Genomic DNA, 219990 nt, shown 5'->3' with positions numbered 1-219990 from the left:
AATAGAGATACAAGCAAGAATCATTAAGCATCATGAAAACTATAAGTGTTGACGAGGCATTCGTTACTATGATTGCATGAAACTTATGCCAAGAATTTGTTTAACGCGATTGTTTATAAGCAACCTCCACTACTTGTGAATATAAGTTCATAACTATTACGTGAAACTCACTTATATTCTAGCGTCATATTCATGCATGAAAATTAAGTGTGCACTCTCAATAAACATACATAAATAAGTTATCAATCAAACAGTTAAACAAATTGAATCCACAACTTATGAAACGCAATTAGAAGTAATCAAATCAAAATGCAAGCATAAACATATATTTTGAATCCCCCCCTAGCCAAGGGGGGGTTTAGTTCCTCATACGTACAAAACAAAGAGAATTGAAATTAAACATTGGAATCGAGGAAAAGAAACACCTAAACATTCCAACAACTCAAACTTGAATTGTATGAACGTTTAGGCACTCTTCTCCTCCTCTTCGTTGTAGCACAAGGTCTAAGGATAGGTTTGGAGGGATGGGGAGTTATGGATGGTGTAGAATGATGTGTTTAGGATAGGGATGGATGTAGGGGACCTCAAGGCTTCTTTTTGGGCAGAAAATATGAAGAATGGTGAAGTATGGATGTGTTATAGAGAGGGGATGAATTTCTGGCGTGAATGGTGAATGAATTGTGTATGAATGAATGAATGCAATGCATGGTTTTATAGGGAGAGAAGGGATGGGCGTGAATGGCAGCTAGGAATGATTAAAGAAGGGAATGCATGTGTAATGACAACTAGATTGGTTGGTGGAAATCTGAAAATGGATGGGAGAGGGAACATGACAGCTAGGTAAAGTGAATGTGGCTGCATGTTTGAATGATTAAATGATGCATGTGGGTTGGAAATGCATGTGCAATGATTCTTTGGTGTTGAAAATGCATGTGTAAGCATGTGTTGGCTGAATTAAAGAATGTGAGGGAATGATGAAAGGGGAAACATGACAGCTAGGTTGAATTATGAAGAGTGAATGCATGTGGCTGATTTATGTGAATGATTATGATAAGTGATAAGTGGTGATGATAAGTGTATGATATGTGATTATGATAAGTGATAAGTGGTGATGATAAGTGTATGATATGTGATTATGATAAGTGATAAGTGGTGATGATAAGTAATGATATGTGATTATGATAAGTGATAAGTGGTGATGATAAGTAATGATATGTGGGAGTGTGGCTGAAATGAAGGAGTGGAATGTTGGAATGTTATGCACGGCTAAGGATATAGGAAAGGTTTAAATGTCCTAAAACTAAAGGGAACAAGGTTCCAACACTTTGGTCTTCAATTAGGTCTTCAATTTCGTCCAACACTTTGGCTCCAAGCATAGGCTATCCATCCTTAGCCCAAAAGTGCTCCAAAAGTCTCCAAAATGCATCTTTTTGCTCCTTTAGCCCTTTGGACCTACAAACACACGAAAATAGCTTAAAGTACTAAAATAACTAAAGAAACATAACGTAAATGCACAAGAACAAGCCATTTAAGTCGCATGAATATGCTCCTATCAACAATTTTCGGAATTTTTTTCCATTGAAATTCACAAATCCACCACCTGTAACCTCTTCCACAACTCCCCATCTACCTTACTCGCCCAAATTTAAGGATTTTTAACTCCAAAACCATGCGGGTAACTGGTGGAGTTTTGATGGCGATCCCGTCGTTCTAGCGAGTCTCACCACCCACCACCACCCTTAATCAACTCCACTTTGACCCAGGAACAAGACCCAACCAATTGTAGGGGCGTTAGAACACCGAGGAAGGAGAATCGAAGCTCACCCATTCTAGGGTTTCTGACGGGTGCAAGCCAATTTGGGGCCTTTTCCAGCCAAATTGGACTTGGCCACAGGTATAAAATTTGCTCTACTAATTGAGATTTTCATTCTGGTAAAATTTGGTAATTTTTGGAAAAAGTTGAATTTTTCGACTAATCGGGGTGACTGGTCACCGCCTGCGGCAGCATGTGGGCCGAGACCCCACCTACCCTTCCTAAACTAATTGAATACCTTAATTCCATATGTGACGTTCGATTGACAAAATCTTGTCGTGTGACTATAGTTTTGATAAAGACTGCCACTTAGTTATTATATGAATTGACGATCCAACCGTTGGATCGTCACTAAACTTTAATAGGATATTATATTTAAGAACATTAGATATTTATGGATCAGGAATCTGACATATGGGTCTTTCCGAATTGGACTTCTAAGTTTGTAAAATCAAACATTGATCGCCACTTGAATTTGCGATTAATGGAGATCCGATCGTCAGATCACAATGAAATTTTAGTATGTTGTTTTATGAGCATAATTAGGACCTTAGGAAGTTACGGATCCAAAATCCGATGTGTGGATCTTCTGAATTGGATTGCTAGGGTTGTGGACCAGACGGTTGACCTTTGACCCACTGTTGACTTTGTTCAACTGGTTCCAAATCATTCTAGAATGTCCTAGATGACGTGCACAAGCTACAATTACGTGTTCTATCGATAAAATTCTGAGATGTGTTTTGATATTTATTCTAGGCGACGATCGTTCGTGACATCTCGATATTCTTGCTAAGGAGTCGTAGTGCGGGCTCCAGGTGAGTGACTTTAATATATATGATATTGGTGATTACCATGTTTTCATAGTTGTTATCCTATGTGGATATGACTTGCTTTTATAAATATGTTTTCTATTGAATTGTTATTTTTAATACTTAGCCATCGATTTATGTTTATGAAATGAGATTTCACGTGTATATTTGAAATATGGTTTGATTTGTATGATTAGCATGTTCTGATGAAATGTGAGGGTTAGTAATGGACCATTAACCCATTGTGATAGGGATTTTTTTCTTCAATATTGTTTCATTTTCCTCTTCATTAATTCGTTTTAAATTTAGTACTTGCGCTTTGTTTCATTTTGTTAAGCCTTTGTAAATTAAGCAACTTGTGCCTTGTCTCGTCCCTTTGAGCTGTTGTACATTATGGTTGTTGACCTTCCGCTCGGTTCCATTGAGTGATCCAGAACTGGGTTTCCGCTGGGGTTCCGTTGAGTGGTCCGGTTCCCTGCTCCGTTTGGATTCCATTGAGTGGTCCAGAATCCCTCGTGCTCCGCAATTCCGTTGAGTGGTCCAGAATAGTATCTAGCTTGGATTTCGTTGAGTGGTCTGATATCCATTGTACTCCACGATTTTGTTGAGAGGTCCGGAATCGTGTCCACTTGGATTCCGTTGAGAGGTCCAGAGTCCCTTCTACTCCATAATTTCGTTGAGTGGTCCAAAATCGTATCTTGGTTGAATTCTGTTAAGTGATCCGGAATCCCGTTTGGTATTATGGTTCCATTGAGAGGTTCAAAACCTGATTAATTTCTTTGTTGATTCTTCGGATTGAGTTTGGATTGAGATAGCTTTAGAGATGTAGGCTTCGGTCGAATTGTGTCGCTCTAGCCCTACTTTTCATTGTGTTGTATGAGTTTATGGTTGTGAGCTTTTGTGATTTGTTTCAGATGAGCTGTTGGAGGTCTAGGTGACTCCTTCAAGATTTTCAATGACTTGATTATGATTCATAAAATATGATTTTATATTTAATGTTTATAAACTGAATCGATGGTTGGTTTTTTATAGTATCACATACGTAGAATTATTGTCACTCACACGAGCTTTGTGGCTTATCCGGGTTATTGGTTGCCCGGTGCACCATTCCCATGGTGTAGGGGCGATTGTGCAGGTATAAATAATTACAAGGAGTTTTTGGGTAGCAGACAGAGTTCAAAGAGCTTGGAGTGTTAGGTTCCCCCTATACTTTCCTTAAACAGATGTGATTATTGTTATTATTAGTTTAGTATTTCAGTTTGTATTTCCTAGCATGCCCTTACAGTTTACTGTCTCTCATCATCCTGGACGTATGTCGAGATTGGGGCGTGACATTTGCTACCCAAGGAAAAAAGTTGCTAGCTCAAGTGGTGGATATTAACCCAATTTTCTAGCTAATTTCTCATTAGGGTTTCAAATGTAGCAGTTTCATGGAGGATAAAACCCCATAGGAGATGTTCTAACAAAATGTCTATGAGTTTTAAATAACATTATAGATGAAATATGTATTTTAAATTCAAATCCATGATAACAAGGGTTTTGTAACTCATTGCTTGACATGGGTACAAGTCCAACACAAAGGCTCACATTCACGCCTTCATTTTGATGTCGTCTCCTCCATCACTACGTCGTCTTCTTCTCCTCACCCCATCACCTCTTTTTTTCCCCCTCCCTGTCTTTGATCTGGTTTTGCACTATCCAGGCTGTACATTGTAGGTTGTGGTGTGGTCGGTTCGTCATTATAGGTCAATGCTTGATCATCGTTATGGGTCGCGATCGTTGTTGGTTGCAAGTTCTCTATCTCGTTGTGAGCAGCCTTGACATCTTAAGGTCATCAGAATAACGTCGTTAGGTTATGGATCATCAATGAGAGTTATGCACTTTGGTGAGTGGGCTGGTCACGAGCGTTGTAACATTGTGGGTTGCTATTGGTTCTGTCGCCAAGGGTGATCGTTGCTTCTATTCAAATGGATAGGGTGTTGGGTTCTACCATGCGTTCCGAGTTCGAAAATCTCTTTTCTTTAAATAAACTCCCCTTTTCCTAAATAATTGTAATAGTTTCGAATTCTTCCCCCTTCTTAATAATAAAACTTTAAAATATAAAAAAATATAAAAATAAAAAAAGAAGATAAATCATATCCTAACCTATCCAATTGAATTGTTTACTGCAAACAAGACCAATATCCCAAGATTCCTAACTTATTTTTTCAATCCTAGTCTAACCAACCCTAAATACAACAACTTATCTTCTCTGGCCCACCAAACGAGTTCTCAGGGCCAAAATTTGTCATCTACTCTTGTCAAACTATGAATATACAACTCCATTAAACAAACGAGTTTAGAATCAAGAGAGGATTATTGCTTGGTTTGGTTCGATTTCAGTCTGAAATCACTCACTTAACCAATGTAATATTATGAAATTGATTTGTTCAGTGTAAGAATTGGAGAGTAGCATAATAGAACCAAACTAGTACGTTTAAGTGAACTATTTGGTTTAGTGACTAGAATGGTTTGATAATTTCCCTTCATAAACAATTACCCTAAATTTTTATACTCTTTAATATGTGATGGATTGAATAATAAATAAGATAATTTTTTTCAAAATGAGGAATTTTTGGAAAGAAAAAGATTTTGTCAAATTTGTATGGTTTAAGAATTTTAGTTTTCAATATTAAAGTGTAAAATTCAAACTAAACTACTCAAATTAAATAGATTTGACCAGTTTGTACTGTGACGACCCGTCCCGATTTATAATATATTTTATCCTCGAGTGCGCTGAAATGACTATTTTGCCCTTACGGGCCTTGTGACGTGGATGTATGTATATAGTCTTCAATCATTTTTTCCATCGACGTGAGTAAGTGGTATTCGACGTTACAAGAACGTGGATACAAATTAGGGTCAAGTCGGGTACGTAGTGGAGATGTTGTAAAGGAATAAAGGAAATTGGGTTGGGTTTAATTGCATGAATCCAAAGCATGCAGCCCAATTAGGGCTTGAGGCCATTTTAATATGGCCAACCCTTGGCCACACACACACGCACACGTGCAACTTGCATCCTCTTTCTCTTTCTCGAATTTTCTTCCCCATCCGTACAACCGAGAGCATTCACCCTCAAACTAAACCAAAACTCTACGGATCAAACTTGGTGTTTCCAGATTCTTACTCTTCTCGAACCCTAAAACACGGTGATACCTTTTGTTAAGTGGTTTGACCTCGAAAACTCGAGATTCTATAAGCTCCGACGAGGGGTATAATTTTCTCCGACGTGATCGAAGGTTTTAGCTACTTTTGGGACTTAATAAGGTACTATTCTTGCTCTACTAGCACTTTGGAACAATTTTAGAGCAGTTTTGCCATTAAGGTTTTAGGACGTGATCGAATTTTTCGACCATGTACTATTGGTTTTAGGACTCTAAATAGGTAAGAACATGTTCTACTCGTTTAGAGCTTCATTTTAGTATAATTTTCATGAAATTTGGTTGAAAAACGAAGAAGATATTAAGGTTTAAGAATTTTCCAGTTTCCGGCGACACAAACGGTGGTCAGCGACGGAATCCAACGAATAGTTATTGGCAAGCACATGCAAAGTTCTATTCTCGTACTTAAGTTGTTTGATCTCTTGTTTCAGGTTCTCCACCTCCGCTATCAAGGATTCAACCTGTCGGGAGCGAGCAAGAAGGCGTTGGCCCATGTTGGACACAGAGCCAGCGCACTGAACACTCAGAGCCAGGGATTCTTGAACGGCCAACTCATCGGACCGTCCTGAAAGCAGCTGACTGTCTTTGGGAGTGAGGAGGTTCCGAGCCACTATCGTAGCCGTTGTGGGATCCGTCATCACAGAGTCCTCATCTGTAAGAGGGCCATGGGAAGATAAGAAAGACGGGCACCATACCTTACCCTGACGAGACGCAACCGGATCACTGCTTAGACTCAAATCTAAGCAAAGGTTCGATGGGTTGGATGAGCTAGCCATTGTTCACGAAGTTAAAAGAGAAGGGGTGGACGGAGTAGATTTTCAAAGGGCCGGAGACGAGTTTCAAGAATGGAAAATCTTCAGAGTGTGTAAGTTGGCGGTGATCGATAGCTCTATAAAAAGCCAAGGCAACGCGTCCACCGATTCAAAAAGCCTCGGCTTTTCAGAAAACGCGTTCAACACGTGGAGGCCATCATCGCAACTACACGTCTTTAGCCGACAAGCGCAAAGTTCGGCGACGCTTTATCTGCTTTTCAGAAAACGCGTGCAGCTTTATCGAAGAGGCGTCTTCAAAGATCGAAGAGTCGTCACTATTCCAAAATGCCGGATTTGCGGGATCAAAATGTTTGTCGACAACGGTAAAAGAACAGTATCACCACTTGCTATTGAATTCCCTATATATGTCGACCTTCATTTTTTTTTTTTTGGCAAGACAGAACTGAAGAAAATGCCCAACTCTTTCTCACCTCTGAGGGCGCACTCCCAGCAAAGCCTTTCGAAATACTCCATTCTTTCTTCTTCCCCAAAGATGATACCAGATGCCTGGAGTACAGATGACCCAGGAGGAAACAGCACCACAAATACATGTGCTGATTCATTCACCGCTTCTTCAAAAGCAAAGGTATCTCATATCATCAAAGGCAAAAGCAAAGGTATCTCATATCATGCTCTTTCCCTGTCTTTTCCTTTGTCCTTGATATTACTTGCATGGCAAAGTTAAAGAAGCAATCAGCCGGCACTTGGAGTCTATCTGGACTCTATTCCCTGGTTGCTTACCTAGCTTTGCTGAGCTATCCTCTAACCCTCTTCAATACGAATTGGAGAGATTGAACAAAGAAACAGATAAGAGGAGGAAGCTCAGACCTTCGGGGGAGACCAAAGGAAGCCTGCTGCCCAGTTCAAGAGTAGCACAAAGGAAAATCAACGATGGGAGCAGCGCAGTTCAAGAGTAAGCCTGTGGAATCACAAAAGATCCAAGCCTCACTGCAATCACCAAGGAGAAGATGGAACGAACATTTCATAACCAGATTTGCATCTCTAAACTCTTCTCTTTGTTAGATACATTCTGCCATGTTTAGTATGTTTAATTGCTGTTTATATGTTTGTTTGTGTTTAGTGTGGTTTTTAACATTGAGGACAATGTTTGATTTAAGTGTGGGGGTATTAGTTACTAAAGTGTTTAATGCAAATTCGTAGGGTTTTATCCACCATAACTTCAAATGTTGTTTCTTGTTGTTTTTAAGTGTGTTTAGTGTGTTTTGACTTAAAAATTCGAAAATCACATAAAAATTTGAAAAACATGTTTTGAAAAGCCTAAAAAGAGTGTTTTAAGTCGTTTTTGTGTCGTAGGTCACCTTCCAACACAATGATAAGGATTTGGTTTCTAATTGCATGACTGTTAAAAAGAGTTATAAACATAGAGAAAAGTTTGATTTACTCTTGGTTTATGCTTGGTTATGGTTATAATGTATGACTTCACATGCAATCATAAAAAATTTTCGTTTTTGTAACATGCTTGAAGGAAGGAACTCAAATAAACGCTACAACCCTGAGAGACTTGAGCCTATAACGTTCTTTGGAGAGTATAATCTGTGATTTCTTGTTTTCTAAAGTCGTTGCATGATCTCATTATTCTTTGCTTGGTTACTACTTAGAAGGCGTTTCATCATATAGTTCCAAATGCTAGAACTCATGCCCATTTCATTCAAAGCATGTTATTGATTTACATAACATATATCAAGATGAAGTTGTGTAGTTGCCACCATAGCCAAATAACCTCACTTCCCATATTTCGTATACGTTGTAAGTTTTACCCCCGTTGAGCTTTGTTTAGCCTTTATTCTTTGTCAACCCACATTATCCTCACCTAGCCTGGTTTAGGACAATCCACACCCTTGTTCTTAAAAGATAGTGAGCATAACTTAAATGAATTCCTTTTGAGTTACATTATGCAAGAAAATGAGTGTGGGGGAAGGAATGCTTGTTCTTAAGTATGTTTTGAGTTTCAAAAGAAAAGAAAAACAGAAAAGAAAAGAAAGAAAGAAAGAAAAAAGAGCTTAAAAAAAATGAAAGAATGAGTGATTGAAGAAAGGGCTCAAAACACCAATTCTGGCCCTAAATTGTCTCCCTTTTTGTTCCAAAGTTGAGTTTTCATTCAAAAGTGAATTCTAAGTTGATTCAATTGCCTTGCTCACTATTTCTTTAAGAACCTTTGTTTTCCATATCCCTTCTTTGTTATCCACACGCCCCAAGCCCCATTACAACCCGTGACTTCAATCTTGAGTGTTATGTGTTTCAATTTGTGGAGTTTGAACTTGGTATGAGCATATGGTGTCACTGGTTCTCGCGTCTAAGTAGTAGCATTCCATTCATGAGATCATAATCTAAACATGCTTATTAACTCCAAAAATTGCGTTCTTTGTGATACATATATGTGAGTGTTCGTTTCATGTTTACATCAATCTTCTCACATATGACTAGATTAGGGTGTGTAGTTAGAAAATCTGAGTGAAAATTGAGTGCATATCTTGTAAGGAATTGAGCAAATTCTCTAAGGCATGTTACTACATTCAAAACATGGTTTTAAATGCTTAATTGTGAACTAGTATGTGGTGACTATGATTAAGAATGTACTTAAGGGTAAATATGGCTAAATTCTGTGGGAATAATAATTTTTAACTTGTCATGTGCATTGGAAATCCCTGAAACGATTGTTGGAAGGTGTAGGTTGTGTTTTACGTGTTTAGTGTCGTTTTGTTTATTTGTTTTTATTCTGTTTTGCTCGAGGACTAGCAAAAGATAAGTGTGGGGGAGTTTGATAGGAGCATATTTAGGCGACTTACTTAGCTTGTTTTCGTGCATCTATGTTGTTAATTCATAGTTGTTTTAGTAGTTTAAGCCATTTTCGTGTGTTTTTAGGTTCATATGGCTAAGGAAGCAAAAAGATGCATTTTGGAGCATTTTGGAGCAAAATTGGGCTTGGAATGGATAGCATATGATTGGAGCCAAAGTGTTGGACGAATTTGAAGGCCTTGTATTCATTTTGGACATAAAACAAAGGGCCTAGCCCATTCTCTCTTAAACCAACCCCAAGGCCATGCATTTCCTTCCAATTCCAAAGCCCACAATCACTTCAAAAGCCATGCAAAGAACCATCCATTCCATCAAAAACAATCCATCAATTCACATGCAAAACCACCATTAACACACATGCACCCAAACAAAGCCAACCTAGCTAACCCTACATGCATTCTTTATGCAACTCTTCATCATTCCACCATTCATTCTTTATTCCACAAACAAGTCACATGCATTTCCACCTTCCTACTTCATCATTTCACCACATTCTCCCTCTTTAACTCATTTCATTATTCATTCACTTTGCATTCATTCAATTCCACCCCACATGCACCCTTTATTCTTCATCATTGCAACCATGGCACATTTACACCAACAAAACAACTCCCATGCCATGGCCTACTCATATTCCCATTTCCCTTCCAACATCTCACATGCATTTCCATCTTCCTACTTCATCATTTCACCACATTTTCCCTTTTATTTCCACATGCAATTCTTCATCATTGCAACCACAAACACCTTAAACAAATAGCCATATACATCTCCACTCCTCCTATAAATACCCTTGCATTCATTCATTCAAGGATCATCTCATTTCATACACAAACACATCCATTCTTTCTCTCTAGCCGTGAGTTTCTCTCCCTTAGAATCCAAAAACCATCTTCCATTTCCATCACTCCCCACTCCATTCCACACTTCCATCCCCCCAACCAACTATCCCTAGACCTTATGCTACAATAAAGAGGAAGAAAAGAGTGCCTAAACGTTCATACAATTCAAGTTGAGTTGTTGGAATGTTTAGGTGTTTCTTTGATTTCAAAGTTATGAGTAACTAAACCCCCTTTAGCTAGGGGGTGATTCGAAACTATGTTTATGTTTGCAATATGAATTGATTAACTTTCGTTGGAATTTCATAAGTTGTGGATTCAATTTGTTTAACCGTTTGATTGATAACTTATTTATGTATGTTTATTGAGAATGCGCGCTTAATTTTCATGCATGAATATGACGCTAGAATATAAGTGAGTTTCACCTAATCGTTATGAACTTATATTCACAAGTAGTGGAGGTTGCTTATAAACAATCGCGTTAAATAAATTCTTGGCATAAGTTTCATGCAATCATAGTAACGAATGCCTCGTCAACACTTATAGTTTTCATTGAACGTAATGATCTTTGATTGTATCTTTATTATGATGTCATGTAAGGAACTTTTGAAGAATGCTTTGGGTTGTCGTATGATGTCATCCAATTCATTAACTTAAGGAAAACTTGACGGTTAATTTAAGCGGACCTAATTAACCCGGGGTGTTGAGAAATCATAATTTATCGAAAGACCAACTGAGAATCAATCTTGTATGCAAGTGTAACATGTGTGGAGAAGAACCCCTTGGCTATTCCATCATCCATATTTTCATCTCATTCATATTTACGTTTTGCCTTTAATTACAATTTGTCCATTTAGTTTAATTCCGTCCAAAACTCAATCCCCCTTTACTTTATTGTTCAATTTAGTTAGAAATCAATTTAGTTTGTGTTCTTAAAGCATTTTGAGTTTTTGGTTTGTCTTAGTGTTTTAACGTTTAGTTTCACATTCTTTGAGTCTAGTTTAGTGTTTTATATTGTTTTTACGTTTTTCAGTCAGTTTCCAAGAGATTAACAATCCCTCCTAATCCCCGGTCCAGAACGATCCCTACTTATACTTATACTACAATTGTCAAAAAGAGGGTTTAATTTGTGCGCGTATAATTCTCGCATCAAATTTTGGCGCCGTTGCCGGGGATTAGCAACTTTGCTAATCTCTTGGATTGTTTTATTTTTCGTTTGTGTGTATATATTTTTAGTTTTATTGATTTTAGAAGCAAGACATGGCACTTGATAGTGCTTCTCTTTTGTCACAGCTTATGGAAGAGTACCAAACGCAAAAAGTTGGTACATTTGATCATAATCAATCAAGGAACGACGTGTTTTCCAATACTTACAATTCCGATTGGAGTGATCATTCAAACTCTATATGGTGGGAACCTCAACATATTCAACAAGAAGGATATTGGCAGCCTTATAAGGAGTTCTATTCAACGTCTATGCATCCACCACAACCTCATATTCAATATGCCCAACCAAACTCAGGTTCGTCAATAGATTATAATCAAATTCTTAATGAATTAAACTCTTTGGTGCAGGGTTCACAAAATCAAGCTAAGGAGACTCACCAAGAAACATATTGGCAACCATATGAGGATTCATATGCACCACCACAGCCTTCCCCTCAATCTTCACATCCAAATTCAGGTATATCAAATTATTATAAGGAAGTTATTCAACAACTGAATTCTGTGGAGCAGGGCAGGGAAGCTCAACCATTTCAACAAGACGCATTTTGGCGACCAATTGAGGATTTCTATCAAGCAAAAAAGTTGGCTGAGTGGAACAGTCAATTTAGGCAGAATGCAGAATGCATGGAACAAATTCAAGAACAAATGGTTGAAGATGAGCCCATGGATGAATTGCTACTGCTCGAAGAGGAGGAGGATGCACAAGGCACGGCAAGGGAAGAACAACCCTTGCCGCAACCTCCCAATATTCCTACACCACCCCATTCAAGTAAGGTTGTTCCAAATTTAATTATTTCTAACTTTGTTCCCCCAAATGCACCCTTCCCTGGCAGGTTCATGCAATCCATGAAAGATGAGGGGAAGAAAGACATCTTGGACACCTTTCCAACAATTCACGAGGAAAAAGTGGTTGAGGAGCATCTTGAATTCATCAAGGAGGAAATTGGAGTGGATCACACAGCCACAACCTTCAGAATGTCCAATCTGAATGAAAACATCCCTTGTGCATTTGTTGAATGTGCTGCGACTTTAGAGCCAATATTGCAGCCCATAGGTAAGCCACCAACTCAAATTCCAATTCCCACTTCAATTAATTGTGTGTTACATTCTTCATTGCAGGCACCTACTCAAATCCAATTTGGTGAAAGAGTTTACATGGATCTTAGGACAGATCTCTATTCCACTCCATACAAAGATCCAATTCTTGAATGTTTTGAGAAGCATTTCGTGGAGGATGTACTTAAATTCTTATTGGAGCATGTAGGTAAGCCACCAACTCAAAATCCAAAGTCGTTTTTGACTAATATGTTGTTGATGTCAATGATTAGGGCACCCACTCTTGAAATTCAACCATTGCCGGAACATTTCAAGTATCATCATCCATTCAATGATCAACTCCATGCCGTGGGTTCCATTAAGGCATGATTGTGTTCTTCGTCCGGCTACAAGACGTAAAAGAAAGCGCTACTTGGGAGGCAACCCAATACAGTGAATAAAACAAAGCTTTTTCATTAATTTTCGAGAAATTACAAATGTATCTAACAAATGGAGCTTCACAAAGGTTGTTTTTGTTTTTGTTTGCGTGAAGACCCACCACGAGGCAAAACTCTAGAAGCAGAAGGCATCGAAGCAGGAGGCATCGGAGCAAGAGGCATCGAAGCAAGAGGCATCGGAGCAAGAGGCATAGGAGCGGGAGGCATAGGATATAGAGCATTCCAGGCCCCAATATTTGGCGGAACGTTGGATGACCCAGGAAAGAGGTGCCCCTGGAAGAAAGACGCAAGCCGTTGACGGTCACTTTGCATCCGACCTTGAGATTCTTGCATCTCATCAAGCTTCCTCTTCATGCCCGACGAATAGTTATTGGCAAGCACATGCAAAGTTCTATTCTCGTACTTAAGTTGTTTGATCTCTTGTTTCAGGTTCTCCACCTCCGCTATCAAGGATTCAACCTGTCGGGAGCGAGCAAGAAGGCGTTGGCCCATGTTGGACACAGAGCCAGCGCACTGAACACTCAGAGCCAGGGATTCTTGAACGGCCAACTCATCGGACCGTCCTGAAAGCAGCTGACTGTCTTTGGGAGTGAGGAGGTTCCGAGCCACTATCGTAGCCGTTGTGGGATCCGTCATCACAGAGTCCTCATCTGTAAGAGGGCCATGGGAAGATAAGAAAGACGGGCACCATACCTTACCCTGACGAGACGCAACCGGATCACTGCTTAGACTCAAATCTAAGCAAAGGTTCGATGGGTTGGATGAGCTAGCCATTGTTCACGAAGTTAAAAGAGAAGGGGTGGACGGAGTAGATTTTCAAAGGGCCGGAGACGAGTTTCAAGAATGGAAAATCTTCAGAGTGTGTAAGTTGGCGGTGATCGATAGCTCTATAAAAAGCCAAGGCAACGCGTCCACCGATTCAAAAAGCCTCGGCTTTTCAGAAAACGCGTTCAACACGTGGAGGCCATCATCGCAACTACACGTCTTTAGCCGACAAGCGCAAAGTTCGGCGACGCTTTATCTGCTTTTCAGAAAACGCGTGCAGCTTTATCGAAGAGGCGTCTTCAAAGATCGAAGAGTCGTCACTATTCCAAAATGCCGGATTTGCGGGATCAAAATGTTTGTCGACAACGGTAAAAGAACAGTATCACCACTTGCTATTGAATTCCCTATATATGTCGACCTTCATTTTTTTTTTTTTGGCAAGACAGAACTGAAGAAAATGCCCAACTCTTTCTCACCTCTGAGGGCGCACTCCCAGCAAAGCCTTTCGAAATACTCCATTCTTTCTTCTTCCCCAAAGATGATACCAGATGCCTGGAGTACAGATGACCCAGGAGGAAACAGCACCACAAATACATGTGCTGATTCATTCACCGCTTCTTCAAAAGCAAAGGTATCTCATATCATCAAAGGCAAAAGCAAAGGTATCTCATATCATGCTCTTTCCCTGTCTTTTCCTTTGTCCTTGATATTACTTGCATGGCAAAGTTAAAGAAGCAATCAGCCGGCACTTGGAGTCTATCTGGACTCTATTCCCTGGTTGCTTACCTAGCTTTGCTGAGCTATCCTCTAACCCTCTTCAATACGAATTGGAGAGATTGAACAAAGAAACAGATAAGAGGAGGAAGCTCAGACCTTCGGGGGAGACCAAAGGAAGCCTGCTGCCCAGTTCAAGAGTAGCACAAAGGAAAATCAACGATGGGAGCAGCGCAGTTCAAGAGTAAGCCTGTGGAATCACAAAAGATCCAAGCCTCACTGCAATCACCAAGGAGAAGATGGAACGAACATTTCATAACCAGATTTGCATCTCTAAACTCTTCTCTTTGTTAGATACATTCTGCCATGTTTAGTATGTTTAATTGCTGTTTATATGTTTGTTTGTGTTTAGTGTGGTTTTTAACATTGAGGACAATGTTTGATTTAAGTGTGGGGGTATTAGTTACTAAAGTGTTTAATGCAAATTCGTAGGGTTTTATCCACCATAACTTCAAATGTTGTTTCTTGTTGTTTTTAAGTGTGTTTAGTGTGTTTTGACTTAAAAATTCGAAAATCACATAAAAATTTGAAAAACATGTTTTGAAAAGCCTAAAAAGAGTGTTTTAAGTCGTTTTTGTGTCGTAGGTCACCTTCCAACACAATGATAAGGATTTGGTTTCTAATTGCATGACTGTTAAAAAGAGTTATAAACATAGAGAAAAGTTTGATTTACTCTTGGTTTATGCTTGGTTATGGTTATAATGTATGACTTCACATGCAATCATAAAAAATTTTCGTTTTTGTAACATGCTTGAAGGAAGGAACTCAAATAAACGCTACAACCCTGAGAGACTTGAGCCTATAACGTTCTTTGGAGAGTATAATCTGTGATTTCTTGTTTTCTAAAGTCGTTGCATGATCTCATTATTCTTTGCTTGGTTACTACTTAGAAGGCGTTTCATCATATAGTTCCAAATGCTAGAACTCATGCCCATTTCATTCAAAGCATGTTATTGATTTACATAACATATATCAAGATGAAGTTGTGTAGTTGCCACCATAGCCAAATAACCTCACTTCCCATATTTCGTATACGTTGTAAGTTTTACCCCCGTTGAGCTTTGTTTAGCCTTTATTCTTTGTCAACCCACATTATCCTCACCTAGCCTGGTTTAGGACAATCCACACCCTTGTTCTTAAAAGATAGTGAGCATAACTTAAATGAATTCCTTTTGAGTTACATTATGCAAGAAAATGAGTGTGGGGGAAGGAATGCTTGTTCTTAAGTATGTTTTGAGTTTCAAAAGAAAAGAAAAACAGAAAAGAAAAGAAAGAAAGAAAGAAAAAAGAGCTTAAAAAAAATGAAAGAATGAGTGATTGAAGAAAGGGCTCAAAACACCAATTCTGGCCCTAAATTGTCTCCCTTTTTGTTCCAAAGTTGAGTTTTCATTCAAAAGTGAATTCTAAGTTGATTCAATTGCCTTGCTCACTATTTCTTTAAGAACCTTTGTTTTCCATATCCCTTCTTTGTTATCCACACGCCCCAAGCCCCATTACAACCCGTGACTTCAATCTTGAGTGTTATGTGTTTCAATTTGTGGAGTTTGAACTTGGTATGAGCATATGGTGTCACTGGTTCTCGCGTCTAAGTAGTAGCATTCCATTCATGAGATCATAATCTAAACATGCTTATTAACTCCAAAAATTGCGTTCTTTGTGATACATATATGTGAGTGTTCGTTTCATGTTTACATCAATCTTCTCACATATGACTAGATTAGGGTGTGTAGTTAGAAAATCTGAGTGAAAATTGAGTGCATATCTTGTAAGGAATTGAGCAAATTCTCTAAGGCATGTTACTACATTCAAAACATGGTTTTAAATGCTTAATTGTGAACTAGTATGTGGTGACTATGATTAAGAATGTACTTAAGGGTAAATATGGCTAAATTCTGTGGGAATAATAATTTTTAACTTGTCATGTGCATTGGAAATCCCTGAAACGATTGTTGGAAGGTGTAGGTTGTGTTTTACGTGTTTAGTGTCGTTTTGTTTATTTGTTTTTATTCTGTTTTGCTCGAGGACTAGCAAAAGATAAGTGTGGGGGAGTTTGATAGGAGCATATTTAGGCGACTTACTTAGCTTGTTTTCGTGCATCTATGTTGTTAATTCATAGTTGTTTTAGTAGTTTAAGCCATTTTCGTGTGTTTTTAGGTTCATATGGCTAAGGAAGCAAAAAGATGCATTTTGGAGCATTTTGGAGCAAAATTGGGCTTGGAATGGATAGCATATGATTGGAGCCAAAGTGTTGGACGAATTTGAAGGCCTTGTATTCATTTTGGACATAAAACAAAGGGCCTAGCCCATTCTCTCTTAAACCAACCCCAAGGCCATGCATTTCCTTCCAATTCCAAAGCCCACAATCACTTCAAAAGCCATGCAAAGAACCATCCATTCCATCAAAAACAATCCATCAATTCACATGCAAAACCACCATTAACACACATGCACCCAAACAAAGCCAACCTAGCTAACCCTACATGCATTCTTTATGCAACTCTTCATCATTCCACCATTCATTCTTTATTCCACAAACAAGTCACATGCATTTCCACCTTCCTACTTCATCATTTCACCACATTCTCCCTCTTTAACTCATTTCATTATTCATTCACTTTGCATTCATTCAATTCCACCCCACATGCACCCTTTATTCTTCATCATTGCAACCATGGCACATTTACACCAACAAAACAACTCCCATGCCATGGCCTACTCATATTCCCATTTCCCTTCCAACATCTCACATGCATTTCCATCTTCCTACTTCATCATTTCACCACATTTTCCCTTTTATTTCCACATGCAATTCTTCATCATTGCAACCACAAACACCTTAAACAAATAGCCATATACATCTCCACTCCTCCTATAAATACCCCTGCATTCATTCATTCAAGGATCATCTCATTTCATACACAAACACATCCATTCTTTCTCTCTAGCCGTGAGTTTCTCTCCCTTAGAATCCAAAAACCATCTTCCATTTCCATCACTCCCCACTCCATTCCACACTTCCATCCCCCCAACCAACTATCCCTAGACCTTATGCTACAATAAAGAGGAAGAAAAGAGTGCCTAAACGTTCATACAATTCAAGTTGAGTTGTTGGAATGTTTAGGTGTTTCTTTGATTTCAAAGTTATGAGTAACTAAACCCCCTTTAGCTAGGGGGTGATTCGAAACTATGTTTATGTTTGCAATATGAATTGATTAACTTTCGTTGGAATTTCATAAGTTGTGGATTCAATTTGTTTAACCGTTTGATTGATAACTTATTTATGTATGTTTATTGAGAATGCGCGCTTAATTTTCATGCATGAATATGACGCTAGAATATAAGTGAGTTTCACCTAATCGTTATGAACTTATATTCACAAGTAGTGGAGGTTGCTTATAAACAATCGCGTTAAATAAATTCTTGGCATAAGTTTCATGCAATCATAGTAACGAATGCCTCGTCAACACTTATAGTTTTCATTGAACGTAATGATCTTTGATTGTATCTTTATTATGATGTCATGTAAGGAACTTTTGAAGAATGCTTTGGGTTGTCGTATGATGTCATCCAATTCATTAACTTAAGGAAAACTTGACGGTTAATTTAAGCGGACCTAATTAACCCGGGGTGTTGAGAAATCATAATTTATCGAAAGACCAACTGAGAATCAATCTTGTATGCAAGTGTAACATGTGTGGAGAAGAACCCCTTGGCTATTCCATCATCCATATTTTCATCTCATTCATATTTACGTTTTGCCTTTAATTACAATTTGTCCATTTAGTTTAATTCCGTCCAAAACTCAATCCCCCTTTACTTTATTGTTCAATTTAGTTAGAAATCAATTTAGTTTGTGTTCTTAAAGCATTTTGAGTTTTTGGTTTGTCTTAGTGTTTTAACGTTTAGTTTCACATTCTTTGAGTCTAGTTTAGTGTTTTATATTGTTTTTACGTTTTTCAGTCAGTTTCCAAGAGATTAACAATCCCTCCTAATCCCCGGTCCAGAACGATCCCTACTTATACTTATACTACAATTGTCAAAAAGAGGGTTTAATTTGTGCGCGTATAATTCTCGCATCAGTTATGTGCTTAAAAATAACATTCAAATAGTTGTTTCACATATAGGTGAGACGTTTTCAGAGGACGAGCGCAGCCAGGCGAGACTTGGGGGTTACAACCCGACTACATACCAGTGAGTGGGCTTTTAGGTTATATATATACATATATATGCCTTATGTTTCCTAGAAACTGTTTAACTGGTTTTTACATTTTAAATGTCATGCTGTATGCATTACATATTAAAATATGCTTTAATATAGCTATGCATATTACTGCTCGACGCTGTGGACGCTCAAGTAAGCTGCAAGTGAGTATATAGCGAAGGTTGTGATGGTTGTGATGGTAATGTGTATGATTATGATGAGTTACTTTCAATGATTTATATCCTGCACCCCGGTGTCAGTGCTCCACCCGAGGGTAAGGCTTAGCCTTCATGTGATCATTCACCTCCTGTACTATACGCTCACCTTGGATCCAAGGCAGGTGCTAGCCTATCATACAGACCACACTAGGTGGTTCCGACTCGTAGGTGACTTGCGATACTTCACATAGTCTTCACGTGATTGTAGCACTTGAGCGTACTTATTTACACCTAGCCTGTCGTACAGACCACATAGGTGGTTCTGACTCGTGTGCAGGATTTGATTTGATTGTTGAGTTGTAGATTCAGCCATACATGTCAAGTTAAGTGACTCCGATTGATATGTCACTTTATATTAGTGCAATTCACCTGGCTTACTTATTCATGGTTGAGATGATTGTCATGGCATACACATGGTTTGTTTATTCTCGAGTATAGTTTTCATATATGTTTACAATATTATTTTCTGGGAAAATTATACGAGTTTTACAATGAGGAGTTATTACATTTTAAAAGATAAATGGTTTTGAAAGTTTTGTTTTTGCCCACTCACACTTTCTATTTTACCCCCCTCCAGGTTCTAGATAGAAGTTCGTGTTGGTGACTCACGAGGACTTCACGGCGGTTCTGACAAACATTCACCAGTGTAGGGTTTCTTTTATGATCTGTATAATTAGTAATTAAACTTCTGGGCTGAATTCTAATACCTACGCTTTGGTTATGTGTGTCCTTTACTCTAAACATTTTCACTCGCACTGATATGTTAATCTAGTGTAATTAGTCAGCAAGTTTTTATTTATCCGTATTTTCATATCACGTTCACTTCCGCACAGCGCACATGGCTACGTCACCCTTACGTGACGGCCAGCATGCCTCGATTGGGGTCGAGGTGTATTATGTACGGTTTATGCTGATTCTACAATTACATATATACTTATTTGAGGAAAAGAATCCTTTTCGGATCCTCTTTGTGGGGATCCACATGATCCATCAATTACGATCGTTCATCGTATATCATACAGTCAGTTTTCGTTAGATACTATTTATATTTAATTTTAATTTTAAATTTTAAAATGATTTCTGACCTTACGATTTATGATCAACGGCCGTAATTGATTGATCCCCTAAATCCCCACAAAGATGATCCAAAGAGGATCCTTTTCCCTTATTTGAGACCCAACAAGCAAAATTACACTTTGCAATTACCACAAAGTCACAAATAATGACTTAACTCTATTTTGTTTTTCAAATGATAGATTTGATTAGGGCGCTGACGGGATTTGAACTCATACTGACTTAATTGAAATATTATATTTAGAAAACTAGATTTTAATCCTTAAATAAGATGAAGTTTAGAAAAATGTCTTATACAAGATTAAAAATTGATTTTAGTCCCTAGATTCTATTTAATGTCATCATATTAAATGTCTGTCTTTTTTATTTATAATTTTATGGTGTTCATAAATTAAATTTCATAAAATATTATAAATTTTAATTCTCATTATGGTAAGTATCTTATATAAGAAAATATTTTCGTAAAAATTTTTCGGTACACATGTTTTTGCATATTTTCTTATGTGCCCCTAATTCATTACAATATATTTAGATATGAACATTTCGGTATACTAGGTTAGTATAATATGTTTAGGTACGGACATTTCGGTACACTAGTTTATTATAATATATTTAGGTACCGACATTTCGGTACACTAGTTTAGTATCATATATTTAGGTATAGAATTTTTCGGTATACTTATGTTTTTGCATATTTTCTTATGTGCCACTAATTCACTACAATATATTTAGGTACGGACATTTCGATACACTAATTTAGTAAAATATTTTCTAGGAAAATTTTATTTGAACCCATCTAACATCTTTCTACACCCAACTTACTCTTTACACCCATATTATTTTTAATTAAAGAATTAATATCTCTTTTAACCCAAATTTATTACCTAAAGTACCCTACCAAATCCAATTAAAAAGTATATTTATCTTTACACCCATTATAAAATAAAATCTCAAAGAAACTCGAAAATCAAAAATCTTCTGAGTCATTGTCTCCCCTCCCACCTTGAGCTCTTTAGAAACAGAGCTTTTTGTTTTTCAAAATTTTCTCTGCATTTTTTTGCTGCATCGTATTTGATTTTTAATAAAGTTTCAAATTTCTACTGGAGCTATGTACAACATTATAGCATTTTCCATGGCTGTTGTTTTTTATTTATTTGTGTTTTGGTGTTTGTGTGTGTCTATTTTTTGCTGCATTTAATTTTATTTGATGAAAGAAATTCATCTAACCTACTCTCACTAACATGCACTACCCCAAGCAATTTATTAGAAGGAAAACAAATGTCAATCAGAACTACAACAAATTTATAATATGAAGTTGAAGTGAAGGGTTTCGTATGGGAAGACAGGCTAGCATGAAAACAACTTTAGCTTTCTGATATGCCAAAGCCAAACAAATTACTAATACTTCTACCTTCCATAGAAAGGGTCTTATATATCAATACCTTCACTACAACTGTTGTAGAACGTTGACGGAAAAAAAAAATTGAAACCCAAATACTCATCTTTCTATAGTCTAAGAAAAGTTGAAATGCATGGAGTCGAGTTGGTCTACGTGGGGGTTTTGGGGTGATAATGCGCAATCATTTGGGTGAGTTCCTAGTAGCTTTTGTGAGTCCTATTGAGATGACTCAAGCAGCGTTCCATGCATAGTTGATTGCCCTTCAAAACGCAGTTTTGTTGGTTAAAAATAATTGTCCAATCGGATGCGAGTTATTTTTTAGGGAGACTCTAGCTTGGTGTTGGCGGCATTGAAGAATCAAGGGGAAGATTGCTCATCCTTTGGGCCTGTAATCAACGATGTTAAAATCTTTCTCAGAGAGATGACTTATTCGCGGGTTACCCTTATACAAAGGGACGGCAACTCTGCAACACATCGCCTTACTCGTATGGGTATTGGAAGTTCTCAACAGATTATGTGGTTTAAGGAGCCTCCGGATTTACTCCTAGATGTTTTAGTTGAGGAGGGGATGTAATTTCCTTATTGTTTCAACTGATGATAGGTCACTTTGTTGTGCGGAATACTCTTTTTCCTTTCAACCGGGTTGAAATCCCTGACAAGATTTTTATCGAGGCCCATTATGCACACTATTCTCAGGTTATACGTATTCTTCGTTGCTTAATGAATATCATATCGTTCTCCAAAAAACCAAAAAAAACAAAAAACAAAAGAAAAAAAAAACAAATTGAAATCAGATGAACAAAAATTTTCAGAAATCGAGTCATACTTTAGTTGGAGAATTCAAAACTTCAAAATCATCATCCATCAATAAAAAAAAACTTGTTTTTCTCCATAAAAGCTATTAGGGTTTTAGCAAGAATGAACACAAGATAAACAATGAGTGATGATAAGATTTAATTATAGTGTGTGGGTTTATTGATAAATTTTAATTTTATTATGAATTCCACTTTGTACTTAATGGTAATTATGCAATAGGATAAAAAGGATAATGTACATTTAAAATTTAAGTTAGGTGTAGAAAACGGTTACATAGGTTTAAATAAAATTTTCCTTTCTATGATACGGATGTTTAGGTACACTAATTAGAGGAAGTAAAATAAATATAATGAATTAAAATGTGTATAACAAGAAATAATTTTAATTTTAATGTAATGACATTAAATAAGATATCTATTAAATATTAAAATATAAATATAATATAAATTTGAATTAAGTACACATCAGAAAACTAAAATCAGTATCCAATCTAACACCAGATTTTTATTGAATTTTAGACGGGTGTATCCAATTGGGATTTTGAGGGATTTTAATTCTTTTAATGAATCTAGGGGTATTTAATTAGGATTTTAAGTGATTCTCTTAAATTCAATGTGTATTCAATCAGGATTTAAACATAGTTTATTAAAATCCTTAGAAATCTGAGTGTATTCAATAAGAATTTTAAAGAAATTTATAACATTCTAAGTGTATTCAATTAGAATATGAATTTAAAGAATTTGGAAAAGTTGAGGAATTAGAGGGAATTGGAGAGATTTTGTAGTGTATTTTAAGCAACCATAAATCTCACCTCTCCCCATAAGATTTCAAGGGACTTGAGGGGGGTGTATTCAATTAGGATTTTGAGGGATTTTAATTCTTATAATGAATCTAGGGGTATTCAATCAAGATTTTAAGTGATTCTCTAAAATTCAAGGTGTATTCAATTAGAATTTTAAGATAATTTATTAAAATCCTTAGAAATCCAGATGTATTCAATTAGTATTTTAAAGAAGTTTATAATATTCCAGGTATATTCAATTAGGAATTGATTTTAAAGAATTTGATAAAGTTGAGGAATTAGATGGAATTGGAGAGATTTCGTAGTGTATTTTAAGCATCCACAAATCTCACATCTTCCTATGAGATTTCGAGGGAATTGAATCAAAATTTTATATAGAATATCTACAAATCAATTTAACTCCATAAAAATCCATGGATTTATAAATCCATTAAAGTCTCTCAAATTCTTAATTGATACACCCCCATGAATTTAAATTTTACATAGAATCTCTACAAATCAGTCAAACTTCATAAAAATCTATGGATTTATAAATCCATTAAAATCTCTAAAATTTCCAATTGAATACACCCCTCTTAATATTCTTCAAAGATTAAAGTTCAAAAACCCCATTTTGGGCAGATTTGAATTTGATACTTTGCATTTTGAGTTTGTAATAGTTCGGACAAGCTCTCTTTACTATTTGGTTATGGTTCAAAAATAAAGAGGGAGATAGAGTGGGGGAAATGGCGTTTAGTGAGCGAGCTGGTGCGCATGGTAGTGAAAGCAAGAGAACACTTCTTTGGTGACGGTGGGCCCCACTACTCCTTACCAAATAAGAAAACGTCATATCACCAAATTGCCTCTGTCTTTCTTATATTATTTTGTGATGGCTACAGCTTTTTAGGGCAATTGGATTAAAATTTCAGGCAAATTTTGTTTGTTTTTCGTTTCGTTGCTTCAAATTTTGGCCATGATTTTTTATATAATGGAGAAATTTATATGCGTATGAGGAGAATGATAATACTCTATCATGTTGGTCTCTTGCGTCAATAAAAAAAACTATGTGTGTATTTTTATTCATATATTCTTGTTTTGTTAACACAGGAAACCACGTGGCGTTGTATTTGTGCTATAAAAGTCTCTATCATGTATTAGAGGAAGGATCCTTCTTACAACCGCTTACACTACGTGATAACTGTATAACAAACATATAGTGTAATATATAAATATATGACAATCATCTACGTTTCAATAGTACTTTAAAAATAATATATTAATTGCAAGAGAGTTTTTACTCATATTGAAAACACCGTCGTATAGTGTTGAACAGAGATGAACAACATAATTAATAATTTTCTAAACGGTGAGAAGAGAGACAAAATGGGTATAACGTAGGAGATGGTATAAGTACATACATACCTCTAGGTTTTTATACTCAACCTTCCTTGTGCCTACCTACTTACCTTTACATTACTAAATTCTTCCCTATTATATTCTCTTTTTTTTTTTTTTTTTTTTTCTAATTTTCTATATTTGTGTATTTATTACTCATCTTAGTTTATTTAATGTGCTCATAGTCTCCTTCCCTACTTATTTATTATGCAGGCGGCGGATAATATTTAAGAACATTTACACATATATTTAAGTTATAAGACTATATTCTAGAAATGGACGAAGTTTTTTATTTATTTTAGAGAAGAACAAAATTTATTTATATGGTAGGCAATGTCAAGGTTATTTTTAGTTGTTTTTGCATTTTAAAAATTTTACTTCTCTATAATTAAAAGATGGGTCTTTATTCTCTTATTTGTACTTTTTTTTTCCCTCTCCTATCTTATTTGTCATTTTGTTTCTCTCTTTCTTTGTCTCCTCTTTCTTCGGGCTAGTTTGATATTATTGTGTTTTTCAGAAAAAATTGTTTCTGCTATACTGTGAGAATAAACAACTATAAAATAAACTTATTGAGTGTTTGGTAAACTTTTTTTTTTTTAAAAGTGCTTTAACAATTGTTGTGAATATGTTAAATGACTAAAAATGATATGGTATTTAATGTGATATAGTAATTGTCAAATAGAATAATGTAGGGGCAATTATTGTAATTTTGTAATATATCTGAGGGTATACTTGCCATTTGAAATTACTTAAATGGACACTAATTACTATGCTTTAAAAAAAAACATTTTTAGAAGCATGGTAAACCCTGTTTCTGTTTTTCTATGTTTTTCTACTATCATTAGCACAGTTTTTTTTTTTTTTTTTTAAAACACCCAAACTTTGATGTTCCAGATTTTGTAATAAGTTTTTTTTTTTAAAGCACCACAATTACAAACCAGCCATTCCTATCTTTCACTCTCTCTCTCTCTCTCTCCTCATCTTTTTCTTCATATTGTACCATAGATTTATGAGTGTTTAATTTATGAGTGTTTTTCTCTTTTTTAAGAACGATTGAAATTTTAGGTTTTTTTATATTTTATAGTATTTCAATTTGAGGTTTGGATTGGTTTGGATGCATGAATTTTGATACTAATCTTACAAAAATGTTGGAATTTTGAAACTAATTTTACAGAAGTGCTAAAAATTTTGAAACTGATTGTGCAAAAGTACTAGATTTTTTAAACTAATCTTGTAGAGCGTTGAAAATTTTGAAAATGATCTTGCAGAAATACTTTGAAACTGATCTTGCAGATGTGCTGGAATTTTGAAATTGATCTTGCAGATGTGCTAGAATTTTGAAACTAATATGGCAGAATTGTTGAAATTTTGAAACTGATATTGCAGAAATGCTGAAATTTTGAACTGATCTTGCAAAAGTGCTAACATATTTTAGATTGATCTTGCAGAAGTGCTGAAATTTTGAAATTGATCTTGTAGAAGGGCTGAAATATTTTAAATTGATCTTGCATGAATTAAGTTTTACAAATCTAATATCAGTTTGAAGTTTTTACAAATGGTGTCAGTTTGTAGTTTTGGTTGGTTAAGTAACAGGTCTATTGGAGCATGACTGGAATTTAAAATTTGGTCCACTTGTTTTGGCTCCTTGAAATAATTCAAAATTAGTGGTAGTGGAGTCCTATGAATGTATTTTGTGTTTTTGTCTTTAGGTAAAGCTCCCTAATATTTATTAATCAAATTCTTGATCACACTTGCAGGAATAGATCAGCTATCACCTCAAAAGATTTATTTCCAACATTCAATGGTTATGATGTTGCAATCATAAATATAAGTGATCTTGAGTCTCTACATTTGCATCAACGCATTTATCCTCATCTAGAAAGATCTTAATCATTAGATTAATCTACTAAATTTCAATCATTCCACATCAACATAATTGTATAAATACAACATAATCATAGAACACAAGAGAACAGTTGCAGGAGATTGGGAAGGATTTGCAAACAGAGAGAGAGAGAGAGAGAGAAATGGGTTGTGATGCTGAGTAAATGGTTTAATACAATTACTTTGACGTGGACTAATTGAAATTCAGTGGATTAATGTAATGGATAAAATATTGATAAATACGAATGAGTACACTGATGCTAGATACGAAGCTCGTGATCCAAATATAAATGGTGGCCACTCAATTCCACCAATCTAATGTGATAGAAATGGGTGAGGCTACAGAAGTAAATTGAGGAGTCAACCTTCTTGATTAGATTCAATCGGTGATAGGAAAGTTTGAGATTTCTTTTGTATAAAATGTTTTCGTTATAAACATTTGTTAATATTATTTTGTTATTTTTCTAAACACCGTCTGAGGAGAATCAAACCTAGAATATTTTTTCAACACTAGAAAATGAAATGTTATTATTAGACTATCACCATTGTCAAAAGTCTATACGCTCTAATTCTACGTAACTATGAGCTTAATCAAGTCGTCAAGAACAGTATGCCCCATCACCTGCACCCAAGTTTAAATTTCTCTTGTCGTATTTTAGGGCTTCGTTTAGTATAGAATAGTGGGTAAATTACACTTTGCACTCTCGTGTTTGGGTACATTTACAAACTCATATAGTATCTTTTTCGCGATACAATAGTTGTCTTTCTCACATGCGCAATAGTAAGTTAGTAACTACCAACTACACAAAGAAAAAGTTGGAATTCACATAACAACCAAAGAAAAATTGAATTAAAAGCTAGGGAAGGGAAGGGAATCCGTAGCTTTAGGTTATATAGCAATGGATGGATGTCTCTATCTATGCCAAATTTCCCAAGTGGAATTGTGGGTAGAGTGAGTTATTGGCATGCCCACTAACACTATGAACACTAGTAAAATTGGATGAATGTTGTGATCCTACGTATCCACTATCATGACAATTTGACCTAAGGCACCATCACTATGGGAATTCGGTTCAAAATTCCCTCCAATATATCATGATAACGAGTGTTTTAATTAGAATCTATTAAATCATCGAGACATTTTAGTTTGAGATAGGACTTATTTGAGGTGGATCCGCATAGGAATCTGGGTGGCCCTAAGAGCCTCCGAAGGTTGTACAAAAGCTAATGAAGGTCCTTTGGGGACTTGTCGACCCTTTTGTGTCCACTAAATATTCGATAAAATGTATGTCCAGCATATCTTGATAACAGTCCGCATGCATGATACATCGTCACACTCGGCAAGGGTCTCAACACCACTTGAAAAGTCGTCATCTGTCAGAATGCACGTAGTATAACTCGGCAAATGATGACATGCGCGCTAAGTGCTTGACAAAATTTGTACACTTGCTCCCTCTGAGGTTAGATTTCTAGATCCGTGAATAAACCTCATCCAATATACACTACCTTCCATTGCCACCTTAAAAACTCAAATACACATATTCCTCTCATTGGGAAACCAATATACATACATTTGAAGTAGCTATTTGTTAGTCTTATCCCAAGCCAATAATTCCTGCACTGTGAATATTCAAACATTCAAATTTTGGAGCGGGAGGGAGGAGTGGGACCAACCGAATCTTAAATTAGGTACTGTATAATTATGCATTTGCAGGCCATAAATTAGGGATTTAAATGTTGTTTTAAAATTTTGGTCGACAAACGACAACCAAAGGCCTGTCTATTTTGGGGAGCCGCCTCACCAACAAACCCTGTTGAAAAAATTGAAGGCATTTTGTCTGCGCTCTGTAGTTTTTCCATACCTAACAACTAACATAACACACTCGTTTCAAAACCTCTAGACTTCCCAAAAGTCATCCCATATAGGTTTTTGGTTTTGACCTTCAAAATTTTTGGTGCAGAAGAACCTAGGATAAACAAACATGTCCCTTTTGATTCTTTGTTATGGCGCTTTTATTTTTCTGATAATTATGATACGATGATTTAACTAAGTGTCATTTAAACTTAAGATCTGTCGACATGTAGTTGTTCCGTAAAGTCAACAAGTTATAACGAGACGAGTATCTTTATAGATTATACTAAGTTAAATGAAGAAGTTGGAGATGATAATTTTTACAGGCATATAAGGACATGTTTACCTGCAAGCAATTTGAACTGCAACTATTTTGATCCTAATTTCTCTGCGTTTACTAAAATATGGGAAATAGAACTATTTCACTCCTTAACTCTCCTCTGCGTTTACTTACATGTGAGGAATTGGTAAGTGCAAGTTTTTTCTTAAAATTCGTAATCAAATACCCATAAATAAGTAATCGGATCAACAAGGATACTAGTTGTTCTAATTCCCTTTCCTTACCTCTCCAATTTTTAAACTTTCCAATTCATTCATTTTACTATTTCTGTGAAGTGAACCTGCCCTAAAAGAGGAAGTCCTCTTTTTCTTTTTCCAATTTTCTAAGACTTGCTCAAGAAAAATTAGCACAGAATTGGATAATTACACCAAAACAATACACAGCCCAAAACCTTAGCTCGCACATAAACCACAAGAAAATAAGCCCAAAATACGATCGAGCAAAGTTCCAAAACAAACCCAATAGAAAACCCAGACGGTGGAGTCCATTCAAATCAAAACCTTTTAAAAGGGGAATTGGACTCTTTAATTTAATGAAAAGCATTATGAAGGTCCATGTGGGATTTGGATCCTCTCCTGAGCTAATGGAGAGGATCCTTATGATCTATTATCGTAGACCGTTCGATAAAAAATTATTATAACTTTAAAGAGATCTTTCTGTTTGTAGCCGTTGGATAAAAATCCAACGGCCCACGATGATGGGTCAAGAAGATCCTCTCCATTAGCTCAGGAGAGGATCCAAATCCGTCCATGTGGATGCTTATGCAGTCTAAATGTCAGAATTTGTATCAAAACACGATAAGTTTGATAATATAATGGGTCTTTTCTTTGATAGCTTAAGCTTTGTTGTCTATCATGGTATCAGAGCATTGTTTGCAAGAGGTTACGAGTTTCAACACTGCATTCCCTACTTCTTTGTTGTTTGTAGTCTTCATTTGTCTGCTTCTCCATGTGCAAGATAAGAGTGCACGTATGGTACATTATCTCATTCGTTGACAAATTAAACTTTTAGGGTTAGTTACTCTCTAACAAGCACGACCACACGAACAAGAAGAATGACAACGAAAACACTAATAATGTGAGATGAGAATAATTCTTCTATGAGCAAAGGAGGAGGAACCATGTAAAATTGAAAAACCAAGGGATTATAATCAGAATTTAGGGGTTTGTTTGATATCACTTAGTTTTTGGGGATTACATTTTGGGCTTTTGAGCTATGGGGAAAATATATGGTGGAAAGGAGCTATAAGGAAGAGTAGAGAATGATGGTGGGAGAGAAAATCTTGGGAAGCAGAGGAGAAAAGAGGCATAAGCCCCAGAGGAAAAACTACCATTGGCGCTCAAACGAGCTTAAGAAATGACGGCTAAAGGTGTAGGGTAGGAGAGAAAACTTGAGAGAATAACAATTTCTGCCTCTATCTCTAACCCTATTCTGGGTTAGAGATTTTAAAATTTCAAGAAACTTTAGACTCAATTGTTAAAAAATGCGCTACAAAACACCATCAATGAAATACTCAAGCACTACAAAGTTACTACTAAAAGTCCTGAGCTCTGTAGAACTTCAAAATCCCTTGTCCAAACTCACTCTAAAAGTCTCTCGGGGTTCATAAGTGTGCAAAAAAATTCCCTTCGGTCCGAGGAAAAACTACATACAATGGTTCCACTAGTATTCAAATAAGTAAGATGCCATGAAATGTACACCTTACAAGGTTTGATGTCTGTACAAGAAATAGTATCACAAGACTTTACATAGTTATGCACTTTCTATAATTTCTTCCTGACTCAATTATTTATATGAATAATATATATAATGACCCAATTATTCATTTGTTTTTTTTTTTTATTAAACCAGGATATACAAATCACTGGTGGAAAGAGGGTCCTGCAAAATTGGTAGATTATTAGTCTAGTACTATATGCTACTCAAATCCAGGACTGGATTGGGTAGCTGCATTTGAAAGAGTTCACTCCACTGATATGAGCAAAGATGTCTGAGGAATCAACCAAATCCTCTTCCTCTTTCACAACTACCTGTAACAATATTTACTAATGTGAGATGACTGGAATAAAATGGACAGTAAAACTTTGTAAGGTGACAAGATGCCAAAGATAATATAAATCGTTAACAGTTTGAGAACTGTTTCTTGCAAGAAAAGTTATGCGTTAAAAGTGTAAGAGGCATTACTTCATCGTCTTCATGATTGCTTCCCGCAGGTCTATGGGTCTCTCCAAAGTCATCGTTCTTTGCAAATCTTCCTCGGACTCGAGGTCTGCTGTCAGCAAGTGTTTTGCGGCAGGCATACTGCACATTTGCTTGGACATTAGTGAGAGTTTAAACCCTACTCCCTAGTATGAAGCACACATGGTAACATACATCCACTCATGCAAATATTAGTAAAGGAACATGAACCTTGATTTTCTTGGTGAAGTTCCTCTCATTCCTTTTCTTCATGTACCTGTGGATCTTCTCTTTCCTCTCTTCAACAGAGAGCTTTCCTACTTTAAAATTTGGGTCTTCGGCTATCGAAATCTCAGTTGGTAAAGAAGTAGAGTTCCCAGCCCCACTCACCAGTTGCTGATTCTCAGCACTAAGTGCCTTTTATAGAGGAAAAAGGTGAAAATTACACGTAAAGAAAAAGTTGCAAAAAAAAATAACATTAGTCCCTTCTAGTGCACAAGAAAGAAAGTACTTCTGTCCTTATTTCAATGCTAAGCGTGCTGATATTATTCGGTTAATTTGAATATGACACCATATTTTCCAGTCTACATGCAGATGATGACAGTCTAAAGAGAACATATAAGCAAGATGGTACTTCAGTAGCTGTGGCCCCTACGAGGGTTTACGACACTAAGTTCCCTTCGAGGTCTCCTAAATCAGAATTCTAACTCTTTTTCAAATGACTTTAATGGAAAACCAGAGCTCATGAGAAAGACATCACTAAAATGCAGAGTTTTGCTTTGTTTTTTTTTTTTTTCAAAAGAGGGCAGGTTCTTCAAGATCTTCAATTTCAACAACTATTCACCACAATAGTTTGAAAACTCAAAAATCAACATGATATAGCTAGTTTTAAAAGGATTTCATTTTTCTTTAAACAGACTTCGTTTTCATATAGAAGGAGAGGGGTAAAGAGGCTCCATATACCTCTTCTCTTTGTTCTATATGGTGTATCAAACTTCCTTCTTGATTTAAGTTTGAAACTTTGGAACCACCTTTTTTAATTCGAACATATTAAACTAAACTGTTTGATGTGTTTCTTGTGAGAAACAAAATAGTTATTTCTTAAATTATCTCCCAAGAATCTACCAAGTACTAAAATTTACCAGCAGTGATTAGTACCTGAAGCTCTTCGGGATTAAAAACCCTCGATAATGAATCTAGACAGAAAAATCCACCATTGTCTCCTTGATATTCCAAGTCTTGCTGTTGCAATTCAGAAGCCATAAGAATGCTGCTCGTGAAAATTCCAGTGTTGTCAGCAGATAGTGAAGCAGGATTTATAGGCCCAGTAGGCATGTATGGTCCCATAGGAGGACCGAGAAATGAACAAGGAGGAGAAGAAGGGTTCAAGGGAACATAAGAAGGCACTGAAGACAAGCAATCCTCTTCAAAAACCGATGCTAATGAAGCTGTCATAAGAGGTGGTACAGGTTCGGCAGGGTACTGTGAAAATCCCTCAACAACAGAATCTGCTAATGGCATTTGAGGTGGCACTTGAGAGAAATCAAATTGATCTTGTGGGGTTATGAGAAAGGGAGGTACAGAAAAGGATGGTGATGGAGAAAAATCGATGGAAGCTGATATATCATTATCAATTTCCTCTTGGGAATCAAATATTATGGAAAGGTTGCCATTATTGTTGTTGATGGCATTGGTGGTAGTGGTTGCAGTGTTATTAACACTGGCGGCAGTGGTGGTGGTGTTGGTGCTTGTGGTGGTTGTTGTGGTGGCGGTGCTAGTAGTTGTGGGGGTTTGGGAAATGCTTGTGTCAGTATTGCCATTGTTATCCTGGTAGGTACTGAACTTGGTTTCTATATCTGGGGGCAGTGAAAGGTTTGTTCCAAAGGATGAATTTTCTTCGTAGCAGCAATTTGGAGAAGAAGTGACCTCGGAATTTTGTAGGGTCTCTTGGAATAGTTCCGGGTCACAAAATTCGAACATTTGAGAGCTAATCTGGCTGGAAATTTCATTCTGCAAGCAAAACATAATAGAGCAATGTTAAAAATTATGATTATCTGACAAAAATTAATACCAAAAAAAAAAAAAAAATAAAACAAAACAAAACAAAACCTATGTCATAGTGCAATAATAAAATAAAACCTTTTGCTTAGGATCATCATTCTTCATATTTTTAATCCAATAGTTTTAACTTATCTTAGTACGGTAAATGTATATCAACCTGCATCAGAGTAGGACTTTCCCTCACCCCCTCACTCGGATTTTTTCTTTCGATATGCATGAAGCAAGCATGTAAAAAGTTAAAAATAAATAGAAAGAATCGGAGAGTGTTCCAAGTTTCGGTTTCCACGGACCAACCTTCCATGTATATGTGTGATTCATTAAGCACATAAGTGCTCAAAAGAAGGATGGTTTGGTGGTGGATTTTTGTCTGCAAAGTAGAAAAAGATGTGCATTTGTACTCCATGTGACATGTAGGAAGAAAGTTACCCAATTGCAGCTAGAAACTAAAGGAGTAAACTAAGAAGGAAGCTCATGGTATGTAAGTTTTGTTCAGTTTATAGAAACGACTCGGTCCGAACAAACAATTAGAATTTAAAAGCACTTGGAGGAAAAGAAGCAATTATGTTATCCATGTGAAATGCTTGTCACACTAAGGCACTCCTTTACCCATCTAAATGCAAAAGAATCAAGATTAGAAAAGCTTTTAGGAGAAGCATAAAGAGCTAAATATTCCCATTCTGCTCCAATAGGAAAGTGGGAAATAACTAGTAAGCAACCCTAAGACAATGACAATTTTGTGGGTATATTGGCAACAAAGGTTGAAATAACCATCTACAAAAAAAAAAAAAGGTTGAAATGCCTTAACCCCACAAATTATTTGGGGAATAGAACTCTAGAAGCAAGTCCATGTCGATAATATAAACGTATGGTATCAAAGTTTTGTATAATCGAAAATGCATACGCGACTGGGGAAGATAGAGATGCGAAAGGGATTGAGCAAAATGATGGTTACAGCACATAGCAGAAATCCCAGAAAGAGGTGAAAGTGAAAGGGAAGGGATATGAAAATTCCTTGCTGCTTGACTCCTCAACCAATTGGACCAAGAAATTTTGACCCAAACCATCTAAGAACATCAACATTGAACCCAACAAAGCATAAAAAAAAAACATGTAAAGAATTAAAGAACAAATTGATTCGCATGCAATTATCTTGTAATCTAGGACTAATTCTGAAAACCCCATTTGCAGAAACACACTAATTTGCAGATTAAATGTCACAAATTTAAGAAATACTTAAATCTCTAGACTAATTCCCAATAACCCAATTGCATAAACACACTAATTTTGAAGATGAAATGGTAAAATCTTAAGAAATATTTCATCCTTAGACTAATTCCCAAGAACGCATTTGCAGAAACACACTAATTTGCAGATTAAACACACACATATATACATGACTGTGTATACATACATATATATATATATTTATGTATTACCTTAAGACTAATTCTGAAGAATCCATTTCCGCATACACATTAATATGCAGATTATACACAAAATACATGCATATAAACACCATTATGAATCAGAAATCACAATATGAATGCATGCATGCATGAACAGAGATTGAGATTGGGATTTGACCTGCTCCTGCTGCTGAATCACATGCTGCAACATGATTTCCAAATCTCTCTCTCTAGGCTTCGAAAGCTTAATCGATATTGGTTCGGTTGCTTAATTAAAAATTAGCAAGAATCAATGAGAGAAACACTGTAGTAATAGTAATGCATTAATCAATATTTACATGCATAATTTGCTCCTCCTCAGACGGACCCGTGTATTATTTTCTGTGATCTCGATGGGATCAAACTATATACAGAAGGAGGAGCCAATGCAAAAAAAGTGCAAAACACAAAACAGATTAATTAAAAATTAAATTATTTTTTTTCAAAAATGCTAATTAATCAGCTAACAATATCAAAAACCAATTTACAGACAGACAGACAGGATAACGACAGATGAAAAATAAATAGGGAAGGAAGGAAGAGAAAAACAGAGAGAAAGAGAGCGAGAGAGCGAGAGAGAGAGGAGGTTATAATGGAGAGAGAAGGAGGAGAGAGAGAGTCAGCTAAGAAAATGGAGGGTGTGGGGTGGCTGGAAACTTAAGTTATAAACTGAAATATATAACGATAGGGATGTGTCCGTACTTAGCCGTCAAGGCTGGCACTGGTCAACCCGAGCGTCGCGGGGGATCGCAAGTTTCTGAGTCCGTACGTGCCGTGGCACTCTGGGTGAACACAACTGAAGGAGATGGGACACGTGGCCAATCGGACAATGCTCTGGAAACTAAATTTTATAAAGAAATGATATGGGTTTTGATAATTAAATTATTATTAACGTTATATTTACATATTTGATTTAGAAATTTGGTATCTCTACAATTATTTTTTCGTTTTAGCATGTTGATTAACTTCGTTATCTCGCAACAGTTAGAGCAGAATTTGGTTGACCAAGCCCTTTTGCCTTTTGCTCGATTCTTTGAAATGTTTTTTTGGTAAGTCCCGATTCTTTGAAAGGTTTGTTGAGATAACGAAACGATGCTGAAAATGGCAAACTTTGCTTCTCTTTTTGCTTTCTTTTCTGTTTTCTTTTTGGCGCATTTTATGGTTGAAATTCCTTGAATAACCCTTTATGGGTGGAATTGTTGTGTTGTGCAACGTTTGGGTTTAGATGCGAGCAAAGGGCTGATTTAGTAAAATAATAATATTGGATTAACTCAGATTTTGAAATATTACTAATAGCTCCGCAATATAATGAAAGATTACACAATTTTATTGACGGATGAGTTTTAGATGTAATTTTCTAGTTACATTTGTGTGTTGGCTTACAGAAACGTATCATGAGCTGTATGTTAGGACGAGGAAGATTACAAAATTAAATACAATATTGACGTTACTATGTGCTCAAGTAGCAAAATCATCAGATATCGTGTTGGCTTGAATGAAAATATGAGTAGTATAATAAAACATGGGAATTGTTATTGACACTTTAAAAATCTGATTCTACACTTCAAACTTTTTATATTTGGAAAGAAAAATACACTTATGAGGAGTGTAAAATGAGATTTTTAGAGTGTCAATAACAATTCCCTAAAACATTTGCTTCAATAAATGTCAAATAATCTAGAAGATGATTGATATTTGCCACAATATCTAAATCTTTTTGTAAATTGTGTGTCAGCCTCCTTCAATATCAACGGATCACCGGATTTCCTCTGGACTCAAATAAACTGAATCTAAGGATCAAGAGATCCAGACCATTGAAATTTGATTCAACGGCTACAATTATTATAATTTTTAGAATGCCCCCATGTTTGTAACTATTAGATCAAATTTCAACGGCTCATATCCTTTGCTCAGGAAGCTCAGTTTATTTAGATCCGGAGGAGATCCGGTTCCAATATCAACCTCATGAAATGACATAAATTGTTTTCTTTAGAATACAATACCGTAATTCCTCTATTGTATAGACGGTTAATCATGAGCAGAAGTTGGACCCTAAAGATTAAGAAGGACAATGAAAATGATTAGGAATATTAGTTAATCAATGGTGGATTATGGAATATAATGAATGGTAGATTATTGGAATTAAGACTAATAGTAATTTGGGAATTATACCCAACGGATAAGGATGAAGTTAATTATTCCAAAATATGTGAAAAACTGAAGAGTGTTCATTTTTTTTTTTTTTTTTCTTTGAAGAACCTGAAGAGTGTTCATTGAACTAGCTTGAAAGGAAATAAAAGTAATGCCTAGGGTGCTAGGCGGGTGATTAAGTCGGAGCGCCTCACTTACTCGATTATTTCGAAGTGCTTTTAAATCTCATTTTATACATGAGTAATGTTATTCATACTATATTTTTATATCATATTTTTATACCACCTTAGGTAACATCTGATGTGGACAGCCACATCATTTGAAAAATTTGCAAAACCCAAGGAAAGGAAGGAGAAAGACTCATCCTATACCACAATCATCATTTAATTAACTAGTTTTTTTTAATTATTAGTTTATTAAATAATGAACTAAATTTAAAAATATAATTAATTCAAATGATGTGACTGTCCACATCAAATGCCATCTAAAATGATATGAAAATATGGTACAAAAACATAGTATGAATAGGGAGAATATGTATTCATCTTAAATTTAAGGTTATAGTAAATTGTAGCTATGGTCCCTTAACTTTAACTCAATTGGGGTAATGGTCCCTCAACTTTAATTCAACTTGAGAAACGATCCCTCAACTTTAACCTAATTGTAGCAATGATCCTTCCAACATAACTCGTTTTGACAAAAATTTTGACGTAGTTGACGAAAATGACCATAATTACACCCTTTGATGAGTTGAGGGACCCTTATTATATAAATGGTTATTCCAACATAACTTATTTTGACAAAATTTTGACGAAATTGATAAAAAGGACTATAGCTACACATTTTGATAAGTTGAGGGACCAATGGTAATGAATTTTTAGTTGAAGGATCATTGCTACAATTTATTCATAAGACAAGTTTAGGGTTTAGGGTTTAGGAAATCGAGTAAGATGAGGCACTTCAGAAAATTTGAGATCTTTTTCAATAACACTAATTATTAGATGACTCTTAATTTGGTCCATTTTCTCTAATTTTTTTTTTCTTTTCTCCTTGAGTGAAATAATCTAAAACTCATTTCTACTAACATAATATGTGCAACTAAGAAAATAACGTTTATAGCGAAAGAGATGAACTTTTATACTAACAAACAATATGTCCATATCATATGGAATTTTTGGCCCTCGCGTAATAAAGCATACCATTGACAATGTATGCGCTTATATTTCTTTTGCCAGACACAAAATTAACTCGTTTGCTGACACACTTTAATGTAGATAAACTCACATATAATATGGTCTATCTTTATTAGAAAGTGCATTAGCAAATGCATATTATAATTATTGGTGTCCAAATAGTGTTGAGATTTTTTAAACTTTGAATATGGACTGAAGCATTTTCATTTTGGTCATGTCCTCTTCATATATATCATCACGAAACATACATAAATACAACATATATAGAGCACAAAATTAACCAGCTTATAAATGAAGGGTGAGTTATCTACACACCTTTTTTAATTTCTCACACACTACTTAAATTTTATCTTTTGATCTTCTTATTTAGTTAATCTGACGGCCGCAAATTAAGAGAGTGTATGAAGTAAAAAAACCTAAATGAATATAGCGAGCACAAAACTCTTGAAAGTAAAGGGTGCATCCACACCTCCCCCTTTCTATTCTAAAGTCAGTGCAAAAGCCAAACCAACTCCACGAGCACCTAAAAAGAGTCTTTATGTATACCAAGTTCATCAATTTAAATGTATAATTTTCTCTTTTAAATTTCATACAAACAGGCACAAAACATGCCTCATGCACATGTTTAACAAAAGTGGGATCAATCCCCTTCCTCAATTTATCTTTTCATCACGTTAATGTGGGTCGACAATGAATGTTAATTATGCTGTTCTCTGTTTTTTTTCATCCTTCTAGAGCTCCCCATTTTCTGGATTTGGCAAAAATTCTACAGCATGAAGTGATTTGGTTGTCTCATATATTTTTGGATTGGTATAGATTTTCTTCGGAATCTAAGATTTTGTTTTTGATATTTCCACGATGCGTTACGTACTGTCGCAACTCTCACCGGAAACATTTGAAATAAATTCTCTGTTGAAGGGATCGAAGGAGTACTGTGAGCACTCACTTCACTTTCACATGGTTTTGCAAATATTATGCTAAGATTCCACATACCATGGCCAGTTAGCAATAGCTATACCAGTCTATGTACCATAGCTTTGGAATGAAATGATTCACCAGCTGATCTGTTGGGATTGTGCGATTCGATCGATACGAGCAAGCCGTGAGTGTAATGGAGTTCTATGAGCGTGCGCAGGTGGGCCTCACTCGACCAGCATGTAAATGTATACTTGGATTGCATATCACGTACTTTTCGTCGTGAAACATGCACGTCTCTTTCTTGTAGAGCTTTACAACGCTGCTCTTAATAATTGATCATGTAACCACGCATGAGGCGGTTTAACGTGTGTGAGGGTTCCTGTTTACAAACGGCGTGCCTAAGAATTTCTCCATTCGGCGTTCAGACTAACTAAAATACCAGCTATTTAACGACATCATTCCTGAACAGTTGGAGTGATTCTTACTCATCATCTTCATCATCCGACAAGCCAATACACTCGGAGTGATCGACTAGTTTCACTAGAAGGGCTTTTTTTATCAGTCAAGGCTCTAACGTGGAATCAATATCTTCTAATCTAACATATAATTTTGATTTTCCTCCAAATCCGAGATATTAAGCATGCTGGAGCCATATTTCTTCACAAATCGCTGAATGGTTCTACTTGTAAATTCTTATACTGATTATTCACCATGTCATGTTTCGAAGGAATCCTAACTACTAAAACTGGAAAACCCTTGGAATGACGATGTTTATCTTTTCTGAGATAAATGGCCCTTCAAGTTCAAAGTTGAAAAATTCCATGCAATTATTCTTGGAAGAGCAATATACTATCCCAGGAAGTTTTTATTTTTTTTATTTGGGGAATCAATTTATCTCTGTATACTATCCCAGGAAGTTCTGAATTTTTATTTGGGAATCAATTTATCTGTCCTGTACCATTTTAGCCATACAATCTGCCATTTGGATCTTTGAAGCAAACACGAATACGATCACGATCATCATCAACCTTCGGACCCAATGTCTGAGTACTTGTCTCGTTTTTTTATGCAGACGATGTATACTTTTTGGTACCTAGCTACATTTCACATATTCTTGACATGTCTCTATAAATATTTTTCCAAACTTAAGCAAAGCCTACCTAGCTAGCTACTGATATAAAATAAAGCTGTTTCTGAAAGCGAATATATTTCAGTTCCCCAAAGCAATAGGTTCCTCTATTTCCCTTTACACAACTACAAATTTTATGTCGTTATGGGCAGTGGGCGGTACATGAATCGAGTTATAATGCTAATAATCAGAGATTGTATATTTTCAGAGGTTTAAAACTTTCATTAGCAACCTATATATTTCTCACCAATATTTTGGATGAATACCGATATTACAGAACCCTTTATTTTTGTTTTTCGGTCTTTATTTAGACATTCTCCTTCAATCTTCTCATCTCTTTTAATAACTATTTTGTAATATTGTTTGACGATCAAAATATTATATTTTACAGGCCCCTATCAGTTGCAAGAAATCAATCAAATCAAAAGTTGTTAAACCCTTCCATTAATGTTGTCATAATTTCTGTGTCTAATTGAAAAAACAAATGGTTCTTAACGATTTTAGTTTTAGTTAATTTTTTGTAATAATATTTTTAAAGGAAAACTAATGAAAAGGGTTTGAAAACTTTGAGTTTTAATGATAAGGACAAAATAAAGGGTAAAGTGAATAGTACCAGGTTTGACTTTTTAATGTAAAAATATGGTTTTTCGTTAAAGTGAATAGTACTGTAGGCTTTTCGTTAAAACTTTCATTTTTAAAGAATGAGCTAGAAACTAGGTGATTTGGATCATCACGTACATTGCAAAATGAAAAGCAAACCTATAAGGATTACTAGCATTCCTCCTTTATTTTTAGAGTGGTGATATATTCTCACCCTAGTGTCTTATTTCCCCACCCACCATTTAATAAAAATGTTAATAACATATTTATCATTTTAAAAGAAGACTCTTAAACCTCTATTTAATTCAGTACTAACATTTTGAAAAAACAAAAAATAATTTAAAATAATAAATAAATAATGGTGGGTGGGGTGTGATATCTTGGTGGAAAGAGGTTGGGAAAGATTTGGGTTAGAATGGACAGAAAGGTTAGAGGAAGGAATGGGCATGTGTTAGATGAAGGCGAGAAACTTCAATGGAGAAAAAAGAGAATTGGGTGTGAGATTTGTGGTTTTGACAAAAAAAGAGGAAGAAGAGTGGTTTGGGGATACGGGGTCTCTGTAGGGCGTTAGGTGTGAAGGAGATGATGAATGTCTAGGTCTTAAGTCTTGCATTTTTTTTCTTTTTTTTTTTTCCTATTTTTATTTATTTATAATATTATTTAAAGATATATTAGAGTTATTTAAAAAAATATATATTATGGTTATTTTGGGAATAATGGTGGGTGGGGAAATAACATTTTACTTTTTTAATTTTCTATGGTGGGTGGGATTATCATGTGGGTGAGAAAATAAGACACTGGGGTGGATCTAGTAACACTCTATTTTTATTTGAAATACATATTACACAAACTTACTTACTAAAATCGACGGGATCGGTATACTTACAAAAAAAAGAGTGACTAGTACTAGGATTGGCACATATTTGGACCATATATTTAAATATCGTGTGACATATGATATATTCAATAAACATCTAATGTTCAACGAGAAAAAACCATTAACTAACGTGGTGTTTATACATTACTGACCAAATTATGTAGAATGAAAATGTGGTATCGCAAATAGGGTGAAATAATTAATTTTGGTGTATTTGATCCCTATGCATGATGAGTTCAATATCAAATTATTATAGTTCACTCATTGTGTATTTTATCCCAAATTCTTTACTCCTTAATTTTAATAATATCGTTGTATTAGAAAAGTTAGTTTGTAAGTTATGTGGTACTCCAATTGTATTAGGTTATCTACTTGAAAGAAGTCATTTATAAATTAATTATTGTCTTTGTAACAACTAGGGATGGGCAAAATACCCGCGGTTATGGATAACCATGGTTACCCGCCCATTTAAACTTCACGGTTACGGTTATGGGTAACCGTTTAGATAAATAAACGGTTATACGTATAACCGTTTACCCGTGAAATTTAAATGAGTGGTTATGGGTATTAACCGCGGTTATAAACAGGTAACCGTTTACCCATTTATTTTATACATGTAAAATTAACACAAATTATGTTTTCTATCGGACAAAACTTAGATCAATGCTATTGACTATAGTGCATGATTTATATAGCGGTGTTTTAATTAATTAAAAAGTAACAAATGATAATCCGTGAAGAATTTCTATCCTTAAATTGAATAAATCAAAAGAAATTTAAGTGAGAAAAATAAACAGGAGCGCACTGAAATCATTTCCCTCGCAGTATGCATGCATTAGATTTAGTTAAGATGTTAGTCAAATTACCAGTGGAATAGCAGGGTAGAGCCTCTGTGTCTCAGTCAAAACTGCTAAGAGATACTGCATTTTATTAAGGGCATCTTCATTAAGACTGTCTGCGAGTTCAACAATGCTTGAATCATCTTTCAGATTTGCTGCTTCTCGAACTTCCATTGCAACCTTTTCTTGCATATGATGGTGCTTGCAGAGCATATAAATAACCCACGTAAGAGTGCCCGCCGTTGTGTCTTTGCCGGCAATTATTTCAATTATTGGAATGATATAAGGATTTTAAAAATTAAAATATAGAAATGTATGATAAATGTACTTATAACGGTGTTTAATTGTCAAAAAAAAAAAAAAATTATGACAATTTTTTTTAATTTTCAAGTTGTTAAAAAACATGTAGACGGGTGAAAAATAGGTAATGGTAAAAAAAAGAGATAAACAGGTTAAAAAGGGTAAATGGGTAAACGGGTATTAAACGGTTACGGTTAGATGAGTATGTGGTTATAAGTATGGTTAACCGTTTATAAACGGTTATGGGTATGAGTATAACCGTTTATAAACGGTTAGGCAATTACCCAACGGGTAAACGGTTATGCGGGTATGAGCATAAATAGTTATGGGTAAATAACCGCGGTTACCCGCCCGCCATAACCATTGCCCATCTCTAGTAACAACCATGTATGTATAATACCTGGGTGCCCATAATGATTACTCGCCTTTTAGTTTTGTTTAATGATATCTTAACACATGCTTTATTGTTTTAAAAAAATAATGCATATGTTATTAATTTTTCTTGGGTTCTAATAAAAAAGGAACACGTGCTATTTTTTAATTAGACCAAATTAGAAAGTGAGTAAGTATTTTCCATCATGTAATGCATTTTAAATTGTTCTCGATACTTGAATCTCTCATCCACAAAGGGTCAGCTTGAGATTGCTATGCTTTTTTTATTTTATTTTATCAAATTTTAAAACTGTTTATGTTGTTCTTTAAGAATAATTAGTTGGAAAATAAAACAGTTAAGCGTTGGATAAATTGTATTTTTAAAGTGTTGTGAGTGTGAAAAATAGTCTAAAAGCGTTTGGTTTATTTAAATGTAAAAGTGATATAATTGTATATAATGACAAAAATGAACATGATAGTGTGGGTGATGACGATGACAACGGTGGCGAGGGCAATGTTGTAGTGGTGGTGGTGCCAATAAATGGGTGTGGTGGTTGGGCTGTAAAGGTAACAATGGTGGTAGGGGTGGCGACAAGTAGCTATGGTGACGGTGGCAGCAACGATGGTAGTGGTGGTGCTAATTGTGATGGTGGTGGTGCGATACATGAATTAAAAATATTCATTAAAGACTCAATCTGCTTTTTATTAAAGTAACTTTTAAAAGTAATAAATATGCTACTTTTAAAAACTATTATCTGAAGGTCATTCACAAAATATTTTATTTTTACCAAATATTTTTTATTGCTTAACTTTACAGGAAAAAAGAACAACACTAAGCTGGGCCCCAGTAAACGGGAATCTATCTCCCTCAACGACGATTATTCTCTTGTAAGATTGTAAAGATTTTGTGTTGGTTGAACTTATGAGATCAATATCCAAAATGAGTTGGGCTCATGTCCATCTACTCTCAGGGCCAAATTATTGAAAGCCCAGCTAATGTGGGCCTCATTGTGGATCGTATCCCGAAATCATAAAATCTAACCCATCGACCTCATTTCGTTTCTTTCAGACTCACTCTTCGTATTGCTCAGTGAGGCAGCGGTTCCCTCTTCGCTTGGCCGAGTCAGTAGCAGCTCCACGCTCTGACGAAAACCCTAGCTCCCTGCCACAATGAACTGCGCACGTAAGCCTCTCTCTCTCTCTCTCTCTCTCTCTCTCTCTCTCTCTAACTTTCTCTGTCTAGCGCATTCGTTATTTTACGATGTCGTTTTAACTGATGTCCCCCTTTCTTCCATCTCTTCTTCTTTGTCCGTACAGTATCCGGCGAGGTGCCGGAGGAGCCTGTGGTCTCCAAGAAGTCTGGGTTGCTCTTCGAGAAGCGTTTAATCGAGCGACATATCTCGGTGCGTTCCTTTCGCTCGCTCTGTTCATTCTAGGGTTTTCTTTGGGTTTTAGCAACATTTACTGTTTGGTTGCTGAGAAAATTCTGGAAAATAAGAGATTAATAGCATGTGGAAATTTCTTAGTGCATTTTGTTTGTGCCATTTATTGGTGCTGTCGTATTTGATGTCTTAGTTTTGTTGGATAAGTTGCAATTTGAATGATATGACTAAGTAGTTTACTTGTTGAATTATCCCACTAGGAATATGGAAAATGCCCGGTAACCGGTGAACCACTTACCGCTGAAGATATCATTCCAGTTCAAACGGGGAAGGTACTCAATTTCAATATATTTACTTATTTTATTTCATTTTTGGTACAATTTTTGGTATATCTGTCTATATATTTATGTAAGCGTATTTATGTGTGCACGCAGGTATCTGGAAAATTACCTCTGAATCATGGGTCCCAATGGGATGTCCTAGAGTCTTTATCAGATAAGCTAGTTGGCTTCTGTAATTATTATAGCTTCTTATGTTGATTTGTTGTATATGTTCCTATGCAGATAGTGAGGCCCAGACCTGCACAAGCTGCTAGTATTCCTGGAATGCTCGGAATGTTCCAGCTCGTATGTCTTCTGATTATACTATTATTAACTTTGGCTTTCAATGTTGTTGTATACTCTGTGTTTTTAACCAGTGTTTTATGCCATACTACAATTGTCTCATTCAGTATGCAACTTTGAGTGCCATTAATATCTCATGGTCTATGAATTGTCCAAAGAGAAACCATCTTTATTATACATGTGTGCGATAGAGAGATCTGACTATAGCCAACCAAGAGCATCCGATGTTAAATGGGACATCCGTTAGCAATTCCAGCATTTGTTTTCAGATCTCGATGAGTCCAGTATCATCACTCAGTCTTGATGAGTCCATTAGCATCACCCAGTCAATGGACTCCTACCACGTTACCAACATAACATGGCTGATGTTCATTCTGTTCATGGTAGCAGTTCAGGCTCTATTTCTAGTTGAATCTTCCTTGAGAATAGAACCTTTGGATAGCGTGTAATTTCTTTAGATTGATCTACCATTTTATTTTATTAACTATGAGTCTTTGCTTACTGTTAGTATGTGGTTTCACTTTTTTGTTTTATCTCGAAGAAAGTTGTTTAATTGTTGGAAATATATTTTATATGTAGTGTTAACAAAGTGATTTTTTTCCTTGCTTACCTTTAGGAATGGGATAGTTTGATGCTAGCCAACTTTGCAATGGAGAAACAACTACATACAGCAAGGCAAGAGTTGAGTCATGCTTTGTATCAGGTAATGCAACTAGGATATCTTTCTTCTAACTGCATATTGTTCTTAGTTGAGTTCCTTTTTTTGTTTCATTCATTTCAAAACTACATATATAGCTTACATGTGTTTTGCATTTTGTTACTCATTTTCTTAATTTTAGTGTCTTGAAATGGAATGACTTGGTTGAATGACCTAATTTGGTAATCTGTATTTTGGCAGCACGATGCTGCTTGCCGTGTTATTGCAAGACTCAAAAAAGAAAGGGACGAAGCAAGGTCATTACTTGCTCAGGCTGAGAGACAAATTCCCGCACAATCAGCAGTTACGGCAAATGCTGCTGTCCATAGCAATGGAACACCAGGTTCTTTCTCTATATGCTTCTCAGATAATATGACATATTTTCATAAATTTCTGTTAACTAATTTGAGCTCTATTTTTTATTTTAGTTGCTGATGACCAGCAAGGACCTGGTGCGAGCAATATACGACCTGGAATATCTGCCAGTATCCTAGAGAAGATGACCGAATGTAATGTAACTCTTTCACAGCAGCGGAAGATGCGGCAGGTACTGTTTATGCTCTGTTGCATTTCTCTGATTTGTCTGATGTCATATGCCAAAGTTTTAACAATTTACTGTCCATTTGTAGTTTATATGGTCTTTTGTTGAGAAAAGCTGCTTGTGAAGTTCGGCTGTTCTCACAGAGTTTATTTGTTAAGTTCTGATAGTTATGGCTTTTATCTTTATATGGTTTTTGTGCTCAGATATCCCCAACTTTGGCTCCGGTTGATGCGTTGGAGAGGTATACTCAGATATCTAGTCATCCTCTTCATAGAACAAGCAAACCAGGAATTTTATCGATTGACATTCAGTCTAACAAGGTATGAGATTGTGTTTACCTTTATTATTATATGGTTTTGATTAAGCATCACTTCGATACGGGTATTAGACTCGAGTAAAAGACTCAAGTTCATAATGGTTGCTGCATGCTTTTGCTCTTCAGTACCGCCTTCATACAATTTGAAGTGCATTTGTGGTGTTTTAATCTTTCCATAAATATTTAGGTTTAGGGATGATCCTAAACAAAATGTGCTGAAATGAAGAAATGAATTTAGAAGGAACAAATCTAGATATTTTGCATGCTTTTCCTACCTTGATCTACTCTTTACTCTGATTTTCACTTCATGCTATATACGGGATTATGGACTCAAGGACAAAGTCATAAATCCTTGTGTGTCTGTTCTGTATACTTTATGTTATACAACTCAGTTATGTTTCCATTTTGCTGATCAAATATAAATTTTGTCTTTCTTCTTGCAGAACCTCATTGCAACTGGAGGGGTTGATACAAATGCTGTAATCTTTGATCAAACATCAGGGCAAATCATATCTACTCTTAGTGGTCATTCGAAGAAGGTTTCACCTATTAATTCTGTAGCAAACAATTACTTGATTCCTTTCCATGAATGCATATGGAAGTTTATGTATGTTTTTCTTTGGTAGGTTACAAGCGTGAAATTTGTAGGTCAGGATGATCTGTTCATAAGTGGGTCAGCAGACAAGGTAAGCCGCAATAAATTTGTTTTCTTGTTTCTTTGTCATGGATATCTTTAATACCTCTCTTGATCTATTTATTTTCTTATTACTATTTTATCTTTTCTATTTACTGGACTTATCAATAGCTTTGCATGTCATTCAGTGTCAATTTTTACCTTAGCGACTGCTCAACTCTGCCTACCTCACAGTTGCAAGTTTATCCTTGGGACTTCTTATGTATATCTATGTGGACCAACACAGATTTAAATTGACATTCTAAATTTACTTGTAGTGCTTTACGTGTTGTAACTGGGGTGGTGATCAGCCTCCCCTGACCCAAACACAAAGGGAAGGAGTTCTGGAAAAAAGATAGGATAAATTGGAGTCAACTAGGGAACTTTACATGCATGCAATTTAGATGTTATTGAATTGGTTGTAAGGGTGTAACTTATCAGATATGCAACCTAGTGTACTCTATCTTTTGATGTTATCTCATCATTTCTGTTTAATGTTGCAGACAGTTCGCATATGGCAAGGCACTGATGATGGGAACTATAACTGTAGGCACATTTTGAAGGACCATACTGCCGAGGTAAATGGTTTGGACCTAATTGCACCAAAATTTATTCTATATTAAAGCCCTTTTCGGTGGACAAAATATGTAATGGGCAGCAAATCCAAAAAAGGACCACAGTGAATCGTCCTTTTTATTTATCCTGTAGACACACTTATCTATTGGACTTAAATCTGTTTAAGCAATGTGACTATACTTACTGTACTTCAATCACAAATTCTACTATTTGCGTCCAATTCTATGGTGTTTCCTTGTATACAGGATTGGGGACTCTGTAGTTGATGTTATAGAATGTATGGTAACCAACTTTATTTAACAATGTTCATAATAAAACAAACTGCTATTTGGAGATTTCACTTTATTTTGAAATTTGTTCAGGGGTTACTGCTTAACAACTGAGATTTCTTATGCATTATTTTCTTTGTTATTACTAGTTATCTGCTATCTATATGAATTTATGTAGCGTGTATCATAATTTTCAGGTGCAAGCTGTCACTGTACATGCCACGGGTGACTACTTTGTGACTGCTTCTCTTGATAGTACATGGTGCTTTTATGATATTGCCTCTGGGTTATGTCTAACACAGGTCTCTCTCTCTCTCTCTCTCCCTAATATCAACTAATATTATTTTTAAAGTCATCTTCTTGTATGAGGCAGTACATTACAAATGCATAAACTTGAAACTCCTGTAAACTGTTTAAATAGATGCACCTGTATAGGTGCATGTGTGCTTCTATATTTTTTGAGTTATCTACAATAATGGAAAATGAGGTATAAAAAACTTCTTCATTTAAAAGATACTGCCAACTTTGGTTTTGGAGGAAGGAGGGAAGGGGGTTGTGGGTTGTGGCATTTAAAAATGATTTTTTTATTCATTTGGAGAGAGTTGCGGGGGTTTAAAACAACTATTTTAACTTATATTTACCTATACGTTACATGATGATATTGGTATAATGGAAGTTTCTTTGGCTCTTAAGGTTGAGGACGCTTCTGCTTCGGAAGGCTATACATCTGTGGCATTTCATCCTGATGGTCTCATTCTTGGAACAGGCACCTCAGAGGCACTTGTGAAAATTTGGGATGTAAAGGGTCAGGTATGTGGGGTTTATTTTCGTTCCGTCCTCTTCTTTTCAGTTTTCCTGATCTTACATTCATTACTTCTGCTAATTGACAGTCAAATGTTGCAACATTTGAGGGACATGTTGGCGCAATAACTGCAATCTCCTTCTCTGAGAATGGTTACTTTCTTGCGGTAGGTTTCTACTAAGAAAAACATGAGGTGGATAGAAAATTAGATAATACCGTGTTCTTATTCTACATTTGAATTTAACAGACCGCAGCTAGTGATGGCATTAAGTTGTGGGATCTACGCAAATTGAGGAACTTCAAGAAATTTACTCCATACGGTGCTGAACCAACAAACTGTGGTACGTATACCTCCAAGCATTTTCATTGTTTCTTTCTAGGGAAAAAAAAACCGACAAGCATTTCATTGACCATACCGGTACTTTGCAGAGTCAGTCAAATGACTGAAAATTTTACTTAACTACTTGCGGGTTCTTAGTTTGGATGGCGGATTCTTGGTTCACATCTTATATGTATTTCTAATTCTTGGTAGATGAGAGATGTTTTCGAGTCATATTTCCATCCAGTTTACCTTTTATTTTATTTTTCCAGCGTACTCTTTTCCATTGTTATATAATCTCTATCTCTTTTTAGTAATAATAAATTGGAAAAGATTTCCTACTTCAATGAATTTTAATATTGCAGAAGTTTTTCAAAGTAGAATGGAGTATAATGAAAAGCTCTTTTTGTGATCCCTTGCAGTTGAATTTGACTACAGTGGAAATTACCTTGCTGCTGCAGGATCTGATATAAGGTCAGTATTTATATTTTAAACCTTGTTTGATTGGACACCCAAAAGAAAAAAAAAATTATATTAGCAAAATACTGTATTTTCATTTTTCAAATCTGCTATACGAGTATGCATTTTCATTTTATGTTAATAATGTCAAGGAGCTGAACATATTTGTGGAGGCTGTATATAAGTTGTGATCGTCTAAAGACAATCATGGCATATCCATAGTTTTAGTATGGATAATACCGTACAATGTAATATTCCAAGGACAATTATGGAACACTCAAGGTGGCCCTCCCCTATTTCTCGATTTAAGAAGATAATGAAATGAAATCATTTGCTTAGATTTACTAGACCTTGGTGTGGTGGTCTGAGCAAAACTGAAATCCGCCATAACAGTAGTCAACTGCTGAAGTTGTCCCTAAGTAATCCACGTATGGCTATGAATGGATGTGTGAGAAATGACATTGAATATTTGTCAGCCCTACAAAAACTTTTGACAAAATATTCATTTCCGCCTGTAATGCATTCCATAAACTTTTGAGCACTGATTACCGACCTGGTGCATTTGCAGAATCATCCAAACTGGTAGCGTCAAAAGTGAATGGAACACTGTAAAGACTTTCCCTGATATGTCTGGCACAGGTTAGATTATATCTCTTCACATGCCTGTAAATTTGGTTTTAGACCTTGTGGCCTTAACTTGGGATGCTCATTATTTTCTTGTTTGGTTTTAAGGTAAAACAACAAGTGTGAAGTTTGGACCAGATGCAAATTATATTGCGGTAGGATCGATGGACCGTAACCTTCGCGTTTTTGGCCTGCCTGGCGACGATAGTGCAATGGAGTCCTGAAGCAGTGATAACACGACATTTATTAGAATGCATCTTGTTGGCCATTGAGTAGGGATTTGTAGCAAGTTTGTACCTTTGGGAATACTGAACTGTAGTGTTGTATGTTTTTTTCGGGTGCAGTATCAGCTCTGAGGGTTAAAAACATGTTCACGGAAAATAGGGGAGAAAAGGAAAAAAGAACCGAGATCGAAAATAGGGGAATGCTGAAGAGATTTTTGATTATGTTATGTAGGCATTTTGTGTTGGTGCTTTTAATTACTGACGACTGAAGTCCTATTACAACTTTAGAACCTTATTTGTTCCTTGCCCCCTTATTTTCGATGGCAGCTCTAACGGTGTTGTTACCTAAACGGACCATTGCTTTCACATTACCACAAGTAAAATAGTCACAAGATCAATTCTATTAATGTTCCTGGTGTTGGTCTATTTCACTACTAGAACAATCACCCTGTAAGTATGCATACAATACAGCTACATAATTGAAGGAAAATAACCCCATCACATAAACTAGTGCTAAAGAATCTAATAGCTTTGCAAACGAATTGTTCATCCCCCATTAATCAAAGCTCTCCTGTGTTCGATGGTGGAGCAAACTATAACAAGAATAAAGAATGCGACCACCAACCGATACCAAAGATACAAATGCATAACCTTGTCTTTGCCTTGTATCATGTAAGGTACCGCGACGCATGTGTAAAACCCCAAAGCTGCATATACGAACAGAATATACGTAAGTATGCGGTCAAGCGTGAGGAAAATACGCATGTTCACACTCAAGATTAAAGACGAAGAGGTTGCCCAAATAGATTACCTCAACATTCTTCAACTCAAATTCTGCATTATGAGCCAAGCATAAGTTCCCAAATGTTTCACAAGGTCCGCTTGTTCCACTTAACCTTTTCCAAACAAAAGTTTACAATCATGACAAAAGAATCTGCAAGTATTTCCCCATTGGACAGTGGGGGCGAATTCAAAGCATAGCATTGGAAGAGTAACTTACAAATCTCCATCTAGGCACAGAGCATAGTTACCACCTCCCCCAAGAGCAAGCATGTCATTCAAACACATGTAATAATACCGGTTGGCTCCTATATACACAACAGGATCAACATTGGCTTTTTCTCTCTTATTGGACAAAAGGTAGACAAAATTTGGAATAGTCTATGATCTATCTATGGCTTTTCATGCATCAAAAAGGTTAAATGTTTAGTTACACATTGTTCGACTACTATTCAAATTTAAAGGTAGCATTGTTATATGTTGTGAGAGAAGATGTCAAAGAGCCTATCCATATGAAGGACAAATTGACATGTTAACGCAGCAAGGTCTGAGGTATCATTTATCATCTCTATCTTAAGCTCTACAACCTACCCAAGTGTTTAGTGTTCTTGGCATGCCCGTCACGAGTCATCTTGTCTCTATACCCAAATTATGTATCACCAATTATTCGACTGCCAGATCCTCTAAAAGGAAACATGCATCTGCAAATAAATAAGAGAAGATTCTTACCAGTCGGTCTAAATAGCCTTGGTTCTCCATATACAGTCGTGAAAACAAATGTTTGGTTTGTTCCCTATAACCAAAAGGCACACATAAGAAGGTGCTTCTATTGGACTGATAAAGAGAAAGAACGTAACCTTCAGACATAAATAACCAGAGTCAAGGGAAGAACTTCTGAATATTCGTATTCATCAATTAAAAAGCAAAAACTAACATATGTTCATTAAGGTAAAAGCATGTTTACTTGATACTTTCTCTTTGCCGTAGGTTTCAAGGGGCCCTCTAGAAGTCCACCAAATACAGCACCTTGCCTATCTCCAACAACCTAGAAAGTATACAGACGGTCCACATTATCCTCACATTACTACAAAAGATTCAATTTATCAATTTTCGAATCTCATTGGCAGATTCATTAACATACCAGCAAACAAGGACCAGAAAGCTCGGCGCTTTTGCGGATAAGTGTGCGGAGTGATATACCATGTTTCGAAGTACTGCCCTTCATTCAAAAGAATTGATACTGAATTGAAATCCAAATGCAACAAAAGCAGAGTACTTCTAATGCAGGGAAAACTCCTCAAGAAGCTTACCTATACAGCAAAGCCCATTGGCACCCTTTCACTATATTAGGAAGAGATGACAGCAAGAATTCATGCAGGTCTGAGGAGATAAAGACAGAGTCATCCATAAGAAGCGGTAGTTGCTTCTGTAGACTGTGCTGGTCCGCTGCTTCTTCAAATACCTCTGAACCACTGGTGCTCCCTCCAGAAGCACAGTCAACATCGTTTTCACGATTGTCTTCCTTTTCGTTGTTCTCACCTGGTGGGGAACGACACTCTACATATCTATGCACGGATTCATCTTGGGATTCAAAGTCTCCATTACTAACAATTATTGATTGATGCTTGTTTGATCGGGATCCACCAAAGACTACCGATGGTAACGAAAAGTATGAAGACAAAGATTTACCTCCTTTAGAATATGGCCTGGCCTACACATTGAACGACCTAATGTGAAAAATCATGATACAAAACGAAAATAAATCAACTGAACTAAAACCGTAACGGAGCTAAACTTTTCAAACTCAGCAAGGGCACAAATTTACAAATGGAGCTAAACTTTTGCCCTTAGAAACCGTAATTATATAACTTCAGGGTAAAAATAAAGATAAAAAGGTCATAAAACTCGGTTTCCCAAGTTTCCAGGAAGATTACCAGCACATTAACTGCATGTTTTGGTAGTAAAATATGAATTGTTTCAATATAATTAGCATCTGGTCACTCATACAATCGTATGAGATCACAAGTCCTTCAACTAGACAAAATCCAAGCAAAACCAAATTACACAAAAAACCCAACTCCAAAATTACGCTATCTAAGAAACCCAGATCTCAAAATTCTTGAACAACAAGGACCACACCGACATTGCAAGCATAACCTATAAAGCCCAATCATTCAATCCAACGAAACAGATAAACAAAAACGAAAAAGATAAAAACTTAGACCAGGAAATTACCTCAGGACGAGGATTGTTGTCGTCGAGAGGGGAAGGAAGAGAAGAGGAGGAGGGTGAGGTGGGCGCATCGGCAAAGAGATGTGAGAGCTTCTCTGTAACTTTGTTTTTCAATGTGAACATTGTGTGATTGTTGCCGTGACGAAGGAGAGCTGCAAAGCGTATGAATCTCAGGTCCCTTGTTCTCTCATATGTATAATTTTTTTTGGTTTTGATTTTTATTATTTTGTGATGGGAGGAAGAAGATGGACGCGTGACGTCGGAGTCAAGGACAGCAATCAACGAGGAGAAGGAAAAGGTTACGTCCACAGGTGGGGCAATGTGACTTGGATCATATGCCTTTCGGTCGATATTTCCTTCCTGCGACTCTCCTGCTATGTTTGGAATATTCATTGGATTTTTTTTTTGCAATTGAATATTCATTGTTTGGTGGTTTGGCTATGGTAATTTTGTTCCGAGGGAGGGCAGGTTTTACAAGATCTATTGCCAATTGTGCATAGAATTTCTTGATTTCATAAGCCGACTACAACATGAATATCACAATTATTCTATTTTTTTATTCAAGAAGAAAACAACAGTGGAAACAATCCACCAATACCAAAAAAGGATCACCTTTCAGTGGCCTTTCTAAAAACGCGACATCTGTCCACTCAATTACTTACTTATTTAATTGGCTCCAAAATTATTGTTTGACTGAAACCTATGTGCACAACAAGGGATGATTTCAAAGCTCCACCACTTGTACACCCTTCTTTGGCCAATAAGTATAGGATAGAAAAAATGGAGGTATAAAGATTGTAGTGGTAAAGGAAATCGGTAGTGAGATCATAAATAAAAAGATGTTGGGAAGGAATGCTAAAAATTATATGTTTATTGTCACCCTTAGTGAATAGGGTAATAAACACAAAGTAACTAGGAAAAAAGGTTATAAGAGCTACAAAAGATGAAAGGCTAAAGACTCTATATTGCAGGTGACCCTTTACCACAGTGGTGGAAAGGAGTTGAGCCTTTGCATGATAGTGTGGGTTCGAACCCAGTTGGTGACTAATCCAACATCTAATCTAACAAAATCTATCATTTGACAATAAAAAAAGACTCCCATCTTAATTTCCCACTAACCACAAATAATGATAAATAAGCTTACTTTCTCACTAACAACCAAATAATGACAATTTTAATTAGAAATAAACCAACACATACTACTGAATATGACATAAATCGGCCTCTGCGGCTGTTTGATGGTCTTTTTGATCATCTTATGGCTAGAAACATAATTTAAACTTAAGATCCGTAGGATACATATCTCCAGATTGAAACATTTGCAATCCCGTCCCTACGACGTCAATTGCTTTTCGAGCATACTCTAACAATCTCTCGCTTCCACGATGGGTAATTGACGCGCATGACAATTCATAATATTACAAATCTCGTTCTAGATATATGCTTTAATCACTCATTTGAACAATGGTGTCCACTACGCTTATTTCGATTATCACCTCTAAGAATGCTTATGCTCATACCTCACTTGGATATGAACTAGAAGTTGACAAAAATAACTCTATGGAACGTATAATTTCATATGGCCTCAATCATGTGTTAACTTTATTGAATGGTTTGTACAAAACTCAATATCAAGTAAGCCCAATCAGACTAGCCCCAAAAAATATGACGTATCGAGCTTCGGATTTTACCCTTGACATCAAGTCTTGTCCGTTAGTTCGTTTTGCTTTAAATGGAGAGATGAAAGGTTTACAGATCTCTGATTCAAAACTTTTCGTTTCATCACAATTCCAACCCATGCATCGACGACCCCAACAACTTTCAAAAGTGCAATTGAAATCCTGATGCATGTGAACAATTCATAAAGATCTCACTTCGGAAAAAAGTAGAGGATGGGGAGGTTGGGGCTTTTCGTTCGTCTTCTTAAATCTCCGGAAAGCCGCCGAGGAGATCTCTCGCAATGTAAGTGTTTCAAGCGTTTGATAAATGTATTTGAATATGCAACCTGATTTGGTGTATACTGGAAATTGGGGTTTATAAGTTTGGGAAATGTTGATTAGTGGATGTAATTTTTTGTGGTTTTTGATAATTGCCGAGTTAATTAACCGTTTTAGATTGCGAATCTCAAAGTAGGTTTAAGCTATTAAGAGTTTGGTGTCGTAATCTGATTACAAGTGTATGTTTTTATTTGTTTGTGGCAGCTTATTTATAATTATGCAGATATTTATGTTTTTAGTCCAAATGGAAGTGTAGATTTGCTGCATTTTGTGGTTCGGTTTATGAAGTGGCGGTTTTTGGATGCAGGCGGCTGTGGTTGCTTAGACGGCAGCGAAGAGCCTTGCTGACATGCAAGCTGCTGAGGACTCAGAATAATCTTTGAAGGATGAGGAAAGGGATATTGAAAAGGAAAAGCCAAGACGGCACTGAGAGCCAAGACACTATTTATGAAACTGGACCAAGAAAGAGACATAGTTATGAAATTGTACCATTTACTATATACTATTTATGAAACTGGATTAAGAACTAGACATTATTTACGAAACATGACCAAAAACTAAGCACTATATATGAAAGTAGACAAAAAATTAGACACTATTTATGAAATAGGACCAAGAATGAGGCACTATTTCTGAAATTGTATCAATTACTATACACTGTTTATGAAACAAGATTCAGTAATTAGGCATTATTTATGAAAGTGAACCAAGAAGTAGACACTATTTATGAATCTAGACCAATAAATAGTGTAATACCGTTCATTTTTATAAATAGTATAGTATCGTTCAGATTCATAAATAGTATAGTACCTATCAGTTTCATAAATGGTGTTCAGTTTCATAAATAGTATAGTACTGTTCAGTTTCATAAATAGTGTAGTATCATTAAGTTTTATAAACAATGTAATACTATTCAGTTTCATAAATAGTATGTGTGGACGTGCGAATCCCACATATCAATTTATATATTTAAGTTGTTTTTTTTTTTTTTTGGATAGAAAATAAACATGGATACTTCACTATTTCTTAAACAAACTATTTATGAAATTGAACACGGATATTATACTATTTCTTAAACTGAATACTGACTATTTTTGAAAACTAAACACGAGTACTATCACTATTTCTTAAACTGACTATTTATGAAACTAACATGGGTACTACACTATTTATTAAACTCACAATTTATGAAACTAACACATGTACTACACTATTTATTAAACTCACTATTTATGAAACTGACATGGGTACTACACTATTTATTAACCCGACTGACTATTTATGAAATTGACACGGGTACTACACTATTTATGAAACTGACACATGTACTACACTATTTATTAAACTGACTGACTATTTATGAAACTGACACATGTAACGCACATTATTTCTGAAATTGAAGCAAAATAACACACATAATAACCCATACTATTGCAAAACTATTCATGAAACTAAACCAAAATAACCCACGCTATTTTTGGAATTACAGCAAAATAACTCATATTTCTAAAACTGAACCAATATAACTCACAATATTTCTGGAACTATAACAAAATTACACACTATATATCAAAATTAAGCTAAAATAACTTACACTATTTCTGAAATTGAATCAAAATAACTCATACTATTTATGAAACTACAACAAAATTACACACTATTTTTGAAAACCAAACCAAAATAACCCACACTATTTCTGGAAGGGAACAAAACAACCACTATTTATGAAACTACAATAATATAACCCACATTATTTTGAACATAACTAAAATAACCCACATTATTAGACTATTAGTCAATTAGGCAACCAGAAGTTGGATTACCAAATTAGTTAATCCTAACCCACCACCCTCTCGACAAGTCATCTTAGTCATGTGTGCTATGCTGGTGCTGTATATATAAACATCAAACAAGTAAGAAGCACGTCCAAGGAAACTTGGAAAAATGGCTCACAAGAACCATAACAATGCACTAGTACTACTAGTGTTTGCCAGCATTGTGGCGCAGGAAGGAATGTTAATGGTGGGTGCTGCTCAACGAGATCTTTTATTATGGTGTGTGTGTGTGTGTGTGTGTGTAGAACAACATCCAAACCAGGCTTTTCATAGTACAACATCCTCATGTCGATTTTCTTCCTTGGAACAAGTTGCTTCTTCTCCGCCCTCATCGATGCATTCTGACTGGAATTGAGACAAGCCATTTCTCATCTTCTTCGTCGCACCATCAACCAGCTTATTGCCAGATGATACGGCTGATGGTATTCACAAGAGTTTGCTAACTCAATACCAAAATAGATGTGGGTGATAAGTTTACAAACTCTATCACACCTCTCACTTTCACTCTCAATAAAATTGGACAAGGAAAGAAATAGAGAAATAGAGAAATAGAGAAAGGAGGGAAGCAACAAGCTTTGGTAAAACACTTGCACTTAGATATATGAAAAGAGAGTTTACAAACTCAATAGCTTACAGGCTGAAATTAAATGAATGGGAAATGGGATTCGGATGGATGATCTAAGGCTTAGCAAGATGGCCTATTTATACAAAACTGAAAAAATAAACAATCCAACAATACATATAATGAATGATGGTGTTCCACATCTTTACACCCTTTCAAACACATGCAGCAACTTTGATAGTTGGCATACACATGCATTGCATCATGGCAGGTTGTAATAACCACCTTTCGGCTTGCACACAGCAACTCACATCTCTGCTGTCTTTCAATCTCCTTTCGGCTAACACACGGAGGAAGCAATGATCTTTGTAGTTGCTGAAAAACACCCTGGAAAGAAACTGACAGCTTGTTTTAACCATTAACAACCTGTTTTTATTTGATTTTCCAACACACCTCCTCAAATTAAAACGCCTTTATCCCTAGCATTTCACGTAGCAACTTGAATGGCTCAACTGGCAATGGCTTAGTGAAGATGTCTGCCACTTGTTCCTTCGTGTGACAATAGACAAGCTCAATTGTCTTTTGCTTCACATGGTCCCTTAGAAAATGGAACCTGGTATCGATGTGCTTACTCCTTCCATGTTGGACTGGATTCCTAGCAAGCTTGATAGCTGAGATGTTATCCACATGAATCACAGTCGATTCCACTTGTGGATGACACACTGACTTCAACAGATTTCTTAACCAAATTGCCTCACACACGGTTGAGGCTACAACAACGTACTCGGCTTCACACGATGACAAAGCAACAATTGATTGCTTCTTTGAAGTCCATGAGAAAGCTGTTGATCCTAGAAAAAACACATAGCCAGTTGTGCTTTTCTTTTCATCTTGGTCACCTCCCCAATCACTATCTGAATAACCAAATAATTTTGCATCTTCACCAAAATTATAAAATAGACCATAGTTTAGAGTACCTCTTATGTACCTCAAAATTCTCTTGGCGGCTAGCCAATGAGACTCCCTTGGTGTTTCCATGTATCGACTCACGAGTCCAACACCATAAACTATATCAGGTCTTGTGATTGTAAGGTACCTTAGGCTTCCAACCAAGCTTTTGTACACGGTTGAGTTTACAAACTCACATTCTCCTTCCTTGGACAGCTTCAATCCAGTTGCAACTGGAGTGTTGACAATATTGCACTTGTCCATATTGAATTTCTCCAATATATCTCTCATGTACTTTTGTTGAGAAATGTAGATACCATCACTTCCTTGCTTCACTTCTATGCCAAGAAAGTATGACATTAATCCATTGTCAGTCATCTCGAATTCACTGAACATGGATTGCTTGAACTCACAGAACATTGCTTCATTGTTTCCTGTAAACAACAAGTCATCTACATAGAGACAAATAATTAAGAACTCCCCTTTTGCACCATTCTTCATGTAAACTGAATGCTCGTATGGACATTTCTGAAATCCATTTTGGTGAAGGTAGTTGTCAATCCTTGAGTTCCAAGCTCGTGGTGCTTGCTTGAGGCCATACAAAGCCTTCTTCAAACGATACACCTTATCTTCTTTTCCCTGTACTTGGAAGCCTTTTGGTGTTCCACATCTTTACACCCTTTCAAACACATGCAGCAACTTTGATAGTTGGCATACACATGCATTGCATCATGGCAGGTTGTAATAACCACCTTTCGGCTTGCACACAGCAGCTCACATCTCTGCTGTCTTTCAATCTCCTTTCGACTAACACACGGAGGAAGCAATGATCTTTGTAGTTGCTGAAAAACACCCTGGAAAGAAACTGACAGCTTGTTTTAACCATTAACAACCTATTTTTATTTGATTTTCCAACAGCGGCCTCCTCCCTCCCCCTTTTTCGTTCCATATACACATACTCGTCAAAGTTGCTAGAGGCTTGGCTATATCCAAAACGAAATGCAGCTTCTTTCTCACACGCATTTTTATAAGAGAGTAGCACGATGAAACGCAAATCACCGTCGTATCTAAAAATCAAGAAGTCCCAGCATTCCACGTTATGGTCTATCACAAATGTCGGCCACCCATGATGCAAGAACAAAACTCTAAAACCCCGAGTCGTTAAAAACCACCGAAGAGGGGCGGGCTGTTTTTCACTACCTACGGCCATGTGGCGCAGAGCTGGATTGAGCTCGGGACTCAACATCCGGAAGCTCTCAACCGCCGTACGACGTCGCATCGAGGACGAATGCGACTGGTTCTACGCCTCGGAGTGGTGGGGGAAAAAAATCCGAAGGCCACACCGTCCTCCGCTCCACATCCGACAAAGGCAACGCTGTCGTCTCCGTCGTCACCTACCCTTCCTCAAAACCCAGCCTGCTTCACTGGGCGTCGACGGAGAGATGGCTGCAGCAAAGGTACGAAGAGATACACGAGTGCCGTCAGCACAACGAGAGATTCAGAGTGCTAGGATATCAATGGCGCGCTCTCCGCTTCAACGAAGACACCCGCCAGAGCACTGTCAAGGTTTTGGCTGCCTGCAGGAGATCGGAACCGAGTCGATCGCCCTTATGCAGCAGCCCCATTGCTTGGCTGTTCCATGTAAGCAAAACCCATTTCCTCTTTTCAATTTTAATTCCCATTCAATTTCTATCTGTCATTTGGTTACAAATGCATCAAATTTGATGTGGATTTTGCGTTAAGTTAATACGCAATTGAATTTCTAATTAGCATTTGGTCACTGTTGAATGAAATTTGAAACTAATGATTGCACACATTTGGTTACTTTGATTTTTCGAAAAGATTAATGCTTTTGTATGATGGTCCTGCATTTTCAGATCTTAGGAGATTGGTGGCAGCTGGGTTGGCTACTATAGCATCCTGTAATCACAATCTCATGAACGCGTTGAGTGGGACTGAAAAAATGCGTATATTGTGCATTGGTCAGGGTGGCGGAAGCTTACCATTGTTTCTGGCTAGTGAAATGCAAGGTAGGTTACATTGCTAGTTTTCTGTTAATGGCACTGTGAATGGTTGAGGGAAATAGAAGGAATGAAGGATTTGCCTCTTTTGCAAGTTGTTTCGTAATTGCTGATTCTTTGTGACCTCCAAATTCAATGTGTTTTCGGACATCCTATCGGAAGTCCTGAGCCGAACAATTGGGTATTGAACCTAACTTAGAATGTTCCATGGGATTTCCGGCTTTCTCAATTATGACTCCATCAGGCAAGCATGCTGTGTCACCCAATACCATGGATAAGGTAATGTGGAAGGGCATCCACGAGAGGCTGTTCCTCTATGACTCCGATGCTGAGGATTTCATTCTCAACACCACCAATCAGTATGATATGGCCTTCGTTGATGCTTATGATGGGGAGGATATCTTCCCTTGCAAGTTATGGGATCCACATTCCCCATTTCTAAAGCCCTCAGCAGCCGGCTTCACTCGGATCATGGCACAGTTGTGAACCTTCATTCGGATTCTGATATCTCGGACCTTGGCTCTCCTCCATCCGTTCTGCAGCAAACTTTGCCGATGGGGAAGCACTTGTGAGGGTTTGCCGGGCATACAAGGATGTGGTAGTGGGAGGGAAAGATTCTGGTTTGGGGTTTACAGTTTCAGTCCCGTGGGTGTGCAATTCGTCTCTGGTCGTATGCAGAGGTTTTGGGGTTAAGGGTGGGGACAGCAACAGCGATGTGATCATGGACGCTCTGATATCCAAATGCTTTGAATTGGAAAATGTACTAAACTTACCATTCTCATGTTTTGAACATATAAAGAGCGGTTTCATACTTGTGGATTAATTTCATGACAAGTTTATTGTACCCTGAGCCTAAGGTAAGTTTCTTCACAGTTTTATTTACTGAGAATTTTTTTGAGTCCCTGAATAAAATCTTCCCCAACATCATTGATCTCTACCCTCCTGAACGTAGCCCAACTTAAGATGAACTACGTATATCTTGTGTTTGTTTTACTATCTCTATTTATCTATATATTTGTTTACACTTAATCACCGGAGCAACTATGCGAAGATCACAATTTTGACATTTTACGTTGTTTCAAAATTTACCCAATTTTATGCATCAACAAATATCATTGTTCATAAAAGCGGCTTTTTTTTTTAATTTTTTTTTGTTCTTAATTGAATTTAACCATAAACGTTGATAGTTGTGAATATCATTAAACCATAATATTTTTTTCAATTTATCTTATTTTTGATACAACGATGTTTGCTAGGATTTTAAGTGGTGGGACTAAATTAATGAACTTGTGTCATTCACTTCTCACTTATAGTTACAAGTACACTTACTAGTGTAAAAAAATTGTCATTCACGAGATTTGAACTTACTTTCCATTATTATTAGAGTAGAATATTCTTGTATAAAAAGGAAAGTGATTTTCATATACTATTTTGAGCATTTTAGACACTCTTGTTCAATCATAGCCGTTAGATTTATTCAATATGATGACAATAAATAAACATTAATGCGTGAAAAACTAAAAATAGTTTAAATAACTTAAAAAATTTGTCCCGCTCGCATCGCGAATTACTTCCTTTAAAACGAAAACAAAACAAAATTATAAATTACTAAATTTTAATGGGCCTTTGTTGGCCCATTGTCATTTACAAAGTCCATAAATTGGGTCTTATGCCCGCTTCAGATATAAGGCCCGTTAATATTGATTGGTCGATCGCCAACAGCAACGCTTCCAAAACCCTAAAAACTCCGAACTTAAAACCTCCTTCTCACAAACACAGGTAGACAGCACAAGGAAATCAAAGAATGGCGTCAGAGGGGAGAAAGCGACTGTCGCTCCGAAGCAACGGCGAAGAACAGAGCATGCTTTCGAGGGTGTCGCAATCGGAGATCGTGCAGCAGACGAAGCGCGTGGCGATCGACGCGTCGTCGGTGACGAAGAAGCTGGCGAAGAGCACGGGGAAGGCGGCGTGGATATTGGGAACGACGTTCCTGATCTTGGGGGTCCCACTCATCATCGCCATGGATCGCGAGCAGCAGTTCAACGAGTTGGAGTTGCAGCAGGCCAGCATCCTCGGTTCTCCTCCCCCTCCCCCCGCCTTCAACTAAAAACGTAAACCCTGACCTCCGCCATCCCTCAGCTCCTCACGGAGGCTCTTCCTCTCCGTTGGTCGCCTTTTCTTTTTCATTTTTTGTTTGTGTTAAATTGTAGTTTTTATGGATGTTAGTTTTGTTTATGGATGTTAATTTTTATTGATGAACGGATTTGTTCGATGAATCTGTGACCGCACATCTAACCGTCATTTGTTCGGCAAGCTTAGTGGAATGTTGCAAGTTAAAACAGAGAGATGAATGTATAGGCGAATAAGGTGAACAAGTTAGGTTACGTATTCAAGGCTCGTTTGAGATTGCTTTTGTAGGAAGCTCTTCTACTACGGGTTAACCAAGTGCTTGTAGCAACGGCCATCACAAACGGCCCTTCTCGAAAATAACTTACATGAAACGGGTGTATGTCGCTCCCCTGCGTCTTTTTGCTCTTTTCTTGCAGACTGCCATCTTAAACCATCAAATAGGACGAAATCTCTATGAAACACATTTATTTCCTTTGTGTTTTATTCATCCTTTGTCTTACTCGCCAAAAAATTTTGAGAGAAAAACAAAACAATAGAAAACATAATTTTCCGTTCAGTGGCTCTGCTTTTTAACAAGGAATATCCCTTCCCTTAATGCCTATGACCGGAAGCCTCCTTGCAACTCTTTGCATTTCGAGAGGAGGCCGCTGCACTAGGCTGCACCGACGTTATCCTTTTCCTTTCCGACTCCTACCTTCTCAAAGTAAAAACTTGATCCTATTGTCATGCTAGCAGTAACTTTATCCTGCATCATTTGAGGCAGTATGACAGTTCTACCACAAGTTTCCCTCCACCTTTAGTGGCTGAGTTTCTGTCCAGCACAAGCTTTGGGAGCATTATATTAATCGGCATAAACCAAGCTACCATATGTCGCCACAAGTACAACTACCATTTACAAATCTATGGTACCTGTTTAAATCCCTCACAATAATCTCCCTCTCCAACACTCTGCTGAAATACTTGAAGGCCTCATGGCAATCCCTGCAGATCCTTAAATTCTTAACAATCCTTAATGGCTTTCCTGGTGGTGCCGCACCACTCACCACCGCAAATGCTACTGCCAACTTCTCACTGTGGTACCAAAGGGATTCCTTTTTCTCCCTTTCCCCGACTTCATGCAACATCTCATCGCAGAATGGCACATATCCTAACTTCTCTATCTCCTTCATCAACTCTACCAATTTAGCACGAATCTCATCCGTTCTCTCATGCCTTCTGTCCCCAGCAAAAAACACATGAACTTTCCCCTGTACCTCGATCCAACTCCTCCCACTTTCCTTCGTTACCCTCCTATCTTTCATCATCTTCCTCACTTCTGCAACTTCATCCCATTTTCCAGCATTCGATAACACATTTGCAGCAATTACATAAGCTGAATCATCATGTGGGTCAATTTCCAATAACCGTTTAGCCATGGACCTAGCCAAATCAGGCGCTTTATGATATGCTGAACTTGCCAGCAATGATCGCCACACAGCAGCGTCTGGCACAAATGGCATTGTCAGTGCAGCCCTTTCTGCCTCTTCCAGTTGACCAGCCCGTCCCATTGCACCAACTAAACATGTATGATGCTCAAGCGCTGGTTCCAATCCATAATCTTCCTTCATCCGGTTCAGCCACCTGTGAGTCTCAGAAACCAAACCTGCATTGCAAAATGAAGTTAAGATTGCCAAAAAGCTATATTCATCCGGTGCAAGCCCCTGAGCTTCCATTGCATTGAAAATCTCAAGCGTTGAGTTCCAATCCCCATGTTGTGCGTATGCCGCCAGCAGCACATTCCACCCCACTGCGTTCATGCTCGGCAAATTCTCATCAAAAACCTGCCTAGCATCAGATACAAGCCCAGCTTTCCCATACGCATCAACCAAAGCACTCGCCACAATCACATTCCAATCAAGTCCAGTAACAACAGCATAAGCATGTATGATCCTACATTGCTCCAACACAGCAAGCTCCCCTGTAGCACGAAGTGCACCCGAAACACTATACATAGTAGACCTAACATCAGAACATTTCATGTCAGCAACAGCAGACAGCGCATCAATGGGTTTCGAGTTCTGCGCCAACCCAACCACCACCGCCCCATAACAAACCTCGTCTTTCTGAGGAATTTCATCAAGCACCTTGCGGGCATCAACAGGCAAGCGGCATTTGCAGTAAAAATTAATCAGGGCGGACCCGGAAAAGGGCTGCGCAGAGACGCCAAGCTTCACCGAAAGGGAGTGGAGGGCAAGGCCGAAGGAGAGAGAAGGGAGAGAAGCACAGGTTTTGAAGAGGGAAGCGAAGGTGCGCTGGTTGGGGAAGGTGGGGTGGCGGAGCATGGAAACGAAGTGCTGGAGGGCGAAGAGGGTGTTGGTGTGGGCGGAGATCACGGCGGTCCATGAGACCACATTCGGAGATGGGATTTGGTGGAAGAGGCGAAGAGAGTAAGAGAGGAGATTGGACTTGGAGTATAGAGTGATGAGGTTGTTGAGAACAGAGCGGTCGATGTTTGCGGTGGTAATGAAACGAGCGTGGAATATGCGGGGGTCGGAGTTGGATGGTGGCTGTGAAGGGGGTGGTGGTATTGAGTTTTGGTTCATTTTGGAGAGGAGCTTGGTGGTGGAGTGGGGTGGCTCTATTGAGTTTTGGCGGTGGAGGGGTGGTTTTTTTTCTTTCTTTCTTTGAATTGGGGGTTTGGAGGGGTTTAGCTGTGCATGCTGATTTCACGTGAGTTATCTTATTTTTATTATTTTCCAATGCGAGAGACAACTTTTTATGCAACAACACAATAATTTTATCAAAACTAATACGCAATTAATTAGAATTTCTAATCCCATTTAATATATTGGTTTAGCCGTTTAGGCATGTTATTAGGTATTGGAATTATTTTGATTATTGAGTTTTTTGTGTTCACTAAATAACGGGTGCGAAAAAATTTTGTCTCGTAATTTTTTTATATATTTACTAACATATATAAAATTGGAAGAACATAGTATTTAGTTGATTCTATTCAACTTTCATGTATTTGCTAAGTTTTTTCGTTCATTGCTGATCATATATAGGATGAGGGAAAAATGACTATCGAACTCTTCTTCGTGAAATTTGAACTTACCTCTTATTTAATTTTGATAAGTTCATCAATTGAATACAAATTGTAATCATTTAAGCCAATTTCCATGCTTTCCATCTGTTTGGTGAAGATTGAAATGAAAAATAGAGATTTTACTTAATGTGTGTGTGTGTCGTGGGGGAGCAAAATTACCATTACAGGATCAGATTTGAATTGTTACACGGACCCTGTGGGATGGAGAGAAGGGTTCGTGGACGAAGCTTCCGACGCAGCTAGTATTTGCAGGAATGTGAAGGATGTGGAAAAAGGTTTAAGCATGTAAGCACTCACATAATTTGAGCGTAATAGTAGTTGTGCATTTCTGCTTGGTCCTGTGCCCACAGGATTGGTTGGACAAGGGAAAGTTCGTTTCAGTGTTGCTATTGATTCCGTAAGTATGCATCCTTTCAATGCGAATGTGATATATGAAAACTTCAATATGAGTAGCCTGCTGGTGCTGTGCCAAGATTGTAGTTTGTGCGCATGTGGATGGAAACTTTCTGTTCTGTTTAAAACCCTTGCCGGACGCAAGAAATTCAAATTTTAAGTCTCTAAGAATACTGCGGTTGGGGCTCGTAAACCTCAACAGATATGTCTGCAGAAATTATAATGGGTGTGCTCAGCTCAGCCATATAGATTAAACACCACTAGCTTCTCTAGTTGTGGCTCTTTGCTGGAATGGCTAAACATTATCGTTCATTATTGCCTTAGTTTAGTGAGGAGGACGTCAACTGTTGTGGATGTCACAGAACAAGTACGGATTTATATGGTACTCTTTTGTCTCATTTTTAGACAAGGCAAGCAACTTTGGTGCCTTCTTCATGTACTGCTCTTTGTTGCATCAGCATCTTCCATAATATCAGATTGCAATCAGTCTGAAAGCGCAATCCCTTATGAATCCCGGAGGCATCTCTCAACTTTCTCAGCTTAATTACCCTTTTTGAGAAATTGTAGCAAGCTCCAATCATTGCCGACACTTAGATCAAATATGCGACGAGTGAATACAGAGATTCTCCTCTATCCAAGGAATATTCAAATAAAAAGACATGGGTTTCACCTGCTGTGGGAATCAGTATGGAACATTTCTAAGAAGTGACCAAGAAAATAAGCCTCCGGCGATGCCCTTACCTTCATCGTCTCTTGATCAGCCTTTCATTTCAAGCACTCTATGAGGTTTCTCTATCTCATTAGCTATCTGTTTGAAAGTAATTATCGATCAATGAACTTTATCGAATTATTAGCTTTAATCCATATTTTGTACAAGGTTCTAAAAAACACTAAGCGTTAGTCGGGCGATGCGCCTAGGTGGCTAGGTGGTACTAGGCGGATTTAAGTAAATTTATTATATATCGTATAAATATGTGTCTATTTATACAAATTGAAAAATTAAAAGATATATAGATTACAAAGTATTATAACAAATTGAAAACAAGGGGAATCCGAATATAATGGGTGCCCATCAAAGTATTCAATAAGTTCCTTACAATTTGTTAACAAAAATCAAAAGTAAAGTGAAAGTTATCTATTTTCTATTTAAGTGCGGATCGCAACCTAAGTGGATGCCTAGGTGGATTTAGACGGGCTAGGTAGGCGCCTAAGCAAGTCCAAGCACCCTTTATTAATTTTCAAATGCTTAAGAATTAATCGGTACGGTGGCCAGGAAATTAATAACAGGACTGGTATATCTAATTCGAATCATGTGGAACTAAACTATGTCTTCTTCTCTCCAAGTTATCTCCCAAACCTTTCCAGTGTCTTGCCCTCCAAGGCTCCAACCAAATTTCGATTAAAGCTTTCACTGCTAGCTGAATCGAACACATGAGTGGTAGACTGGCAGTGGAACTAGATAGAAAGAAGTAAAGAAAGTTAAAGAAACAAGATTTTAATCCTTAAATAAGATGACATTTTTCTTCCAGCTGGGTGTTAGATTTGAATGTTTGATTTCAGTCCATTATTTTGAATGTATACATAGATACATTACATTTGTAGTAAGAAACTTCTTTTTGGTTTTTTTTTTTTTTTGGGTGAGAGTGGTTAGAAATTTTGAATGTATGATACATAGATACACTATACTAGTGTTTCAAACAGAACAAGATGTGGATCAATTTTGTTCCAAGCAGCAGATTCATTTTTGTTCAAAGCTTGAATATTCGACCAGCAGCTCATATTTTTGTTCAAAGCTTGATTCAACTAGTACACACCACGTCTTGATTGAACCAGCAGCTCACGTCAAAGAATAGCTAGCAAAGTGCGCACTGAAAGGAGGAGATGCATGCATGAAGGGTACAACGGACCCATCACACCCATGTCTGACCTGTCATTACATGCATCATCACCTGTGTTGACAGCGAGGAATGTGACTTTTGATTGTGGTTTCGTTTTGCCTTTTATTTTCTAGGGCGCATATGCACATGTAGGATTATGTGGAAAATGTATGGATACCATGCCGATATGGTTGATATGGTTTGTTTGCTGGCTCCACGTAGACAATGATGTATTAACAGTATGTTCTTTCTTAAGCTTTTCATAATTTAGAATCGAAATTCATCTTCATCAGTCAGCACCCACGTAGAAGAAGCCTCCCGTTTGACACACAGAAACACCATAACCCGAATAGTACTACAGGTGTGAATGCCGTGGGTTGAGTGTTTGACTTAAAACTAAATAAGTACTCAAGCGGAAAATTAAGCTAAACAACGCATTCTTTTTGTTATTCATTTGATATGTTTAATTATTATTTGTTGACCAAACTTTGGTTTGGTTTGGTACTGAGTTGATTCTAAAAAAAGCTGGTATCAAAAAAAGCTGGAAGCTGTTTTTGTGTTTGATAAACATTCAGCTTCAGTTTTTTTTCACAGTTTTGGGTGAAAAAAAGCCAAAAACAAGAAGCTGCGAAACCCAGCTTTGAAAAATCAGTTTTTTTTCACATCTGTTTTACATAAAAGTTTACCAAACACTATAATACTGCTTTTTTTTTTCAAAGCACTTTTACAAAAAAATTTTACCAAACACTCTGCTGCTTTATTTCACAGCTGCTTATTCTCACAGCACAGCAGAAATAGCTTTTTTTCAAAGCACAGCAATATCAAACCAGCCCTTTATCCGTTAGCTTTATTTTACATTCGAAACTGTGTTATCATGTCGTATTCAAAATTATCACCCATTGTTTAACAGTCACTACCAAGTCCACTAGCCAAGCTTTTACCATACCATATACTGTTACCATTAGCATCTGAAATCTAAAACAAGACAAGTCATCCAAGATTTCCCATCTGAAATCTAATCCTCCTCCTCATTGGGACCCTTTTGCCTTCAGTCAAAGTATCATCACATGTAAACATCATCTTTGATTGCAAATCTTTTCCGAATTTAGTATTATATCAATGTGGGTCTTTGGATTTCTCTCTTTTTCTGCCCTCTCTTTGCTTGTTAAAAATCAAAATCAAATGTATAGCTCCATATATAGTTTCCTTATGAATGTCAATCAATGTGTCTCTGGCAGACAACTAGTACTGTAATGCTTTCATGTGTCATCCAAAAAGAAAAACTGGCATTTGTGATGCAAAATGCATCTTGGCTGCATAGCACTTCTAAGACCATCTCCACCAAGGCGATGGCAAGGGTAATAAAAGTTCCTTTCCTTTTCACTCTAAACCTTAATTGTTTTTGTACAAGTTTACTTGTTTGAAAAAAGAAAAGGTAAGGGCAATGACGATTTCTATTTATATATAAATATATTAACTTTTTAAAGAATTTGGGGATTAAAACAAACATAATTAAAGTCTAATTCCAATAAATATTTTGAAATACAACGGGAAGTCATAGCATTACAACAAACATAATTAATTATAAATTAGGAGATAAAATCAGCTTGGCTCAGTCCATCTTTCCCTGGAGTGTATGGAACTTCCTCATCTTTCAAGCAAAACCTTCTTCTCATGACACGATTTTTTTCACTTCTCCAATTGAATTAGGGGATTCACCGTCCAGGTGTTGTGACATGATCTCCAGATCCTTCTCCTCTTGCCTTTCTTGCCAATTCAACTCTCTTTCTCTCGCCTTTGCTTCATCTCTAACCTTGTCTTGCTCATATGTTAACTTGTCTTGTTCGATATTCAATGCATGTTGGTGAGCCAATTCATCAACTATTTTGAATAATCATTATTCGAAAAACTCCCTCTTGCAGCTTTTTTTCTTGGCGGCCTTCTTACCAATAGGCCTAGTTGTTTCTTCCGTTTGTGTGACCGATTCAATAGGGGTTGCCAATAGTGTCTCCAATAAGGTCTCCAGTGGCAACTCTTCAATAATTGATTCGTGCAATGGGGTCTCGTTCAACTGAACATGTGGACCAATAGGCAGAACTTTGTACTATAGAGTTTGCTTCACAATGTTCCAACATTTGTGCCTTGTGAATGATTTCTTGTTATCAAGACTGAACCAGATTTGAGCTTATGGTTGTTGAAAAAAAGTGTGGAGCAACATAAAGATTACATAATAAAAGTTAAAAAAAAAACATATTAATTACATTTTTATTAACAATAAAATAATATTACCATATTGGCTAGATTAGTGCCACTTTGATAAATTCCTTCCATATTTTGCAAGGGTTTCTTGCCAGACTTTCAAATCTTTATGCAGATGTTTGTATCTACTCGACATAGATTGCTCACTCCAAGATGTGCCTTGAATCTGCTCGACAAATTGTGCATGAATCTTATGCCACATGTGTTGCACTTTCATCTCATTTCCCATGATCGGATCATGAGTAACAATCACCCAAGCCTGAAGCAAAGTAACGTCTTCCGTAATCGACCAATTTGACTTGTCATTCATTTTTCTTGATAACAAAAGTATTTGGAAGGTAGAGAACAAATATAGGAGATTGTAGTAAAAATAAATATTGAGTTAAGGTGTGAAGAATGAAGAATATGGTTGAGTATTTATAGACAAAAATTTGGGTATTTTTTGGAATTTTTCACCGTTAGAATAATCTTAGCCGTTGATTTTCAAGATTATAATAGTTGAAAGGTCAGGATTTTGCCATGTGGTAGCTGACCACAAAAGGGCAATTTTTTTTCCCGTTGGAAAACTGATGGTCCTTATTAAATGACCATTTGGAATCCAACGGTCCCATTTTCATGAGAAGGAGCCGTTTAGCTTAGTTGTTCATCATGTGGATAGGATAGACGGTTTTCTACTGGTGCAAAAGTGAGGTGCCTACCCTTGCAATAATTGGTAGGGCAGCTGCCATGTTGCCTACCCTTCTACCAATTGCCACTCTCTTTTGCAACTGCTGGAGCAAATTTTTTTTTTTTCCGGTTAAGGGGCAAATAAACTCAATTGTAAAGGAAATTCCACACTGGTGGAGATGCTCTAAGTTTATGAGGGCTTATAGCTAAAGGTAGAACTTGGGGTGATTTTTGGTCGGATCGGATCGGAAACAAGCATTCCAATGCCAATCCAAAAACATTTTAGAATCAAATATTAGTTTCGATTTTGGAATTGGATTATCAGGATTTATTTGGAAATTTCGAAATCGATTTATCTCAGAATTCTCAGAACATAATTCGGATGTCCTACATTTTGCAAGCCTTTGAAAATTTTCAAACTTTTATGTATCTACCATTCAATATTTTTTTTCGAAGTTTTGTGATAAAATAGTACGTATAATTATACTCTTCATTTTTAAACAAAATACGAAATAAATATATAATAATATGATTAACTCATATCTAAATATAACAATAAACATGATAAAATAAGAATATGCAAGGATTTTTTTGTAGTACTAAGTTTGAGAAATTTCGGATTGAATAGGTACATTCCAGTTGTGATCTAATTTTTTTTCAGAAATTTTTAGTTCGGATTGGAATTTCCAATCCAACTTGCACCCCTAGGCAAAATATTTTCTTTTTCTACAAGATCGTATTGTCAGAGTCAAATGAAAGAAGTTAAGGTTTTATTCTAAAATAAATGGCAATAAAGGGAAAGTGCCAATTTCTTATAAGTCGTTGCAAGGTATCCCAAATTTCTGATGACGTGGGATAGTGTAGCATGACGTGTCATACCTTGAATCATTATATTATTATGGAGCAAATTGTAGCAACGGTCCCTCAACTAAAAATCCATTACTATTGGTCCCTCAACTCATCAAAACGTACATCTATAGTCCCTCAACTAAAAATCCGTTACCATTGGTCCCTCAAATTTAATCCAACTGGAGAAATGATTCCTCAACTTTAACCCAATTAGAGCAATGGTCCCTCAACTTTAACCTAATTGTAGCAATAGTCCTTCCAACATAACTCATTTTGATAAAATTCTAACGAAGTTGACGAAAATGATCATAGCTACACGTTTTGATGAGTTGAAGGACCCCAATTATAGCAATAGTCCTTTCAACATAACTTATTTTGACAAAATTCTAACAAAGTTGACAAAAAGAAACATAGCTACACATTTGGATGAGTTAAGGGACCATTGATAATGGATTTTTAGTTGAGGGACCATTGCTCCAATTTGATTAAAATTAAGGGACCACTGTACAACTTACTCTATTATTATGATGGGTTAAATATAATGAAAAGCAGGTAAATGCTAAAAGTCTAAATATAAAGACTTGAGATCCATTTGAGAATACCTCCAATAATGCACGTTGTGTTTGTGTAATTTTCTCGTAAGAAAAATTGCCTATAGCTTTGCAAGCAAAGAAAAATGACACAATAGATACTTGACTTCACAAAAATTGTAGAGGAATTCTTACATAAAATCATTGTGGCCAATTCACAAGACTTCCTAATCATATTATAAAGCACTTGGTAAGGATTATTTATGCAAAATATTCAATTCAAACTCATGTCATTTAGTAAATCAAATATAGCAAATAAATAAACAGCTTGTTGTTGTAGGCCTATTTGACTAAATTGTATTTGGGACAAAGAGGGAAAAGGGCGGGTGGCAACAGAGAGAGAAGATAGAGATGTAATTCTGAGGTATGTATTGTATCACCCCTTTATGACTTTATTTATAGTAGTAGGATATGTAGAATCCATACCCTAATAGGTTTATATCTCTAATAGGAATTAAACTACTAAAGGGAATATACAAACATACTCCTAGATACACTAGGACTTACACAATCATATTCCTAATCAGATAGGATTGCAACACTCCCCCTTCAGTTGTGAATACTCAAACAAAACGTCGCATCAAATCTTTAGCAAATGAGGTAGAACAGTGGATGAAGTCGTTGGCACAATGGATGAATGCGAGTCTCAAATATAAGAAAGTAAGTATGCATGGGTAGTAAAACTCACAAAACCCTGACTTGTCAAATATTCACTCAGACGACATCCGCCTGGATTGTTTCAATTCGTACGGTGATCTCCTCAATCTAATCGAGAGAGTGTTCCATGGTCTAGACTATTCAATGGAAGTCCTTTTAGAACTTTCATGCAGATTTCCGTATCTAGATTCTCATAGAGATACGCAGTTACCACGTCCATAAGCTGCATATTCAGTTTTTCGAAAACTACCAAACTAATAAGGTAGCGGAACATTATGACGTCTATTACGGGGGAATACGTCTCCTCGTAATCAATCTCAGGGTGTTGAGAGAAGCCTTGTGCCACGAGGCATGCTTTGTATCGCACTATTTCATTCTTCTCATTACCCTTCCTTATGAAAACATACTTGTAGCTCACGGGCTTCACATGTGGTAGAGTAGGAGCTACAGGCCCAAACATCTTACGTTTCGCAAGCGAATCAAGTTCGACCTGGATTGCTTGTTTCCAGTTTGACCAATTTGTTCTACGTTGACATTCATCAACGGAATCTGGTTCAATATCATCACTAAGCATGATATCAGAAACAACGGTATACATGAATGCATCATCGACAATCATCTCATTCCGATTCCAAACCTCATCTAAAACTACGTAATGAGCCGAAATCTCACGATTCCTGAGAGGCCAGTATGTCTCATCTAAAACATCACCTTAATTTATAATAAGCTCATGCGTTGGAACAGATGAGTAAGCAATGGTCGGATTCAAACTAGGTTCACTAGTTTGTCCTGTTTTCCTCTTCTGGGGTTGTGAATCCTTTGAACCAGGAGGTCTGCCACGCTTCAGGGTAGAAGTAGATGATTGACTAGCCGCTATTGTACTATGTCGTGTGAGAGGTGCAGCCACCCCACCCTCGGGGTCAATCTTGCTTTCCACGGCGGTCGTATATCATATATTAAGTACGTCCATCCTTACAGGTGCGTTTGCAGAGCATGTATGTGATCTCGTCACCATTGCTAGATCAGTAAAAGCATCTGGCATGCTTTGAGCAATGCTCTGAAAATCTAGAATACGTTGCACTTCAATTTCAGGCTGAGGGGTGTGGGGTGTGGGGATCTAAATGAGACATAATTGAAGTAATCCACGACAATTTGCTGTGTTCTACAGGAAGGTTAATGATTTTATCTCTCCTTAACAACGGGAAGATTGTCTCACTGAAGTGACAATCCGCAAAACGTGCAGCAAAAGGATTTCCTATCAAGGGCCCTAAGTAACGAATAATGGATGGTGAATCATAATTGACATAGATTCCCATTTTTCTCTGAGGACCTATTTTGGTACGTAGTGGTGGCACTATTGGCACATAGACTACGCATCCAAACACAAGTAAATGTGACACATCAAGCCCATATCCAGTAACCAACTGTAACGGTGAATGAGGTTGAGTAGCAGTGGGCCTCAGGCGGACCAACATAGTTGCGTGCAATATTGTGTGGCCTCAGACAGATACCAGCAAGTTGGTTCTCATAACCAAAGTTCGTGCTATCATTTGAAGGTGCTTTATGAAAGCTTCTGCTAGGCCGTTTTAGGTGTGAACATAGGGGTGTTCATCTTCAATCCCAACAGACATGCAATAATCGTCAAAAGTCTGTGACGTAAACTCTCCAACATTATCCAGTCGAATCAACTCAATCGGATAATCAAGGTGGTGAGCCTTAAGCTTAATAATTTGTGCTAGGAGTTTCGTAAATGCAGCATTACGTGTGGACAATAAACAGACATGTGACCATCGCGTCGATGCATCAACCAACACCATGAAATATCTAAATGGTCCATATGTTGGTTGGATAGGTCCACAAATATCCCTTTGAATCCTTTAAAGAAACTTAGGGGGGTCGTGAATAATCTTTATAATTGAAGGTTGAATGTTCAACTTCCCTAAGGAGCATGCTTTGCAAAGCGGATGGCCGGGATAAGATTTTAAGTGATGTCCATGTGATACTTTGAGGATACGACGCATCATATCTCGTTCGAGGTGTCCCATTCTATCATGCCAAAGCATGACAGTGTCCTGGAACCTAGCCATAGGGTCGGCCACATGGTGTGTCTCGATGGCTCGAATGATTGTTATGTACAACCCACTCGGGAGACATTCTAGCTTCTCGTGAATACGCTTCCAGCCATATTCGTAAGAAGTGATACAAAGAAATTCAAAACCATTATCTTCAGTGGTTTCAACATGATATTGATTATCTCGAAAATCTCTAAAACTCAGCAACGTTCTTCTGAAACGTGGAGAATAAAGTGTCTCTTTAATGGTTAATTTCGTACCATTGGACAACATTATACGGGCCTTTTCGTATCCTTCTATCAGGTTGGATGGGCCTGAGAGGGTTATCAGATGTGCATTCTTAGATAAGAAGTTAGTAAAATAGTGTTTCTCATGCAATATGGTATGCGTGATTGCACTATCAGCTAGACAACTAAATTTCCCACTAAGCATACCTAGAAATAAATTAATTGAATTGGTCACATGCATAAATATAATTCCTTTCATTCAATTAATCAATTCAAGAAATAATGTCCATAAAATAATATCCATAGTTCAAAACAAACCAATCCAAACAAATAATTCCAAAGACATAGAAAAATTGTCCAAAAATAAACCATAAACCTAAAAAAATAGGGGAGAGGTTCGGCCACTAGGGGTAAAAACACCCTAAAACATGTCTTAGAAAAATAAAACTTTATTCTTTCATGGGAGCAGATGCCTCCTTAAAGTCTGAAACCTCCAGAGTTGTAGTAGCATATTCGGGATGTTCCACATGCACAAAGTTAGTCTCACGACGAGAATGATACTTGACAATAGCCTCGAGGGTAGCTCAGCATACGCGTGATCAATGATCATTTGATCCACAATGGTAGCACATGTCCAATTCAATGGAATCCGATTAAACGGTAGCTTTTCCTTTGTTCTTGAAGTTTGGGGCCTTAGAGGCAAGGGGTTGGCGCTTCTGGGTCAAATTTCCTCCCTTGGATGGGCCTTTGTTATGTGGACCTTGGACTTGTGGTAGGCCTTGCCGCCCATTACCATAGCCACAACGGGGTTTCCATCGGTTGTGGCAGCTACAATTAGTCGCATGCGTTTCAGACAGAGTGTTCGAGCCAGTAAATCGAGCTTGATGATTCTTCATCAAAAGCTGGTTTTGCTTTTCATAGAGAAGTAAAACAGATATCAAATCTGAAAATTTGGTGAACTTATGTGCCTTATATTGTTGCTGCAGGACAATATTAGTGGCATTGAAGGTCGAATAGGTCTTCTCCAAGAGATCCTATCTGGTTAAGTCTTCCTTACAGAACTTAAGTAGTGATCGGATTCTACAAACTTCAAAGTTGTATTCATTCAGAGACCATAAATACTGCCAATCGTGTCTTGCTTCAGGTAAGTAAATATCTTTTTGGTGATCGAAGTGATCTACCAGAGTGAGCCAGAGGGTACGTGGATCCTCCTCTGTGAGGTACTCGGTCTGTAATGCATCATGGAAATGTCTTCGGATAAAGATCATAACAACAGCTTTTTGAGCTTCATCGACAAGTTCATCGTCGATAGGTTCCTCGATCGTAGCTGTAAGACTTTTTGCAGTAAGATGAAGCTTCACGTCTTGAACCCTCTTTAGGTAGTTTCTTTCGAAAACTTCCAAAGCGGTGAAATCGAGTTTGTTCAAGTTTGACATGTCCCTAAAATAGAGGGTACAACAAAACGTGGTTAGTCGTATGGAAAATCATAAACATATATCGTAGAACATACAGGTTCTATAGACATGTGTTGGTTTAATTTAAACATGAAAACTACAGGTTTCATGTGGTAAGTTTTGAATGAAAGCTTTGGGTTTCAAAGGCACTAAATTTGAAACTACTGATCAATTTAGTTATGAACATTTAGTTCACATATGGGTATCTACAAGAACACAAAGTACAATATACAATAAAGTGTAGTGAATTTGTGGATTGCTTCAGGAACCCAAGTGTGAGTGCTTCGGGACTACGAAAGATAGTCAACGGTTCAAAGAAACGAAATAATTTATTGAATCGTTAATGCCAAAAAGTGGATTTTAGACCAATAATTTTGGATTAATTGTCAGATTAATAGACTGCTGGTCATTTTAATTAATTCAATCGGTTGGACCATGCAAGGTCGATCGTAAAAGCAAAAATAATAATAACATTCGGGTTAGAATTATTTAAAATGCCACAAATATAACATTGGATTCGAAAAACCATAGCCTAATAACATTTGGGCTTGGGTGCCATGAGTAGAGCGAAGCCCTAAAGGCATGGGGGCCTTGGGGTGGCTACAAAGCAACCCAAACATGGTTGTAGACCATGGGCTGAGAGACTGGGCACAGGGCAAGCCCAGCCCAAGGCTAGCTTGTAGGTGGTGCGAGGAAACCCCAGCCAAAGCTGGGTTTGAAGTCAAAGGTCGAAGGGACAAGCCTAGCAAGCCAAAGGCTTGCAGTATGTGGGTCGCGACAAGGCAAAAGGCCAGCATACAACAACATGTTGTATGGTAGTTAACCTAGGCCAAAGCCTAGTTAGGTTCGAAAGGATTCAAGCCCAAAAGGGCTACGCTCATGGTCCAAGGTGTCAAAACGACACAGTTCCCCACATAGCTAGGCTTCAGGCTAGCACGATGGTCCGGCTATGGTGCCACGGTGCCGCAAAAAAATTCCAGTTTTTTTCTTCTTTTTTATTTCAAATTCTAGGGTTAAAAGCCCTAATTGCTTCCAAATTAATTTTGATGCTTTGACTCACAAATTCCACATAGCATAAATTGCGTATTGCATGAACAAGTACATATATTGACAAAATATATAGACATATATACAATATATGTAATTGGAAGGAAAATATAAATATAGGGAGTTCATGCATCCTGGGGAATGTTTTCAGGGTTTAAGGTTGTTTCAAATATCTTAATTTATTTTAAAAGAACCTGATTGGCAGAAAACAATTGAAAGTCTTTGAATTTGTAGAAGAAAGCCTCATCCACGATCCTTTAGTTCTTTAACTTCTTGTAAGAGCGTGCCAATAATGTGTTGTAGGTCTATTTGATTGAACTATATTTAGAACAGAAAGGGAGAGGGGCTGGTGACAATAGAGAAAGAAGAGATATATGTTATTATGAGGTGTGTATTGTATTACCTTATACCTTTATTTATAGTGGTTGGATAGGTAGAACCCTTACGCTAATATGATTACATCTCTAATAGGAATTAAACTACTAAAGAGAATATACAAAGATACTCCTAGATATACTAGGATTTACACAATCACATTTCTAATCCGATAAGACTGCAACACTTGTAATATTTTTTAAATTTTAACTATCTATTTTTATGTAATTCAATGACTAATCAATTTTATTTTTTATTAATTTAAAAATAAAAATTTGACCATAAGTTATGTCAATCGAATTCGTAGTGCTTTTGCGTTGGAAATCCAACAGTGTCACTCAAAATAGGACAAGGATTGTCTGTCCTTCCACTTCCGATATCCATTTGTGCCCTCTTATTTTGTGTAATCACAATTAAACCACGTCAACATTTTATATTGTTTTTTTTATATAAATAATAAGATAAAAATGAATAGTAATATAAAATATTTACATGACTTAACCATGACCATACAAATAAAAAAACACCGAAAATAGGAGGACATTGAAAATAGGAGAGTAGACAATCTTTCTTCTCAAAATAACATTTCACACCCCATTAGCTTTTTCTTCAGGACATGACGTCAACCTATTTCCAAAGTCTTTCAAAATATGTAGCATGCAGTAAAAGCCCAAAGCGCGTCAAACTGTCGTCTGCTTGCTTTGTGGCTCTTGTAGTAATTTACGACAACCAAACATGAAAATACAAATTTTGAATAAAACTATTTTGTCACCTGTCATCGTCATCCATACAAAACCCAGAAAAAATTAAAAATTATGTACTCTTTGAGAAAAAAAGATAAGGGAGAGAAGCTGCAACGTGCAACTTTTCTGAAAAGCATAAAAGTTGTGAAGCAAGCAATCGGAGAAGCATTTGGTTTGGTCTGCAAGACAAGTGAGAAAAAAAAGACAAACAAGCAAAGTAAAGCAAGAATCCATAATCTGCAACTCCACCGTCCATTTCTTTTCTGTTTTGTCTTCTTCGATATTCTTTTATGCTTCGCTGTCTGTTTTATACGTCTAAATTTTTAATCGTTAAGTATTTGATTATTGTACTTTTTATCCAAGATTTAACGGTTAAAAATTATAACGAATAAAATACCCCGAAACAAGCTAAAAATCCCCTTCTCTTCGTTTCATTCCTACATCAAAATTCTCATCCCTGCGAAAAACCTCCTCAGTTTCATAATTGCTTGTTTTTCCAACCAAAAAAGGGGATCATCCGCACATTGATCCTCCTTCCCCACTTTGTGTTTGCCAATTCTATCCACCACAAAACCCTATTTTTCTCTCTAGAAAGCAGAAACAAAATTAACAGAAAAAGAAATTAACAAAAAATTGTTCCTTAAGTATCTCCACCTCAAAAGAAGCTTGCAATCTTGAGAACCCATGTGTTCCCTCTTCAATAATCTGCACAGGATAACATATTCCAACCATGGCAGATTAGAATTCAGAATCCTAAATTTTAAAAAAAAAAAAAAAAAAAAAAAAAAAAAAGATAAATAAACAACTGAAAACACAAATGCATATCTCCATTTTCATGGATGTGTATATATGGCAATACATACCATCATGCTTCTTCATCAAATTTCTGGCAAACAACAAAAATATGACTAGGAATCCAACTCCTGCTGCTCCTCCTAAAATTATAGCCACTGTCTTCCCTGTATTTCCTGACCCTAAGATCAATCAACCACAATCCAAAAAAAACCAGATTAAATACTACTAATATACACATATAAGAAATCAAATCATTCCCCCTCTGCACCCGATTTCGAATTCCCCTCTCACTCTCCTTAAATTAGATTCAAACAAAACAAAAAAATAAAATAAAAACCCTCTTTGAAACAATCTAACAAGAAATTGGACAAATTGTAAAAGATATAAGAACCATCTATAACCCCAAAATAAAATTTTCAGAATGTAACTTCCATTTTTTACCTGATGAAGATGAAGAGGATGATGAGGAAGAAGAGGATGATCTCCTGGGAACCCCATTAGGGTAATAACTATAGCTAAGAAAGCACTTATGGAGATAGACTTGGCCAGAAATTGCACTCCCACATTCAACCTGAGCTCTCTGCACCCCATTCTTCATACACTCCCCACAATCTGAATCCCCAACATCTCCCTGGCACTGCCCCAAAACATAAACCTGCTGATAGTTTGTGGTGTAATATCCATGGTCACTCACAACCCCATTCTCCAAAACACTAAAGGCAGTGTCCCTCCTCTCCTCAAACCCTGACCCTGCCACATTAGTCCCCCCACAGGTTTTGTACAGCATTTCCATGCCTGAAATTTGGGCAAAACCTGAGATTTCATAGAGCATGTAACACCCAATGAGCTGAACCCTAGCAGCAATGGTTTTGCCACAGAGATTGTCAGACATTTGGGGCAATTTGCTCACACAGGTGTAGCAGTCAGAGTTGCTGAGGTCACCTCTGCATTGGAAGAGCCCTGAGATGGTGGTTTGGCCACTGCCTGTGTTGGTCTTGAAGAACTTGGCCTTGGAGGACTGCTGCACCAGGGACCCAAAGAGGGCTGAGAGGGCTTGGGAGTAGACCCCCGTTGGATCTGAAAATGTCTGCTTTGCACAGCCCTTGTAAACAAAGGAGGTGATGTCAGTGGCAGATTCAGCAACTGGGATGAGCTCAAAACTGATGAGGAAGTAGAACAGAAGCAGATAGAGGGAGAAATTGGAAACAGGGTTTGAGAGAAAACCCATTTGCTGTTTTCAATTTTTTGATCAAATCATGTCAGTTCTTGGAGTTCCTGAGATGGGTTTTTGAAAACTTTGAGAAAAACCCAGCTGGGTAGAGTAAAGATTGAAGCTTTCTTGCTTGAAACTGTGATTTTTCTGCAGAAAAAAATTTAGTTTTTTTTTTTATTTGTGGGGTTTGGTATTTGGGTTTCTGGGCTTTGGATTGGAAGAAGTGGTGCAACCTTTTCTATATATATATATATGTTTTTATTTATTTATTTATTTATTTTTACAGCAGGGTGCAGGAGGTACAATTGTATAATTGAATTGACGGTAGAGTAATAAATATATTAAAACTATGGGAAGGAGACACCGTTATCTTTAGTTTAAGGAGTATTTAAATGTTTGAAGAGAATGAGAACAAAATGGTATAAATTAAAATAACAATCTCGAAAGGAGAATAAGTGTTCCCTCTTTTGTTTTAAGAAAGAAGGTTTTGGGTTTGACTGAGGAGTGCATTATATGTCTTGAGTTAACTGAAGAAGTAAGGTTGATTGTTTGAATTTAATAAGAGTTTTCATCCGCTTTTTCATTTTGTATAAGGTAGATCGTTGGGTCCAAGAAATTGGTGGTCCTTATTTTATGTTTTGAGTGTTGGGAGCCTCAACACAATGCTTCATGATATCTGGAAAAGTGCTTTGTTAGTGTGGAGGGCTAACCCTCTTGGAGCCAGAATTGATAAATAATTACTCTCTTCTCTTCTATCCTCTTGTACACTCTTAATTAATCATGATCGTTATTTATATTTAATTTTATTAAATTTCTCTTATACATTCTTATTTAATCATGGTCGTTACTCATATTTAATTTTATTAAATTTGATAATTAAATATAAAAAAGAGTGCGAGAGAAGAAGAGTGCGTGATTTTATTTTCCTTGGAACTTTGAACTTTGAGGGTTAAGATGAATATTCTTAACCGATTTTACAAGAAAAATCCTTGCTTAACAAGTACTTTGAGATAAATGAGGATTGATTTTGTCCAAATTTCAAAAATCCCTAATTCACAATTATCAAAAGATAAAGTTAATAGGATATGATACAAAATTAGTATGATCACTAATATCACGTTTTAGTGTTATACATCTTTATTTATTGGTGAGTGATTTTATATTCGATTATCGTAGATAGCAAGTTCATTACCAAATTATTATAACTGAATGATAAGTGTGGCCTCAAATTTTACTTGTTTGAGAGTGGAATGAGATGTGTAAATATACACATAACATAACACAAGAATTTTCTAGCATTGATTTCATGTCAGGTATTTTACATGCATATTTTAAATCAATAGATCAAAACTTGGGGTGCTACATGAAATAACTCAAAATAAAATTCTTTATGCACCATTAAATTCTCTTGTATTGTTTGATTGTTTAAATAACTTTATTTGAAAGTGAACATAATTTGGGTTTGATTTTAGTGATATGAGCCTTTAATTTTTTTAGTCATTGTTGAAAAATCATCCGTAAAAAAAAAAAAAATTAGTCAAATTCAAAATCAGCAAGACATCTAGATTTGATCAACTGGTGTACACTAAAAAAGTAACACGTTACCAGCCAAAATCAAGTATACACCAGAGTTATTGGGCTCTTCGTCGAAAGCCCTCTCCCCAGCAATCTCACCCACCTCAACATTCTTGTGGATTCTACAGGCTCCAAGCAATGCACCCCAGACGGACACTTGCAGGAATTTCAAATCCATCTGCTTTGATTTGAACTAAGAAACTCATTGCCTCACCTATAAGCCATATCTTCCATTCCAGTGAAAAGCTTCAACCCTTCTTCACCAAGATCATTTTCACTTAATCCAAATATTGTGGCATTCCATGCAGCTGTATCTCGAGTTGGCATTGACGTGAAAAGTTCAATTGCGCTGCCAACCTCTCCAATTCCGAAATAGCCAACAATCATATTTGTCCACGGCACATCATTTTGTAAGGGTTTATCCCGAAAACAGCATGAACATCCCATTTACCATTTGAGTACCAGATTCCAAATCCCGCTAGGGCATTCTCTGAAACAACTCCTCTGCAATTTCAACATACCCGTTTTCTATATACCCTACCATCATTGCATTCCAAGCCTGAACATTCCTCACAGGTGTTCCATCAAAGAGCTCTCGGGCATCAACGACATGTCCTACCCTAGAAAACTCTGAAATCATTATAGTCCAAGATGCCAAATCTCGAATACTCATTTGTTTAAAGTACTTTTCATCCATATTCACAAGGTCCCCAACCACCAACTTCCAAGAAACCACATCTTTCAACGGCATCCCATCAAACACTTGTACCTCTTCTCCAATCCTTCCAAGAAACCATTGAATTCCAAGTAACAACATTTCTGAAATTCGTCCTCTCAAGGACTCTTTTTTGCACCATCCACATCCCCACATTGCATCAACCCAGCAATCACTGTGTTGTTTGAGAAGAAATTGCGATCAGTTGTCCGATCAAAGAAATAACCGCATCTTGGAACTGCCCCTTTTGAAAGTAGCCACGAATCATGGCATTCCAGGTGACGGTGTTTTTATTTATTTATTTATTTATTTTTATTTGAGGCATTTTGTCGAACCGAAGCATTTTGACTTTTTTTTGTCTAACACGGTTTTTTACGATTTATTTTATCGTGGTTCGATTCGGTTTGACCGTTCCATAGTTTTTATGTCCACGCCTTATGTGGAAAATGATCAAATAGAAAAAGAAAAAAAAAACCAACCAAAAGTGCCCCCAAATCCCCATTGCGGTGGCAATGATGGTGGGTGGTGACTGGTGAGGATGTTTTGTCCAAACTTCAAGTACGCATTCTAATTTTCACTTCAATTTAAAAAAATATTCGACTGCAGAATTTTCGAATTTGAATGTAAAAAATGTATTGTTGGAATAAGAAACAATATTTTAAGTTTAAATTATCCTTGCGTTAAAACACTTGTATTTATTTGGTACGCGCGATATGCTACAGTTCCACATATTTAAAAATTGACATAAAACCTTGCACCATAACCTGTGATGGTCTTTTCTAATTACCAAAAAGGAAATTTTATTTAAATCCATTTAACTTCTTTTTACATTCAACTTAAATTTTAAATGTTAATTGTCTATTTTATCTTATTGCATAATTACTATTAAGTACAAAATGAAATTAATAATAAAACTCAAATTTATCAATAAACCCAAACACTATAATTAAGCCACATGATCACTCTTTGTTTATCCTACGTTTATTCTGGCTAAAACCCTAATAGCCCTCATAGTGAAAAATAAGTTTTTTTTATTGATGGATGGTGATTTTGAAGTTTTGAACCCTCAAACCAAGATATGACCCAATTTATGAATTTTTTGTTCGTTTGATTTAAATTTTTTAGAGTGTAGAAGTTACTTTACTGTCTTTTTTTTTTCAACAAATACAACGAAAACATCCTACCTTCCGACTAAAACAAACAACAACGAAAGCATATGTTTACTCCTCAGATTTTGTTGATAGCCTTTGGCTTAATCACCATGACACAAAAAAAAAAAAAAAATTTATGGAGCAGTTGCTGCCCCAAATTCTAGAATCAATACTGAAATTCTAGTGATTTCTTGCCTTCAAGTCCAACCCTAGTAGTCTGCAGAATATCCTACCAATCCTTCTTCCCATATGTTTTATACATGAAACCTCCTTTTGAATTACTGCTTACGTATGATGAAAAAATGTCCGGTGTGAAAGGACCCAGTAACCATGATTCCTTTGCATTATCTTGCTTAGTTGTTTCCTCGATACTAGGACTAAGAATATAAGTTATTTTCAAATTTGTAAGCCCAATTGTGCTTACTGCTAATATCCACTTTTGAATATCTGGAACTTGTGCTAAGGGAAGATATATAGAAGGTAATTTTTTCTTCAGCTCTATGTTGCTTTTATACTTTATTCTTTTTCTCATACATCTCTAAGTATTGTAAATTCTGCAGATATGGAATGGAGTACCAAAGCCCCAAGCCCATAAAAGTACCCCCTTGAGCAACTTTTTTACTGTGAGATCTCTTATATTCTTCTCTCTGGTCATGTTTGCTTTGTATAATGTTCTTATTAGTCAAAGCCTATTGTCTCTGGTACTTTATTTTTTGATATGAAGGTAGAAGTAGTTGCTTTGTCCAGTTACAAAGAGAAGGAGAAGTTTAAGGAGGAGGTAACCCCTTTACTATCAAAAGTCAAGTGGCATAGCGGCAGCTTCTGAGTTAAAAATTCAATGGGTGTAAAAATAAATCCACATATTAAATTGGGTTTATGGGGGCATATTAGGTATTAAATTTGGGTTTAAAGAGATATTAATGATTTAGTTAAAAATCAAATGGGTGCAAAGAGTAAATTAGGTGTATAAATAGGTTAGATGAGTTTAAATAAAATTTCCCTTACCAAAAACAAACAAAAACTCTAAAAAATAATGCGGCAAATGATCAAATAGAAAACAGAAGCATGGACAAGTTGCAACCAAAAGTGCACCCCCAATCCCCATGGGCCCCCAAGAAAATGGAAACATAGAACTATGATTTCTGATCCAGAACAATGAATCCTTTTTTTTCTTTTCTTTTTGGAGGGCATACTAGATTGATACACCTTATCACCCATATATATCTTCCACTCTCACTGGACACAATCTGCCCACATCAGCTCACATAGCTTACCTCCAAGCCTCTCACCTCACTCAAAAATACACAATCACAGTTGACCTACCACCATGGCTCCCACCGCAGCTGCAGCCATGAGCTCTTTCTCCCCCTCCATCTACACTGTCAAATGCATTTGGTCACCATCCATTCATTCATCCCCAGTTGATCATCCACACCTTAAAAAGTCACCAAATCGCATGTCATCGCCACCATCACTATCACACACTTGTGTTCTAGAGCCATTAATTTCCATTAGTAGTATCAGGACCTCGAGTAAGTTTTGGGTGCTGAGGATGACAACTAGTTGTGTTGCTCAAGAAGGGGTGGCAGTTACTGATGAGGTTGAAGTTGAACAAGTGGTATTGGCCTAGCAGGAAGAAGAGAAGCAAGCAGAGGAGGAAGTAGTTGCCGCGGTGAAAGAATTAGGAGGAGGAGGAGGAGAGGCGGCAGCTGGTGAAGTTTTAGGTGAGGAGGAGGTTGCTATGAACACAAAGCTTTACGTTGGGAATCTTCCTTATAGTGTGGACAGTGCACAGCTTGCTGGAATTATTCAGTACTATGCTAGTCCTGAGCTCATTGAGGTCAGTTTTACGTTTCCCATTTTTTATTAAGGTTTTTTACTAATGGTAACGGTGGTGTTATTAATCCGTTGTTCGGCACTCTAATACCAAGAATTTTTCTACAACGTGAACTCGCATTTAATGGAAACGTGTTTGCAGATGCTAGATCAATGAGTTCACGATTTCTCTGAGGATAAGGATTAATCGCAGTTTATTAGATTTAGTAGATGTTACAAAACCCAGCGAGACAATGCTATGTTTGTCCAACTAGAAACATATATTGTAAACCTCTTCAAAAAACTTATGTTGGTCCTTATGCTTAAATCTTCATCAACTAGCAAAACTGTCACCTTGTTTTGGTAAAAGTTTCAGTTGTGCAATTTTTTACTAATTACGCCTTTTGTACTTTGAATTATTACTGATGAATCGTATACAGGTTCTGTATCATAGAGACAGTGGAGAGAGCAGAGGATTTGCATTTGTGACAATGAGTGCTGTTGAAGATTGTAACGCTGTCATCGAAAATCTTGACGGACGCGTAAGACTCTCTTTTTCTGATTTCAAACATCAATGATAAAGAAAACTTCACTCTTTCCTCCAAAAATAGGTCTGTCACGTGAATTAACTTGAATTATATGTCCATGAGAGATATGGTCAATAAATCTGGTACATACATAATAGCATTACTCAGACCTTATTACAACATTTCAGGAATTTGTTGGGCGAACCTTGAGGGTGAACATTTCGGACAGGCCGAGAGCGAAAGTACCTCTATATCTTGAAACTGAGTACAAGCTTTTCGTTGGGAATTTATCCTGGTCAGCCACATCCGAGAGTTTGACAAAAGCTTTCCAAGAATATGGAACCGTGGTTGGAGCTAGGGTTCTGTATGATGGCTAGACAGGAAGGTCCCATAGCTATGGATTCGTATGCTACTCAACAAAATCAGAAATGGACGCTGCCTTAGAATTTCTCAATTTATTTGTAAGCTACTCTTCTAATCCATCACCTCACATTCTTAGATCCATCTATTGACACGCCCCGACCCTAATATTGCTCAAATACCAAGATAAACACGTGCTGGCCGACACCCGAGGGTCACAAAAGCCATTAATTGATACAAAAGCTAAGAATGAGAAATAAATAAGGGTTATGAATTGAAATACAATGAATTAACAACTTAGGAACGTGTTTAGAGCATACAGCTAATTAGAACACTAAAAGAAATAATATAAAATTGAATGAATAAAGGAGTGGGTCTTACACCAAGATGGCTCGAAGATGCCGATGCTGAAGTGTCTTGACACTGAGATTGTATATCTCGATTCTAAGACCTGAATGGGGGCGCAAAGCAAAGGTGAGTGGACCAGATTCATATATACAATAATAAAACAATTATCAAGATATTAACCCCCACAATTTATATGAAGAAAACTACTAGCATAATAAGTGATAGGTTTACTGAAAACCCTAGCATGCCAAAAACATCTCAAAAGACAGATCATAGAAATCAAAATATCAATCGTCTTACAGATTGTCTCGTAAGTGCGGTATGCTACTAGTAAGATCACTGAATAAATATAACTCCCGGCCTTATGCCAACACCGTGGTCTCTGCGCCCGTAGCCAGAGATTACCAACTCCCCGCCCAATGCTTGCTCCGTGTCCCTCAGCTCGTAGCTAGGGATTATTTCTCCCAGCCTAACTGCCAACACCAGATCCTCGCCCCAGGCGGCATAGTGTCCACTAGGTACGCACAAATAGTTACGCCTCTAAAAAATAACCACTTCATAGTATAAAGTCATCCATCGTCTATATTATAAAGAGAGGTTTCTAAAACATGTTCTAGCATCCTATCGTCATCCATCAGATAGTCTACCAGTTCATGATTTATATAGAAAATACGATATATCAAACTATAGCTCAATGTAGGCTAATAATTAATTCCTCACCAAAAATGAGACGATAAACAACATATTCCATAAACATGCTCGACATAAAATCAATTCATAAAACTCGTAAGGCTTGCTATTCATTTGTGCAATTAAACTATGAAATCATGTAATTTTAGAAAGGGTCCACTCACAGATACTCCGTAGCAGCAGAGTTGTGCGGAAAAGGATTAAGGAAATCCCCACTAGCAAGTTCACCTAAGCACAAAAATGTACAATTTATCAAACTATGCCCAAACGATAGAATTCCAGGAAATGGACGCCAAAAACGGATTCGGAACATCAAAATTGGCCTAGGAGAGATTTTGGGTTTTTGGGTCCTAAGGTTTTTGGTTAAAAAGGGTTAGGGTGAAAAGGGGTGGTTTGGGCTTAAACCCAAACCCACACAAACATACACACACACGTGCACACACTCACACGGACACACATACACACACACACACACTTCACAAACACACACACACACACTCATGCACAGCATGCATACGCATGCATGGCATGCACACACACACACTAGGCCTGCAGGCCTAACTAAAAATAAAAGGGCTCGGGCCCAAGTTTAATAGGACCTAGAGTATGGGTTAGGTCTCCAAAAGGTTATTGGGCTTAACTTAAATAAATGGGTTAGACAAATTTGAATAGGGTTATGGGACTTGGACTGGAAAGACCCAAAGGCCTTGGGTTCGGTGGGTCGCCGAATTCCAAGGAAGGAGAAGGCCGGATTTCGGCCAGAGAATTCCCAAGCTCCAATGGAGCTCAAAACTCAACCAAAACATGTCATTCAATATACCAAATTGAAGCCCCGAAGGTAAGGAATCGAAATATACCCTTGGTTCCCGTCATCGTGGTCGGAGTTGGCCGGAAAATGGCCTGGAAGCCATGGGTACCCGCATGAATCTTGGTTTAACACACCCGAATTGATTTCAAGTCCAACCTTCACCAAAACAGGTATACATATGCAGAAATTCATACCAACATCCAAATTAAGATAGGGTAAGATGATTCTGAGCCTCACCTACTCGTAAATGGTGGAGTTCGATGAAGTTAGCCATTGCACCCTCTTGGTGCTTGTCGTGGCAGAAGGAAGAGAAAGACTTCGACGTGTTGAAGGTCCTGACGAGGGAGTCTCGAGGGTGATGGGTTCATCGAGGCTACAAAAGGGTGGGTGGTTTGCATGCGTGTGTGTGGTGCTCGGGTAGAAGGAGAGAGTGCAGAGAGAGTTGAGAGAAGAAAGAGGGAAGGAGAGAAAGAAGAGGGTCACGGGGTGGCAGACACAAATAAAGGGGTGGGCCCCTTGGGCTCACTAATTAAGAACTAAAAAACCATTTTTAAATAAAATGGGGGTGGGGTTTAACAACTATCCCGGACAAGCATTTCTCCAATAGATAGAAAAAGGAAGAAGTTGCGGACATGTAAAATTGCAATTTGTTTGTAATGATGAATGACTCGTTCATGTAGGCATTCTCCGTAGCAGTAGATACATTATGTCCAACTTTTTGGTAGGCTACTAATACTTGTGTTTAATTTCTTGGATTCTCATCAGGAACTAGAAGGAAGAGCACTGCGTGTAAGCTTGGCCGAAGGAAAACGTTCATAAATTTTGGTGTACATTTGAATAAGGGGTTAATTAATTGGAACATGTTAATTAGCTAAGGTATATGATTCATATGCAATCACATAAACGATTTAATTGAGACTCCCCTTTTCATTTCTTGCTGCATTCTGTAACTCAATTTTTTGTTTCACAACTCTCTAAGCGGATATTCTTGTGGTACGATTATTTTTGCCATTTATAAATATACATCTTATTCATCCATACTTTGATATTGACGGATAAAAAAGATGCACTGATTTTAGAATAACAAGTTTCTAGTCTTTTGAGTTCAAATTTAACCTTAAAAAAACATAGCATGATTGGATGTACTTTAACATGCTAAATGCCTCACTATAAAATGTATTTTCGTAAAAGATGTTCTCTCGTCAGTAATCCAATATTGCTAGATTGTCAATTAGAATCATGCATTTAATTAAGAATAAACAAGACTTTACATGATCAATAAACCAAATTCATGACCTAGTAATGTTCAATAGATTGTTATTTGTCATAACATGTTGCTAAATTGTCAATTTGATTAATACATTCACATAAGAATTTATATGATAAATGATTCAAATTGACAGTGTAGCACAATAATATGTTATTTCAGATTGTTTCATATCGACTATAATAATTGACATGTTATATCGTTCAATTATCAATTAGGGATACACATTTATGAGATTACTTGATAGTTACTTTACCTTTTGTACATGAGCTTGCTATTCCTCTATAGAAAACTATGAAGTCACACCGGTTAAAAATATATCAAAACTTTAGACTGTTTATCATGTAATACTCAGTATATCTATCGTGAGACAAATTTTGTTGCTGATGATTTGGCCAATCTAAGCCTCCTTCATCCTCTAGATCTTGCCTATTATGAGCAAACTCAATCTTCTTATTAACAGTTATTAATTTATTATTATCTGATATCTTTGAAATTTTATTTACTTCGTAACATTATTTCGTAATTTCTCTTTTATCGTGTTATTAGCCCCATTGTTTACCAAAAATAAAAAAAGACAAAACCTAAGCAATAAACAAATTAAAAAAATTCGAACTTTTCCCTTTCTAAATATTTTTTTCTCAAAAAAGGCAAAAAAGGACTTGCCTTTTTCTCATACAAAAAGAGGACATGGCAAATATGTCACAGGCGCAAGTTAGCAAGAGTATCAAAGGGGAAGGACGTGCGCCGCGTGGGGTGAGCGTCACCAATTTCTGTGGTGACGTCTTCCAACAAAAGCCGCAAAACGCAGTAAGTGAAGAAGATCGACTTCCTCTCTCTCCCCCAAATCTATCTCAAGGTCTCCTTCTCCCTCCCTCCCTCTCTCTCCTCGTTCTCACTTTATCTCTCTAAAACTAAAGCCTCGACCTTTTAACAGATCCCTCTCTCTCTGTAAATATCTGTGCGTTTATGCCATTTGTGTATAAATCTTATCTTTTGGGGTTTTGGTGCAGATTTGAGGGGGCGTTTGCAGATCCAGAGTTTTTGGTTTTGCGGTTTTAGGGTTTTAGAGGTTTCGAAATATGGCCACCCCCTATGCCTTTCCCGTCACTGCTGCTCAGGTTCTCTTTCTCATTCTCTCTCTTCTCTCTCTGTTATTCTATCTTGCTCTGCCGCCGCTGAGGGTGAAATCGCCGTCGTGCTTATGGTGGTGTAGGTTGGGACGTACTTTGTGACACAGTACTACCAAGTGCTTCAGCAGCAGCCGGACTTCGTGCACCAGTTCTACTCCGAGGCCAGCACTATGGTTCGTGCCGATGGCAATTCCAGAGCCACCGCCGTCGCAATGCAGGTATTCTTCCGGCAATTTTGGTGCCATCTGCTTCTTCATAACTTATTAAGTTCCTCTTAAAGTTTTCAACTTTTACTACAAAATAACAGCAGAATATCTTCTTTACATGTCCTTCGGAGTAATTCAAGTAAGTAGTTTGATTGGTTTTTGTAATTTTGGGTTACCTATATGTACCGGGTTGGCAGAATGGTTTCCCGAGATTGAGTCTACTAGTTGCAGACATTTGTGTATCTAGCTGTGAGAAGGGATGTTTACCTCATTTTATTGTGTGTGAGAGGCTGCATTTTCTTTTCGTATCTTCGTTAGGCCTTTATGAGGTGTACCCAAGTGAAGAGTTAGCAATTTGCACAGTCCCTCTATGTGGATCAACTAAATTGGGAAAAGTATGCCTATTTGGTATAAGGATATTGGCCGTAGATTACCTTTCTATTTTGATAAAAGAACTGGCAATTTTTCCAGAAGTATGCCTATTTGGTCTAAGCATTACCCTTCCTATTTTTGTTTCCTAATTTCTGTCAAAACTGTAAACTGTAGTCCAAACTTAGTAGGTTGGGCACCTTGTAAGTGGTCCTTACATTATTTTCGTTAGGCGTTACCCCCTAATGAGAAATATCAGGAAGTGCTAGTTCTGGACAAACAATCATATTGTATAATTGGAGTTTACAGTTTTAACAATGGCGATATTATTCACAATTGATTACATTCATTCATATTACAGCATCTCTCTTATTTTATTTCTTGTTCAGGAATCTTGTCTAGTAAACCATAAATTGTTTTAAATTCTTAATAACTGTACTTATCCAGGTATAAATGATATACCTGGACATTTATCAAGTGCCTATTGCAGTACTTAGTATCCTGCTCTGTTCTAAATTCTTTCTTTGTTTTTTTTTTTGGGCCACAAATTTGAATTTTTATTTGAAACATAACAATGGAGTGCTTTGATAAGTCTGCTGTTTTAATTCAAGTGATACAAAAATCACCCTTCGATAAAGGCATTAATAGTTTGATTCAAGTTATACAAAAATCACACTTCAATATAGATATTAATGGCAGCCAGACTGGCCCAGCGATTATTTCCCTCCAACCGAACTCCCTTGGGTTCATTGGTTTTAAATTCACTTGAATTTGCAGTTTTATGGGTGGCCTTTTAGTTAATCATGTTGATAACCCTTTCATTTTTACGGCTGTAAAAATGTTTAAATTGAAACTAACCTGTTGTTGTGATAGGCCTTGACATCTATCTATCAACATTTTCCGTACTCTTTCACTCACAGTCCATTAGACAATTATTGATTGAAATGTTGAGTCATTATTTCCTAGTTACAAGAAATTAAATTTGATTCCACTTGTCAGCATAGTTTATATCTTGACTCCTGTCTATTTGATACTCAAGTTTATCTTTCTTTCTTTGTATACTACAGCAAATCCATGATCTTGTTATGTCACTTAATCTGACTGGATTTGAAATCAACAAAGCAAATTCCTTGGAATCCTGGAATGGAGGTGTTCTTGTGCTGGTTGAAGGCTACCTTGAAATGAAAACTTTCACTGGGAGGAGGAAATTTGCACAAACATTTTTCCTTGCACCTCAGGAGAGAGGTTTTTTTGTGCTGAATGATATATTTCACTTCGTTGATGAGGAACCGATTCATCAACATCCAGCAGTCTTATTAGCCCAAAACAATCTCAACGCCAAGCTAAGTGCTCCTGCTACAATTCCGCATCCAGGTATTGTAATGCCTCATGATTTACGTTGATTTCAAGGATTCCTTTATCAGTAGGCATTGTAAAGTCTGGGTAGTTTTGGGAGAAAGGATGTGATTATTACCAGAAAAAGTGTTGTTGAATTTGTTCGACTATATTTTTGCATTTATGTACAAGAATTTGGTATTTGAAAAGAAAGAATTTAAGGTATGACAACAAAACCAATTCTATAATCAGCAAGTGCGTTGTTTATTGGGTTCTTCTTTATGTGTGGTTGAATGGTTATGTTTACTTCATCTGAAACCGTATATACACATGGTTATGGCTCATCCTTCAGTGCCATTTCAAAAGCTCTTTTGAAATTTTTGGAGTTAAATGCACTTTCTGAAGTTCTTAGTAACTTGTTTTGATTTGGTCGTTTGATAATTACCATTCCAATGTATAAAAAAACTGTCTTTCTTTAGTGGTTTAATTGATGGAACGGGTGATTTTGCAGTGGCTAACTATTATCTGGGTGAAGAAATTCAGACAAGAGACTTTGTGGCTCCTGCTGTCAAAGAAAATGGACCAGTTGAAAGTTATGGTTTTGCCGAGCAGCAGCTGCAGCAAGTTGTTGAAACTGAGAACTTGTTGGATGATGGTGCTGTAGAACAATCAAATGGTTCACTTCAAAGCACGCCGAATACCGTACAAGATCACCTGCATGCATCTGTTGAGGAACCTATTGGAGAGCCCCAAAAGCAGACCTATGCTTCTATAGTACGCACTGAACCTGTATCTAATTTTTTTTTTCTTCCCAAAAACACATACGTATGTAATTATGTATGTATGGAAGGTTATGCTCATTTGTGTGTGACCACTCGTCTGCTTGATTTTTTTTGGTAGTTACGCGTTGCTAAAGGACAACCTGTGCCTTCTGTAACTCCCCACCATTCATCTAACAAAAGTGCACCAATGGCTTCAGAGTGGAATCACTATCCTCAGTCCTCTGCTCAGCAGCCCATTTCACCATCGAATACATTTGAAAGGCCTGTAGAAGAGACAGCAGATGAGGTTGCTGCCCCAGAAGATGAAGGTGAACTCTTGTGCTTATTTTAATGAGTTCTTTGAGAATAATTGCTTAAAATTTTCAGTTTTATTAAAATCCTGTCTTTTTTATTTTTTTCTTAGTTTTGTTATCTTGTTCGCGCTAATAAATCAACTGATCTGCTAAATCAACGGATCCGCAGTTTGAAATGGACTTCAACAGTTTTATTTAATTAATCTTTTTTTTTTTTTTTTTTTTTTTTTTCCTTCTATGAGTGATTTTAGGCGAAATAAAGTCTGTTTATGTAAGAAACTTGCCGACTACTGTTTCCCCATCTGAAGTTGAGGAGGAATTTGTGAATTTTGGAAAACTCAAGCAGCCTGAAGGAGTGGTTATTAGGAGTCGCAAGGTTCATGCTCCTAGCTTTTTGCATTCTTTTATTACCTTAGGTTCCTCTCCAGATCTATCATTATATATCAGTCTGAAATTATTAAGCTATAAAGTATTTCACTGTTGTGCAGGATGTTGGTGTTTGCTATGCGTTTGTTGAATTTGAAGATATTACCGGTGTGCAGAATGCCGTCAAGGTCTACTCATGAAACCATTAATACAATGAGTGCTATTTGCGAAATTTGAATTTTGATAGAAGATTCTACCAAAATTTCCTTGCAATGCCAATTGAATTTAATGTTGGAGATGGATTCTTAACTTTTTAGTTGCTTTCCTCCTACAAGTCTGCCTGCTGAATCTTTATTTGATTTTTTCTTGTTTTTATTTTGTTATATAGGCTGGTAGTGTTCAGATTGCTGGACAACAAGTATACATTGAAGAGCGGAGACCAAACAGCAACATCCCGTCTCGAGTGGGAAGTATGTTTTCTGTATTAGTATTCTGTTGTCTTATTAAAATTCTGTAATCGGTTCTCTCTTATTATCTGGACCATTGAATTGAAAATATTGCAATGTTCAACAATTCGGTATTTCGATGATTGCCTAATCCTGTTTTTTTTGCCCGTGCATGTGATATTTGTGGCATCATTATATTTTGTGGCAATTTTATAATGATTTCATAATGGTCTCATTTCACCGTCCATGGCTTCTGTATTTAATAGTTGGCAATTAGCAATGTTCTTAGCGTCATCCACTTTCCTGTTCTAGTTATCTGGTGAAAGAAACTCTGATACGATTCGTTTTAGTCAAATTTGACTGCCTACTGTGGTAGCTATAGAGATATTTGAGCTTTGTTTCTGATCAAATTGTTATGGTATAACAAACTCTTACAGTCCAGGCTTTACATGAAGATATGCTCTTATTGTAATCTTATTGCAATTGAATTGTTGTCTGAACAGGAAGGGGAAGAGGAAGGGGCAACTACCAAGCAGAGGTGCCGAGAGGTCGTTTTGGCTCGCGGGGTTTTCGGAGGGGAGGTGGCTATGATGGAGGTGACCAGGAGTACAGTCGACCGAGGGGAAATGGCTACTATCGGTCAAGTCCTCGACAAGACACAGGGAACTCGGGTTATCAATCATCAAGAAGTGGGCAAAATTCATCAGAGTTCACTAAGTAAGATTATTTTACAGCAAGCGAAGGAAAGTTTTGGGTCAGCAGATAACTTTAATTGGTTGCAAAAACTACATACTGGTATTCCGTAGAGTCGGTTTAGCTTTAGATGTATTCGGCATATCCATCATATTTTTCCGAGGAGTTGCTTGGCGTTGGATTTTTGCAATTTTGACCTCATTTTTTCTTTGCGAAATCCTCCATAGTCAGTCTTGTTGATGCAGTTAATTTAAATTCATTCCTACAAGTGCAAAAATTGTGATACGCAGAATGCGGTAAGGTGCCGCTTACACGCAAATAGAGTCGCACAAGGCGGGGCGCCAGGCAAGACCAGCAACTATTAGTTGTATGTAGCTTCAGTTACATGAATTGATACATAGATTCTGCACTAAATTGAAACTTTGTCCCAGAAGTTACTTTGAATTTTTATGTTGTATTTCTCGGTTACAAAAACAAGAAGAGTGTACAGCTTCTGATCCTATGAAGCATTAGATATTAATTCATCAATCCGGCAATCTGTGTTAGCAATTCAGGCGTTTCCAACGCTCTCCACTGCTCCTTGTACAAGAGGCGCTTGGCCGTGAGCTTGCGTTACGCTGTCCTCATCTTCTTCGTCATGTTCCCGAAGGAAATGAGCATACGCCGCAAGAATATAGCTAAAAACAATGGAACCAAATGTTAACAGGTCATTTAATCCGGTCAATAAAGCTATATTACTACAGAATATGGAAGCACATTTTCAAGACAATGTTTCCAGGTTGAGCTGTCTTCGGGATTAGTTTGAGCTGCTCGCTCAAAGTACGACAGTGCCCTCTTACTGTCGTGATGAAGTTCCCATACCAGTGTTGCATATTGAGCCATGATCTCACCGTCCCCAGGATCAGCTAGTGTCGCCTGCAAATACTACTCTTGTGCTCCTTGAAGGTCTCCTTTGGACTGTAAGCAGTCGCGATAAAGTTACACTAGTATGAAAGAAAGCAATGAGATCATCTCCAATCCGTCAATCACAAAAACAAACTGAAATAAATCAGTAACAGTGGGGGAAATCATATCTGCAGTAGCTTCATACTTTTCGTAAGTTGAGGTTTTATATAAAAAACCGAATGATAAGAGAGCAGAATGCACGTTTCTCACCCGCCACAAGAACTGAGCATAATTTCCTAGCAACAAAGCGTTGTTGGGCTTCTCTTCAATCATCATCTTGTAATTCTCCTCAGGATCGTCACTCCTTGAGCCAGCTGCTGCTGTATCAGGCACACCATCGCCCGTGAAATCCAGAATCCGTTCCACAGGGCATTAGGTCATTTACAGTAACGTAAGCATTCTCAAATGCCATCATATAGTCAACCAGAGAACAAAAAGACCAATAAAGCACCTCAACCTGACCACGACATGCTTCATCTTCTTCCGAGTCATCCTCTATTTCCCAAAGAAAACTAGCGTATGCTGCAAGAATATTGCTCCAATCCAGAAACAAATTATTAACATTCAGATGTGCTAAACAGCCTAAACAGCAATCTGGTCAAGATCTTTTTGCATCACTTTGACGAAATGTACGCGGATTTGTACAAAACCTAACTGCTTCAGCAAGTAGTGTGAAAGTAGATTTCTGTTTTCTTTGGAGAAAGATTTAATCAATAAAATGGTACCTGTCGTGTGGACTAGCCTGAGCTGCATGTTCAAAGTAACCCACGGCTTTATCTTGGTCACGATGAAGCTGCCAAACCAGCGTGGCATATTGACATAAAGCCTCACCATCTCCAGGATTCGCTAGTGTAGCACGGAAACAGAAATCTTCAGCTCCATCGAAATCTCCCTTAGCCTGCCATGAAAGCGTTGATTCACATTACACTAGAATTAGAAATCAAGCTTTGTTATGTAACAAATAACAAAGGGTTAGACCTTGCCCGCGACAATCACAATCGAGTACAGATATGGACACACAGATTTGAATTTACCTATTGAAACTGAAATTTGGATACCTCTATCAGTTTTACCTTCTCCTAATTCTAAATATAGCACTAATCACAAATTTAAGAACAACCAAAATAGGGAAAACAACAGAGGAAAAAAGAAGACATCTTTGAAGAAAGAAATCTTACCTCTAAAGCTTGACCATACTTCCTGAGGAACTAAGGGTGGCAGGGATATTCATCAACCATCCTCTTATAGTACTCTTTGGGATTGTCGCTCGCATCGACATTTTCCGTAGTTAAATCATTATCCCAAGCATCACAACCAGAACCAGCACCACCAACCCCAAGCCCTGTTGCAGGATACAAGGGAGGACTGGCAGGTCTTTTTTCTTCTTCATCAATGCGCAAAGTCCGGATCGCCTTCAAACCTTCCTCTTCCTCTTTCTCCTCAATCAATCCCATCTTCTCAAAGCTGAAGCCTCCACCCCAGGTCACGTCTATGCTATCTCGTACTGTAGTAGTCCTCCCTAGTGGTTCTTGTTTAGAATCCTGCCTCGGAATCATTTCATCACGAAACTCACTTGCTTCGTTAAATATCGAAAAAGGAGGAGCTGTTTCCAGCATTGAGTCGTGATCATGTTTATATGAAGACTTCAATGGTGCAACTGAATTCCTTAACTCTTCCACGTCACAACGACTATAGACTAGTAGTTTCTTCTAAGTTTCTGTCAGACTGAGTTCGCCGAATGGCTTCGAAGTCCAAACTTTTGGATTCTTGATTGAATTCTGTGAACCCGGAAGCGGAATGAGAGTTTGGAGAAGAAGAGTTGCATGAAAAAGATGTTTCAGTGGCGGGTTGAAGGGCTTCTGAGGTACATTCAACAAGCTTTATTAAACTATATTCTTTTACTTGCTTGAGATCTACAATTTCTGTGCCTTTGACCTGTAAATTTAAAACAATATTGAAATTAATCAGAGCCACTCATGTGAGTAACAGATCGTGTTCAGTTGCCTTTGCTAATAACCAAACGTACATGTAGCCTTTTCTTTATGCAAGCCATATTCTAATTAATCTAATTTATATTACGAGGAGAGATTCCAACTTAAGTGCAAAAGAGAGTACACTGTTCTAATCAACCGGCTATACCCAAATATGCAAGGAACACGTAGTCTTAAGGATCATCACATAGTGTGTGTGTGTGTGTGTTGAAATTTAGCTAAAAACTTATCAAAGCAGCTGGCTGTACCCGTTTGGTTTTGGAAACAATATCATATGTATGTGAAATTGTGACTTCCATTTGTTTATGCAGTATTCTATGATTTATGTACCTTCATTTCCTGTTCATCCAAAGGAAGAAAGAACATGTGACTTTAGGTATAAAGAAAGCAACAACATATCAGTTTCGCGATCCCGATCCCAATACCAAAGGAAATGATTTTTGCACCGCTTCTCTTTCTGCACATTCCTATTTAAAACGGTTCCCATTTTATTAAATTCGAAAGCAAATAAACCAGAGTGTGCATTCAGAACAAATAGGTGTGCGAAAATCATTTCCTAGCACCAAAACCCAATAGGCAGCAAGATGCACGTGATTCCATCAATATATGCAAGTAAAGTAGGTCTTCAAACAATTTGAAATCCTTATACATGGAATTGGACATCCACGCCAATATAAAGCAAAGTAAGCAATGACATGAAATTCACCAGAAAAATGGGGAAGCTTGTGAACAAATCCACCTACCCTTATCTTTTAGGTAAATTATTTCTGGCTAATGAGGCTTGAGTTCTAATTAACTCACTGAACCAAATGATAGTGTAATTAAGTAGTGTCCAGAGGCGACCAATTTATTCCCTCATTTAAATATGGCGTTAGTGTAAAAAAACATGTGATCACTTACCTCTCTCTCTATCTTATGTCTGCAAACTTGTTTCCTGGCAGAAATAAGAGGGAGAAGGATAATCGGGGTGGGGTTTAAGGATCTAATGAGGCTGCGGATATTTATTCTTTTTAGCTTTTCTTATAATGGTAAAAGAATATGTCATTGAAGGATGTAGAAACATAACCATCACCAGATGACTTAGTGGTTGGAGACAAATTTCAGGCCCGCACGTCTTTGGTTCGATTCCTGTTGCTGATGAATCGCATTATGGTGGCCATGAGAGACTGAAATGCCTTTGTGAGTTTTTCCAATTTCCGAAAGAGTGGAGTGTTATGGCTAAACCACTAGTGTTCCATTTTAAGAAAGAAAAAAGAAAAAGGATGTGGACAAGTTAGAAATAGGGGTGTGCTATCCATACACCCTTTTTTATTTCCTGCACACCGTCTTAATTTATAACCATCGAATCGACTGAATTAAAAAAGATTAGATGACAAAAATTAAGAATGAAGGTATAAGAAGTAAAAATCAACCATAGAAATAAGTTAGGTTGGTCATAAGCTAGTATTTTACTGTGAGCATTTGTTTATTGGTTTGCTTGGAGAGACAGCAAGCTGTGCCACGTGTACTTCCACAGCTTTCCCAACCAAAACGCCGATCACCACCACTATATTTCTTGTTCAAGTTGTCAAAGACGGTGGCCATGGATTTTATTTTAGGCCTGAATCTTTCACTGGGGTAGAAATTTGAAAACCTTTGGGCTTTTGGTTTGTTTCTTTGGGCTTCATATTGGTTGGGTTTTACTTGAGCTTAATTTTGTATATCTAAACCAATCCATTGTCTACTTGTTTAACAAAAAAGCTGTATAAGTTGTTCATTTGATGCAGATACCACATATTTAGCATGTTGTATTAAACGTACAAGTTGATGGCTAAATCTCAGGTCTTGGTTCTTTCTAACTGTTTTGTGCATGTTAGAAAGTAAGATTACTTTTGTAGTTCAATGATCAAGTCTTAAGAATAGTTTGACTCGCCTAATCCTTCATCATCCTGATTAAATAAAAAATTTATAAAAATGTACAAGTTGATCATGTACATATCATGCAGTGGGGTATGAGGCTTCCATAGCAATGCCATAAAGAAGTTTTGTCTCAACATCTCCTTGCATTTTTATGTACCCTTCTTCACCCCATTCTGCGCCCCATGAGTTCTTCACTAACCAATACTTAATCTCATTAGCACTAACTCCATAACCAACAGTGGTAACCCCATGGTCGAGGTTTGTTCCACAAGTTCCTGCAAAGACACCACTTGAATATGACTAAAATTCTGAACCACCAACATTAATGGCAACTGGTTGATCAGTGACAGCCTTCAAAATGGCAGCTTCACTGTTTGCAGGCACATTCGTGGCCAGTTATCTTGGATGCATGGCTGGCCTCCTTCGTGGTGCTGCAAGTACCATCAACACCCGTGCAAGGGTAATTAGTCTCGCTAAGCCCGTGGTTTTGATTGATGAACTGAATCGTATCATCCATCAAATCACCCTCACAACTTTGGTCCACCCTGTTTAGGTCGCAATCAACCAGCTCTTGCTCAGACAAGGATATCATTATCAATTTACCAGTTCAGCTTAGTAATCCCTTCTATAACTGCCACCGCTGCAACAACATCCTGCAAGTATTTCATTGAAATTAAACTTTTTATTGTTTTTGCTGGATAAATTAAATAATGGTTAGATTAATAGACATAGATTTTTAATATTGCAATTAAGTCGTAGTTTGATCAAGTTCCAAATTAAATTATTTACATACCACATCGGCCTTGGTCTTGGATAGGTGTTACTGCTCCTTTCTTTCTCCAATCTATTGTAGGTGGTGCTGTAACATTTCCATATTTGAAAGAAGTCGTTTTTGTGGAACATTCATACTCCATGAATTTCTAGAGGCCCCGCCTAAGCCCCTGCCAAGCACCCGCCTAGTCCTCTAGGCGCTAGACTCCTATCCGCCGCCCAACTAGCGCGTTGTAGAACCTTGGATATAGTTGGTAAGGGAAGCAACTTGGGATTGGATGGATAAATGAATTGAAAAGAAGGTATACTGAAATGGTAGACTTTTCACAGTTTATATATATAGATAAGATAACGGCCTATTGCGATCTTCATGCCCCAAACGTTGGTCTGCAATCCTCGTGCCCTATAAAATGTTATGATATAAAAGGGTTTTGTTTCTAACTATTGTTTTAAATTGAAGTAATGATAAATTACTAGCAAAACATATGTCCTTATGTGTGTGCTTAATTAGTGACCCGTAAACCATGAGGGACAATTTTAGATGCATAGTTCATTATATATGCGGTTCAAGTTGTAAATCTGAAGATATTCTCAACTTCTCACGCATATGCTACGTACTCTGTGTTCGATGTCACCCGATGGACACCATGCATGCATAGCTCCATTAATGACGACGTTCCTTAGAGGCTTAGAGCCTCTCATCGCTAAATGTTTTGGATGAACACTTTACATTTTTTTGTTGTCCGGAAGCTTTCTAATTAACATGATGTAAAATACACATTTTGACCGAAAACTATAAGTTTGCATTTTGGAGAGGCAAACAATTTTTTACGTGGTTTATAAAATGACTTTAATTGTGCAAACAAAAGAATTTTTGTTAGACTTGGAATCTTCATCAAATGTTTAGACTGAAGATTGATGATTAGGAACCTGAAGCGACTTCGGTTTAACATAGAAAAGATAAGATATACACACACATGAATAATTATTACAGAGCAGCTAGATTAATCAGTTTCCCGGATAATATTACAAAGTACTAAATTAATGTGTTTATGCTTACATTCATCTCATCTCTACTCTGTGGTTTCTCTACCAGCTAAAGCCAAAGCATCTCCCGCAGTTTGATTCCCTATCTCAATATGGCTTTAGGATAAAGACTTAATTAAGGTGATACTGGTAACAATTACTGTTAGCTCTCAACAAAAAACAAAGAAAATGAAAAAAACAAAACAAAACAAAATTACTGTTAGCTGAAGACGATCACACATGATTCAAAGGACCATAAAATCCCACACTTAATTAAACCCTAAATTTAGATTAGGGACTGTAGGTACATGTAACTACACCAAAATTAACAACCCTCTCTCGTTCTCGACTTTCCAAAATTAAACCTAGTCAAAACAAAAAGCATGGGGTCAAACACTCTCTAACACCCGTCGTCGTCATTTGTCTTTCTCAAATAACGGACCCTCCTTGTTCTATGCTGTTTTTACACAATTCCACCTTGCAGCTGCCCTCTTTCTCTCTCCCCCTCCCTTTTTTTTCCAAACATATTTTCCTTCCCATTAGATGCCTCCACTCACCTCTGGTCGTCCGTCCGCCGCCTCTTTTCGGACGACGAGCGGAGCCATCTCCATCATCTCCTTCACCATCGCCACTTTCTCAACAACACACCAACGACGTCCTTCTCTTTGATTTCCTATCAATTGTCACATCTAAATACAAGAGAAAATACGTAAATTGTAGATTCTAGCCTAGCTTCTATTTGAATTTCCATTCTAAAAGCTTTGAGCGCGATTTGAATTATTTTACTCTATCGCGACAATGTCCCAATCAATCTTAGCTCCATTCCAGCTTTTGGAACTCAACGTAATATCAGCGCAGGACCTTGCGCCCATGTCGCGTTCCATGCGCACATACGCCGTTGCATGGGTGCACCCGGATCGAAAACTCTCAACACGGGTGGACACCTCAGGCCACAACAACCCTACATGGAACGACAAGTTTGTGTTCCGGGTCGACGAGGACTTCTTGCATGAAGACACATCCGCGGTCATGATCGAGATCTACGCCCTGCATTGGTTCAAGGATGTTCACGTGGGAACCGTCCGTATCTTGGTTGGTAACCTTATTCCAACCCCGGCAAAGCCCCACCACCACCATCCTCAAGTGGGCATGCGTTTCGTGGCGCTCCAGGTGCGCCGCCCCTCGGGTCGACCGCAGGGGATTCTAAACATCGGCGTGGCGCTGCTTCATAGCTCTATGCGGAGCATGCCTTTGTATTCCCAACTCAGTGCCTCAGCAGTTGGATATAAAACTTTGATGGGCGAGGACGACGCGCCGCGCAGCACCAAAACCCACCACACCGGAAGCCAAATGACAACGTATTCGAAGCCCGAGCTAAGGCGCACCAAGAGCGACTCTAGCTCAATGTTCGGGTCAGAGCTGAGAGAAAAAGAATTCAGACACAAGGGTAAAACAGAAAAAGCAACGTCCGTGGTTAACTCATCAGACGTTAACGCTAGAAAAAGCAAGAAGGGTCGCGGTTCCAAGGCGAGCTCGTTGGTTGGCGGCTCATCAGATATAATTTACAGGAAGGGCAAAAAGGAAAAAGCAAGTTCTGTAGTCAGCGCGTCGGATGTTAGTTACCGAAAGGGGAAGGCGAGCTCCATGCTCAGTGCCTCCGATGTGGGCCCACCAAAGAGTCGGAAAGACAAAAAAGGGAAGCCAAGCTCCGCACTCAGCGCCTCCGATGTCGCCAGGCAGGACCCACCGAAGAACGATAGCAGTAGCAACGAGAAACCGGCCAGCTCCGTCCTCAGCGCCTCTGAAGCGGAAGAACCACCGAGAAAGATGCCTGCCAGTCACAAGCCCTCCCCGAAATTCACCCTGGTGGACAATTTTGGTGCTACACCAGCGCGGAGGTCGGCTCTGCCAGCTGGCAAGTCGCCATTCCAGAGGCTGCAGTCGCCCTACGACGCGTACGCGACGCCAAGAAAGTCGAACCTCATGGCTGTACCGTTCCTAACGGAGTCGGAGCTGGGGCCGTCGCCGTCGGAGGTGGCTGCGGCGATCGCAAAGGAGCGAGTGGACCAGGACAACGAGAGCTCGGTTGTGGTGGGCGCGTGGAACGAGGACGACAGCGTGGAGGGGTTGCAGTCGAAGCTCGAGCGGTGGCGGACGGAGCTCCCTCCAGTGTATGATAGGGGAGAGTTTTCGAGCTTTAAATCCAGTGAAACGCGCCACACACGGCGACACAGCGATGGGAGCAATGGGCTGTTCTCTTGCTTTAGTAATATATGTGGAATCGAGTGTTCCATCGTATGCGGGTCGGGCGACCAAGAAAAACCTCAGAGGAAAAACGGGAGTAAGAATGGCGGGCGGGTCCATCGGAGTCCATCAGTAGGAGATCTAAGCTACGTATGATCAACCCGGATGGAGATGGGTTAACGGGTTGGATCTTTGGTGGGAAATATTCAGGGAGATGAGAGTAACAGCTTTGTTGGTGCTAATTTGCGCCGAGGGTGTACTGTTGGGAAAAGAACCACTGAAATACATAAGGGTAATATGGGGTGCAGGATGAGGATGTGCACACTGGGGGGTGATGTCAGCAAGTTGAGTTGAGCTCGGTTAGATCATTCTTCCCACTTCCCTCATTTTAATTTTGTTTTTCTCAAATTTCTGCTATCTAATCTAATTTAATTTATTCTTTCTCAAAAACCAAAAGAAAAAAAAAATTATAAAAAGAAAAAGACAATGAATAAAGGGACCGACAAAATTCAAATTCATTTTACATATTATTTGTTGATGTAGAATATTAAAGCTTATATTGCATATTTGCGAGGTGTTATATCAAAAATGTGGTGTGCTAATGAATTTATTTATGCATAAAATATAATTCTTTTTTGGTGTATGGAATCTAGATTTGCATATTTTGCAATGTGCCACCTGCGAGTTTGCTGTATCTTCTTTACGACAATAAGGTTGATCGGCATTGTTCGACTTAGAATGATTATGATGGGAATTGGATCATCTCTGAGGCAAATCCTCGGGATCCTCCTTACCAAATAACATGAGCCGTTGGATTTTGATCAAACGGTTACAATTATTATAACTTTAGAGGGGCCTCCTATTTGTAGCCGTTGGATCAAAATCCAATGGCCCGTGTTAGTGGGTCAGGAGGATCCTGAGGGTTTGCCTTAGAGATGATCCAATTCCATTATGATGCAAGGCGTAGCGGATAAAAACAAAACAAAATGATAGATATAATTGATAGGAAGGGTTCACTATCTCCTAGTGCGAGAAGAGGCTTGAAAACCCTATAAACTTTGGTTATAATACCAGCCTACAATGTAGACACTAGAAAGAACAAAGCAGCAGACTCTTAAACAAGAGAAAGACACAAATATGAGATAAAAATCTCTCTGAATATTTCATTCACCAACAAAAAATGTCCAACCCCTTCATCTTACAAAAGAAATGGTTTTTATAACCATTTTGTAACATACATTCAGAAATTAGAAAGGCAATAAACTTAAAATGACAAAAAACTGAAAATTACATAAAGACAGTAATCCAATTAGCCAAAAAACGTCCAAAACGCCTTGGCTATTATTGGAAGCTACTAATGGCTGTTATTAAGTTCTTCTAATTTGTTATAGTCATTCATTTTATCCCAATGATTCAATAAATGCACTAGCGAACTGGCCTGCATCATCCTCTTCGATTTGGAGAAAATTCGCCCTCGAATTTGCATTTTCAGTATCGTCGATGTCTCCTCTGTATGGAATGAGGTGTTTCACATTGAACACATCGAATATGGCTTGGTAACTTGGTGTCACGATTGAAACAATTGAACTTGGTAATCCAAGAAGTTAGTAGACTTCGCAAAAGAATAGCTTAGCAACTTCTAAAGCATCCGTTGTCTTCTTGCAGGCAATAAGGTAAGCCATTTTGGAAAATTGATCCCCCACAACAAAAATTGAGTCTACACCATGTTGAGTACGAGGCAAACCCAAAACAAAATCCATGCTCATGTACACCTATGGTTATGATTGAATGGGTAATGGCATGTACAAAGCAGCATTCGTTGCCTTGCCTTTAGAAACTTGACAGATTCGACATTGTTCCACAAAACAATATACCTCTTTGCGCATGGCAGGCCATAAATGAGAAGAAAAAAAAACACTAGTGTAAAGGTTTTGTCCCTTCCAACGGGGTCATCGCTATGTAACTCTTTTATGATCTGCAGCCTCAAACTAAACTCAGGTATAGAAAGTCGATTCCCTATAAAAAGAAACACTTTATGGAACACATAATTTGTTCTTCTCGAATAAACTTGTCCTCGAGTTCTGTTTGGTCTTCCTCTGTCTTTCAAATACCCAACAAGTACCTGCCATAATAGCTAATTAAGAACCAGAAATTCAGCATGCATCAACATATCCAAATAGTACAAAATTCAAAATAATTTCATTCTTCTCCACTTTGTCATGTTCCATTTGGAATTTAAACTTTTCTTGATGACATAAATTGCATTTGAGTGCACATACAATTTCCAGCAAACATCTTGATATTTTAGACTTTGAAAAGTATAGACATAATTCGAACAATGTGAAAAATTTCTTTTCTCCAAGTAAAATTTTGTAGCGTGACAAGCAATGAACGATTCCCAAACATAATCATAAAAGTTATAGAAATGTAGAACAGATTTTACCGCAAGTACCTCAACCATTGAACCCAAATCTTCATCACCATTGCATTCATGCAGAATCAGAGTAGAATCCCAATCGACAACACAATGAGCTTTGATTTGCAGAGTAAATTAAATTTCATTAGCTACTTTAATCACAAGCATGTAATCTTCATCATACTCATCATAAATTAGTAGAGAACTCCAATAGACTAAATTATCGATTTTATAAAAACCTAACAACAACAACAGAATAACCAAAGAATCAATTAGGGCTTTGATAACCAACTGATGCAGGGTGCAGCGGATAAAAACGAATAAAATGAAATGAGAACAGAAAATTAGGATAAAAAGGATGGATAGGTAAGATAGATAGATAGGGTCCACTATCTCCTAGTGCGAGGAGAGACCTGAAAATCCTAAGAACTTTGGATCTAGTACCAGCCAACAATGTAGACACTAGAAAGAATGAAGATGCAAACTCTTAAACAAGAGAAAAGCACATAAAAACGAGTTTACAACTCAAATATCAATATGATAATTCAAACAACTTCTCCCCTTCTTCTTTACAAATAGAAGTATTTATAGGCTTACAACTTAAAGTGAAAAATATGGAAATACATAAAAAAATAAATAAATAAAATAAAGGCTTGCAATATAACTCCTAAAAAACTAAATGATTTCATAAAATGTCATTAACCTAGGAATTTCATTAGCCATAAATTTAAAGCAAGATACATGCATTATAACTCCAAAAATGCATGTATTATATTATAAAACTTAAATCCCAGCTACCAGTAATTTTATGTAATAACGCCTTTAGTCTTTGGCGTACATCATTCTCGCTAGGTTGGAGAGAATTCGTCCTCGAATTCGGATCATCATCTGATTTGGAGCGATAAAATTGAACTCTGCCGGTCCAAACAAATAGATAGTTAGAGCATTTAATATTGACTACTGAAGTGTGAAAAGCACCCTTAATAGCATACCTTGCAACCTTGACATTCTCCTTCTTCATTTGATTTATAATATCAACCAAAACTTTGAAAATTATGAAGTAGAAGACATCGACCCCAATTAAATCAACGTATCCAAAAGTTTCCAATGAAATCATGAAACTCCAACTTCAAAAATTCTTTGTAATCAGCATTTTTAATAATCAGACAAGATTCCATGTCAACATTTCGTTAAACCACACAAGAACTTTGACATCAAATGTGATAAGTACCATATGGAGAATGATCAAACTTCGAAGGAAGATCAAGATTTAAGAGACAATCACCTAAAGGATTTTCACAACATATTGGATATGAAATATCCAAGCAATGATCAAATATTGGAGAAAGGTCCATATTTAGATCTTCATCTAATGGCATCTATGACATGCTGAATATAGCGTTACCCTTGGATTGAGTTTACGCTCTTATACTAACTGATGCAGGGTGCAACGGATAGAAACAAAATAAAATGATAGATAGGATTGATAGGTAGGGTCCACTATCTCTTAATGCGATGAGAGGCCTGAAAACCCTATAAACTTTGGTTCTAGTACCAGCCTACAACATAGACACTAGAAAGAACAAAGCAACAGACTCTTAAACAAGAGAAAGACACAAATATGAGATAGAAATCTCTTTGAATATTTCATTCACCAACAAAAACGTCCGACTCCCTCATCTTACAGAAAGAAATGATTTTTATAACCATTTTGTAACATACATTTAGAAATTAGAAACGCAATAAACTTAAAATGACAAAAAAACTAAAAATTACATAAAGAAAGTAATCCACAAAAAATGTCCAAAACGCCCTGGCTATTATTAGGAGCTACTAATGGCTGTTGTTAAGTTCTTCTCATTTGTTATAGTCATTCATTTTATCCTAATGATTCAATAAATGCACTAGTGAACTGACTTGCATCAGATTATTTTCTAGTTTCTTTTCATTTTTGCTTTGCGCCCTTGTAACAAAAAAAAAAAAAATCATATTCTTTTTTTGGACGGTTTTGTTGGAGTAAGGCTTGAAGCATTAAAGGTTTGATACATATTTTACTCAAGTCCAAACTGTTGATTTGTTTTTTTTTTTTTCTTCCTTCAAATTATGTATCTATTTGGGTCTGCAATACAAGTTTTTGGCTGAGAAAATGATATGTTGAATTAGAAAGCCTTGACTTTAAGCCCAAGGTTAATTTCTCAGGCCAGTTGGCCCTCAACCTATAAAAGTGAATTAAACCGAGTCCAAAATGAAAGTAGAATTATTGAATGGTCATGCTCAGGCGTGGCTCAGTCGAGTCCTAGTTGAGTAATGATTGTTAAAGATCAGGATGGGTTTGGATAAGATTTGAATTATTCTAAGGATAAGAACCTATGTTTGGTCAGGGAAGAATGAACTAAGTGAATAAAGAGATTAGGTTCAAAGTCCTACTTCAAGTTGAAGAAGACGGGACTAAATAGAGATTGAGTTTCGGCTAAAAATGGGATTAATGAGATAAAGTCGGAGGATATCCAGGTGAGTGTCAAGTAGGCATAGCCCTATCAAGACTCTACCTCGTTAAATCTGATTATCACGGAATCTAAATTGTAAATAGAAGTGGTTTTGCAACGTGAGAAGTCCTCTTCAACTCAACTACTCAAAACATTAAACATGAAAAACCTCGCTCTATGCCAAATCATTCTCACAGCCCTAAGAAAAATCCTAATTATCCTAACCCTCATGTCAACACATCTTCAGTTGGATAAATAACACTGTGTTGACAATCGGCAACATCTTCAATTGAATTAACAGCACTAGAGCTGTATAATCAGACAATTATGAGCAAAACGTCACTACTTCTGGTTGGTTGGTTATCTATCCAAGTCTCGATTGGCGAAGACTTTTCAATTCTTTCACTTAAAGAGGTCACTTCATTAGCTCCCTATTGATGTGAGGTGTTCTATGATTGGCTACTCCCAGATGCACTTCATAATTCGGCATTTAGACGGCTAAACCACTTTCACCATAAAGTCATTCATCTCCTTTGCTTATCTTTACCAATACAATACTGATTCAGGGCATTTAGATTGTCATGAATATAGTTGAAGTTGCCGAACTTGGTGCAAAAGATCATAAACTTCGCACTGTATTAAGCAACATTGTCTTTAGTTTCTAGAGCCCTAGGCCGAGAGGTGTACCTTTCTCAGTGGCAGTTGTTCAGGTGCAAAAGTGAGCAGCACATTTGACACCACCACCACCACATCTATTCTACTCGCTCAACCGAGCGTGGTCTCGAGTTGGCATTCTCACATTTGCAAGAAGTACATAGTTACCTTAACAATTAATCGGCATGCGCGCCACGTAGGTCTTGTTATTTTTAGGGTCAACATACCCAGATTTGTTTTACTAAATAGGTAAATTATTGCTGTCATGCACAAGATTTTAAAAGATGTTAGGTGTTACTCAGGTGACAGGTCAGACATGGGTCTTGCCCCTAAGGGCCTAGAAAGAACCTAGGCGGAATTTTTATTTTAATTATAATAGTAATTATTATATATAAGTGTATACTATGAAGTTTAAGTATATGAGTAAAATTCTAGAGCCTATATGTTTAACTTTAAGCCATTTTTGGCACTTGGTTTGTCATTAAGATAAAAATGGGGCTGGTTTTAAAAGAAAAGACTAATTGTCACACGCATAAGTGTTTTTTTTTTTAAATGAAATTTAAGTGTTTTAATTTATATATATTTTATTAAAACATTTATTCGAATATAAATTGGAAGTCAACATCAACCACCCACTATGGTGTAGGTTTTTTGTTTTGTTATTTTGTTTTCTAAAGTTTTAAATTTTAAATTCATTCAAAATTAAAATGTGTTGAATTACTTTAACTCCTTTTAATTTAATTGTAATTTTTGAAATTCTTGATGGGAAATTTACGGTATTTTGAATGCTTCACCATTTTGAGGTGCTCCCAATATATATATGACACATGACTAAAAAATCCAAAATACCCTACAAAAAACATAAGCCGCCATTTTCTTTACAACTGCAGTCTGCAAATCACAATTGCACATCTCTCTTTCTTCAAAATTTTCATTGTCGAGGCGCATGCAAAGAGCAAGATAGTGGCATGGTGACACGGCAATTTCAGGAGATGGCACAGAGAGAGCATCATTGTACATGCTTCAAAGAGACATAGAGAAGAGAAGCGATGCAGCATGAGATGTCGTATGATTTCTTTTTGGTAAGTTACCCAGAGAACTCTTTCGATGAATTAGTTAATTATAATAAATTCAAAAAGCAGTGAATCACCGCCTAGATAGCGCTTAGGTGGCAAATTAATTCCCATCTTATTTTAATGAACATTTTGGCCTAAATCTCAGTTGCAACCAACCATCTAGCACATAGACACCACGTATGCTGATTTTTAGAATAGTAATCATACATTCAATTTGAAACAACAACCATACTATACAAGAAATGGTATTTGAATATTAGTCTCAACTATGTTGATCTTGATGGCTAATTAACTACTAGATATTTGGTATGTTGTACATGCTCATTACCACCACTAAATGGAAATAGGTAAATATACAATAGTGAGATTCGTTTAAAATACATGTATCTTGAAATTGAAATATTTAAGGTTTGTTTGATAACTATTTCGTTTTTAATTTTTAATTTTTTGTACTTGAAATACGGGGAAAGGATATTTGCAAAAGAAATGATTGTATGTTAGATGAAGTATGTAAGAAAAGGTACACAAACTGAAAATTAAAAGCTTAAAAACTAATTTAAGTTGTTTTCACTTTCAATTCATACTTCTTTATTTCTTCCTCTCCTTCCCACTACCCTTCTTCTTCGATCTTATCTCCCTTATACTTCCCATATCTATGTTGAAAATTTTAATTTAAAATATAATAAATTATTTTATTTGAAGGGAAATTATATTTGATGAGCTATGACTATTCAAGAACAAGGGAAAGGGTGCAACTTTTGCCCTTAAATTTAAAAGATACAACTGTTGGCTCTTCAAAGAAAAACACCACTATTTTGAAGAGTCACTTTTACATATATAAACACCTCATCACATTGAGTCAGTAGTCAATTTATTAGTTATTTCATTCAAATTTTGTGGATGCAAATTTGTACACGGTTGATTAGACAAAATTTCATCTACAAGAGAACAAACACTGTTAGCCTAGTTGACGAACACCCTTAAAAAGGAGAAGGGTGTCCGTCAAAGGGCCTCCAATGCCTAATTCAGAAAAGTTGTAGAGAGAATAGAGAACTTGAGAGTGTTTTAAGTAGTAAGTGACAATTACCGTTTCTTCTGTTTGACATAGCTATTTATAGGGAAAAACCTTAACAGGCGGGTTGAAAAGGAGATTGCAGGTCAGTCTTCACAGTCATGTCAGCTAGCAATTTTGAAGGTCCTTGTTGGTAAGAGCGTAATCGTGCTGAACACCCAAAAGGAGACTCTAGAGAGTTGGTACCCTGATGCCATTGGACCAGGTGTGGCCCAATGGCAGGACATATGATAGGTGGTTCAAAGAACCCATAATATATGTCATGGTAGGCCTGGATCGCTCATGACCTGTACCATGAGCAACCCGGAGGGCCCATGGTCTCTTAATGGCATAAAAGCCCGATTATCTTAGGGCAGACTACGTTGCTTCTTTGCCATGTCTGATGAATCTTTGACCGCATATCAAAATTTTGACATAGGGTATGGTACACACCAAACCATACCAAAATTTTGGCTTATTTTTAGTGATGATACTTGTACTCTTTACAAAATCTCATTTTAATCCTTGCACTCTATTTTGTTTCATTTTATCACCTGAACTCTTCCTTCATCCCACATTACTCCATTTCGTGAGTTCAATCATAAAATGAAGTATTTTTGCTCACCATCCTAAACTTTGGTATATGTTCACCATATATTTAATCATCTGGCACATGTTATTTCACATAACCTTGGTTAATTATTTTTAAAATTAAGAAAGTAACATTTAATGTGAAAGTTAATTAGAAATAAACGAAATGACACATGTCAAATAATTAAGTGCATGATAATTACAATGGCGAGTAAAAATGCTCGGGTCGCAAAAACTATTAACCTGATGAGATGTATGATAGCTATAAGAATAGACGCTGTAGCGCGTGGGGTAAAGTAAGCGACTTGCAGAAAGTGTATAGCTGTCTCGGACTAAAATTGCAAAATGAAAAGCTAAAGGGGCTGGGGTGTTATTGTCCAGTGGTTCCACAGGTCCCCCGGTCAGCCGCGTACTCTGTCGGCTTACGTGACGCTAAGTTGAATGCAGTTCAGTAGTATAGGCACGTGACATGGCTCCCACTTTGTCGACTTGTCCCACAGTTTTTTAACCTTTGGACATTAATCCGACTTCTTTTCTTCTATTTTTGTACGCATGTTTTTTTTATAAAAATTATTTCTCCCCTTATCGCCCACAACTTCTCGCCTATCCTCTACTACTTGAACATGGTATTGCCGTCAAAGTAGCAGCTATGGTCTCCGGGGTTGGGCTGCGTATCTTTTTTCAGAGGAAGCGAAATGCAAAATTTCCTTTCCATATTTATTAACAATGAAAAATCATTTTCTTCTCATTTTTTGACGACTCAAAAATTATTTTTCAAGCTTAGACTTACCAACTATGGAAAATGCAACTTTTTCGTTTCCCCACTCTCTTCCCTCATACCAAACGTAGCCTTAAGGTTAAGTGAAATTTGAAAGCATATGGTTCAAATTAAGTTGTCGGACTAAATTACACAATGAGTCATCCGTAATAAATAGATATCAAACTCGTTATCCAAGTGTAGAGATGGATATTATTAAACCGCAATGCAAGTAACATCTATTTGGCAAGATTAAAATAGGGGTTGGAAAATCACAAAGAACTTGGGTCTTTAATTTTTCTGCTAGCTACTTGGTCTTCAAACACAATGATGTGAACCTTACATGGTTGAATAACTAAAACTAAAATACACATGAATGAAGACTAATTAACATGATGCAGAAGTTGGGGGCATCCATTGAAATCGATGCAAACAGAAGGAGTTGATGAACACCAATGAATCTTCTGCAGAACTCCTATTTGTATACAACTACTCAGCAGGAAGTAATATATCGTGTATCTAGGCTTTTGCTGGGGCCGAAGGTTTATACAGAGGTTATAATACTCTAGGCCCAGCTCAATAGCCTACAAGTCAGGAATTATATCTAGGCTTTTTAGCCAAAACGATTCATGAGATTTGCTTAACACATCATTTTGGTCTTTGATATTGAAAATCAATAGAAATGATCTCAGAAATTGTTCACCATCCATTATTTTGGTCACTCTGTTATGTGTTCCGAAGCTCTTGACCTAAAGTTTGGGCAATTTTCAAAGCTTCTTAACTCACGTTTTTTAACCAAATTCGACTCATAATATATCAAAATGAAGATAGGAAAGTGTAGAATAAGATTATACCCATTTGGAAGGCCAATGATTGCTAGAGATGGTAGGAAAATAGCCTGAAATGTGACTGGTTCGCAGGAAAACTAGAAAACTCGTCGGAAACTGGGTAAAGTTTAATAAAAAATCACATTTTTACACTAAAAAATCAATCCTAGTACCATTCACTTTACCCTTTTTTTTTGTCCTTATACTTCAAATTCAAAGTTTTCAAGTCATTTTTATTAGTTTTCCTTTAAATTAATACCCACATCCATTCTATGTTCATTTTGGTTATTTAACATAGTTACAATTGTTTTACATAAAAATTTACCAATCATTATAACATTGTTTTCTTTTTTACTAAAGACACTTTTATAACTATAATTTATCAAACTCTTTATTACTTTATTTCACAACTGCTTATTCTTATAACACAACAAAAACAGTTTCTTTAAAACACAACGATACCAAACTAATCGTAAGAATCATTAGGAAATACAGATCGTACTGTGTAACTGATTTTCACATCATATAAAATAGAGACATAAATAAAACAACAGGTGCTTTTCAAAAAAAAAAAAAAAACAACAGGTTACATCCAAGATTTTTCCTCTTAAAAAAATGTTTACTTCATTGTCATTGTCAAAATGAAGGCATAGGGTAAACTAATGCAACATTGACTTATTTCTTAGTACCTTTCTTTCATAAACAAATCAATTGAATAGACTATCTCTACCCCCAACAAATTCTTGAGAAGTGGATCCTAATTCCATAATTTTGAATTGTAAATAACTAAATAATTTGGTTTTATTAATAATTAATTTGTTATTTTCTCAGCTTTACTGAAAGGCCCACTATCCACTGCCAGTGCATCTCTCTTTAGGTCCCAACTTTCTAAAACAAGGTTTTGTGCCCTTTGTCTTACCAATAGTAGACAGCACCCAAGGAGAAACATACATATAAAGGGTGCATAGATAAATAAGAACAGAATAATTCTTTTTCTTGCAAAAAGACTCAACCTTTAGACTTTAACCCTAATGCTTTAACTAATACTATTAATTAAAGCAAAGCTAAGAGACACCTAAGATCAAATTAATGGTGAATTAGTGATGGTCTTCCATTGTGGTATTTGGTAACCACAGATTTGAATGTTTGTTTGCCCATTACCTAAACAGTCCCTCTCACTGCACTTATAAGTGTTTCCTCTAGATTTATAAAGTAAAACATACAAAGAAATGTGACATTTACTCATAACAATCATTGAAACAACAAACGGATTTGTGTCTCAATTCATTATAAGCGTTTTTCTTTACATTTGAGGCTTTGTGTTCAAATATCCCCCTCGCTTCCCCTGTAATATTGTTTGACAAAACAAAAACAAAACAAAAACCACAATGAGATGAAAAAATAATCTATCAACTAGAAAATGGAAAGTCAAACTTGAGACATTCTATAACATTGGGAGATAAATATCACCACATAAAAAGCTAGTTAGAAAGCATTTACTTAAGTATCATGTTCAACTCACATAAACATAAATATTATTATATTTACGATGAATTTGATTTTTACTATTGAGATAACTTTTGCGTGAGTCCTTTGTTCAATTGTAATACTATTATGTAAAGAATTTCCAGTTGATCAAAACGCAAACATTATTTGGTTGAAATTAAATAAAAAAAACAAAGAAAACTGGTGGGAGAGGGCTATGTTGCTAATAAAAATACTTAATTAAGAAAAACAAATTTTACCCCAAAAAAAAAAAAAAGAAAAAGAAAAAAAATGCAAATCTGACATCCCAAGAACTAGCACTATTACCAGCATAATTTTTCTGTATACAGAACTAAAATCCCTTTTTTCCTCATTGTCCAAGCTAAAAGGTCCGACAAGCCAAAGTTTAATATTATCATTAACCATCATACCAAGACCAAAAAGTTGAAAATACCATCATACTTGCTAGCAACTTGTATCATTTCCATCCTTTTCATCATATTATACCACCACACTTGTTTTAATTATCTTCATTAATTCATTTTTTTCTTCTTCTAAACCTTATCATACCACACAAATGAGCATGAAAGCAAAACATAATCTTTGTAATTAGAGAAACACAAAGAACCCAACATAAAATTTTATATTTTTGATTCTCCATCTCAACCCTACTTTATTGCAAAAATATTGACATATTTTTCCCGGAAGAACCAAACTATTTTACGCTAGACAATTTTATAGACCACTTCTATCGATTTTAATTGTCAGATACTAAAGCGAGGAATTATGTTAATTTTAATGATCATTTTAATTAAAAAAACCTTTTTTTATTACAATATTATAAAAGTAAGATATATTAACTTTGTACCCTATCAATTTTATAGCATATATTAATACATTAAGTCTCGTCACTTATTACTACAGTCTAGTGATAGTGATATTCTTATTTACTTGTAAGTGAGAGGTCTTAAGTTTGATTATCGTCAAATGCGAATTTGAATCATATTATTACTATCCTATTGTGAGGCTAAATTCCCTCTAATTTTTCTTAATGTAAATAATATTGTTTATTTCAATAGTTTTAGTGCACACAAAATTCTTTCAAACACTGATGAAAAAAAAGAAAAAAAATAAGTCATAATCAATTGGCCTCATGGAAAGGGATCCTCTCGTATCCCCTTCACCTAAGACTCATGACCCATAAATTCGAATCTTTGAAATTCGATTCAACGGTTACAAACATGAGATTCCATTTAAAATTATAATAAATTTATCCATTTAATCAAATTCAACGATTCAGATTTATAAATCATAAAGATTAAGTGGAAGGAATTCGGAGAACATCATTTTCTAGCCAAATAACCAATTTTGTTTGTTTTAGTAACAACAGTAAGACCCAACACAGAGAAACAGATCCTTGAAAGATACGAATCATGTCTATTAAAAAAATGAGGGTGGGTAGTGACTGGTGATAGTGCAAGGCGCACCAGCAGACACATGGACCCCATCATCATCACTCTCTCCACCGCCTACCCCTTCCCACCCTCCTGCTCCCCCACCCTCCCCTTTCCTCTGCTTTTGCCTTCCCCTGCTCCTCCTCAGTCCTCCCTCCCTTGTGGTCCGTTCGATTCTATTTGACGCTCATAAGTCATAACAAACAAACAAACAAAATCCCACATCCTCTCTCTCTCTCTCTCTCTCTCTCTCTCTCTCTCTCTGTGAAACCCACAATTTCTTCAACCCTCTCTCTCTCTTGATCAGCTTGATGGAAGCCACACTTGGGTTGCTTGGTGGTGGAGGTGGGTCTTCTGGGGTCTCATCGAACGAGTCTACAATGTCAAAGGCGGAGGTGGTGGCGGTGGAGCAAGACTATGTGGGGATGTCCTCCGAGGCAACCTCTTACCCTGCTGAGGCAGAGCTTGAGCTGGGCCTCAGCCTTGGTGGCGGAGGGAAGCTCAGCAACCCATGTGCATGGGGTGAGCGTGGTAGAATCTTGACTGCCAAGGACTTTCCTTCCATGGTGGTCTCTCACGGCGCCTCTTCAGCTGCTTCTAGGTTCTCTCACAGACCCAATGCTTCTGCTGCTGTTGCTGTTTCTGGGACTAAGAGAGCTGCTGACTCTGCTCCCCAAGAGGGTGGCTCTCCCACTGCTGTAAGGTGAGAGAATATTCACAAAGTTGATGCCTATCTTGTATTTGGTTGCCGAGAAAACTGATGGAAAGTGAGAAATTTCCTGTACAAGTCTGTCTTTTTAACATTTCATACAGTTTTTTTTATCTATTTATGGGTTATTTTTTTATTTTTTTTTATATCAAATCCTAAATATGTATTTAAATTTATTGTTTTATGTTTTTAATATCCATTACATTGCAATACTAGTTAATACCATGTTGAATACTTGAATGTATTGTTACTCTGAGAAATAATATGAATACTCTGTTTCCGTATTTTTGGAATTCCTGCATGTTTTGGATCGTTGATTTTTGTATATTGTATTCTGAAAGCAGTCAGGTTGTGGGATGGCCACCTATAAGTGCTGCGAGGATGAACAGCTTGGTTAACCAAGCAAAGACTGCAAGGGCTGAAGATGATACGGCCGTTGGAGAGAAATCGAAGGACACTTCGAAGAAGAAGATCAATGTCGGTAGTAAGACAACTGTGAAAGAGAAGGGGCATCTCGGATTTGTGAAGGTGAACATGGATGGAATTCCAATCGGGAGGAAAGTGGATTTGAATGCTCACTCTTGCTATGAGACTTTGGCTCAAACACTCGAGGAAATGTTTATCAGCCCCACTACAACCATTGGTTAGTTGTCTTCCTTTGCCTTTGGAAAAATTTGATAGAGGACCTTATTTGTTGCTCAATTAATTACTTTATAAGCTTATGAGTTCCGATTAGGATGTATAGTTGGTTCTCAATCATGGCCCGTTTGACTTGGCCAATTTGTTCCCCGTGTGTGACAATAATTTTGTGCTCATGTTAGGTGGAGACACGGAACAAGCAAAGAAACCCTCGAAGCTTCTGGACGGATCCTCCGAATTTGTGCTCACATATGAAGATAAAGAGGGAGATTGGATGCTTGTCGGAGATGTTCCTTGGGGGTATGCTGCTACTACCACTAATATTAGTTTTGTTAAAAAGAAGAGCATGGAAAACCTAATAACATAAAGATGTAGGGATTGTGATTGTACGTGGAGCAATGTACTTCATATATAATTGATATCGCCTGAGTTGTTATTAATAAGTATGTTTGCAATTTTTGTGGCATTTCAGGATGTTCCTCGGCTCAGTGAAAAGGCTTCGGATCATGAGGACATCTGAGGCTAATGGTCTTGGTACGTAAATTTGAATCCATCAAGCTTACATTTTGCCCTCCGAGTTTCAGTTGTCGGTGTTTTGCACTCCTATGAGATTATGAAGATCTCTGTCTAAGGCCGATTAATCATATTTATTTGCAGCGCCAAGATTTCAAGAAAGGAGCGAGAGACAAAGAAACAAACCTATCTAGAGAAGGCACTGCTGCGCATTATTTTTAAGTCTGGTAAGACGAATGAAGGAAACCTACAGTTTGATAACAGAAAGAAGTAGAAATTCAATGAGACAAAGAGTGCGAAGATCGGCTTCCACAGGCTGTTACATAGTGCTAGCATACAGGCCTGCATATTCCGCTACATGCTGCTGCTGCCTTCTCGTACTGTAAATATTGGAGCATTTCACTTCATATCTAGAGAGGAGAGTGCTGAGTTTTGCTGCAAAAGAAGCTTGTCTGGTTTTATTATTTTTTAATTATTTATTTCGGTTGTTTTGGTTAATCAGCACTTTTTTACTTTCTTTTTATTTACTGTGCTTTTGCCCCTAGTTTTAACTTGAATTTTGAATCTGGTAAAAGGAACCAGATCCCCTTCGGATCATTTGGAACTGAGCTTACTCATAAAATGATCCGGACCATTGAAATTTGATCCAATGATTACAAACAAGAGGTCTTATTAAAAGTTATAATAATTGTAGTCGTTAGATCAAATTTCAATGGTCCGGATCATTTGATGTGTGGGCTCAGTTCCAAATGATCCAGGGGATCCGGCTCCATGGTAAAAAAAACTCAATTACCTGCTCTACAACTGCAAACTGGTACAAATGACAACGGAGGAGGGACCCCGATCTTCTGATTGTCATAATTATTTTTCTGTTTTCTTGGGGTCAATACTGTCATAATCCTAACTGGTCTGGCCTTTGTGGTAAAGCTGTAGTAGTTCTACAAACTCTCTGATTTGGTCTCTTGACCTGTGTTTGGAGGGACAAGGTGCCCTTTCCACAAGTCCCTTGTTTGGAGGGAAACTTCCTGACTTAGGGCAATGCGTTGCTTGGGACACAATTCATTTCACTAGGGAAAGACTTCTCAAAGATACCATTATTAGTCAAGACATATATGGCTTCACATTATTAGTGCGAATAATGTGTCATGTAAAAAAGTTAAGACATATGGCTTCACATTATTAGTGCGGAATGACGCAATCACTTTATGAGGGTTTTGACCGCATTCAATTTACTTAAGTCGTCACAGACTTGAAACGTAGTCAAATTGATTAGAGTAGTGCCTGCCTCCTTTTTGCACTCAAGTTCAAAATCCCTTCACATAGTTCAGACTCATGAGATTTCAAAGAATTTGCTCAAGGATTTAGCTTAGTTGTATGCAAGAATTTCCTAAAATAAAATCATGATTTTAAATACATTCTAACATGCTCTAACGATTACACATACAATACGTACGGCAGCTACCCGACATATACAAGACAAAACCTTGCAGGATGGATGTTACACCCATTATTCCGTAATCTCTGCTATCTAGCAACATTTAGTTGCAGAATATAAAGATGACATACACTGATCAGATTGTAATGATAGAACTGCCTACTGCAAAAACTCTCTCGGGTCGGTGACGTAACCAGTCAAAGCAGACGCAGCAGCCGTATAGGGGGAAGCGAGATATATCTGGCCTTCCTTGTGACCCATTCGGCCTGGGAAGTTCCTGTTTGTTGTTGAGACGCATACCTGCAAAGACAAGATGGTTAATAATCTACCGGTATTTATTTTCAATACAATTGAAATAAAAACCAAGATGTTCTCCTTGCAACAAGGTTATCTGCAAACGGGGTTATGAAACCCCCAAAGGCAGGGAAGTCAGTCCTAATTCTATCGAAGACAACGATATAGTGAAATGCAACAATGCATGAGGTCCAGCTGCCCCAAGACATGAGAGCACATTAGATCCTTCTGGATGTATTGCAGAAAAGGATGTACTTGCCTGAGGCTCATTTAAGCGAGCATACGTGTCTTTCGGACCACCCAGGCAAGCACCGCAACTGGGACTTGCAGGTGTGTCGCATTCAGCTTCCTCAAATATCTGAGAGCAAGTCTTGCCACCAGACCCTGGTACTGAGAGACTATACACGTCCATCCAAACCTACAAATTTAAGAATATTCAAAAAACAAGATTTCATTTATCATGCATTTCATAAATGGCTTGATGAATTTATATCCACGGATGCTGCCACATAAGCACTTAATTCTGTAGCTTAACAAACCCTTTGGGTAGCAGGCACAAGAAATGTGGGAACTTTGACCTTTTTCCCCTGCAGCAAAGGAATTAAATCTTTAAGCTTAAACCAAGAAAAGAGAACTTCCAAAAAAAAAAAAAACTTTCAAATTTCTAATGAAGTCAGCATATGTAAACAATATCCCAAAAGTAATGTGACAGAGATTTGACTCCTTACTGATGCTAGAAAAACTCTGGCTGCAGCCATAAAATCCTCTGTTTTTCCACCAGTACATGAACCGATAAATACTCTGTCAATTTTCACATCTTTGCATCTCTTGCTAAAGCACGATTATCTGGAGAATGAGGCTGGAACACAATTTATTTTTTATTTTTTATTTATTTATAAATTAGCCGTCGAAGAGAGGCAAACTTAGCAATCATTGAATATCTACAGGGAGATTAATCTATAAGAAACCAATCTATGCGCTGCTCACCTTTGCCGCCAATGGCTCCAGTTTTGAGATATCAAATTTGTACTCTTTAGGAAAGCTAATGCAAAAAAAACAAACTCATTAATACAAATGAATTCCAAAAGGCCAAGTCTCACGAATCTTAAGTCAGTCAACAGAAGGAATATAAAAGAATATGCATATTCTAATCCTAGGTATGCTTAACATCCGATTCTCTTATATCGGTTGTTGACTTACAAATGAAGATAAGGTAGTTACCAGTTTTGGGTCGAAAGATTCAACAACAAGACCGGGATTTTCCTTGTTCTGTCCAAAACAGAGAGTGATGGGCTTGTCAGGAATATCATCGTTCCCAAAGGAAGTAATTTCTTCAGCTGGAGAAGAATGGAGGAGTTACTGTCTGAAATTCTGAGAGGGGGAAAGAAAGCGGGGATTTCTCCTTAGTAGTCTATCTCAGTCAAAAAGGAATGTGAGGAGGGATGTAATTGAGTCCTCGAGAAGCGACTCGGTCGTTGTTCCTCAGGTTTCTTATGGAGATGCAGTTCTTGATGAAATTGGGATTCCACCGTAAAACTAATTGGCAATATGAGGGGTAGCCCAAGACCATATAAGTGCATAGCAAACCTTGTCTCTCACCGATGTGGGACAACTCTCAACACGCCCCCGCACGTGTGGCAGATTTTCAAGCCTACACGTGGACAACAACTAGGTGACGTGGAGCGCGTGTGGCCATTTGGCTTCACACGAGGATAACCCGCTCTTATACCATGGTGAAATTGAGGTTCTACCATAAAACCAATTGACAATATATGGAGCAACCCAAGACCATATAAGCACATAGCAAACTTTATCCCTTACCAATGTAGGACAACTCTCAACACGCCCCCGCACGTGTGGTGGATTTTCAAGCCTACACGTGGACAACAACTGAGTGACGTGGAGCGTGTGTGGCCATTTGGCTTCACCCGAGGACAACCCGCTCTGATACCATGATGAAATTGGGGTTCCACCATAAAATCAATTGGCAATACAAGGAGTAGCCCAAGACCATATAAGTAGATAACAAACCTTGTCTCTCACCGATGTGGGACAACTCTCAACAGTTCTTGGAGGCAAGAAGTCAACAAATTTGGCACCACTTCTAAACGTAAATGAGAAATCATGGGTCAAGGAAAGCTGGACCAAGAGAGACACCTTCCTGGAAATCTATAACCGGGGGAGTGTAATCATTTGTGAGAGACATGTGGTGCATCAGCCTTGGAGAGAGGTGGAGGCCTCACTTCTAATTCTCCTATGAAAGGAAATCTGCCTTTCACCCTTCCAATGCAGTAAGGCTTTGTTTGTTTGTTAGGACAAGGAGGAACCAACAAAGATTGCTCAACTTGGTGCTCTTTCCATGAGCGAGTTCCCAAATGTGGTGTTGTCTGGGTGGTGGGAAAGCATCAAATCAGGCGAGAGGAAGGTGGTTAGTTACGGCAGATGGATTGCTCTGGAAGGTTTACCGCGACACCTTTAGACCAACGCCTTCTTTCAAAAGATCGGCGACGCCTGCGGTGGTTTGGTAGAAATTGATCGCAAAACAACTGATTTTGATTATTTGCTTGAAGCAAAGTTAAAAATCAAACACAACACCACTGGATTTATTCCAGAGTTCGTTAACGTGGCAGATGGAGACTCTGTTTTCAGGGTTAAAATCAGACAACTCTCACCAGCAAGGAGACCTAAGGTTTCGATAGCCGATTGTGGTGATTCAGGTCACTTTAAGATGTCATGACGTTCCATGAAGGCCGAGCTGAAGACACAGAGGGTGACCGGAATTTTCTCTCCGACGAAGAAAACTTCAACTATGGAACAATTGTCAAGCCCTACAGTGGGGACACGTGTGTGCTTTCAGATTGGGGAATTTGAATGTCCTGTCACTATTGGTTCTGGAAGAAAGTAATGTGTGCTGTCAAGAGATTAGTTGATGGTGGGCGGATTAGGGAGCTTGAATTTCTTGTCTCTACAAAGTCTGGAAGAAAGCAAGGTGTGTTGTCAGGAGCAGAAAAGTTGACAGACGTTAAGGGTAATTCCCTAGAAGGAAAGCGTGTTTTGGAGGATGAAGGGACATCATCAACAGACGGGTATTATTTTAATAGGTCAAAAGGGGATTTTAGTCACAAAAGTGGGCTCTATACGGATAAAGATAAGGCTTTGGAGGCATGTGGGTCTGCCACTAATAAGGAGGATTTTAATGTTAACTATGGAGGGAAGGTGGGGTTTGACCCACAAAAACTTATTGTTGGGCCGTGTCAAGGCCCAATAACTTTAGAATTCAATGGGCTAAGATTTCTGATCCCACAAGGAAAGGAACAAATACATGAGTATCAGGATCAATTAAGAAGAGTTGAAAAGAAAGGAACACAGTTCAATGAGAACTTTAAAGTCTCCTGCCTTATTGATAAATTCCCTCAATCTTGGAATGACTTGCTAGAACCCTAAGGCATAAACAAGGAGAACTTACTTTGGTTCAAGTCATGAATTCAATAAGGGTCGAAGAGAAACATAGGTCAAGCCAAAAGAAGGAAACCGAAAATCAAACAACTGTGCACTTAGTTGAAAATGACACCAACAAAATTGGCAAAAACGAAAACAAGTTCACCAAAAATAATAAAAAGAATTTCAAATCCAGAAGAACAAATTTTAAGTTCAAATCACCCAACCAAAATAAGAACTTCCAGAAGACTAAGGATCGAGGGAGAGAGAAGGGGGTTTGCTTTGTTTGCAAAAGGACCAACCATATGGCCAAGGATTGCTTCTACAAGAAGATTGAGGAGAACAAGTCTAAGTCAAATCATAATGGTCCAAAAACCCAATTGAATATGCTGATGGAGCAACAATCTTTTCAAAAACATTTTAAGTATGATTCCTTTGTCAATTTTATTATGAAAATAAAGATTGGTGGGTAGATTCTGGAGCTAATATACATGTCTGTTTTGATCGTGAATGTTTCAAAACCTTCTAGGAATCAAGTGGTGGACGTGTAACTCTAGGGAATGACTCAATGTCTCAAGTGCTTGGAATTAGAGTCGTAGAATTGAAGATGACATTTGGAAAGATCTTAACTTTGAAGGACGTGCAACATGTACCTGATATTAGAAGAAATTTAATTATTGGATCATCTTTAGTAAAGCAAGGCTATGTAGTTGTAATGGAATCAAATAAGGTTGTAATAACCAAGAATAGTGTATTTATTGGAAAAAGGTTTTATTAGTGAAGGATTATTTAAGTTTCTTTCGAGTGCAATACTCTTCCAAAAGTTCTCAATGTTGAATCTAGTAATGTTTGTCATGGACGGTTGGGACATGTAAACTTGTTCAAAATTAAGAAAATGATGGATTTAAACCTGGTCCCCAAGTCAAACATGAATATCAAGCACAAGTGTGAAATTTGTGTACAAGAAAAGCAACCCAAGAAACCTTTTAAGTCCGTTGAAAGGAATACCCAAATTTTAGAGCTTATACATAGTGATGTTTGTGACTCAAATATATCACCTACTAGAGTTGGTAATAAGTATTTTGTCACATTTATAGATGATTGTTCGAAGTATAGTCATATTTATTTGATAAAGACTAAGGATGAAGTATTTGTTATATTTAAGATTTACAAGACAGAAGTGGAAAATCAATTAGAGAAAAGGATAAAGAGACTTAGGTCTGATAAAGGTCGTGAGTACACTCTAACTGATCTGTTTTCTGTGAAGAGCATGGTATTATACATGAAGTAACAACACCCTATTCTCCTCAATCTAATGGAGTTGTAAAAAAGAAGAATAGGACCTTATTGGACATGGTGAACGCAATGCTTTTGAGTTCTGGATTACCTAAAAATTTGTGGGGGAAGCAATTTTGACTGCATGTTTTATATTAAATAGAGTAATCATTAAAGACAACATTACTACTCCATATGAAATTTGGAAAAAGAGAACTCCAAATCTTCAAGTCTTGAAAGTGTGGGGGTGTTTGGCTAAAGCTGCAATCCCAGAACCTAAGAGAAAGAAGATAGGACCTAAAACTGTGGATACTGTTTTCTTGGGTTATGCTCATAATAGCAGTGCCAATAGATTTCTAGTCATCAACTCTGAAATAAATGAAATTTTTGAATAACACTATATTAGAGTCTAAGGATGCAACATATTTTGAAGACCTATTTCCTTTCAAGACTAGAATGCAAAGGCAAGTGGCAGATAGATCATGCACTAGTACTGACAAAGCTTCCACAAGTATTAGCCATCAAGTTACAAATGAAGAAGAGCCTTCAGCAGAACTTAGAAGGAGTAAGAGACCTAGAGTGGAGAAGAACTTTGGTGATGATTTTTATACCTTTTTAATTGAAGGTGATCCGACAACATATAAAGAAGCCATGATCTTCGTCAATGCTCCATTTTGGAAAGAAGCTATAAATAGTGAAGTTGAGTCTATTTTGCAAAACAACACTTGGGAGTTAACGGATTTACCATCGGGTACTACACCAATTGGTTGTAAGTAGGTATTTAGGAAGAAACTGAAGCTTGATGAAAGTAAAGGCAAGTACAAAGCTAGGCTAGTTGCCAAGGGATTCACTCAAAATAAAGGAATTGATTACTTTGACACTTACTCTCCTATGTTTAGGATTACCACAATTAGGATCCTTATAGCGTTAGTTTCTATACACAATTTAGTAGTTCATCAAATGGATGTTAAAACAGCATTTTTGAATGGAGACCTAGATGAAGAAATTTACATGGAGCAACCCAAATGATTTATAGTGAAAGGCCAAGAACATAAAGTGTGTAAGTTGGTTAAGTTGTTATATGGACTCAAGCAAGCTCCAAAGCAATGGAATGACATGAGAAGTTTGATAAAGTCATTTTAGAATATGATTTTGAAATTAATGATCATGAAAACTGTGTCTACTATAAGGAATGCAATGGACAATGTGTTATTTTATGTCTTTACGTTGTTGATATATTATTATTTGGAACAAGTCTGGAAATTGTGAAAAATGTTAAGTCTTATCTATCAAGGAGGTTTGATATGAAAGATCTAGGAGAAGCCAATATTATTTTGGGAATGAAAGTAGAAAGCACACAAGTAGGTTTTATTATAAACAAAGCTAGTTCAATTGAGAAAATGCTTAAGAAGTTCAATTTTTTTTCAATTGCAATCCTGTCTCGACACCATATGAATCAAGTGTGTGCTTACTTAAAAATAATGGTGAACCCATGTGTCAACTCCAGTATTCTCAGATGATTGGGTCTTTGATGTGTATAGCGAATAAAACTAGACCCGATATAGCTTATGCGGTTGGAAGGCTAAGTAGATACACTTATAATCCAAGTAAAGAACATCGGAATGCTTTAAGGCTATTGTTTAAGTATCTAAGAGGAACTTTGGATTATTCTATAAACTATAAAGGATTTCCTTATGTAGTAGAATGGTACAATGATGCAAATTGGATCACAAATAGCTTCAAAGTGAAATCTACTTCAAGATATGTATTTTTTAATGGGAGAAGCAGCTGTATCTTGGGATCTAAGAAACAAACAATAATTTCCAGTAGTACAATGGAATCTGAACTTATAGCTCTTGATACTGCATGTATAGAGGCTGAATGGATTAAGAATTTTCTGCTTGATATTCCATTGGTGAGCAAGCCTATACCTACCATCTCCATACATTGTGATAATAAGGCTGTGATAGATTTAGTGAGGCAGACACATACAAATAAGAAATTAAATAGACATATCAATGTTAGATACAAATATGTGAGAAGCTTGTTAAATAAAGAAGTTGTTTCTTTGGACTATGTGAAGTCAGAAAAGAATATTACTGGTCAATTAACCAAAGGTTTATCTAGGAATGGAGTCCTAGATTTGTCGAGGGGGATGGGCTTAAACCCATAAGGAAGTCACCTAGGGAGGAAATCCAATCTTTGTGATTGGAGATCCCATGAAGAACGTTCAATGGGTGAAAACAATCCGCATTGTGTGACTTATATTCCAGCACTCTAAAATAGGAGATTTAAAATAGAATCCCCTGCTCATCCCTATGACATTTGTGCTGACGATATGTGATTTTAAGGAAGGACATTTTCCTGAACGAGTTCCAAGGCGGGCAATCTCCCGCAGAGTACAGGTCATATGTACTCTTGGAGGAGTCACCTAAGTGAAAGTAGTCGTGAGGCCACGACTGTGAGAATTGGGTTGTTCTCTAAAAATACTCATGACAATCAAGATTAAGCGCATGGTCATAAATAGCGCTAACCCGCGCCAAGTTTTTGATCTGAATTAGAGGAATCTAGTCCAAGACTTAGTTCACTATGATTCCTTTAGGTGAAAACCATGAACACTAAGTGTAAGTTTAAGTCCAAAAGACATCTACACCCATTGCATGGTATACAAATTGCCCAAACTTCCGTTTCTTCAATTGTGTCTATTTTATTTCTCATAGAGTTTTGAATCTTGTGGGGGATTGTTGGTTATTTTAATTATTTTAATTATATTTTATTTAAAAAAAATTATTATTATTTTATTTATTTTTAATATTTAAGAGTTGTATTTTATTTGAAGAGTCATAATCCTTTTCTAAACGGATATGAGAAGTCTTTAAATAAGAAACCTCAGATAGAAAATAGAATACGTTATAAACTACTCTGTCTCCTTCACTTCTCACATCTCTGTCAGTCAATTTACATTCCTACTTTATAATTCTTGGGCAATTGATCACTACTTGGCAATCCCGTTTGCCATTGGTATGCATAATGGATCAGACATCTTGTGAGGCTTTGGGTTGTATCTTGAAGTTGTAGACACCGCCATAACCTGCACATAGGGTGGCATCTACGACTTTAGGGCAGCAACATCGCGCCTCTCTTCGGTTCATAGGTCAGATATTCTTATTCATTTTTCCTAATTTAATTTTTCATAAGTCTAATAGTGATTATACATTTAATTTATTATATTTGATCATATAAATAGTTGGTATATTTCTGCAATATATTTGACAGAATTTTCCCATGAAAATCATGGATTTACAGCCCTTGATGGATCAAATGGTTCTAAGTGACGGCTGCATATTTAGTGCATCAATTGGTGGAAACAATGGGGGGATTTTGCTTGTGGAGCACGGAAGGTTGCTGTATCCTAATTGGGAAGAAATATCAGCGCCCTTTTATGTCTACAAGTTAGACGTTGCTGCCAATTAAAATGTGGGTGAAAGTTGACTGTTTTCGTGGTCGTGCTTTGATTTTGGTCGAAAATCTATTACCGGCAATGTCGTTATCCACCAGGAAATTTCCAGAACATCAGAGCTGTGGTGACTGGGCAGCCTCGTGATTTTCATCTTGGAGCATATAATTTAGAAACTGAAGTTGTTAATTAAGTCACTATAAATCTCGACTGGTTGCCAACACAAGTAAAAATTCAGCCCCGACTTGGATTGTTCCCAATCCACAGTGATTTTTTTTTCTTTATTTTCATCTTATAAATATGTTATTTTTTTCTTCTACGGCTAGTTTGGAATAGTTATAAGAAATGTATGAATGAATATTTGAAACATTTTTTTTACCACAAAACAGAAATGTTGTGACGTTTCCAATGAGAGAAATTAATTAAACCTTTAATTTAAGAGATATGGATTAGTTATTTGCTTGATGGTCAGGTGAACATGGATTTGCTTTCCATTTTTGATAGTTTAGTTTCATCACCCTGAGAGGATTTGAATGAACTCACAAAGAAAACCCAATATTTAAACAATAATGAGGGCCAAACAAAACAAAACCCTTATAAATTCAAAAACATTTTCGAAATTCGAAGAAAACTCAATTTACTTCACACTGAATATTGTCGTAGGTTTCGTATGGAATCATCCCTTGATGGTTATGATATACCAAGTTTACAACTTAAAAAATAAACTTGTTAAGTCATGTTATAAAAACCAAGTCGTTTCTTGTACAAATGATGATACAACTAGATGATAAGTGTAATACTACTCGAATCTCATTAACATATATAATTTTGTGTATTGTATTTTCTTTATAAGAATTTTTCTGTATTATATTTGTGTTCAGGTTCTTTTCACTTTACTCCTCTTGATCATGGAGGGAGAAACATCGTGGTTAGCCATTCCTTTAATGACATGGCAAGGCGGACTACAGTATAATTCATTCTCAGAGCTCAGTGAATTAACTCCGTTTCTTTCTGTTTTAGTTAACGTTTATTGCGACTCTTTTCCTTTAATTGGTTCAATACTTTTCTTTGACTGTGAGGCACGTTAAGCCTGTGATAATGCTGATTGAGTAATGCTCTGGTGGTGGTAATACCATCACTTTGTTTCTGATTATTCAATCTTATGTTACAGGTTACGTTTAGCATGCACCAGTTTTTACTAAGGAGTTTTGGGCTGCACTAATAAGTTTAGTGAGAGAAACTCTACCTCTAGAATTCCTTAGGAAAACTGAGATATGAATCCAACCATTTAAGCTTCAATGTATTCATGCTTCTGGATCATTTGCTTTGTAAGCCAAGGTTGATCATCACCTTCATTGCTGATTGCATGCTGATTATTTGTGTGGTCTATTTTGGGGGATTTCCATCACTGAGTGACTTTGATTTCTATTATTTTCATTAAGGACTGAAAGTGGAGCTGCGTGCATTGGTTAAAAGGCAGAGATGAGAGTATATGATGCTTTCATTTCTTGTTCATGATCTCTAGTCCTTTAAAGTTGCTTAGTTCAATTTTCTTTGTATAAAAATTGAGAGATTATATAGTTGTAAATGATTGATTGGTGATATGACATTGGAGATTTGGAGTAAATTTTGTGATTTTGGATGAATTAGTGTTGCCGAAGTGATATGTGGTTGTATAACGATTAGCATTTGGGAGGCGGCATAAAGCTGGTTCCGATTGGCAGTAAAACAAAGCAAAGATAAAATGGTGTCTTAAAAACCTATCACGCAGCTACTATAGGACGAAGAATAAGCACCCTATATTGCTTATTCATCAAAGCTATAACCACGCATGTAAAAACAAATATAGGTGACCAAACACTAAAACACATGTACCCTTGCCACCTCCAGGTTCCATGCTTTGCAACAATCAACATGCATTCACCACTTCAAGCCTCCACGTTGCAGCATTCTTCACCAATACAATTGACACCTAAAACTCTAAAATTTATTATATTATATATACTAAAGCCCCACGGCAAAAAACATTGTTCATAAGAACAATGTAAAGACGGAATTGCCCCTGTTTTACTGTTCGAACTGCCCCTTTTTTACTGTTCGAATTGCTCTTTGTTTTTCTGATGTGCACAGTAAAATTGCAAAATTGCCCCACGTTAACACGTGTCCTTATGCATGAGCTGTCGTTCCTCCTTCCTTTCTTCTTTCCCTCTCCCTCCTCGCCTCATCTGGCAAACCTTCATCCCTCTCCATCTCCTGTCGCTCACCGCTTCACCATTGAAAAACTTAAACCATATCCCTTCAAGTTTCAATCACCGCTGCCACCAGTTCATTTAGACCTCATCTCTCTCATTCTATTTTGTAAGAACCGTCTACCCTGTACATACACCAGATACTCCTGACATTCAAATAAACTAAACTTTCCCATACACTGATATTTAGGTTTCTTATTGGTATGTGTAATGCTAGCAGTGAGTTCTATAACTTTACTAATATTTATTTGCAATGCAAGTTAAATTGTTGGTTTTCTGTTTGACAATGCGTTTGCTTTTCTACTCTATACCTTGCATTAGAAGTTGCCAAGTCAAGTGAGTTCAAGTTCTGCTTAATACACAAGGGTTGTTTTTAAGCTTAGTCTCTAATTTGTATGCTCTTCATCATGTCCTTTATTTTGGTGGCAGTTAGGTGTCATTAATATGAAGTGTGAACTGGTTGACCCAGATGGTCTACTAAAGCAGCTAAGGGTATTGAAATCAGTTAATGTAGATGGCTTTTATGGTTGACTGCTGGTGGGGAATAGTAGAGGGACATGCTCCACAGTAAAATAATTGGAATGGATACAAGAGGCTCTTTCAGATGGTGTGTGAGCTTAAGCTAAAGGGACATGTCTGTTATATACAAATAGGTTTTTTCAATTGCAGAAGCTTAATTTTGCCTCTCAGTGGGCATATAAACAACATATGTGGTTAATTGTTTTGCCATCTTTGTGGTCTTTTCATGTATGTTTTTGGTAGCAATTTAACAACTGATAGTAGAAACTTTTGTCTTTGTATATTGATGCTTCTTAATAGTGGTGGTGCCGTACATGTTCTTGGTTAAATTAATAGAGTACATCCGTAATTTGGAATAGTTCTTTTCTAAATGGTCAGGAATTTTTTCAGTCGAGGAGATTGTTGGATACTTCTGCTAATTGGATGATTTGAATCAATGGAAACGATAGCCAGTGATTAGGGGTATCTTTTGGTAGGATTACGAGGACTTTGTTGCGGATGAGATTCAAATTGAACCTTTCAACTTGAACGAGGAGAGGGAAGAAGGTTATTTTGATGCAGATGGAAAGTTTATTGAATATGCAATAAAAAATGAAGTCAAGGTAAACATGTTTATCAGTTGGCGATGAGATTTAAATTGATGAGGTTTCGAAATTACTAATTTTGCTATAATATGATTAATACAAATTAACTAAAAATGTGTCAATGTAATTTTGACCTCCAGGTCAAATGGTGCTAGAGCATATTATCGATGACTTAAGGAATGCATCGTGGGAATTCGAACTAAGGTTGGGGATTCCAAATCTTTGTTTGCTTTTTTACTATACTAGCCCCTTGGGGTAGATAATTACAGTACTTAGCAACAGTTAAACAATTGCACTAGTTTGCTTCTTAAAAAATAAATTAAAAACTTTACGCAAGGGTGTAACTGGCAAGGCCAACAAAAGTTGAATAGATCAAGTGTTTGTCCTTGATGGATTTGGGCTTTGCAAACAAATGTGAATAGACACATGATTTAAGTGGTCCACCCTTTAAAATTGGGTTACATCCACTGAGTTTCTTTTATAAATTGAGAATAAGGTTACAAATAGCGCTCGGCTAGAATAGTACAATTTTTATCTCAATTCGTCCGACCCATAATAAAGAGTACTTGTCCTCTTTATATAAGCCTTCCCGTGAAACCTTTAGGTTCAAATCTGTCACTTCCTTTGCATTTAATGTGCCAAATCTACATATTAGACCTACTAGTTGTCTCTTCATTCTTTGGCCGACACGTGGCAATAAGGGGACATTGGAGCAAGTCCACTTGTGTCCTTTTTTGGGATAATGCGATTGAGCGCCTTGCTTAGCTTGGAGTTAGTGGGAACTTACACCCGAGTGTTCTACCTGTCAGCCTTTATGTCCCTTCGTAGGCCTCTATTCTAGCTAACAAGTTGTTTAAGGTTAACGTTTGACTAGGCTTACCCCCTTTATTCTTATGACCTCATACCTTAAAGCTGTCAATGGTCAACTTGCCTTTTGGTGCTCGGAAGGCGCTTTACGAAGAAGCGTTCGACTTGATTGTTGACAAGACACTCAGAGACCAATCCATGGGCCCCCTTGAAGTACTCGGCTTTCACCTTTCTATACTCATTGGGCCTTAACTTTAGTGTTCCTTTAGGCTTGTGTGTTCTTTGGCATTGACAGGGTCGGAAAAGACCCTACATTAATAAAGGGGAAATAGGAAGATTTGAACACAATACAGAGTAAGTTGAAAATGAATTCCCAAACCACCAGGGGCAATCCACCATTGGATTTTTCTTAAGAAAAACTAATGAAAGGAGCTTGAAAACTTTGAGTTTTAATCAAAATGACAAAAAGATGTTGTAAGTAAATAGTACCAGGAGTAACTTTTTAGAGTAAAAATGTCATTTTCGTTAAAAGTGAACAGTATCAGGAGTATTTCATTAAAACCTTAAGACTAGATAGAGTATCATTATAAAGAGATTTTACCGTAATAGTAATTTGCTATAACTACCAAGGTATGCAAGAGTGATTCGTAAATGACATCTTTCAAGCAGTCTTGCAAATCTCTTTCATGTGTTTTTATAATCCTTATATGGTGTATTTTTAATCTCTCGAATACCTAGTTTTGCAAATCTCTTTGAATGAGGGAAATAGTTTTGGACTTAGCAATCAAAAGATCCCTTCGCGTCAACCCACATATGACCGTAATCCTCCAGAGTAGGTGTCCTCTTGTTGCCATCAGTTAACCTGGTACTGGGCAGCATGTCCAATGAGACAATATCCTGTCTTCCATATCAGAGGCCTTGTCCTCTACCTCATCTGACCCTGCAGCACAGTTGTCTTTTGCGTTTGGTTCCTTTGTTTCTCCCTAAACCTAGATTTTTACCCATGAGAGGCAGGATAATATTAAACAAGGCCGGAATACTTAATCGAAAACATTGGATTCAATAGTAAGATTTGATATTGGCCTGGATTAAGTAGGACACATTGGATCTCAGAGACGGAAAAACTTGGTAGAAATGTTCATAAACTAAAATCATAATATTGAGTAGCATGGTAATAAACAATTTTGATCAGTATGATCGTTTGGGTTGGCTTTGAAGAGCATTGGTGTATTAAGTGGCTTGAAAAATCACTTGGAGTTTGAATCGTAGAGATTAAACTTTTGATGAAGGTCCTGAGCATAAATGGCACTTCTATTTATAGATGAAGATAAATCGACCTATTGACTACGGCATTTCGTGGTCGGTCTTACCATGACGGTCTTGAACGAACATTTAATTATATTTTTTTTATACATAAAACTGAAAGAGAAAAAGAAAAAAAAAAATCACATACGATGTGCTTAAAGAAAGGATCTCTAACCGCCTGCCAAGTAATTTATACAGCGCTAGTAAGTTAACCAGAGAAAAGTGTTAAGATAGAGAGAAAAAAAAAATAAAAAAAACAAAGTAGATAGAAAGAATAAAGACAGATTAAAAATCTAGTAGTCTTCATTCATCAAAATATTTCTTCTCGCATCTTCGAACTCCTTTGCAAAACAAGTCAGAACAGATTGACAACATTGTCTCACCTAGGTTTTAAAGATTTTCCACCTTTTATCTACGTGAGCAGGAAAAAAAATTAGCTCATAAGATAAAATAAAGAGTCTTAACTGTGCATGCAAGCTCAAGGCTGCAGATCTTCATAGGTTCATTCGTTCTTTTTTCTGGTTGTTTATGTCTATCAGGTGTTTGATTAAATGCCTAAGTGAGAAGATTTATGGGTTTCGTATATATTTTTTTGATGTATTAAAGGCCGATGCCATATGTGAGTAGTTAAAGATTGAAAGAATATAAGGCCGAAACCATTCTTTCTGTATCAAGGCTTGAAGATTTTCTGCATTTCAAAGGCCAAAGCTAAAGTTGCAAGGAACATTTGAAGATTTGTTGATCTTTCTGGCTTCTTCTACATTTCATAAGGCCGAAGCCGAAGTGTAGTTCCGAAGTTTGTTTGAAGGAATGGTTGAGAAATTTCTTGATGTGTAAAACATTTTCTTGGTGTTTAACAATGTCTGAGTGAAAGTTCTAAGCTATGGATATCGATCCCAATTTCCTTTTGACTTTGATTGCGTTCTTTTTCACTATGACAATTATCCAAAACATTTTGGTAGGAAGATCAATTCGTCAGATGACTCCTACATGATAGAACTCGTGTCATTCGTGCTGAAGTCAATAGGAGTAGAGTCTATGTTCTTCATGTTGCTCGTATTTGCGGTTCAGATAGAGTATCCACTCCTGCTTGGTTTGGCATTGTTCATGGGCAAAGCCATGTACTGGGTGTCTCAGTATGAGACATTACCCAAGTATCTATACTACATCGTGTTTGGCATTCACTTCCTACTGTTTGGTTCCTTGGCTTTGAAAATAACCTTTGATTTTGGACGTGGGAACGTCGATGTTGTCATGTCAACGTTCCCCCATCCAAAATCAAAGGTTATTTTCAAAGCCAAAGAACCAAACAATAGGATGTTCAAAATGCCAAACACGATGTAGTATAGATACTTGGGTAATGTCTCATACTGAGACACCTAGTACATGACTTTGCCCACGAACAATTCCAAACCAAGCAGGAGTGGATACTCCATCTGAATCGCAAATACGAGCAACATGAAGAACATAAACTCTACTCCTATTGACTTCAGCACGAAGGACACGAGTTCTATCACGTAGGAGTCATCTGACGAATTGATCTTCCTACCAAAATGTTTTGGATAATTGTCATAGTGAAAAAGAACGCAATCAAAGTCAAAAGGAAATTGGGATCAATATCCATAGCTTAGAACTTTCACTCAAACATTGTTAAACACCAAGAAAATGTTTTACACATCAAGAAATTTCTCAACAATTCCTTCAAACAAACTTCGGAACTACACTTCGGCTTCGGCCTTATGAAATGTAGAAGAACCCAGAAAGATCAACAAATCTTCAAATGTTCCTTGCAACTTTAGCTTTGGCCTTTGAAATGCAGAAAATCTTCAAGCCTTGATACAGAAAGAATGGTTTCGGCCTTATATTCTTTCAATCTTTAACCACTCACATATGGCATCGGCCTTTCATACATCAAGAAAATATATACGAAACCCATAAATCTTCTCACTTAGGCATTTAATCAAACACCTGATAGACATAAACAACCAGAAAAAAGAACGAATGAACCTATGAAGATCTGCAGCCTTGAGCTTGCATGCACAGTTAAGACTCTTTATTTTATCTTATGAGCTAATTTTTTTTCCTGCTCACGTAGATAAAAGATGGAAAATCTTTAAAACCTGGGTGAGACAATGTTGTCAATCTGTTCTGACTTGTTTTGCAAAGGAGTTCGAAGATGCGAGAAGAAATATTTTGATGAATGAAGACTACTAGATTTTTAATCTGTCTTTATTCTTTCTATCTACTTTGTTTTTGTGTTTTTTTTTTCTTTTTTTTTTCTCTCTATCTTAACACTTTTCTCTGTTAACTTACTAGCGCTGTATAAATTACTTGGCAGGCGGTTAGAGATCCTTTCTCTAAGCACACCGTATGTGATTCCTTTTTTTTTTTTTTTTCTTTCGGTTATATGTATTAAAAAAAATCTAATTAAATGTTCGTTCAAGACCGTCATGGTAAGACCGACCACGAAATGCCGTAGTCAATAGCTCGATTTACCTTCATCTATAAATAGAAGTGCCATTTATGCTCAGGACCTTAATCAAAAGTTTAATCTCTACGATTCAAACTCCAAGTGATTTTTCAAGCCACTCAATACGCCAATGCTCTTCAAAGCCAACCCAAACGATCATACTGATCAAAATTGTTTATTACCATGCTACTCAATATTATGATTTTAGTTTATGAACATTTCTACCAAGTTTTTCCGTCTCTGAGATCCAATGTGTCCTACTTAATCCAGGCCAATATCAAATCTTACTATTGAATCCAATGTTTTCGATTAAGTATTCCGGCCTTGTTTAATATTATCCTGACTCTCATGGGTAAAAATCTAGGTTTAGGGAGAAACAAAGGAACCAAACGCTAAAGACAACTGTGCTGCAGGGGTCAGATGAGGTGGAGGACAAGGCCTCTGATATGGAAGACAAGATATTGTCTCATTGGACATGCTGCCCAGTACCAGGTTAATTGATGGCGACAAGAGGACACCTACTCTGGAGGATTACGGTCATATTGTTTCAATCTTTAACTACTCACATACGGCATTAGATTTTAATACATCAAGAAAATATATGCGAAACCCAGAAATCTTCTCACTTAGGCATTTAATCAAAAAACTGATAGACATAAACAACCAGAGAAAAGAAAATGAACCTGAGAAGATCTGCAGCCTTGAGCTTCAAAGAACACCGAGAACTTGCACTCACAGTGGAAACCCATTTTGCACACGAGAGATGAACAAACCCAGAAATCCGTCCCTCCCTCTCTCTGCTCCTCACCTCTCTACGAACCCTCTCTCTCTCTCTGCTCCTCACCTCTCTACGGACTCTTTCTCTCTCTCTCTTTCTGCTCCTCTCTCCTCTCACCTATCACCTCTCACTCTTTTATAGTTTAAAACTAGCAAAAGTGCCCGCGCGATGCTGCAGGTTTTAAAATTGTATAAAATATGTAGAAAGTTATAATGTGTACATATACTATTTACATACATATGAAATCTATTTACAACCCTAAAAAAAGGTTTCAACTTCGACATAACAAAAACAGTTTGCACAAATCTTAGCAAGAACTAACTAATATATATGAAGGGATCCCCTACAAATGAATAGTTTGCACAACCCAAGATAATATAGCAAGAAATAAAGAATGAAAAACCTTTTCTTCTGTAAAAATGAAAGTAGTAATACTGTAATAGTAACATCAGTTCTAGACATATTTTAAGTGTCGAATATAGGACCATACTTATTAGCTATTGGATTATATCTCGTCAATAACAAACAGCCAATTTCCGCACCATTTTTCTATAGCTTCATAGTTGGCATAGTCTGAGCTAATAAGAAATCTCTCCACTTCTTTGAGATAGTTTCGAGTAATCTGTGGTTCCCATGAGACACCTTTGCCTAACATCTCAATGCTAAATCATCAGGAAATCCAGGAATAAGACATTGGTGCAAAAATTCTCTATATTCCAAAAGATTGTTAAATAAAATCAACCAAATACTCGAGACCAAAAAAGAGAAAAACTACATGCGTATAGAGCTATAGATAAGATAGAGGTCAGTTCTTCGCGAAACCAACATTCCATTTTACCAAAATAAAATAAAAATAAAAAAATAAAACCCAACAAAATAAAAGATGAGTATATGCAGTGGCAGTCATATAAGAGTTCATTCATCAGCTGAAATTTGTTACTTCAGATTGGCCCATTCATCATTTCTATAAAATTTATATTATGGCATTCCCACTTAGCAAAACTAACATGTTAGTATTAATAAACTGAAAAGCTATATCATTGTAACCCAAGTCAACTTATCCAATCAGAAAAGTAGTGTAATATCTTTAGTAGAACATAACCTGGTCTATCCAGCAAGTTTTGTGCGAAACTCATTGAAATTCCTTATCATTGAGGTAAACTTGGAGCTCATTTTCTGCACATTGATGAAGCCGTTCCAACCCAGACTCAACTTCACCTGCAGAAACAGAAATTAATTAGTACAAAGCAACACGATGCATTGTCACTCTTCAAGCTTGAGAAAATGACATACGAAAATTTAATAAGAAAAAGCAATAGACTCTTGGTAAAAAAGTGTGGTCATTTGTGGTGTACCTGTAGTCAGGCCTCTGTAATGAACTTCAACTGTGACTCAGGTTGGCACTACATATCGCTCTGCTTCTCAAGCCACAATAACAACATCGCTGGTATACATAACTCAAAAAAATGAAAAATAGTAGAAACTGAAGGAGACGATTGTACATATAGAAAATACATTGCACTAAGCATAAACCCAGGAACACAAACCACACAATTGACATTCACATTCATCAGCTATACCAAAATCACTAACCAAGAAAGACATGACAGTAAAATGTTTTACTTACGTGCATAGTGCATCTGCAGGTCTGCAAGTGCTTTTCACCGGGACTGCAGTGCAGTGAAGGGAAAGGAAAAAAAATTACTCTAACATGAATTATTTTATAAATACCATAGATTGTCATGAAGAACATGTCTTTTGAAATTATAGATATGATTTATACCCCAAAAAGTAGATAATAGAAACTGCTAAAGCATCCTTGAAAAAATAAAAAGAAGATTCATGCACATCGAGCCTATGATAAATGTCAATTAATTGACATTAAGTCAAAGAAAGCATCTGCTAGAGCATAATTAACCCGACCTACTTTAATCCATGAAATCAATTCAGTTATCCCTTCCTATTCTGATAACTGTCCGAACCATGAATGAGATACAATTGGATCATCATCCAAGAACCGATACAGGTGGTTCCCGTCCTCAAATAGAATTTTCCTGGTGCAACATAAAAGCACCATTGAAAACAACGGAAGAATACTCGTCAACAATGGCATAATATATGTGAAGCAAGTTGGTTTGACATGAAAACAAAAATTGTAATTGTGCACATATTTCACGCCTTCATTGTATAAGAAAAATGTCAGTCCAACCACTTGTAGATCAAATGTAATTTTGCTTGAGTATTATTCTTTCCACCCAGAATTTCCTAGCAATAAAACAAAGTGAATGAGAATATAAAGACACTGGCAAACTTCAAGGGCTCACTCAAGAACATTATGCAAAATAGAGTTTGCATGCAAACTTTCTCCAAATTCAATAGCCTGCATCGTAACAGAAATCGGAAGGTAAAAGGGAAGAGTTAATAAAAATAAGATTAGCTAGCAATCTGTTTTGCATATATAGTAGATACAACATACTTGATGAAATCATTTCTTGCATATGAGATACAACATCGTCATTTAACTGCATACACAGTGCTAAAACCTCTCCATTTGCTTTTAAGACAGGCATCCCAAGAAGTTCAAGTAGTTCCTATAAAACCACCTTTAGTAAATAACTGATAAGCACTCATAATGCCTCACCAACAAACCAAAAGGTATCTATGTTGAACACATGTTGCCAAAAAAATGATTAAGGTCTGTATAAGCATGGATACTCAGTCGACTACTAAATCATGAGCAAACGAAAGGTCTGCAATTAGGTACAAAAAAATCCATTGCACCAAAATGCCAAAATAATACTAAAAAAATACAAACCACAGTTTTTAAATTGATAACAAAATCGTAACATCAGAAACAACCGACCATGCATTCTTGAATATACTTTGTAAATGTCTTGTTCCTTGCAATTGAAACACCATTTTCAGCCACATGCAAACTCGCTGAATCAATACCAGAGAAACGAAAAAACCTTGCAATACTCACCTGCGAATTCAGAGGCGATGGAGTTCCGTTAGCCACAAAGATCATAAATGCACCAAATAGAATAAACACTCAACAATAATTAAGCTTACTCTCAATTCAAAGCCTTAATCTTTTATCTAAGCTAAGCAACAACACAAAGAACAAAAAATAAAAAAGGCATTGTAAGAAACAATAGATTAATTACTGAGAGTAACGTAATTTATACCAATAAACTACCATTCAATTTCAATTTTGAAGTAACCCCACCACATTCCCCAAAGACTAAACCAAAACACAACAAACTCACCCCAAATTTTCCATTTTATTCCCTATCTTTCAATCAATCAAACATACCCTCAAAGATTATATAAACAAACTAAAATCCTAATTCCAAAACAAACCCCTGTTTTAAAAATTTCTCATCTTTCTTCATAAAGCAATCAGAAAATGCAAGCGCATAAACAATTACTGAACCTTGGGGAAGAGATTGATGGTACGGAAGACGGATAACCTGAGGTGGGGACTTCGTGCACGATCCTTGGCTGTTTCGTGCTGTACGATAAAAAAAAGGAGAGCAAAACGGAAACCGAAAACAGAAGCTCACTTCGCATCAGCTTTTTAGGGAGCAGCAGCTCTAGATTTACCCCTACTCAGCTAAACTGCAAAAACCTATGAGAATCGTTCAAAAACGAAGAAAAAACCCGATATATATATATATAAATAAAGGAAGTCAGATTTGGGGAAAAATAGAGATGAAAAAAAATACCAGGAGAAGGAGAGGATGAGACGCTGGAGGAGAAGATGACATCCAACGGAGCAGCAACTTGAACGGAGCTAAAGCGAGTGCAGATTCTGATGAGGAATGTTTTGATGATGCAGGGATTTCGAGGACACTGGATTACCTTGGAATTTCTCCGTTTGTGACTAAGAACACTCGAGAACAACGTTTTAGTTTTCTGAGAAAGAAAACTCTAGAGAAACAGAGGAAGAGCGCTCACCTGTTCACTTCCCTTCTACGATGGCTGACACGCGGACAGAAGAGGCAAATTAGTAAATTTACTGTGCTGTGTAGGAAAAAGGCTGAAAACAGGTAACAATTGAAGGGCAAATCCGTCAAATCACTGTTAATGAACAGTGACTTCAACTGAATTTTAGTATATATAACTAGAATTTGCACCCTCGCGTTGCTGCGGGATTGAAAATTATATGAAAGATTATGCACCTGCAATCTTTATAAACAATGTTCGAGTCAAAAACTGAGTTACAAATGCAAATGCAATTTATACACAACCTCATCATGAATGAAACAAATTTAAACATCTCAAGAGAATTCTATTTCTTCAAAGCAGAAAGGGGAAAAAAATTGTTTACTTAAAAAGTTAAGAGTTACGATAAGTGCATCAATTACAAATGCAATATTGAGGGAATACCTGCCAAATAAAGCTTACTACATTCCAAATAAAGCTTGGATACCAGACTTGCTCCCAGTTTGAGTTGTATCCAAAGAAGGGATAACTGACATTATTTTGCAATAAATTGCAGAAAGTGCCTTGTACAGCTCTCCATGCTGCAGAAGAAAACAAAGACAGTAGTCAACTAATGATGTACGATGATAAAACCATAAGGCAAATCAAAAGGTGACAGTGATAATATAAAAAAAAAAAATGCATGACAACTTCAAAATTGAGTTTTGGAGAGAGAGAGAAAAAGAGCAGAGAGAGGTTGTAAGCAAAGACCAAATATATAAGACTTTTCATTTACATGCATCCCAAATTAGGGTTCCAAAATCACAATAATTCTGGAAATTCAGGTTCCAACATCCCAGAAATAATTAAACAAAAAAAAAAAAATTAAGAGAAGAGAGGCAGGAATAATGCATACCAAGGAAGAGAAAAAGCTGGAATGGATCGAGATGTTTGGGGACTGAAGTGAATTGGTATCTGGGTCTGTTTTGTTTTTTCTTGAAGTTATAGTAATTTGTATGCACCATCCATTTGTATTTATAGTAATTACCTGCACAAATCTCAATCACCTTACAATCTATCACTACACACATATAGTTCATACAAAATTGCAGGAATAAATTAAACTAACAAATTAAAAGAAAGGGACAAATAATGCATACCAAGGAAAAGAAAAAGCTGGAACCGACCCTGCCATGGTATATAGGCATCTCAATTTTCAATACCAATTACCCTTCTCAAATCTAAACATCTCTCTCTAGACCTCCCTCCCATACCAAAGTCCTCTCACCACCGCATCACATAGTAACACAAAATCGAGTTATTCATGATTACTCAAATCCCGAGTTGGGTGAGTGACTATAAATTCTCAAGGCATCTAGTGACCAAGAGAATGACGCTCGGTCTTACCTTCAAAAATAGCCATGTTAGGTTATTGTAAAAATTATGATCCACTTTTATCATATTTATTAAACTCTAAATAAAAGATTATGAACCATTGTGTTATTTACATGTACCAACATGCAGGAAAAACATAGGGTTTCATATTCCAAGAGAAAAATAAGTTAAGGAAAAACCTCAACACCTAACCTTATTATAATGGTGGCTGCTGAGTACAGCATCTGATCGTCTCAAGGACCTCTTTGAAACCGCCGTGGAAACATGTGATTGGGAATCTAGATGACAGCCTAGAACAACATTGTATTTCAAAGCCTGATATTCATAAAAACCTGTGTCAGCTTTAAAAAATCTAACTATTTTCTGAATCACCAGCTACAATTCTTTAAAATCAGTTTCCTGGAAACAAAGATCATTCAAATGTCACTATTATTAAACCTATCAGCAAGAACAAAGATTCTTAAACTTCCTATCTCCATATATGAATTTAAGGAGGAGAGAAAAACAGAGTTATGCAAGTATAGAGGTGCAGTGCAGTTGATTTTAAGTTGTCAATGGGAGAAAATACCTGGAGTTGGAGATAAACTTGGTGAAAGTAGAAATCTTCTAGCTGCAAACAAATTGATCCTGGTTTTTGTCACAGAATGTCCTTTCATCAGAGAAAATTATAGCAAAACTTTTAAAACTAAACAAAATTGTGTGAAATGATTAGGAAAGCAGAATTTTTCCAGACTTAATAAAATTTATTAAAAAAAAAATGTGAGTTCAAATAGAACTACACTGAGCAGAAAATCTTATTTAATGATAGTCTTTTAATTTATCATAGGTTGTTTTGTTACCAAAATTTACCAATTCAAATTAAATTCACCAAAAAAGCATACATGTTTTTTCGTTAACTTGTACATACATTTGTGAATAATTAAAGAAAAACTGCAGTTTAAAAATCTCACTTCTTCAACAGAATTTTGTAGGTGGGTATAAGTATTTTGATTTTGTAGAAGCAAGTTGGATAACGTGTAAACATACATAGATTACAATGCTGAGAAAATAAGTCTTTATCTTTTATAGTAATAAACTATAATTTTAAGAAATTTAATTACCATTTCATTCGAGAGTAAAGTTTGAACGCCTTGAAATTTGTGGAAGCTCAAAACCTGCAATATGAATAGTGACAAAAAGGGCTCAATTGTTGAGAAGCATTTGTAAAGAGGAACAACATTGGACCTCTAGCAATCACATAACTTTGCACAAAACACTCAGGTAACTTTACCAGGATTACACAAAAGAGACAAAAACAGAAGAATAATTCCATACCTCTGAATCTCATATGGGAGACCAGTAGATTCAAATGAATTGAATGGTGGAGGCACATTAGCACCCTAGCAAAAGATGTAAATCAGATCACTCTGAGCAGATAAAAAATTGATATCAGACATCCAGAGAATAGATCATCATTCAGAACAAAGTTGAGTTTGAAGTTCTTTGAACACCATTCGGAACAAATTCCCATGTTACCTTCATTTAGGACAAAAAATTTACAAAATTAAAGTTGGGTTTTTCATATTCTCTATTGGGTATCGAAAGTCGTGGGGAAAGATTGGAAACAACCAAACCAACATCCAATTTAGCACACACCTAAGAAAAACAGAAGCAAGAAACAAAACAATGAAAGATCATAAAAGGTTCAACAATACTAAACAAAATTACAGTTGGATTTAAAGATGCATACTCAAGCAGCTCCTTAGTGCTTTCAAATATGGCCAGGTCTTCTTCCTTGAGATTCAAGGATACTTCTATGCCATCTCCATCTCGTGTATCCATTAACACAATTAGATTCTTGAACTCCGTACCTGAAGTCACCCATGGTAGCTTTCCCCATCCAAAATCAGGTTCATAGAAAGGAAACCTGCATCAACTGCTGCAGCTATAAGTTTCTACATCACTCCTTACCATGAGATTCCAATAATCCTTGAAAGATTCCCATACATCGTCCCCACCAATACCAATACCATATTTTATTTTAAATTCCCTTAAATATTCTAACACATTGATATGTACAAATTTTCACAGAATTAATGCAAAAATTACCTTTTTTTGGAGACCACAACCTCAAAAACCGCTACTTAACCCAGAAATTTAATCATAAAAAATTCTGCAAAACCTAAAAAAATTTACTAAACTGACATAAAACCAAACCCGGAAATATAAGGGTACAATTCTACAAACCCACCAATTTAATGAAGAATTCTCCAAAACCCAGAACCCTCTGCCAAATGAAATGGTCAAAGCATGGAAAGTAGACTCGAGAAATCCAATCGTTAAAAGCCATCAGAGGAAAGGTTGAAATATAGCTATAAAAACAGGTCCAACCAAGTAAAGTAATCCACTTGGTTATTAAACGTAAAATTCTACAAAATCACTAAAAACTTGTTAAAATTCAATTATATTAAATCGCAAATTTGAAGCTGATTTTGACATGCAATAGGTCTAAAAGGTACCTAAGGTGATAATGTATGGTTTGACATCTTCTTCTTTCTTCACCTCTTTCTAAGTTGCTCTTTGCATAAACTACAGTAATTAAAAAAATAACCCAATTACGTTGTATTAATCTGTAAATACAATTAAAGGTCCACCAGAAAATTATATAACTCAAAATTAAACAACACCAAGAGGAATTTAAGCAAAACCTAGATCAGATTCTAAAAGGGTTTATCAAAGAATAATAATTTAATAAGAAATTAACACTAAAAATAAATAAAAAACCAAAAAATTGCAATTTTATCGTTTCTTTTCACCTTTTAAGTTCCTGAGAGTGCTGGAAAGCTCTCGCTTTGCCATATTAGCTTTCTGGGCTTCTACTCTGGAATCTAAGTGAGAACTGAAGGCCCTGCGGGAGCAAAAGAGAAAGCAACCTCTAGCAACAGAGAAAGCAGTGAAGGTTTTTTAGCAAGAAAGTGCGGTTGGTAATTTGTGAGACAAAGATCACACGGTGGAAGAGGGAGAGAAGGTAGCCTTGGAGAGCGAAAGGAATCGAGGTTCAAGAGCGACAGAAGCAGGGAATTGTGAGAGAGAAAAGTGGAACGGAGGGAAAAGTAGAGAAGAAAGGTCAAGAAGTAGTCGATGTGGAGCGATGAGCGACGCGTGGACAAACGGCATAATGGAGAAGAAACAGAGGGCATTTATGCCATTGAAAATGACAGAAGCTGAGGAGTGATCGACAGGTGGAGATGAAAGGCAAAGTCGTCTTTTTACTGTTAAAAAAAGGAAAAAATGGGCAGATAACAAATGAATTGGAGGGTGTTTTCGTCCGCTTACTGTTAATGAACAATTTGTTGAGTATTAGTATATACACACACATGTATGTATATTTCTCTGCCACTTTGCATTTATTATCCATTTTTCGAGGAATGGGCCTTCGTTGCTACCACCAGACAATGGCAATGGCAATGGCATCCCCCCTTTTCCTCTTGCCTCTTTCTCAAATGGAAAAGAAACAGTGAGAGAGAAATAAAATAATAACATGCATAGAAAAGAAAACCCACTTTCAGAGAGAGCTGCAACTGTCGATGAGGGAGTTCTTGAGAAAAACAATTATATATATATATATAATAAACAAAACAATCAACAATTGTTTTACCCCATGGATAAACACATTGGTTTTTGGACAAAAAATGATAAACAAATAGACTGCAGGACAAAACAAATGATTATAGTTGTCAGGAGATAAATCCAGCCACATAGTTTGTGGCGCCAAAAAGGAAAAAAATTATAAAAATATTGTTTGGGTTTTTAAAAGCAAAGAACTGCACAATTTCAGAAAAGGACAAAAAATTGCTCAGCAGGCGAGGGACAAAATCGGGTGGGCACTGTTAATAAACAGTGCCAATCCGCTGAGCTTTAGTGTATATAGAATTTCTATTGCTCACTAGGGTTTGGTAGTGCGTTTGTGTTGTACTAAAGTAGTGGCAGCAGCATGCGGGGCAGCGATAGCAGATGGAGGATGGACAGGCTGTACATTAGCAGCAGGTTGTGATGAAGGCTAGGGGTAGCTACAGTACTAGAGTTCTCTCTCTCTGCTCCTCACCTCTCTACGAACTCTCTCTCTCTCTCTCTCTTTCTGCTCCTCTCTCCTCTCACCTCTCACTCTTTTATAGTTTAAAATTTTTATTGCTCACTAGGGTTTGGTAGTGGGTTTGTGTTGTACTAAGAGCAACTCCAGCGTTGGAGCCCTCCCCCCTGGCAATTCACTATTCAATCCACCTAATGAACAGTAATTGCCCTTAATGAACAGTAAGTAGCCCTGGCAATAGATTTTGCATCTCCACCGTTACACTTCTATAGCCTTGGCAATAGGCAATAAAATATTAGTATTTTTTTTATTTATAAAATTAATACAAAATAATTTTAAATGTAATATCGGATAAGATTTTTAATCGTTGTCGGTGCGCCACGTGTCATTATCCTAAGTATTATTAAATAATACAAAATAAATAATTATAATATGGATTTCTGATAAGATTATTAACCAATCACGTCGCGCCACGTGTCATAATCGGTTCACAATCTTTGAGGATAGATTTCCATCAGATTTTAAACGAATGACGACATGCCACGTGTCATAATCTGTTAACAATCTTGGATGATAGATTTCCATCAGATTTTTAACGAATGACGGCATGCCACGTGGCATTATGCAGAACCTAATCCTTTCTGAATCCTCTATATAATCCACCATCCATCTTCACAAATCTCACACCAAAATTCTCAAGATCTCTATCATTGATCTCAAAATTTCTGCTTCCTTATTCACAAAAATCAGTTTCAATATTCATAGTTTCTGTTTCTTTCTTTCAATGTCTTCTTCTTCTTCCTCAAGGATGATGTGGGAATTGAATCAGGAAGAGGAAGACTTGTTTAACCAATCAGAATCAATGTTCAATCAGCAGGGGGTAAGAAATGAGAGGGAAGAAGATGAGGAGCGTCAAATGAGAGATGACGACGTAAGAAGGGGCAGAGCCTCACATTCCCGTCGAGTCATCCAAGCTGCGGCTCAGATCTGCAGGCCCAGGCGTTCCGGAAACATTGATAGAAACAGGCAACGACGAGGTATGGAACTCTTGGATGATTATTTTGTTTCTAATAGTGCATTCCCTGATACGTACTTTAGACGTCGTTTTAGAATGGAACGACATTTGTTCAACAAAATCATGATTGCTGTTTGCAACCATGATTCTTATTTTGTGCAAAAAAAAGATGCTTTTGGTGCTATGGGTCTACTGCCGGAGCAAAAAATTACTGCTGCCTTGCGGATGCTTGCATATGGAGCATCTGCAGACCAAGTGGATGAGATAACGAGGATGGGGCAATCAACCATTCTTGAGTCCCTGATGAGGTTTTGCGGAGCAATCGAATCTATCTACACCGCTGAGTACCTCCGCAAACCCACACACATGGACTTGGAGCGGCTGTTGAAGAAGGCGGAGATGCGTGGCTTTCCTGGGATGATTGGAAGCATTGATTGTATGCACTGGACGTGGAAAAACTGTCCAAGTGCATGGCAAGGCGCTTACGGGGACAGAAAAGGGGCAAAAAGTATCATTCTGGAGGCGGTGGCATCTTTTGATACATGGATTTGGCACGCCTTTTTCGGGGTCCCGGGAGCTCAAAATGACATCAACGTCCTTGCCCAATCCCCAGTGTTCAACGATGTCCTGCAAGGAAAGGCACCAAAAGTTACATATGAGGTCAACGGACGTATGTACGACGGGCCATACTACCTAGCTGACGGCATCTACCCGCGCTGGTCAACATTTGTCAAAACCGTGCCACGTCCGCGGAGTGCGAAGGAAAAACACTTTGCAAGCTGTCAAGAGGGGTGCAGGAAGGATGTGGAGCGTTGTTTTGGTATCCTCCAAGCTCGCTGGGCGATCGTCAGGGGTGCGGCCAGATTGTTTGATGTAGAGTCGCTTCGATCCATCATGATGACGTGCATCATTCTTCACAACATGATTGTGGAAGATGAGTACGATTATGAAGCTGTTGATGAATATGAGCCAGACCCGATGAACAATTCAAGAACACGTATATATTGTGCTCATGACGCCACCGATGACCCCGTGCAACATGAGCCATTACAAAGGGATGGACGTTACAATGAAAGGCTCATTCAACGATATACTGCATTTCAAATGCCAGACATGCACAATGCCCGACAAATTGACTTGATAGAGCACCAGTGGGCATTGAAACAAGCTGAGGATAATTAAGTTCATTTTAGTGTGTTATTTTGAATTTGGTATGTTTATGTTATTTTATTTGGTGTGTTTTATTATTTGGTATGTTTATGTAATTTTTTTATGTTTATGTTTATGTAATTCTTAGTATATGTTTATGTTTATGTTTATGTAATTTTTTTATGTTTATGTTTATGTAATTTTTTTATGTAATTTTTTTATGTTTATGTTTATGTAATTCTTAGTATGTTTATGTTTATGTTTATGTAATTTTGTTATGTTTATGTTTATGTAATTCTTAGTATGTTTATGTTTATGTTTATGTTTATGTTTAATGGACTTTTAACAACATAAATAACTTACCAAATTAAATAACTTATCAAATTAATTCTTAATATAAATAACTTACCAAATTAATTTGAATAAATATTCATGAACATGGAAACAACATAAATAATACAAACAATAAATAATAAATTACAACCCAAAGTGATTGGAAAATTATGGGCTCCGATTACAAAAAGTACTCTATTCATCATCACTTAACCAATTTGTGCTGCTAGGATGATCTTCTCTTGCGGTGCTAGAACCACCTTGGCTTGCTATTGTTTCTCTTGCACGCCTCCTTCGCACCACGTCCGCTTTCTCTGACTTCCAAAAAAATTTAGAATTTGGAGACTTCCCTTCTAAAGACATGTTCATAATCTCACGATCTTGTTGAGCTCGTCTTTCTTCTCTAACATGTTCCCTTTCTTGCCTAAGTAGCTCTCTTTCTCTCTCATTAGCATAAAATTCTCTCTCAACAGCTGCTGCTTTTGATGCCTTATCAGCCTTATCAGCCTCATCTTTCGCCAGTTCCCTCGCCAAAGTCAATTCACCTTGGCGAGTAAGTTCTTCCATGAACTTTGCATAATCGTTCTTGGAAGCACTCCCTTTTCTCTTTGTAGCCTTCTTACCTTGAGGCCTAATTGGAAAACGGGTCGAACCCGACGCTTGTTCAGGGAGGGGCGTTTCGGGCACTTCTTCTGCATCATCTTCATGAACATGATCGGGTGTAGAGTTTAGAGGGGTGCTGTTCATGTGCACTTCTGGACCAACTGGCACAACTCTAAATTTAGGACAATCTTTGACAATATTCCAACATTCCCACCGGTTGAATGATTTATTTTTGCCTTTGGTTTTGGCAGCATACCAAGCTTGTGCTTGAAGTTCCTACACAATAAAAATAAGTAACAAATAAATAATACAAATAAATAATTATAATGAAAATAAGTAACTAGCAAATATATACATATATATATATATATATAAGTAACAAAGATAATGAAAATAAGTAACAAAGCAAATAAGAAGGCTTCAAGTTTAGTAAATAATGAAAATAATTAACAAATATATATATATATATATACATTAATTTTAATGAAAATAAGTAACAAATAAATAATACAAACAACATAATTATAATGTAACAAATAAATGTAACAAATAAGTAACAATAACATAATTATAATGTAACAAACAACATAATTATAATGTAACAAATAAGTAACAATAAATAATAAATTTTGTACGTAACAAATAAAGAATACAAACAATAAATAATAATATCTTGTTACCATATCCGAGTAATTTTCCCCACTTCGAATATTATTACTAGCTTGTGCCAAAGCGTCTCTCCACGTACTAAACGATTGGCTAAGTAATTTCCAACGACTGGACATCGATTCTTTGGTTCTTTTCCCACCAATTTTCTCAAGATAATTGGTATGAATAAGACTCCACATTTCTCGCAACTGCATCTCATTACCCGTAAGCGAACTATGAGTAACTTCAACCCAGCTAGTACACAACGCAACATCTTCAATAAGCGACCAATTCGTACCTGCACCAGTGGTCATTTTGTTGAAAAAAAATGGATTCAAACTTTGAGACAAAGAAAGGAATGTGATTGAAAGTGGTTGAGAAAATATGAAATTGTTGTGAAGGTAGATGATAATGAGAAGGTATTTATAGAAAAGTAAAAACAATTTTTTTTACAATTTTTTTCAGATTTTTTTTTGAATTTTTTTGAATTTTTTACATTTTTTTTTGAATTTTTTACATTTTTTTTTGAATTTTTTTGAATTTTTTACATTTTTTTTTGAATTTTTATTCAATTAATTAATCTCTGCCGTTGGATATAAAAAATTTTGAATTCCAACGCTCCAGATTGTGCCACGTGTCACAACGGTAACTTTTCAGATTTTTTAAACTATTTTTTCATTTATTTTTTAATTTATAAAGCATTTTAATATCCACCGTTGATCTCAGATCGAACGGTGGATATTAAATCTGACAGTTTTAAAATTTTTTACCGTTGAGATCTAACGGTCCACATTAAGTGACCGTTAAGATCTAACGTACCGTGGGAAGCCACGTGGCTTCCCAACGGTAACAGACAAAAGTTTTTTTTTTTCTGATTAAACTGTCAGGACGCGCCCCCACGCGCGGGTGGGGTGCACGCGCCTGACACAAAAAAAATAAAATAATACGCTGACGCCACCCTGGCGTCAGCATGACGTCACTCCCACCCCGGGCTCAAGGCCTGTCGATTCCTCACGGGCCTGGCCCTCGGGCCTCCCCCGTCCCCCGGCCTGCGTCACGCTGGACGCCTTCCACCGGCCCTCGGGCCTTTGTTCTGGAGCCGGTCCCCCGAGCAAATTGCAACGGTGGGAGTGCTCTAAAGTAGTGGCAGCAGCATGCGGGGCAGCGATAGCAGATGGAGGATGGACAGGCTGTACATTAGCAGCAGGTTTTGATGAAGGCTAGGGGAGGGCTATGGGCAGCTACAGTACTAGAGTTTGGGTATATTCTGTGGGAAATGAAGCATTGTGGGAAAAGAAAATGGAAAAGAAATTGCATCAAAAACCGCATTTTTAGAAAGAAAAACAAGATCAGTTAGGGGATCGGGACAGCGATACCCAAGTTGAATAAGAGAGTAATCTAAAATTTGGATTAAAAAACGAAAAGTAACCTAAAAAAAATACTTGGTTTAATAAATTGTAATTTCATTCTCGCATCTTTAGTCCAAAATTATTAAAAAAATAAATGTAGTTTTTTTTTTTAAGTTTTTTTTTTTTAATATGTAGATTATCCTAATTTATTTTTATGAACACTTTTAACTTAAAAATATTTGAATTCCGATAATCATTAAAAAAATCACTAAATTAGGTGAATATTAAGTTTAAAAATTTTAATCATTAAATTTAAATTTGAGCCGTTAAATTTTTTTTATACCCTTTGATTTGATCATAGAGATATCAACGATTGGATTTAATCCAAGGGCTGTTAAGCTCGGAAAAGGATCCTCTTTGTGAGAATCCTGGGAATCTTCCCATCACAACCGTTTATCGTACATCGTGCGGTCAGTTTTTGTCAGGTATTGTTTATATTCAATTTTAAATAAAAAAATTACAATGATTTCTGACTGCACGATGCACGATGAACGGTTATGGTGGGAGGATCCGCCAATTCTGCGAGGATCCTCTTCCGTTAGGCTCATTAGTCTGGCCGACATGCCCACATGGGCGTGTTCCATCATCCATCTGAGAATAATAACAATAGAGATGACACACCCCGACTCGGAATGTCTACTTGGACTCCGAATTGAATTATGCTGGCCAACACCTGGAGGGTGACGAAGCCATAAAGTGTAGTGTAGTGGAAAAATACGAATAAATTTAAAACCTAAAAGTGCCTAATCAAAAGAGTGCGCGGGTGAGCGGGATTGAACCCATTTCACATGTTATGGTAGAGCATAAGAACAGTACAATAATTAGGGTGAAGGTTATACCACTGAAGATAACCATCTACTGAGGTCTTGCTAGAGTCCTCGTTTACACGAAATCCCAGCTACTAAACCTGGAGGGGTGAAAAAAAAAGTTGAGTGGGTCAAAAAATAACGTTTTGTAAAAGATCTTTTTAAAACATTATAACCTCTCGCCGTCAAATCAAGTACAGTTTCCAAAATATATATGTACTATATATAGTAAGAAAATACAAGTTTGAAGAAATCAATAAGGCACAGCTATCGCAAATAAGCACAAGGGGACCAATTTCACATAACCTCGTAATAAGTAAACATAACATAACAAATGCTCATCAACACATGCTGACACACGAGTCGGAGTTGCCTAATCTAACCTATATGATAGGACTGGGTGTAATAAATGCGCTCAAGTACTACATTCAGGTGAAGGCTGGCGCCCAAGCACAGTCATATACGAGCCGAAATTGTCTAATGCAATCTGTACAACAAGACTGGCACCTAACTTGGATTCAAGACGAGTGAACGGTGCAGATGTGAACATACACGTGAAAGAATGGCCCTGACCTTGGGCGAATTACTAACATCGGGGTGTAGCAATGATGAGCAGATGACATAAGTAAAATCGAGCCACAAATATTCGATAACTCTAATCAACATAGTAATTATCACAGCTGTAAATATAATATCATGGTATCTCGTGCATACCTGTGAACCTATAGGACGTAGAATAATTCCCTAGGTTCAGTCATTTCACTACTTCATGTAATTTTAGTCTAAGCAAGGCATACGTAGTAAATTCTTTTCAAGGTATAACTAGAAACTAGCAAGTATGCATATACTTATAAAAATAAATGACTAGCTCACAGTTACGCAGTCGAAATGAAGCCTCCGAGCCTTGCTTGACCCCGTACATCCTTGGGATACATTTCCTCTATATGCAAAATTACTAATTAACTTAGTTTAATAACACATAAATGGAAACTTAAATAAAACCTCCATAGATTGCTCAAACATAGGGTTTGAATATATGAAATCGATCTACTCAACGTCACGAACCTACACAAATTGACAGAAAGCTAATCGGAGGCCAGATGAGCCGACTAGGGCATGGCCATACATGCTACCATGCGCAGGCCAAACCTTGACGTTCGTCAGGAATATTCTGTTAGTCTGACGGAATATTCCATTAAATAACTAACGAAGGTAACGGTGTTACCTGATACCATTAGAATATTCCATCAACTTTGACAGAATATTCCGTCGTCTTCTCCGACGAGCCTCGCCGGTCGCCGTTGTCTTGTTTTGCCTAAATTTGGAAATTTTCATCGGTTTCTGGGTAAAATTTCTCAACCATTTTTTATGAACACACCCCGACCTGAAATGTCCACTTGGACTTCGAATCGAGTTGTGTTGGCCGACACCTGGAGGGTGACGAAGCCATAAAGTGTAGTGTAGTGGAAAAAGAATGTGAATAAATTAAAACCTAAAACTACCTAATCATAAGAGTGTGCCGGTGAGCGGGATTTAACCCAATTCACACGTGATGTGCCGGTGATCGGGATTTAACCCAATTCACACGTGATGGCAGAGCATAAGAGCAGTACAGTAAAGTAGGGTGAAAGTTATACCATTGAAGATAACCATCTACAACGATTTTTTCAGAGTCCTCGCTTACACGTAAGCATAGCTACTAAACCTGGAGGGGCGAAAAACAAAATTGAGGGGGTCAAAAAATAGTGTTTTGTAAAAACCTTTTCAAAAACGATATAACCCTTCGCCGTAAAATCAAGTATAGTTTTCAAAATATTTGTACTACGTATAATAAGAAAATACTTACCGTAGCCAGCAAAGTCTCAAGAAAATCAATAAAATACAGCTATCGTAAGTAAGCACAAGGTGACCGTAATCACATAATCTCGCAATATGTAAACATAACATAAAGAATGCTTAACAATCTACTAGCACACAAGTCGGAGTTGCCTAACGCAACCTATACAACTGAACTGATTGCTCATCAATCTATGCTAGCACACGAGTCGGAGTCGCCTAATGCAACTTGTACGACAGAACTGGGTGTAATCAATGTGTTCTAGTACTACGATCATGTGAAGGTTGACGCTGAAACACGGTCACATACAAGTCAAAATTTCCTAGGGCAATCTGTACGACAGGACTGGCACCTACTTGGATCCAAGGCGAGCGAATGGTGCGGATATGAACATACACGTGAAGGACTGGCCCTGGCCTAGGGTGAGTATTAACACCGAGGTGCAACAATGATGAGCAGATAACATAAATATAATCATGCCACAAAGATTCGATAACTCTAATCAACATAGTAATAATCACAGCTATAAATATAATATCATGGTATCTCGTGCATACTTTTGAACCTATAGGGCGCAAAATAATTCCCTAAGTTCAGTCAGTTCACTACTTCATGTAATTTTAGTATAAGCAGGTCATACATAGTAAATTCTTTTTGAAGTATAACTGGAAACTAGCAAGTATGCGTATACTTATAAAAAGAAATGACCCACTCATAGTTGCACAGTCGAAACGAAGCCTCTGAGCCTTGCTTGACCCCGTATGTCCTCGGGATACGTTTCCCCTATATGTGAAATTACTAATTAACTTAGTTTAATAACACTTAAACAGAAACTTAAATAAAACCTCTGTAGTTTGCTCAAACATAGGGTTTGAATATACAAAATCAATCTACTCGACATCACGGACCTACACAAACTGACAGAAAGCCAATCGAAGGCCGGACGCGCCTAATAAGGCACGGCCATATGCACCACCACGCATAGGCCAAACCGTGACGTCCATCAAGAATATTCCGTCAATTTGACAGAATATTCCGTTAAATAATTAACAGAGTTTAACGGCGTTACCAGACATCGTTAGAATATTCTGTCAACTTTGACAGAATATTCCGTTGTCTTCTCTAGCAAGCATCGCTGGTTGCCGTCTGGTTACGCTAGAATCTGGAATTTTTCACCGATTTCTGCGTAAAATTTCAAAGCTTCATAACTTGCTCATTTCTCAACCATTTTTTAGGAAATTTATATGGAAATGATGCTTATGAAGAATAGAACAAGATTGTACCTCTTGGAAGTCCAAAAAATGGACGGGAAGTGGCCTGAAAATGCCTCAAAAGGTTTTGCCAAAAACTCGACTCCTTGAAACCGGGTTGTTTCAAGTCAACTCTTCCTTAACCTTGACTAGGACTCTTAGGGAGTTGAGTAGGAGCTTCCCATAGTCGTAAAATGCCATGACTCAGTTTGAAAATTGTCAACCCAAAACTCACCGAATCGAAACTTCCGAGTTGGTGCGTCAAAACTCAACCATTCTTGAAACTAGTTGCATGGTTGTGTTCGTGGGGTCGAGATGAGTTCAATGGTATGATTTTCAGGTCACGTTCACAGGGTTTGGAGTTTGTTTGAGAGAGTTACAGAGTGAGAGAGTGAAAAAGTGCCTTCGGGGATAACGAGATAATAGAAAGGGTGCTAGTTTGATTTTTCTGAAATTTGATTGGGTGTGAAGTGTGAAAGTGAAGTCTGATTGGTTGTTTTTGTGAGGGAGATGGGACACAGATCCACCAATCAAGGGAAGAATTTGATTTCAGATTTTGTACAATTTTTGATCTACAAAATCTGCTTCCTTACAATGTTTCCAACACTGTTAATTTGTACATGTGTGTATAAAAGTTCTCGTGATCATGTACTTTAACAGAGCGTAACTTCTTCGTTACATATCTGTTTCAGCTCTAATTCGTGCTCACGCGTTCATAACGACGAGTACTACTTAAGTACGAAACCAGGAAAAAGAATTAACAGTCGAAAACAACGTCTGCGTCAGATTCCACTTTTGTCCAAAAAGGGTAAAATCGTCAAAACACACCAGCGAAAAAAGAATTCCAGTGAAAAGTAGGGACGGGTCGTCACAATCTATCCCTCTTTAGAAAATTTCGTACCCGAAATTTAAAATCATTTGTTACACAAAATTCAAAGATAGGAAGAATAAAATATATATATATATATATATGTACGTGATGAAGAAATCGAGTGAGAGTGGTTGTACAAAAAAGGAAAATGTCGCTCTGTCGTGATCAGAGCGCATTAATTCCTTTTTCATGCCTCCAACTCATACTTTCCTTCTTCTTCAATACAATACTATAATATAATAGTTTTCGCAAAAACAAAACGTCAAAAATATTTATATGTAGTAACGTCCCGTCGAAAATACATATGTATAACAACATAAGTTTAAAGTAGTTGTACTGATAATAAAACTGAACAAAGGATTTTTTTTAACTACGCACTTGAGTGTTGCGTACTCCAAAGTAAGTATATAGTAACCTTGGGTAGGGCCCAAGTAATTTAATAGGTAAACGTGAAGGCTGGCGTCAAAGCGCAGTCACATATGAGTCGGAATTGCCTGGTGCAATTTGTACGATAGGACTAGCAACTACTTGGATCCAAGGCGAGCAAATGGTGTGGATGTGAACATACACGTGATGAGCAATGATGAGCAGATAATGTAAATATAATCATACCATAACAATTCAATAATTCTAGTCAACAAAGTAACTTACCTTCGCATCCCGTAGGATTATTTTAGCATTTCACAATAGCACAACAATTCTCATAACATTAATTAATCAAGGTTGTAAGTATAATCATGGTAACTCACGCATACTTATGAACCTATAGAGTTCAAAATAATTTCCTAAATTTCGTCATTTCACTACTTCACGTAACTTTAGTCATCGATTGACTTGACGAGTCAATTCGCGTTCTGTTGGTCTAAATGGACAACATTTTACACCTCTTGGTAAAATTGCCCAGTCTTGAAATCTATTGGGTCTTCTGACATTTCGATCAATACCTACTTTGACAGTAATCCCATTTTTACCCCTCTGTACTGAAAGGCATTCCAGTCAACCTTAGGTACGTGTCTACCTTACTACATTTCGTATTGCCTTGAAAAAAATGCATTGTTTAAGAGCACTGTTGACAATGGAAGTGCAGTCGTGACCATTAATTTCTCAATCACCTAACAAATACTCGATTGAACGAATCTTCCGTGGTGATTGAATATCTCGAAAACTACTGTTGTAGTTTGATGTTATGCATCCAATCCAGTTATCTAGTACTTTAGATTTGATGGACTTGTTTTGATCCTCAAATTCTCGAGTATTCTTCTAGCCTTCTCGACGTAGTTACTTTCTCACTAAGTTCGAGAGAGCTTTACTATGAAGTTGCTTGCTAAGGAGTTGCGGACTACATGGTTTGTTTACGTGGCAGGTACGTCACTGTGGTATCTCATCGTGATGAGTGTTTTACTTCCAAGTTTTGGAGAAGTTTTCTTGAAGGCCACGTGTAGTAAGTTTCATCACCAACTACATTTCTCCTTCAGACTAACGGCCAGTCTGAACGATTTACCTGGACCTTCGTGGCATATTGCATTTATCTGCTCTTTAGTGGTAGCATTATCGTATTAGACACTTATTTTTGTTAGAACTGCTTGTAACTACGGCTACTATTTTTGGTCTTGGTTGTGACATTGTTGAGATGTAGTATGGAGATACTTTACTTAACACTTGTTTGACATAGGAGTTTTACGAACAAGTGTTCAATTGTGAGAGTTCACGATATAGAATTATTTTATTGCTGTTGTTGCCCAAAGGGGTAGTGCGTGAGCACAGTAGAGACTTGACCAGAAGTTGTTTGTGTAATTCCCAATGGGAACATGATGGTAATATTGCTCCCTGAGGAGTTATTTACTTGCTTATCATGATAATAGTGAGTTGTCGATATTGCGGGTTGCAGACCGTAATATCAATGACTTATTCGTTGGATTAGTTAAGCAAGTAAATAGGTAGATTCTTTTACGTTAGTACTTATTTATGTATTTGTTGTATTTACCTATTAAATTACTTGGGCCCGACCCAAGGTTACTATATACTTACTTCAGAATACACAACACTCGAGTGTGTAGTTGAAAAATCCTATGTTCAGTTTTAAAATCAGTATAACTACTTTAACCTTTTGTTGTTGTATGTATTTTCGAAGGGACGTTAGTACATATAAATATTTTCGATGTTTTGTTTTGTGAAAACTATTATATTATAGTATTGTACTAAAGAAGAAGGAAAGAATGAGTTGGAGGCATGAAAAAAGAATTAATGCACTCCGATCGTGACGGAGCGGCATTTTCCCTTTTTGTACAACCACTCTGACTTAATTTCTTCGTTACGTACATATATTTTATCCTCCCTATTTTCGAATTTTGTGTAACAAATGATTTTAAATTTCGTTGATGAAATTTTCTTAAGGGGGTAGGCTGTGACGACCCGTCCCTACTTTTCACTAGAAATTTTTTTTTTTTTCCGTTGGTGTGTTTTTACAATTTTACCCTTTTTGGACAAAAGTGGAATCTGACTTGGACATTGTTTTCAACTGTTATTTCTTTTTCCTGGTTTCGTATTTAAGTAGTACTCGTTGTTACGAACGCGTAAGCGCAAGTTAGATCCGAATCGGATCTGTAACGAAAAAGTTACGCTCCGTTAAAGTACATGACCACGAGTACTTTTGTACACGCACGTACAAATTAACAGTGTCAGAAACACTGTAAGGAAAAATATTTTGTAGATTAAAAATTGTACAAAATCTAAAATCAAATTCTTCCATGTCCCCTCTCCCTCACACAAACAACCAATCATCTCCTTGATTTCCTCCTCACCACTCAATTAATTGCTTTCCCTCATTTGAAAGCAACCAATCAGATTTCATCACCATCATTTGCACCAACCAATCAGAAAACTCAGCACTCTCTCTCTTCTTTTTCTCTCCCCGAAGGCACTTTCTCATTGTGCAACTCTCTCAAACAAACACCAAAGCCTACAAACGTGATTTGAAAACCATACCATTGAACTTATCTCGACCCCACGAACACAACCATGCAACCAGTTTCAAGAATGGTTGAGTTTTGACTCACCAACTCGAAAGCTCCAACTCGGTGAGTTTTGGGTCGACGATTTTCAGACCGAGTCATGGCGTTTTAGGACTCAGGAAAGCTCCTACTCAACTCCCTAAGGGTCCTAATCAAGGTTTGAGGAAGAGTTGACATGAAACAACTCGGTTTCAAGGAGTTGAGTTTTTGGCCGAACTTTTCGAGGCATTTTCAGGCCACTTCCCGTCCATTTTTTGGACTTCCAAGAGGTACAATCTTGTTGTACTCTTCATAAGCTTCATTTCCATATAAATTTCATCAAAAATGGTTGAGAAATGAGCAAGTTATGAAGCTTATGAAGAGTAGAGCAAGATTGTACCTCTTGGAAGTCCAAAAATGGATGGGAAGTGGCCTGAAAATGCCTTAAAAGGTTCGGCAAAAAACTCGACTCCTTGAAACCGAGTTGTTTCATGTCAACTTTTCCTCAAACCTTGACTATGACCATTAGGGAGTTGAGTAGTAGCTTCCCCGAGTCCTAAAACACAGTGACTCGATCTGAAAATTGTCGACTCAAGACTCACCGAGTCGAAGCTTCCGAGTTGGTGAGTCAAAACTCAACCATTCTTGAAACTGGTTGCATGGTTGTGTTCGTGGGGTCGAGATGAGTTCAATGGTATGGTTTTCAGGCCACGTTTGTAGGGTTTAATGTTCGTTTGAGAGAGTTGCAGAGTGAGAGGGTAATAAAGTCTGATTGGTTGCTTTCAAATGAGGGAAAACAATTGATTGGCTGGTGATGAGGAAATCAAGGAAATGATTGGTTGTTTGTGTGAGGGAGAAGGGACACAGATCCACCAATTAAAGGAAGAATTTGATTTTAGATTTTCTACAATTTTTAATGTACAAATTCTACTTCCTTACAGTGTTTCTGACACTGTTAATTTGTACACGCGTGTACAAAAGTACTCGTGGTCATGTACTTTAACAGAGCGTAGCTTTTTCGTTACAAATTTGATTCGGGTCTAACTCATGCTCATGCATTCGTAACGATGAATACTACTTAAGTACGAAACTAGGAAAAAGAAATAACAGTCGAAAACAATGTCCACGTCAGATTCCACTTTTGTCCAAAAAGGGTAAAATCGTCAAAACACACCAACGGAAAAAGAAATTCCAGTGAAAAGTAGGGATAGGTCGTCATAAGAGAGATTAAACTTGTAAACTAAATTTACAGACTAAATATGTCACCAATAGGAAATGAGTACGTTCATCAATGTTTAAATAATAATCCAATCATCAACTTCCATATTATTTAGTTTACAAAATTTAATCTACAAATTTGATCTCTCTAGCATTAATATTTTGGCGTACCCAGTACATAGCTAGTGTTCCCAACATATGAACACCTAACACGTAGCTTATATTAGACACCTAGCCTATGTTTTGACACGTTGCAAACAATCTTCCCATTTAATTCTAATTTTCAGAAAATAAATTTGAACAAAAAGTTAATTAAATAAACTGATTCAAATTCCCATCGAAGTCTCTGACCTCCACCCCATGCCCACCCATCTCTCCCTTCCCCTCTCGTTTTTCTTTCTATCTCCTTCTACCTTCCTATTTTTCATTCTAACCTCCCTTACATCGGAGAAAGGCACTATAAATTGTCGTTGGCCACCCCTGCACTTTGATCAGAGGTTGTAATTATCGCCATCAATGGAAGGGGTCGTTGTCTTGCCGTGAGTTCGTGGCGGCTGGGTGATTAGTTGCTGTCAGTTCTTGGTGGGGGGTGGTTTTTTCCGAATTCTCTTTCACTTTTAGGGAAAATTATGAATCGCATTGATAAAATAAGTTAGCTTGCATTTTTTTGTTATGTGTCACACATTTATTTGCCGGGAACACCAACTCAACTAGTGTACTGGCCTGTAAACGAAATTATTTATTAGGTTTGGATCAGATTTCACTGTAAGAATCCTATGTGGATTCAACTAGTAGATAAAGGAGAAGTAATATATTGGTAATGCAAATCCTTAGAGTTTGAATACGTGTAAAACCAACATCCCATAATTGAGGAAATAAATCCAACGTGCTTTGAATACAAACCATTCCTCCACTACTTAATAACTTCCAGGTTGTGATGCTATGAGACGATAACCAACTCACCCATGATAGATGGAAGTTGGATGCCAGTCATCAATAAATAAAAGGGATTCCCTACTCAAAAAGCATCGGTTCTAAGTCTAGGGTTCCCTCACCGTAAGAGCATAAAGGGCTTGAGTGAGTAGAAGAGTTCTTTTGACAACCACAGTGGCTTAGATGGGTAAGTCTTCTTGTTCTATATATCATATTGTGATTTAGGGTTAAAATCTTAATTCTTAGGTTATTCCCAACATTCACTCGACTCGTTAAGCTAACAAGTCACCTTAATTATACATATTTTAATCAAGATTTCAAGCATGAGGGTCCAACACATTTTAGAAGTACCCAAATGCATTGACCATATAAATATAATCAAACCTTACAGAGGGTAGTCACTACAAATATTATAAACCCTTACAAAAGGAACTCATGAGATGAACTATATAGGTGGAATGCAGGATTTTGGTTTGGGAAGATGGATTTTGCAACTTTGGTGTCTTCTCAACAACTCATGAGATCAACTCTAGTTCTCATCAGTGCCTTTCAGGATTTAATACCCACCTGGTCAGATCACAAATTCACATGTAGATGAAAATCATATCAGTTAACATACAAGTAATAAAAATAAAGAATAAATAAATAAATAAATAAAATAAAATAATTTAAACAGAGGACTTCCAATCCCAGGAAGCAACTTTTAAGAACCAAAACCACTAACCAAGATTAAAATTTCACATACAGAATTAAACCCAATTCATAAAAACACAAAATATGATCAAAAGTCATGACATTCAAAGAACAAGAGCCTGCCACAGTAAACCCTCATTAACTATTAGCTAAGCATCAATATATTAATCAATACACATAATTTTGCACGGAAAAATCAATCATCATACTTAAAAATCCTAAAAAAACCCATATTTTCATCAAAACAGTGGTCACGTAACAATTGAAAGACAACCAGACAGTTAAATTACACATTTTAATTCAAAAAATGAAAATTATTGATGCTCGAAAAGCCAATCAAACCATCTTTATGTAATAAAAAAAATATGAAGAAATAAGAGCAGGAAATGCAGAGTAAAAAGGCAGAGCTCACGACATAACTCAAAATGGCAAAGAAACAGAAGAAACTAGAAGAAGCCATGAGTCATACAAGATTGAAGAGAAAAAAGAAAGCGAGACCGCGAGACCACGAGAGGAGCCAGAAGCAAGGAGAACCAGAGAATGGCTGGAGAGTGTGCGAGAGTGTGAGACGGTGAGAGTCAGTGAGGGTTTTTTTGGTTATGTCTATTGAATTTACTCAAAAGCCGTCAATAACAGGTGTTAACGGGTGGCTAACAGGTTTGGCGGGTTGACTGAAAATGACCCATTATTTAACGGGTGATTAAAGAGCTCACCCGCTAACAACATGACCCACTAAGCACTCACCCAAATACTAGTTTTAACGAGTGGGTCGAGTCAGGTTAATGGGTCGGATCTATAATGCCAAGTCTAGTATCAGGTACCTTGAAAACTTTCTCCATTTGTCGAAGCATAAAGCAAGCTCACGTGTTGAAGCGTGGCTGCATGAAGGGCCTGCACATCAAGTCCACGCACACAAGTGGGCCAACTTAGTAACCCAAACTCAAATTCTGGTTCGAATTTGTCAAAATTTGAGTTTTTACCCAAAACTAAATTTTGAGCCAAGGGTTGGAGTGAAATGGGGTATAGAAGGCAAATTTTGAGACTTATTCCAAGAGTTGGAGATGGTCTTATAACGACAAAGATAAGAAAAGCAAGCACAACCAAAAATTTTGGAAAATTAATATAAGATCCCATTGAAATAATTTTGTCTATGTATCTGTACTCGATTTGCGCCATCGACCTGAGTAATCAGGATAGGCCCTAAGGGTAGCCGAGAGTGGCGACGGCCTGGCCCTGAAATTCGTTTACATGAGGTTGTAGGTTAATAAATAATAGAAAATAGAAAATATTTCAAAATTGAACTGTTACCGTGTTGGTGAAATGAATTAACAATTGGTTTGACTACTTGGTAGGAATTCAATCCAAGCAAATGCCTTTCTTTCTGTTTAATTTCTTTTTCTTTTTCCTATCCGTTTTAGTCCTTCATCATTTAACAAAAAAAAAAATTACACAAAATTTTTAAGAAAGCAAGCTATTAACTATCTCATACAGTTTAGAAGAATACAACTTCAGATAATCTAATTTTCAAACTATGAAATTAATTTTATTTGAAATTGGTCAAATAGTATACTGTCTTCGGTAGAGATTGAGTGACTTAGTTATGTTATCTATTGAAAAAGGATAGGAAGAAAACTTGATTGTGGGATGTTTTGATGCAATTATAAGTTTACATGTTGATTAAATTTTTGTTTGGTGTTTTATTTTTTTTGATACGGTCAACTTGTCCTCATCAAATTATTTTATTTGACACAGGACTCCTTGTTTCATAAATGTCTTAAAAACTTTTTCTCTTTTATTGTATTTGATTTTAAAACATGAAAAAAAAAAATATGTGTATATATATATATATATATATGTATATGTATATATGTGACATCCCACATCGCCTAGGGGACTGATCCTTAAATGTATATTCCCATCCTACCTAGCACGAGGCCTTTTGGGAGCTCACTTGCTTCGGGTTCCATGGGAACTCCGAAGTTAAGCGAGAAGGGGGCTAGAGCAATCCCATGATGGGTGACCCACTGGGAAGTTGCTCGTGAGTTCCTAAAAACAAAACCGTGAGGGAATGGTAAGCCCAAAGCGGACAATATCGTGCTACGGTGGTGGAGTGGGCCCAGGAAGTGATCTTCCCCGGGCCGGGATGTGACAATTTGGTATCAGGGCCCCTAAGGGGGGTGGATTGTGACATCCCACATCGCCCAGGGGACTGATCCTTAAATGTATATTCCCATCCTACCTAGCACGAGGCCTTTTGGGAGCTCACTTGCTTCGGGTTCCATGGGAACTCCGAAGTTAAGCGAGAAGGGGGCTAGAGCAATCCCATGATGGGTGACCCACTGGGAAGTTGCTCGTGAGTTCCTAAAAACAAAACCGTGAGGGAATGGTAAGCCCAAAGCGGACAATATCGTGCTACGGTGGTGGAGTGGGCCCGGGAAGTGATCCGTCCCGGGCCGGGATGTGACAATATATAAATTTTTGTTTGGTGTTTTATTTTTTTTGATACGGCCAACTTGTCCTCATCAAATTATTTTATTTGACACAGGACTCCCTGTTTCATAAATGTCTTAAAAACTTTTTCTCTTTTATTGTATTTGATTTTAAAACACGAAAAAAAAAAAATATATATATATATATATGTATGTATATATGACACATCAAAGGACTTAAAAACTCAAAGTCCTCCGCCCAGAAGCTTGACTCGGACCCAAAAATTACAGGGTTGGCCCTGCGAGTAATCAAGTGTTTAGATATTTTGATATTATTGAAAAATATGTTATGATTTTTAATTGTAATTATAATTTTTTAATATTGAATTATTTTGACATTTTCTTATGAAAATTATGGAATGTAAAACTGGGAAGGAGCAGTTCAGTTCAAACGATTTGTGCTGTTTGGCGTGTAGACTGCGGACTGGAACAGTTGAGGTTTTGTTGACGTGACAAGGCAACTGCTGATAGATTAATGCAATTAATGGATATAATGAGATAATGGTGAATTTTTAAGAGGAATAAGATTCTCTGTTTTGTTGACGTGACAAGGCAACTGCTGATAGATTAATGCAATTAATGGATATAATGAGATAATGGTGAATTTTTAAGAGGAATAAGATTCTCTCATCTCTTATTCTTATCATATTTCCTCTCTTCTCTCATGCATTATTTTTTATCTTATTATCTTTATAAAAAAATTAATATAAAATATTGACATGATTTAACCATGATCGTTCAAATAAGAAAAAAAAAAAAAAAAAAAAGAAAAAGATTAAAAGAGGAGAAAATGAAAATGGTGATGGGAATTTGTCAGGATGCTTTTTGGGATAAATAGTAAAAAATGAGATGATGGCTTGGCAATTAGCAAGAGGTGCCGTAAGCCTTAAGCCAACATAGGCTTCGGTTTATTTGAAAAGTCACGGACAGCCAAAATGTTAATTACTCACACTTCCATGAGTTTGAATTGCCCAACAGATCCTCTCATGATTTTATTTGTGGGGATTCTAAAAATTTGTAAATTGTATCCGTTTATTGTATATTGTGCGGTCAATTTTCATCAAGTACTGTTTGTGTTTAATTTTAAATAATTTTTTTTAAATGATGTTTGACTGCACGATGAACGAACACAATTCACAGACCATTAGAATCCTTACAAAGAAAATCCGGATTCTTGAATTGCAATGGATTCTGCAACGAATATCAGGCAGCAAGCAAATATTTCCTTCTATAAATACGGGAGGCTCTGCAACCGAAGACGACCTTCAACAAATTTATCCTGGGCAATTTTTCAACTCAACACACAAAGTTAGTATAAAAATGTTGTCTGCAACACAAAGTTATTCATCTATTAGCGTTCCATTTTACTTTTTTTGTTGTCTTAAGAACACATTACAGTTGAGTAATAAAGTTATAATGTGCCTCTTTGGGGAAACAAAAACGGAGGAGGAATTAGTCACTTGACGCACATCTCTAATGTTATCGTGCTCAAGTCTCTGCTGAAACGAGATTTTTTGTTTCTCTTGAGAACTGCAGCTTATTTGTATATTGAGATTAAACTTGAGAGAATTTCTCACTTCATGTCTTGAAAATTCCCAGTTTCTTAGATGAGCTTACACTGATCTGGCTACTTGCTGAAGTCAGTTGTGCTCATGAAAAATCTTTCATATCTATATTCTAGATATACCTCGTGTACTATCTGATGCATCCCACTATTTAAGACCGTTGAGCAGAACCCCTAACTTTTTGTAATGCATGTTCCGGGCTCATCTCATTTCTTATCATTCTTTCGACTTAGAAGTGCACTTTGATATCTTATTTTTCGTGTCACTATTGCAGTTGTCGTTTTCTCCAGCGCTGAGCAGGGAATTTCGACCTTACAAACCGGATCCAGCTCCACTACTGCATATATGTTCAGCTTGGGAAGTTAAACCTACTGAAGTAATGATGGCGGAGATTACCTTAAAGATGATTTGAGTACCGGTGTTTTTGTTTAGTGTCCTTTTGAAGAATTTATTCTGCGCTGTTCTTGTTACATCATTAGTGTAATTTTTGGATCGTTTTCCTCAAAGTGCGTCGTATGGTGTGGCAGGCATACGATACTGTTATTCAGCATAATGGTTTGGCATGTGAACGGACGAAGAAGCAATAAATGGGTTGTGGAAATGAATAGAATGATTTTATAATTGAAGGAATGAACCGATAATCAAAGGGACCTGAACATCTGCATTGAAATTGCACAATGTTTGACATTTCTGAGCTTCTGTCTAATCTTGTTTGATGTGACATAAATAGTAATTGGAGAAGCCATGAACAATTGATTGCCTGACTTTGCAGGTGGTTTGTGGGAAGCTAGCAGGAGCTGTTGCGTGCTTGCTTGATGAAAGTGGGAGGTTCAAAAAGAGAACTAAATTTTGATGTGAAGATATTAAGGCCTGCAAATGTGCATGAGGCTATAGCCCTTGCAGTTCAGCTTGAAACTAAGTTCAGTGAGCTCAAATTAGGTAACTAGAGAATTATATCTCAAGTAAGACCCCAAACAGTTGTGCCTTACATTACTACTCCACCAGCCAATAGATTTGGTAACTTATCAGTGAAGAAACTTAGTCCAGAATAAATTGTTATAAAGAGGGAATGAGGTGACTGCTGGTTTTATATGGAAAAATGGAGTAGGGATCACAAATGTGGTTAGAAGCAATTACTAATGCTTGATTTAGTTGACAATGATGAAGAGTCTGGAGAGGTAGCTACTGAATGGTAGCCTGAACTCCAAACCATGGAGCTTAAAGAATGTGCATTCTATTGCACTAACTCAAAACAATAATCTCAAACAATGAAGGTTGAGGGGTTAATTGGTAAACACACAGTGAGAATTTTGTTGGATTCAGGGAGCATTCACGGCTTCATTGATTCTAGGTTGACAAAACAAATGGGATGACACTTCCAGCATACTCAACCATTCCATGTGATGATTGCTGATAGAGGCAAATTGAGAAGTGAAGGGTGTCACAAGAGGGCAGCTCTAGAAATTGGAGGGTTACCATTGTGCACATGATCTCTATGCATTGCCTCTTGGGGATTGGGATGTGGCCATAGGGGTTGATTGGTCATCTACTGTCAATCCAGTCCTCTGGAATTTCCAACTTTTGACCATGAAATTCCAGAAAGACAGTGTCACTTACAAGCTTTCTAACAAACCTTCAACTCCACCACCCCTCCAAGAAGTGTTATCTCAGCAGTTAGACAAGGAATTATCATTATGTACTTCTAACTTAAGAATGTTTCTGTATTCTTTGGAGAATGAGAAATTTGAAGCATTTGAGTTAGATCCAATACAACTTCAAGAACTGCAGAAAGTGTGGGGAAATTTTGAGGAGTTGTTTGTGTTGCCTACTGCACTATCTCAATTGAGATCTCAAGACCACAAAATACCATTGATTGATGATTTGTTAGACCAAGTCATAGCCCTTTCTCCTTCCTTGTGCTATTGGTGAAGAAGAAAGAGGGCACTTGGAGACTCTGCATGGATTACATGGAGCTAAGTTCTATCACCATCAAAGATACGTTTCCCATACCTTTGATTGATGATTTGTTAGATGAACTTTTTGGAGCTATGTATTTCCCTAAATTGGATTTAAGATCAGAATATCATCAAATTAGGATGTATTCTGATGACATTGAGAAAATTGCTTTTGGAATACATGAGGGTCATTATGAGTTTTTGGTTATGCCATTTGGGTTAACCTATGCACCAGCTACATTTCAAAACCTCATGAATGACATATTTAAGCCTTACCTCATACAACTCATTTTGGTGTTCTTTGGTGATATTAATCGACAACAAATCATGGGCAAACCACTTGGTTCATCTAGGCATTAAGATTCTGAAGAATCATCAATTGTTCATCAAGAAACAAAAATGCTCATTTAGTCAGAGCAAGGTAGAATACCTTGGTCATATTGTTTCTAGAGTGGGTGTAGCTGCTGACCCCTCTAAATTGCAAGCAATTGTGGATTGGCCAATACACACTGCTGTGAAGGGTCTGAGAGGGTTTTTGACTCTCTGGGTATTACAGGAAGTTTATTCTTGGGTATGGCAAGATATGTTAGCCATTTTATCAACTCACAAAGAAAGAAGGGTTTCTTTGGTCACCTAGTGCCCAAGATGCTTTTAGTCAATTGAAACAAGTGATGAGATCTCCACAGGCCCAGTCATGCCAAATAAGGTAAACCTATTGCCTTCTCCAGCCAATCATTAGGTCCTAGAAACAAAGCATTATCCACTTACGAGAGAGAGTTTATTGCAAATGTGCAAGCGGTGAAAAATGGTAGAATTATTTGCAACAGAAACATTTTGTGAAAATAATAGACCACCACAACCTTATGTAATTTCTCAGTAATAGGGCTTATACTCCATTGACCCCATAACAAAAAGGAGAGAGAAAGAATAAGAAAATTGGAATAAAAAGCACCAAGATTTTAACCACAAAAATGCATATACATATATTTATATATATACACAAATGAATATGTATACGAATTAGAGTTTGCAAAAGCTATAGCAAAAGAAGCTGACACCCAAATTAATTTCCCTTTTACGCCTGGGAAGGGGGAGAGAGAGAAGAGTGGCAAAGCAAAAAAGCGAAAAAATTGAAAAAAAAAAAAAAGAAGAATGATGACTCGAACGTTGCTCAAATTCATTTTATCCCACATTGGAGTGTGAGAGTATTTAATACTAAGCAACAATTGTTGATGGCAGTTACACAACTGAGGGGAAAATTAGAACATTTGAATTTGGATATGGAAAAATGAGTAGAAACAGAAAAAATGGGATTTTACAAACTGGGAAGTTAGTGCTTGTAGTGGGCGAATTACACTCCTTTTTGAAAACTCACGGCAACCTCTACTCCTTTCTTTCTCCCACGTTGATTTCGTATATATCTATATATAAATATATAATTTTGTGAGTTATTAAATTCTTTTTATCTCATTTTTAAATTTCTTAGATATTTTTTTAAATATAATTTTGTTAGATGAATATTTTCTCTGAAAATGAAAGAGGAGTAGAGTTGGTCACGTCTCTCTTTTTTTTTTTTTTTTTTTCCTTTTTTCTTTTTTTTTTTTCATTTTTCAATAAAACAAATTTTAAGTTTCTGTTTTTTTAACAATATTTCTATGACATATTAGTCCCTTTCTCTCTCCAAAAATGGAGGAGGAGTGGAGTTGGTCACGTCTTTTTTTTTTTTTTTTTTTTTTTTCAATAAAAACAATTTTAAGTTTCTGTTTTTTGTTACAATACTATGGCTGTGTTTTATTTTTTATTTTCTTATTTTTATTTTTGTGAGATATTAAACACTCAGACTCTTCTAAAATGAAGGAGTGGTGTTGGTTGGTTGGCTTAAATTCATTTTATCTCGTTTTTTTATAAGAAAATAAATCAGGGATTTCAACACTTCCCCTTTTTTTATCTCATTTTTAAATTTCTTAGATATTTTTTTAAAATATAATTTTGTTACAGTGGGAGACTACTACGGCAACTGCTTCAAATACAGTTTCTTTCTTTCTGCACGTTCTATTTTCTTTCCTCCACTTTCTCTCCTTGACATGTTTTTATCATCATGTCCTTACTTTTTTAATTTTTATTATTTTTACAACCTGTAATAAAAGGGGCAATTTTGAGATATTAAATGTTTCACCGGTTCCAGCACTTCCTACCCTTTTTATTTTTTTTCCTTTTTTTTTCTTCTAATAAAAAGAATTTTAGATTTATGTTTTTTTTTTACAAAATTGCCCTTGTTTTCATGTATCAAATTCAGTTTTAGTTTTAGATTTTTTTTGTTTGAGGGGCTTTATAGTCCAAATATTTTTTTTGTGAAACCTTGAGACACCAAACTCTCTTTTTGGCTTTCTAATATTAAAAATGAACTGTATAGTTGTTGACTAGAATAACTCATAGGAAACTAAGTCTGTTTGATAGATTTGTGCTTGGTTAACTAACGAATCTGTACTTAGTTGACTAGTGAATTTGACTAGTCAATACAACGTACTTTAATTCATAATTGTTTTGTCATCGTTGTTTGCATAATGAACAGATATGTGAATACGTTCCATTTTGTGATTTTTTTGTTGTTAGACACATCTAGGTAGACTCTAACTAGTTAGACGTACTAGTCAATTAAGTTTAGTTCTTGCAACTGTACTTTCTATCACTGAAAAACTTGTAACTAGTTAGCTAGCTCATTTGACTAGTTTACTCTGCAAAGTTAAAATTTTTATTAGCAGGATAGGGTGTTTGGCTACTCCATATGAAATTTGGAAAAAGAGAACTCCAAATCTTCAAGTCTTGAAACTGTGGGGGTGTTTGGCTAAAGCTGCAATCCTAGAACCTAAGAGAAAGAAGATAGGACCTAAAATTGTGGATACTGTTTTCTTAGGTTATGCTCATAATAGCAGTGCCTTGAAATAAATGAAATTTTGAATAACACTATATTAGAGCCTAAGGATGCAACATATTTTGAAGACATTTCCTTTCAAGACTAGAATGCAAAGGCAAGTGGCAGATAGATCATGCACTAGTACTGACAAAGCTTCCACAAGTATTAGCCATCAAGTTACAAATGAAGAAGAGCCTTCAGCAGAACTTAGAAGAAGAGACCTAGAGTGGAGAAGAACTTTGGTGATGATTTTTATACCTTTTTAATTGAAGGTGATCCGACAACATATAAAGAAGCCATGATCTTCGTCGATGCTCCATTTTGGAAAGAAGCTATAAATAGTGAAGTTGAGTCTATTTTGCAAAACAACACTTGGGAGTTAACGGATTTACCATCAGGTACTACACCAATTGGTTGTAAGTAGGTATTTAGGAAGAAACTGAAGCTTGATGAAATTATAGGCAAGTACAAAGCTAGGCTAGTTGCCAAGGGATTCACTAAAAATAAAGGAATTAATTATTTTGACACTTACTCAACCTGATTTTTTGCAAACACATCTTTTGTAATCAAGAACGTTCAATTTTGTCCTGTTAATTGTACTATGTCTTTTCATATCAGCTATGTTAAATGTATATAAAAACCAAGCTGCTTATCTTACCGACCCCTTTCACTCATATATTCCTTTGTTCATTTATGGTTATGTTTAATTTATTCAGGTTGAATGCGTCTTATTCATGCAGTTAAGGCTAGTGCATTCAAGTTCCGCTGCAATGCGCGGGCATATTTTCTAGTTTAAACTATAAAAGAGTGAGAGGAGCAGAAAGAGAGAGAGAGTGTTCGTAGAGAGGTGAGGAGCAAAGAGAGGGGGAGGGACGGATTTCTAGGTGTGTTCATCTGTCTTGTGCAAAATGGGTTTCCACTGAGTGCAAGTTCTCGGTGTTCTTCGAAGCTCAAGGCTGTAGATTTTCTCAGGTTCATTCGTTCTTTTCTCTGGTTGTTTGATTAAATGCTTAAGTGAGAAGATTAATGGGCTTCACATATATTTTCTTGATGTATTAAAGGCCGATGCCATATGTGAGTAGATAAAGATCGAAAGAATATAAGGCCGAAGCCATTCTTTATGTATCAAAGCTTGAAGATTGATTTTTTGCATTTCAAAGGCCGAAGCTGAAGTTGGAAGGAACATTTGTTGATCTTTCTACATTTCATAAGACCAAAGTCAAAGTGTAGTGTCGTTCCGAAGTTTGTTTGAAGGAATTGTTGAGAAATTTCTTGGTGTGTAAAACATTTTCTTGGTGTTTAACAATGTCTGAGTGAGAGTTCTAAGCTTATAGATATCGATCCCGGTTTCCTTTTGGCTTTGATTGCGTTCTTTTTCGCTATGACAATTATCCAAAACATTTTGGTAGGAAGATCAATTCGTCAGATGACTCCTACGTGATAGAACTTGTGTCCTTGCTGAAGTCAATAGGAGTAGAGTCTATGTTCTTCATGTTGCTCGTATTTGCGGTTCAGATGGAGTATCCACTCCTGCTTGGTTTGGCATTGTTTGTGGGCAAAGTCTTGTATTGGGTGTCTGTATGAGACATTACCCAAGTATCTATACTACATCGTGTTTGGCATTCTGAACTTCCTACTGTTTGGTTCTTTGGCTTTGAAAATAACCTTTGATTTTGGATGGGGGAACGTCGACCTGGCTCATCAACGTTCCCCATCCAAAATCAAAGGTTATTTTCAGAGCCAAAGAACCAAACAGTAGGAAGTTCAGAATGCCAAACACGATGTAATATAAATACTTGGGTCATGTCTCATACTAAGACAACCAGTACATGGCTTTGCCCACAAAAATGTCAAACCAAGCAGGAGTGGATACTCCATTTGAACTGCAAATACGAGCAACATTAAGAACAGACTCTACTCCTATTGACTTCAACACGAAGGACGCGAGTTCTATCACGTAGGAATTATCTGACGAATTGATCTTCCTAACAAAATGTTTTGGATCAATTGTCATAGCGAAAAAGAACGCAATCAAAGCCAAAAGGAAAACAGGATCGATATCCATAGCTTAGAACTCTCACTCGGACATTGTTAAACACTAAGAAAATGTTTCACACACCAAGAAATTTCTCAACAATTCCTTCAAACAAACTTCGGAACGATACTACACTTCGACTTTGGCCTTATGAAATGTAGTAAAACCCAAAAAGATCAACAAATCTTCAAGCTTTGATACAGAAAGAAAGGCTATGGCCTTATATTGTTTATCTTTAACTACTCATATACAACATTAGATTTTAATACATCAAGAAAATATATGCGAAACCCAAAAATCTTCAAACTTAGGCATTTAATCAAACACCTGATAGACATAAACAACCAGAGAAAAGAACGAATAAACCTGAGAAGATCTACAACCTTGAGCTTCGAAGAACACCGAGAACTTGAACTCACAGTGGAAACCCATTTTGCAAAAGAGAGATGAACACACCCAAAAATCCGTCCCTCCCCCTCTCTCTCTGCTCCTCACCTCTCTACGAACACTCTCTCTCCCTCTCCCTCTCTCTTTCTGCTCCTCTCCTCTCACCTCTCACTCTTTTATAGTTTAAAACTAAAGAATATGCCCGCGCATTGCTGCAGGATTTGAATGCACTAGCCTTAACTGCATGAATAAGACGCATTCAACCTAAATAAATTAAACATAACCATAAATAAACAAAGGAATAGATGAGTGAAAGGGGTCGGTAAGATAAGCAGCTTGGTTTTTATATACATTCAAAATAGCTGATATGAAAAGACATAATGCAATTAACAGGACAAAATTAAACGTTCTTGATTACAAAAGATGTGGTTGCAAAAAATCAGGTTGAATCAAAGAACTACTTCAAAGTTTAGATAGAAGTAAAAAATCAAATGAGCTACAGGCTTAAGGTCATAACCACAGGTGAATGAAGGGCTATTATGCATGCCACTAATGAAAGGAGGGATCACCGTTTATTAAGGTACCTGGAATTCACCAATACCAGGATATTTCCAACCATGCCGTTCAGGATAAGAAGGATACCGTAGCTCTCCACAGAGACCTAATCCAACTTCAATTTCTGATATTATTCCTTCCTCAAAAAACTCATCAAATTCAACTCTAAAGCTCCTCATGTAGTCGAAGTAAACCTGCATTGGTTCCATTATAATATAACAGAATAAAAACTCTCACATTAAACAATAAGAATGCATAGGGTCTGATTCTTAGAGCATACAAAAGGAAAATTCTTCCATTTTCTTCCGAGTCTCACTGATTAAAACTTTCACCCAAAAAAAACTCTCTGATCAAACAAAAACTCCAAAACCAATTCAATGGTTGATTCAACAGGTTTATACTATAAAGAAAATAACGATACAGTATGTATACCTAATCTTTTTTTGTGGAAAAGAATCTTGTTTTATACCAGTTGGAAAACAATGCTTTTGTTTGATACAATCTGGTCTCAGTTAAAATCTAGTATCATTTACAGAAAGGAGAAAAAAAGTAGTAGTAATATACCCATAATATGCAGCAATTTCTCCGCACCAAGTTCCCAAGGAACACCAACCTGTGGTTAATCATGTTAGCATCCAGAATCACAACCCTGGGCCTGATAAATAAAGCCAACCAGATATTCGAGATCAAAAAAGGTGAAACTACATGCATAGAGAACTATAAATTAGATAAAAGTCAATTCTTTGCAAAACCAACAATTGCATTTACCAAAAAATGAAATAAAATTAAAACCCAACAACCAAAAAAGAGGAGCATGTGCAAAAGCAGTCATGTAAGAGTTCAGTTTGAAATTTCAGATTAACCCGTTACATCATTTCTATAAAAAAAATATTCCAATTATGGCATTATCATTGAGCAAAATTAACATGGTGGCAGAAAAACAAATCTTATGAAAATGGTGTGTGGATTTATAGTTAACCAAAGCATTGATTATAAAAACTGTGACATCTAACTGATCAAAAGAATAATCTTTACATTGATAACATACAAATGCAAAGGTGATATCAAGTTTTTCAACTGCTTCCCAAAAAAAAAAAAAAAAAAAAAAAAAAAAAAAAAAAAAAAAAAAAAAAAAAAAAAAACATTTATAACTTGTAAGTGGTCTTGCTAACTACACCTTAGGTTAAGTCCGAAACTTACAATATTTGGATATATGATAGTGAAACTGTAACATTGTTCTTTGCATCCAACATTAATTCCTTGAAATATATGTAGTAATGCATGGATCATCTACTTTTATCTCAAGGATTACCACAACTGTCTTTCAAATTTTATCTTCTCCATTACTTTCCAGCCAAAAGAAGAAAAAAATAGGAAACTACACACATTTGATAACAGAAACAGAGATCACTTCCAGAACCTGTTGGGATAAAAATGGCATCACATTGTCGGATAAAACACAAATGTTTGTGGCTACCAATACAATATGTGGAAATATATATACCAGCCCAAGCATCCTTACAGTATATAAGCACATAACTACCATTTTTCTCTGACTTGACCATATGTTTTTTCAAAAATGATGCTCCAAAGCACTAATCCGGCACAACTTGCACCCACACCAAACACCAATCCAATACTTTATCTTCGTACAATTGTCTCACGATCACATAATTGTTAATTCACAACACCAACCAATCCACGTTATTGGTACAAAATATAATCACCTACACCTAATCATCTTATATTAAGAAGACATCATACAATAACAATGAATGTTTTACACTGTGCAGGTGAAGCAGCTTTCATTTGCCAATTTCTCAAGTGATTATGCAAGCTCCATTGCTGGATAAAAAAATAAGGACTGAGAAGACATCAAATCCAATGCAGACAGCAGATAAAATTGAACCCAAAAGGCAAAAGCCTCTCTAACAAATAGATACATATAAAGAGTCGTTTGGGATATAGATATGGGTGTACCTGGAAGAATAGAGACGCACTGAGTTGGAGAGAAAAAAGAGAGAGAGTTGAATTTCGGAGGAATACTGGACGACGACGAACTGTGTAACCATAGCTGTTGGTGGCGGTGATTCCGCTGCGAGAGACAGTTTGAAAAAAAGTATTCAATAAATCTTACAGAACTATAATAATTCAGTCATGAGCTTCGAATCATTGGCATTTCAATTTTAAGATAGTATTAACTGTTTACAAAATTAGAAGCAGCTGATGGCATAGCATACCAGTTTCTAGTATGCTAAAGTTAGACATAATCTTCGGTATTTAGAGGTGTTTTCTTTTCTGAATCTTTCCTGCAACAGATCACAGCTGGTTTCTACAAATTTTGAAAACCGAAGCTGTTAGTATGGATGTCTGTTAAATTTAATCTCGTAACAGTAGGACGTATAAGAAAACAAAGTGAAGGTGCATATATAATCCATGTTTCCCTCTTTTTCATCTACTCTATCAGATAAATGTGAGTGCTAAATGAGTGCATTTAAATTAAAAAGAGTTGACAGAGGCATAATTGGAGAAAGAGGTCTTTATATCAATAAAAAAAAATGCTTCATAGTTGGACATAGAAAATGAAGAAAATGATTGGATGAAACAAAAAAAGGCCCTTAAAATTTTGACAGATGCATTCTCAGCAAGTTAAAAAAACAGAGGCATTCTCAAACAGAAGATACAATATGCAGTAAAAGGAAAATATTACCTGAGGAGGAAAAATAAAAAGCAAAAAGTAAAAAAATTATAAACCTCAGTAGCAACATAGAATGCATACGAATGAAGCATTTTTGTTTTTTTCAAATGAAAACTTGTAAGAAAATAAGAAAACCAAGTGAATAATACTTGAATCAAGAAAGTCCCGAACGCAGCACAGGGGGGGCATCTTCATTGATAGCACCAATCCAGAACTTTAAAGCAGCACAGTCCAACAAAGGCAAATCCATATACAACTGAACAATTATTCGCCTCATGTGGTGAACAAACATGCTTTCCAGCTGATAATCGTAGATGCTCACCCTAACTTTTCTCATGACCTGGTTAAAAAGAAAATAGCAATCATGACTATGAAAAAGGGAGTCAAGTTTTGAAATATTTCTAAAGATGTTATAAGAATGAACCCAAAATAAAGATTTCAAAGTGCACAAAATTCATGCAGAAGTGAAATAACTGTCCATTCCTAAGCTGCTTCTTGCTATTAGAAGTACGTAACGGGCATGTACTCACAGATATACTGACAACGAAGTTATGCAGAAGTAAGTGCTAAATGGACATTTATTTGTTAAAGACGCATATGATGTATATACAAAACGCATTTGTGCAATCGAACGTTTACATAAAAGATTACCTTAACATGAGCTTCAGAGCTTATGTCATTGGCAAACTGGATAAGGGCAAGCTCCAGATCTGAATTTGTAACACGGCATTCAGTCAAAACTGGATGCAAAACATCAGTAGAGATAACAAAAATGATAAAAACTCTGGAAAAATTTAAACAAAATTTTAAAACTTCAACTCACAGGAAGCTCTGTAACCGGTTGCAATGGCTGCCCAGTTCACAATTGTGAAGTCTGAAGAGAACCCAAAACTTGAATACTGGAATCTTGAGTTTTCTCAGTGGTAGATTTTCCATAGCTGATTTCAGTAACCCCAAATCAATTTAAAAAAATAAATAGATTTAAATTCCAAATTGGGCATGAAATTACTTGCCTTGAGTAGGGAGGGTTTTACAAAACGCCACCTTTGGAGACCCAGCCTTTGAGCGGCTGCGGCGCCTGGTGCGGCGCTGCGAGACAGAGAGAGAGAGTTTGAGAAGCAGCGATTAATTTTTTGGATGAGAGAAATGGAATGAAGCAGAAGACTCGAGAAGAGGCATCTTCAACGATGATGAACGCTCTACAAACAAAATCCCCAAAATCACAAAAAGGAAATTTGAACACAAAATCCATTTGTAAATCCAAAATCACAAAAAAGAAATTCAAACAAAACAAAAAGGAAATTAAGAGAGAAACGGAGAAGAGAGAGAGATCGGAGTACCGTTAGTTAAAGAGTGGACGGCGTCGGTTCTCCGAGCACTGTAATCCCTGAAGATCTCTTCCGCCGTTGCGGACTCGAGCCCATCTACCTGCTCCTCTCCTTCATCTCACCGAAGCTCTCGAGTTACAGAAATGGAGGCCAGTTTGTCTGTGTTTTGGTTTTAGGAAGCAGGAGCCGATGCTATTCCAGAGATGGAGTTGTGGCTGCTAGGGTTTGAGAAGGTCAGAAACAGGAAGAGTGAGAGATGAGAGGAGAGCGCACGCGTGTAACCCATCAATCCGTGCAAAAGCAAACGGACAAAATTACCCTCTGAACTTTTAAGAACTACCCTCCCAACCCAGACCCATTTGGCTGGTATTGTTGTAAATAGCATGAAATCGAGTGGCTCCGTGCTAAACCATATGGACAAAATCACCCTCTGAACTTTTGAGAATTACCCTCCCAACCCAGCCTAATTTGGTTGGTATTGTTGCAAATAAGGTGAAATCGAGGGGCATTTGTTTGACTGTAGCCATGAACAGGCCAATTCCCCTCCAACTATAGAATAGACTAGAAAATGTGCCCGCGCGTTGCTGCGGGACTTGAATGCATCACCTTGAACTGCATGAATAAGATACATTTTACCTGAATAAATTCAATACAATCATAAATGCAGACAGGGATAGATGAGTGAATGAAGTTGGTAAGATATGCAGCTTCGTTTTTATATGCATTCAAATGAGCTGACATGAAAAGACATTGTACAATGAATGGGACGAAACTGAACATTTTGGTTCCCTAACCTGAAACCCCTTGTCTCAGACACCCAACACCTCTCTCCCTCGAAAGATTGAGACTACTTTTCATATTTTCATTTTAATGTACCAGCAAGGAAAAATTAGCAGTTTACAGAGAAATATAAATATTGTTTTCAAGGAATTAGTATGATTGCAAATGTAATAGCTCTATACATAGTCAGGTAGGATAAACGATGGAAGACGCACTGAAATTTGAGGTCCATAGGTTGAGAAGAGTTCATAGCATTGATCCATATATGGATAGCTTGCACAGATCTACAATTCAAGCTCCGAACAAAGTATCAATTTATCAGCAATTGTGACATTCATTATTCCTAAAAAAGTTATTGATTCACAAATAAACAAATGAAAGTAATCGGAAAAGAAACGCTTACCACATGCTAGCTGAATCTGAACTCAAAATGACCACGATATTATCCCAGCAATGATCACAAAGAGATTGCTGCCGGGGACTTCTGTCCATCCCCTGAAAACAATGGAATAATATATCCATTAAAAAACGTCACAAAAAGATTTACGGTAACTGCCCAACTATTATAATTTTATGGTTCTATTGGCATATTCAGAATTCAAAATAAAATCTGGCAGTTGTTTGCACTTGTAAAAAATTTCTCTTTACAAAACTACATAAATTGTAATGACCCAAGAAATCAAAATTTGATTAGGCATTAGAAACAATGTTACCTTTTGGAGAAAAGGATGCTTAACCAAACGGAAGCCCAAATTTAAAACAGCAACCGAATGAGAATTTGACGTTATAAAATCCGTAAGAAGCGTGTAGTGCATCTAATTTAAAAAGTCTCTCACACATGTAATTGCATGTAGCGCACCAGATTAAAAAAAAAAAAAAAAAAAAAAAAAAACATCCCTTGATACCAAAGGACTGCAAAGGATTGATTTGTCATAGAAAGTAAAAGAATAAATTGAATCAATTGAACATGCTTCTTGCCAACCAACAAAGTAAAACATAGGGCAACAAAATCACAAATCAACATAGGCAATTTAAATAACCAAGATTTCGATGAACTGATTGTAATCATTTGTGCATAGATGTGTCACTTTTTACATAAAACACGTGAAGGACAATCAGTTTAGAGTTTCAAAATATAAAATATTAAAATTTCCATAAAAGATAGGCATTGGGAAACAAAGTTGGCATCTCACCTTCCACAATAGGTCAACAAATCCTTTGATTACGCTTTAGCTTCTTGTTTAACTGAAAACACAAATTCATTGTTCAGAATATCATAATTTCATGGAATGGTTCACCTTTGAATCAAGAACTCCCTTGTTTTATGTATGGTACTGATAATCAACTCATAATATTGGATCTCAATTTATTTCAAACTTTTATGCATTTTTTACTATTCTAGGATCCATTTAGGCAATCTCTTAGACCATTAGTTTGTTCCATTTGACTAAAATTAAAAACAGCACATCCGCTTGCTGCTTAGTGACTTGATAAGCCAGTCACAAAGATAACATGTAGAATGCAAATATGGATCAGGAAAAAACAACAGCTATAGAATTGATTATACAGAAGAAGAATACATACTTATTGTCAGGTTATCCCAGCTATCCACTATGACCCAATATATATAGCAAGTAAAAACTATGGCAGCAAAGATCTCACGTATATAAATCTTACATAAACTTTGTTTTTGTACAGTGTCTTCTCCCTTCAATGACAGTTTGTTTCTTATCCAGAAAAATAAAATGAGCAGGTTAATGATACTCACATGTGCAAAATACTAATCCTATGGTCTAAAGTTAACTGCGTTTTTTAGTGTAAAATCCCTAATTTCACTACATTTCGATTGATCACAGTTCGTGACTTGTTAAACTTGATATATCCTTTTACACTGCATTTTGATTGATCAGAGTTCGTGACTTGTTAAACTTGATATATCCTTAAGACATTTTGGGAACTTGACAGCTTAAATTTTCTTTAGTCACAGATGTGCTCATAAAAGCAAATTACAGCGACCCAATCTAAACTAAAAACTTGGAGAAGGGACTAAATTAGTCAATGAACAGTGCCTCACCTTTCATGTTAAAGACCAAATAGAGAAAACCAAGCTGAACTCTTCAAAATTCGTTGGCACACATACATCATCGGCTCAATTGAATGTATAATGCATACTTAGATACAACCATTCAAACAATTGTTATAGACTGACATAAGCCTCCAAACTTCAAAAAAATTGAAACCTTAAAAAAGCAAAACCTTTTTTCCTTCATATTTGAACTGTTTCGATTAGCTTATCTCTCTATCACTTGATTCATTATTTCTAAAGGAAGTTCTAATCACTACCAAAACAGCTTAATAACAGTTGATTATCTCTGAAAAAAAAAAAAAAGAGGGAAAATATGAAATACCAACTGTACTCAAAATCCCAAATGCGTAACACATGGTTCTAATCTAAACCCTGATTCTAAAATTTAGAATTCGACACAAAAATGAAAATTGGAATGATTAGCATGGAAATGAGAGAGGGAGAAGGTCTTCCTTACCAACGACGATGAAATCCAACTACCATTTCAAGCTCCCTCAATCACAACCTGTTGGAAAATATCAAGCCCAAACATAAGTTCACTAAAATCCGAATTCAATATAATCAAACACAAACAAAATACCAAAATTATAAATAAATAAAAAACTAAACTAAACTATAAATTAAAACTTTCAACTGAATACCCCAGAATTTAAATTACTTACCAGTAACAGATTTCTCTGAGTAATCAACTTCTCGATTATGGTCATCGAACACAACATTCTCCAAAACTGCCAAACACATGCAACCATATTTGATAAGAAGTTGAAATATCACTCCAATCATGACACAGAACATAAACATTTCGCACTACCTGTCATTTTTAAAGTAGAATGTTCAATTAAATCATGATGTTAAGTACCAGTCCCAAATTGCATTCCAAATATTTGGTTCCCAGTTCTTTGACAAATCAATGCATTTGGCATAGCAACCACCTTCAATGTTTGACACTATTGTTGCTCCAGCAGTGCTCATCAAATCCAATTAGATACCGATTATGATCCGTAGACAGAGTCGTCTTCCCAGTGCCTGCAACAAACATCCCAGGATCAGTTACACAAACACAAAAGAAACTGAAACACAAAAGATTGATATATCATCGCCAATTGATCATTGCACACATAAAATTGTCATGATTCATACCTTTGCGTCGATATGGAATTTTATAAACTGGACAAATGGAACCCGACTTCATTGACTTCACGGTGCAAGTGCTGTAAAAAATAAGCAAACACTGGCAATATGATCAAGCACATTCCAAGTATTAATACATCTAAATAAAACCTAACATTCATATGCGAATAATAATGAAGGTAGAGATTACTTGCAGAAGAGATGATTGCAATTGAGTGAATCCGCAGAACTCAGTAGACTCAAACTGGAAAACAGATGGGGAAAAATCAAACCCATTAACAGAGTGAAGAGAAATTTTAAATCTTTAAACGAATTCTAGACAAAATCATGTAAAGGGTTTGTTTTGGCTACTGAGAAACTTAGTATACATTTGAATATTATAACATTTTAATACAAAAATTTAGCTTTATTCAAATGGGAGAGATCAAAGGTTGCATCATTTAGCTTCACACATGGCCACAACACAATTTCAAAAACTCTGTCATCTCAAAGTCACATTCTTTATCAAACTCCCACTCCGGAATCGAACAGAGGTTGATAACGGACAAAAAGAAATACAAAGTACGAAATATAATCAATATCATCAGTCAAAACTTGGTGCAAAGGGTGAGGGGTCAACCATCTGACTTTTTTCCCCTTAGCCTCTGCCTGCATGGACAAACAACGGAAGAATTCATACCCAAATAACACAATAACATAAAATGCACAGTTGAAGATTTGATAAGCAATGTACAGTACATAACCAAACCTGATAATATATGCCTTTGACAGATACAAAGACTTTACGCAATTTATGAGTCCAAGATATGTAAGCTTGCCATTCATGACTCAACCTGGTACGAAAGCAACACCAATATTAAGGGAAGATTCCACGAAACGATTAACTCCTAGAAGTAACTAAGCATGATTTCATACTTCAGAACTCCTTTTTTTAGAAAAATTCAAATATACCTTCGACAGTTATGAATGCGTTTGACATCAATTCTGTCCTCAATAGCTGAGGCAGTCGTCTATATCTCTAAGTGCGTCAACGAATTTTGGATATCTGCAGTTCCAAACATACGAAACAACAACTGTCAGAGGCCCTACATACAATAACAGACACACAACTAATTTTTTAACAGTAAGAAAAACCCAACAAACCTCTGCAAAATAATTCTATCTAATTTGTAAGTGGGTCTTCTTTCTGTCAGGAGAGCAGCTCGTTCCTTGTTCTTCTTCGCATCGGCTCTCTTTACTTTTCTTTCGTATGCTCTTATCTCTCTCAACTGCTCGAGTAGTGGTTCATGCTGAATGAAAGAAACATCCTTCAAGTGATAATAGGTATGGTGATTTCTTTCACCTTTTCCTTCAGCTCCCAAGGGAACACGCCCTTTAGAATACACAATTTCCTATAATTTCCAACAGCATGCACATATATTAAGCAATCATGCAATAATTCAACCGATAAATCCGAATAATGCACAAACCCTAAACCCTAGATTAACATAAATTACATAAATCATGTGAAAATACAGAAAATACAGAAATTACAACTTGAATACCAGAGACAGACCTGAAGAGGGGAAGACTGGCTTGAAGCTGCTTGACAGCTTGTGACCTGGTGACGTACCTCGCGGCATTTCCTTCATTTTTCTTTCCCTGCAAATTCGAGGGACAATCAACTGGAAGTGTGAGAAAATGGTGAAATTAAATATTGGAAATTGTTCTTTTAATACTTATGTATATAGGAGAGCTTATCGGAGACGGAGGAGGTGACCTAGAATTTACTGCAGGCCTGTAACGCTTATGCTTCACCGGGGCCTCGATTTGCAGATAGAGGCTTGGCCCGATTGAAAAGAAGCACAGCCTCTTTCCCCCTTGAAATCTGAAATCCCCACCCAAAAAACCACGCACGGGCCTTCCTGACGTGAACGATGGAGTAAGACAACATAGGCGAGAGAAGAGATCGGCGAGGGATCTGAGGGAAATTACAGAGTGAGAAAATTTTTCTTGGGATTTTTATTGTGTCATTTGAGTAGCTGAAAGAGGACTACAACAGTCAAATATAGTGAAAGAATAATTAAGGGCAAGCTGATTGTATGATTAAAGAAATCTCATACCTTCCATAAAAAAAATCAAAGCGAAAACCAGGAAGAGATTGATACCTTACCGAACGTTGGGGGTAGCCCAAGTTGACCAAAATGGACGAAACCTTGCTCGACCTCTCTCTTTGTCCACATGAGAAAACAACATCACCCAAAAGGTCAGAGATTTCCAAAACCAAAAGGAAATTAAGAGAGAGAAACGGAGGAGAGTGAGAGAGAGAGAGAGAGAGATCGGAGTACCGTTAGTTAAATCGTGGACGGCGTCGGTTCTCCGACCACTGTAATCCCTGAAGATATCTTCGGCCGTTTGCCGACTCGAGCTCATCTCCCTGCTCCTCTCCTTCATCTCACCGAAGTTCTCGAGCTACAGAAATGAAGGCCAGACCCTGCCATTCGTCCCTGAGGCATCCCCTCCTCACCGACTATGTGCGTAACCTGTCAACCCTAAAGAATACACACACTCATGCTTTCTGCTCTGTATCTCTCTCCCTGTCCATCTCTCTCTCTAAAATGGGAGAAAATCCCATAGATCCTGGCAGAGGAGCTAGCAAAATCTTTCTCTCACTCAGTCCAAATCAGTAGCTCCCATCCGTCCAATCTGTCAGGCCCTATGTCTCCCTCCTCTGTAGTTGCTCTGTCCCCCTCTCTCTGCTCACCACAACGACACCCAGCTGTCTCCGAGTAAAAAATGGGAGCCATTGTCTCTCTCAAATTCGTCAGCCGTGATGTCCCCTTCCCTTCTCTCTCCCCGAGTCAAAGCTGAAATGCAGGCCCTGTGTCTCCCTGCTCTGTAGTCGCTCTATCCCCCTCTCTCCGCTCGACACAGCGACACCGAGCTGTCTCCGAGTCAAAAATGGGAGTCATCGTCTCTCTCCAATCTGTCAGCCGTGATATCCCCCTCCCCTCTCTCCCCGAGTCAAAAGCTAAAATGCAGCGAATGGTTGAAAATCAATTCTTAAGCCGTAGTGGTAATTGTGTAAATAAAACGAAAGTGTGTTAAAAGCAACCGGGTGGCAATCCGGTAAATAAACTGAAATGTGGTTCAAAACACTGTTCATTTCTATAGTGCAATTTTGCCAGCTTCTTTAGACTAAAGTAATAATTTCTATTGCTCACTAGGGTTTGGTAGTGGGTTTGTGTTGTACTAAAGTAGTGGCAGCAGCATGCGGGCGGCGATAGCAGATGGAGGATGGACAGGCTGTCCATTAGCAGCAGGTTGTGATGAAGGCTAGGGGAGGGCTATGGGCAGCTACAGTACTAGAGTTTGGGTATATTCTGTGGTAAATGAAGCATCGTGGGAAAAGAAATTGGAAAAGAAATTGCATCAAAAACCGCATTTTTAGAAAGAAAAACATGATCAGTTTGGGGATCGAGACAACGATACCAAGTTGAATATGAGAGCAACCTAAAATTTGGATTAAAAAACGAAAAGTAACCTATAAAAAAATACATTTGCGAGAATGAAATTACAATTTATTAAATCATCTTCAACTTTTAGAATAAAACTTAAATTTTTTAACATAAAATGTTTAAGCTTTAATTCACAAACAGTTTTTCTGCTCCAACTTTTCTGGGTTAAATTTTTTTAGTCCAAAATTATTAAAAAAATAAATTAAGTTTTTTGTTTTTATATGTAGATTATCCTAATTTATTTTTATGAACACTTTTAACTTAAAAATATTTGAATTCCAATAATCATTAAAAAATCACTAAATTAGGTGAATATTAAGTTTAAAAAATTTAATCATTAAATTTAAATTTGAGCCGTTAAATTTTTTTATACCCTTTGATTTGATCAGAGAGATATCAACGATTGGATTTAATCCAAGGGCTGTTAAGCTCGGAAGAGGATCCTTGCCGAATCCTCTTTGTGAGGATCCCGGGAATCCTCCCATCACAACCGTTCATCGTGTATCGTTCGGTCAGTTTTTGTCAGGTACTGTTTATACTCAATTTTAAATAAAAAAATTACAATGATTTCTGACTGCACGATGCACGATGAACGGTTATAGTGGGAGGATCCCCGAGATCCTCACAAAGAGGATCCGCTAATTCGGCGAGGATCCTCTTCCGTTAAGCTCATTAGTCTGGCTGACATGCCCACATGGGCGTATTCCATCATCCATCTGAGAATAGTAACGATAAAGATGACACAACCCGACCCAGAATGTCCACTTAGACTCCGAATCGAATTGTGATGGCCGACACCTGGAGGGTGACGAAGCCATAAAGTGTAGTGTAGTGGAAAAATACGAATAAATTTAAAACCTAAAAGTGCGTAATCAAAAGAGTGCATGGGTGAGCAGGATTGAACCCATTTCACATGTTATGGCAGAGCATAAGAACAGTACAATAATTAGGGTGAAGGTTATACCACTAAAGATAACCATCTACTGAGGTCTTACTAGAGTTCTCGTTTACACGAAATCCCACCTACTAAACCTGGAGGGGTGAAAAAAAAAGTTGAGTGGATCAGAAAATAACGTTTTGTAAATGATCTTTTTAAAACATTATAACCTCTCGCCATAAAATCAAGTATAGTTTCCAAAATATATACGTACTATATATAGTAAGAAATACTTACCGTAGCCTGCAAAGTTTCAAGAAATCAATAAGGCACAGCTATCGCAAATAAGCACACATAACCTCGTAATAAGTAAACATAACATAACAAATGCTCATCGGCACATGCTGACACACGAGTCAGAGTTGCCTAATCCATCCTATATGACAAGATTAGGTGTAATAAATGCGCTCTAATACTACAATCACACGAAGGCTGGCGCCGAAGCACGATCATATACGAGCCGGAATTGCCTAATGCAATATGTACAACAAGACCGGCACCTAACTTGGATCCAATGCGAGTGAACGATACGGATGTGAACATACACGTGAAAGGATGACCCTGACCTTGGGCGAATTACTAACATCGGGGTGCAGCAATGATAAGCAGATGACATAAGTAAAATCGTGCCACAAAGATTCGATAACTCTAATCAACATAGTAATTATCATAGCTATAAATATAATATCATGGTATCTCGTGCATACCTGTGAACCTATAGGACGTAGAATAATTCCCTAGGTTCAGTCATTTCACTACTTCATGTAATTTAAGTCTAAGCAAGGCATACGTAGTAAATTCTTTTCAAGGTATAACTAGAAACTAGCAAGTATGCATATACTTATAAAAAGAAATGACTAGCTCATAGTTATGCAGTCGAAATGAAGCCTCCAAGCCTTGCTTGACCCTGTACATCCTTGGGATACGTTTCCCCTACATGTGAAATTACTAATTAACTTAGTTTAATAACACATAAATGGAAACTTAAATAAAACCTCCATAGATTGCTCAAACATAGGGTTTGAATATAAGAAATCGATCTACTTGACATCACGAACCTGCACAAATTGACAGAAAGCTAATTGGAGGCCAGATGAGCCAACTAGGGCATGGCCATACGCGCCACCATGCGCAGGCCAAACGTTGATGTTCGTCAGGAATATTCTGTTAGTCTGATGAAATATTTCGTTAAATAACTAATGGAAGTTAACGGCGTTACCTGACGCCATTAGAATATTCCATCAACTTTGACAAAATATTCCCTCTTCTTCTCTGACGAGCCTCGTCGGTTGCATCGTCTTGTTTCGCCTAAATTTGGAAATTTTTGCCGGTTTCTGGGTAAAATTTCAAAACTTTATAACTTGCTCATTTCTCAACCATTTTTTATGAACACACCCCAACCTGAAATGTCCACTTGGACTTGGAATCGAGTTGTATTGGCCGACACCTGGAGGGTGACGAAGCCATAAAGTGTAGTGTAGTAGAAAAAGAATGTGAATAAATTAAAACCTAAAAGTGCCTAATCATAACAGTGTGCGGGTGAGCGGGATTTAACCCAATTCACATGTGATGTCAGAGCATAAGAATAGTACAGTAAAGTAGGGTGAAGGTTATACCATTGAAGATAACCATCTACAATGATTTTCCAGAGTCCTCGCTGACACGTAAGCATAGCTATTAAACCTAGAGGGGCGAAAAACAAAATTAAGTGGGTCAAAAAATAGTGTTTTGTAAAAACCTTTTCAAAAACGATATAACCCTTCGCCATAAAATCAAGTATAGTTTACAAAATATTCGTACTACGTATAATAAGAAAATACTTACCGTAGCCTGCAAAGTCTCAAGAAAATCATAAAATACAGCTATCGTAAGTAAGCACAAGGTGACCGTAATCACATAATCTCACAATATGTAAACATAACATAAAGAATGCTTAACAATCTACTAGCACACAAGTCGGAGTTGCCTAACGTAATTTGTACAATTGAACTGATTGCTCATCAATCTATGCTAGCACACGAGTCGGAGTCACCTAATGCGACTTGTACGACAAAACTGGGTGTAATCAATGCGCTCTAGTACTACGATCACATGAAGGTTGACGCTGAAACACGGTCACATACAAGTCAAAATTTCCTAGTGCAATCTGTACGACAGGACTGGCACTTACTTAGATCCAAGGCGAGCGAATGGTGCGGATGTGAACATACATGTGAAGGATTGGCCCTGTCCTAGGGTGAGTATTAACACCAGGGTGCAACAATGATGAGCACATAACATAAATATAATCATGCCACAAAGATTCGATAACTATAATCAGCATAGTAATAATGACAGCTGTAAATATAATATCATGGTATCTCGTGCATACCTGTGAACCTATAGGGCGCAGAATAATTCCCTAAGTTCAGTCAGTTCACTACGTCATGTAATTTTATTATAAGCAGGCCATACGTAGTAAATTCTTTTTAAAGTATAACTGGAAACTAGCAAGTATGCGTATACTTATAAAAAGAAATGACCCACTCATAGTTATGCAGTTGAAACGAAGCCTCTGAGCCTTGCTTGACCCCGTATGTCCTCAGGATACGTTTCCCCTAAATGTGAAATTACTAATTAACTTAGTTTAATAACACTTAAACAGAAACTTAAATAAAACCTCTGTAGTTTGCTCAAACATAGGGTTTAAATATACAAAATCAATCTACTCGACGTCACGGACCTACAAAAACTGACAGAAAGCCAATCGAAGGCCAGACGCACCTGCTAAGGCACGGTCATACGCACCACCACGCATAGGCCAAACCCTGACGTCCGTCAAGAATATTCCATCAGTTTGACAAAATATTCCGTTAAATAATTAACAGAGTTTACCGGCGTTACCAGATATCGTTAGAATATTCTGTCAACTTTGACAGAATATTCTGTTGTCTTCTCTAGCGAGCATCGCTGGTTGCCGTCTGGTTACGCTAGAATTTGGAAATTTTCACCAATTTCTGGGTAAAATTTCAAAGCTTCATAACTTGCTCATTTCTCAAACATTTTTTATGAAATTTATATGGAAATGATGCTTATGAAGAATAGAACAAGATTGTACCTTTTGGAAGTCCAAAAAATGGATGGGAAGTGGCCTGAAAATGCCTCAAAAGGTTTTGCCAAAAACTCAACTCCTTGAAACCGGGTTGTTTCAAGTCAACTCTTCCTTAAACCTTGACCAGGACCCTTAAGGAGTTGAGTGGGAGCTTCCCTGAGTCATCAAACTCCGTGACTCGGTCTAAAAATTGTCAACCCAAAACTCACCGAATCGAAACTTCCAAGTTGGTGAGTCAAAACTCAACCATTCTTGAAACTGGTTGCATGGTTGTGTTCGTGGGGTTGAGATGAGTTCAATGGTATGATTTTTAGGTCACGTTCATAGGGTTTGGTGTTTGTTTGAGAGAGTTACAGAATGAAAGAGTGAGAGAGTGCGTTCGGGGAGAACGAGATAAGAAAGAGGGTGCTAGATTGATTTTTCTGAAATTTGATTGGGTGTGAAATGTGAAAGTGAAGTCTGATTGGTTGGTTCCAAAAGGAGGGAAAGTAATTGATTGGGTGGTGAGGTGGAATTCAAGGAGATGATTGGTTGTTTGTGTGAGGGAGAGGGGACACAGATCCACCAATCAAGGGAAGAATTTGATTTCAGATTTTGTTCAATTTTTAATGTACAAAATCTGCTTCCTTACAATGTTTCCAACATTGTTAATTTGTACACATGTGTACAAAAGTTCTCGTGATCATGTACCTTAACAGAGCGTAACTTCTTCATTACAGATTTGATTCATGTCTAATTCATGCTCACGCGTTCATAATGACGAGTACTACTTAAGTATGAAACCAGGAAAAAGAATTAACAGTTGAAAACAAAGTCCGTGTCAGATTCCACTTTTGTCCAAAAAGGGTAAAATCGTCAAAACACACTAGCGGAAAAAGAATTCCAGTGAAAAGTAGGGACGGGTCGTCACAATCTACCCCTCTTTAGAAAATTTCGTACCCGAAATTTAAAATCATTTGTTACACAAAATTTTAAAGATAGGAAGAATAAAATATATATGTACGTGACGAAGAAATCAAGTCAGAGTGGTTGTACAAAAAGGGAAAATGCCGCTCCGTCGTGATCGGAGCACATTAATTCCTTTTTCATGCCTCCAACTCATACTTCTCTTCTTCTTCAATACAATACTATAATATAATAGTTTTCGCAAAAACAAAACGTCAAAAATATTTATATGTACTAACATCCCGTCGAAAATACATATATATAACAACATAAGGTTAAAGTAGTTGTACTGATAATAAAACTGAACAATGGATTTTTTTTAACTACGCACTTGAGTGTTGCGTACTCCAAAGTAAGTATATAGTAACCTTGGGTAGGGCCGAAGTAATTTAATAGGTAAACGTGAAGGCTAGTGTCGAAGCGTTGTCACATATGAGTTGGAATTGCTTGATGCAATTTGTACGATAGACTAACACATACTTGGATCCAAGGCAAGCGAACGGTGTGGATGTGAACATACACATGAAGGATTGGCCCTGGCCCTGGGGCGAGTACTATCACCGGGGTGCAGCAATGATGAGCAGATAACATAAATATAATCATACCATAACAATTCAATAATTGTAGTCAACAAAGTAACTTACCTTTGCATCCCGTAGGATTATTTTAGCATTTCACAATAGCACAACAATTCTCGTAACATTACTTAATCAAGGCTGTAAGTATAATCATGGTAACTCACGTATACCTGTGAACCTATAGAGTTCAAAATAATTTCCTAAATTTCATCATTTCACTACTTCACATAACTTTAGTCATCGATTGACTTGACAAGTCAATTCGTGTTCCGTTGGTCCAAATGGACAACATTTTACACCTCTTGGTAAAATTGCTCAGTCTTGAAACTTATTGGGTCTTCTGACGTTTCGATCAATACCTACTTTGACGGTAATCCCATTTTTACCCATCTGTACTGAAAGGCATTCCAGTCAACCTTGGGTACGTGTCTACCCTACTACATTTCGTATTGCCTTGAAAATGATGCATTGTCTAATAGCACTGTCGACAATGGAAGTGCAATTGTGACCATTAATTTCTCAATCACCTAACAAATACTCGATTGAACGAATCTTCCGTGGTGATTGAATATCTCGAAAACTACTGTTGTAGTTTGATGTTATGCATCCAATCTAGTTATCTAGTACTTTAGATTTGATGGACTTGTTTTGATCCTCAAATTCTCGAGTATTCTTCTAGCCTTCTCGACGTAGTTACTTTCTCACTAAGTTCAAGAGAGCTTTACCATGAAGTTGCTTGCTAAGGAGTTGCGGACTACATGGTTTGTTTACATGACAGATACGTCACTGTGGTATCTTATCGTGATAAGTGTTTTACTTCCAAGTTTTGGAGAAGTCTTCTTGAAGGCCACGTATAGTAAGTTTCATCACCAACTACATTTCTCCCTCAGACTAACGGCCAGTCTGAACGATTTACCTGGACCTTCGTGGCATATTGCGTTTATCTGCTCTTTGGTGGCAGCATTATCGTATTAGACACTTATTTCTGTTAGAACTGCTTGTAACTAAGGCTACTATTTTTGGTCTTGGTTGTGACATTGTTGAGACGTAGTATGGAGATTCTTTACTTAACACTTGTTTGACATAGGAGTTTTACGAACAAGTGTTCAATTGTGAGAGTTCACAATATAGAATTGTTTTATTGTTGTTGTTGCCCAAGGGGGTAGTGCGTGAGCACGGTAGAGACTTGACCAGAAGTTGTTTGTGTAATTCCCAATGGGAGCATGATGGTAATATTGCTTCCTCGGGAGTTATTTACTTGCTTATCATGACAACAGTGAGTTGCCGATATCACGGGTTGCAGACCGTAATATCAATGACTTATTCGTTGGATTAGTTAAGCAAGTAAATAGGTAGATTCTTTTACGTTAATACTTATTTATGTATTTGTTGTATTTACCTATTAAATTACTTGGGCCCGACCCAAGGTTACTATATACTTACTTCGGAATACGCAACACTCGAGTGCGTAGTTGAAAAATCCTATGTTCAGTTTTAAAATCAGGATAGCTACTTTAACCTTTTGTTGTTGTATATATGTATTTTCGAAGGGACGTTAGTACATATAAATATTTTCGATGTTTTGTTTTGTGAAAACTATTATATTATAGTATTGTACTAAAGAAGAAGGAAAGAATGCTTGGAGGCATGAAAAAAGAAGTAATGCACTCCGATCGTTACGGAGCGGCATTTTCCCTTTTTGTACAACCACTCTGACTTAATTTCTTCGTTACGCACATATATTTTATCCTCCCTATTTTCGAATTTTGTGTAACAAATGATTTTAAATTTCGGGGATGAAATTTTCTTAAGGGGGTAGGCTGTGACGACCTGTCCCTACTTTTCACTGGAATTTTTTTTTCGTTGGTGTGTTTTTACAATTTTACCCTTTTTGGACAAAAGTGGAATTTGACGTGGACGTTGTTTTTTACTGTTATTTCTTTTTCCTGGTTTCGTATTTAAGTAGTACTCGTTGTTACGAACGCGTAAGCGCAAGTTAGACCCGAATTGGATCTGTAAAGAAAAAGTTACACTCCGTTAAAGTACATGACCACGAGTACTTTTGTACATGCACGTACAAATTAACAGTGTCAAAAACACTGTAAGGAAAAATATTTTGTACATTAAAAATTGTACAAAATCTAAAATCAAATTCTTCCATGCCCCCTCTCCCTCACATAAATAACCAATCATCTCCTTGATTTCCTTCTCACCACCCAATCAATTGCTTTCCCTCCTTTGAAAACAACCAATCAGATTTCATCACCATCATTCCAATCAGAAAACTCAGCACACTCTCTCTTCTTTCTTTCTCCCTGAAGGCACTTTCTCATTGTGCAACTCTCTCAAACAAACACCAAACCCTACAAATGTGACCTAAAAACCATACCATTGAACTTATCTCGACCCCACGAACACAACCATGCAACCAGTTTCAAGAATGGTTGAGTTTTGACTCACCAACTCGAAAGCTCCAACTCGGTGAGTTTTGGGTCGATGATTTTCAGACCGAGTCACGGCGTTTTAGGACTCGGGGAAGCTGCTACTCAACTCCCTAAGGGTCCTAGTCAAGGTTTGAGGAAGAGTTGACGTGAAACAACCCTGTTTCAAGGAGTCGAGTTTTTGGCTGAACTTTTCGAGGCATTTTTAGGCCACTTCCCGTCCATTTTTTGGACTTCCAAGAGGTACAATCTTGTTATACTCTTCATAAGCTTCATTTCCATATAAATTTCATCAAAAATGGTTGAGAAATGAATAAGTTATGAAGCTTATGAAGAGTAGAACAAGATTGTACCTCTTGGAAGTTCAAAAATGGATGGGAAGGGGCCTGAAAATTCCTCGAAAGGTTCGGCAAAAAACTCGACTCCTTGAAACCGAGTTGTTTCACGCCAACTCTTCCTCAAACCTTGACTAGAACCCTTAGGGAGTTGAGTAGGAGCTTCCTTGAGTCCTAAAACACTGTGACTCAATCTGAAAATCGTCGACTCAAAACTCAGCAAGTCGGAGCTTTCGAGTTGGTGAGTCAAAACTCAACCATTCTTGAAACTGTTTGCATGGTTGTGCTCATGGGGTCGAGATGAGTTCAATGGTATAGTTTTCAGGTCACATTTGTAGGGTTTAATGTTCGTTTGAGAGAGTTGCAGAGTGAGAGGGTGAAAAAGTGCTTCACGGAGAGAGAGAAAAGAGAGAGTGCTGAGTTTTTTGATTGGTTGGTGCAAATGATGGTAATAAAGTCTGATTGGTTGCTTTCAAATGAGGGAAAGCAATTGATTGGGTGGTGAGGAGGAAATCAGGGAGATGATTGGTTGTTTGTGTGGGGGAGAAGGGACACGAATCCACCAATTAAAGGAAGAATTTGATTTCAGATTTTGTACAATTTTTAATGTACAAAATCTACTTCCTTACAATGTTTCTGACACTGTTAATTTGTACACGCGTGTACAAAAGTACTCGTGGTCATGTACTTTAACAGAGCGTAGCTTTTTTGTTACAAATCCGATTTGGGTCTAACTCATGCTCATGCATTCGTAACGACGAATACTACTTAAGTACGAAACCAGGAAAAAGAAATAACAGTCGAAAACAATGTCCACGTCAGATTTCATTTTTGTCCAAAAAGGGTAAAATTGTCAAAACACACCAACGGAAAAAGAAATTCCAGTGAAAAGTAAGGATAGGTCGTCACAAGAGAGATTAAATTTGTAAACTAAATTTACAGACTAAATATGTCACCAATAGGAAATGAGCACATTCATCAATGTTTAAGTAATAATCCAATAATCAACTTCCATATTATTTAGTTTACAAAATTTAGTCTACAAATTTAATCTCTCTAGCATTAATATTTTGGCGTACCCGGTACCATAGCTAGTGTTCCCAACATATGAACACCTAACATGTAGCTTATATTAGACACCTAGCCTCTGTTTTGACACGTTACAAACAATCTTCCCATTTAATTCTAATTTTCAGAAAATAAATTTGAACAAAAAGTTAATTAAATAAACTGATTCAAATTCCCATCAGAGTCTCTGACCTCCGCCCCATGCCCACCCATCTCTCCCTTCCCCTCTCGTTTTTTTTTCTATCTCCTTCTACCTTCCTATTTTTTGTTCTAACCTCCCTTACATAAGAGAAAGACACTATAAATTGTCGTCGGCCACCCCTACACTTTGATCAAAGGTTGTAATTATCGCCATCAATGAAGGGGTCGTCGTCTTGCCATAAGTTCGTGGCGGCTGGGTGATTGGTTACTGTCAGTTCTTGGTGGGGGGTGGTTTTTTCCAAATTCTCTTTCACTTTTAGGGAAAATTATGAATTGCATTGATAAAATAAGTTAGCTTGCATTTTTTTGTTATGTGTCACGCATTTATTTGCCGGGAACACCAGCTCAACTAGTGTACTGGCCTGTAAACAGAATTATTTATTAGGTTTGGATCAGATTTCACTATAAGAATCCTATGTGGACTCAACTAGTAGATAAAGGAGAAGTAATATGTTGGTAATGCAAATCATTAGAGTTTGAATACGTGTAAAACCAACATCCTATAATTGAGGAAATACATCCAACGTGCTTTGAGTACAAACTGTTCCTCCACTACTCAATAACTTCCAGGTTGTGATGATATGAGACGATAACCAACTCACCCATGATAGATGGAAGTTGGATGCTAGTCATCAATAAATAAAAGGGATTCCCTACTCACAAAGCATTAGTTCTAAGTCTAGGGTTCTCTCACCATAAGAGCATAAAGGGCTTGAGTGAGTAGAAGAATTCTTTTGACTACCACGATGGCTTAGATGGGTAAGTCTTCTTGTTCTATACATCATATTGTGATTTAGGGTTAAAATCTTAATTCTTAGGTTATTCCCAACATTCACTCGACTCGTTAAGCTAACGAGTCACCTTAATCCTAACCGTTAAGTTAATAAGTCACTCAAATTCAACACATTAAGTTAGTGAGTTACCCGTTTCACCACTTAATAACACTTTTTTTTTTCTTTTTTTGGGCTTTTGCATTCCAATACAAATTATACATATTTTAATCAAGATTTCAAGCATGAGGGTCCAACACATTTTAGAAGACCCAAATGCATTGACCATATAAATATAATCAAACCTTACAGAGGGTAGTCACTACAAATATTATAAACCCTTAGAGCAGCTCCAGCAGGAGCTCTTGCTCGAGGGACGGGCTCCGGAACAGGGCTGGATTGCCCGAGGGAGGAAGTCCAGCATTGGCTGACGAGAGAGCCCGAGCAGGCTTGAGCGCCAGGCCCATCGATTCATGCCGCCCTGACTGCCCGAAGGCAATTTAACGTGGGCTAACGTCAGGATGACGTCTCCACGTTTGTTGAGGGCCACAGAGACGTGGGTTCTGACGAAACCGAATTTGATGGCTAATAGAGGTTGCTGCTATTGTTCGGGGCAGCCGCGGCGCAGGTGAGCCTGAGCTCGCGTTAAGGCGGCCATGAGAGCATTAGAGATGGGGGGCTCTATGCCGGGACTCATGTTTTGGGTAATGGGCATCCGTTCCAGAGCCATACTGAAGCAGAGCTCTAGAGTTCGGCACTGCAGAGGGTGGGAGGAATTGGGGTGAGATTTGATGCATGCTTGGCGGAGGAAGCCAATGGTGGAGGACAAAAAAATACTATTATTTTATAAATAAAAAATACTATTATTCTTTAAATAAAAAAAATACTATTATTTTTTAAATAAAAAAAATACTATTATTTTATTTCCTATTGCCAGGGCCATTCAAGTGCAACGGTGGAGATGCAAAAGGCAGTTACTGTTCATTAAGGGCAGTTACTGTTCACTAGGTGGATTGAATAGTGAATAGCCTGGGGGGAGGGCTCCCACGCTGGAGTTGCTCTTACAAAAGGAATTCATGAGATGAACTATATAGGTGGAATGCAGGATTTTGGTTTGGGAAGATGGATTCTGCAACTTTGGTGTCTTCTCAACAACTCATGAGATCAACTCTAGTTCTGATCAGTGCCTTTTAGGATTCAATACCCACCTGGTCAGATCACAAATTCACATGTAGATGAAAATCATATCAGTTAGCATACAAGTAATAAAAATAAATAATAAATAAATAAATAAAATGAAAAAATTTAAACAGAGGACTTTCAATCCCAGGAAGCAACTTTTAAGAACCAAAACCACTAACCAAGATTAAAATTTCACATACAGAATTAAACCCAATTCATAAAAACACAAAATATGATCAAAAGTCATGACATTCAAAGAACAAGAGCCTGCCACAGTAAACCCTCATTAACTATTAGTTAAGCATCAATATATTAATCAATACACATAATTTTGCACGGAAAAATCAATCATCATACTTAAAAATACTAAAAAAAACCCATATTTTCATCAAAACCGTGGTCACGTGAACAATTGAAAGGCAACCAGACAGTTAAATTACACATTTTAATTCAAAAAATCAAAATTATTGATGCCCAAAAAGCCAATCAAACCATCTTTATGTAAGAAAAAATATGAAGAAATAAGAGCAAAAAAAGTACACTAAAAAGGCAGAGCTCACGGCATAACTTAAAATGGCAAAGAAACAGAAGAAACTAGAAGAAGCCATGAGTGATACAAGATTGAAGAGAAAATAGAAAGCGAGAGTGCAAGAGGAGCCAGAAGCAAGGAGAACCAGAGAATGGCTGGAGAGCGTGCGAGAGTGTGAGACAACGAGAGTCTGCGAGGGTTTTTTTGGTTATGTCTATTGAATTTACTTAAAAGTCGTTAATAACAGGTGTTAACCGGTGGCTAACAGGTTTGGCGGGTTGACTGAAAATGACCCGTTACAGGTTTGGCGGGTTGACTGAAAATGACCCGTTATTTAACGAGTGATTAAAGAGCTCACTCGTTAACAACATGACCCACTAAGCACTCACCCAAATACTAGTTTTAACAAGTAGGTCGAGTCAGGTTAACGGGTCGGGTCTATAATGCCAAGTCTAGTATCGGGTACCTTGAAAAAATTCTCCATTTGTTGAAGCATAAAGCAAGCTCACGCGTTGAAGAGTGGCTGCATGAAGGGCCTGCATGTCGAATCCACGCGCATAAGTGGGCCAACTTAGTAACCCAAACTCAAATTCTGGTCCGAATTTGTCAAAATTTGAGTTTTAACCCAATACTAAATTTTGAGCCAAGGGTTGGAGTGAAATGGGGTATAGAAGGCAAATTTTGAGACTTATTCCAAGAGTTAGAGATGATCTTATAATGACGCAGATAAGAAAAGCAAGCACAACCAAAAATTTTGGAAAATTAATATAAGATCCCATTGAAATAATTTTGTTTATGTATCTGTACTTGATTTGCGCCATCGGCCTGAGTAATCAGGGCAGACCCTAAGGGTAGCCGAGAGTGGCGACTGCTTGATCCTAAAATTCGTTTACCTTAGGTTGTAGGTTAATAAATAATAGAAAATAGAAAATATTTCAAAATTGAACTGTTACTGTGTTGGTGAAATGAATTAAAAATTGTTTTGACTACTTGGCAGGAATTCAATACAAGCAAATGCCTTTCTTTCTCTTTAATTTCTTTTTCTTTTTCCTATCCGTTTTAGTCCTTCATCATTTAACAAAAATAAAAATTACACAAAATTTTTAAGAAAGAAAGCTATCAACTATCTTATACAGTTTAGAAGAATACAACTTCAGATAATCTAATTTTCAAACTATGAAATTAATTTTATTTGAAATTGGTCAAATAGTATACTGTCTTCGGTAGAGATTGAGTGACTTAGTTATGTTATCTATTGAAAAAGGATAGGAAGAAAACTTGATTGTGGGATGTTTTGATGCAATTATAAGTTTACATGTTGATTAAATTTTTGTTTGGTGTTTTATTTTTTTTGATACGGCCAACTTGTGCTCATCAAATTATTTTATTTGACACAGGACTCCTTGTTTCATAAATGTCTTAAAAACTTTTTCTCTTTTATTGTATTTGCTTTTAAAACATGAAAAAAAAAAAATATATATATATATATGTATGTATATATGACACATCGAAGGACTTAAAAACTCAAAGGCCCCCGCCCAGAAGCTTGACTCGGGCCCGAAAATTACAGGGTTGGCCCTGCGAGTAATCAAGTGTTTGGATATTTTGATATTATTGAAAAATATGTTATGATTTGTAATTGTAATTATAATTTTTTAATATTGAATTATTTTGACATTTTCTATGGAATGCAATACTGGGAAGGAGCAGTTCAGTTCAAACGATTTGTGCTGTTTGGCGTGTAGACTGCGGACTGGAACAGTTGAGGTTTTGTTGACGTGACAAGGCAACTGCTGATGGATTAATGCAATTAATGGATACAATGAGATAATGGTGAATTTTTAAGAGTAAGATTCTCTATCTCTTATTTTCATCATCTTCTCTACTTTTCTCTTATGTATTATTTTTTATCTTATTATTTTTATAAAAATATTAATATAAAATATTAATGTAACTTAATTATTACAATTTAAATAGAAGAGAAAAAAAAAGAAAAAGAGAGTAAGAGAGGAAAAAATGAAACTGGTGATGGGAATTTGTCAGGATGCTTTTTGGGATAAATAGTAAAAAATGAGATGATGGCTTGGCAATTAGCAAGAGGTGCCGTAAGCCTTAAGCCAACATAGGCTTCGGTTTATTTGAAAAGTCACGGACAGCCAGAACGTTAATTACTCACACTTTCATGAGTTTGAATTGCCCAACAGATCCTCTCCTGATTTTATTTGTGAGTATTCTAAAAATTTGTAAATTGTATCCGTTTATTGTATATTATGTAGTCAGTTTTCGTCAAATACTGTTTGTGTTCAATTTTAAATAATTTTTTTAAATGATATTTGACCACACGATGCAAGATGAACGAACACAATTCACAAACCACTACGATCCTTACAAAAAGAATCCGGATTCTTGAATTGCAATGGATTCTGCAACGAATATCAGGCAGCAAGCAAATATTTCCTTCTATTACGGGAGGCTCTGCAATCGAAGACGACCTTCAACAAATTTACCCTGGGCAATTTTTCAACTCAACACACAAAGTATAAAAATGTTGTCTGCAACACAAAGTTATTCATCTACTAGCGTTCCATGTTACTTTTTTTGTTGTCTTAAGAACACATTACAGTTAAGTAATAAAGTTATAATGTGCCTCTTTGGGGAAACAAAAACGGAGGAGGAATTAATCACTTGAAGCACATCTCTAATGCTGTCGTGCTCAAGTCTGCTGAAACGAGAATGCAAATTGTTTTTGCTTATGTTCATCAGGCCTACTTGAGATGTCGTTAGATTAAATATGAGGGAGTCTTCTACGTTCTTGCGTTCCTTATGCTATATTTTCTGTTTCTCTTGAGAACTGCAGCTTATTTGTATATTGAGATTAAACTTGAGAGAATTTCTCACTTCATGTCTTGAAAATTCCCAGTTTCTTAGATGAGCTTACACTGATCTGGCTACTTGCTGAAGTCAGTTGTGCTCATGAAAAATCTTTCATATCTATATTCTAGATATACCTCGTGTACTATCTGATGCATCCCACTATTTAAGACCGTTGAGCAGAACCCCTAACTTTTTGTAATGCATGTTCCGGGCTCATCTCATTTCTTATCATTCTTTCGACTTAGAAGTGCACTTTGATATCTTATTTTTCGTGTCACTATTGCAGTTGTCGTTTTCTCCAGCGCTGAGCAGGGAATTTCGACCTTACAAACCGGATCCAGCTCCACTACTGCATATATGTTCAGCTTGGGAAGTTAAACCTACTGAAGTAATGATGGCGGAGATTACCTTAAAGATGATTTGAGTACTTGTGTTTTTGTTTAGTGTCCCTTTGAAGAATTTATTCTGCGCTGTTCTTGTTACATTATTAGTGTAATTTTTGGATCGTTTTCCTCAAAGTGCGTCGTATGGTGTGGCAGGCATACGATACTGTTATTCAGCATAATGGTTTGGCATGTGAACGGACGAAGAAGCAATAAATGGGTTGTGGAAAGGAATAGAATGATTTTATAATTGAAGGAATGAACCGATAATCAAAGGGACCTGAACATCTGCATTGAACCTGCACAATGTTTGACATTTCTGAGCTTCTGTCTAATCTTGTTTGATGTGACATAAATAGTACTTGGAGAAGCCATGAACAATTGATTGCCTGACTTTGCAGGTGGTTTGTGGGAAGCGAGCAGGAGCTTGTTGCGTGCTTGCTTGATGAAAGTGGGAGGTACGACTCTCCAGAATATGCCAATTTTGAAACCAAATTTCAAGGTGTCTTCCCTGAGTGAAGTTATCGCGCTATTGAAAGCAAATTTTGACATGTCACCGTGGACGATCTTCACGTTACACAGAGAAGTATAGGTTGCAGTACTTGTTTCATGGGTTGTTCTTTGCTCTTGGGCTGGAAGCCTGGAATACACGCAAAGAAACTGCAAGCTGAAAGATGAAGATGAAGGAACTTGTAGAAACCCATGTTATTAGGCGGAAGAGGAGGCTCATCAGTAAATTTGTGTGACTTAAATTAGTCTTGATAAGTGTACTGTACTTACTGGCCTGATAAAAGCTCATCCAGTTACCACCGATAACCCATAAGACTTAGAAATTACTTTGGGCGAGATTGATCAAATGCCCACCTAGTTTGTTGTGGTTAAACCAATATGCCTAAAATTTTTATCCGCATGATTCAGGAAGTGCATACCATGTCTGAGCCTTGGATGACCGGGGAAATATAGACACTGGGAAAGGAATTATGGGAGTCCGCCCGAGTAAAGGGAGCCTTCCGTGAGAGGGCCTTAGAGGAGAATCGAAATAATGTGACCCCTCTAAATTGCAAGCAATTGTGGATTGGCCAATACACACTACAGTGAAGGGTCTGAGAGGGGTTTTGACTCTCTGGGTATTACAGGAAGTTTATTCTTGGGTATGGCGAGATATGTTAGCCATTTTATCAACTCACAAAGAAAGAAGGGTTTCTTTGGTCACCTGGTGCCCAAGATGCTTTTAGTCAATTGAAACAAGTGATGAGATCTCCACAGGCCCCAGTCATGCCAAATAAGGTAAACCTATTGCCTTCTCCAGCCAATCATTAGGTCCTAGAAACGAAACATTATCCACTTATGAGAGAGAGTTTATTGCAAATGTGCAGGCGGTGAAAAATGGTAGAATTATTTGCAACGGAAACATTTTGTGAAAAGAATAGACCACCACAACCTTATGTACTTTCTCAGTAATAGGGCTTATACTCCATTGACCCCATAACAAAAAGGAGAGAGAAAGAACAAGAAAATTGAAATAAAAAGCACCAAGATTTTAACCACAAAAATGCATATACATATATTTATATATATACACAAATGAATATGTATATGAATTAGAGTTTGCAAAAGCTATAGCAAAAGAAGCTGACACCCAAATTAATTTCCCTTTTACGCCTAGGGAGAGGGAGAGAAAGAAGAGTGGCAAAGCGAAAAAGCGAAAAAATTGAAAAAAAAAAGAAGAATGATGACTCAGACATTGCTTAAACCCGTTTTATCCCACGTTGGAGTGTGAGAGTCTGTAATACCAAGCAACAACTGTTGATAGCAGTTACATAACTGAGGGGGAAATTAGAACATTTGAATTTGGATATGGGAAATGAGTAGAAACGGAAAATTTTACAAACTGGGAAGTTAGCGCTTGTGGGCGAATTACACTCCTTTTTGAAAACTCACGGCAACCTCTACTCGTTTCTTTCTCCCATGTTGATTTCGTATGTATCTATATATAAATATATAATTTTGTGAGTTATTAAATTCTTTTTATCTCATTTTTAAATTTCTTAGATATTTTTTTAAATATAATTTTGTTAGATTAATATTTTCTCCTAAAATGAAAGAGGAGTGGAGTTGGTCACGTCTCCTTCTTTTTTTTTTTTTTTTTTTTTTTTTCATTTTTCAATAAAACAACTTTTAAGTTTCTGTTTTTTTAACAATATTTCTATGACATATTAGTCCCTTTCTCTCTTCGAAAATGGAGGAGTGGAGTTGGTCACGTCTTTTCTTTTTCTTTTTTTTTTTTTAATAAAAACAATTTTAAGTTTCGGTTTTTTGTTACAATACTATGGCTGTGTTTTATTTTGTATTTTCTTATTTTTATTTTTGTGAGATATTAAACACTCAGGCTCTTCTAAAATGGAGGAGTGGTGTTGGTTGGTTGGGTTAAATTCATTTTATCTCGTTTTTTTATCAGAAAATAAATCAGGGATTTCAGCACGTCCTTTTTTTATCTCATTTTTAAATTTCTTAGATATTTTTTTAAAAATATAATTTTGTTATAGTGGGAGACTACTACGGCAACTGCTTCAAATACGGTTTCTTTCTTTCTGCACGTTGTATTTTCTTTCCTCCACTTTCTCTCCTTGCCACGTTTTTATCATCATGTCCTTACCTTTTTACTTTTTATTATTTTTACAACCTGTAATAAAAGGGGCAATTTTGAGATATTAAATGTTTCACCAGTTCCAGCACTTCTTCCCCTTTTTATTTGTTTTTCTTTTTTTTTCTTCTAATAAAAAGAATTTTAGATTTATGTTTTTTTTACAAAATTGCCCTTGTTTTCATGTATCAAATTCAGTTTTAGTTTTAGATTTTTTTTTGTTTGAGGGGCTTTATAGTCCAATTATTTTTTGTGAAGCCTTGAGACACCAAACTCTCTTTCTGGCTTTCTAATATTAAAAATGAACTATATTGTTGTTGACTAAAATAACTCGTAGGAAACTAAGTCTGTTTGATAAATTTGTGCTTGGTTAACTAACGAATCTGTACTTAGTTGACTAGTGAATTTGACTAGTCAATCCAGCCTACTTTAATTCATAATTGCTTTGTCATCGTTGTTTGCATAATGAACAGATATGTGAATGCATTCCATTTTGTGATTTTTTGTTGTTAGACAGATCTAGGTAGACTCTAACTAGTTAGACGTATTAGTCAATTAAGTTTAGTTCTTGCAACTGTACTTTCTGTCACTAAAGAACTTGTAACTAATTAGCTAGCTCATTTAACTAGTTTACTGTGCAAAGTTAAAATTTTTATTAGCAGGATATTCTGCCTAATACCAATTTCAATTGGTATCAAAGCTCTGTTCTTGTTATAATCTCTGAGAGTTACTGGTATTGAGCAGCATCTCACCATTGATTGTGATTGTGTTACTGGCTCTTATAACTCACATCCGTTCTGTGTTGGAACAGACTATGCTGCATAGAGTGAGAAGTTCACCGACAAGCCCTCTTTATTCCATCGTTTCATAAATACATTCTAACATGCTCAAACGATTACACATACAATATGGCAGCTACCCGACAATCACAAGACATAAAACCTTGTAGGATGGATGTTATACCCATTATTCCGTAATCTCTGCTATCTAACAGCATTTAGTTGCAGAATATAAAGATGACATACACTGATCAGATTGTAATGATAAAACTGCTTACTGCAAAAACTCTCTCGGGTCGGTGACGTAACCAGTCAAAGCTGACGCAGCAGCCGTATAGGGGGAAGCGAGATATATCTGGCCTTCCTTGTGACCCATTCGACCTGGGAAGTTCCTGTTTGTTGTCGAGACGCATACCTGCAAAGACAAGATGGTTAATAATCTACCAGTATTTATTTTCAATACAACTGAAACTAAAACCAAGATGTTCTCCTTGCAACAAGGTTATCTGCAAATTGGGTTATGAACCCCAAAGGCAGGGAAGTCGGTCCCAATTCTATCGAAGACGACATAGTGAAATGCAACAATGCGTGACGTCCAGCTGCCCCAAGACAGGAGAGCACATTAGATCCTTATGAATGTGTTGCAGAAAGGATGCACTCGCCTGAGGTTCATTTAAGCGTGCATGCGTGTCTTTCGGACCCCCCATGCAAGCACCGCAAGTGGGACTTGCAGGTGCGTCACATCCAGCTTCCTCAAATATCTGGGAGCAAGTCTTGCCACCAGACCCTGGAACTGGCAGACTATACACGTCCATCCAAACCTGCAGATTTCAGAATATACAATAAACAAGATTTCATTTATCATGCCTTTCATAAAATTTCTTGATAAATTTATATATACAGATGTTGTCACCGAAGCACTTAATTCTGTAGCTTGACAAACCTTTTGGGTAGCAGGCACAAGAAATGTGGGAACTTTGACCTTTTTCCCCTGCAGCAAAGGAATTAAATCTTTAAGCTTAAACCAAGAAAAGAGAATTTCCAAACAAAACATTCAGATGTCAATTGAAGTCAGCATTACAGAATATGTAAACAATATCCGAAGTCAGCATATGTAAACAATATCCCAATACTCATGTGACGAAGATTTGACTCCTTACAGATGCTAGAAAAACTCTGGCTGCAGCCATAAAATCCTCTGTTTTTCCACCAGTACAAGAACCGATATATACTCTGTCAATTTTCACATCTTTGCATTCTCTTGCTAAAGCACGATTATCTGGAGAATGAGGCTGGAAAACAATTCTTTTTATGAATTAACCATGGAAGAGAGGCAAAATTACAAATCATTGAATATCTACAAGGGAGATTAAACTATAAGAGACCAATCTATGTGCTGCTCACCTTTGCCACCAATGGCTCCAATTTTGAGATATCAAATCTGTACTCTTTAAGAAATCTAAATGCACACAAAACAAACTCATTAATACAAACGAATTCCAAAAGGCCAAATCTCACAAATCTTAAGTTAGTCAACAGAAGGAATAAAAGAATATGCATATTATAAAAAGGAATATAAAAGAATATGCATATTCGAATCCTAGGTATGCTTAACATCCAATTCTCTTACATCTGCTGTAGATTTACAAATGATGATAAGGTAGTCCGTGACAACCTGAACTAAAATACATAAGATGATGACCACATAGTATTTTAAAAAAGATGAATATAGAATGATGTCTCATCCACTAACATAACATTGTCAAAATTCAAATGCACCATCAGTGCGTCAAAAGTCCCTCAAAACCATAGGAAATACTAAATCTAAATCTAACATTAAAACGTTACTAAATCTAACAAGTGTGTATAAAAGCATCAACCATAAAAACTAAACATAAGATTCTAGAGTGCATGTCCACGTTGAAAGCAAAATACATGCTTCAGAGACTCAGAGTTCAAACATTATAAACTGGATCATGAAATGGTCTAACAAAATGTGGATAATCAGTAGCATAAATTACCTTGCTTTAGCATCACTGTAAACAGGTTCATAGGGAACAGACGTCTTATCCTGCAATTCAACATTAAACATTATATAGCCTGTGCTACACAACACAAATGTATGTGACATTCAAAAAAGAACAAATTTGTGACAGCCACCCACACAAAAAATAAAAAAAATAAAATAAAAAAAATAAATCCCCTAACTGTAACAAGAAAATGTTGTGCTCCCAACCCCATTTTACTGACTCTAAAGGAGGAGGGGAAAGAGAGGGAGAGAGAGCCATCATAGCATTTGAAGATTTGTAGCACTAACCTCAAGGTACTTAAATGTAGTGCTATCAGGAGGAACAATACCATTTTTACCTCCAGCCTCAACAACCATGTTGCATAATGTCATTCTTTCTTCCATCTGTCCAGCACAAGTTTGTGAAAGAGTAATTAACAGATACAACCAGATGAATGGTATGATCAGACATGCAGTAAAATTCACTTACAGATAAGCTTTCAACAGTGCTGCCAACAAACTCCATAGCTTTATATGTTGCACCAGCAACAGATATTTCACCAATAATCTGCCAGATGAAATTCATTTATCAAGGAAACAACAAGGCTGGATGTGTTATATATCAAGCAAATAAAATCATATGATCTAACTCTTATAATTTTAACTTCTTTGTATGCTATGCAGACTGAGTAAAAAAAAAATGCCTTGAGGCCTGATTAAACTTACTTGCAGAATCAAATCTTTGGCAAGCAAATAGTCAGGCATTTCACCATCCATCACAAATCTCAATGTTGGTGGCACCTGCAATTTTAGAAGGAAATCAGAAAAGTATGAAAGTACAATAAAATTCAAAGAAATTACTGCAAACAACTATAATATTAAAGTATGAGATATAGAAATACAGCAGAAATTGTGAATCTACAGATACAAGTACAACCTCGATCACTAATAGCTCATACTGGAAAGAGAAAGACATTTAGCTTATCAAAAAGCATAATTCTCCCTTTTCGGGTCACTATATGGTGTACTTTCCTGTTTTCCAAGTTTTTAACAATGTCCAATGATTTGTTTTGAGACATTCAAACCTCAGGTTGAGTGAGGCTGTAATATGTACCCTTCCTGATATTGCCTTCGATACAGTCAAGTCTAATGGCTTTTATAAAGTCTAACCCATAGCTTCAAAAATCAAATGAAAACCCCACTTCCTAATACCAGAACCTAATATAAGATGAAAACATCTCAACTTGGGCTTGCAGATGTCGTACTTGTGCTTAATAAAACTTGAGTATCACATGCAAATGCTACTAGAGCCTGTTGTTTCATATGGCATGTATCTAAACACCTCAAGCAACACTTGCTTCCAGGACATATACAACAATCTAAAACTGTATCAATCAATCTAAATCAACAATTAACTAAAATCCTTTCATGTGCACAATATCAAAGTTTCACAAACTCATCATCCCTGCCAGTGCACTTTCAAAAACCATCACCACCTTCATGACCACACTTAAACAAGACTAATGAAGGCAGAAAAGTTCTGCAACAAGCATTTAAATCGTATTGGTTGTCACTACCTACTATTCAAAGTCATTTCATATTGTTTTCCCATCACTTATTGCAACGTAAATACTACTACTTTCTACAACTAAATACATAGTTCTTGATGTTTGAAGTCGAATACTCTGCCAAAAATCAATGAATCTATCAGTCAGTAGACATAACATATCTGGTGGAAGATCATGATACCAATGACTATGGTTCATTGACCCTTCATTTATTACAAAGGACTTAGAAACTCATTATCACCATCACAATTTAAATAAAACAAAACAAAAGGTAAGAAACAACTCCAAAACCATTGAAGCACTACAGTATAGAAACTCATTATCACCATCACAATTTAAATAAAACAAAAGAAAAGGTAAGAAACAACTCCAAAACCATTGAAGCACTAAAGTATTACAATGGCTCAAATTTTTAATATATGTAAAGCACAGTATGAAAGCTAAACAGGGTGAAAGGGGCCAATATTCACCAATATTATATTAGTGGAAGCTAAACTATCCGTGGAATTAAACCATTCGCATGAAATCCGCCAGAGAGTGACAATTATATGTGATCAGAAAGGCAGAAATGAAAACATATTTAAAATCTCCAAACCTTGAGGAGAAGCTTCCCAGTGCCCAATACAAATCCTGCATCAGTGTTCCCGATTCCAGTAGCAAATTGTCCAAAAGCTCCAGCAGTACATGTATGAGAATCTGTACCCAGCAGAACCTGAAGACCAAATCAGGTGTTTGGTTGCTACTTTGGACTGAAAAAACCATAAAATAATATTGAACTCTTCAAAGGAAAGTACCTCCCCCGGCCTGCAATGACCTTCTTGAGCAAGAGCAACATGGCATACGCCCTTATAATCGGGGTTGGCCTGCCAAATTGTCAACTAAACTCAATATCTGATGATTAAACCAATTAAAACATGGTGAAAACATAACATTAAAATCCACACCTTGAAATTACTTAGATCCTTGATATCATAGAAATACTTGATGTTTTGCTCGGTGCACAAATCCCTCAAGATATCCACATTTCGGTTCGCACGTTCATCAGTGGTAAATATATAATGGTCAGGTATGATAACAACCTTTTCACGGTTCCAAACCTGCAATATCGAAACAATGAAGCACTATTTATACCCCATGACAACAAAAACTGCTGTGATTACAAAATCTCAGATATGAAAAATAGACCTTTTCAATAATAATCAACACACATACAGAGATGATGAATAGTGAGCTAAACAAAGAAAATATGTCATCAAGCAATGAGTTAAATGCAAATGAATTCCTTCTTTCCTTTATTTCTGTGATTGGTTATGGTTATTCATAAACAAAGCAGTAAGAGAGGACTTGTATGTTGATATGTTGTATTGGCCTCGCAGACAACAAGATGTTTACCCACAGACATGGGCATGTGAACTAGGACAAGGAGAAACAAAGACAACCTTCTCATTGCAGCCATCCAATGTTGGGTTGGGTCAAGCTACACTATGATGCTATTGTTCCTTGACTCCAGCAGTGATGCGCAGAAACCATTTGGGACACATTGATGCACAATGTTTCTTGTGGCCTAACCCGATTCATAGAAGTAGATTCTCTAATGTAATCATTACCATTGCTAGAAGAGTCACTCAACGATAACCCGACTTGATCAATGAACCTATTGCTTCTGACAAAATATTTATGCCCACCCCTTCTCATTATTGGTTTGTAAAGCATGTCTAGATCAGTAAACTAAGCTATTCAAAACCGAAAAATATGGCTTCCGATTGCACTTCTAGTCTTTTGGGTGTTTAATACAGTAATGCATGTAGAAAAACAAAAACAAAAAGAAGAAAAGGAAGTACCTTTGCGTTCTGGCCGAACTCTTTCTTGAAGACTCCAAATGAACCGGGTCCACAGACGTCATGGGTCATCAAAACATCGACTTCAACCCAAACATTCTCACCCGGACTCAGCTGGGTTCTCTCAGAGGCTCGAGCAAATATCTTCTCAGTCATCGTCATCCCGGTCTTAACCTGAAAATTAACCAAAACCCAATCCAAAAAACCCGCCAAATGGGGATTCTCATCCATCCTAATTGCACAAGACCAATGGAAAAAAGTTCATCCTAACCGAGCCGGTGATGGCGGGCTGGCGCTCCGATTGCTGCGGAGCTATGACGGAGCAAATTTTCTTGGATTTTCTCTTGCATTTCTGACTGTAAATCGGCGTTGCGGAGGAGAAAGCAGAGAGATTCAGATCCTTCTGAGGTTCAATCAAATTCAGCAATGGTTAGTGAAAACCCAACAAAAAAATTAATTGGAAGAAAAAAAAGTTGGAGCCAAAAAAACCAAAAGGGACCTTGTTGCTAATGAAGGAGGTGGACGGCGGAGCAGCGGTGGAGCAAGCCATGGGTGTCAGAATGCGAGTTTATGCGGCGTAACTCTGATGTCTCTGCAGAAGAAGAAGAAGCGACGAAGAAGTGGAAGAGTTGTGTTTTGGTTTTGCTACTTTGTGGGAAGCGGCGGCTGAGTGGCGTGTGTTTTGTAGTGGCTGTGACTGGACATGGGGAGGTGTGTAGTTGATGTTGCTTTATTTTATGTTGTCCAGAGCGGGAGCTCCATCATATGCGACAATGCAGCGGTCGACCAAATTTACGTAGCAGCAAAATAACACACGCTTCCCGGAACTTGTTACGTTTTATATTTAAAATGTATAACATATATTAGTGTAGAATACTCTTTATTAGAAAATAAAATGAAAAGTACGATTTGTACTTTAGAATGATGTATTCAATTGAGAATTTGAAGGATTTTAATTTTTTTAGAATGCATTTTTTGTCATTGGACTATCACGGACTAGATAAGCTTGAGGGTCTAAGTTGGACTAGTTTGGCTTGGACTAAGCAGGATAAAGTGTTTAGTTTATTGTCAGACTAATTAAGTGTTTAGTTCAGTATCAGACTAAGTATAACAATTTTCCTAAACATGATTATGGAATATATAGAGCTATTCTACACATCAATCTTGTATAATTACATGATAGGAAAACTAATGAAAATAATTTTAAATTTTTGAATTTTAATAAATAAAAAAACCTACTAACTTTATTTAATGATGTGAACCAAAAAAAAAATGTAAAAAACACCACTTGCACTAGGTGCGCGTAACCCCCACCCCACCCCCACCTTTCCACACTCTTTTTTCTCCCATTGTCAGCTATCATTAAGAGAGAGAGAGACTCTTTTTTCTCCCATTGTCAGCTATCATTGAGAGAGAGAGAGAGAGAGAGGAAAACTTTGAGTTTTAACAATAAAGACAAAATAAAGGGTAAAGTGAATAGTATCAGGATTGAATTTTTAGTGTAAAAATGTGGTTTTTCGTTAAAGTAAACAGTACCATGAGCTTTTCGTTAAAACTCCCTATATAAATTGGCTTAGAATAAGAGAAAGACTTTAAATTGAATTACATTTTTTAGTTTTATTTTTGTAGTATTGTTTCCCAATAGTAGTCAAGATGACGATAGATTTTTCAATGTGTCCGGAACACAGGATGATGAGATTCTTGTGTTAAAAAAATTAATAACATAAAAAATAAAATTCCCCCCCACTTACAAAATAACAACAGTATACCACTTGACACACCCCAACCCGGAATGTCGACTAGAACTCCGAATCGAGCTGTGTTGGCCGACACCTGAAAGGTGACGAAGCCATAAAATGTAGTGATGTGGAAAAATGTGAATAAATTTAAACCTGAAAGTGTCTAAGTATAAGAGTGTGTTGGTGAGCGAGAATGAATCTATTTCACACGTGATAACAGAGCATAAGTACAGTACAGTACAGTAAATAGGGTAAGGAATTATACCATTGAAGGTAATCATCTACACCAAGACTTGCCAAGAATCCTCATCGACACGAGAGCATAGCTACTAAACCTGGAGGGGCGAAAAACAAAGGTATGTGGGTCTGAAAATAAAGTTTTAATAAAAACCTATGAAAACGTTATAATCCCTCGCCATAATACATGTATAGTTTCCAAAATATACATATTATGTATAGTATAAAAATACTTATCGTAGCCTGCAAAACGTAAATAAGGCATAACATTCCAAAATCTCAACAGTAATATAAGTAAAATCAGGTGTTGAACAATCTATGCTAGCACACCAGTCGGAGTCGCCTAATGTGACCTGTACGACTGACCTATGGCTCATCAATCTATGTTAGCACACGAGTTTGAGTCGCCTAATGCAACCTGTACGACAGGACTGGGTGTAATCATAATATACGCTTTAGTGCTACGATCACGTGAAGACTGGCAATAATTGCGGTCACCTACAAGTTGGAGTCGACTAATGCGACCTGTACAACAGGAGTGGCACCTACTTGGATCCAAGGTGAGCTGCAGTGCGGGAGGTGAACATACACGTGATGGACTGGCCCTGGCCCAGGGCAAGCACTAACACCGGGGTGCGGCAATGATGAGCAGACTACATGAGTATAAGCATGCCATAATGATGCAATAATTATAGTCAACATAATAACCTTACCTGAACTTACATGCGCATCCCGTAAGATTATTTTAGCATTTCACAATAGTGCAACATATCTTATAACATTATTTAATCATGGCATGATATGCATAAATCAATTCAAAAGCATTGTGGAATCATTACGATTAGTAGAGTACTCAAGGGAGATAATAAATAGGAACTTGCCTGCAATTGTCAAGGAAGCTTCAGCCAGAACAGGACCTTGAAGCATATGCATATCCCCTTCGAGAGTATGAAGCAAAGCAAAAGCTGTAATCCAATTCTGGATGCAATTAGATTTCAACCCCTAAATTAAATTTCAACCCCTAAACCCTCAGTATACAATATACTTTGTCTTCCAATTGCTAAATTTCACAAACCCTAATCTAGAATTCCAACCCTAAATTAAATTTCAAACCCTAAATTAATTCCAAAATTTACCTGATTTGGGGGAGAATCGGTGCACAGTGAGGTGAGGGATGAGAAGGAAGTGAGGGATGAGGGGTGAGTCACTTGTCTGATGTGTGAAGAGGAGAGAAATCGGCGAGGAGGTCGAGAGAGAGAGTGACTGAGTGAGGGTGAGATTGAGGAGGGTGAGGTGAGGTCAAGAGGTTACATAAACCCCACAATAATATATTTTTCTAGCAAAAACCCCCAATAATTTTTTTTTACATATATATATTACTCAATTTCTTAAGTGTTATAAGTACAAAATAAATGAATTAAAATCTACTTAGTAAATATATATACCATTGAACTTGATGGGAAACACATTGTATGAAACTAGTTTCAAAGATCCAACCGGCAAACTTGTTTGTATATGCTTCAAGATCGCATACACCAAAAATCGACAAAAAAAAACATGCAGAGATCAAGTAACGGGACAAAACTTTTCGACGGTTATAAATAAAAAATCACCATTTAACGGTAGTTTTAACTACGATTTTGATGATTTATTACAGCTACACTCCTGGATCCTATATGAATACAATGAACTAATTCGATCCTCAATTTAAAATATTTACACAAGTGGATACCACAAAATCTTATGTTATACTTAATGAAAGTACAAATAAACTCCAAGTGTTAATGAATCTATTGTTTTGATGGGATATGCATTGTACGAAACTAGTTTCAACGATCCAATCATCAAACTTGTTTGTATATGCTTCGAGATCGCATATGCCAAAAATTGCAAAAAAAAAACATTCAGAGATTATGTAACGGGACAAACCTTTTCGACGGTTATAAACGAAAAATCACGATTTAACGATAGTTTTAACTCTGATTACGATGATTTTTTACAGCTACACTCCTTGATCCTATATGAATACAATGAACTAATTCGATCGTCAATTTAAAATATATAAACTAGTGGATACCACAAAATCTTATGTTATACTTAATGAAAGTATAAATAAACTCAAAATATCAATGAATCTATTATTTTGATGTGATACGCATTATACGAAACTAGTTTCAACGATCCAACCGTCAAACTTGTTTGTATATGCTTCGAGATCGTATACACCAAAAATCGACAAAAACAAACATTCAGAGATTATGTAACGGGACAAACCTTTTAACAGTTATAAACCAAAAATCACCATTTAACGGTAGTTTTAACTCCGATTTTGATGATTTTTTACAGCTACACTCCTTGATCCTATATGAATAAAATGAACTAATTCAATCGTCAATTTAAAATATTTACACTAGTGGATATCACAAAATCTGTTGTTTTACTTAATGAAAGTATAAATAAACTCAAAGTATTAGTGAATCTATTGTTTTGATGGGATATGCATTGTACGAAACTAGTTTCAACGATCCAACCGTCAAACTTGTTTGTATATGATTCGAGATTGCATACACCAAAAATTGAAAAAAACAAACATTCAGAGATTATGTAATGGGACAAACCTTTTCGACGGTTATAAACGAAAAATCCCCATTTAACGGTAGTTTTAACTCCGATTTTGATGATTTTTTTACACTTACACTCCTTGATCCTATATGAATACAATGAACTAATTTAATCCTCAATTTAAAACATTTACAGAAGTGGATACAACAAAATCTTATGTTATACTTAATGAAAGTATAAATAAACTCCAACTGTTAGTGAATCTATTGTTTTGATGGGATACGCATTGTACGAAACTAGTTTCAATGATCCAACCGTCAAACTTGTTTGTATATGCTTCGAGATCGCATATGCCAAAAATTGCAAAAAACAAACATTCCTATATCAAGTAACGGGACAAACCTTTTCGCCGGCGATAAACGAAAAATCACAATTTAACGGTTATTTTAACTTCGATTTTGATGATTTTTTTACAATGAACTAATTTGATTGTCAATTTAAAACATTTAAACAGGTGGATACCACAAAAGAAAAAGGCAATGCAAGAACACCAAAATAAAAGCACAAGGGGGAGAAAAAAAAAACTTTGCGCGACGTTGGTACGCTTGCGTCGCGCAAAACAGCTTTGCGCAACGAAGATCTACAATGCGCAAAACATATTTGTTCGACGCTGGCGTACCTACGTCGTGCAAAGTGTTTTTTTTTCCCTTTTCCTTATGAACTAATTCGACCATCGATTTAAAATATTTACACAAGTGGATACCACAAAATCTTATGTTATACTTAATGAAAGTATGAATAAACTCCAAGTGTTAGTGAATCTATTGTTTTGATGGGATATGCATTATACGAAACCAGTCTAGACGATCCAATCGGCAAACTTGTTTGTACATAATTCGAGATTGCATACGCCAAAAATCGCAACAAACGAACATTCAGAGATTATGTACCGAGACAAACCTTTTCGACGGTTATAATGTGACTGCCCGTTCCAGAATTTTTAAAACGTACGTGTGAAAAGACGATTTTGCCCCTAGTGTGACTTTTCGTTGTGTGGTTGTTTTTGGGGTTTTGTTGGTAGGTTTTGTGTGACATCCCACATCACCCAGGGGAGTGATCCTTAAATGTATATTCCCATCCCTACCTAGCACGAGGCCTTTTGGGAGCTCACTGGCTTCGGGTTCCATGGGAACTCCGAAGTTAAGCGAGTAGCGCGCGAGAGCAATCCCATGATGGGTGACCCACTGGGAAGTTGCTCGTGAGTTCCCAAAAACAAAACCGTGAGGGAATGGTAAGCCCAAAGCGGACAATATCGTGCTACGGTGGTGGAGCGGGCCTGGGAAGTGATCCGCCCCGGGCCGGATGTGACAATTTGGTATCAGAGCCTAACCCTGGTTGCGTGTGTGCCGACGAGGACGTCGGGCCCCTAAGGGGGTGGATTGTGACATCCCACATCGCCCAGGGAAGTGATCCTTATATGTATATTCCCATCTCTACCTAGCACGAGGCCTTTTGGGAGCTCACTGGCTTCGGGTTCCGTAGGAACTCCAAAGTTAAGCGAGAAGGGGGCTAGAGCAATCCCATGATGGGTGACCCACTGGGAAGTTGCTCGTGAGTTCCCAAAAACAAAACCGTGAGGGAATGGTAAGCCCAAAGCGGACAATATCGCTTAACTCTTATTTTGTTGATTTTTTTATAGCTACACTCCTTCATCCTATATGAATATAATGAACTAATTCGATTGTCAATTTAAAATATTTACACAAGTGGATACCATAAAATCTTATGTTATACTTAATGAAAGTACAAATAAACTCAAACTATTAGTGAATCTATAGTTTTGATGTGATACGCATTGTACGAAACTAGTTTCAACGATCCAACCGTCAAACTTGTTTGTATATGCTTCGAGATCGTATACGACAAAAATCAACAGAAACAAACATTCAGATATTATGTAACGGGACAAACCCTTTCGACGGTTATAAACGAAAAATCACCATTTAACAGTAGTTTTTACTCCAATTTTGATGATTTTTTGCAGCTACACTCATTGATCCTATATGAATACAATGAACTAATTCAATCGTCAATTTAAAATATTTACACTAGTGGATATCACAAAATCTGTTGTTTTACTTAATGAAAGTATAAATAAACTCAAAGTATTAGTGAATCTATTGTTTTGATAGGATATGCATTGTACGAAACTAGTATCAACAATCCAACCGTCAAACTTGTTTGTATATGTTTCGAGATCGCATACGCCAAAAATCGAAAAAAAATAAACATTCAGAGATTATGTAACGGGACAAACCTTTTCGACGGTTACAAACGAAAAATCACCATTTAACGGTAGTTTTAACTCCGATTTTGATAATTTTTTTACAGCTACACTCTTTGATCCTATATGAATACAATGAACTAATTTGATCCTCAATTTAAAATATTTACACAAGTGGATGCAACAAAATCTTATGTTATACTTAATGAAAGTATAAATAAACTCCAAGTGTTAATGAATCTATTGTTTTGATGGGCTAGGCATTGTACGAAACTAGTTTCAACGATCAAACGGTCAAACTTGTTTGTATATGCTACGAGATCACATATGCCAAAAATCGCAAAAACAAATATTCAGATATCAAGTAACGGGACAAACATTTTCGCCGGCGATAAACGAAAAATCACAATTTAACGGTTATTTTAACTCCGATTTTGATGATTTTTTTTACAGCTACACTCCTTAACCCTATATGAATACAATGAACTAATTTGATCGTCAATTTAAAACATTTACACAAGTGGATACCACAAAAGAATAAGGCAATGCAAGAACCCCAAAATGAAAGTATAAATAAACTCCGACTGTTAATGAATCTATTGTTTTGATGGGATATGCATTGTACGAAACTAGTTTCAACGATCCAATTGTCAAACTTGTTTGTATATGCTTTGAGATCGTATACGCCAAAAATCGACAAAAACAAACATTCAGATATTTTGTAACGGGACAAACCTTTTCGACGGTTATAAATGAAAAATCACCATTTAACGGTAGTTTTAACTTCAATTTTGATGATTTTTTACAACTACACTCATTGATCCTATATGAATACAATGAACTAATTCAATCGTCAATTTAAAATATTTACACTAGTGGATATCACAAAATCTTATGTTATACTTAATGAAAGTATAAATGAACTCCAAGTGTTAGTTAATCTATTGTTTTGATGTGATAAGCATTGTACGAAACTAGTTTCAACGATCCAACCGTCAAACTTGTTTGTATATGCTTTGAGATCGCATACACCAAAAATCGCAAAATACAAATAATCAGAGAGTATGTAACGGGACAAACCTTTTGGACAGTTATAAACCAAAAATCACCATTTAATGCTTATTTTACCTTCAATTTTGATGATTTTTTACAGCTACACTCCTTGATCCTATATGAATACAATGAACTAATTCGATCGTCAATTTAAAATATTTACACAAGTGGATACCACAAAATCTTATGTTATACTTAACAAAAGTATAAATAAACTCCAAGTGTTAGTGAATCTATTGTTTTGATGGGATACGCATTGTACGAAACTAGTTTCAACGATCCAACCGTCAAACCTTTTTGTATATGCTTCAAGATCGCATACACCAAAAATCGCAAAATACAAACATTCAGAGATTATTTAACGGAACAAACCTTTTCGACAGTTATAAACGAAAAATCACCATTTAACGATTATTTTAACTCTAATTTTGATGATTTTTTTTCAGCTACACTCCTTAACTCTATATGAATACAATGAACTAATTCGATTGTCAATTTACAACATTTACACTAGTGGATATCACAAAAGAAAAGGACAATGCAAGAACCCCAAAAGAAAAGCAAAAAGGGGAAAAAAAAAAAAAAAAAACTTTGCGCAACGTAAGTGCACTTGCGTCGCCCAAAGTTGGTAAAAAAGCGCTAAAGCATCTTGGTTTGGCGCCAAAATCTTGTGCGACGTAGGTGCGCCTTCGTCGAGCAAAACAGCTTTGCGCAACGCCAGTCTTCGTCGCGCAAAGTGTTGTTGGGAAAGGCCGTTTGTGCGACGTTGTCTGTTTAGTGTTGCACAAACATACTTTGCGCGACGAAATTTGCTGAGTCACGTAAACATGTTTTTGTACTAGTGCTTTCATATGTGCTCGTGTTCAAATTTTTACTTGTTACTTGTTAGTGATGTTAAAGTTTAAATATTGATTTGAAGGTGATTATATTACTTACCTATGTGTTCTATTGTGTTTGAGATTTTTTTTTTTTTTTAGTTTGAGACCTTTTTTTTCCAATTGTTGAGATTTGTTTCGAACTTTCACAGAATATTATCAACAACAACAACAATAAAATCTTTTCCCATCAAATGAGGTCAGCTGTATGAATCCTAAAACGTCATTATGCTCGGTTCTGTGCCACGTCTTCCATTAAATCCAAGTACTCTACGTCTTTTCTTAGAGTCTCTTCCAAAGTCTTTCTCTACCCTTTTGGCCCTGAACCTTTGTCCCATAATCGCATCTTCTAACCGAAGCGTCAGTAGGCCTTCGTTTCACATGTCCAAAACTACTGTAACCGATTTTCTCTCATTTTTTCTTCAATTTCGGCTACTCCTACTTTACTTTGGATATCCTTATTCATAATCTTAACCTTTCTCATGTGCCCACACATCAACGAAGCATTCTCATCTCTACTACACCTATTTTATGTGCATGTTTATACTTCACCGCCCAACATTATGTGCCATAAAGCATTGCTGACCTTATTGTC

At 36.9% G+C, this 219990-nt stretch overlaps 12 protein-coding genes, 2 long non-coding RNA genes and 7 pseudogenes across 60 annotated transcripts; 7 read left to right on the top strand and 14 right to left on the bottom strand.

The window, feature by feature from the left end:
- Positions 1 to 30154: 30154 nt before the first annotated feature.
- Positions 30155 to 34873, bottom strand: LOC137738365 (uncharacterized). Of its 4 annotated transcripts, none has more exons than XM_068478002.2 (5): positions 34333 to 34873; positions 31846 to 32697; positions 30919 to 31104; positions 30694 to 30810; positions 30155 to 30539 (listed from the first exon to the last, which is right to left on the bottom strand). In XM_068478002.2, exons 1-5 carry the CDS (start codon positions 34363 to 34365, stop codon positions 30432 to 30434), a joined length of 1296 nt encoding a protein of 431 aa, XP_068334103.2. In that variant the 5' UTR covers positions 34366 to 34873; the 3' UTR covers positions 30155 to 30431. The 4 variants fall into 4 exon arrangements, with proteins under 4 accessions (XP_068334103.2, XP_088538515.1, XP_068334102.2 ...); XM_088682389.1 differs by lacking the exon at positions 34333 to 34873 and adding an exon at positions 33043 to 33233; XM_068478001.2 differs by lacking the exon at positions 34333 to 34873 and adding an exon at positions 32906 to 33043.
- An 8753-nt stretch (positions 34874 to 43626) lies between these two features.
- LOC137736751 (pre-mRNA-processing factor 19) lies at positions 43627 to 50370 on the top strand. The gene is made up of 18 exons (XM_068476007.2): positions 43627 to 43755; positions 43890 to 43975; positions 44215 to 44286; positions 44518 to 44580; positions 45194 to 45280; positions 45476 to 45617; positions 45703 to 45821; positions 46019 to 46135; positions 46575 to 46670; positions 46758 to 46817; positions 47308 to 47382; positions 47847 to 47951; positions 48343 to 48459; positions 48540 to 48617; positions 48699 to 48792; positions 49193 to 49244; positions 49798 to 49868; positions 49962 to 50370. Exons 1-18 carry the CDS (start codon positions 43743 to 43745, stop codon positions 50075 to 50077), a joined length of 1563 nt encoding a protein of 520 aa, XP_068332108.2. The 5' UTR covers positions 43627 to 43742; the 3' UTR covers positions 50078 to 50370.
- On the bottom strand, positions 50210 to 53540 carry LOC137736752 (uncharacterized). Of its 2 annotated transcripts, XM_068476008.2 has the most exons (8): positions 53093 to 53526; positions 52168 to 52568; positions 51999 to 52071; positions 51822 to 51902; positions 51587 to 51650; positions 51078 to 51165; positions 50889 to 50973; positions 50210 to 50784 (listed from the first exon to the last, which is right to left on the bottom strand). In XM_068476008.2, exons 1-8 carry the CDS (start codon positions 53510 to 53512, stop codon positions 50746 to 50748), a joined length of 1251 nt encoding a protein of 416 aa, XP_068332109.2. In that variant the 5' UTR covers positions 53513 to 53526; the 3' UTR covers positions 50210 to 50745. The 2 variants fall into 2 exon arrangements, 1 of the variants encoding a protein (XP_068332109.2); XR_015954601.1 differs by lacking the exon at positions 50210 to 50784 and having other exon boundaries at positions 51587 to 51691; positions 53093 to 53540.
- Positions 53541 to 59379: 5839 nt separating this feature from the next.
- LOC137736099 (uncharacterized) lies at positions 59380 to 61394 on the top strand (annotated as a pseudogene).
- A 797-nt stretch (positions 61395 to 62191) lies between these two features.
- On the top strand, positions 62192 to 62728 carry LOC137737885 (mitochondrial import receptor subunit TOM9-2). The gene has a single exon (XM_068477458.2). The coding sequence runs from the start codon at positions 62257 to 62259 to the stop codon at positions 62557 to 62559; it is 303 nt and encodes a 100-aa protein (XP_068333559.2). The 5' UTR covers positions 62192 to 62256; the 3' UTR covers positions 62560 to 62728.
- A 302-nt stretch (positions 62729 to 63030) lies between these two features.
- On the bottom strand, positions 63031 to 65291 carry LOC137737881 (putative pentatricopeptide repeat-containing protein At5g52630 pseudogene; annotated as a pseudogene). The gene has a single exon (XR_015955027.1). The product of XR_015955027.1 is annotated as a putative pentatricopeptide repeat-containing protein At5g52630 pseudogene (transcript).
- A 14043-nt stretch (positions 65292 to 79334) lies between these two features.
- LOC137737882 (plasmodesmata-located protein 2) lies at positions 79335 to 81106 on the bottom strand. The gene is made up of 3 exons (XM_068477457.2): positions 80113 to 81106; positions 79740 to 79850; positions 79335 to 79581 (listed from the first exon to the last, which is right to left on the bottom strand). Exons 1-3 carry the CDS (start codon positions 80897 to 80899, stop codon positions 79574 to 79576), a joined length of 906 nt encoding a protein of 301 aa, XP_068333558.2. The 5' UTR covers positions 80900 to 81106; the 3' UTR covers positions 79335 to 79573.
- Positions 81107 to 85578: 4472 nt separating this feature from the next.
- On the top strand, positions 85579 to 89791 carry LOC137737883 (28 kDa ribonucleoprotein, chloroplastic-like; annotated as a pseudogene). The gene is made up of 4 exons (XR_015955029.1): positions 85579 to 86165; positions 86581 to 86682; positions 86856 to 87128; positions 89639 to 89791. The product of XR_015955029.1 is annotated as a 28 kDa ribonucleoprotein, chloroplastic-like (transcript).
- On the bottom strand, positions 87278 to 89116 carry LOC148691839 (uncharacterized). 2 transcript variants are annotated; one of them, XR_015955031.1, is made up of 3 exons: positions 88923 to 89116; positions 87676 to 88293; positions 87278 to 87478 (listed from the first exon to the last, which is right to left on the bottom strand). It is a non-coding gene; the product is annotated as an uncharacterized LOC148691839 (long non-coding RNA). The 2 variants fall into 2 exon arrangements; XR_015955030.1 differs by lacking the exon at positions 88923 to 89116 and having other exon boundaries at positions 87676 to 88484.
- Positions 89792 to 90841: 1050 nt separating the features above from the next.
- On the top strand, positions 90842 to 96291 carry LOC137737487 (nuclear transport factor 2). Of its 2 annotated transcripts, XM_068476982.2 has the most exons (10): positions 90842 to 90999; positions 91154 to 91261; positions 91357 to 91491; positions 92916 to 93222; positions 93695 to 93957; positions 94084 to 94273; positions 94510 to 94634; positions 94747 to 94812; positions 95013 to 95094; positions 95574 to 96291. In XM_068476982.2, the coding sequence occupies exons 2-10, from the start codon at positions 91223 to 91225 to the stop codon at positions 95789 to 95791; spliced, it is 1425 nt and encodes a 474-aa protein (XP_068333083.2). In that variant the 5' UTR covers positions 90842 to 90999; positions 91154 to 91222; the 3' UTR covers positions 95792 to 96291. The 2 variants fall into 2 exon arrangements, with proteins under 2 accessions (XP_068333083.2, XP_068333082.2); XM_068476981.2 differs by lacking the exon at positions 90842 to 90999 and having other exon boundaries at positions 91006 to 91261.
- On the bottom strand, positions 96185 to 100283 carry LOC137736096 (uncharacterized; annotated as a pseudogene). The gene is made up of 5 exons (XR_015955255.1): positions 100208 to 100283; positions 97887 to 98681; positions 97434 to 97606; positions 96919 to 97230; positions 96185 to 96720 (listed from the first exon to the last, which is right to left on the bottom strand). The product of XR_015955255.1 is annotated as an uncharacterized LOC137736096 (transcript).
- Positions 100284 to 100676: 393 nt separating this feature from the next.
- Positions 100677 to 101512, bottom strand: LOC137736095 (senescence-specific cysteine protease SAG39 pseudogene; annotated as a pseudogene).
- Positions 101513 to 102641: 1129 nt separating this feature from the next.
- LOC137738433 (uncharacterized) lies at positions 102642 to 105157 on the top strand. Its single transcript, XM_068478068.2, has one exon. It carries the CDS (start codon positions 103194 to 103196, stop codon positions 104793 to 104795), a length of 1602 nt encoding a protein of 533 aa, XP_068334169.2. The 5' UTR covers positions 102642 to 103193; the 3' UTR covers positions 104796 to 105157.
- Positions 105158 to 117373: 12216 nt separating this feature from the next.
- On the top strand, positions 117374 to 119795 carry LOC137738230 (auxin-responsive protein IAA12). 2 transcript variants are annotated; one of them, XM_088682243.1, is made up of 6 exons: positions 117599 to 118069; positions 118100 to 118139; positions 118490 to 118788; positions 118967 to 119084; positions 119257 to 119318; positions 119442 to 119795. In XM_088682243.1, exons 1-6 carry the CDS (start codon positions 117748 to 117750, stop codon positions 119489 to 119491), a joined length of 891 nt encoding a protein of 296 aa, XP_088538369.1. In that variant the 5' UTR covers positions 117599 to 117747; the 3' UTR covers positions 119492 to 119795. The 2 variants fall into 2 exon arrangements, with proteins under 2 accessions (XP_068333962.2, XP_088538369.1); XM_068477861.2 differs by having other exon boundaries at positions 117374 to 118139.
- Positions 119796 to 120891: 1096 nt separating this feature from the next.
- LOC137736094 (3-isopropylmalate dehydratase large subunit, chloroplastic-like) lies at positions 120892 to 122336 on the bottom strand (annotated as a pseudogene). The gene is made up of 6 exons (XR_015955254.1): positions 122248 to 122336; positions 122014 to 122068; positions 121755 to 121885; positions 121566 to 121613; positions 121145 to 121444; positions 120892 to 121032 (listed from the first exon to the last, which is right to left on the bottom strand). The product of XR_015955254.1 is annotated as a 3-isopropylmalate dehydratase large subunit, chloroplastic-like (transcript).
- A 2007-nt stretch (positions 122337 to 124343) lies between these two features.
- On the bottom strand, positions 124344 to 177792 carry LOC148691837 (uncharacterized). 2 transcript variants are annotated; one of them, XM_088682645.1, is made up of 5 exons: positions 177157 to 177792; positions 176935 to 177049; positions 175519 to 175609; positions 174984 to 175148; positions 124344 to 124786 (listed from the first exon to the last, which is right to left on the bottom strand). In XM_088682645.1, exons 1-5 carry the CDS (start codon positions 177185 to 177187, stop codon positions 124565 to 124567), a joined length of 624 nt encoding a protein of 207 aa, XP_088538771.1. In that variant the 5' UTR covers positions 177188 to 177792; the 3' UTR covers positions 124344 to 124564. The 2 variants fall into 2 exon arrangements, with proteins under 2 accessions (XP_088538771.1, XP_088538772.1); XM_088682646.1 differs by having other exon boundaries at positions 177195 to 177785.
- Positions 130885 to 146342, bottom strand: LOC137732545 (flap endonuclease GEN-like 1). Of its 33 annotated transcripts, none has more exons than XR_015954961.1 (14): positions 145461 to 145722; positions 145319 to 145382; positions 144960 to 145145; positions 144545 to 144609; positions 144331 to 144384; positions 143799 to 143857; positions 143423 to 143545; positions 142752 to 142883; positions 141345 to 142437; positions 139536 to 140891; positions 139264 to 139352; positions 139011 to 139126; positions 137814 to 138079; positions 130885 to 133664 (listed from the first exon to the last, which is right to left on the bottom strand). XR_015954961.1 is itself a non-coding variant. In XM_088683000.1 (14 exons), exons 9-13 carry the CDS (start codon positions 141479 to 141481, stop codon positions 139331 to 139333), a joined length of 354 nt encoding a protein of 117 aa, XP_088539126.1. In that variant the 5' UTR covers positions 141482 to 142437; positions 142752 to 142883; positions 143423 to 143545; positions 143799 to 143857; positions 144331 to 144384; positions 144545 to 144609; positions 144960 to 145145; positions 145319 to 145382; positions 145461 to 145722; the 3' UTR covers positions 138297 to 139126; positions 139264 to 139330. The 33 variants fall into 33 exon arrangements, 6 of the variants coding, with proteins under 6 accessions (XP_088539126.1, XP_088539122.1, XP_088539123.1 ...); XR_015954964.1 differs by lacking the exon at positions 130885 to 133664 and adding an exon at positions 136547 to 136561; XR_015954962.1 differs by lacking the exon at positions 130885 to 133664 and adding an exon at positions 136588 to 136628.
- Positions 149912 to 152185, bottom strand: LOC148691838 (uncharacterized). Its single transcript, XM_088683293.1, has 2 exons — positions 151080 to 152185; positions 149912 to 150675 (listed from the first exon to the last, which is right to left on the bottom strand). The coding sequence occupies exons 1-2, from the start codon at positions 151359 to 151361 to the stop codon at positions 149992 to 149994; spliced, it is 966 nt and encodes a 321-aa protein (XP_088539419.1). The 5' UTR covers positions 151362 to 152185; the 3' UTR covers positions 149912 to 149991.
- Positions 177793 to 183227: 5435 nt separating the features above from the next.
- LOC148691836 (pescadillo homolog) lies at positions 183228 to 184648 on the bottom strand (annotated as a pseudogene). The gene is made up of 5 exons (XR_015955252.1): positions 184533 to 184648; positions 184121 to 184368; positions 183929 to 184022; positions 183726 to 183810; positions 183228 to 183625 (listed from the first exon to the last, which is right to left on the bottom strand). The product of XR_015955252.1 is annotated as a pescadillo homolog (transcript).
- An 87-nt stretch (positions 184649 to 184735) lies between these two features.
- LOC148691835 (uncharacterized) lies at positions 184736 to 186011 on the bottom strand. The gene is made up of 3 exons (XR_015954821.1): positions 185305 to 186011; positions 185125 to 185187; positions 184736 to 184937 (listed from the first exon to the last, which is right to left on the bottom strand). It is a non-coding gene; the product is annotated as an uncharacterized LOC148691835 (long non-coding RNA).
- Positions 186012 to 205286: 19275 nt separating this feature from the next.
- Positions 205287 to 211454, bottom strand: LOC137737090 (3-isopropylmalate dehydratase large subunit, chloroplastic). Of its 2 annotated transcripts, XM_068476454.2 has the most exons (15): positions 211145 to 211454; positions 210917 to 211048; positions 210649 to 210819; positions 209752 to 209904; positions 209602 to 209670; positions 209403 to 209519; positions 207966 to 208040; positions 207730 to 207807; positions 207549 to 207644; positions 207253 to 207302; positions 206636 to 206690; positions 206392 to 206523; positions 206175 to 206222; positions 205894 to 206052; positions 205287 to 205646 (listed from the first exon to the last, which is right to left on the bottom strand). In XM_068476454.2, exons 1-15 carry the CDS (start codon positions 211193 to 211195, stop codon positions 205506 to 205508), a joined length of 1527 nt encoding a protein of 508 aa, XP_068332555.2. In that variant the 5' UTR covers positions 211196 to 211454; the 3' UTR covers positions 205287 to 205505. The 2 variants fall into 2 exon arrangements, with proteins under 2 accessions (XP_068332555.2, XP_088539246.1); XM_088683120.1 differs by lacking the exon at positions 205894 to 206052 and having other exon boundaries at positions 211145 to 211345.
- Positions 211455 to 219990: the final 8536 nt, after the last annotated feature.

The sequence above is a fragment of the Pyrus communis genome, chromosome 13, assembly GCF_041283825.1.
Source record: "Pyrus communis isolate YQ-2024b chromosome 13, ASM4128382v1, whole genome shotgun sequence".
Taxonomy (NCBI): Eukaryota; Viridiplantae; Streptophyta; class Magnoliopsida; order Rosales; family Rosaceae; genus Pyrus; species Pyrus communis.
This window is presented reverse-complemented; position numbering and strand designations above follow the sequence as displayed.

Excerpts from the sequence above, each read along its gene's own strand:
- LOC137738365 (XM_068478001.2), bottom strand. The coding sequence starts at position 32,965 with ATGCATATCGAAAGAAAAAATCCGAGTGAGGGGGTGAGGGAAAGTCCT. Across the intron at positions 32,698-32,905 it reads AAAGTCCTACTCTGATGCAG|AATGAAATTTCCAGCCAGAT; the intron begins GTTGATATACAT and ends TTTTGCTTGCAG. Across the intron at positions 30,540-30,693 it reads GCAATCATGAAGACGATGAA|GTAGTTGTGAAAGAGGAAGA; the intron begins GTAATGCCTCTT and ends ATATTGTTACAG.
- LOC137736751 (XM_068476007.2), top strand. Across the intron at positions 44,581-45,193 it reads TGCTCGGAATGTTCCAGCTC|GAATGGGATAGTTTGATGCT; the intron begins GTATGTCTTCTG and ends GCTTACCTTTAG. Across the intron at positions 48,793-49,192 it reads TGCTGAACCAACAAACTGTG|TTGAATTTGACTACAGTGGA; the intron begins GTACGTATACCT and ends GATCCCTTGCAG.
- LOC137736752 (XM_068476008.2), bottom strand. The coding sequence starts at position 53,512 with ATGAATATTCAATTGCAAAAAAAAAATCCAATGAATATTCCAAACATA. Across the intron at positions 52,072-52,167 it reads CAATGGGCTTTGCTGTATAG|TACTTCGAAACATGGTATAT; the intron begins GTAAGCTTCTTG and ends AATGAAGGGCAG. Across the intron at positions 51,166-51,586 it reads AAGGCTATTTAGACCGACTG|GAGCCAACCGGTATTATTAC; the intron begins GTAAGAATCTTC and ends TTGTGTATATAG.
- LOC137737885 (XM_068477458.2), top strand. The coding sequence starts at position 62,257 with ATGGCGTCAGAGGGGAGAAAGCGACTGTCGCTCCGAAGCAACGGCGAA.
- LOC137737882 (XM_068477457.2), bottom strand. The coding sequence starts at position 80,899 with ATGGGTTTTCTCTCAAACCCTGTTTCCAATTTCTCCCTCTATCTGCTT. Across the intron at positions 79,851-80,112 it reads ATCCTCTTCATCTTCATCAG|GGTCAGGAAATACAGGGAAG; the intron begins GTAAAAAATGGA and ends GATTGATCTTAG.
- LOC137737487 (XM_068476982.2), top strand. The coding sequence starts at position 91,223 with ATGGCCACCCCCTATGCCTTTCCCGTCACTGCTGCTCAG. Across the intron at positions 91,492-92,915 it reads CCACCGCCGTCGCAATGCAG|CAAATCCATGATCTTGTTAT; the intron begins GTATTCTTCCGG and ends TGTATACTACAG. Across the intron at positions 94,813-95,012 it reads GTGTGCAGAATGCCGTCAAG|GCTGGTAGTGTTCAGATTGC; the intron begins GTCTACTCATGA and ends TTTGTTATATAG.
- LOC137738433 (XM_068478068.2), top strand. The coding sequence starts at position 103,194 with ATGTCCCAATCAATCTTAGCTCCATTCCAGCTTTTGGAACTCAACGTA.
- LOC137738230 (XM_068477861.2), top strand. The coding sequence starts at position 117,748 with ATGGAAGCCACACTTGGGTTGCTTGGTGGTGGAGGTGGGTCTTCTGGG. Across the intron at positions 118,140-118,489 it reads GGCTCTCCCACTGCTGTAAG|TCAGGTTGTGGGATGGCCAC; the intron begins GTGAGAGAATAT and ends TTCTGAAAGCAG. Across the intron at positions 119,319-119,441 it reads ATCTGAGGCTAATGGTCTTG|CGCCAAGATTTCAAGAAAGG; the intron begins GTACGTAAATTT and ends ATTTATTTGCAG.
- LOC137732545 (XM_088682998.1), bottom strand. The coding sequence starts at position 146,068 with ATGGCAAAGCGAGAGCTTTCCAGCACTCTCAGGAACTTAAAAG. Across the intron at positions 145,799-146,025 it reads CACTCTCAGGAACTTAAAAG|TTTATGCAAAGAGCAACTTA; the intron begins GTGAAAAGAAAC and ends TAATTACTGTAG. Across the intron at positions 145,137-145,728 it reads ACCATACATTATCACCTTAG|GTTTCCTTTCTATGAACCTG; the intron begins GTACCTTTTAGA and ends CAGTTGATGCAG.
- LOC148691838 (XM_088683293.1), bottom strand. The coding sequence starts at position 151,361 with ATGACCACTGGTGCAGGTACGAATTGGTCGCTTATTGAAGATGTTGCG. Across the intron at positions 150,676-151,079 it reads GGGAAAATTACTCGGATATG|GAACTTCAAGCACAAGCTTG; the intron begins GTAACAAGATAT and ends TTTATTGTGTAG.
- LOC148691837 (XM_088682645.1), bottom strand. The coding sequence starts at position 177,187 with ATGCCATCAGCTGCTTCTAATTTTGTAAACA. Across the intron at positions 175,610-176,934 it reads GTGCGTCTCTATTCTTCCAG|GCCCAGGGTTGTGATTCTGG; the intron begins GTACACCCATAT and ends TTTATTTATCAG. Across the intron at positions 175,149-175,518 it reads GAAATTGCTGCATATTATGG|GTTTACTTCGACTACATGAG; the intron begins GTATATTACTAC and ends GAACCAATGCAG.
- LOC137737090 (XM_068476454.2), bottom strand. The coding sequence starts at position 211,195 with ATGGCTTGCTCCACCGCTGCTCCGCCGTCCACCTCCTTCATTAGCAAC. Across the intron at positions 206,691-207,252 it reads TACAGTGATGCTAAAGCAAG|ATTTCTTAAAGAGTACAGAT; the intron begins GTAATTTATGCT and ends GTGTGCATTTAG. Across the intron at positions 205,647-205,893 it reads CACGCTTAAATGAACCTCAG|GTATGCGTCTCGACAACAAA; the intron begins GCGAGTGCATCC and ends TTGTCTTTGCAG.